The sequence below is a fragment of the Balaenoptera musculus genome, chromosome 4, assembly GCF_009873245.2.
Source record: "Balaenoptera musculus isolate JJ_BM4_2016_0621 chromosome 4, mBalMus1.pri.v3, whole genome shotgun sequence".
In the NCBI taxonomy this organism is placed as follows: Eukaryota; Metazoa; Chordata; class Mammalia; order Artiodactyla; family Balaenopteridae; genus Balaenoptera; species Balaenoptera musculus.
In genome coordinates, this window is record NC_045788.1 from 57,424,368 (window position 1) to 57,712,725 (window position 288,358).

The following is a 288,358-nucleotide window of genomic DNA, read 5'->3' on the forward strand; positions in this document are numbered from 1 at the left end:
TACTCCACATCCCTGCTAGTATTTGGTGTTGTCAGTGTTTTGGATTTTGTCCATTCTAATGGATGTGTAGTGATATCTCATTTTAATGTCCAATTCCCTAACGATCTATGATGTTGAGCATCCATCTTTTCCTATGCTTATTTGCCATCTGCATATCCTTTCTTTTTTACTGAAAACTTTTTATTGGCTTCTGTTTTAATTAAATTTTTTTCATTGATATATATTTGACATTTCATATTAAATTAGTTTCAGGTGTACTTTATTGGCCTTTGGATAGAAATGGGAATTTATTTGCCAGGAAGGATGATCCCATCATACTTCTGCTGGAACCAGCGCATGGCCTCCTATTTGCTGATTCTGTGTTTGGCCCCATTGCAACCTGTTCTACACTTCTGTGATGCTGAAACCTGGTCTACCCAACACCACATAGAAGTCCAGACCATAGATACCAGTGCTTGGGTCACATTTGATCCCCAGATCGATGTGTTCCTGGATCCCAAAGCCAAAGTTTCCAGTATCTGAGCAATTCTTTTTTTCTTAACTCATACTTCATGCCTTTAGACTTCTCTCCAGGATTTCTTCTGCCTTGGCCTCACAATGGATGGCAATCTTTTCATTTCTCCTGATGCCAAAGGACCTGATGGTGTATCTAGCTTTGGAGAACACAGAGGTTCAGCCTGTGAGCTGCTCCAGCCCTGAGGCTGCCCGGGTCAGTCAGTCTCCACTCTGCCCCACACAGATGTTGAGGCAGAGCTTACAGATGCAAAGTTCCCACATAGGCTCTCCTTTTCACTCTGATCCTGAGCCTTGGTGGAGAATGGGAAGAGTATCTGTATATCTTCTTTGGTGAGCTGTCTGTTCAGGAGTTTTGCCCATTCCTTAATCAAGTTTTTTTTTTTATTGTTGAGTTCTAAAGGTTCTTTGTATATTTTGGATAACAGTCTTTTATCAGAGATGTCTTTTGCAAACATTGTCTTCCTGTCTGTGGCTTGTTTTCTCATTCTCTTAACATGTCTTTTGCAGAGGTATTATTTTTTTTTTCATTCAAGAAAGTCTATTCAACTGAGGGGACTACTCAGTAGACAAGAAGATCCCTGCCTTCATAACGCCTACACTTTAACGGAGAAAATGACAATAAACAGATAAATGAATAAACATATGACAAGCATTTAAGTGGACATAGTTGGAGAGAAAATTTAAACTGGTTAAGGAGTTAGAGAGTGACTAGAGAAAGATCACTCTGGCTGCTGTGTAGACCTAACATGGCCCAAAGTAGAATCAACCATAGTGGGAACAAGAGCAGGGGTGGGGACACCAGGTGGTAGTCTATTGCAGTCATACAAGCAAGAGATATGTGGGAATGGATTAGGGTGGAAGTTGTGGAGGTGATGAGAAGTATCCAGATTCTGGACACTAGTTTTTTTTTTTTTTTTGGCTGCACCACATGTCTTGTGGGGTATGGGATCTTAGTTCCCCGACCAGGGATTGAACCTGGGCCCTTGGCAGTGAGAGCTCCGAGTCCTAACCACTGGACTGCCATGGAATTCCCTGGACACTAGTTAAAAGTGGAGCTGAACCCTATCCATTAAACCGTTGATGTCTCTGTTGAAAAAAAAAAAAAAGTGGAACTGACATATTTGCTCATGGATTGGATGTAAGAGAAGTAAATGATTCAGGGATGAAAGCTAGGTTTGGGTCTAAGCAATCAAGCGAATGGTGGTAAAACTGGTGGGGGAGTGGGGAAGGAACAGGATAGGCAAGGACCAGACCTGGGCATGGGACACTCAAGTGACAATTTGGGTGGAGATGTTCGAGCAGGCCATTGTGATTCAACTTGAAAAGTTAGCATTGGAGCTATACATGTGACTCTTCCACTTATGAGAGCATGCTGGATATCTCTGCAGGCCTTCCATATTCTCTCTCCATGCCTCTCCACCCTGCTCCCTGCCTCCATATAGACTAATCCATAGGGATTAAGTCAGTGGACTCCAATCTTCTGGTTTCCGGCAGATTCAGCCCTCTGGCAGCAGATCAGAAGAGAGGAGAGCAAGGTGGGATGGCTTATTCTCCAACTCCCTCCCTGCAGTTCTCCTCAGCTGCCTGAGCCTCTCTTGTGAAAATTTACAGCTCCCGTCAGGCAGGCTTCCACACAGCTGTCTCTCCAGATGCAGGAACTGCTCTGTCGCTTCACCCCTTCTGGTCCTTGGGTGGAAACAGCTTCTCCCCTTACTAGCCTGAGGTACTGCTGTCCTTACACTTTTACAAATAGTCCCTTTAGTGAGCCCTGCTTGAATTACTGTAATTTGACTGTGCCATCTGTTTCTTGTTGGGTCCTTGACTGAATTTAAAAACCTGAGATTGGATAAAATCACTTAGGGAGTAAGAAGAGATACAAGAGAAAAGAGATTTGCTCTAATATGAAACTGACTCTTTCTTGTGAGTAAATTTGAATTTTGAAACAGTAAAACAATAAGGTTTAATATAAAGCAAAATAAATTTTTTATGTTTATGATCTGCCAATTTCCCAGAAAAAGTTTTGTGGTGACTTTAGTTATATACCAGATACATTAAAATCACCAATGGACAACACATCTTTTATTCAGGTGCCATCTGAAAGTTTTAAAAATTTGTTGACTTAATATCACTGAACTGTCCACTTTAAAATGGTTAAAATGATACATTTTCTGTTGTGTGTATTTTACCACAATTTTTAAAAAATGTGTTGTTTGAAGATTTTTAGGTTTTATAAAGGTATTGTATTAGCATAACAATGAAAAATTTAAAAGACCACCTCTAATCTCATTATCCTATTAAGCAATATTTACATTTTTATTTTCTCTTCTTGTTGTCTATAAACATAATTCCACATAGCTTCAATATAATTTGCCATTCTTATCTTTTCATACTAAATTTAAATTTTATGATTCATAGTTATACTTTTTAACATTGTATTCACAAGGTTTCATTGAGTTGGTCAACTTTTTAAATTGGTGAAAAATTGGAAATAACCTAAAATAAAGTACTGTAAACATCTTCATAAAAAAAAAAAGAGAGATTTGCGGATGGACTCCTAGGACAGTCTTATTTAGAAGCTGGAAAGAGGAGGTGGGTTCCACAAAGCGGAGGTCAGAGGGATGGGAAGAAAAACAGGAACACGTGGTGGTGTCCGGGTGGTGGCTCAGGGAAGACGGGTGCAAGAAAGAGCTCTCCTCCAGCGCCCCAAGCCACCACTGCTCTGGGACTCCCGGAACCTCTTGCCGCCCTCCTTATCACTCCTGACTCCTTCTTGCCTCAGGTGGATTCTCTCTCATGGGTCTTGAAATTGCTTTGTAATTTGGCTTCCGACATTCCCAGGTCAGCTGATATGTTATACGTATCTCAATCCTAAGGTCTGAGGAGGCTCTCAGCAGCTGTGCAAATGTACAGATGCATTAAGTATGGGAGGCGGGGAAACAGAGCGAAACCGCCAAGGAACGCACACACAGGCACACCCAATTACACCTGCCTCAGGCACTGTTCTGTGACTATGGCCAGGGCAGGAACTATTTCACATTCACTCTGATGTTGAGTACTGAACATAACACCCAGTACACAGTGGCAGCTCAGTACATTGTTTTGGATGAATTAATGCTTTTTGAAAACATGGCTTATCGTGATATACTATGCTTTTGGTGCATGAAGGCCCCTTTACAGACTTGACAACTAATTCCTTGAATTGCCCTATTATAATATGTCCCTGATTATGCTTTTGTATACTATGTAATGCCTGGGTGTGAGTGCACTTTTTTTTTTTTTCCCCCCAAACAGAATTGTATTGAGAAGATGACAACATGAACTCTGCAGAAACAAAGGCTGTGGATTTTGGTCACTTGGGCTCTAGGGCCCTCAGATAAATATGTTACTACTGTACTTCTAAGAACAATTCTCTTTGTTTAAAGTGTGAGACTGCTATTCACTAATATCTTGGTGCCATTCCCAGAAATCATGCTTCATGTAATTGGCAAGTTTTTGCAAAGGCTGTTCGCTATTTGCAGCCTCTGTATTAGTGTTCTTGACTGATTTCCTCAACTCTGACTCAGCACAGGTGAAAAAAAAAATCTCCCTCTTCTACAAAGTGGAGTTTGAATCCTGGCTGTGCCAGCTTCACAAGCAGTAACCTTGTGAAAGATCTTAACTGCTTTGAGTCTTAGTTTCCTTATCTGTAAAATGGGATTAATAGTACAGTTGATCCTCATTACTTACAGATGCTGTGTTTGCGAATTCATCTACTTGTTAGAATTTATCTCTAACTCCAAAATCACTACTTGCAGCACTTGTGCAGTCATTCACAAACATGTGCAGTACAACAAAAAATTTGAGTTGCTCAAGATGCGCGTTCCCAGCTGAGTTCATACTGTAAACCAGTAACCTTTTTATGGTCTATTTAGTGTCATGTTTTTGCATCTATGTTCTTTTTCTTGGTGGTTTTGCTATTTAAAATGACTCCCAAGCATAGTGCTGAAGTGCTGTCCCAGTGTTTCTAAGCACAAGAAGGCTGTGATGTGCCTTACAGAAAAAATACAGATGTTACATAGGCTTTGTTCAGGCATGAGTTATGGTGCGGTTGGCTGTTAGTTTAATGTTAATGAGTCAACAATGTATATTAAATAAGGTGTCTTTAAACAGAAACACACATAAAACAAAGTTATGTGTTCACTGGTTCATTGACGAAAATGTTGTGATCAGAGGCTCACAGGAACCTAATCCTGTACTTCCCTTAGAAGAACTGGTTCAGTATATTGGCTAATTCAGTGTTTGCACAGAGTTTATAAAAGATAGTTAGAATTAGGGTTAGGGTGTACCTTAAAGACCTCATTTTAACTTAATTACCTCTTTAAAGAATGTATCTCCAGATATAGTTACATTCTGAGATCCTGGGGATTAGGACTTCAACATACAAATTTTGGGGGACCCGATTCAGCCCATGACACCACCTATCCATCCTCATTTCCCACACCTGATTCTCTAGCCACCAAACTGGCCACTTGTCATTCCCTGAGGTTTTCTTGCCAGGTTTCTGGACTTTGTTCATAATACTGTGTCCTTACAGCATCCCCTATCTCTGCATATCTAAGTCAAATCTACTTTTCAAAAATGAGAATATTGACAAGTGCTCATTAAGGAGGTAATTAAGTTAAAATGAGGTCTTTAAGACTCATTGGTCCTAATCCAATATGATTGATGTCCTTATAAGAAGAGAAAGTTTGGACACAGCCATGGGTGCACACAGAGGAAGGACCATGTGAAGACAGAGATAGAAGGTAGTCATCTACAAACCAAGGAGAGAGGCTGACACCTTGATCTTGGATTTCTCTGCCTCCAAAACTATGAGAAATACATTTCTGTTGTTTACAGTTGACCCTTGAACAATACGGGTTTGAACTGCGTGGCTCCACCTACATGTGTATTTTTTTCAATAGTAAATACTGCAGTGTTACACCATCCCCGGTTGGTTGAATCCCAGGTGCAGAACCACATATACGGATGAACTGTGTATAGGGAGGACCAACTATGAATTATACTCGGATTTTCAAACGCACAGAGGGTGGGTGCCCCTAATCCCTGCATTGCTCAAGGGTCAACTGTATAAGCTACTCAGTTGATGGTATTTTGTTAACAGCCCAAATTGACTAGGACACCAGACAAAGGAGTTGGGGTTGGATTCTGTAGTTAGTGTGAGCAACTGAATTTTTTAAAGAGTTATCCATGCTGTGCTTCAAGAAAGGAACTGGAACCATTTTCTGAAGAGAATGAGCTAAAAAGGGGAGAGGCAGGAGGCAGGGTAGGTTATCGTTGTTAGAGCGATTCTTACAGGTTTATACACCTAGGGTTGAGACTTTTATAAAACAGTGTATTGTAAGGCCCTGTTATAAAAGGCTGTTCAGGATAGTAGTGGAACAAAAAGGTCAAAGGGTCTGGGACAAGACCGGGCGAACACTCTCTAACAAAACAATGATATTGCATGGGTTCTGGAAACTTTTGCAATAGCATGTTTGAAATTTTCAGTGGGGCCATGAGGACTACAAAAGAATTTTGCAGCAATGGCCCCTGAGCATAAGATGTACTATTCCCGAGTGTGCTGAGGATATCACTGTGGATATGAAATATTGAGATCTGGTTTGTGAAAATAACAGGTCTCTAGCAAACATTCAACAGAGAGTCCTGAGCTGATGTATGTGCCCGGACTAGAGGTAGCAACTGAAAACTTACTTCATTTTGTATCTTTTTACTTCATTTTGGTTTTGGCCTTCTGGAGTTTGATCATCCTAGGGAAACTGTGGCAATGATTGCATGAGTCTGCAAAGCAGATAATAAAAGCCAGAACTAGTAGCTGTGTTGGTAGTAAGGAGGGTATAGTTTGGAGAGGTATCATAGGGTGGTATTGATAAGACATAGTAACTAACTGGATCTGAGGGTACAGAGGAGAGAAGCTGAGATTGTCCAGAATAACTCAGAGTTTGAATTGAGTAGAATAATTTCACTTTTGGACATGTTGAGTTTGAGGTGCATTTCCAACTGGGGCATGTGAATGCAAAAGTCTAGCAGGCCAAGACTGGAATGTATAGACTTGAGAGCTATTTGCCTGTGGGTGACAGATAAAGCCAAAGGAATAGATACCAGGAATCTGCAGTGGAAGAAAAGATAGTTAGAGGCTGTGAACAGTCGTTCCCAGGCTGCAGTGGAAAGAAGTGGAGACACGGGAGTGATCAGAGATATAAGAGGAAAACCAGGACACAAAAGCCACCGGCAGAGGAACAAGTGATACAGTTAAGTTTGGAAAGAGATGGATAGATGAAAATACACAGGAATAGGGTTAAAGTGGAGGACACTCAAGAGAGATGAATTTCTTTTCAGAGAAGTGAAAGGCTAGCTCGTCTTAGGGAGTGGGAAAGGAATTAAGGAGAATAGAGAATGTTTGGAATATGCCCCATGAGGAGTACACTAGGAAGTAAATAAAGCTGAGCAAAAGGATTGCTGATCCCAGTGAGAATTCAGCTGATACTCTATAGGGTAAAAGTATAAAGGAAAATTGTATGGTTTCCTGATGTTTCCCTTAATGCTTTGCAGCTGTTTTAATCAGCACTTTTTCAGTTGCAAGTGACAGAAATCTCAATTCAAAATAGATTAAAGAAAAAAAGGAAACGTATTGGCTTACATAACAGGAACGTCTAAAGAGCATAATGATTTATGACATGGCTAAATCCAGAGCCTCGAAAAATGTCATCAAAACTATATTTTTCTCCATTGTTTAGCTCTGCTTTCCTAAGTAGCCACTGCCAGCTCCAGAATACAGTCTACCTGCTTTAGCAAGTCCCCGCAAAAAGAGCATTTCTCTCCCAACTTTCCAGCCAAACCCTAATATAGACTACAGTTGGCCCAACTTGGGTAATGTGACCACCACTGGACTAATCACTGGGGCCTAGGGGATGGGATAGTTTGACTGCCTGGGTCTGAGTCATACACTCACCCCTGAAGTCATGAATTATATAAACCCAAACTGAGGAAGGGGTGGTTTGCAAAGGAATGCTGTCAGGTGAAACAGCCAGGTGCACTACAGACCAGGAATATGAGAGGAGAAAACAGATGGGAGGATCAGTATCTGTCAGGATAGGTTAGGTTATGTACAATAACAACCCCCTAATCTCAAGTGCTTAAAACAACAAAGATTTATTTCTTCTGTCGCTACGTGTCCATTGTCAGTCAACTGGGGCCACTCTCCTCACCCAGAGTGTGCTGTAGATCATGGAGGCGAAGGGAAAGAGAATGTGGTAAAGGAAGCGTTCTCTCTTGAAGCTTCTGCCTGGAAATGAGACTTTTCACGATTACGTTTCATTGGCCAGAGCAGAGGGGTTGGAGAAGTAAGACCCTACCAGTTACCTAGAGGGAAGAGAACTGGAAGTTTTGTAGATGGTCCTAATGATGACCCCAGGGACTAACCAAGTTTGGAATATTGGCAGAGAGAAGATGGCAGAGAAACCAAGACACGAGAGGATCAAAAATGTTTGGAATGTCCTGGAGCGGTGAGGGAAGGAAATAACGCAAGAAAAAAGCAGAGAGCCTGTGGGGTGAGCTACTGGAGAACAAAGGGAGAAGGAAAATCCAGTTGGATAGCAGTGAGAGAGTGGTAGAAAGCATGGGGGCTATTATATCTCATTGCATAGCTGGTCACAGAAAAGTTCATTGCAGCTTGGTGGGGTAGACTGAATTGAAGCTGAACCAGTCTACTTGGGTGAACAGGTGCCGAGGATAAAGACCCAGCTGTTGGTACTGGAAGACTGTCCAGCCAAGCAGGCAGAACACAGTAGTCAGGAAATATGTGAACCTATCAAAGTCAGGGTCCAAGTGAATGGTCAGCCTCAGGATGGATGTGGCCGCTGGATTCTAGACACAGGTAATGTTCAGAGTTGAGATGACACAGAGAGGCAGGTTTCAAGTGCCAGGAAAGTTTGCCACAGATAAAGCCCCAGCCTTGAACTGGGGGGAGGAGAGAGGTCAGGACCCCTGGAGGCCTATGGGGAGACGAGACTGTCACAGGCCTTAAACAAAAGGGAGCAAGATGAAAACCAATTTTATTCCTTGGTAACTTCTTGACATCAAGTCGAAGCCCAGTTTCTAGAAATGAAAAATAAAGTCAGAGTTCAACTGCAAGAAGGTCTATTTACTTTTGAGCTTTCCAAATGACGATGCAGAGCTTCCCAAAGCCTTCGACCATGGAAGGTCAGGGCAGAATCAATGAGTGAGCGTTACTGGACCCAGCTGGCAAGGAGAGGAGGCATGTGAAGATTAAGGAATTATGTTGATCCTAGTAAGAATTGTGAGGTCAGAACGTTGGAAAGTTTGTATGCAGCTGTTGAGCTTGATGGCGATAGATAGGGTAGAGAGAAGGACTGAAATCCTGAAATGATCAAGGAAAGTGGAGAGTATCCTGAATTCCATAGATAATTAGAGAAAGTAGGGGAAGGGATGTGTAAGTGAATGGCTTGGGCTTCCAAAACACATATGGTATTGAGAGCAGTGGTGGAGAAAAAAGTAGGGAAGTAGCAATTAAATAGAATATACCAATGCCTCCTTACCCTGTGAGCACTGGGGAAACACAATGGGAAGTGGCCTACATTAGAGATGACAGTGGTATTGGTGGAAAACCAAACTTTAATCGTAGTTAGTCATGAACTATATTTAAGAGAAACTGTGTTCAAGGATGTAGGGGAGCTTCTTGATCTTAGAATGGGGAGTTCCTAATGCCCAAAAGAAGATCCTAGTTAAAGACCAGGCATGGGAGATATGAGAATGGATGGAACCAAGGTATGAAAGGAGGGAACTGGCAGAGAGAATATGTGGTTGTGTAATTACAGAAATAGATCATTACAGAACTGTATTTGCCCTAATATCTTCTTCTGCTCTTTTCATGGACATAGTTATTGCCTTTATACTTTAGTTTTAAAAACAAAAAATATTAATGGTGTTTTCCCATTAGTGAGTTAGCCAGGCAAAATTATAACGTAGATTCAAGTATGTGACTGGATTAGGACGGAATAATGGTCCCCCCCAAAATGTCCACATTCTAATCCCTGGACCCTGTGCATGCAAAAGAGACTTAGCAGATGTGATTAAGGTTAGGACCTTGATACTGGGAGATTATCCTGGGTTATCTGGGTGAGCACAACAAAATCACAAGAGTCCTTATAAAACAGAGGTAGGAGGGTCAGACTCAGAGAAGGGGATGTGTTGACAGAAGCAGAAGACAGAGTGATGTGGGACCATGAGCCAAGGGTTGCAGGTAATCTCTAAAGCTGAGAAGGACAAGCCATGTGTTCTCCCCTTGAGCCTCCAGAAGAAACACAGCCCTGTGAATACCTTGATTTATTCTCCCTAAGATTCAGTTTTGGACCTCCGACCTTTAGAAGTGTAGGAGAATAAGTTTGTGCTGTTTTACACCATTAATTTTGTGATACCTTGTTACAGCAGTAATAGAAAACTAATCTAAAGACATGATTAAGGGAAATCCAGGCTCTGACATTCCAATGTCAGGAAAAGGCAAGAAAACAAGGGCTGGAGTTAGGTGGCAAAAAAAATGAGGGATTATCATTTGCTATTCCTCATCTTTAAAATTTACTAGAAGTAATAGACAAATTCTCTCAGAAAGAAATGCCATGATCCTATGCTTATACACAGATTCCAAGGTGATTTGAAGTTATTTTTGTCAGTCTACAAAGAAAATTGGAAATTCTTCGAAAGATTCAAAGAAAGAGTTATAAATGACAAAAGAGAGGATAAAAGAATTACTGCATTTTAGAAATACTATTCCATGGGTTTATTTTTTACAAGATATTCTGTACAGTTTATGAGAAAATGAATTCTTAGAGCAAGAAAACAACTTGTGACAATAAATTCTCATAAAGTTCAAGAAAGAGTATTTTTTAAAGTTTACTGAAAATTCCACACTGTTTTATAAATTATTATGCTGTAGTGTCATCTTCTAGGTCTTCCGAATCAGTTTATTTTCATTAGAATATAGCTAATTGTAAGAGTTAACGTCCTTCATATAAATATGTCCTCCTCACCTCTCTCCCTTGGCATCCCCCCTCCCGCCCCAGATCTCTTTGTGGATGGTATTAGGAGTATGCTGTGATTTAATTTAGATATCTGAAAATGTGTGTGAGACATTGTCTTCAGAGGGCTAATTGGATTTTTCTTACTTAATGGATTTTTTTTTCCTTGAGTAACAAATATGCATCATTGCAAACTCCATACACTGCGAACTATTTGAAGAGGAGTTTCATTCGGCATTTGTTCTGTTAGCCTTTCAGAGCTGGGGACCACACAACAAACAAGGCAGGTCAGGAGTTAAAAAGTTGCAGCCAAGGGTGTGAGACTAGTTTGGAAGGCGTGAGCAAGTATAGAGTTCAGGAAGACCATTGAGGTTGGCACCCTGGGAGTTCAGCTGTGCCTGGCTAGCCAGGGGCACAAGCAGAATCAAGGGAAGCCGGAGTGGGGAGAGCCAGGCCAGGCAGGACCCCAAGCAGTGTGCCTCAGTGTGCCAGTCAGAATTTGGATTTAGCCGGGAGATAGAGTTCAGCCAGAGCCTCGGAAGATCAACTCAGCTGCCAGCAGCCGGAGCACAGTCAGGGCAGGGTGGCTGAGTCCTGGGCAGCAGCTTCCCCTTCCTGCTTTGGTTTTGAGCAGTTTTCCTGATATAAATGAAAAAATGGTGAGCAGGGCCATCCAAGTACATATTGGAGAATTCAGCAGAGGGCTAGATTTTCTGAAAAACAAATAAACGACAACAAAATACCCCAGTTCCTGGTAGCTATACACCTTTTCTTAAAAATAAATCTTCTTATTTATTTATTTATTTTTGGCCACACCATGCGGCATACGGGATCTTAGATCCCCAACCAGGGATTGAACCCATGCCCCCTGCATTGGAAGTGCAGCTTCTTAACCACTGGACTGCCAGGGAAGTCCTTATCCACCTTTCTATGCATGATACTAAGTACAAAAATTATAAAGAAAATGATTGATGTATTAATATGAATGTCAACGTAAAAAGATTTTAAACTTGTATACATCAATCAGTATTCACAAATATGCAATGACACAGACATCCAAGGTATCTATAATAGGAGATAAAACTATCATTTGATCTACATGAATATTTATAACAGCAGAACATTAGAAATAATTGAAATGTCGATCAATAGGCAGTTGCTTAAATAAATAACGAACTATCCCTACAGTGAAAATTTTTTTTAATTAAGTAATTAATTTATTTTTGGCTGCGTTGGGACTTCATTGCTGCACGCGGGCTCTCTCTAGTTGCGGCGAGCGGGGGCTACTACTGCGGTGCGCGGGCTTCTCATTGCGGTGGCTTCTCTTGTTGCCGAGCACGGGCTCCAGGCGCACGTGGGCTCAGTAGTTGTGGCTTGCAGGCTCTAGAGCGCAGGGTCAGTAGTTGTGGTGCACGGGCTTAGTTGCTCCGTGGCATGCAGGATCTTCCCAGACCAGGGCTCGAACTCGTGTCCCCTGCATTGGCAGGCGGATTCTTAACCACTGCGCCACCAGGGAAGTCCAAAACAATCATTTTTTTAAATTATGTAAATCTATATATAATATTGTGGAAACCTGTCCAAATATATTAAGTGAAAAAAGCATGTTTCAGAACAGAATGTGAACTTACATAGTATGTTGTTACTTTATTAAATATTATATATGTCAAATTATATAAATAAAATTATGTGTAACTACATATAATTATATATTAAAATATTGTAATTATTTATAAATTATATCTATATCTTTATAGAGATAAAGAGATAGTATAAGCAAAGGAAAAAACCCTGAAATAATACGTACCAAAATGTTACCCTGGAAATTAAAACCCCAATTTAGGATTGTAAAACTACTTTCCTAGTGTAAAATTTTAAATGTGTTGTTAAAGCCAATAATGTTTAAAACAAATTTATGACACAAAACAAAACATTTTAAAACGTACACATAACTCTACTAGTCACGTACAACTATTTTTGTTTCTCTGTGTTCCCTTTCAATACTTATCTGCACTATATGTTTGTTTTCCTGGTTTTCTTTGCCTTATTCCTATTGTAACTTCAAGGTCAGCAGTTTGCAATAAACACAGCTCAATAAATATTAGTTAATAGTTGTGGTTATGATCATAGTGATAGCTATGTGAAATAGAGCAAGTTTAGGTAAAGTTTTTAAAATAAGGCTTCAAACTAGCAATTACAATTAAAACTGTTACTGTCAAGTGTTACTCAAGAACCTTCCAGAAGGGATATCGCGTTGAATCCCTCGGAAATCTCCTTGTTCACATGTCCCAGGGGATAGACACCAAAAACGTTCTGGGAGCACTGCTGTCTCTGTTTCTTACTATAGCCCAGCTGGCACAGTGGGAATGACATGGATCCTTCTAACGGCTGACAGAACAACATGAAATAATCAAAGGTTCAGCTTGTAAGTTATTCTGCTTGCTTTTGTTGCCCAGAGTCTAGAGTCCCCAAAAAATACTCCTGGATTTGGTGCAGCACTGATGCTACAAACAGTAAAATCAGCAGCCTTTTAATCCCTGTGTAAGTTTATCAAAGTTTGACAGTTGGTAACCAAGGTGAGTAATCTCACTACTCTCAAGAGTAGTGTAATGTGATTCTATAGAAGCTATATGAGGTAACAGGAGGGGTGGGAAAGAAAGGCTGGACTCAAAAATCATAGTATTTTTTATAGTATAGATTACACATAATAGGCTAATTACGACCTAATTTTATGTTCAAATTCTTCAACGATTGGGTGTTTCCATCTGGATTATGGGCACTTTTTGATTTTTTTAATCAGAAATCAACAAACATAATGGTAAGTTTAAATATAGGCTTTCCTCATTTGCAGCAACATGGATGGACCTAGAAATTATCATACTAAGTGAAGTAAGCCAGTCAGAGAAAGACAAATATCATATGATATCGTTTATATGTGGAATCTAAAAAAAAAAAAAAAGATACAAATGAACTTATTTACAAAACAGAAATAGACCCGCAGACATAGAAAACAAACTTATGGTTACCAAAGGGGAAAGGGGGGGGGGAATAATTAGGAGGTTGGGATTAATATATACACACTACTATATATAAAACAGATAACCAACAAGGAACTACTGTATAGCACAGGGAACTATACCCGGTATTTTGTAATAACCTATATAGGAAAAGAATCTGAAAAAGAATGGATAGATGTATATATGAATCACTTTGCTGTACACCTGAAACTAACACAACATTGTAAATCAACTATACTTCAATTTAAAAAAAGATTATAAATATATGGTGCATTTATAACTGTTGCATTCTCAAGTATACACTAACAGGGAAGGATATCCATTTTGACCAGATATCTGTTAAAAACTAAACATTCGGCTTATTATTTTACATATCTAATGATTAAAATAATTTTCCACAAAATAAAGCCTTTTGTGTAGTCAGTTTAGAGCTGGAAGATGGCATTTATTAGAATCATCTGCAAATACTGATGATTTTATAATTAATAATTCCTCTGTTTCTCATATTAAAAAAAAAAACTTTGATATCCTTCCCCTACCACCCAAAAAAAGAACAAAAGAGATACCCTCTCCCCACCTACCAACAAAATAAAACAAACCTTATAGACTGTTCCCTGGCTGGAGATACAGAGCACCCTGCAATTAAAATGTGAGTACCACCTATTAGGTGTGCCAAATGCCTTCTCTTTTGTCTGCAACTGTCTTATTCATATGCCAGAGTGAAGATAAAAGACTTCAAATGAAAAAATTGCAGAACCACCACCCACCACTTCTCAAGCTTTGGAGGTCTAAGCCTAAATGAACTTGGGCATCCATTCTCCAAGTAGCAACTGGAATGTGTTTGCAGCCGTTTTCACCAAAAGTGGGAACAGTTACAGTTCCTGAGGAGAACCCAGGCTCACTTCTCCCTGTATTCCCGGTGCCTGGCTTAGCGTAGGTATCCAATAAATTAGCTGCTCAAAGGTTCACCTTTCTTTTGTCATCCACAGTCTGGAGTCCCCTGAATGTACTCCTGGGTCTGGTATACCATGAATCAGTAGATTCAATCAGTAAAATCAGGAGCTCTACCTAAACAGCTAATGAATGAATGAAACATCTTTTATAAAAACTCCATCTTGACCTAAGTTTGATAACGTTCTGTGTTGGTGAGGTTTGGATGAAAAAGTGTACTTCCGAACATGCTAGTGAGGGAATATAAATTGTACAACCTCTGTAATTTGGGAATGACCATTGAAATAAATGCATATATCCTGTGACTCAACAATTCCACTTCTGAGAATTCATCCTGCATAAAAGCTCTCTTACATATGCACACAGAAGAGGATAGTCATTGCAGTATTCTTCACACTAGCAAAAGACTAGAAATAACGTAAATGTCCATGTATAGAGAACTGGTGAAATAAATTATGGTGTATACATGTAATGGAATTCTCTCTGATGTTTAAATTTAAAAGATAGAATTATACAAACTAACACGGAATGATCTTCAAGGTATTATGGTTTAGTGAAAGAAGTCAGGTGCAAAACAATGTGTTCAATATGCTACTGCTTATCTAAATAAACAAAATATAGTGGGGGAAGGGATACAAATATATGCTTTTATTTGAAAAGATGATCTCTAGAAGCTTAGAAAAGGAACTGGTGGGCTTTCCTGGTGGTGCAGTGGTTAGGAATCCGCCTGCCAACGCAGGGGACACGGGTTCGAGCCCTGGTCCGGGAAGATCCCACATGCCGCGGAGCAACTAAGCCTGTGCGCCACAACTACTGAGCCTGTGCTCTAGAGCCCGCAGGACACAAATACTGAGCCCTTGTGCCATAACTACTGAAGCCTGTGCGCCTAGAGCCCGTGCTCCGCAACGAGAAGCCACCGCAATGAGAAGCCCGCGCAGCACAAGGAAGAGCAGCCCCCGCTCGCCGCAACTAGAGAAAGCCCGCACCCAGCAACGAAGACCCAACGCAGCCAAAATTAATAAAATTAAAAAACTGGTGAAAGTGGTTCAGTCTGGTGGGAAGAATTGAAAAATTTCAAGGACTGGAGGGAGAGAGACTTGCTTTTCACTCTTTTGTACAGTAACTCGCCTACATACGAATGAGTTCCGTTCTGAGAGCACGTTCATAAGTCCAATTTGTTCGTTAAGTCCAACAAAGTTAGCCTAGGTACCCAACTAACACAGTCAGCTATATAGCACTGTACTGTAATAGGTTTATAATACTTTTCAAACAAATAATATGTAAAAAACAAACACAAAAAATAAAGAAAGCATTTTTAATCTTACAGTACAGTACTTTGAAAAGTACAGTAGTACAGTACAACAGTTGACATACAGGGGCTGGCATCGAGTGAGCAGGTAAGAAGAGTTACTGACTGGAGGAGGGAGAAGAGGTGGGAGACGGTAGAGGTGAAGGATCGTCAGCAGTAGGAGAAGGAGGGCAAGCTGCAATTTCACTCACGCCTGACGTTGATGGCACAGGTTCTGGCTCCTTGCTGGATTCAATTCTATCCCTCTTGAAAAAATGATCCAGTGATGTCTGGGTACTAGCTCTTTTTTTCTCGTCATAGATGACACGGTAGCACTGGATTGCATTCTGAACGGCTGTTGCAACCTTCGTGTACCATTCTACGTTCGGGTCCCATGCCTCAAAAACTAACAGTGCCTCCTCAAATAAAAAAATCCCCTTGCCATTTCCTGCATCAAGAATCCTTCAGTTCTTCAGTTATTTCTTTTTCCTATTGTCTCTCTTTGTCCTTTCTCTGGGTGTCCAATTCCTGGCGCTTCTTAGCAGTACCAGCTACTTCACTGCTGCTTTCACCCTTGCTTCCGGACACCCTGGCCTTAAAATAAAGATACTGTACTACTGTACTCTATACAGTACTGTATAGTAAAGTATACAAAAGCACAACCACTTGTAGAAGATGCACGCACATGACAGTGTATGCCAGACACGTGAACTAACTATTGGACATGATTGGACATGTTAATGCATGTTTGAATCTTTTAAAGTTCGCAAGTTGAGGGTTCGTACGTAGGGGACTTACTGTATTGTTTCAGTTTCTAGCCACGTGTATAGGCTATCCACTAAATTTTTTAAAATAAAAATGTTAAAAAGTAAACATTTTAAAATTAGTTTCCAAGGAGAATGCTTTTTAAAACCCACTAGCGTAATGTGAATTACCATTTATATCAGAAAAATGGGGGGGGGAATATATTTACATAATTACTTGTAAACGCATAGAACATCTCTGAAGAGGAAAATTGGCAGCTAGGGACACAGGTAGGAGAGAGACATTTCTTTTTGTACATTTTGATTAAAAAAAATATATATGTAATAAAACTTTACTGAAAGTGTAGAGGAAGTAGAAAGAAAAAGGTATCTTAGGAAGTAGGAACAGCATGCTTGGTAATTTCAAATCCTGACTCTTTCAATAGCTGTGTGATATTGGGCAACTTGCTGACACTCTGGGCCTCTTATGCAAAACCCTCATGAGGATGTTGTGTGGATTACATGGAAAATATTATATATAAAGCACGTTTCCTATGATAGCATGTATTAGGAGGTCAGTAATTTATAGTCATTATTATCATATGGCAGATGAAATTCTTCTGATTCCAAAATGGTTTCAATTGTTCTAATGAAGCAATACAGGAGCATGAACTTCAGACTCCATTCACCGTTGCTCCTTGGGCTGTGTAACAGTCCCATAACATGGTGTTGGCACAGTCCTAGATCAGTGGGATGCCCATGAGTTGCCCCAAAGCAACCCATGGCAGCATAGTACCCCTTTATGGCACCAATCGATTAAATGCTGACATCGTTTACTCGTTGTGATATCTCACAAGAGCTATATCAAATGAACAAAGAGATTTTAAAGTGATAATGAAATAGTAAAGACATAAAATCCAGAGAGCATCTAGCACTTCATCTGCTTTACTTCTTTGTCTTTTCAGGATCACATTGTTAACACTATAACAAACCAATTGTTGTGTTATAAAGGTACCAGCTATGATCAAATATAATTTCATTTGCTTCTTTGTATATCTAGGTCATATTATTTGAAATGGTGAGCAGATCTCTTACTATTCTAATGGCAAACAGATGAATCTGACTGATCATATGTCTATTGGTAAAAAATTCTAGACTCCAGATATTCATTCTTTATCTCAGTAGTGCTTGCATGAGTGTTTTATTTTTGGAGCTTCTATAAAAAGAGGAGGGTACTTACGATGACTCTTTATATATACACATATCCACACAAAAATGTTTACATTGAAAGTTCTTTTTCATAATTGCTAATGTCATGTATTTTGCAGCATGAAATAATTCTAAATGTACATAAATTTTTGTGTTATTCTTAACAGATGATAATCCCTTGAATGTGTTTCCTAACTTGCATTAATAACAGTTGAAATTCTCTTTTTCAACTCTAAACTCGTTAAAGGCTAAGACAGAGGACAAGAGCAGTAACATTTTGTAATGACTGCTCTGATCTGAATTCTGACAGAGCTGGTAAAAAGAAGGAGCAAGGATGCAGCATCAGACGCTTTCTGGTGCAGTGTTACAATAATAGAAGACCAGCGACTCAGCGAGGCAAAACCGAGGGTTGCACCGAATACACAGGAAATTCTTGATGCTCAGAGATTACAAAGGATTTCTGAAAGGGCACTTATTTCTATAGATCTGGATTCAGAGTCAACCACTGCGTCTACTGTGGGTAGATGTTTACATACATGTTACTTCAATATCTTTTATTTTTAGGTTGACATACAGAATATGCTGGCTCAGGCAGGAAAATTGCAAGCATTGATTGTTTTGGTATATTATGCCCTTGAGAACTGACATACAGACAATAACCTTGAGTTGTTGTTTGATCTGACTAGCTATCAGTAGCAATAACGTAGGCTGAGTCAAGACTTTAGAGAAACTATAGGCTATAGAGGAGAAATATTAATGCAAAAAAATCTCTCAGATATTTTATATTTTGTAAAATAGATTCTGCTGGATCAGTATTTTTCTTTTAATGTATATTCCACCAGTTTTCTAATTATGGAAGAATGGAAGAAAACAAGCTGCCATGGTATAAGTCTTGCCTCAGAGGAAATAATGTCATTATTACTGAGGATGCACAGTTCCCTTAGGATGCTGAATAGGTTTCCTTTCTCAAAAGTCCCTTCCTCCAGCAATTTAGTGCTTTAGGGCCAATAATTTTATTGTCCTATTACATTTTTTGCTGATTAAAATTTATGAAAGGCTTACTTGTGCCCCTTTATCTGCACTAACGTGATTAATCCTGACATCAAATGTACTCTGAAGTTCATTTCATTTGAAGTGTATTTCAAGTGGTTTATAAAGCAATGTGTCCACCCGATACATCAAGAGAAAAAGCTGACCTGAAATTATGAATGATCCGTTTTCTTTTTTTTTTAAAGTGAGGTACAGTTGATTTACAGTATTATCGATATATTAGTTTCAGGTGTTCAAAATAGTGATTCAAAAATTTTTTATAGACTGTAGTCCATTTAAAGTTACTATAAAATGTTGGCTACATTCATTGTGCTGATCTGTTTTCTAATATCTTTCCAAATTATCAAATGAAGCAAAACACTTTAAGTAAAAACATCTAACCATGACTTTTCAGTATTTTCTCAAGCTGTCTCTTTGTGCTGTCAGACTGAAGAGTCCCCAGCACTCCAGTGTGTTCTCTGTGGGAGGGGACAGTCACAGAATCTCAGACCTCCCTGGAGGCTAGGGGTGTGGTCCTCATTAACCCTGCAGAACTGTTTTGTTTTTTGATGCACTCTGAACTAGTGGGACAAATATTTCACTCTTTTTCAACCCAAATGGTATCTTATTTCCATGGGAGATGTTAGAGATAGTACTGATGAGAGATATCAATATATATAATCTATTTAAATTGCTATGTATGAATTACTATGTGTTTAAATGGTAAATTGATAAAAATGGATTTTGTGTATTATAAACAAAAATAGTATCTCTTCAATATTTAGCTATTACCAAAGTAATAGTTTTTATATTTTATTCATTTTGCAATTCATCAGCTTTATTAGTCTAACACAACATAAAGACATAGAGTGGAAATAGAATTATTTGGGGGATTTGCTATGTATCCACAGTGAGAACTGTAATCATGGGGCCCACAGTTAACATAGAGTACTTGGTGCACTGTGGTAGATGTGTTACATGCACTGTATCTGGGGTCAGTAAACTCTATAAGGGATCCAACAGTAAATACATCCTCCAGCTTAGTGTGCCACATGGCCTCTGTAGTAAAACTCAACTCTGCCCTTACAGAGCAAAAGCAGCCATAAATGTGTTCCAGTAAACAACTGTGTTCCAGTAAAACTTAGCTTATTATCACAGAAATGTGAATTTCAAATATCACAAAATGTTTTTCTTAAAAATATTTTTAAAAAAATTTTAACGCAATAATCATTCTTAGCTCACTGGCCATGCAAAAACAAAGCAGGGAACTATCTATGGTCAATATCTTGTAATAACTTACAATGGAAGAGAATGTAAAAAAAGAATATGTATACATTTGTATATACATTTGTATATGCATGTGTAACAATCACTTTGCTGTACACCTGAAACTAACACAACGTTGTAAATCAACTATATTTCAATAAAATTTTTTTGTAAAAAATTAAAAACAACAACAACAAAAAACCACACACACACAAAAGCAGGCTGGATTTGGCTCTGGGGCCATAGTTTGCTGACTTCTGCATTATCTCGTTGGGTAAACGGAGTTTCTAAATGATCAGGGATACTGAGACTATACTGCTAAGTGAATAGGAAAGGGTTTTCTCACTAGCCTTGTTCCCCACCCTTCTATCACTTTCTGCCGCGCTACTGGCACTGAGACTGACGGGGTTATATTCAATTGTTCTTAATTTTAAGAACTACCTATATGTCTAGACTCTAGACAAACCAATTTAAGAATGGCTATCCAGGCGCATCCCGCGGGCAGCAAGACCCAACGCAGCCATAAATAAATAAATTTATTAAAAAATAAAAAACAATGGCTCTCAACCCACAAGGGTATACAACCGATCTAGTTTTAGTTGGAGGGACATGATCATGATTTGGGCGTTTTTACAGATAAGGGGCCTGCAGTGTGGCCAAGAGGCAAGCGACCAGCTGTTGCAGTAATCCAGGGGAGAGAGAACGGTCATCTGGACTGGGCTGGGAGACATAGGGGACTAAGAGCAGACCGTCATGAGATGTATTTAGGACTGGGTGCTCGCTTGGATGCGGATTGATTACATTGCTTTATACCTGTCTCACAGGATAAAAGAAATTGATGATACTTAAAAAAATGTTTCTAAGTGCTACCTAAATTTAGCTGGGATACTGTATCATCTCCTTCTTCTTTTAATTATTAATAACCTTTGTTAAAATTTCTGGGTCCTATTGGTTTGTACGATTCACTGGTGCCTCCTACCCCAAAGTGGAACATAACATTTAATTTTTTCAACATAAGTTAGTTGAAAATACTTTTTCAGAAAAAAAAAATCCTTCATTCACTACAATCCAGAACCGTCGAAACTATTGCGTGGAGACATCTTCTCAAATTCCAGACTGTTTTCCAGAGGTTTACCTCGCTCTACCGGATTCCCACCGCTCCTCCGCGCCCAGCCACACCCCTAGGCCCGCCCCCGACTCTTGCCTTCGGCCTTCCTCCTCCCTCTCCTGCTCCCTCCGCCCCACTTTCCCGCCCACTAGGAAAGCCCCGCCCCCCCAGTTCCGCAACCCAACTCCTTCCCTCCTTCCGTCGCTTTCCCCCTCTCCCCGCCCCCATGGCTGCCTTCGATTGGCTAAACTGGCGGTGCCGCGGCAGGGATGCAGCACAGCCTCATTCTGATTGGCTGAAGCGTAGTCGGGCCTCTCGTGATTGGCTGATAAGGGGAGACAGCAAGTGTGACTGCGCGCCGGGGTGTGTGGACGCCGCTTTGTTGCCTGAGGGGGGTGGCAGTGGAAGTTAAGGGAGTCGGGGACCAGCGCTTCTCCGGACCCGCAGTCGCGGCCGTTGCAGTCACTTCGCCGGGTGGCCTTTAGCGTAGGAGTCGCGTCGATAGCAGCCATGAGCGGCGGGGTGTACGGGGGAGGTGAGTGAGTGCGGCCGATGGAGAGAGCGCGCCTTTTTAGCGCGTGGGGTTTGTAACCGCCGCCCCCAGCCCTCCCCTCTCCTCCCCGGCGGCCCTTCCGGTCTCCCCCTCTCGGGACCCCGGCCTCCCCGCCCCATCCCCGCCCCGCGCTCTGCCCGCCCCTGGAGCCCACCCGGCTCAGCGAGCGCCTCAGGCACCCGGAGTCGCCGCCCCCTGCGGCCCCTTCCAGCCTCGGCCCGCGGAGGAGCCGGCTTTCGAGGGTGCGCGCCGCCCCGGGGATGGGCGGGCAGCTCCTCTCGGGGGCCCGGCCCGGCGAGCCGCGGCTGGGGTGACCGGCCCCGGGGTCCCCTCTCTCACAGCCGGCTCTGTCGGCGTGTGTGCGCTCGCATGTTCTTAAACTTGGGAGGTCCTGGCAGTTCGCTGGCGTGGACGGAAGGTTTCCGCGGCGTCCCGGAGATGGCAGAGCGAGCCCCGAGGAGTGGAACTGATTGAAGGAGTGGCGGTTACTCAGGATGCAGCCTCCTCTGTGTCCGCGCCCCGCGCTCACTCTGCCTCACGCCTTTCAGTGACTTTTGCCTATTTGTTGACTGTGGATGCTCCGGAGTTACCTGTGGGCGGGTGTGCTCCGGCTTAATTTAGGAACACATGTAATTGAAGGATGGTTACGGTTGGGTGGGCTGCGGTGTAGTGAACGATTACCACGGGCCTGGGGACTACACAGACCGGGGTTAGAATATCAGGCTCAACATTTAGTAAGCTCATTGGCCTTGGGCAAGTTACTTAACTTTTCCCAGCTTCAGGCTCCTCTTTTGTGGAATGATGGTTGCTACCCATTCGGGTGGTTGTGAAGGTTAAGTGGGATAATGCTTCACTTGCTGCTCAAAGTATGATCCAGGGATCTGCAGCATCGGCCTCACCTGCAAGCTCGTTAGAAATGCAGACTCTCAAGCCCCACTCTAAATCTACTGTCAGAGCCTCCGTTTTTGCAAGATACCTAGATGAAGCACTGATGTATATGATTCATGCTTTGTGTTGTGTTTGATGAGTTAGAGAAGAAAGAGACGAACCCAAAGTATTGCTTTTGTTATTGTTGCATTCAGAAGCGGATGGCATTTTATAGGTAGGAGATGAAAATAAGGTTTTCAAAGTTTTTAGTGGTTTTGGAGTGAAGTTTGAGTCTCTACTCAGGCGACACGCTGACCCTCACCCTCTCCTTCTCCATATATGCTTTTGGTTTGGATTTCTCAAATGTGAGAGTCAGTAGTTTTCCAGTTTTACTTTGGAGAAAGCCTAGTGGATCTTCATGATTTACTTCCCCATCTGAAGATGTAATCCTGACAGAAAGACTTGATCTGTGTGCCTTTGCCTCATGGAGGCTGCTGACTCTTTTGACTTTTCAGGTTCACTGATCCAAGAACCTAAAGGCTGTCCACTGAGTATTTCCTTACAAGGCATTGTTAAATGTGACTACCGTAGAAATGGATACTAATAATGCCAACAGTTAACGTTTATTGAGTGCATACTGTGTACCAAGAACTGTTCCAGAGGCTTTTCATGCATTGCGTTTAATACATGCATCAGGTCAGTTAATCCACAACAACCACTGGAGGTGATACTACTTACCCCATATTATTAAAGAAGAAAATGAGGTGTAGAAGAGGTTAACCAGCCCAGAGTTACATAACTTTCTAGTAAGTGGGGAGCAGGAAAAGAAAAGGCATTTCAGTAAAACCCTTCCCCATAAAAAAAAATTAAAAATAAAAAGATTTTGGTTGTTTCTCCATAAGCCATTTTTCAAGTATGGAACCACAACATATTCATGTATGGTTTAGGTATTCAGAATAAACATCCTGTTTCTCATTTGCTTATGTAGAGGAATATATCTTAAAGCCGATTTCACATATAAAGTATATAAAACTCACAAAAATAAGTGTATGATTTTGTGTTTGAGCTACTACTGTATGGCCAGTATTTATAGTGGGTCACATTTTCCAAAGGGTTTACTGTGAAAGGGTTTCCAAATTCTGAGAATCAAGAGTCTTCCTCAAATTAAAATTCTACTATGTCCAGTTTACCACACTGATTAAGACAGGAAAATAACTGATTTGTTAGATTTTTCTTTTCACACAAAAAAATTTTGAGTGCTTGCTATGTGCAAAGTATAGCTTCTGCCTTCAAGAAACTCGCAGTCTTGTAGGTGAGTCAGTCAAATAAATAGACACCATATTTCATTTATTTTTAGTTGTACGTTCCACCCCAGACACACACACACACACACACACATATTTAAAGAGCTGAAGTTGGAATATTATTGATGGTGTGGCAGCATGTTTTTCTCCTAGCGGTGCGTAAACTAATGGTGCATCTTATAGTTTGTAGTGTCTTATATGGATGATAAATTCAGTGAAGTATGTTCAGTAATGACAATATATAGAAGATACAAAGGTAGCACAGACAAAAAAGTTATTAACTCAATGTGGAGGAGTCAAGGGACTTTACAAAGGAGGTTATGAGGATGATGAAAGAAGAATAGAGAGGGACAGCATATGCAGAGTAGATGGTGTGTTTAGGAGACAACATACTCTTCAGTAATGGTAGTGTATGAGGTGGGAGGAGAGACTGCTGCCAGATTATGCTAGGTCTTGAATATCACCTGGGTAGAATAATTTGAATTTTATCTTGGGATGATGGAAAACCACTGAATGATTCTCCCTTTTCTTTTCATTGAAGGATTTATGTACCAAAATGTTCAGTTACAGTTTTGAAAGATCGCAGTGCAGCAGTTTGAAAGGTGGATTGAGACGGTAAAGATGGAAGCACAATACCTGTAGGGAGTTGTAATTCCTGGTTGAGATAAGAGCTTGACTCAAGGCAGTGGCAATGGTATTAAAGAAGAAGGGATTTGAGAAATATTTAGCAGAAATATTTGTCAGAACTTGATGAGGGATATGAAATATGAAGGTGTTCAGGAAGATTTTTGCCTCTGATGACTGGAGCCACTAACTGTGATAAGCACAGCTGAGATTAGATTAGGCAGGATGGGGACAAGGAGACAGTGCTTCAGGTATGTTGAATTTGAGGTACCCATGGGACATCAGGTGGAAGCGATGTACAGTAAGAAGTTTGAGATCCGGATCTGGTTGAAGGTGAGGGCTTGAGAGAGAGATTTGAGATTGGAAGTACCACTGTTTAGGTAGAAATTGAGGCTGTCAGAGTGGAGCAGGTTACCTAAGAAAGGGTAAGTTAGAGGCGGGGCTCCTGACATGGAGTCCTTGGCCTCCCTAAGGAGTCCATGGATATAACTAACTGAATTTTATTCTAATTAGTTTCTTTTATAGTCTATTTGAAAACATTCTAAGACGACATTCATAAGTGTCCTAAGCTGTCTGTATTAGTTTGCTAGGGCTGCCATAACAAAGTACCACAGACTGGGTGACTTAAACAACAAAAATTAATTTTTTCACAGTTCTGGAGGCTAGCAGTCTGAGATCAGGTGTTGACAGGGTTGTTTTCTTTGGAGGCCTTTCTGCTTGGCTTTCAATGGCCGTCTTCTCCCTGTGTCTTCACATGGTCTTCCCTCTGCACATATCTGTGTCCAAATTTCTTCTTCGTGTAAGGATATCAGTCATTAGATTAGGGCCCACCCTAATGATCTCATTTTAATTTAATCACCTCATTAAAGACCTTATCTCCAAACACAGTCACATTCTAAGTTACTCGGCGTTAAGACTTCAACATTTGAATTTCAGCCTCGATCATTGTCAAAGGGGTCCATGGAACAGAAAAGGTTAAAAGCCCTGGTGCAAGGCAAAAGGTTGATCCTTGAGAACAGGAATAGAAAATTTTGGTTAACCAAGCAATTAATTCATTTAGTTAGGATATTTCTTTACCCAACATTCTGGTTAATCAAAGTGTTAGAATTTACCAATTCATGTCATTGGTATACAATCCTTACTGTTTGTACCTGAGTTTACATGCTGTGGTGAAAACAAATACAGTGTTCTGCTTTTAAGGACCTTTTCTTTCAGACAAAATAATTTGGATCAGAGATTGTATAGAGAAAAGTTGATTACTTTGGGAAATGTAACAAATACAGAAACTTCCTTTCAAACATAGGTGGCTCTTCATTTTATTTCAATAAAAATGAGATCACTATGGTGTAAAGACACCATCTCTCAACTGTGATAATTGTAGTGTAATAATTGATCTTTATTTTAAAAATTATTTTTTTAGTTTTTGAGATACTTTAAACATTAAAAAATAAAGTATATGTAAGTTTAATATGATACTTCTGTACTCACTACTGAGATTAAATAAATGTAATGTTTTGTCAAATTTGCCTCAGATATTTTACGAAATAAAATTGATATTGTTGAAATCAACAATATAGATAAAATCTATATTGTTGATATAGATTCCTCTTCTCTGCCTCCTTAGAGGTTACCAGTGACCTGAAGTTGGTATGTAATATTCCCCAACCCTATGCATATTTTTATACTTTTATTAAGTGTGTGTGAATCCATAATGAATTAAGTAGTATCAAAATATGTGTGCATAGTAACTAGCTTTTTAAACTTAATTCTTTTGAGATTTATCCATGTTAATACATGTAGATCTAGACCTTTTTTAACTGCTATGTAGTATTTCACTCTATGAATAAACTGTAGTTTATTTTCCTACTGAGAGACCGTTTAATCTTTCTACCTTTTCCTGTGGCAAGCAGTGTGATGATAATAATTATAATGGCAGCTACCACTTACTGTGCTTATTATTTACCAGGTGCTGTTCTAAGTGCTTCCATACTTCTAGCATCCTGCAAGATAGCGACTATTATGCACATTTTACACATGAGGAAAGTGAGGCAGAGAGGTTAGTAAATCACCTGAGATCACATAGCCAGTGAACATTCTCTTACATGTCTCCTTGTGATATACGTGAGAGAGTTTCTCTAGAGAAGACATAAGTGTAATTTCTATGTATGCACGTTTTCAACTTTAGTAGATATGACTAAATTGCTCATAGTGGTTGTATCAGTTTACAACTTTTTTTTTGCGGCGCGTGAGCTTCTCTCTAGTTGTGGTGTGCGGGTTCCAGAGCGCGGGTGCCAGAGCTCTGTAGTTTGCGGCACACAGGCTCTCTAGTTGAGGCGCATGGGCTCAGTAGTTGTGGCGCGTGGGCTTAGTTGCCCCGCAGCATGTGGGATCTTAGTTCCCCGATCAGGGATTGAACCTGCATCCCCTGCATTGGAAGGCGGATTCTTTACCATTGGACCACCAGGGAAGTCCCAGTTTACAACTTTACTAGCAAATGTGTAAGAGCTCCTCTTTTTCTACGTCTTTGACAATACTTGGTCTTATCAGCCTTACTAATTTTTGTCAATTTAATTGAGCTAAGTAGTATTTCTTTATTATTTTTAATGACTGAGTGAAAAAATCCTTCTTTGAAAAATCAGTGCCTAGAAAACCCAAGTGCTTTGTTTTAGGAGGCGTGCTGTTTTGGGTGAAGTATTTTTAAAGTGTAATTAAAGGCTTTTCTCTGAATTTGAATATGAAAAAAAATACTAGCTTTCTCTCTCAGTATTAAACTTTTATCTCCTACAAATCTGTGAAATGTGCAAACTTTAATGATACCTTCATTTTAATGATTTTTACCTGGCCTATATTATTATACCTTAAATTCTTATTCTTTAGGTTCCTTATTTTTCTTGGGGTTTTGCTAAGTTTCTTCCCTAATTGCATGAAATATAATGTTGATTAACATATGAAAAAAATGGTATACCTTAGTATACCGGATAGCTTTCCTTTGCCCCTCCAGATCCACTTTCCACCCATTTCCACCCATTTCCACCCTCTGTGTGCCCTTAAAGACTGACCCTTGTAGACTGCATCAGTGGGCTCTCTTGGCCTCTGGTTTGGCCAATGGTAGGGTAACCATACTTCCTGCTTTGTGCCTCTTGTCCTGCTATAATTATTAATAGGGGCTCCTATCACATTCAGAAGTGGCTCAGTTTGGGTGAGAAATTCGAAGATCACCCTAGCCAGTGGGGAGAGAGGTTGGCATATGTATTAGTCTGGTTCCTTTTCCTCAGGGTCAGCCAAGGCTGATTCCATCCCTCAACTGAAGGTCTGATGCCCTTCCAATACAAGTCTCTCTCCGGGTTCTGGTAACAGTTCCTTCCCTGTGTTTCTTCAATTCTAAGTGTGGCAACAGATTTCTGTTATTACTAGTCCTAGGGTACCATACTATCCTTTCTGGTTTTCCTATATTTTGCCTGTATTTTTGTAAGTAGACCCTTTAATAAGTAAACTCCCCTTAAATTACCTAATTTTAGTGTACCACCTCTTTCCTGATTGAACCTCTCCCGATATACTGTGTATGACTTGTTATATTTTAATTAAGTGAATCTTTAAGGTGTATTTAAAACTAGGTTCAAGCTAGTAATAATATGAATATAAGCACATTAAGTACTCTTAATTTTCACATGATACTTGTAAGTCGTTAATGTTAATTATCTTTTCATCTTTTCAGATGAAGTTGGAGCCCTTGTTTTTGACATTGGATCCTATACTGTGAGAGCTGGGTATGCTGGTGAGGACTGTCCCAAGGTAAGTGGAATGGTAGAGTTAATTGGATATGCAAGAGCCATTCATGTAGAGTTAAATTCACACGGAAATTCTGACTCAAATATGGTAAAAGACATTAGTTGGTGGAAATGACTCCTTGGTAAAAGCAGGTAAAATTTGTAAATAATGTTTTTGACTCTTACAGGTGGATTTCCCTACCGCTATTGGTATGGTGGTAGAAAGAGATGATGGAAGTACATTGATGGAAATAGATGGTGATAAAGGCAAACAAGGTGGTCCCACCTATTACATAGATACTAATGCCCTGCGTGTTCCGAGGGAGAATACAGAGGCCATTTCACCACTGAAAAATGGGATGGGTACGATGTTTTTTTCTATGGATTTGATTCTAAATGTAAAGTATGCATAGTATATTTTAGATATAAAGCAATGGCTTCTTAAAAGTTGAACATCAGCTATTTTTTGTTGTTTTTATTCCATAAACTGACGTTCCAGGCACTGAGAATACAAAGATGCATAAAACGTGTTTCTTTTCCTCAAGAAACTCATAGGTAGAGGAGATAGATGTGTGTATATGTGTGTGTGTATATATATATACACACACACATATATATATATAGGATAAGTGCTATAATATAACTATGTTTGATAAGCAGTGGGATTAGAGAGGGGAGGTATTTAACTCTATCATTGGGGGTCAGAGATGGTTTTCACAAAGGAGGTAACTTTTGTACTGACTCTTGATCACTGAATAAGAATTAGCCCGACTGACAAGGCTGGGTAAATTAGAGCAACCAGCATGTGTGAAGAGATGGTGTTGTGGAAGAAACTTACATATTTAGAAGTGTCATCAATTAAGTATGACTGTAACAGTAGGTACATTATGGCCAATTGCAGGAAAGGTAGGCAGAGAGCAATCATAAAAGGGCTTGTAATGCCAGGAGTATGTTAAGCTGGTAACTGAAAGGTAACTCCAAAGGAATTTAAACAGCATTTTATGTATAAATGCTCACATATGCCAGCTGGAAAGATTAGTCTAACAGTACTCTGTAGGCTGGATTGGAGGGAGATACTAGAGATAGGAAGATCAGTTAGGGAGGTGAGTCCAAATGAGAAATGAAGAGGGTTAAAATTTTAATACTGATGGCAGAGATCCTGAGGTGGCTGTCAGAGATATCCAAGACAAATGGTACTAAGTGTTTAAAGAGTTGAGAAAGTTTCCTAGATTTTTGATTGGAGTTACTGAATGGGGGGTACCATGCATTGAGGTTGGAATAGCAGGGGAAGGAGCAAGTTTTTTGGTCTTAAAAAGCAAGTGTAAGACCCAAGATCACTCTCAGGTCCAATTATTCACTAGAAGGACTCACAGGACTCAGCATATCAGTGTACTCACAGTTAAGGTTTATTATGCTGAAAGAATACAAAGCAGAACTGACAGAGAAAAAAGGGGCATGTAGTGGAGTCCAGAGGAAACCAGTGCAAGCTTCCAAGAGCTTACAGTGAAGTCATAAAGGGTGTGCTTAATCCCTCCAGTAACCAGGAACATGTGTGTGTGGTCTACTAGTAGAGCTCATTAAAGACTCAGTACCCTACTTCACACTCACAGGATGGCTATATTATAAAGACAGACAATAGCAAGTGTGATGAGGATATAGAGAAACTGAAACCTCCATATCTATTTCTGGGAGAGAACAAAAAATGGTGCAGCAGCTTTGGAAAAGTTTGACAGTTTCTTAACAGGTTAAACATAAATTCACCATATAATCCAAACAGTTCCACTTCTAGGTATCAACACAAGAGAACTGAAAACATATGTCCACACAAATACTTATATGCAAACGTTCATAGCAGCATTATCCATATTAGCCGAAAAGTGGAAATAGCCCAAGGTGCATCATTGGATGAATGGGTATACAGAATGTGGTATACCCATAAAATGAAGTACTATTTGGCAATAAAAAGAACAAAATACTGATATAAGCTAAAATATGGAAGAACCCCAAAAGCCTTATGCCAAATGGAGGAAATCAGATGCAAAACTCCACATAATGTATGATTACTCTAATATGGAATGACCGGAGAAAGCTAATCTATACAGACAGAAAGTAAAGTAGTGGTTGCTTGGGGCTGTAGTTGGAATGGGAAGTGACTGCAAAAGGGCATAAAGTTTCTTTTTGGGGTGATGGAAATATTCTAAAATTAAATTGTAATAATATTCACACAACTTTACAAAAGATTTACAAAAGAAAATCATTTAATTGTACACTTAAAATGGATCCATGTTATGGAAAATTATACCTCTATAGAGCTGTTAAAAAAAAAACTGGAAGGACATTTTTTGTTACAGATATTTTATTTCTTATATTATTTTGATACTTGGAATAAATGAGTGTCTTTTGGATTCAGAAAATAAAAGAACTCAGTACCCATGGTTTTTATTAGGGGCTGGTCATGTAGGTACTCTGTGCCTAACATGTTCCAAAACCCCAGACTCCCAGAAGGAAAGGTATTCCACATAAACCACACTGTATAAACAGTTTAGGCACAGTGAGCTACTCGTATTTGGGGAAAGTTTTATATCAGTGTAGGGAACTGTTTACCAGACAAGTTCCTAGATGCCAGCCAAGGGTCAGCCTTGCAAGCAGGCCTTTCTCAGGTCTGCTAAGTTAGCTCTTTCTGCACAGCAAGTAGATGAGTTTATTAGTTCAAAGTGTTTGAATATAGGTGCTGATCTAATAAGCAGGTGAGAGAGATTTTAAGACATGGAGTTGATTTTTTTTTTTACCAGAAAGAGTTTGGGATATGAGAAGAGGATTGAGGATAGGATTCCTCATGAAAATTTATTTCCGTGTATTTAACCAATAGAGGTGCCTGTGAAGGAGAATGAGAAGGAACAGTTAGGGAAGTAGGAGAAAATTCAGGAGAAGGCCAAGAGAAGAAAAAGTTCTAGAAGTAAAGAAGTCCAGTGATTCTCATTGTTCTCAGCTGTGGCACTGAGCTTTACGCTAAGAAGGGGAAAGAGAAGTTAAAGCTACAGAGGAGGTCCATTGATCAAAAAACCCCCATCCTGATAGGCCTATAGAAGTATGTTTACAAGGAATGACATTGCTTTGTTGGACTGTGGCAGATAAAGTTTGTAAACTCTTGAGTCAGTACTGTCAGATAGTAATTTAGAGAGGTCAGATGAGATTACAAATGTGAAGCATCCACTGGATTTGCCTGTTAGAAGCTCATTAGTGACTTATGCGAGCAGTTTCAGTGGAATGTTTAGGTGGAAGGCAAATTGAAAACATACTATTCTCTAAATTTTTTTTAAAGTCTTTACATCTTTTTTCATATAGATTGTAAGCTTTTTAAATGTCCGCTCTAGATCATACAGTTCTTCTGGGTTTTCTCCTACCATTTGAATTGCATTTTGGGCCTCTAATAAGTACTTACTGAATAATATTTATTTGGTATTTTAGGTCTATTTAATACATTAATTACACCTGGGACAGGTCTAGGGGTTGTAACTGTTGGGGCTGGAGAAACCGTATCTAGAAGACAAAGATGATGTCTATATAAAGTGCTGTGTTATGAGGCAGAGCTGTAAAATAAGTAGGTTCTGTATATTACAGTATCAATATTAGTGTTAAACCATTAGACACAGTTTCTCAAAATATGCTGTATTCATCTTCGATTAAGCATTATTTTCAAGGTATTAATCTTATATTTTAGTTGAAGATTGGGATAGTTTCCAGGCTATTTTGGATCATACCTACAAAATGCATGTCAAATCAGAAGCCAGCCTGCATCCTGTTCTCATGTCAGAAGCACCGGTGAGACAAACTTTTTCGAGTTTCTCTAGGTTGTTTATTTACTCATTTGAAGAGTGTTTCGTTTTTCTTTAAGAGACATAGAAATTCATATTTTGAATTTTGAAGATTAGGGAAAGGGAGATTCATTTATAAATACTCTTACAACTTTTATTTTTATTATTTCAATAATTAAAATACTCAAAGAACAATAATTAAAGCACGCTAGTGGGTTCTGGTGGTTATTTATCTATTTTTTCCAGGAATTTAACATTTGATTTCCTTGGGCTGCTTCCCATTTTGGTCAATTGTCCCTTATCCCTCAAGGGCAGTGTATATCTGCTTTTATACTCAACCTTAAGAGTGACTAGATTCACCCTTTTTTTTTTTTTTTAATATAAATTTATTTATTTGGCTGCATTGGGTTTTCGTTGCTGCGTGCGGGCTTTCTCTAGTTGTGGCAAGTGGGGGCTACTCTGTTGAGGTGCGCGGGCTTCTCATTGCGGTGGCTTCTCTTGTTGCAGAGCACGGGCTCTAGGTTGCACGGGCTTCAGTAGTTGTGGCATGCAGGCTCAGTAGTTGTGGCTCGCGGGCTCTAGAGCACAGGCTCAGTAGTTGTGGCGCACGGGCTTAGTTGCTCTGCAGCATGTGGGATCTTCCCAGACCAGCGTTCTAACCCGTGTTCCCTGCATTGGCAGGCGGATTCTTAACCACTGCACCACTAGCGAAGTCCCTAGATTAACTCTTAAGATTTAATAATACTTCATGTTTATAAGAATCCTGATATCCCTATACTTTGAAAAGTCTGTAATTTCTAGAATTCATAGCAGACAATTTTACTTATTAAATAATAAAATTTATATTTAAAGTCAATGTTGAACTAGGGCTGGAAATTGCTAGACCAGAGTCTCTTGTGAAATACATTTGATATTGAGTCAAAAGGGCCCAGAAGACTAGATAATGATTATAAATTATCAATATTTTGTTATTGTTTTCTAAACTCTAGTTTCTTTTGAGTACCATCTACAAGTGGGAGAATTTGGTTGTTTAAAATGCATATTTAAGATTTTGATGACTAGATTCACTCTTTTTTTTTTTGACTATTACCAAAGTTTATTTAACAAAAAAGTTCAGTAAGAAAATGTACACGACCCAGTTTTCATCGTAGTAGAATGTGGAGAGGGGACATGTGGAAGCAGTTGATTTCTCTGTTGAAGACAGCTATTGTTCGTACTCGTTCCAAGGCTTCTAACATGATGGTACTATTCCTCATATTACCACCATTCCAGTATTGTTCTGTTGCCCACTAGTTGCTATCTCCACACATTCATCTGTCACAAGATTCATAAAGAGATCAAATCCCCTTAATATTCCTTGGACATGTCTGCCACCATTTAATTTCAATGATAACTTCTTGTCCATAAATTTCTTCAACTCGGGAGGGTGAGCTTTGCTCATGATATCTACTCCACGAGCTCAAAGATGCCTCCGAACGGAATTCGGGTTGTCCCTCATGCTTAGATTCACTCTTAAGATTAAAAAAAAAAGATTTAATAATACTTCGTTTATAAGAATCCAGATTTCCATATACTTTGAAAAGTGTAATTTCTAGAATTCATAGCAGCAAACAATTTTACTTATTAAATAATAAACTTTATATTTATTAAATTTATTACAAATACATAGAAATAAATGTTGTAAAGATATGATAAAGAAGATTTTCCATGGTATTTTACTCTATTATTAATGTTTTACATCTTTGTTAATATAGTGCTGAAATGAATTTTGAGATAAATTAACACTTTAGTTTTTAAACAATAAATAATTTGCATTTCTTTTCCCCTCTTTTCAAGTGGAATACCAGAGCAAAGAGAGAGAAACTGACAGAGTTAATGTTTGAACACTACAACATCCCTGCATTCTTCCTTTGCAAAACTGCCGTTTTGACAGCGTATCCTTGAAAGTGTAATACCCAACTTCTCTTTAGGAGTAACTGTGGTGCTGCTAAAGGTGATGCCCTCAGCAGGAAGACAGGAGCCACTTCTTGCTTGTTTGGAAGTTGAGGCGTTTTTCTCCATTGCTTTTAGATATCTATCTTTTAGTATTCTTATTGGAACTGATGCATGTGAAAATGTGAGAGGGAGATAGGAAAGAAGCACTCAAATTCTTCTCATTAATTTAACAAAGTTTAACAAAAACAAAAATTTTTGTTTTTAGAAGAGGAATGTGACGACAGGACAGTATCTAAGTCAGTTGACCTAGTTGAATTCAAAGATTGCCATTTTCTTCCTCTTCTCCAGTACCTTAGAAAAGTGGAAATTGGCTGTAAATTCATTTAAGATTTAATCGCCAAATATTTTTTACAAGCATATTAAGGGACAGACAAGGAAATATTATGTCCTGATCTCAAAGAATAATGTAATATTCTTGTTGAAAACTAAATAACAGATTTAAATAGTACTTCAAAATAGCATTGGCAAAAGTCATAAAGAAGTACATGATTAATTTGAATTTTTCAAATAGCAATTGTAGTTAAGTGGAGTAATATTGTAGCCTGACAAGCCTTTGTAAAGAAAAGAGAATTTAGTTGCAGGATGTGGGGGAAGGAGCCCTATATTTAGAGTTCAAGTTCCAGTGCTTATAAACTGATCTTGAATTAGGTACTTAAAATTTGAACTTCACTTTTTACTCATTTATCCGGTATACCTCCCTGGATTGCTGTAATATTCAAGCGAATTTTATATGTGTGAGAATCACTGTGGTAACTGTAATCTAACATTTGTCTGTTGTGGTGTGTCTTGGAGATGACTTTAGCACAATTGTGGAGGTGGAAAGTGTAAGCGTTCTTCACAGTGACTTAGTTTAGAGTTGAAGATTTATGTTCGGCTTCAGAACAAGTTGTAAAAATATGTTTAGATCAAACTGTAGAAGTCTTGCATGTTAGATTTTAAAAATGTGAACTTTAGACTCTAGAGAACCATTGCAGGTTTTGAGTAGAGGAAGGAGAGTATTAGCAGACTCATTGTGTGCATTATATCATTTAATTTTCATAATAATCCTGTCAGGAATCGGAGTCAAAGTAAGCAAACTGGTCCCAGTCCACAGCTTGAAAACGGCAGTTCTGAATTTGAACATAAGATCTGTTTGGCTGCTTCCTTACAAGGAGTATGTAAACAGAATTGGTATTGTTTTATTTTTTAACTTTTTATTATAGAAAATTTCTTACACAAAATAAGATAGAATATTATATTGAACCTCCATGTGCCCATCACCCAGGGTCAACAATTTTCAACACAGAGCTAAGTGGTATTAGCTATAACCGCAGGCACTCCCCCTCCCACCATGGTTTTGAAGTAAATCCCAGACATTAAGCATGTATCTCTAAAAGATGTTACCATATGTCTCTTTTTTTTTTTTAAAGATATAACCACAATTTATTTTCTTTTTTAAAAAACAGTTTCATATATTTGGATCAGGACCCAAACAACAGGGATCATGCATTGTATTTTGTTCGATATGTCTCTTAGGTCTCTTGTGGTCTGTAGAATGTACCCACCCTCCCCTTTATTTTCTCTTGTAATTTATTTGGTAAGGGAAGTAGATTGTCCTCTAGAATTCCTAACACTTCTGGCTTTTGCTGACTGGTGTTTTTTACTGTGTTCTTCTAGCCCAGAGGTTCTCAAACTTTTTATACCTAGAGCTTTTATTTATGTGGATCATATCTGGTAGTATTTGCCATATTAGAAATTAAGACAGAAACTTAAAAATTATATTTGCTTATTTTAAGTAAAGTAATAAGCCCATTGTATGTTAATATAAATAAAATATTTTAATAAAAAATAACTATGTTTTCCAAAACCAAAAATATTAATGAGAAGAGTGGCTTCGTTTCACAATTTTTCAAATCTCTTTAACGTTGGACTTAATAGCAGAAGTTAGATTCTCATATCACATTCAGTCTGTTGTGTATCACACATGACATAGCCTCTGGAAAAAAACTCTCTTGTACATTTATGAGAGAATGACAGTGAAAAGGGCAAAGAACATCTTAGTATTATTCTAAAAATTGTTTTGACTTCTCAACCATGGCCTTGGGATTCCTTTACACTTTTAAAAATTATTGAGGATGACGCAGAGCTTCTGTTTTTTGTAGGTTATAACTATCAATATTACTGTTTGAGAATTTAAAACTAAGACTCCTTTTAACATTTTCTTATTAATTTAATTAAAAATAACAAAAATAGACACATTAACGTCAACAAAAATAACAGTTTTATGAAAAAATAACTGTTTTCCAAAACAAAAGTATTAGTGAGAAGAGTACTATTGTTTTATCTGACTTAATTGATAGCTGGGCTCTCATATCTGCCAGCCTCAGGCTCTGTCCTCGTGACACCTCAATTTGCGAGGCAGGCTTCAGCCTTCTGCTGTCAGAGCTGCATACTGTTGGAGAATTCATTTATTTAAAAAGGTAGCAAAATCACAGAACTCATTGGTGCACCTCTGTTTTTCAAGAATGCATTGCCCTTCTGTTCTCTGCATTTTGTTGGTCCCCCTGCAGTCCTGCAGTTGAATAGTTCAGTTGTCAACCAGAGATTTGGGTAGATTTTATACTCAGATTTTGGGTTTTATCCCTTCTGTGGTTCTCTTACTTCCAGAGTTTCTACCTTAAATGTCCAGCTTTTCTTCCAGCCCTGAACTCCTTTCTGTGTTCACTCAAGGTGGTAAAGTTGCGATTTTTCATCACTGCTTTCCTGAACCATAGCCATGGAGCTGGGAAGCACTTTTAGGCGAGGAAGCTGCAAACTTGCAGTTTTTACCCCTTCTAGTTGCAGTTTCATGAAAATAAGTTTTGGCTGAGTTTTGACTACTTTTTTTTTTTTTTTTTTAATTTATTTTTGGCTGTGTTGGGTCTTCGTTTCTGTGCGCGGGCTTTCTCTAGTTGCGGCAAGCGGGGGCCACTCTTCATCGCGGTGCGCGGGCCTCTCACTATCGCGGCCTCTCTTGTTGCGGAGCACAGGCTCCAGACGCGCAGGCTCAGTAGTTGTGGCTCACGGGCCTAGTTGCTCCGCGGCACGTGGGATCTTCCCAGACCAGGGCTCGAACCCGTGTCCCCTGCATTGGCAGGCAGATTCTCAACCACTGCGCCGCCAGGGAAGCCCATGACTACTTTTGAATACTTTCCAGTATCTTAAAATGGTCACTTAAAATAATTTGTCCAGGTTTTATAATTGCCATCTTTAGGAGGGCTTACATACTTTCAGTCTGGTGTTACTGTATCACTTTGTACTAACAGAGATAAAAATTAATGTTTATGTATATAGATGACCAGAGATCAATGGAGTACCAGTAATAGCAAAGATAAATTACTAACCTATCTTTCTGGCCATTTATTCTCAGACCTCTTTCCTCTGATCGTTCCTGCCCATGCCTTAGTTCTCTGCCCTTAGCCCTTCATCTCTCTTGACATGTTCTTTCTGGTTTAACTATCTATTTCCTTGGCTTCAGATACCAGTTATACACTGACAAATTCCAAATCCATATCTGTATCCCAGATCTTTCTTGTGAGCTCCAGGCCCACGTCCAGCTGTCTACTAGAACTTTTTCTATTAGTTATCTGTTTAAGCACTTTAAACTCAATATATCCAAAATTGACCTTCTCTCCCATCAAATTTATTCTTTCTCCTTTGTGTATTATCTTACTCCCAGTTGTCTAGACCAGAAATCTTTCTCATTAACACTTCAAATTTAGTAGTTATCAAGACTGTCTATTCTCCAGCCTCCCCCGGCCCCAATCCAAACCCTCAGATCCATTTATTTCTCTATCCACTGCCATTGCATTAGGTGCACCCCTTCCTCTTATCTTGCCCATTCTTCACACTGCAGCTCTGATCATCTTTGTTAATTGCCAGTCTGCTAATTTAAGCCAGAATCATCTTCCACAGCCTTGCCTTTCTTCTCCTCTCAGGCCCCAGTGAACTACGCTGCACTTCCCTGACCTCTTAACCATGCTCTCTTGCCTCCTGGCCTTCCCGCATGTTTCTCCTCTTCCCCATGTCCCCCTCCCCAGCTTACACTTGAATTTCCCAGGGATTGGTTGTACTCCTATATACTCCCTCATGGCACCTTAAACTGTTCTTTTTATAGCTTTATTGATCTCTGCTGCACTTATCAGGGTATCCTTCAGGGCAGAGACAGTTTTGGTTCACCTCTTTGTGTCGTCTCTGCTTAAGGAATGCTAGTGAGAGAATGACCTCCCTGCTGCCCTCCTTTATTGCGCACCAGACCTATCACTAGGCACATAATAGATGCTCAGTAAATATTTGATGATCCAGTGAATGGCTCTACTCCTAAATGTCGGTTTATGATGTTCACGTGATGTAGGCCTTCTGCAGCACAGAGCTGTGGAAAATGGGATAAGTGGAGTCTGCTCATATTCACTGGCTGTTGAATCTGCCTGGAATAGCTCTTCCTATTGAGTTGGGGGAGATGATGGTAACTGCCACTCAGCTGCCAAACTGCTGAAAGGTTCTTTAATCCTTTGTGAGAATGGTTTTAGTTCTTAGCTCCAATGTCACAGCCTCCCACTGTTCTTACCAAGTTTCTATAGATTTTGTTAAATGCTTCTCCGTTTGTTGTAAGCCCTTTGATCTGTGCCAGGGACTTTGAATAATTGTGCTAATTTGGACCAGTTTAACAGATGTCTCTCTGGGATAAAGGTTTCTCTGACTTCCTCACACCACCATTCTGGAAGTCCTGCCTGTTGTCATTTGTTTTGAAACCAGAGTTATTATTTGATGCCAACTTTCATCCCCGTATTTACTTTAACACATTTTAAGCCACAATGCACATGTTTTAAAAATGCCTTAATAAAACCTTCCCTTTACAATAAACATTATTTTAGGAACCTTGATACTTTCTTTTCCTTAATGCTTTAAACTAGATTTGCTAATGGTCGTTCTACTGGGCTTATCTTGGACAGTGGAGCCACTCATACCACTGCAATTCCAGTTCACGATGGCTATGTCCTTCAGCAAGGTAACTGTATTTAACCAGGGCGCACCGAGGACACAGATCATGAAATAAAGCAATGACTTGGACTATCAAAGTATAGCAGTTCCCAAATCATGTCTTTAAGTGTTTTTTTTTCAAATCTTTAGTATATAGTGTATATTTAAAACTGATGCATGGCTTCATTCATGCTTGGAGGGATAGTTCCGTTAATTCTGCTTGAAAACAATTAATCATGTATAAATACACAGAGGAAATTTGTCCCAGGGAGTTTGGATGGAATGCTTTCTTCGCCTTGTTTAATCTGTTTCATAGGCATTGTAAAATCCCCTCTTGCTGGAGACTTTATTACTATGCAGTGCAGAGAACTCTTCCAAGAAATGAATATAGAACTGATTCCTCCATATATGATTGCATCAAAAGTAAGTGATGAATGAATTTTATTTCTGGGATTTATCTCCAACTCCCCACCCCCATGTTGTGAACTCTCTTAACCTAGCGCTTGCTCTTGGCACTCAGGAAGCTGTTCGTGAAGGATCTCCAGCAAACTGGAAAAGAAAAGAGAAGTTGCCACAGGTTACAAGGTCTTGGCACAATTACATGTGTAACGTAAGTAACCCTTATTCTCTTTACGAAAGCATTATAGGCTGTAAGTCTTTGACTAGAGTATGAGCACTTTATATTTTCAAACTTATATTTTTAATGATATTTTACAAACAAAATTAATAGCTTTTGGCAGAGTAGGGGGGTGCTTTTCATGCTTGTCAGATATCTCAACAAAGTACTGTATATTCACTTGGATTACTGTGGTGAGACCTGAAAGGAGCTTTGGGATAAAAACAAGCATTATGCTATTCTGTACATTTTTTGACTAAGAAAATGGTTTTAGTGTATAGAGACCTGCTGGTATGGCTCAGTTACGTTCTCTTTCCTAATATGAGTCAGCTATGTAAAAAAATGTGTTACTGTTCACAGCAAGGAGCCAACAAAAGGTTTTCTTTACTGAAAATCCATCTCCGAACATGACTTACTGACAGGGGAGAGGTTAGTAAAACAACCTCTCACACCACAATATACATTCATTTTTAACAGTAAAAGGATATGAAAGTCATCATTTACTATGGCAGGGATATATCCTATTTGACAGTTTCTTACACCTAAGGATAAAGATATTTTGTGGGTGTTTGGTACAAGGAAAAATTGTGAAGATGATTAATAATTGCACCTAGACCTTAGACAGGATTTTTCCTTAGCAGCTCAGAGGTCCTATGTATTTCACTGCAAATTTTTTAACTGTTTTATACTATGTCAGTCATTAAAAATTCCATAAGATACAATATATATGCATTTTATATATATTCAGCTAATGAAATCTTGCTTCTAAGCTTATTTTAAAGGGAAAAACAGTAAATCAACTATACTCCAATAAAAATTTTAAAGAAAAAAATTTTTTAAATGGGAAAACAGTGTTCTAAAACCAATTTTGTTATGCAGGACTGGGGTACAAGGGTTCCCACTTGTTTTTATCTCATCATTTTTCCATAACAGTTGTAATTTAAATGTTATATAATTTAGCTTATAATGCAAGTGTTTAGAATTGGGTTTCTTGATGCTCAGAGTCCTTACTGGGTAAATTTATACCCTTGAAATGAGTTAGCCATCCAGGAATGTGGTACAGTTTTATTAAGAAAAGTGTTTTTAAAATAATGTTACAAAAGTATAGACTGAAAGACAAATCTCAATAATCTTGTTTCTTACCCTTTTTTTAAAATCCATAGTGTGTTATCCAGGATTTTCAAGCCTCAGTACTTCAAGTATCAGATTCAACTTACGATGAACAGTATGTCTTCTTATTTTTTCTGCAAGACTTAAAACTTAATAGCTTATTAAAACCTTCATACTAATCTTTTAAAAAAACTGTATACTTAATGTATAACTGAATCACTTTGCTGTACACCAGAAACTAACACAACATTGTAAATCAACTGTACTTCAATTTAAAAAAAACTGTAGGGACTTCCCTGGTGGCGCAGTGGTTAAGAATCCGCCTGCCAATGCAGGGGACACAGGTTTGAGCTCTGGTCCGGAAAGATCCCACATGCCGTGGAGCAACTAAGCCTGTGCGCCCTAGAGCCCATGCTCTGCAACAAGAGAAGCCACTGCAATGAGAAGCCCGCGCACCGCAACGAAGACCTAACGCAGCCAAATATAAATAAAAATTAAAAAAAAATTTTTTTTAAACTGTGTACTTCATAAATGAGGAAAGAAATTGATTTGTTTAGTTTAAAAAAATGTAGAATATGCTTAACTGGTCTAAAGGTAAAAAGTTAAGAAATACTGAATAACATTTTAAAAGAAAATAAGATATTACCACTCTGCTTTCTTATAAGTTGATGATTCCTTAGTAGTTTATAATTCTGAAGAGGATTGTTTTTGTCTTTTGTTTAATATTGTTTGATATGTTTTCAGAGTAGCCGCACAGATGCCAACTGTTCATTATGAATTCCCCAACGGCTACAACTGTGATTTTGGAGCAGAACGGTTAAAGATTCCTGAAGGATTATTTGACCCTTCCAATGTAAAGGTATAAAAGCTTATTTTTATAATTAGCCTGGTTTCTCCTTTAAAGATCTCTTGTAATTACAAAACCTAAATAAGACTGACTAAACTTTTTTGGATGTGCTGTATTGTTTGAAGGTCTTCTGTGTGACTACTCGTTTCTGTTTTCTTATAGGGGTTATCAGGAAATACAATGCTGGGCGTCAGTCATGTTGTCACTACAAGTGTTGGAATGTGCGACATTGATATCAGACCAGTAAGTGCCAGTCTCGTTTATGGCATAAAGGTATCTTTTAGGGCAATCTAGTGCCCCATTATTTATAATGGCCATCATTATTTAAGTTGGCAACTTTGGCCGTTGACTTTGAAGTCCATTTTATAAAAATATGTAAAAAAATGAAGTTCTACTAGAAAAGGAAAAATGCAAAACTCTAGAGCTGTGTCCAGTGTGGTAGCTTTTGGCCACATGTGGCAATTCAGTTAAAATAAACATAAATTTAAATTTCAATTCTTCGGTTGCACTAGCCACATTATAAATGTAGCTAGTCGCTGCTTTATGACAGTGCAGATGTAGAACACTTCCATCATCACAGAAAGTTCTTTTGGACACTGCTGTTCTGGAGATTTCCTAAAACGTGACATACCAAGATATAGATTATTGGTGATTTTTAATGTACGTAGTACAGTTTTACTTTTTATTTTTCAGGAAGGTGTGGTTTAAGGTTTAAATTATGTAACTTTTACATGGAGTTTAGATATAAACTTCATATTTTTTGTGCTTTGCCAAGCTGTTTGTTTCATCAGTTTATTTCTTGCCAAGTTTTAAGGACTAACTCCATATTCCATACCATACTAATTATTAGATAGATTATATCTTATTTAAACGCTAGATTTAATTTGTAGCCAACGTATTGCCTTGTTGCGGAGCACAGGCTCCAGACGCGCAGGCTCAGTAATTGTGGCTCACGGGCCTAGTTGCTCCGCGGCATGTGGGATCTTCCCAGACCAGGGCTCGAACCCGTGTCCCCTGCATTGGCAGGCAGATTCTCAACCACTGCGCCACCAGGGAAGCCCTGCCTTGATTTTCTTTGAGTTAATTCATTTGCTTAGAGCATAGTGCTAATAGCTAAGGGTCTATAAAAAATCATGTTGTTCAAAAAAGACTTCCGGGTAGTTATGAAAAATGTTCTTTATTTCAACTAATTACCTGCCAGGGATGTGCTGCTTCTAGGATAATGGGGTTGTAAGTATGCAATTTTTTAGTGTAAACTCAAGGGGAAGGCAGTTGATTTGAAGTACATTTACTGTAAGACATTGCTAACTTTGTTTTTTATTGAGTTTTCTCCTTTAAACTATTGTTGATTGCAGAGGAGATGCTTCTGTATTCCATTTTCTCTTTCAAAAGTTAGATGATTTAGACATTTGGAATAAATTTTTTAAATATGAATTTAGCCACTAAAAAAGCAGGCTGACATTTAACTTTGTGATGCATACATGCAGATTAGAGGTAAATATACTCCTTATTACTGTGAATTTATTTTTGGCGGGGGAGGCCTCAGCACGTGGATTTTGAAAAAGTTCATCTCTGCAAAAGAGCAAGGTAGCAGTCATTTTGGCCAGGACTATTGTCAGAGTATGCATTATCCACCATAATCATTAAACCTTGTCTAATTTTAAACATTGTAACTTCTAGATGTGCATTCTGAGATGATGTAATTATGAAATAAACCTCTAATGAAATACTGGCAGCTATCTGCCAGAAAATTATGATTGGATTGTAGAATAATTGCTTTAAGATAGTGATTCTTAAATTTTAATGCACAGTAGAATCATCTGGAGAGTTTTCTTTTTTTATATATTTATTTATTTATTTATTTTTGGCTGCGTTGGGTCTTTGTTGCTGAGCGCGGGCTTTCTCTAGTTGCAGACAGCAGGGGGCTACTCTTTGTTGCGGTGCGCAGGCTCTAGGCGTATGGGCTGCAGCAGTCGTGGCGCACGGGCTTAGTTGCTCCGCAGCATGTGGACTCTTCCCAGACCAGGGCTCGAACCCGTGTCCCCTGCATTGGCAGGCGGATTCTTAACCCTGCGCCACCAAGGAAGCCCTCATCTGGAGAGTTTTAAATAAACCAACAAAAACTTTTCCTGGACCCCATCCCCAGAGATTTTTATTTAATTGCCCCCAGGCATTGGTGTTTTAAAGCTCCCTAATGAGTTGAATGTGCAGCCAGGATTGAGAACCACTTGATTAAACTACTAGGTCTATGTAGAAGTAAAAAATTAAAAAAGGGAAAATTGTACTGGAAGACATGGTTTTATTTGTAGTTGTGTTTAAAACTGTTGGAAACATGTGGAACTAATTTATTTTTGTTTTCATCCCAGGGTCTCTATGGCAGCGTTATAGTGGCAGGAGGAAACACGCTAATTCAGAGCTTTACCGACAGGTTGAATCGAGAACTCTCTCAGAAAACACCCCCAGTAAGTTTTGTTTGTTCTTTAGTGGTATTTTTCTGTCATACGTATCCTCACTGCTGGTGGAACTTTATATAGATAGTTTGTTTTTCAGTAGATTGATGGTATTTTGTGTCTGCCTGGTATGGTATTACTTAAAGTTAATACTCCTTATTAATCAAATTTTTCTAGATGACATCTATTAGTTACTCTTGTACTGTTTGAATCTCACTTTATTCATTGATTCCATACTTAAGTACCTATAGTCTGCTAGGCACTAAGGATAGAAAATATAGTCCCTTCCCACCAAGGGCTTAGTCAGTTACGAGGAGTAGACATGCAGAAAATAAAAACTGTAACGTGCTAAGTGGTTCAGTATGTCATCAACCAGGCACTCTTAAGAACACTGAGGGGCAAGCACTTAACTCCCTAGGAGTGTCAGAGGAAAGCCTCATGAAGAAGCTGTTTGAATGAATAGGAGTTCAGCTGGTTGGCAGTTTATGAAAGGACATCTAGGTAGAGGGAATACCATGTGCAGAATATGAAGGGAAGATGGCATATTCTAGTATTTTGAAGCAGTTGGCTTATAGTCTGTGTAGAAGTGGGGAGAGCTATATGGCTGGAAAGATGAGCACGATGGTGTATTATGTCCTAGGGCTGCTGTAACGAAGTACCACAAACTGGATGGCTTAAAACAACAGAAATTTATTACCTCTCAGTTCTGGAAGCTAGAAGTCTGAAATCAACATGTCATTAGGGCCATGCTCTCTGAAACGTACAGAATTTTTCCTTCCCTCTTTCTAGCATCTCATGATTTGCCAGCAATCCTTGGTGTTTCTTGGGTTGCAGTTATAGCACTTCAGTGTCTATCTCTGTCATCATATGGCATTCTCCCCTTGTGGGTCTGTCCTCTTAAATGAACTCTAGTTGTAATGGATTAAGGGTCCACCCTACATCTGCAGAGACTCTATTTCTAAATTAGGTCACATTCACAGGGACCAGGGATTATCAACATACCTCTTTGGAGGATACAGTTCAACCCACAGAGATAGGTACCAGGTCATGTCACTTACTAATAGCAGACTTACAAGATAAAATTTGGCAGAGGACTGAAGAGCTTTTATGTTTTAAAAACATCCCTTGGTGCACCGTGATAACTTTCAAAAGGATAGAGAACCTGGTTTAGGGAGAAGGTAGTTTACGTGGTACATCAGTAACAGAGTAGTAGTCATAGTCTTTAGATTTTTAAACTTCCATCAAGTAGTTTTTTGTCAGGTATTCTGCAATAAATATTACATTTTAAAAAACTTTATTAGAGATTACATAGGCCCTAACAGAATCTATAGAATTTGTGTACTTGATAGCCTTTGGTTTCTCATATAAAGGACTGTTTTACATATGCCACATTTTTATATTTGTTATGTAAGTATTGATATAGGCACAAGATTGATTCCTCCTTACATTCTTGGAGATATAGACTGATCTGGCATTTACCTTAATTATAGCACTAATCATTAGATTTCATAAAAGTCCCAGAATAATGAATATAGACTTGGGCTGTCCAAGGTCTGTTCAAGACCAGTTAGATACTATCCTTGTCTTTTAGGAGGCAGTTAAAGTGTAATGAAATCCATCGTAATAGGTATCAACCAGTTCCTCACCTACAAAACCCTGTATTCATCCCTCCTGCTCTCAGCACCCCTCCCTCCCATTCCACATACTCCACCCCTGCTACATACACAGTTATTTCACTGTGAAAAAGACTCAAACTGTATGTTCATATATAGAATAATTGGTAAGTATCAACAATTTGAGAACTATCCCCAGAAGCAAATCCCTAGGTAGGGGGAAAATCTCTCCATACAGGAAGTGAGATAGGGATAGTGCTGAGCCATAAAACCATGTTTACTGAGAGAGTGTTCCAGCAGAGCAGAAACACTAACTTGAAAGAAAGCAGTGTGAGTAAACTTTCCTGAGACCTTACGTCTGTGTTTTGATTTGGATGGGGGCAGGGAGGAATAGGGAGGGGTGAACTAAGATATGAGGGATGAACTAAGAGAGGAGGGATTTTGAAGGCCTAAAAAAAGTAAGTCAGCAAGTTGAGGAGCACTACAGAAAGGGCAGCAGGTTGGGATAATAATTACACTTGGTGTTGGACAAAATGAAATAATATCTGAAGCACTTAGCACAGTACCTGATTTATAGTAAGTGTTGAGTACTTATTTTGCTGTTTTAGGATTAAATTCTGAATGCCATGCTCTCTAGCACGCAGTTTTGTAAGGTTTATATATTTTCTTATTAAACTACACATTACAAGACATAATCAAAGTACTTTAAGATCCTATACAGTAGTCCAACCTATGCCTACTGTTAATCTGGCTACTACAAAATAATGATGTGTAACTAGTGCTTGAACCAGAGCCACTAAAAAGTCATAACTTGAATTTCCTAAGTTGAGCCACTTGTTCTATTTGATCCTACTAATACTTATTCTTCCCTTTCTATTTTAGAGTATGCGGTTGAAACTGATTGCAAATAATACAACAGTGGAACGGAGGTTTAGTTCATGGATCGGTGGTTCCATTCTAGCTTCTTTGGTTAGTAGATAAACTACTTTGCAAAATAGTTGAAGATTCTTATTTAACTTAAATGTATCACTGAAAATACTAAGTTTAGTAGAAAGAATAAAAATCCCCATGGATCATTTATCTTTGCATTTTTTCGCTATCAAATTAGTAGAGGACCTGATACCAGTTTTACATGTTCCAAAATGACAAAATGCCTCAATGCCTTATTAGTGGGTATTGTCAGCCTAATTACAGTTTCCCCTCTCACACAGAGGCGGGCATCTGTTAACTTATCCTCGCCTCTTTTAACAGTACTCCCATTGGCACTGGTCAGGACTTATCTGCAGCACATTTAAAATTAAATCATTCCTTCTTGGGTTCTGGTTGCTCCCTGGCCTGTTGGTGAGGTAGAGGAAGTCAGGAATTGGTTCTTGGGGCAAATGGTGAAGTCATGGTGTTGGGGTTTGCATGCTGCTTGGACTGGTGCCTACCATGAGTCAGGAGGAAGTCCTCGTACTTATCTGCACCCTACATTTGGAGGATTTCCCCTTCACCTCAGAGCAGCCAAAGTAAATGTCACTAAGTACTTATGCTAAACATTTTAAAAAGCTATTAACTATTAAATGTTTGTAACTCTCCATTTATATATTTCTGGTCTATGTTCTGTTTCTAGTCTTTTAATAGATCTGAGTTCAAAACTGGATACAATATATGAATCCACTTGAATAATCATAGGGAACGGATTTCTCCCGCTTACATGTCTTAGTAGTAATGTAGTCCAGGTTCCTTCCTCCTTTAGTCATTTTCCTCCTTTGACCTTCTGTTTATTTTGCATAGTGCATGTGTACTGTCATTTGTGTACTTGTAAAACTTTATCCTAGTTTGAGTTCTAAATGTTAACCATTAATCAAATGCTAGAACATTTCATCAATGCTGTACTAGGATCAAGCCTTCCAACAAATTTCTGTTGTTGCCTTAATCAGTCCATCATAGCTAAACTCTTCATCTTCCTTTCCCAGCATTTTCTAAATCCTCATGACAGTATAGAAAGATTTAATATTCTATATAAACTTGGGCAAGACTAAATAGTGTCTTTGTGTGTTCTGGAGGAGGGCAGAAAAAAGAAGGGTGTAATTTGAGTACTATTTGGGGAGGGGTTTAAGAGTTCTTCAAAAATTAGGAGTTGTGATAATGAAGATATTAAAAGAAAAAATTTTCTAATAGAAAGGTACATATGTAATTTTTTCTTTCCATTTCACAGGGCACCTTTCAGCAGATGTGGATTTCCAAACAGGAATATGAAGAAGGAGGGAAGCAGTGTGTAGAAAGGAAATGCCCTTGAGAAGAGTTCCCAAACGTCTACCTTCTGTCACCTTACGTTTCATAGCTTTAGTATACTCAGGAAAAGAACAACCATCTTTTGTAGAATGTTTATACATTTTTGCATATTTCAATTTCCACTTCAATTTTTTAAGGCTTTAACTGGCTCTGTAAATTAAAATAAGTTTGTGCTTTCCTTGAAATGCACTTATTCTTATTACAAGCATTTTATAATTTTGTATAAATGTCTATTTTCTCTAAATATTTTGCTTTCAGTAAAATGCTTTCCAACTCTGTTTATGGTAGAATTGCTTTTTATTGACTAGTAAAACTTACTGCCTATGTTTTTTACCTTAGGCTTTTAAAATTAAATAAAAATTACTAGCCATTCCAGAAATACTTTTTTTTTGGACTGCTGTGTTGTAACTTGCTACTTTAAGTACTAAATGTATTTATCATTATTTTGAATGGAATTACTCACTGTTTATTAACAGTAGAATCCACAGCCCCTTCATATCTAGTAACAATAGTAGTAAAAAGGTTACCTGAATTCCAGAATTACCTTATTGCCTTTGCTATAGCAGTTGATATCACTTTCCCACTCTAAGATACAGGCGATTAAAAGTCTGCTTAGATGTCAGAGTTTACAAAATGGGAATTTTTAATCTGAACTTTATACCTGATTTTGACCACTTCCAGATTTAGCATGCCATAATAACACTTAAAACAGTCGACAGTCATTTGACTAAAAACACAAGTTATTTATAAACCACTTAATATGTATTTACTTTTGTATGCAGATTGTAATCCAAGAAAAACAAAATGGTAAATTAAGAGTTCAGATATCTTAGACAAGACTTGACTTCTGGGCTTCAGAAAGATGTGGAAACTTTTCCTGAAGAAACTTTTCTTTCTTGCTTGCTAAACTTCTCTTCCTTGCTTTGATGCGGGCTTGTTTCTCAGTTCTCAATCTAGGTAAATAAAAGCATAACAGCAATTTATACAGAACTATTTCCCTGTTACTCAGTACTGTCAATATATGTCCAGATCAATCACTTAAAGACCTCAGTCATGCCCGTCTCTGTATTAGGTGTGTAATGTGTATTATTAAACTTGAATAATCATTGTAAACCTACACAAGTCAAAGAAACATGAAATCAAAAGCATCTGTAACGCTACACCAATTCTCCTTCCTATTTCCTGACTGGAAAGAAAGAACAGACCTGTGAGCCTCTAACAGACTGGGCTTTCTCCTTTATTTTTAGAAATAATGTAATTTTATTGAATACATTAGATATTTTACATCCTGAGATACATCCTGAGATGTTTAGGAATTCCCTAATTTCAAATAGCACTCAGTCTAACATCATTTCCCCTACAACTGAGAGAATAAAGCCATGCTGAGAGATGACGCTTAGTGCTAGCTGGACTAGCCACTCTGAGTTTGCCTCTACCTATCAGCATCCCAGGGCATTAGGCCTTTGTGCCTCAGCTAAATTATGTTGACCTCTAAGGTCACTTCGGAATTATCAAAATTGCAAATGATAAATTCATGGATGCCTAGCCTCTACTGTACTTAAATTGAAATATAACAATACAATTAAGAGACAGGTACTGGGACTTCCCTGGCGGCACAGTGGTTAAGAATCAGCCTGCCAATGCAGGGGACACGGGTTTGAACCCTGGTCCAGGAAGATCCCACATGCCACGGAGCAAGGAAGCCCATGTGCCACAACTACTGAGCCTGTGCTCTAGAGCCCGCGAGCCACAACTACTGAAGCCTGTGCACCTAGAGCCCGTGCTCCGCAACAAGAGAAGCCACCGCAATAGGAAGCCCGTGCACCGCAACAAGAGAAGCCACCGCAATAGGAAGCCCGTGCACCGCAACGAAGAAGAGTAGCCCCTGCTCGCCGCAACTAGAGAAAGCCCATGCGCTGCAACGAAGACCCAACGCAGCCAAAAATAAATAAATAAAATAAATTCATTTTTTAAAAAATAATAATTCTATATTCAGCAAAACTCATTCCAGAGTGAAGGTGAAATAAAGGCCTTTATATTAAAAAAAAAAAAGGTACTGAATAACTACAATATGCCAGTGCTATGGGGGAGGTCACAGAAATTTGAGATAAGGGTTATATTTGGATAGAAAAATATACAAAATATATAAGCTACTTTATAAATTAAGTATAAAGTAAGACTAAACAAAGTTGAAATCAGATTACGCATTCTATTCATCAGTCTTTGCTCCAACTAAATTTTGGCCATTTAAAAAAATAAACCCATGTGAAAGAATAAAGGTTTGCTATTCTTAAGAATATTCAGAAGATTATGCTGCATGCTCTGAAGGTAAGGCTAAAGGTAGTTTCAAAAACAATATATTTAAGGCCTGTAAAAGTGACACTGCATTCATAAATTCTCATACATTAAAGTCACGTTATTTACAGCTTCACCCAGTACGGCTAAGGGACAAAAGGATCAAATTGCACATTAGGTTTGGAGACAGCGAGGAGGAAAAGCCAGTGCAGTTAATTTCTTCAATTGCTTATTTCATTTCACCAGCCCTGCAATAACATGAGCTCACATTCTATGCAGCTGAAGTATGTGGACCTTCCTTTTAACAATCCCAAAAGATTTAACCATCTACTTACACAGAGGTTTATGAATAGAAAGACAACAAAACTTTTGAAAGGATATACATTAAAATGTTAACAGTAGCTATTTCTGGATGGTGAAATTACATAAGACTTTAATTTCTTTTTTTACCTGATTTTTCTAGTTTTTTGACAATGAACATGTATTAGTTATATAAAAGCTTAACACACGTCATCTGATGTAAAGATACATTTTAGTACTAACGGTACTTGTGCTCACCTGACAAAACGTTCCACGTAGGGCATTGCAAAGAATCGTTTTCTACTGTATCTTTTATTTAGGTACCAAGGTATAGGCCACTGCTTGAACTTGTGCCTGCCAAGAAAACAAAAAGGTATCACCCTACAGAAAACATTTAATACATTTTCACTTTTTACAGAGTTTCAGCCTTTGAACTAAATATGTTTTTAATAAAATGAGATGTAATTGGCTTTTTAAAGATTTTAAAATTTTTATATTTTAAATATAAGACACTTATGAATCCATTGCAAAATTGCAGATGTTAATATTTTGCAATGTTTGCTTCAGATTACTCTTTTAAAATATATATATATAAAAGTTTAAAGACACAGCTTAAGTTCTCTACTTTCACAATAGCTTCTAGCCGTAAACCGGAGTGTATCATTACCAGATGTATTTTGTACTTTTACTACATATATATGTGTGTACTAATTTTATATATGTACACATAGACATGTAAACACACATATAATTTGAAACATTGACATGTATATGTTTTGTTTTTAAAATGTAAGTAAATTGCACCAACTGACATAGATATCTATCTATATCTACCTCAACATAACAAAACCTAAAAAATCATAATGCTGAGTAGGAAAAAAGGAAATTGTGAATTCATACTGTAACATTTATTTGAAAATATTTCAATTAAAAAAGTAACAGAAGGATTAATCTCAGGGCATATAACCAATCTTCTCTAAAAATCCAGAGTTAATCTGTAATATCAGAAGCCTAAGTTCCAATCTCTTTGTAATTTTGGCATTTAGTATATAATTTGACAGGCAGTGCCACTGGAGCAGCGAACCACACTGCTTTAAGCGGAATAGATAAAGGTACTGAATTCCCTCAGTTCATCAGGAATCCCCTCAGTTCGTCAGGATGATAGTCTACCACTATTTTTCAACAACCAAGGGAAAGACACATCCAAAAAGTATTCTCTGACATTACTGCCACATGATTTTTTGTCAGAAAAAAAATTCAGATGTAATGTTTTGAAGAATCTCTGCATTTAAAAGGCTAACTTAAATATTTTAACATGCAACAGAAAATTAAGGAAAAGGCATTGGAATTATAATGTTTCATTTAATAAGCTACATTGGAAAGATGATGTAACTGCTTTTTTTTTTTTTTCTGGCCACGCAACATGTGGGATCTTAGTTCCCAGACCAGGATTTGAACTGGAGCCCCCTGCATTGGAAGCGCCACATCTTAACCACTGAACCACCAGGGAAGTCCTGATATAACTGCTTTGTTCGCTACTTTAACTCCAGGAAAGTTAAAAAGCAAAAATTTTTAAACCTTAATGAGAATAGCACTCTTACAGATTCTAAAATTGACATACATTCTCACCCGTATCCTCACCCTTTCCTAACTGGCCTCAATTGGATTAATCCCAATAAAGTTTAGTAGAAAATAAAATAGATCAAAGTTCTTAGGCAGATGTTTTGGCAATTCCCCTCTCTTCTGCACTGGATTACACAGTTACAGACAACACAGCCACTCCCCTAAATTTGGCTCCAAGCAGCCCCATTACTGCAAACTCCATTAAAAGAATCTACCAAATGCGTAAGCGCTATTTTGTAGTGTAATTTCAAGAGTACAGGGAAGGTCTCCAACCACCCAAAATGCCTTCCTCATCTTGCTAACTGATGACAAAAATTTTACTAAAGATGCTTCCTTTTGGTAGTTCAACCCAAATGCAAATAAACCCCTGGAAGAGAGAATACACTGGGTCTTCTCAATTACTTATACCTCAGTGTGAATGTTTACTATCACATCCTTTCCCAACGTCTGACAGGACTTTGGAACTGGACATAGGGGATAAGATGCCACAAAGGTGGAAAGATTTAATGAAAATAAACTGTTTATTTTATTCAAAATTTGAACTAGGGCCTATCTTAATGGCAATGGGAGCAAACTGAGACCAGTTCACGTGGCCTTATTCCTGGAGAACTTCTTTTTTAATAGTTCCAGGTTCTTAATGGGCAAAGAGGATAGGTGTGTCCTAAAATTAGCTTCATGGGATTTATAACCCTCTAAAATTACATGTGCATATGTAACTTTTTCCTGGGGAAAGGATCTATAACTTTCATCAAATTCTTAAAAGGTCATTTGATTCACATAAGATTAAGAACCACTATTATAAAGAACCTATAAATAACTGAATCATGGGAATGGGATGCCTGGCTACCAGATACAGCTACCTTCATTCATATCCTGAAGTTCAAAAGGGGTTTGGGACCTCTCTGTATATTAGATACAGCTAATATATCTCATATTCTTAAAAGATACTGGATGGGGAATGAGGCATGGGACTTCACTCTCATCTTAGAAGAGCCACTATGTACCAGATGATTCTTCCAAAGATGTCTCTTCTCCAAGCACCAGGTCTAGCTTTTTCTTGACCAGTCTGAAGAAGTCTGAGGGCATCTTCCCTTTCCTGGACAACTTTATCTAATGCATCCATGGAATCTACTACCTGAGAAGAGAATAGAAAGATATAATTTCAACAATCACCACATGACAGAATTCCAAAGAAAGAAAACACATAATGACTATGCTACAGAAAACCTATGATCAATCTTTTTGTCAAAGAACCATTCTGTCAAATATTTCCTAAAAATCTTTCTGGCTGGGTATGCATATACATAGGTGTGTGTAATATCACTTTTTGTAATTTTTTTAGAGTTTAGTTTCATTTAAATGAAAATCTATTCAGCTCAAATTTCCATATATTACTTTTGTTTGGAGTAGGATACACTTGCATAGATTCCTTTTGGAGACCCAATTTGACTCATCATTTTAAAACTCAATGAGCTATTAAGAAGTGATTAACAGATGATTTTAAATATTAAAACCTATGTTTTGGCCTTAATTAATTAGTGTGTCCATAACACTCAGATACAGATATGTTGACCTACTTGGCAGCTGTTGCTATTATGGGGAATGGAATACCAACCTATCCTGATACTAATCTCCAAAGATCCATCAAGACACCAGAAGATACCATTAGAACGTCTATTTATTTTTTATCTCTTTCTTTTAACATTTCTATTATGTTTGACATTGTACATAATAATATATTGGCTGAGCAATATATATTTATTCAAAAATAAATATTTATACATTGGGGATTGTAATGACAGGTGAGCTAAATTTTTTCATAATTCTAAATCCTGAGAGCCATGTTTAGGTAGTGATATATGTGTATTATCTTAAGCATCATAACAGATATGAAATACTTCATATACATACTTGTTCCTTATAAGAAACCTAAAAAGGGGAGGGGTATTAGATTATAAAGATAATTCCCCAGGTAGCTGTGGAACCTAAGAGAGATGTGAAAGCCACATATTTAAACTACTTCATAACCTATATATGCAGCTCACACTCAGCACTTTTATGGCCTACTTGACTCAAAGCCACACTGAATCCTCACACTACTTCCTCTCAACTATATGAATTTCTATAAAATCCTTGAGAAATGAAAGGTGGGTAAGAATGACAAATCCTATCTTGAAGACAGACAAACTTAGAAGAGTGAAGAGACCACACTGATCAGGGCCTAATACAAAGCTCTCTGACCCTTAGGAACTCAGTAAACCTGGCTGTTGACTGACTACATTAAAGAGTGTGCCCAAGGTCAGGGCTGAGGTTCCTAACTGAAATCTAATGTTAGCTCACAAAGACAGAAAATAAATGGCTACCAAGTCCACAGAGTTAACATCCAATTATTCATGTTCACGCCAACAGATGAGAAAGAAAATCAAAAGTATCAATTAGATACACTCCATTCAAAAAAGCCAACTTCAAAGAGCTTTCTTTTCTAGTTTACAACTTTCCCAGAGCCAAAAGTGTCCTTACATAGTTCCAAAGCCTCAGCTTATATCTTAAATAGAGAATAATTCTTTTAAAACTTTTCTTGATACATTTTCGTTAGTAGTATGTCACAAAGCACTGAGAAAACTGTATTTGAGGTTAAAAAAATTATAATCACTTTCAGTTTAAAACTTTTACTATTTTAGATTCTACTAATTCAGAAAGTATAGTACATATGATTTACTGGGCTGAAGTTCACCTCTGAAATATATTTTTTAAAGCAGGCAGAGGGGATAATCTATTATTGCAGTTTAAAAGTCTTATTAGAACAGCACCATTATAGCAAAAGCTTTTTCATCAAATAAACAATGTGCTACTTATAAACAGCCAATCCACCTAAAAGAGTTTCTAAAGCATAACTTTCCTTAAAAGAAGAGTTGCCAAATATACCTAAAAATAAAATAACACTACTTTACAAATGTTTTGTAGCAATGAAAACATGTACCAACCAGATCTTAGTTTCTAAATATACCATTCTCCATTCAAAGGAATCAGGGTTCCTCTGTAAAATGGCTGATTCCAGGGTTGGAGCAGGAAAAGTACACGATGAATCCCGAATATCTTGCTGTTCCTCATCAAAGAATGATGAGGACATATAGGCCAGCTTGAAGGAAAACACACTGGCCAAATCTAGAATGATACTAAAGGATTTTAACTCATTGAATAAAATTGGAATGCATGACTCAAGAAAGAAAAGGGAAGGGAAAGGAAAGGAAAGGAAGACATGGAGAAAAGGAAAAGCCCTTCCTTACAGAAGAAAGCTAACAAATAATATAGAATGAACAATGAAATTAGAAAATCACCATTTAGCAAACATCACAGTAATAATCACTGATTGAGGCAAAAATCATCATCAATAGATGCTAAAACCAATGAGTCCAAGTTGGAGGGTTTAAAAGATATTTACATGGTCTCAATGTAAAGAAAAATTTAGTTACTATACAGTGGAGAAACCTGACACCAGGCTAACCAAATACTAACGCTAACAAGTTCAGTAACAGAACAAATCAACATTGCATGCCTCTTCATATGATGCACTGTGAAGAATACAGCATCATTTCTATGATATTAGTGCCAATCATCATGATTATCATGAGAAACATCACAAACCCAAATTGGCCCATCCTCTTCAACAGTGTCAATGTCATGAAACACAAAGAAAGACTGAGTAATCAGATTAAAGGAGACTCAAGAGACAACACTGAAAACACACCAGCCAGGATTTTTTTTGCTATAAAAGGACATGTTGGAATAACTAATGAAATTTCAGTAAGATCTGTAGATTATACTATTGTATCAATGTTAATTTCCTGATTTTGAAAACTGTACAGTGGTTATGTAAGGAAATATCCTTGTTTTTCTTGGCAATATACACTAAAGTAGTTATGGGTAAAGGGATATCACATATATAACTTACTCTCAAACAGCTGAGGAAAAATGTAGTTATGTGGAGAGGAGGCAAAGAAGGATAAAGCAAACGTGGTAAAATACATAGGGAATTTGGGTGAAGGATGCCTCTTTGTATTTTTCTTGTAATTTTTCTATCAGCCTCATGTTTTATCAAAATAAAGTTTAAAAACCCCCAAATATGATTAACTCAATTTTTATAAAGGCAGAATAACCTTCTCCATAATTAGGGTAAATAACTGAGATTTTATCCCACACCTTCTTTGACTCTCTGCAGGGATATCAGGTCCTCATGGTGGTGAGCAGTGTGGGGAAAGAAACCTGAAGCAGCAGAGGTAAGGCAACAAGACCGAAGCCATTACAAAAAGCTGGGTTCCAATCTCACTGACTACTTACTATGGCACAGAAAAAAATCAATAAAGAGCTGACCCTGAAAGCACTCTATGAAAAAAAGAAACAACCTGATAAACCTAACTAAATAAAACATAAAACCTCTACATGGAAGAAATATCTTAAACATGTACAGCCGTGAAAAAAATAATGGCAGATCTTCTGCACTTACTGATAACGGAAAAATCTCCAAAATACACTAGTAAGTAGAAGATGCAAGTTTCAAAAGAGTATAAACTGTATAACCACATTTGTGTAAATAAAAATAATCAGGTACATTTCTACATGCAGAGAAAAATTCTGATGAAATTCTGATGGGTAAATAGGAAACACACAGGATTGATTACCTCTAGGAATGGAAATAAAGAACCCAAGTGATTTCTTTTTAATGATGAAGAAAATCTAACCTAAATAATAGTTTACCTTTTCACAGTAATGTGAACATACTTAATATTATTGAGCTACAGCAGGGGAATCAAGATGGCAGAGTAGGGGGAAGTAGAGCTCACCTCCCCCTCAAAAACACATCAAAAATACATCTACATGTGGAACAATTCTCACAGAAAACTAACTGGAAACTGGCAGAAGATCTCCTACATAACCAATGCTGCATGAAAGATCTCCATGTAACCAGGTAGAATGGATAAAAAAGGCATCAGGTCAGGACCTGTTACCCTGGGAAGGATCTGTAAGGAAGAGAAGGTTCACATAGGCAGACCCTCACCCTAGGGAGGGAGTGGATCAACCCACAATCTGGGCATCCCCATCCCAGTCCTGGGGTCCTGCACGAGGAGACAAGCCCCCTTGCCTGGTGGGAAATCCGCTGAGACAGACAGAAGAGCTAGAGAAGCCTAGACTCTACTTGGGAGGACTGCACGCATGCTGGCTTGCTAACAATTAGGTCTGAAAGAGCCTTGCACTGGCAGCTGCTGCCTTGCTGTACTTCCCAATCCGAAAGGGCTAATGCCCCGAATTCGCTCACTCCACACCATAGTCTGGCATGAGACCAGGGCAAAGATTCAGTCTACTTAGGCAGAGTCAGACCAGGGTGCCTGGGATGTGATCTGGGCAGAGCCACAGAGACTATTATCAGTGCACACATGGGGGCAGTGTCTAGTCAGGCAGACATTGTCAGTGGGCGCATTGGGCACTGGCCACAAGAATGTGAAGCAGCTAAGTGCTGAATCTCAGGCAGACAGGCCCAGGTCAAGAGTACCCAGATAGGCCAGGCTTGGTGTCCCAGAGAGAGCACCCTGGCTCTGCCCTCTCTGTGCAGCTGAGCACTAGATCTGGGGAAGACAGGTCCTGGAGAAGTCTGTCACAGAGGCAGCCCAGATCTCTGGGGAAGACAGGTCCTGGAGAAGTCTGTCACAGAGGCAGCCCAGATCTCAGGCTGGAGCACAGCCACCTCAGTTCCTGCAGACACAATGCCCCAACCCCCAGCCTATTCCACGCCACAGCCTTGCACTAGATCTGGAACAAACACAACACAGAAAGTGACAGGACCTTGGGATGCTTCTGGACAGAACCACACAGGTGGTGCACAGGTTTGCCATGACCACAGGAGCCTCACTTGCTTCAGCAATCACCTCCTTTAGGGCAGGGCAACAGAGACTAATTGAACCTGACCCTCAGGCTTCTACTCCAAAAACTGGGGAGCAGACCCCACCCGACTGGGCGGTGACAGCCACAGAGCAAAGAGGAAGCCCTGCCTCACATCCAGCACAGACTCTAGACACCAGTCACATGCTCTGTCAAGGAAATAACGACGAGTACTCTTAGGAAGGACATGACTGGCATCCAAAACCAGCCCTCACACCAAAAATACTGGACACAGTCTACACAGGGACACTCCCACATAAAAACACCCCTTTAAGACCACAGTAGATAACTGTTTTTCCTAAATTCAGAGAGACAGAGAAGGTTTAGTAAAATGAAAAAACAGAGGAACTACTCCCAATTTAAAAAAACAAGAGAAATCCCCTGAAAGAACAAATAATAAAATAGACCTCACCAGTCTACAGACCCTAAGTTCAAAATGGAAATAGTAAAAGCAGGGACTTCCCTGGTGGCGCAGTGGTTAAGAATCTGCCTGCCAATGCAGGGGACACAGGTTCAATCCCTGGTCCAGGAAGATCCCACATGCCACAGAGCAACTAAGTCCGTTAGCCGCAACTCCTGAGCCTGCACTCTAGAGCCCATGAGCCACAACTACTGAGCCCACGTGCCACAACTACTGAAGTCTGCACACCTACAGCCCGTGTTCCACAACAAGAGAAGCCACCATAATGAGAAGCCCACGCACTGTAATGAAGAGTAGCCCCTGCTTGCTGCAACTAGAGAAAGCCCGTGAGCAGCAACGAAGACCCAACACAGCCAAAAATAAATAAATAAACACATAATTTTAAATAAATAAAGAAATAAATAAAAGCAGATAAAAATAATAAAAATAAAGATCACTATAACAAGGAACCAGAAGTTTTATAAAGATGAACCAATCAAAATTAGACAATTCAATTGCCGGTATGAAAACCAATCTAGAAGCAATGAATAGCACACTAAATGACACAGAAGGACAAATAAGTGATCTGGAAGATAGAATAATGGAAACTACCCAATCAAAATAGCAGACAGAAAGACAAAAGAAAAAAATGAAAGCACCACAATGAAGAGTAGCCCCCACTCGCTGCAACTAGAGACAGCCCTGATGCAGCAACAAAGAGCCAATGCAGCCAAAAAAAATTTTTTTTAATTTAAAAATAAGTAAATAAATAAAAATTTTTAAAAAATGAAAGCAACAGACGAGATCTATGGGATACTATAAAGCACTCCAACCTACACATAATAGGGATTCCAAAAGGAGAAGAGAGAGAGAGAGATAGAAGGGGATCAAAAATGTATTTGAAGAAATTATGGCTGAAAACTTCCCAAGCCCAAAGAAGGAAACAGATATCAAGGTACAGGAAGCATAGAGGGTCCCAAACAAGATGAACCCAAACAGACCCACACCAAGACATATCATAATTAAAACAGCAAAAGGTAAAGATAAAGAGAGGATTCTAAAGGCAGCAAGAGAAAAACAAAAAGTCAGTTACAAGGGAACTCCCATAAAGCCAGAAGGGAGTAGCACAATATACTCAAGCCCTGAAAGGGGAAAATCCTGCAACCTAGGATACTCTACCCTGCAAGATTATCATTTAAAATAGAAAGAGAAAGAATATCTCAGACAAGCAAAATTAAAAGAATTCAGCAATACTAAACCTACCCTAAAAGAAATATTGAAGGGTCTTCTCTAAATAGAAAAGAAGCAAGACTCTATGGGAAAGGGAAAATCACAGTAGGAAAGGCAAATATATAAAAGGACTGAAAATCATTTAAATAAGCCAGTACATAGATTAAAAAACAATCAAAGAAATTTTGTAAAAGCAATGGTAACTACAATTAACAGCAAAAGGATAAGCATGAAGATGTAAAACAGGACACCAAAATCACAACATGTTGGGGAGGGAAGAATTAAAATGTAGAGCTTTTAGAATGTGTTTGAACTTGTATGATTATCAGCTTAAAGCAATTAGATATAGTTATGGGTCAACATACCATACTTTTGATATGGTAACTACATATCAAAAACCTACAATAGATTCACAAAAACAAAAAGAAAGGAACTCAAGGGAATTCCCTGGCGGTCCAGTGGTTAGGACTCTGTGCTTTCACTGCCAAGCGCACAGGTTCAATCCTTGGCTGGGGAGCTAAGTATCCTGCAAGCCACGCAGCATGGCAAACAAAAAAAGGAACTCAAGCATACTACAAAAGAAAATAATCAAGCCACAAAAGGAAAAACAAAAAGAAGAAATTAACAAAGAAAAACTATAAAATAACCCCTGGAAAACAAAGATTAAAATGGAAAAAAGTGCATACTAATAAATAATTACTTTAAATGTCAATGGACTAAATGCTCCAATCAAAAGACACAGAGTGGCAGACTGGATTAAAAAACCAAGAACCTACAATATGCTGCCTGAGAGACTCACTTCAGGGTGAAAGACACAGACTGAAAATGAGGGGATCGAAAAAGATATTTCATGCAAATGGAAATGACAAGAAAGTGGGGTAGCAATACTCCTATCAGACAAAATAGACTTTAAAACAAAGGCCATAAAGAAAAAGGACACTATATAATGATAAAAGGATCAATACAGAAGAGGATATTACACTCGTCAACATATATGCACCCAATACAGGAGCACCTAAATATATAAAATGAATACTAACAGATGTAAAGGGAGAAACGGACAATAATACAATAATTGCAGGAGACTTTAACACCCCACTGACATCAATGGACAGATCATCCAGATAGAAAATCAATAAGGTAACAGAGGTCCTAAATGACACAACAGACCAGTTGGACTTAATTGAAATATGGGACACTACATTAAAAAAAAAAACAGAATACACATGCATTCAAGCATGCATGGAACGTTCTCTAGGATAGACCACATACTAGGTCACAAAACAAGCCTCAACAAATTTAAGCAGATAGAAATTACCTCAAGCATCTTTTCTGACCACAATGGTATGAAACTAGAAATGCACCACAGTGAGAAAAATGGGAAAAGAACAAACACATGGAAACTAAAGAACATGCTACAGAAAAACCAATGGGTCAACAATGAAATCAAAGAAGGAATCAGAAAATACCTCGAGGCAAAAGATAATAACAACCACTGGGATGCCACAAAAGCAGTTCTAAGAGGGAAGTTCGTAGCAATACAGGCCTTCCTCGTGAAACAAGAAAAATCTCAAATAAACAACCTAAACTACCACCTAAAAGAATTAGAAAAAGAAGAACAAACAAAACCCAAAGTCTGCAGAAGGAAGGAAATAAAATAGAGATTTAAAAAAAAAAAAAGAAAAGATCAATAAAACTAAGAGCTGGTTTTTTGAAAACATAAACAAAATTAACAAACCTTTAGCCAAGCTTACCCAGAAAAAAGGACCCAAATAAACAAAATACGAAATGAAAGAGGAGAAATAACAACCAATATCACAGAAATACAAAAAATCATAAGAGAATACTATGAACAGTTATATGCCAACAAATTGAAAAACCTAGAAGAAATGGACAAGTTTCTAGAAACATACAGCCTACCAAAAGTGAGTTAAGAAGAAACAGATTATTTGAACAGACCGATCACTAGAAGTGAAATAGAATATGTAATTAAAAAACTCCCTGCAAACAAGAGTCCAGGACTGACTGCTTCACTGGGGAATTCTATCAAACATACAAAGAACTTATATATTTATACCAAACCTTCTCAAACTATTCCAAAAGACTGAAGAGGTGGGAACACTCCCAAAGATATTCTATGAAGCCATCAGTAGCCTGATTGATACCAACACCAGACAAAGACACTACAAAAAAAAGAAAATTACAGGTCAATACCTTTGATGAATATAGACAAAAATTTTCAATAAAATATCAGCAAACCAAATCCAGCAATATTTAAAAAGGATCATACACCATGATCATGCTGGATTCATTCCAGGGTCACAAGGATGGTTCAACATAGGCAAATCAATCAATGTGATATACACCACATTAACAAAAGGAAAGACAAAAAGCACATGAGCAAGCATCTCAATAGATGCACAAAAAGCATTTGACAAAATTCAACATCCATTCATGTTAAAAGCTCTCGCCAAAGTGGGTAGAGAGGGAACATATCTCAACATAATAAAAGCCCTTTATGACAAACCCACAGCCAACATAATACTCAGTGGTGAAAAGCTGAAAGCCTTCCTGCTAAATTCAGGAACAAAGATGCCCACTCTCACCACTTCTTTTCAACGTAGTATTGGACATCCCAGCCTCAGCAATCAGAAAAGAAAAAGAAATAAAAGGTATCCAAATTAGAAGGGAAGAAGTAACACTGTCACTATTTGCATATGACATGATACTCTATATAGAGAACTCTGAAGTCTCCACACAAGAACTAATAAATGAATTCTGCAAGGTAACAGGATATAAAATTAATATACAGAAATCTGTTACATTTTTTTACACTAACAATAAAATACCACAAAGAGAAAGTTAAAAAAAAATTTTTTAATTGTGTCAAAAAAACAAAAAACAAAGCCTAGGAATAAACTTAACCAAGGTGAAAGACCTATGCACTGAAAACTATAAAACACTGATAAAGGAAACTGAAGATGATTCAAAGAAATGAAAAGATACCTTATGCCCTTGGATTGGAAGACATAATACTGTTAAAATAGCCATACTACCCAAAGCAATCTACAGATTTAACACAACCCCTATCAAAACACTCGTGACAGTTTTCACAGAACTAGAACAAATAATCCTAAAATTTATATGGAACCACAAAAGACCCAGAATTGCCAAAGCAATCCTGAGAAAAAGGAACAAAGCTGAAGGTACAACCCTTCCAAACTTCAGACTATACTACAAAACTACAGTAATCCAAACACGGTGGTATTGGCACAAAAACAGACATATGAAACAGAATACAGAGTCCAAAAATAAACCCATGCACCTACAGTCAATTAATCTATGACTTCAGACTATACTACAAAACTACAGTTATCAAAACACTATGGTACTGGCACAAAAACAGACAGATCCATGGAACAGAATAGAGAGCCCGGAAATAAACCCACACACCTATGGTCAATTAATCTTAGACAAAGGAGGCAAGACTATACAATGGAGAAAAGAGTCTCTTCAGCAAATGGTGTTGGGAAAGCTGGACAGCCACATGTAAATCAATAAATTAGAACACTCCCTTACGCCATATGAAAAAATAAACTCAAAATGGTTTAAAGGCCTAAATATAAGACATGACACCACAAAACTCCTAGAAGAGAACATAGGCAAAATGTTCTTAGACATAAATCATAGCAATATTTTCTTAGATCAGTCTCCCAAAGCAAAGGAAATAAAAGCAAAAATAAACAAATGAGACATAATCAAAATGTAAAAGCTTTTGCACAGCAAAGGAAACCATCAACAAAATGAAAAGACAACATATGGAACAGGAGAAAATATTTGTAAATGATGCGACTGACAAGAGGTTAATATCCAAAATACACAAACAGCTCATACAACTCAATATTGAAAAAGCAAACAACCTAATCAAAAAATGGGCAGAAGACCTAAATAGACATTTCCCCAAAGACATACAGATGGTCAACAGCCACACGAAAAGATGCTCAACATTGCTAATTATTGAAGAAATGCAAATCAAAACCAAATGAGATATCACCTCACACCGGTCAGAATGGCTATCATCAAAATGTCTACAAATAATAAATACTGGAGAGGGTGTGGAGAAAAGGGAACCCTTTTGCACTTTTGGTGGGAATGTAAATTGGTGCAGCCACTACAGAAAATTTTCCTTTAAAAACTAAAAATAGTGCTACCATATGATCCAGCAATCCCACTCCTTGGTATATTTCTGGAAAAAAGAAAAACTCGAATTTGGAAAGATACATGCACCCCAATGTTCACAGCAGCACTATTTACAACAGCCAAGACATGGAAACAACTGAAGTGCCCATGAACAGACAACTGGCTTAGGAAGATGTGGTGTATATGTACAAATACATATATATACACACACACATGTATGTACATACATACATACACACACAATGGAATATTACTCAGACACAATAAAGAATGAAATACTGCCATTTGCAGCAACATGGATGAACCTAGAGAATATTATACTTAGTAAAGTCAGACAGAGAAAGGTGACTATCATATGGTATCGTTTATATGCTGAATCTAAAAAAAAAGATACAAATGAATCTATATACAAAACAGAAACAGACTCACAGACATAGAAAACAAACGTATGGTTACCAAAGAGGAGAGGAAGTGGGGGAAGGATAAATTAGGAGTATGGAATTAACAGACAGAAACTACTATACATAAAATAGATAAGCAACAAGGATTTACTGCACAGCACAGGGAATTATGTTCAATATCTTGTAATAACCTATATTGGAAAACAATCTGGAAAAAATACATATATATAAAACTGAATCACTATGCTGTACACCTGAAACTAACACAATTTTATAAATTAACTATACTTTAATTAAAAAACTATACACTTAAAAATGGTTAAGATGATAAATTTTGTTATGGCTTTTTTACATCAATTAAAAAAAAAAAGCATTAAACAAATCTGACCTAGTTGGTGCAGAAGTAGCTAAACCAGAACTAGAAATGTAAAATAGTGCAGGTACTTTAGAAAATGGTTGGGCTGTTTCCTAAAATTTCAAACACAGATTTACCAAACAACACAGCAGTTTTACTCCTAGGTATCTACCCAAGATAAATAAAAACATATGTCCACGCATATGCTGGGGGCTGTAGGTAGGAATGGGAGTGACTGCAGATAGGCATGAGATTTCTTTTTGTGGTGATGGAAATGTTCTAAATTAGATAGTAGTGATAGTTGCATAACTGTAAGTTTCCTAAAAATCAAGCGGAAATAGAAAGAAAGAAATCTACTTGCCAAGAATTATAGGAACCATACACTCACACCTTTTAGCTTTTATCCCACACTCAGCAGTCTTCAGCCTCCCACAAATCTCACCTTTTCTAACCGCTCCGGACTTGGCATTGGCAATCTCTGCCGCTTAGCCTCCTGTTCTAGAGTTAGGAGCATGTTTCTTTCTTTCAGGAGAACATACCTATATCAAAAAACAGAGCTTGTAATGCTATTCTGTGCTTATATTAATTGTGATTTTTTGACATCAAAATTAATGATCTGTACTCAAAAGTCCTTTAGAATAATCCTTTATATAGAGCTACATCTATTCTTACTCATTTGTTCAATAAATTTTCCATGTGTCACATACTGCATTAAGTAAGGTAAGTGCTAGAAGAGTTACAAAAAAGCATAAAATGTAGTCCCTACATTCCAAGTGGAGAGAGAAGATGGAAGATAAATAACACTTATTCAGTTCCTGTTATACGCCAGGCAATGTGCTAAATAAGCACATCATATACATTTATTTCACTGAATTCTCACAACAATTCTGAAGTTGGAACTATTTACACATTCTAAATGAAGAAACTAAAGCTGAGAGAAGTAAGGTTTCGGGGGGCACATGGCTAATTCAAGATTCAAATCCTGAACTCCCTGGGTGGAAAACCCATTCTATTTTTAGCCCACTATGCTCCCTCCACAACTGAAATGTGGTGTGGTATACTCAGTGGTATAGACAACAACTACCAGGAGAATTAAGTGGGAGAAATGAGACATTCCTTCTGGCTAAGATGATCAACGAAAGCTTCATAGAGATGGGATATGTTAGGCTGGAAAGGAAACCAAAGCAAACACAATCAAATCACTGAAATCAAAACACTGAAGTGGTAAAGCTCAAGTGTGAGTGACTTTTGTGAATAAATATGTTTGATTGAGAATCAGAGCTGGAAGAAAGTAAAGGAAATAAATGTAGAGGGCAAAGAAAATGAAACAAAGGAATTGGGGTACTTTTTGGTATGGAAGAAGACAATTTTGGGGGAAGGAGTGGCAGAAGATAAATTATTTGGCTTTAGCCAGGATGAATATTGAAACTGCCTTAACTATCCCTTTACCAATAACCAACAGTAAACGTGCTTTAAAACAACGTATTTTTTACCATGAATCTGTGCTGTTTTAAACATAACACTTCTGACACCAAATGAGGGGTTTTTCTCTCCTGACAGTAACATGTTGTCTTTTCCAACATAACTTTTCCAACTCCCTGGCACTAACTACCTGAAGTCAGAGCCAGATTCCACAAATTTAAGTGTTCAGTCCCACAAGAAAGACTGCCCCCCACTTCAGATGCCAACAGCAATTTCCAGGCCTCCCACATATCTGACTGACCAGCTACAAACTGGGGGTTCCAACAACCCTGTCCATGGGTTTGATAATTTGATAGAATAGCTCACAGAATTCAGGAAAGCACTTTACTCTCTTACTGGTTTATTATAAAGGATACAACTCAGAAACAGCCAGATGGAAGAGATGCACAGGACAAGATATGGGGAAGGGGTGCAAAGCTTCCATGCCTTCTCAAGGCACACCACCCTCCCAGAACTTCCATGTACTTACCAACTTGGAAGCTCTCCAAACCTAGCTGTTTAGGGTTTATTACGGAGGTGTCATGATGCAAGCATGACTGATTACATCACTGGCCACTGGCGACTGAACTCGATCTCTAGTCCCTCTCCCTCCCCAAAAGTGGGGGTGGCGGTGAGGCTGAATGCTCCATCCGCTAATCACACCTTGGCCTTTCTGGCAATCAGCCTCTATCCTGAAGCTACACAACAATACCCCCCAGCCCCCACCCCCAAGAGCTGCCTGATTAGAAGACACTCATATCACTCAGGCAATTCCAAGGGATTTAGGAGCTGTGTGTTAAGTGATCAGAGACAAAGACAAAATATATATTTCTTATTGTATCACATAAAGAAGCCTGTAATACTAGTGGTTTTATAAGCATTTTACAGTTCTTTAATCTGCCATGAAAGATAACCCTTTAAATCAACCCTTTAAATCAAAGATAACCCATTTAAATCAAACTTTAAATGCCTACTACAGTGCCTGGACAAATAGTAATTATGAGTGAAGGGAGCTTGGTGAAAGAACAACAAGATGGGTAAGAAGTGGTATGCACTACTCCATTTAGACCAGCCAACTGTCACCATGTAAAAATGCAGGTTCAGTGTTGCAACATCACAGGTCTGATTATTCAAGAGGAGCCAGAAATCCTTATTTTTGTGCGAAACTTCCCAATTTTTAAAACACAGTGCAGCCCAAACAAACATAGCTCTGGGCTAAATATAGTCGATTAATGTGGGGGGATAGGGGGGTCAAAAGGTACAAATTCCCAGTTATAAACGGAAAAAGTCATGGGGATGTTATGTACGGCAATGGTGACTATAGTCAGTAATACTGTACTGCATATTTGAAAGTACCTCAGAGAATGGATCTTGAAAATTCTCACCACAAGGAAAAAAACTTTTTGTAACTATGTATGGTGACAGATATTAACTGGACTTATTGTGATCATTTTACAATATATACAAATATTGAACCATTACATTGCACATCTGAAACTAATACAATGTTACGTCAATTATACTTCAATTTATATATGTATATATACAACGCAAATCTGTCCTAAATCCTCTCAATTCTTTCTAATTCATCAGGAGTATCTGCCAGAAAAATCTACCCAAATTTCCAATTAAGTGCACCCTCCAATACTCTTCCTCAAAGCAAATAAGCTAAAGCTTCCAGACCATGCAAAAGGTAATAAAAAGGAAGAAGGCCTAAATGTGACCAACTCATCCCCATTTTGCTTTATTAGTTTCCTGAAATTCTTAGTATAAAAGTGGTAGTATGACTGGTAGCAGTTACAGTAAAATTTCTAAACTCCCAACTATTTAAGAACTCTGATACATCTGTCATAATGTAATTTAACCTCTGTAGTACTTATAAAAATTTTAATGATCTTATATATCACCAACAGTACTATAAATCACTTTACTTAATTTCTTAAATCAGATAAAGTTTATACCTCATTATTATACTATAACTGCTTCAAACACTTAGATGTTAATGTACTCAGTATACTTACCAAAGTTTATGTAAATCTTCATTACTTTTGTTCCTTAATTGCTGACAGGTCCATGAAGCTCCTATTAAAATGATAAATTCATAACATGAAATAATTTTCTAGCTACATGCCCTTTGGCAAATTACTTAACCTCTCTAACCTCTCTAAACCTGTTTCCTTATCTGTAAAATGTGTAATAGCTTTATTATATTATAGTACAATATATAATTAGGATTTAATTGTGATTAAATTAGATAACACATAGGAAAATATTAGTAATGTGACTGGCAATAGCATTCAAAAAATGTTAGTATTAGTATAGAATGTACCTTCACAGTCTAATGTCAAAATACTTAATATCATTATAAATTTTCAATTATCTCTAAAAAAATGAAATGTAAAACAAACCCCAAACCTCACTTTAGTTAATTTCAACCTACTCCTCTTCTAAACCTTTTGCCAACCTTCCAAGGAACAGTTAACTCTACTATTATACTGTCCTTCTAATCTTCTCTAATAGACATTCCCAAAGGAAATCAAAAAGGAAACACTTAAGTAATTCCCAAACTGAATAAATAATCCCAAAATGACAGAAGGTTCAATAAAATTATTTAATATAGTCAACCCAAATATCTCACCAGATTTCACTTTTTCTTCCCCCCAGTTCTTTGGGTCATCAAAAAATTCTTCCAGTCCTCTCCTAGACAATGTGGTATGAAGTAATCTACACTGGTGAAAAGATGTGACATTTGGTGTATTCTTAGTCAACAGACTAAGAGAAAACCTGCAACTGAACATATATAAACAAGTGATTCAAGTTTCACAACATTTGGATTTTATAAGCAATAAACAGAATCATTTCCTCATCTACAATGTCAAAAAATCAACTTGGGGTTTCTGCCCAAGAAATGATAAACTCATAAAATGCTTTAGAAATTATTTTTAACATGCCATTATATATGTTGCTATCCTGTAACTTCAGAGCCAATGTATTGACATAATTATATATATATTTTTTTAAAGGTATTTTTAAAAATTTATTTATTTAATTTATTTATTTTTGGCTGCGTTGGGTCTTTGTTGCTGTGCACGGGCCTTCTCTAGTTGCGGTGAGCGGGGGCCACTCTTCGTTGCGGTGCACGGGCTTCCCATTGAGGTGGCCTCTCCTGTTGCAGAGCACGGGCTCCAGGCGCCCAGGCCTCAGGAGTTGTGGCTCGCAGGCTCGGGAGTGCAGGCCCAGAAGTTGTGGCGCACGAGCTGAGTTGCTCCACGGCATGTGGGATCTTCCCGGACCAGGGTTCGAACCCGTGTCCCCTGCCTTGGCAGGCAGATTCCCAACCACTGTGCCACCAGGGAAGCCCGACATAATTATATTTTAAGGTAACATTTTTAGGTCCTTCATGTGCGGCTAGTGGGCATATAAGCAGATAAAAACATTCTGAACTTTAATTTCACAACACATCAGAGACCCCAATGCTTCCTCCTTTAACCTAGTAATTCCACTGAATTTAGACATTTCAACTAAAGAAATTATCAGAGGGACTCCCCTGGTGGCACAGTGGTTAAGACTCCAAGCTCCCAATGCAGGGGGCCTGGGTCTGGGAACTAGTTCCCACATGCATGCTGCAACTAAGAGTTCGCATGCCACAACCAAGGAACCCACATGCTGCAACTAAGGAGCCCTCGAGCCACAATTAAGGAGCCTGCCTGCCACAACTAAGGCTTGATGCAACCAAATAAATAAAAAATAAATAATTTTTTTTTAAAAAAAGACAAATCATCATAGATGGGAATTGATAAATCAAAGTGTCTATTGTGATCATTTTGTAATATATAAACATATCGAATCACTATGTTATACACCTGAAACTAATATAATATTGTAAGTCAATTGTACTTTTAAAAAGTCTATTAAAGGGGGCTTCCCTGGTGGCGCAGTGGTTGAGAGTCTGCCTGCCAATGCAGGGGACACAGGTTCGAGCCCTGGTCTGGGAAGATCCCACATGCTGCGGAGCAACTGGGCCCGTGAGCCACAACTACTGAGCCTGCGCGTCTGGAGCCTGTGCTCCGCAACAAGAGAGGCCGCAATAGTGAGAGGCCCGCGCACCGCGATGAAGAGTGGCCCCCGCTTGCCACAACTAGAGAAAGCCCTCGCACAGAAACGAAGACCCAACACAGCCAAATAAATAAATAAATGAATAATAATTTAAAAAAAAAAGTCTATTAAAGCATTATATATGATATCAAAAAGCTGATAATAATGTAAATGTGCAACTGGGGAATGGTTAAAAACATTATTGTGCATCTGTATGATAATCTATTATGCAGTCATCTAAAAGTCATGTTTATAAAGAATATTTAATGACCTGGAGAAATAACTTAAAATACAATAATGAAGTGTATAACAAGTGTTGTATTCCTACCAAGAAAAATTTAATGTGAATCTAATCATGAGGAAACAATCAGACAAATCCAAATGAAGGAATATTCTAAAAAGGCTGACCTTATAAAAAATGTCAGTATCATGAAAGAGAAAAAAAGGAACCATTCTGGATTAAAGAAGACTAATGATACATGACAATTAACAGGATAAATGTTCATTGACTGGACTCTGAATTAAAAATTAAGAAAGAAAAAAAAAAATTCCCCAGTGTGATCATTGTAGTATTGTGGTTAAGATAGTGTTCTTGTTCTTAGGAGATATATGCTGAAGTGCCATGATGTTTGCAATTCTGACATGCCTCAAATAGTTCAGAAAAATAAAGGCATGGATATAAAAAGTATAGAAAATGTGACAAAATGCTGAGGATTGGTTAACATAGGTGAAGAGTATATGGTTATTCTTTGTACTACTCTTACAACTTTCCTTTTGGCTTGAAATTTTTTAAAATAAAAAGTTGGAAAACAAGGGTAGAACATAAAAATGCATATACGTAAATATTATCCTGATTTTATTTTAAAATTTCATGTATGTCTATATACTCAAAGTTAAAAAGAATAGAAGAAAATCTGTTTATCTCTGAATGGTAAAACCATAGTTGATGTTTACTTTCTTCTTCAAAGCACTTTACCCTATTTTCCAAAGTGTCTGTAAATGAACAGATATTTATTCAACAGTAATGATAAAAATCCAAAAAATTTTTTAAGGAAAAACGATGATGAGATGGAAGAGACGATTGATTCAAGTTTGCTACTTTTCCAGTTACAACCCCTGAACCTCTGCAAAAAACAAACCAAAAAAATTGCTTATCTCTGAGGTTAATGTTAAGTTCACTGTATCTGAGAGATGCCCAATAAATGCGCTGGATTCAAGAGCACATACATTACTTCCTTTTTTAAAAAAAATGACATACCCAACTACTTGTAAAATTTAACTCATTAAAAACAAACGCTAATAAAAGGGAGGAAATCGTACACCACAACGTCAAAAATGATCGGTCTGTCCAGAAGACAAGCGGTCTTCCTAGAAATAATAACCAACACGTGTAGGATATTCTTTTCTCACACTTGCAGGGCGGCTTTCTGTTCATTTGGCTACTTTCATTTATTCACTCAACATTTACTGAACAATCTCTTTTTGACAAACTCTGGGAGTACACCCTCCCACCCCTTTTTTAATCCATCCAAACCTGACACAGCCTTCAGTTCCACAGCCAAAAGCTCTTCAGTGAAGTTTTTCCCAACTCACCCAGCCGAACAGGATGCTTCCGTACCTCTAGGTTTAGTTCAACAAATACTGGTTTTCTACAGACCCCACGAACTGCCTGGTCCACAGTAGGTGGCAACAAAATGTTTGAGGAAAATACAGAAATGTCGCAGGTGAGGGACTTCTCCAAGGTCCCTCACTCCTCACGGAGGTGGGTTCGGGCCCAGCCATCCCAGCGGCCTTTCCATCCCTAAGCGTTTCTCAGCATCTCGGCAACCAAACAAGATCCAAAGTTGGAGAAATGGACAGACCTACTCCTCACATCACTTACCTTGTGCTAGCAGGGGCCTGAGGACTTATTAACGACCTGGAAGCCTTCAAGGCCGCCGAGACTCTTCGGCACAAGACAGCCAAACTGGCGGCAGCCATTTTTCCGCATAAGTAAGCAAACCGCATTTCCGGCAACAATGATGTCACTTCCGGCGTCTCACGCCGACCGGATGACGAGAACAGGAATTGGCTTTGCCCTCACTCAACGTGGCCACCTTCCGGCTTCGCCCTCGTTGGGAAATTGGCTCTCTCGGCTCCCGTTACATTTGCCCGCTCTTCTCTTGCCCGCAGTAGCCATGGCGGCCATGAGTTTATTACAGCGGGTTTCGGTCTCTGCAGTGGCCGCTCTGTCTGGCCGTCGCCTTGACGCTAGACTTGTATTCGGGGGCTTCCTCACCCGTGACTTTCCGAAGACTGTCGGTGGGTACTGGCTTTGGTAGAAAGCGCTATCAAGAAACGCGGGAGGAGAGATGGAGGACTCTTCCCGGGTGACCTTGGTGGAATCCGGAGAGAGCTGGGAGAAATTGAGGACTTGGGACTTGAGAGACGGAGCATGGGCTACGTGAGGAGACTGATGATTTTCCTAGAGTAATCAGATCGATCGTGTTTAAGTAATTAATTAGAATTTGTGAGACGCTTTGTCATTCACCTATCCTGTTGGTGGTAATTTGCGGATGAAGCTGTTAGAAAGGCAAAGAGCTGGGACCCATGTCTCTCAGGCACCAGATTCTTTGTATGTTCCACCTGCGCTACGTTTTAATCTCACAAGGTGGGAAGTCATGTTGCTGAGGAGCCCGCTGATGCTAAGTAATAATACTGATATATGGACAGGTGGAGAGGCTCAGGGCTAACTCATCTGCTAGGCACAGTGCCTTAATGATACTTCTAGGTGTCCACGAAAATGTTTTAATTTAAATTTCTTTTAAAATCAGAAGGAAAAGGGCTATAATGTTAAAGCATATGTGATGCTGAATCCAGCCTGAATTGTATTCGTTTTCTATCAACGGAAACATAAAATAATTATTTTTAATGTTTTCTTAGAGAGGAAGGGACCTATGAAGAAAAAGTTCCTAGGTCCTAGGAAAGTCACTGCAGTCATGGGAGGATTATTTGGAGCCTCTTGGAGACTGTGGGTTGAACTCTAGGGGAATGAATAATCATAATAGCAAAGCATCAAATGCTTTGTATTCAGTCTGCTTTATTCCCTTTTGGATTCTGCAAAGTGAGTACAGTGTTACCCCATTTTACAGATGAGGAAACTGTGACTCAATTATTACAAAAATAATGCACTACTGTATTAAGTTGAATAATAATAATGGGAGCTAACATTTATTGAGCACATATTATATGCCGGGCACCATTCTAAGATATTAAAGGTATTCATTTAATCCTCTTGATCAAAAATATACTGTAAGCGATTTGTCCTATGCAATACAAGTAGATACAGAGGAAGTGAAATTTAAAGCTCAAAAGATTCTTCTCCAACTTAAAAATATCTTTTTCTGTTTACTGCTCTTCTCCCAATTTAATTTGAATTATGTCACTTCACATGATGAGGCATTATACACTGATGCCGTGAGGGACTTGCTGGAAAAATGGAAAGGACCAGTGGCATTGAACAAATTTCCGGCAGGAATCTGAACCTGTTACAAAACTACATGTGCTTACATTCCTTGATAAAATTCCTTTGTAAGCCATTTCTGATTGCAAATATCCTCTTCAAATACCCCCTCCCCCCATAGTACTTAATCATGCCTACCTGGAGATAAACTGAGGTAAAATTTCTCCCCTAGATCCCATTTATACACTACTCCCCATTCTTGGAGTTCTGGAAGGATCCTCGCAGGTAATCTACACCCTTTCCACTGGGAGCAGGAAAGGATATGATAGCTATAGTGAGGTTACTGTGTTTCAGCAGTGTACCTGCTTTCAAAGGCATTTTGCATGTGAAACCTAATCTATCACTGTGGAATGAAAGGTTGTAATCTGTTTTACATAATTGTTTCTGTCTGCCTCTAGGAGAACGTAAGATCCAGCAGAGGAGAGAACCTTGTCTGGTTTTGTTGCCTCTGGAGATAGACTGCCTAGGTTTAAATCCTAGCTCCAGAGTTTAGTAACTCTGTGAGCTTGGGTCATCACATCTGGGAAGCTAAGTGGAAGGCACTTAATTGCTCCAAACCTGCATTTCTTCATCGTTAAAAAAGAGGATTTAGAAAGAAAAAAAAAGAGGATTTTATTACAAGTGTGCTTATTTTCTGTTGACAGGGAAATAAAATAAAACTAATCTCTTTCCCACTGACAAGTATTTATAACCCTGAAATACGTTTCTGCATAATTTTGCATCTTTCTAGAAATGTCATTTTGAATGAACTTGTCTCTTACCATAAGAACTGTTTTGTTTTGTTTTGTTTTTAAAAAGAGGGTGATAATTTTAACTTACCTCAAAGGTAGTGGTAAAGAGTGAGTGGGAAAAATCTACAGCACTAGGCATTAACTTCTACAGGGCCCGTGGTCTCACCTTTCTTAAACATCTAGGACTGTCATGTTATCATCAATCACTCTCAGTGAAAACCTTTCTCAGAAAATAAGCAGATAAAAGTATTCTGTTTAATTATTTATTAAATGTCAAACATCAAGGGATTCTAGAAATAAGCTTAAGTTCTCCCCTCAGCTGCAGAGAACTTTTATGTTGAAGGCTGATGTGCATATAATTATGGCTTTAAAACCTGAGAAGAGGATTAAAATGATTTTATAAACAAAGTAGTGTGAACTTAATTCAGACATGGATGATGAGGCATGTTAACTGGATTCTAGGGATAGTTTTAACAGGTGCAATTGTTGGAAAAGTAAAGGATGTGTTTTCTGATATATCTGAATATGGGGCTCTTGGGATAGGTAGATGTTGAGAGAGAAGGTTAAAAAAAGAGAAGTTTGGGCTTCCCTGGCGGCGCAGTGGTTGAGAATCTGCCTGCCAATGCAGGGGACACGGGTTCGAGCCCTGGTCTGGGAAGATCCCACATGCTGCGGAGCAACTGGGCCCGTGAGCCACAACTACTGAGCCTGCGTGTCTGGAGCCTGTGCTCCGCAACGAGAGGCCGCGATAGTGAGAGCCCCGCGCACCGCGATGAAGAGTGGCCCCCGCTTGCCACAACTAGAGAAAGCCCTCGCACAGAAACAAAGACCCAACACAGCCAAAAAATTTAAAAAAATAAAAAAATAAAGAGAAGTTAGGACCTAATTAGGGGAAGGACTGAATACAAAGCCAAAGTATCTTAACGATTTTCTAGGCACCCGAGAGTATTTTAGCGGAAGAGCAGCATCAGTAGTATGTTTTAGGAAGATGCTTCCGAATAGTGGATGGCTTATCAGGCATGTTGATTACTTAAGCCACTGAGGTGAAGAGGTCTTGGAGAGAAATGGAAAGTTTGAATTTTCGAATCAAGAGGCCTTGACAACTGATGAATGAGGCACAGGAAGATGACTGAGATTTTTAGCCTGGGTAATTGAGTTGGTGGTGCCATTAACTGGGAATAGTCTGAGAATGAGGGAAAGAAAATGACCAATTTTGGGTGTTGTCTTGGAGACACAAAAAAATCTGGTATTGTCTTATTTGATCCTCACAAGTATCACAATTGTCCAAAGCGTAACTTTCCTGAAGTTATTTGCATTAAAAAAAATTGGTTAGTGAAACCTTAGTTCCACGTAATTACTGAGTAGCCTAATTGAGACATTCCAGGCTGTAGAGAGTGGAGGAAAATGCCTATTTTTGTGGCAGAAGGGTTGAGTTCCAGAAATCCTGGCAGTCACCTGGTTGTAAGCAATGTTCACTCTAATAATTTTAGACTGTAAGCAGATGGCCCTACTACAACAACAAATCATGAAGGCTCAGAATATTTGAAAAGAGTTTAGTGCTATGAAATATCCTTTAGAACAGTTAATAGTATAACAGTTACCTAACACATTTAATGACATGAATAATTGTTGTTTAACAGTAGGGTGATTATATGTAAAGAAAGCAAGAAGTTCATGTTACTAACTGTTTAATATTGCTAGAATGCAGCCAGCTCAAGCTTTCTTCTATAGTTTTGTTTGTTACACTTTCCACATCTACTAATACTGTCATTTGTAATCAGCTGTCCCTAAAACCCCACATAGAGTTTAATCCTTACGTGTTTCTCTGTGTGTGTGTGTGTGTGTCTGTCTGTCTGTCCGTCTGATTGAAAGGGAAAGTTGGGAGTATACTGTCTCTTCTGAGAAGATTTACTTTCAGGGACTAAAGAAAGATCCCCTACCAACATTAAATTTACTTAAGAAATGTAAATTCAACAATATTTATGGAGCTCCTACCATGTGGCAGACACTAAAGTGCACTGGAGATAACACTACTGAATGATTCAGCTTAGTGCTTATTGTTCTAAAGGAAATAACCAAATGCTATTAAGGAGAATAAGTGGGAGACCAGTTTTGGATAGGGTAGTCAGAGAAGACTTCTTGGAGGAGGTAACATTTGATCTTACCTCTGAAGGATGGGGTGAGGAGCTAGCCATTCAAAGAGCCTGAGGAAAAGCTTCCGAGCAAAGAGGAAGGTAAGTGCAAAGACCTGAAAGCAGGAAAGAGCTCTTGGTGTTGGCAGGAAACCATTGAGATTGATCAGTAGGAAAGGTATGTCTTTTTATTCTAAGAGAGGCCATCTATTCAGATTCTTTGAGGGAAAGGACCTTAGAAATCTTCTAGGCCACCCCCTGTAGTATGCTAATCCTTGTTACATTCCATTAGTGATACTCGAATAACTCCATAATGGGGACTGGGGAGGCAGTCCAGTTTTATTTTCAACCACTAACATTGTTAGAAACTTCTTCCTTGTATTAAGCTAAAAATTACTCTTTCACACATTGATCCTAGTTCTTCCTTTCAGGTCAACACAGAATAGTGTGAGCCTTTGTCATTGGACAGCCTTCAGCTCTTTAAAGACACTTCTCTGGTCTCTATCCTGACTTCTTTTTTGTAGGCCAGTCAGCTTCAGTTCTTTTAGTTTCAGTAGGTCAATTTCCAGGTTGTTTGCCATCCTGGTTGCTTAACTTGGGACGTGCTCCAGATTGTCCCTCTAAAACACTGTACTCTGGGCTGGACACACTTCTGCAGGCCTAGTAAGACATGGAGGTGGAGGGCTCCTTATGTTCTGACCCTGTATTTCTGGTACATCAGATTAAGATTGGATTACCTTTGGGATTTTTTGGTAACCACATCCACATGACACCAATGACCTTTTTTTTTTTTTTTTGGCCACGCCACGCAGCTTGCGGGATCTCAATTCCCCAACCAGGGATTGAACCTGGGCCATGGCAGTGAAAGTCCAGAATCCTAACCACTAGGCCACCAGGGAACTCCCACCAGTGACTTTTCTTAAGTTTGTGAGCCACTAAACTTCTGGAGTGTTCGAGTAGGACTTTTCACTTACTATACTTAATCCTTTTAGATTCAGCCTTTTGTAAATGTGTAGGAGGACTTTTGGGGGGATCCTATTTCATCATTGGTGTAGTAGCCACTCTTGTAGCAGTAGCTCTGTATCATCAGGAATACCATCTCCACCACACTCAGGCCATTCATAGAAATCGTGAGAGAGCCCTTTGGCAGGTTACTGCATTAAGTAATCAGCATCTTTTGGGTATAATCAATCAACCAATTACCCATTACAGATTTCTTCTAACTTGCTACTTCTCTCAGTTTATAATGTGCCTTCCTCATACCTCCCCAACTCCACCAACCTGTCTAAAGAGGGGCTTTACTTCTGAGCCTTTTCTTTTCTGACACTGCATCCTGTTTCTTTCCTTTGTTGTCCTTATAGACAACAGATTGTTGTCTATTACAATATAGATTTGTAATTATATTATCTAGTTTTTTCTCCCAGCAGAATCTAAATCCCTCTTATACTATAGACCTAGCATAAGACCTGTACATAGTAGGCACTTAAATATTTATTGAATTAATGAGTGGTTTGTACTGTTATCCAGACCATTTTTTTCGTCTAGTCCACAGAAATTTCTATTGTATCTTTCAAATGATTTGCAGAAATACATACTTACCTTGTCAAATTCTCTTGTTATTTTAGAAGTCTTAGTAGATGATTTATACTTAGTAAACTCGTGCCAGCTTCTAATTCTCTTGTGAATTAACCTTCTAAATTCATTGCAAGCTGCTGCAGGTGGTATCAAAATTTAGGACAGTTCCTGCCTTCGAGACACTTATATTTCAGTGGGGGCAGTGAAAGCAAGTTTACACATCAGTAGAATATGCAGCAGTTCAGAGGTAGGAGAGCTCTCATCTGGTTGGGAAGCATGTTGGTTTCTTGGAGGATAAGATGTCACCTGGGCCTAAAGAATAGATTTCAGGAGAGGGGAGGTCATTCTTGACATTTAAGCTTGAACAAAGGATACAAATCTTTCTGCCATCTATTATGACTAAAATTCCATTAATGGGAAATTAGTTTTTTATTCAGCAACGACTCATGGGAAATTTCCTTGAATGCGGTTACACAGCAGAAGCACAGTAACCCTCAGTTTCTCAGTAATGTTAGAGCCTTTCCTGCTTTTAGCAGAAAGGGCTTAGAGTGGCCATAGTGATCCTTCCAGACTTCCAAGAAAGGGAAATCGCATAGAAAGCAGATCCAAGAGTGAGAGTTTTGCCTCAGTTTATCTTCAGCAAGGCTTGATTAAATACTGTCTGGGAGAGGTTTTGAAGAGAAGATATTTACAATAAGAAATGGCTTACGCATTTGCAGCAACATGGATGGACCTAGAGATTATCATACTAAGTGAAGTAAGTCATACAGAGAAACACAAATATTATATCACTTATATGTGGAATCTAAAATATGATACAAATGAACTTATTTGCAAAAGAGAAACAGACTCATAGACATAGAAGACAAACTTATGGTTACCAAAGGGGAAAGAAAGGGGAGGGGGATAAATTAGGAGTTTGGGATTAGCAGATACAAGCTCTATATATAAAATAAACAACAAGGTCCTACTGTATAGCAAAGGGAACTATATTTAGTATCTTGTAATAAACTATGGTGGAAAAGAATATGAAAAGGAATATATATATGTATAACTGAATCACTTTGCTGTACACCAGAAACGAACACAACATTGTAAATTATACCTCAACTAAAAAAAAAAAAAAGAAATGGCTTATAAAGGGATTTTATCAAGATATGTTAGAGTGTTTTCTTTTGAACAAGTTCAAATTCCTGCTAGAGAGATATTGAATAAATATCTTTCCATTTATTTTGCATCAAGTCCCTAATGTATATTACCTCATCATATGAGGCAATTTAAATTAATTTCTTTTGCAGCATTAGCAAATATTTATTGCAGAGGTAAACAAAGGTACGTAGCCCACCAAGAGTATCTGATCTCCCTGCCTGCTACTGAAACAAATTCAAATAATCACTTAGATATTTCTTCAATAAATATCAATATCTTGAATATTGATGAATAAAAATGATGACAATATTGATGAATATGTTGAATAAAAATGAGAAGAGCTATAGTTTAGAACAGTACAGCAATCTCTGTTTAAAGATATCCTAGTCTTCCCTGCCTTTAGTACTCAAATAAAGAAGCATGTATTTTTTTATCTTAATCATATATATATATATGTATATATATATTTTGGCAGAGAAGGGATGCTTTATCTTAATTCATATTAAACATTTATGCATGTACATTTTCTTATAGTCTGACTTTTGTCTCAAAATATAACAGTATATCCATATAAACCTTGTATATAACAGGGTTATTTAATATTTCCAGCTCCTGTGCGACACAGTGGAGACCATGGGAAAAGACTGTTTATCATCAAGCCTTCTGGATTCTATGACAGACGTTTTTTGAAATTAATGGTGAGTTAAAACTTGTTGAACTAAACTCTTTACATATAAATAGGAAATTTTTTTCCTATTTAGAAAACATCTTTCATTTTATAAAAGATTTTTTTTGTAAATTCATATTCCTTTTCTCAGAAAATATTGAGATTGAGTAGTAAGGTCTGGTTTGTTACTGGATTTACTTTTAAATTAGTGAACCTTTCCTTCTTCAGAAAAAGAATTCATGCATATTGGAGGTAAAAATTGAAACATTCCTTTCTTCTCAAGATTATGGGGTTTTGAAATCATCTGTGTTCCCTGACCAAAAGAAAAATCTATAAATTATAAAACTGAAAATGGATTCATTTGGGGATAATTATTTATATTACTAATATATTCTTTAAATTAACAAAGAACTCATTGAAGGACTTCTTTAAATATGTAACTCCATTATTTTGGGATATGATTTTTTATTTCTTTGTTGTTTAGGAACATTGATTTCAGAGAGTGAAGCAGGGCATTGACTGTATGTTTGTATCTCAAGACTCTATAAAGAAAAGTAGAGACTTAGAAGGTGGAAGACTGGACTCTGTTCCACTGTTCCTAAAGCTGTGACCCACTGGCTGCCCTGTAGACCTTCCCTTGCCTGTCCATTGTGCTTAATGCCCTTCTCCATCCCCATGGTTGAGCTCCTACTTTTCTTGTGATGACCAACTCAGACTCCAGAAATCGCCCTCATCTTCTTACACTTTTATTCTTTTTTTTTTTTTTTTTTTTAAACTTTGGGTTTATTTATTTATTTATTTTTATGGCTGTGTTGGGTCTTTGTTTCTGTGCGAGGGCTTTCTCTAGTTGTGGCAAGTGGGGGCCATTCTTCATCGCGGTGCGCGGGCCTCTCACTATCGCGGCCTCTCTTGTTGCGGAGCACAGGCTCCAGACGCGCAGGCTCAGTAATTGTGGCTCACGGGCCCAGTTGCTCCGCGGCATGTGGGATCTTCCCAGACCAGGGCTCGAACCCGTATTCTCTGCATTGGCAGGCAGATTCCCAACCACTGCGCCACCAGGGAAGCCCTACACTTTTATTCTTAATATAAAAATTTCTTTTATGACATTGCTTTAACCAAAAAATGAAAAATCACTTAAATATATATTGCATTATACTTGTACAATTAGTCTTTGCTTTCTTCTTTCATTTTTGACGCTAAATATAGGCATCTAAAAGCTAGAGCAAAAGAAAATTACAGAAATAAATAATTTTATACCGCATCTCCAATTTGGCAAGTTTATTTTATAAGAAATATAAGGAAATGATGTAATGAGGACAGTTTGAGTGTGAGGAAAGGAGTTAGGAAATGGTTATGTGAAAACTTTTTTTTTTTTTTTTTTAATCTTAACAGAGATTCTACATTTTGTTGACTGGGATTCCAGTAGCAATTGGCATAACTCTGGTGAATGTATTCATTGGTAAGTATCTCCCCCACTGACTAAATTAGTAAATTTTTAAAACCTGTGTACATTAATATAAAAAAAGAAATTATGGATATTATAAGGGAAAGTTCTTCAAATAATAAAATAAACATAAGCATGAGAATTTATTTTAAAATAACCAAATCTTAATCTGCAATAGCACACAGTGGTTTGTTTTTAACTTTTTGTTTTCTCCAAAAACCTTTAAGGTCACTGACTCTATAGGCCACATAAAAGGCCTGTCTTCTTCCTCTTTTTCATGTCCCAAAACCAGCTTTGAGAAGTCTGAATAAGGAAAATAGAAAGAGATAGAGGTGGAAGAGAGGCTGAGGGATGGAAGAATTTTTTTATCCATCCTGGAACATATAAAATTATAATCTTCCAAAAAAGAATGGATTTGTGAATGATAGTAAATATTAGGTCTCCTGGGAAATTCTGCTCACAGTACTTCTAACGTCTTGAATCCTAAATATTTTGTCTAGGACGTTTAAGGAAAACCAGAGGAATAGTATGTCTTTTATTATATCTTGTTACACTATATAAAAACAAAATGAGAACCCTCATATAATGCCTATATACAATGCATTACACATAGAAGACATCTAAAAAGTATCTAATGAATGATTTTCCACCAGATTGAAGTGAATTTAAAATATTAGATATCTTCATTGCTGCAAAACAAAAGGTTCTTTAAAACCACAAGAGGTTGGTTTCTTACTTAAATAGTGAAGAATTAACATTGTAAACTCCTGATACTAAAGTTGAATATCACTGTTTTCTCTTATTAGGTGAAGCTGAGTTAGCAGAAATTCCAGAAGGCTATACCCCAGAACACTGGGAATATTTCAAGGTTGGTATAGGTCACTGAAAGTTATTTTCAGTTAGGTGTCTTGTCAATGTACTGGTTAATATCTTAATTTAGCAATTGTGGTATAGTTTTGTATTCAATTTTTTATATCAAGTAAATGATACATTTTGTGCTCACTTTTTATAAGTAACCTTTGGTAATTTTCTGCATTGTTTTATTACCTTAAGCTTTATGATTTTTTAAAGACTGACTCTGCACTGTTTTCTCAACCTAGAGAGTAACATTCAGAATTTATCCTACGTTCTATGCCATAGGGAAAACTGTACTGATACTAATGCTAGCTGTCATTTATTGAACACCCACTGTGTAGCAGGCACTATGATAAGTGTTTTGCAAATATTATCTCATTCCATGTAAATGGTACTATTATTATTTCTGCTTTAGAGATGAGGAAGCTGAGGCTTAAAAGAGGTTAAGTGCTCTGTCTAAGGGATAGGGTCAGTATTTGAACCCAGGCAGTCTTGACTCCAGAGCCTGCACTGTTAATTAGTCATTTTACCATACTGTCATGGCTACTAAAACTCAAAATTAATTCTGTTACTTGTCTTTACAAGTGTTGTAGTGAGATGGCCTTGATCACAGTATATCTTATCTTGTTTTATTATCTGAATAAATTATATTTTAGAAAAGAAATACTTCATTATTAAATCTTAAGGTAAGCCATATAATTAGTTTATCTTGGCTGACTGGTGGAAAGAGCGCCATTTTGAGATCACCAGACCCCAGGTTTGGCTCCAAAATCTGCCAGTTAAGATACTCATAGTGTAGTGTAATAGGAAAGAGCACAGGTTTTAGAGTCAGACAGACCTGGCCTGAGTCCAGATGCTGCAACCTAGTAACTGTACAACCTTGTGGAATTTGCTCATCTATAAGTGAGGACAAAGGTAGTATCTACCAAACAGATTAAAATTATTTTAAAAATATATAAAGTGGTTGATACATAAAAGTGTTATTGATTTACCTGAGATGGTCGTTTTAGGAGAATAGTAAACTGGAAAAGCAAAGTACTTTTCAGGCACTAATTTTAAACACATTTTCTCTTGTAGCATCCTATATCAAGATGGATTGCCCGAACTTTCTTTGATAGTCCTGAAAAGAATTATGAAAGAACAATGGCTATCCTTCAAATTGAAGCTGAAAAAGCTGAATTACGGTAAAAAAAAAAAAAAAGGGGGCAGGGGTTGGAGTGCAGGGAAGAAAATCCTTTCCTACAGTTGCAAACCACAGGAAGAAATTTAATAAAACTATTTCAACACTGTAGGATGCTCTGTGTAAAAGGGTGAAGATGGAGAGAAAATTAGCCTGTTCAGAGTGGAGATTATGAGTTGGAGACTAGAAGGCTATTAGGAGATAATATCTGTCAGATTAAAAAGAATTCTTTTTTGAAATGTCCTGACTCTTTTAAGTGCAAGGTAGCCCTCTCCCTCCCCTTCCCCCACCCAATTTCCTTTCTTCTTACACCCAGTGTCATCCTTAGAGGTGACTACTATTTAATGATCTCTTATATTTTATGCATTAAAAGTATATTTTTTATATATCATTTACAAAATATATTAACACAAGTAGAATCCTGTTATCAACACTGTTCTGTGCCTTGTCTTCCTTTCATGTAAATATACAGTCATTCCTTGGTAACTGAGGAGGATTGGTTCCAGGACCTCCAGTAGATACCAGTCTGAGGATGCTCAAGTCCTTATATAAAATGGCATAGAACAGTTGGCGCTCCGAAGATAGATAGGGCCAACTGTATCTTGATCTTTCGGTAATAGCATATACTCTCTTCTTTTTAATGGCTGCACTGGATGGATGTGCCTTAATTTTTTTAACCGGTGGGGGACCTATTGTTGGTACTTAGGCTCTCTCCAAGTTTTTTGATAATTATATGTTGTGCTATGGTGAATATCCTCATATATTTTTGCATATTTATTCAGTGTATCTGGAATATAAATTCCTAGCAGTGGCACTGATAAACCAAATGTTATGCTTTAAATTTTAGATAGCTTTGGTCAAACTCTTCTTTAAAAAGTTGTACCAGTGGTCTTTTCTGTCACCAATACAGGATAATTCTGTTTCTCCACACCTTTCCCAGTAAAGGAATTTATCAAACCTAAACATTTTTGCTGATAAGACAGTTGAAAAATGTTATCTCATCATTTCAATTTTGTATTTTTTGGCAAAGTTGAGTATTTTTTCATATATCTATTGGTTGCTTATATTTCTTTTTCATAAATTGCCCATTTTCTACTAATTTGTGCATTGATTAAAATAACCCCTTTTGTTTTTGTTGCAGATATGTTTTCCTAGCTTGTCATTTGTCTTCTGACAGTGTAGAATTTTTTTTGCAACTTAGTGTTTTTATGTTTCAGATAACAAAAATGCAGTAGTAGCTAATATGTTTTTGAACACTTACTATGTACTGATGCTTTAATTGCTTTTAATATATTTATTCATTTAATGATTATCAAGCTTGTCAGTTTTTTTCTTTAGCTTCTGGAATTTTGTGTCATATATAGGTCTCTGATAATAATAAAATAAGTAAATATACAAGTCCAAAATTATTTTTGAATGTTCACTCATATTTTCTTTTTCTACTTTTAAATATGATCTTTTCTGAGATTTATTTTGGCGTTTGGAGTGAGGTTTACATACAATCAAAGGTACCCATTAAGTTCAGTGGGTTTTGACAAAATATGTAACTGTAACCACCACTATCAAGGTCATTTTGATCATCTAGTGAGTCTCTTTCCTGTCCCTTCAGTCAATCCCCATCCCTTACTCTTGGCCCCAGGCTACCATTGATCTGCTTTCCATTCATTCTGCTTTAATTTTGTAGTTTACAAAAATTGCTATGATATTTAAATGATTAAATGAACATATGATTGGCTTGTTTTATAGATATGTAATTACATGTATATGTAGTTACCATATAGAACTGTCATTAAGTATTTAAGAGCATGGAATAGCATTATGCCTCATACTTAGTTAGCTTTGGACATTTTTGAACTTCAGACATATACCTTTGATAAAACATCAGATTCCAAAATTTCTTAGACATATAGCGATCCCAAACAATTTCAAAACAAAACAAAGTAAAAATAAAAACAAAAACAGGGGACTTCTCTGGTGGTCCAGTGGGTCGGACTCCACGCTACCAATGCAGGAGGCCTGGGTTCGGTCCCTGGTCAGGGAACTAGATCCCGCATGCATGCCGCAACTGAGAGTCTGCATGCTGCAACTAAAAAGATCTCACACGCAGCAATGAAGATCCCGTGTGCCGCAACTAAGACCTGGAGCAGCCAAAATAAATAAATAAATAAATATTTTTTAAAAAAACTAAAACAGGACCCTGACTTTTACTCCTAAAAGAAAGATGCCAGTGTGAGAATGGAATGGGGAGTACCTACAGATTTTTAAAAATATATGTTTAGGTATTTGGAATACTGAAGCTTAAAGGAAAGGTATAAAATAGAAAGGGACTGTCTTACGTAATTGATTCCCCCAGAGATAATTTATTTTTGGTCCTCCAGAATTTTTAATGCTCTGTACATGTGTACATATACATGGCACAAATGATTTTGTATGCTTTTTAATGAAATGGGAAGATGCCACACAGACTCATTTTATACCTTGCTTTTTCAACCTAATGATATATCTGTCCTCTCCTTCCATATTACTATATATAGATTTCCCTCATTCTTTTTAACAGGTGCATAGGTTGTCCATTATATGGGTGAACAATAATCTATTTAACCAGTCCCCTGTGATGAATATTTTAATTACTTGCATTTTGGATAATTGCATTATAAAGAGTAGAAAAGAAAAAGGATGATATTTAATCCTAAAAAAAAATAAATGTATTCTCTTATATACACTATCACAAAGGTGTATTATCTGTCATACATAGGGTTGGTAAGCTGGTTAAGGTTAATAAAGTGAATAATTTAACTGTGACAGATTTCCAGTCATACAAAAAGTTAGTATGTAGTCTATAAAAATGGAAAGTAAAAGGCTTGATAGAGAAGGGATTATTCCAGGAATGTGTGGTAGTTTTGTGCAAAGGCTTGGCTGTGGAAGAAGGAAAGTATCTTTCTAGAATAGAGATTATTCAGTTTGTGAAGAAGGATGAGGACAAATAAGTAGATCTTAGAGTCGGAGAATGTTTTTCTTAACCCTGGTTTTTCTTTTTTCTTTTCTTTACAAATATTGATTGTCCAGTGTTGACCAGGCTCAGTGTGACGCTGGTGGCTGGTGAATAAGATGCCATCTCTGCTCTCAAGAGGTTTTCTGTCCTAATGGTGATGGGCAGCCAGTATAGACAGGGGATGTGAGCTCCTCCAGGAAGGCTTGTTCCCTTTTAATTTCTAGCACTTGGCACAGTATGTGGTCATAATAGTGGGTGTTCTGTAAATGACTCTCCTAACATTTAAAAGGCAAGAAGACAGGAAATGCATTATCACTATTGAAGTGAAAGTGATCTGTCCAGACAAAGAATAGGGACAGGAGGAGAGAATTGATTATCAATTCAAGTGACGCTTGGGTGATTAAAAACAATATTCATTGGCTAACTACATAAGCAAGATAATAAAAGCCAAAATAAGTCCCAAATTTTGCTTATAGGTACATATCAGATATATGCATACACATGGATCTGTGGAGGGACATTATATTTTACATAAAAGTAAGACTCTCAAGTGGTTGTTCTTTATGGAGATAATTCATTAACTTTATAATTGGAAATGCTGTAGTCACAATATCACCATTCTGTTTGTTACAGGTTAAAGGAGCTGGAAGTACGAAGTTTAATGCGTGTAAGAGGCGATGGTCCCTGGTATCAGTATCTGACCATTGATAAGACACTTATTGATCATTCTCCAAAAGCAACTCCTGACAACTAATCTTTTATTTCTCTAAATACAAAGTATATTCTCTTTAGGCAAAACTAAATTACTAGATATATTCTGTATTTTTTCTGTGTGATGAATAAAATATCCTGTTCATTGCTCTATTTCTCAACATTGGTTCAGATTAAGGCTTTTTTGTGTGTGATTTCATTTTTTTTTCCAGCTTTATTGAGGTGTCATTCACAAGGTTGTAAGATATTTAAAGTGTACGTCATGATGATTTGATACACATATATATTGTGAAAGGCAGATTAAGGCTTTTGGTTTGGGGCGTTCAGCTTCCTCTTTTAAGAATGTTTAAGTATAATAAAAAAAAAAACTCAAAGAAATAGGAATTTGTGAACTCCTAAAGGTGTAGCTTTGAAAGATTAATGTTTTATTTGTCTGATAAATGGAAGTTAGAGAAGTCTATGTTAAATATCAGGAAATATGTAGTTTATCTATATGTGAGTATTGTAGATATGTGGATTATTCAAGGGCAACTCAGAATTTTAAATTATACAAATATTGAACCAATTATATAAAACATTAACACCTTAATAAACAATTTTTCAGTGAACAGATCTCAAAGTTTAATGTTTTCATGTTTTTTAGCCATAAATCGTTCCTTTAAAATGTATATGCACACACATGTTCATTTTTCTTAGATGCAATATCTCAGATTCCTTAGAGTCCTTTTTTGTAAACACTGGAGAAGTTCCACAAGGTAAGATGATTACTGTAAAGATTATGAAATGAGTAAAAGTTAAAATAATGACTCATTTATTAAGCATTTGCTGTCTGCTGAGCACTGCGCTGAATAACTGCATTTATTCACATTATTTTCAAAATGACCTTATGAGGTCATTTTCTGCATTTTACAGATGAGAAATTGAGGCTAAGAAATTTTGAACACATGCTCAATATTTACAAAAATAAACATTTATGCTTCAACTTCCAAAATAACCGTTTAGCTTCAAAAATTCATTATTCTCAGCGAATACCTTTTGAATGCCCTTGTGCCTTAAGGGCCCTAAACACCCTTTACAATCCAGCCAACATCCTTTGGGGTGATGGCATTTTCTTATTTCCCCAGAAGAGGGCTGCCTCGCCCAGCTGCTTCCAGATTTTGTTTTGAGGATTCCCTATGCAATTACCACCTCATAATGCTGCCAAAGTATATGAGAGAAGGACATGCTGTCCCTGAAGCCCTGCTTGCACGAACCATTTGGTTTTGTAGGAGAAGGGGAAGGAGAATGGAAGCAGACAGGTCTTGTCAGTGGTCATTGTAAATGATGCTACACCTATGTACATTTACATTCAGTATTGTGAGACTTCACACGTTATTTTTCAACACCAGTAGGTTTTACTTTATTTTCTCCTTTCTATTATTATATACAAAAAACATAGAAAATACGGAAAGTGTGGGACTTCCCTGGTGATGCAGTGGTTAAGAATCCGCCTACCAATGCAGGGACACGGATTCGAGCCCTGGTCTGGGAAGATCCCACATGCCACGGAGCAACTAAGCCCGTGCGGCACAACTACTGAGCCTGCGCTCTAGAGCCCGCATGCCACAACTACTGAAGCCCGGGAGCCACAACTACTGAAGCCCGCGTGCCGCAACTACTGAAGCCCGTGCGCCTAGAGCCCGTGCTCCTCAACAAGAGAAGCCACTGCAATGAGAAGCCTGCGCACCTCAACGAAGAGTAGCAAGCTCGCGCACAGCAACAAAGACCAAGCACAGCCAAAAATAAAATAAATACATTTATTAAAAAAATATATATATGGAAAGTGTTACAAGAAATACTGGAAATCCCACCAGCCATAAAGAAATCTGAGAAATTTCCTTTAATTTTTTTTTTTTTAGCATAGCTGGGATCATATATATATAATGGAGAGGTTTTTAAAAAAAGTTTGAAAGTGTTTCTTGGAGGGAAACGTTAATAAAACTCTACTGGGCACTAAGATGCATACCGGAGGTAAAGTGGTCATCACAGGACATGCTTCCCCCAGAGCACACTCTCAGCACAGATGATAGGCATTAAATCAGATTACATGTGCTGGGGAAGAACAGGGCAACCTGTGGCATCCCGAGCTAGACTATGGGTACATGGAATGATTGGAAGCTCATTCCATAGCATCTGGAACATAGCAAGCACTGAGTAAAGATCTATTGAGTTAATGATTCATGGATTTAACGTGAATTTTGTGTTATCTTTAAATTATCTTTTTTCTTTTTCTGTAATTCTATAGGACCCAGCATGGTGTTCTACAAAGACATGGGATTGAATTGAGCAGACTTCAGACTAAATTCTGAGCTTGCCAAACACTATGACAATAAAAATGACTACTATCTATTTGTTATCTGCTGCATGTGCCAGACATTACACATTAGGAACTTTATATTTAATCTTCCCTCTATCTCATACTGAGAAAACTCCTTCACTGCTCTAAGCTGTATCTCTAAAATGGGGATTAGGCTCTTCATCCCACGGTACTATTGTGAGGATCACCTGGGTGATGCATGTAAAGTGCCTACTACACTGGTTAAGTAATAGGTAATAAAGTTCTCTCTGTCAACTAAAGATTGAGATGGTGCACTCCTTTTTCAAGAAAATTGCTAAATATCCTATACTATCTCTGCTTCAGGCCTGTTAACTTTAAAGAGTAATGGACTTATAGATAGACTACAGCCAATGGGCAATGTTTTTAAAACTACTTCCAGATCATGGAAAAGTCAAAGGTACCCAATTCTGGCAATGTAAATTGACCATACTATTCTCATTAAAAACAAACACACTCTGCTGGAGATCACAAGGAGTTAGCAGAGATTGTTAGGGCTCAATCGCTTTCCTTATGTAACTATTTCCAAATTGCAGTCCTTCTCGATTTCAACTGTCTCTATTTTTACTTCCACATATGATATATACTTAATATTTTCTTTAATTTGACCTTTTTAAACTTAAATTTTTAAAAAATGTTATATTATGGCTATAAATAGAAAACAAGTCCTTTGCCATAATTAAAAGGCAATCACAGGTATAACTATGGATTATATTCTACCTAGATTTTTACCAAATGGAGACTTTCCTTTATGAAATCAAATGGAGAATGATTTGAAAAGAATGAAAAGGCAATAACTTGGTCATGGTGTGATGCAGTATACCTTCCAGGTACATACCCACACTTTGGACATTTTTTGTATATTGCATTAACATGGCAATACCATTAACATTGGAAAATATGAAAAAAATATCCTCTAATGTATCAATTATAATTAACCTTAATAATTCACATTTTTGTTTTTCAAATCACTTATCATGACATTTAATTAGTTATCTAAAAGCATAGTAATTCAGCATTGCACATCAGAATTAACCACAGAGAGTTTGTTTTTGGAAGACATTTGAACAAAACCTACCTAGAGCCATGATCTCTTCTATTTTTAACCTAATAATCACATATCTAAGGAATTATCTTAAAGAAATAATCCACAAAAATGAAAAAGCCATATATACATTAAACTCTTAATCACAACATCATATAAAATAATGAAAAAACATAAGCAATATGTATTTAATAGGCGAGTGGTTTGTTAATTACTAGTATATCACTTGATGGAATATTGTGTAGCCATTAAAAATAATTATGAAAACTATGTAGCAATGAGGGGAAATACCTATGTTACTTAAGACAGAGGTAGAGAAACTATTACAGAAACCCCAAATATATCACAAATGCGATGGAACTTTCTTTCTTTATCTTTGTAAAAGTCTCAGCTGGTATGGCAGCTCTCCTCCATGAATTCTCAGGATCCCAGTCTCTTTCTATCTTGTTGTTCTGCCATTCTCCACACGCTGCTTCCATTGCATGGTTCAAGATGACTAACCTAGCTTCTGCTATCATGACTAAATCCCAGCCAATGGGAAGAGGGAAATAGAAGAGGGAAGCATGTTCTATCCATCTAAAACATAGAACTAGAAATCACATTCACTTCTGTTCCCATACCACTGGACAGGGCTTAGTCATAAGACCATACCCAGCCTCAAGAAATATGTCCAGCTAAAAAAGTTTGGAGAAAGGATACTGAGGAAAAACTAGCAGTTTCTGCCAATCTTCTCTAGTGTTAAGTGAAAATAGCAGGATACAAAGTAACTGTACACTAAACATTAATTGTACAGTGGAGAAGTGAGACTTTGACCTGGTGATCAAAGCTAACATCACACACACACACACACACACACATACACACACACACACAATAATTTAACATTGGGACTTCTCTGGTGGCGCAGTGGTTAAGAATCTGCCTGCCAATGCAGGGGACACAGGTTCAAGCCCTGGTCCAGGAAGATCCCACATGCTGTGGAGCAACTAAGCCCACAAGCCACAACTACTGAGCCCGTGTGCCACAACTACTGAAGCCTGTGTACCTAGAGCCCGTGCTCCACAACAAGAGAGACCACCACAATGGGAAGCTCGCGCACCACAACGAAGAGTAGCCCCCGCTCGCAGCAACTAGAGAAAGCCTGCGCACAGCAACGAAGACCCAATGCAGCTAAAAATTAAAAAATAAAAAATTTTAACATTACATATGAAGGGACACATGGATATTCCCTGAGAAGAACACAGCCTGTGCAGTATTCAATCCAATCACAAGGAAACATCAGACACACACACACAAGATGTAAACATTCCATTTTTTAAAAAGCTGGACTGTTTATTAAAAATGTGAATGTCATGAAAGACAAAGAAAGGCTGTGAAAATCTTCCATATAAAAAGAGGATAAACGACATGCAACTAAATGCAATACCTGACACTACACTGTACTGGAAGGGGGGGGGTATGTTATAAAGGGAGGGTATGTTATAAAGGACCTTGTTAGATCAACTGACCAAGTTAGAGTATGGAAGGTGGATTAGATAAAAGTATTATTTCAGAGTGCATGTAAGAAGTTGATAATGCTCTGCAGTTATAAAGAGAATATCCCTATTCTTAGGAAGTGGACATATTTAGGGGTAGAAGATAGAAATATTTAGGGGTAAAGGTGTATGCGATACGACATCTCTGGCTTACTCTCAAATCGTTCAGAAAAAATATCATTTCTATGTATGTGTGTATATATGTATGTGTGTATACATATACACATATATTCACATATGTATGTGTGTATGAATAGATATGCACACATACATATGAGTCTATATGTATCTCTCTACATATACAGTAATTAGGTTCAGATATGTGTGTATATATACATCTATATACGTGTGTGTGTGTGTGTGTGTGTGTGTTATGGGTGGAATTGTGCCCCCCACAAAAAATTCATATGTTGAAATCCCAATCCCCAGCATCTCAAACTATGACTTTATTTGGAAATAGGATCTTTAAAGAGGTAATTAAGTTAAAATGAGATCATTAGGTGGGCCCTAATCCAGTATGACTGGTCTTTTAACAGGAGATTAGAACAAAGATATTTACAGAAGGAAGATCATGTGAAGACACAAGGGGAAAGATAGCCATCTACAAGCCAAGGAAAGAGGCCTCAGAAGAAACCAAACCTGCTGACACCTCGATTTTGGACTTCTGGACTCCAGAGTTGTGAAAAAATTAATTTTTGTTGTTTCAGTCACCCATTCTATGTACTTCTATCTTCCTCTTCCTCCTCCTCCTTTTCCTTTAATTGTCCTTTACCTTCTTCTTCTCTAGTTAGTTTCATAGGACAAATTTTTTGAGAACTATTCATGTACTTAAACTGTTCTTACAAACTGTTTATATTTAATGGGGCTGTCAAAGTGATATTGGAAATAATACACCACAATTTAGATGAATGACAACATATATATCTGTCAGAAGTTTCATTAGAACATTTGACTTTCTTGTATACTTTGGAGCTCTCTCTTCATGTGGTCTCTTGTCGTGTCATCATTTCAAGAGAGTTTAGGAGATATCTGAGGTTTTTTAAAAAAATTATTGTACTGAAGTATAGTTGATTTACAATGTTGTGTTAATTTCTGCTGGACAGCAAAGTGATTCAAAATTGTACATTCTTTTTCATATTCTTTTCCATTATGGTTTATCACAGGATACAGAATACAGTTCCCTGTGCTCTACAGTAGGACCTCATTGTTTATTCTCTTTATATATAATAGTTTGCATCTGCTAATCCCAAACTCCCAATCCATCCCTCCCCCACTTCCACACCCCCTTGGCAACAACAAGTCTGTTCTCTACGTCTGTGAGTCTGTTTCATAAATAAGTTCATCTGTGTCATATTTTAGAGTCCACATATAAGTGAGGAGATATCTGAGTTTTTTTTAAATAGAGGAAGCAATGAGAATGAGAAGAAAGTGAGGGAAAGTGCAATTCTTACAAGATTTTTTTCTTCATACATAGAAAGTATATATTTTTTTAATCTTCCTACCATTTTACAAATGAAGAGAACAAAGTGTGGAGCAGTTAATTAATTCTCTCAGGTTATGTAACTAGGGAGTAGCGCTGGATAGCTATAGCTAAGAGTAACATTGGCCTTTTATCTCCCAAATCAACGCCCTGTCAATTTTCACTTTACAAGTTCCCTCATGGAACATGATTTCCACTGCTTCTCCCTGACTTGGTCGTTGCTTGCTGCATGCATTTTTGCAGTATCTCCAGCGGGTTCTTTTTGCCAGCAGCCATCCACCTGCAGCCTATGCTACACTGGGCCACCAGCCTTATCTCCCTCAAAGGTCACCTTCACGTACGTCACTTTCCTGCTCAACAGCCTTCAGTGACCCTCCACTGCCTGTAAGGAGGAAGCCCAAAGTCCTTGCCCCACTTCAAACTGCCTGCAGTGTCACATTCTTTTCAGTGATTAACTTTCTGGAAACTTGATCTTTGCAAAACCAGTCTATTCTTTAAATTTATTTTGTGCACTTCCCCAGTATGCTAGTTGTTAATCTGTGTCATGCAGTTGACGGCTAATCATGTGTATGTTGTGGAATATTGCATCTTAGGTGGACAAAAGGGAAATGTGTGGACTCACACATTTACCAAATATATTTTGGGCATCTATAATGTGTCAGGCATGAGATGTTGGGAGGTAGGAGTTAAGAAGACAACAGGAGGTTTGTGGAAGAAAGTGTAGTTCCTCATTAGAAGAGAAGCAGAAAAGTAATTCAAGCTGTATTAGTTTCCTATGGCTGCTGTAACAAATCAACACAAACTTGGTGGCTTAAAATGGCAGAAATTTATTCTTTCATAGTTCTGGAAGCCAAGTCTGAAATCAATATCACTGAGCTGAAATCAAGGTGTGGGCAGGGCTGTTCTCCTTCTGGAGGCTCCAGGAGAGAATCCATTCTTGCTTCTTCCAGCTTCTCGTGGCTGCCAGCATCTTTTGGCTTGTGGTCACATCACTCCAATCTCTGCCTGTGTGATCACATTGCCATTTCCTTTTCTGTGTGTGTCAAATCTCATTCTGCCTCTCTTTTATAAGGACATTTGTGATTACATTTAGAGCCCACCCAGATAATCTAGGATAATTCTCAAGATACTTAATTTAATCACATATGCCACACACAGATCTTTTTTTGCCACATGAGATAATATTCACAGGTTCCAGGAATTAGGATGTGAATATCTTTGGGGGGGCCATTATTCAGCCTACTACACAAGTCGTGAGATCATAAAAGCTTTTAAGAGATTTTCACATAAGAGTGTTAAAAATAAAGCATACTTAATTACTTAGTACTAAGTAACAAGAATTTTTTAAAATTGGTCTGTATTTCTAATTTTCTAATGTAGTTATATCATTTAGAAATTGTATTCAGCTACTTGTAACAGAGCATTTCCCACGACCTCTTTCAAAAATGGTGACTTAAACAGATACAAATTTGTTTTTCTTTTATGAAGACCATTCAGAAGTAGACAGTCCAGGGCTGACTAGTATGCAGCTCTAAGAAACCATCAGGGACCCAGTAACTTCCCATCTTTATTCTCTACCAAACCTGGATTCCATCCTCACTTAAGGCCCAAGATGGCTGCTGGAGCTCCAGGCATTACATCCGGATGAGAATGACATCAGAAGGGCATAACACTTTCTCCTTACATCTTAATTTCTAAAATGTACTAGATGCAAAGTTGGAAAATTTAGTTTTTTACCTGAGAACATTACCCAATTTCATTCTTTTTTTTTTTAATTTTTATTGGAGTATAGTTGATTTACAATGTTTGTTAGTTTCAGGTGTACAGTAAAGTGAATCAGTTATACATATATGTATATCCACTCTTTTTTATTTTATTTTTAAATTTTTATTTACTTTATTTTATTTTATTGTTATTTTTTTGGCCACACAGTGTGGCTTGTGGTTTCTTAGTTCCCAGACCAGGGATCAAACCCCGGCCCTCAGCAGTGAAAGCATGGAGTCCTAACCACTGGACCACCAGGGGATTCCCAATCCACTCTTTTTTAGATTTTTTTCCCGTGTAAGTCATTACAAAGTATTGAGTAGAGTTCCCTGTGCTATACAGTAGGTCTCTCAATTTCTTTTTCTAAGAGAGAAGGAGGGATGGACACTGAAAATCAAAAACATTTTTTTTGAGCAACTTCTGTATGTAAAAGCACAGCTTAGATCAGGGAATGCAAAGATGTATTATGATGGTCTCTGCCCTCAAGTGACCTGAAATCTAGTCAGGGAGACAGAGTGGATAAATAAAAGATTTTCTAAAATACACTTATTATCTAATGAGTGACATAAGCAGTAAGTGTATGTGGTAGACTTTCTGAAAAATGTGGCGCAAATAGGATTTAGAAACATCAAATGAATGAGGGAGAATATTCCAACTGCGGTTCATCATGAGCAAAAGTATAAAAGCACGAGTGTTCATGAAGTGATCAATGAATACTGAGAGAACGATTTGGTTAGCTAGATGTATGCAGGAAAGCAGTTCCCCACAGTAATGTGCAGTCACTCACCGAAGAGGAAGGAAGGTATCAGGTTTGTGGATAATGATAGAAATAGTAAGAATAGTTAGCATGTTCCAGGAACTCTGTTAAATGCTTTACAAACATTTCACATCCTTGTAACAATTCTGCAAGATCAGTACAGTATTTATTTATCGAATTTTGTTCTGATCAGCATCCCTTATTTGCAGAATGCCCCCTTCCAATCACAGGCATCAGCATATTCAGAGGCCCAACCAAGCAGACTTTCTCCTAGAAACCCAGACCTTGAGTAGAGAAGCATATGGATGGAATGAAATTATTGTTTCATTAACTGGTGGCAGCATTTGGAAAGAAGGTGCCTGAGTGGCTGCTACTGTGACCTTGGAGCTTTGGTTTCTGAGAGTTCAGCCTATTCTTCAGCACCGGGAGTCAACCAGTACTTTTCTAAAACACCCCTTCTTATTCCTTTATGTTGGTCAGAGCTAGTTTCTATTGCTTATGACGGAGGAACTCCAACTTTTTCACTCTCAGAGAATGTGTTGCAAGCAATAAATGCTGGGGGATATGAGGTGGGTTATTGGAATTGCTTTTCAGTTCAGAACTGGGTAGAAGGCAGTTAGATTTCCATTCAGATTTCAAGACAGAATATAGCAGGCTGTAGTACTCAGTGGTGAAATAGATCAATCAGGTGAACACTTGTATTGTGTGGGATTGTGTGTCCAGAGCCATAAAGTTCTGGAAAAGGTGGCTGTCCTAGCCCTTGGGCAGTGGGAAATGTCAGGGCTCTGTTTTAAAAGATGGATAATTGGATAATTTGATGCAAGGAAAGGACATGTTCAAAATTTTAAAGTCTTCAAGGAATAGGATGAATCTCAAAATATTTATGTGACTGTGATAATTACTTCCTGCTTGCAGCTGTAGAATGAGATCTCTGAAAGTCAAATTCTACTGCTGAAAATGCTGTCTTCCTTACTTTAATGTCCAAGTACTGGCACAAGTGAGGAAAGAGTAAGGATTCCCATAATTGAAATAGAGAAATCTAGGGGTATGTAGGGGACTGGGAGTCCTAAATTCTGAAACACTTCTGAACTTTTCCCCACACTCTTTCCTTCTTTCTTTTCCCCTTTCTTCTAAGAAAGCCATACTCCCTTTCAGGAGCAAGTTAGCGTTTTTCTCAATGTCCAACGCTTTAGTATTTTCTACTGATAACCATCTTCCCTGATAACTCAACATGGTCTCCAAGGGTAAATTGCAGAATCAGAGTGGAAGAGTTCAGTAGTTATATTCCAGGATGTCACAGGAATCAACAAATTCTACAAAAATGGGGCAAATATCTGTGGGAATGGCTTTTGAGGATGTTTGACCAAGGAGGGCAAAACATGAATTTGAATCAGGCCAAATCGATCGATATGGATTTACTCAGCAGACATTCTGTATAGAATGTATCAGCGTGGGCACGGTCCTAATGCAAACTTTGGTCGCCCAGCCCAAACCTGCACCAAATGCTGGCTCATGCTAAATGGTGACAAAGGGCTGGAAATTCCTTGGCACCGCATAGAGGAAGGGACTCAAGAGATAGAAATGCTGAATTAGATCTATCAAATGTCTCCAACAGGGCCCAGAATCTTTTTTTTTTTAATTTTATAAATTTATTTATTTTATTTTATCTATTTTTGGCTGTGTTGGGTCTTCGTTGCTGTGCGTGGGCTTTCTCTAGTTGCAGTGAGCGGGGGCTACTCTTTGTTGTGGCGTGCGGGCTTCTCATTGCAGTGGCTTCTCTTGTTGTGGAGCATGGGCTCTAGGCACACGGGCTTCAGTAGTTGTGGCACACAGACTCAGCAGTTGTGGCTCACGGACTCTAGGGCGCAGGCTCAGGATTTGTGGTGCACGAGCTTAGTTGCTCCGCGGCATGTGGGATCTTCCCAGACCATGGCTCGAACCTGTGTCCCCTGCAATTAGTAATTTACTAATTTTCCAACGGGCTCTGAATGCTGCTCACAGGAGTTGCCCATGAAGTGGGCTTTCTGATCCCTGTGGGGCTGGAGGAGTCTGGGGTGGATTCCCCAGGTGGTAGTAATTCACTACCAGGAGTAAAGCCAGCATGGTTTTGATATGAAGCAGCGGTTCAAACATGATTAACAGATCTTAGGGAATGGCTAATCCACAGACAACTCTGGCTACATTTTACCATGGGGTTCCCAGGAGCGTAAGCAGTGGATCTTCCACTAAGATATCATATCCCACCCTCCCCAACTGCATGTTTAGAGACCTCAATCAAGACACCTTGCTAGATAGTCAGGAGGAGTTAGTTGGCACTCCCAGAGCTCCTTGATTGGAGTGGAGGCTGGGTTCCTTAGTAAAGATTCTATAATATTATCAAATATGGACATTCTGAACCTTCCTCCTGGCCTTCCCTGAAGCTGCTTCCCTAGTAACAGTGCCCTGGAGAATGGGAAATATCCAAACTTTTCAAAGACTATTGGAAGTTGGGTATGATTGAAACTATAACTTGCTGGAATGCCGTTCCCATCTTCTGGAGTGGAGGCTTATGGGGAGCAGATGATATATGGAGTTCTGACCTACTTCACCTCACGGTAGGCCGAGTGGAACCCCGAGCTCATCCTGTGGCTGGTACTCCAGTTCCTGAAAGTATTATTGGAATACATGACCTTAGCAAACTGTAGAAGCTCCACATTGGCTTCCTGAACCGTGGAGTAAGAATTACCATAGGAGGGGCTTCCCTGGTGGCGCAGTGGTTAAGAATCCGCCTGCCAATGCAGGGGACACGGGTTCGAGCCCTGGTCTGGGAAGATCCCACATGCCGCGGAGCAACTAAGCCCGTGCGCCACAACTACTGAGCCTGTGCTCTAGAGCCCGCGAGCCAAAACTACTGAAGCCCGCGAGACTAGAGCCTGTGCTCCGCAACAAGAGAAGCCACCACAATGAGAAGCCCGCGCACGGCAATGAAGAGTAGCCCCCGCTCGCCACAACTAGAGAAAGCCCGTGCGCAGCAACAAAGACCCAATGCAGCCAAAAATAAATAAATAAAATAAATAAATAAATTAAAAAAAAAAAAGAATTACCATAGGAGGAAGGACCAAGAGGCTTCCACTGATGTTCCCCTTCCTTAACAAAATTGTAAATGTGAATCAAAGCTGCACTTTGAGTGGAGCTGCAGGAATTCATGCCAGTATCAAAGATCAGGAAGACATAGACTTGGTGGTTTCTGTCATACTCCCATTCTTTTCCCCATCATTTCCTACCATTTCTCCCGTTAGAATGGAGAATGATAGTGGACTGTGGTCAAGTTAACAAGGTGGTGATTTCAATTTCATTGAGGTTCCAGAGATGATCTCCTTAGGAAGCAAATTAATGCATCTCGTGGCATTCAGTTTGCAGCTACCGATCTGGTGGCAGGCTTTTTCTCCATTCAGATAAACAGGTTTGCCATCACCTGAAGGATAAGTAGCACAACTTAATTCTCTTGCTTAGGGTCATGTCATTTCTGATTCTGGATCATAACGCATGGCCTGTAGGGATCTTGACCAGAGGTTGGCAAATGTTTTCTGTAAAGGGCCAGACAGTAAATACCTTGGACGTTAGTCCACGTGGTTTTGGTTGCATCTACTCCACTTGGCCGTTGGAGCGCCAAAACAGCCACAGACAATATGTAGGTGGATGAGTGTGGCTGGGTTCCAGCAACACTCTATTTACAAAAGCAAACTGCAGGCTGGATTTGTGCTGCAGTTTGCCAACTCCTGATCTTGACCATCAGCATCTATAGGACATAATGCTAGTCCTACAGTGATGACAGCAACTGTGCAGCAAATGACAGCAAATGTGATGACAGCAAATGTGCAGACAGCAACTGGAGAGCAGGAAGTGGCAGGTGCCCTGTGACAGAAGGTGAGAGAGAGATTCTGAAAACAGGGGTTTGCCATCCCAGTGAAATTCCAGAGGGGATTTTAATATTAATAATATAGAAATTTAGAAATACAGAAATAATATAGAAAAGTTCTTTATCTCAAGCTCCCTACCACTATAGGGACTATATTTGGTAAATTTCTTTGGATTTTGGAGCCAGTCTGCATCATGTTTAGGTAACTCGCTTTGTCCATTTACGAGGAAACCAGAAGAGCAGCCTGTGGCTCTATGGTTAATATGTTTTTTTTACTGTGTTCACACCAGGCTTGTCTACACCTGAGTGGAGGGCACGTCTGCCTGTGTGTGCATGGAAATGGTGGTGGGCATGAGTAGGGATGGTGTCAGATTGGCCAGAAAGGCAACTTGCCTGTCTACCTCGGTGAGTAACTTATGAGTCAGGCTCCTGGAAGGACTGTGGTATTACAGATCATGAAGCCCAAAAAGGTGAACAGGGATCTCAGGTATCCTCTTAAGCGGAATAACAGCTTACCTCACCTTGATGTTAAGAGCTCTTGGGACTTCACTGGTGGTGCAGTGGTTAAGAATCTGCCTGCCAATGCAGGGGACGTGGGTTCGAGCCCTGGTCTGGGAAGATCCCCCATGACGCGGAGCAACTAAGCCCGTGCACCACAACTACTGAGCATGCGCTCTAAAGCCCATGAGTCACAACTACTGAAGGCCAAGCGCCTAGAGCCCGTGCTCCGCAACAAGAGAAGCCACCGCAGTGAGAAACCCTCGAGCCACAACGAAAAGTAGCCCCTGCTCGTCGCAACTAGAGAGAAAGCCCCCGCGCAGCAACGAAGACCCAACGCAGCTAAAAACAAATAAATTTTAAAAAAATTAATAAGAAAAAAAGGAGCTCTTCAAGGAGTTTGCTCATTCCAATCTGAACCACCCTTCTAGTTAGGCAGATTGTCTATAAACTTAACAGAAGCTTGCTGAGTTTTATATGGAGGGTAGAGGGGACAAGCAAGTAAGAAAGAGGACAGGTGGAAGAGAAAATTGACATAATCAAATGGTAATGTAAAAAGTTAGCATTTCCCTTATTTACAAAAAGAAACAGAGACTTAATGCAAAGCATTTAGATAACATGGAAGAGGACAAAGAAAAAATAAACAAAAATATCTTTTTTCAGCCAGAGATAAATGCCACTAAAATGTAGGTTATTCCAATCTTTTTTCTATGCTATGACTATGTGTATATGTGTGCATGTATTTAGACACAATGATAGTGTATGTGCTCATTTATAATCTGTTCTTGGTGTCTGCCTTACAGTGATCATTTTTACATGTCAATGAATATTCTTATACCACATGACTTTTGATTGGTACATAGAATTGCTTCAAACAGAAAATGCCTTAAGTTTCTTAACCAGTGACCTATTGTTTTATATTTAATAACCAGTGCTTCTTGCAGAGGCTCTCTGCCAGGATAGAAAATGTTATGGATATGTCTCCATAACAAGCTGTCACCATATATGGCTTTACCAGATCACCGCAAATAAGTAGAGGACATCTGAGGTCAAGAGCTATTCCGTTAATTGAAATAATTAAGATATCTTTTTTCTCTGTAGATTTCCCAAATTCCCCTTTTTGGCATTGGTCACAGTAACTAATATTCATGTCATGTTTTAATGTAACCTCTGGGAACATTTATGCAGCAATGAATTTTACCTAAAAGGCACAGAGCTGACTACAAAACATATCTATTACAATGTCACAGATGTGAGTCATTCATTTGGTAGGTACTTATTGAGTGCCTAAAATAAGCAGAGCACTCCATTCTGGGCAGGCAATATTCCGTAAACACTGAGCTGCCACGATGTGCAAGGATACTTAGCAATATAACTTCTTTCAAAGGATTTGCTTTCTAGGGGACAAGATATGGAACCGAGACTAATTAAGTAACAGTACAAAAGGTGTTATAAGGCAGTATCTAATGATGGGGACAGGCAATGGGGCTGTCAGTTTTTAAAGATTGATTCCTCAGCATTGGAGCTGTCAGAAAAGGCTTCACAGAAAAAGTCTTGAAAGAACTGAGAAGATAGGAATGAGAGGGGAGAGCTTTCAGCCAAGGCTAGAAGACAAGTACATTTATCCTTGGGGTACAGTAAGTAGAGCTCACCTGAAGTGTAGGAGTGGGAGTAAAGTCTGAAAAGAAGGGGTGCTAGATGGGAGAGGTCCCTGAATGGCAGGCCATGGGAGTCTGGGCTCCACCCTGAGCATCATGGGAGGAGGCTCTAGAGCTGTAGAGTGACGTGGTGGTCTAACCACCTTGATGTGACAAAAGTCAGTTCTTCGTCTTAGGTCCTCTGAAATCTCTTCGGTAAGACTTTATTTATTTATTTTTGGCTGTGCCACGTGGCTTTCAGGATCTTACTTCCCGGACCAGGGATTGAACCCGCGCCCTCAGCAATGAAAGCGTGGAGTCCTAACCACTGGACCACCAGGGAATTCTCCAGTAAGACTTTAAATTTATGTTGGAAGTTAAAATTGTTTACTCATCATCACCTTATTCCCTCTCTTTGATCAAGATCCACATGTGGAAACTGGCCCAATAGTAAAATAGTCATATATAGAATTTGCAAAATTAAGTTTTAAAATTCCAGTAATTGAACTAGAATTTTTCCCCAAAATGGCATGATTAAGACATTATCTTAATTCAGTGAAGTTTCTCGTATTAGCCTTTGTGTGTTGATAAATTTTTACATTATTTTAAAAACGTAACATCATTGAAGACATTTTGAAAATAAAAACAAAATCCTATAACAAATCCTAAACATAACTATTTAAATGTTGTCTTTCCAGTCTTGTCAAAAATGCATGTTTATTTTTACCCAGTTGCAATAATAATGTATAAGTATTGTAAATATGTTACGCTAACATACTACAAATGTATTAAAACAATCATTTTTATAATAATCATTTTTAAGATTTATATAAACATCTTTGAATAGATGTACCCAATTTAATCATTCCTCCATGTTTAGATGGTGTCATTTTCCCCTGTTTTTCTTTTATTCCCCCTGTTTTGATTAGAACTTTCCATCTGGTGTGCCATTGACGTTCTGGTATGCAGAGATGGCATTCAGGTGTGATGAGATCTCTTTGATCCTTGGGAGGCCATGGGTGGGGCTTGCAGTGACTGGGGCCCCAGACTAGTAGCCCCAGGCTGCATGAAGCCATCCTTGACCAATTACTTCAGTGGGCTGTACAAATATTATCATTTTCAATGCATGCCATTGCATGAAAAAAGTTGGGATGTATTTTTATGGTGGTGCAGTAATTGTCTTCAACTTCTATTAATATTACTGGTTATTGTTTTTACAACTGAGTTGTAATTACTTTTTAAAACAATACTTGCACATAATAAAGATGTTAATGGTACAGAAAAGTAAATAGTGGTAGTAAGTTCCTCTCTAACCTTAGGCACTGTGTTTCTCTCCACAGAGCCCAATTGTCATTAATTTCTTGTGTGTTCTTCCAGAGGCTTCCTAAGGCCAAACAAGCACCTATCTATCTATTATGTTGCATAAATTTACATGATATTGATATCAATGTCTAAATCTATAGCTATCTAGGGGCAACATTAAAAATATTTAGCACAGGTACAACCACCTGGAAGGAAGGCCCATGGTATACAGGATGTACCAGAGTGCCTATTGCACATCCTTGACCTTGAATGTACGCTTTGCTTTTACACATTGATTTGCACTCAGCTCTTTTAAGCTGGTGATATGATTTGGAGATTGTTCCACATCAGCATGTACAGGGTGCTTCATTCTTTCGACGGTACCGTATTTTAACCACTTCCTACAGATGGATTTTTAGGCTGTTCCCAGTTTTTTGTTACTATAAACAATGCTCCAATAAATATCCTTAAACAGTGTGAATTTATCTGTAGCATAAACGTCTAGATAAAGAATTGCTGGGGAAAACATTATATGCATATAAAATTATGGTTGGTATTGTTAAATTTCCTTTCAAGGAAGTTTAACGTCTTTATTCCTATCAGCAACGTATATGAGGGCCTATTACCCAAACCTGGGCCAACTCAATATATCTTTATTAGTCTGAAGGGTGAAAAATAGTGTCTCAATTTAATTTGCATTTAATTTAAAAATATTTAAAATCTTAAATTTTGAATGCTTCTGAATCAAGTTTTTCTCTGTAATTAGACAAGCAAGTTTCATCCATGAACCTGAAACAGGCACAGATACTACTAGAAGGTGAGAAGCTGGTGAGGATAATAAAAAGCAAAAACTCCTTGCGAGTATCTGCCCAAGGATGAGGGTAGCATTGGTGTTTAATTTTTTGCTTTGTGTCTCTTCTTCTCCATTTCCAACAGATCGCATTAGAAAGTTGTGAGTTACATAGATGTGTGGTGTTTGAGCCTTGCTTGAGGTGTGGAAATTTAGAAGAGCAGGGCAAGAAAGGGCTCATTTGTCCTCCTCACATCAAATTCCAGGTACCATCCTTTCTCCCTAGCAGAGCCAGCACATCTACAAAATCAGAGAGTGACAGAGAAATAATGGAAGAAAAAAAAAGGAATTTTAGTACTATTTGATCTGGGAAAGGCTTGCAGAAATCAGTGTGGTGTTGTTTTTTTTAACTGAAGTATAGTTGATTACAGTTTACAATCTCTGCTGTACAGCAAAGTGACTCAGTTATACACATATACACATTCTTTTTTTATTGAGATTTTTAAACAAAATATTTATTTATTTATTTTTGGCTGCAGCGGGTCTTAGTTGCACAGGAGCTTTGTTGCGGCACGTGGGCTCATGGTTGCGGTGCTTGGGCTCTGTAGTTGCATCACGAAGCTCTCTAGTTGTGGCTCACGTGCTCAGTAGTTGCGTCACGAAGCTCTCTAGTTGTGGCTCACGTGCTCAGTAGTTGCGGTGTGAGGGCTTAGTTGCCCTTTGGCATGTGGGATCTTAGTTCCCCGATGAGGGATCGAACCGGCATCCCCTGCATTGGAAGGTGGATTCTTAACCACTGTACCACCAGGGAAGTCCCTTTTTTTTTTTTTTTTAACATCTTTATTGGAGTATAATTGCTTTACAATGGTGTGTTAGTTTCTGCTTTATAACAAAGTGAATCAGTTATACATATACATATGTTCCCGTATCTCTTCCCTCTTGCATCTCCCTCCCTCCCACCCTCCCACCCTCCCTATCCCACCCCTCTAGGTGGTCACAAAGCACCGAGCTGATCTCCCTGTGCTATGCGGCTGCTTCCCACTAGCTATCTATTTTATGTTTGGTAGTGTATATATGTCCATGCCACTCTCTCACTTTGTCCCAGCTTACCCTTCCCCCTCCCCATATCCTCAAGTCCATTCTCTAGTAGGTCTGTGTCTTTATTCCCGTCTTGCCACTAGGTTCTTCATGACCTTTTTTTTTTTTTTCCCTTAGATTCCATATATATGTGTTAGCATACTATATTTGTTTTTCTCTTTCTGACTTACTTCACTCTGTATGACAGACTCTACATTTGGTAGTGTATATATGTCCATGCCACTCTCTCACTTCGTCCCAGCTTACCCTTCCCACTCCCCATGTCCTCAAGTCCATTCTCTATGTCTGCGTCTTTATCCCTCTCCTGCCCCTAGGTTCTTCAGAACCTTTTTTTTTTTTTTTAGATTCCATATTTTTTTTTAGATTTCCATATACCCTGAGAAAACCATAATTCAAAGAGTCATGTACCACAATGTTCATTGCAGCTCTATTTACAATAGCCAGGACATGGACGCAACCCAAGTGTCCATCGACAGATGAATGGATAAAGAAGATGTGGCACATATACACAATGGAATATTACTCAGCCATAACAAGAAATGAAATTGAGTTATTTGTAGTGAGGTGGATGGACCTAGAGTCTGTCTTACAGAGTGAAGTAAGTCAGAAAGAGAAAAACAAATATCTTTTTGAACTATAGTTTTGTCTGGATATATATGCCCAGGAGTGGGATCACTGGATCACATGGTAATTCTATTTTTAGTTTTCTGAGGAACCTCCATACTGTTCTCCATAGTGGCTGCACCAACTTACATTCCCACCAACAGTGTAGGAGGGTTCTCTTTCCTCCACACCTTCCCCAGCATTTGTTATTTGTAGACTTTTTAATAATGGCCATTCTGAGCAGTGTGAGGTGGTATCTCATTATATTTTTGATTTGCACAGAAATCAGCATTTTGAGTCACTATTTTTCCATTTCATTAACTGGTAGGGATCACTGGTATCCTGCCCTTTAAGTTGGGTGTAGTTAGGGAAGCTCAATGGAATTGAACCTGTATTTTAAGCGTTTTTTGGAGAAAATGAGAGTATGCTGTGAGACATGCTCTGTTTGCAGATTATTCACCCCCCCCTTCTCCTCAACCTAACCCTGTTTATTATTTATTTTGAGGAACTGGACGTGCAAAGGCAGGGAAGATGCATGTGTGTACGTAAGATCCCAAATCAGTCAGTTGAATGCTGAACGCGGAGACCTCGAATCTCGCAGAAGACTTTCCAAAGGTAGAGAAAAATATATCCCCCCCAAATAATCTTGACACCCCTCCCCCATACATAAGAAAAATCTGTATTATTGGAAAAATACACATCTATCCTTCCTGGATCCTACTCTATTCTCTTTTAACGAGATTTAGATGTTAAAAAAGTGAGGAACGAGGCTTAGTGAGATTAACACTGAAGTGCAAAGAACAAATTTAGATTTGGGCCCGACGTTAGGTTCTAGATTTGCACCTCAAGTTCCACCCCTACCCAATCAGGGGCAGTCCCCGCTGTTATCCTCAGATGTTTTAAAAGCAAGCGGTTTTTAAAAGCTCAAATCCTGCTCTTTGTGTTGGTTGCCTCGGAGTTGCCCCTTCGCAACCTAACGATTTACGGTAGAAAACACCGAGGCGGTGCCCCCCGGCAGCACGCTCTCGACTTCCGAGCCTGCGGCCCGGGGTCTTGCCCTCCGCCTCCGGCGCCGAGCCGGGCCAGGGCGCAAGGCCCCTCTCCAGCTCCCCCTCCCCGCGCGCTGCTGCTGGCCCTCCCCAGCGCCCCGCCTGACGCTGCAACTGGGCCGGCGATTCGCCATTGGATTAAAAATAGCAGCGTCCCTTCCACCAGCCCGCCAGTACGCCCAGGCCCCCCGTGCCCGCTCCAGCCCCGCGGCCCGCTCTCCCCACCCTTCCCGGCTCGGCTCCCGTCGCCCGCGCAGCCCGCCGCCGCCGCCGCCGCGGGCGGACCCAGCTCTCCGCTCCGCTCCGCTCGGGTGCGCGCCGCGGCCATGCAGCGCCGGGGCGCCCTGTTCGGCATGCCGGGCGGCAGCGGCAACCGGAAGATGGCTGCAGGAGACATCGGAGAGCTGCTGGTGCCCCACATGCCCACGATCCGCGTGCCCCGGTCCGGGGACAGGGTCTACAAGAACGAGTGCGCCTTCTCCTACGACTCCCCTGTAAGTGAGGCTCGGCGGCGCCGGCGGCGCCTCAGGGGAGGGTCGCGGGGCGGGCGGCCTGGGGCGGCCGCGAGCCGCCGAACTCGGCGGCACGTGAAGCGGGGGGAGAAGATGCGCAGTGGCAGCCGGGGACCTCCTCGCCGGGAGCCAGAGTTGGCTCCGGGGCACGGCAGTTCAGCAAACACTTAGTGAGTGCCTACTGGGTGCCCGGCGCTGCATGCCCCAAGGCTGCTGAGGCCAAAAGCTGGGCGGCCGCGGTGGCTTGCTCCGCCAGCCTTCTTAGGCTGCCAGGGCCCCAGTACCTAGAAGCTTGCCCCAAACCCCGCCACCGTTTGAAAGATAGATCGAGTCGAAGAGTTCCCTGATCTTAACTGTACGTTGCAGGTGGTTTGCGTCCTCTTTGGGGCGACAGCCGAGGGCGGGTAGGTGGACGAGATTGATTCCCCTCCTTCTCTTTCCGGGACCGTTTGCTTTGCCCAGGGATTCCCACTTCTGGACAATTATGATTTCCTCTCTTAGCTTTTCTCCCTCCACTTTAAATTTCTCCCCACTCCTTTTCTTTACGTCAGAATGTCAGAAGAAACCTTCGGGTGCTTCCACTCGGGCAGCAGAAATAGGGGGTCTGCCGGATTACTACGGTTTCCTTAAGCCTTTCCGCTTCCTCCTCTAAATGAGTCACTTTGAAATGCAATAGTATAAATTATTAAAAGTTCAGTCGCGAGTCGTGACCTCAGAGACTGGAGGGGGAAGTGAAGACGCATCACCGCCTTCCACCCAGGGCTGTTGGTGGTGTTTTTCACCAGGTTGTATGTGTAAGTGTGAGAAGGAAAAGGAGGGTGAATGTCCCTTTCGAGAGTCAAAATGGGCTTCAAAGTGACTCAGCTGTCTGGCGTTTATCATGTCTTTTTGAGGATCAGGTTATTTTTATCCACCCACTTTAGAGCTCATGTGTCACTGGGCAGATCTCAATGCAAAAGGGAGGTGCATGGATGGAGGGACTGAGGCAGGTTTCACAACAATAGTCTAACACATTTTATTCTTATTATGTATTGTTGGCGAAAAAAAAACAAAAAACCCAAATGAGCGGCAAATGTTCCAAAATATCCTTTATTATGTTGTGAGTTGATTTCAGCTGATTTCAAAGCCTTTTTGTTTTGTACACACTGGAGTCCCAGAATTAGTATCCTCTGTGATATTTAATTTTTCTTTTTTGTTAATTCCAGATCATTTGGGGGATAAAAATCTCATTTGTTCATTACTTATTTTTTTCTTTCAAAAAGGTCTGTGTAGAGTGGAATGAAATGGTTATATTTAATACTTGGCATATTGTGATCACACTATTTAATGTGACGGTCAGCAGTGTCATTAAATCCTGTTATCCACAAAGTATGTGAAAATGCCATTTTCAGATTTTGTGTCTAGTGTTGGGCAGGTTTCCACTAATAGCTTTTAAAGGTGGAGAGGGATGACCCTAATTAATTTAAGCCATCTGCAGATTGTGAGCTCCAGGAAGAAAGTAGCCTAATTCTTTTAGGATAACACGTGTGAAGTGGGTAAAACTGCTTTTTCTATGTTTGATCTGGGTTACTCTTCAAATTCTTCTTACAAACTTTGTTTTTTTTTAATAAATTTATTTATTTATTTATTTATTTTTGGCTGTGTTGGGTCTTCGTTTCTGTGCGAGGGCTTTCTCCAGTTGCGGCAAGCGGGGGCCACTCCTCATCGCGGTGCGCGGGCCTCTCACTATCACGGCCTCTCCTGTTGCTGAGCACAAGTTCCAGACGCGCAGGCTCAGTAGTTGTGGCCCATGGGCCCAGTTGCTCCGCGGCATGTGGGATCTTCCCAGACCAGGGCTCGAACCCGTGTCCCCTGCATCGGCAGGCAGACCCTCAACCACTGCGCCACCAGGGAAGCCCACAAACTTTGTTATTGGAAGTCTTTGCCACATTATAGTGTAAGGCAGGTGTGAAAAAAAAAGCTGATTATTTTAATTCACTTCCACAAATAGTTATTGGGAGCTTACTGTGTGCCAAACACTATTCTAGAAGCATCTTGTCCAGTGTAAACTGATGATTTCATTCATGTCACACTACTTCTTTGAGGAAGACTAGGCTTATTTACAATGCCAGTGAATCAGTATATTTCCTTATGTTTCAAGGGAGGAAGAGAAAGAAGGTTTTATAACAAGTTATATTAAAGTACAGTGCATGATAATTCCTGATCTTTCCTTGTGGTCCTTAACAATTCATCATGAACCCCATAAGGGTTCTTGAGCACCTACTATGTGCCAACTCATACATGCATGGCTATAAGAACCATACAGAGCAAAATCCATTGGTGCCAAACACAGCAGACTTTAATCCACCAGTGCTATAGGACTGTGGTAGACAAAGGACCAAAACCATTTGAGTGGAAAAAATAGTCATCCTTGCATTGGATACTTTTGAAAATGGTCTTAGATAAAGATGCATAGAAATAAATAGGAGAACAACATTCCAGCTCAAGTAATAGTTCTTCTGGGATGGGTGAGAATTGTTTTTTCACCTACCAATTTGGTTTCATCCCAGGCCCACCTTCTCACCTCAACCTGTAGGTTCACCTCTCCATAACTTGGTTCATCTTGCAAGATCTGTGATGGGACCTTCCTGGAGAATGGGGACTTTGTATCTTTGTATTCCCAGCAGCTGGTGCAGCATCTGGTATATATGCCAGGAACTCAATGAATGTGTAGGAGATGTACAAATTACTTGTGGTTATGGGTTCTGAAAATGGTAAGAATACAACATATGGGAAACATTGGGAAAGGAATCATGTGGGGTTATCATGTAGAAAGTGGTGACTTTGTTGTGGGGGACAGATGTGAAAGAGAGAGCCAGACTGGCAGGGTTTGAATCCCAGCTCTGTCACCCAGCTGTGTAACTTCTCTGTGCCCCAGTTTCTCCATCTGTAAAATGGGGACAATCATAGAACCTACCTCATGGGGCTGTTTTGTGGATTAAATAAATTAATATGTAAAGTGTGCCTGGCCAATTAGTAATCACCATAGGAAGAAAAGAAAGAGATAAAAGAGAGTTAATCACATGTTGTAAGCCCAGGTGATTGTCAGGGGTTATGTAGAAAGTTTGGTGTGGTTGAGTGGGGAAATTGGTTCATACTTCTGCTCACAAGCCTTCATGAACCACCATGTAAAATCTACTCTCATCTCCTTAGTTATTGAGCCCTTCCTTCATCTGAATGTACCTTGTCCCACCTCTTCTCACTTTCTAGGTTGTCAGTTCTGGGGAGTCCAGTCTCTGGGTCTTCAGTGTGTTAAGGCTCATTTCCTTTTCTAGGACCACCTTCCTCTATTTGCCTTCTGCTTCAAACTTCATCCTTTCCTCTGAAGCCTACATTACTTAGGGTCTGTGTCTTATAACACAGCAGTTATAGTCTGTCTTCTATAGTTTGCCATCATTTTATTTTCTTTTACCCATTTAACTTGTAGTTCTAAAACATCTACTTGGTATGAAGCATTAGGTAGGAGAGGAGCTGGGCCACTCTGGTGCTAATTATGCCGCTCCCCACCTGTCTGAGAGTGGGGAGCTTACCTTATGCCCTGTCTCAGCTGGGGTCAACTGAAGACCGAGACAAGGGCTTTGGTACAGTCTGTTTATTTTGGGAAACAAAATCCAGCGGGAAAGGCTTTGAGATCATCTCCTTGTAGGAAAATATGAAATTGTGATTTACAATATTGATATTGTGATTTACAATAAGGAATATATATTTGGTCTTTGACCCTCTTCCTGGCACAGAGCTCCTAAAACTCTTGGAATTTCCTAAGTGATAAGAGCCATGAAGGTGTCTTTCGTTATCCTTAAACAATCCCCTTTCAACCACACCTGAGTTTGTGCTAGGGGCTTTTGGAAAGCTCCTTAGGATGGGCTGGTTGTCAGGGGAACCAACCAAGTGATTAGAAGGTAGGAACTTTCAGCCCCTCCTCACCTCCTGGGAGGGGAGAGGAACTGGAGATTGACAAAATCAACAGTGGCCAATGATTTAGTCATTCTTGCCTATCTAATGAAGACAGCAACAACAAAAATCCCTGAACTATAGGGTTTGGAGGGTGCTGGGAGGGCACAGGAACTCCACGCCCCATTCCCCATACCCTGCCCTGCGTATCTCTTCTTCTAATTGTTCACTGGTATCCTTTAACATCCTTTGTAATAAACTGATAATCCAGTAAGTAAGTTGTTTTTCTGAGTTCTGTGGGCCACTCTAGCAAATTAATTGAACCTGATGAGGGGGTCATGGGAACCTACTATTTATAGTCAGTCCTTCAGAAGCACAGGTGATAACCTGGACTTGCAACTGGTGTCTAAAATAGGGGGGCAGGGGGAGGCAGCCTTGTGGGACTGAGCCCTTAACCTGTGGAATGTGATGGTATCTCTAGGTAGTGTCAGAACTGAGCTAAATTGTGGGGCACTCAGTGTCTACGGAGAGATGGAGAATTGCTTCCTGAGGGGTCCACCCCACCTTTCACATTCGGTGAGCAGAAGTGAAGTATTCTGTGAATAGAGGAACGACACAGGAGTGTACTTCTGTTTTTCTGTCCTTCCTTCTACAAGTACTTAGGGATCTGCCTGGTACTACCTCAGACATTGCTAATAATAATAATGACAACTAATATTTGTACAGAACAGTGGTTGTCAAAGTGCGCTTCCTGGACCAGCAGCGCCAGCATGTCCTGAGAACCTGTTAGAAATGCAAATTCTTGGGTCCCATCCCAGACCCACTGAGACAGATACTCTGGGATGGGGTCTAGCTATCTGTATTTGAATAAGCTTTCTAGGTGATCCTGACCCGTGCTAAAGTTTGAGAGCCAGTGATGGGGCACTTGCTAGTTGCCAGGCAGCATTCTAAGCATATATTTATTCATATATTAACTCATGGAATCCTCACAACAACCTTATGCTGTATATTATTATCATTTTGCAGATGAGGAAACTGAAGCACAAAAGTCACACAAACAATAAGTGGTAGAGTTGAGATTTGAATCCAGGTTATCTGGCTCTAGAATCTCTGCTTTTTTGTTCTTTATTTATACCAATTTAACCATGTTAATTGTACAGTTCAGTGCCATGAATACATTCGCATCATGTGTAACCATCACCACCATCCATCTCCAGAACTTTTCTATCATCCTAAACTGAAATTCTATACCCATGAAGCAATAACTTCCCTTCCTCCCTACTTCCAGCCTATGGTAACCACTGTTCTATTTTATGTCTCTATGAATTTGCCCATTCTGGGTACCTCATATAAGTGGGATCACAGAGTATTTGTCCTTTTGTGTCTGGTTTATTTCACTTAGTATATCTTCAAGAGCTTCATCCATGTTGCAGTATGTATCAGAATTTCCTTCCTTTTTTAGGCCAAATTATAGTCTATATTTTGTGTAGACCACATTTTCTTTATCCATTCATCTGTCGATGGACATTTGGGCTGTTTCTGCCTTTTGGCTATCATGAATAAAGCTGCTGTGATCAGTGGTGTACAAGTATCTGTTTGAGTCCCTGTAGGGACTGTTCTTTACTATTGTGCTGTGTATGCTGCCTTCTGGGCAATGAGACTTGCTATCATGGTGTTTAGTTGTTTCCCAGGGGGAAAAAATAATTTAATTTAGGATCTATGTGGAAAAATCCTCCTCCTAATGGATAAACAGATATAAGATAGTAAAGCAAAATTTAGGAACTTACAGATTGTTTTTTTTTCTCTTGGAAGATATAAACTTAAACTAAGTCTAATTGGTTTCACATATCAAAAGTTCCCTTCTAAAAGCAACTAACTAAAAAGTTGTTTTACAGCAACAATTCTCAAGCTTTTTGGCTCCTTTATACTCAAATATTTTTGAGGACCCCAAAGAGCTTTTATGTGGTTTCTATCTATTGATATTTACCATATTAGAAATTAAGACAGAAAATCTTAAAACAGCTTCCATTCCATTAGCTTATTAGAGTGATGATGTCATCGGATGTCACGTAGACTCTGAAAAACGCCCATGAGAGCATGTGAGTGATAAAGGCAAATGAGTTCATTATGAAAATAGTTTTGACCTCTCAGATCACTTGAAGGGTCCTGGGGCATCACAGGGTTCCCAGGCCATACTTTGAAAACCAAAGTTCTAGAGTTTAGGCAAGTACAACTGGTTACTCCAGTGACATACCCCACCTGCCTTGAGGTTTTTGTGGGTTCACATTTTCACATTGTGGTGATTGAATAATTTGTTGTTAATCTGAGCTCAACCATAATGTCATATTCCACACATACATTCTTCTTAAAGCAAATTAAAATTTAGAGAATTTGACTCCTTTTGAAAACAATTGCAACTACTTGGACTCGAATTATTGGCTCTTTTAGAGATGAGAATTCTTTATTCTTTTGAATATCAGCTTTACCGTAGGATCATCTGGCTGGGCTGTTTCTTTGGGGAACCTTACATTTTAGCATCCTGAGTTTTTTCCTTTGACCACGGGTTAGGAGACTTCTGTCATCTCTTGCCTGAAAACTGAAGACCTGTCTGCCAGGACTTAGGGGAGCTGAGCAAAAGAGGATGAGGGTGGTCTCAGCATATGGATATAGAATACCAGCTGGATATTATCTCCTGGTTCTCAACCCTATCCCTGTTTTGCTAAGCCTTCTCCCATGTTGCAGGAGCTGGGAACATGGACACTGCATTTCCCAGAATCCTTTGATGGCAGGATTCTGATTTTGGTTCTGCCAGAGAGATTTGGAAGGCGAAAGAGAAGGAGAAGCCACTATTGCTATTGCACAATTCACATTGCAGATGTGAGATTTTCCAGTCAGCTTCTGAATGTCCTTCTGGGACTCAAAGACACATCAGTCATGGGGGAGCTGGGATCATCTGTTCAGTTGCTTTTGATGCTTGTGCATCCTGATTTCTTGAACTTGAGTGGTAGTTTCTCTGACCTTGGCTCTCATAGCTCTTCCCATGATTCTGTAAGCCTCTAATTTCCTGTAGTAAATCCCTTCCTGCCTGAAATACCTAGAATACTTTGTATTTTCTGACCCGTTCTGTACTGATACATGTACATTACACATACGTGTCTAATTCTCCATGTATTATGGTACCCCTATTCTTAACTGAGCCCATTGTCCCACGGACCTGAATCCTTTGTTTTTACCTGCTTTAGAGAATAAATCAGTAGTTTGCTGGTGTGGAGGAGGGATTTGGGGCGCTGAGCAGTACCTACATAGATTTTCAACCTTTCCTCCTTATTTTAGCTCCTTTTCACCCCAATTTCAGAGTAACCTGGAGTTTCCTGGAGGCTTTTGGAAATTCTGGGGTGTAAATCAGATAGAATCTTGGCTTTTCCTCCTGCAGGGCTAGGATTCGGCTTTATCAGCTCATCTTAGTCTTTTTAGTGCTTACGCATCTACAGCACAGTTTCCAGATTGGTGGTTTACGTTTTAAAAAAATCACTTAAGTGTTCTTTTATTTGGGTTTCAGAAAGGAGTGAAATTGACATATATGTGTAATCAGCCCTATGTACCCTAGAGTCCTGCTTTTCTAATCTAATAATCAAGAAGTCACTTGCTGTCTCTTTTTGGCTGCAGTTAATTACCCTTTAAAGTTGTGTCATTTTTAGAGTCTGGGAATGTAAGAGATGATGCTGCTCCAGTCAGGGAGCCTTTTTGGGAGAGTTTGTATTCTCAGCTCACGTTGAACCTGGACATCTGTGCATCTCTGAGTTCTCTTTTCTCTCCACTACATCCTTCCTGTGGACTGGAGCTCAGTTCAAGGTGCTGCCATTCATTTAGTGCCCCAGGCTGGGAGATGTACAATGCCATCCACTCTACCTCCCTCTCCCTCTCTCTCTTTTTAAACAGCTGTGTAAAATACAACAGAAAATTTACCATCTTAACCATTGTAAGTATACACGTCAGTGGTATTAAGTACATTCCCATTGTTGTGTGCAACTGTCACCACTGTCCATCTCTGGAACCCTTCATCTTGCACAACTGAAACTCTTTCCCAATTAAACAATAATTCCCCATTCCTCCTTCTTCCCAGCCCCTGGCAACCACCACCCTACTTTCTGTCTCTATGAATTTGACTGCTCTAGGTTCCTTATGTAAGTGAGATCATACAGAATTTATCCTTTTGTGACTGGCTTATTTCACTTACCTTGTTTTCAAGGTTCATCCATGTTGTAGAGTGTGTCAGAATTTCCTTCCCTTTTAAAGCTGAATAATAGTCCATTGTATGTATACGCCTCATTCTGTTTATCCATTCAGCTATCAGTGGACACTTGGGTGGCTTCCACCGTTTGGCTATTTGAATAATGCTGCTGTGGACATAGGTGTATCCCTGTCTCTTTTACGTCACTTTCCATTCGTGACTGGGTTCCGGCTTGGCCTCCTCTCTCCTTCTCCACTGCCAGGGCTCAGGCCCTCATCACCTCTTGCCTGGATGGACTCTTGCAGAAGCCTCTTAACTGACCACCTTTCCTCCCTTTTATCTGTCACATTGCACTCCCAGTTGTTTCTCTAGAACATGGGTCTTATCATGTCTTCCCTGCCTAGGAATTTTCAGTGGCACTGTTCAGACTTTTCTAACAGAGCAAACAAGTCAGTTTACCACGTTGATCCAACTTTCCTTGCCACTGTTGTCCCTTAGCACCTTTGTGTTCTTCAGATGCCCCATGCTTTCATCCCTCCATGAGTTGGCCTGTGCTTGGAATGGAATGCCCTCTCCCAACCCTTCACCCCCTGAAAACCCCACCGATTCTTAAAAACCAGCTCAGGTGTTCTCCTGGGGTCTTCCCCACACCCCCCAAGCTGCGTTAGAGAATTATTTTCCTGTGCTTTCAAAGCACTTTGTCCATCTCTATCGTGGTTGGGATACCAATTGTTGAAGACACAGAATAGCTGAGGTCTTAGAGAATTAAGGATTGAAAACTGTGCCGTTTGGGAACCTGTGCTAGTAAGGCTGTATCTTTTCTGTTTTTCTGTTTTAAAAAAAATCATGAGCATACATTTTGGAATAAAAAATGTTACTAAAAATAACCAATGCCATATATTTATTTTATCATATTGTCTGGAAAGTCATAAGCTGGACCCTTGCAAAGCTAGGGAAATGTGTCTTGGGTACTTGCTGAGTATTTTGTGTATTATGATTCTAGATGCCCCAGGGTCTTGGTAGAAGTGATCACACATGGTGCCCCTTGGGGAGGTGACAAGAGAGCTGGTGTCTGTGGGTGTCGCCCAGGCCTCTGTGCTACCGCTCATGATCAGCCCAGGACACCCGTTGTCCCCATGTGCAGGGCAGATGTGAACGAGAGCACCTATTTTTAGAGCTGGAACAGCAGGACAAGGCAATAATAAGAATTTAATGAATCTGAACGTGACTCCAGACTAGAGATGTTGCAGAATAGTATGGGCTTCCTGTAATAAGATTAACAATAAAACATTTTGTTTTGTGTTAATTAGCAAGTACTAATACTTATTTAGCGCCTCTTATGCCCCCAGGACTGCGCTAGGTGCTATTGGGGAGGTGTGAGTATTACGGGAGAAACAGAGGACCACAGGAAAGGAGAGAATGATCTGGATCTCTCTATCATAGTGGAGTGTGAGCACCAATTTTGAGTGTCTATAGTGAGTCAAATACTGTTCTAGGTACTTCTATATATAGGACCTCATTTAATTACAATTGTAACTGGTTATAAGTGATAATTACTATTGTTGCCCTGTTTTACAGAGAGGAAACTGAGAGTCAGGGAAGTTACGTAGTTTGTTCAAAGACGTGTACAGACATCTCAGTATGTGACAGAGATGGGACGTAAGCCCTGATATGTCATGAGGTTAGACCCTGAAGCACTTATAGGATATTTAAGTTTTTTTATTTTTTTATAAATTTATCTATTTATCTATTTATTTTTGGCTGTGTTGGGTCTTTGTTTCTGTGCGAGGGCTTTCTCGAGTTGCGGCAAGCGGGGGCCACTCTTCATCGCGGTGCGCGGGCCTCTCACTACCGCGGCCTCTCTTGTTGCGGAGCACAGGCTCCAGACGTGCAGGCTCAGTAGTTGTGGCTCACGGGCCCAGTTGCTCCGCGGCATGTGGGATCTTCCCAGACCAGGGCTCGAACCCGTGTCCCCTGCACTGGCAGGCAGATTCTCAACCACTGCGCCACCAGGGAAGCCCAGGTATTTACGTTTTAAACAGTGTGGCACTTGTCACGTGTGAATGGAGATTTCAGGCACAGGAGTAATCAGTAAAGTCTAGAAGAGTTACTGGCCTGGACAACAGGATGGGATCTGAAAAGGTGGCATTTTGGAGGAGGGGAGACAAAGGTGTGGGGGTGGCACCAAGCTCGGCATGTAAATGAGAGCCTTCACTGGCTTATGGAAGAGAGGATTACTGGGGAGACTGGAAAGCAAGGCTGGGACTTCTGTGGGTTGTGGAGGAGATTGTCTTGATAAGATTAGACTGGATGAGCAGGCCAGTTGAGAGCAAGGGAACAGTGTGAGGCCGTGGTTATTTGGTGTGGCTGTTCTGGAAGTGGAATGAGGGATAGGTTGGGAGGTAGGGAGACCTTGAACAGGAATTCAACTAGGAGTCTCTTGTAATATCGGAGGGGAGTGCTTTCCTGAGGGTGATGGCAGTGGGGATAGAGATGGTGGGGTGTTGGGACTAAACTCGGTAGAGATTTCGATGAAAGATATGGCTCAACTTAGTGACAGAATATGCAGTGGGTGAAGGAATGGGAGGAGTTAAAGGTGACTTCACAGCCGGTACCCCGGGAGATGGAGTGTATCAAGGACATAGATGAGGAAGGTGAGGCGGTCAGATGCGAGTTGGCAAGTACCGCATGCGCACAGGGAAAACTGGGGACTGACTGGCTTGGAGCTCAGAGGTCAGGGTTCGGATTGCAGAGTTTGGCAGCCCCTAGTTTAGAGACCCTGGATTTGTGAGTAACCCTTCCTTTTGACGGGCCTCAGGGCCCCACCTCTTTGCTCCTGGGATCTTTGCCCCCCGGGTTTTTGAGGAAGCAGTGACTGGCCCAGGCCTCTTGCCCTCCCACCGATCGGCCCAAGTTCCAGAGAAACTCAGACAGGAGCCCGGGGCAGTATTTCCAGCCTGAGGCTTTGGAAGGAGCCTCAGTTGGTGTGGGCTCTCGCTCCAGACCCCCACCCAGCAGAGTGGGACCACTGATAGATCCAGTTTAGTGGCTGAAGTTGATGAGGGTGCGTGCACCGTGGAGGCCGTCAAACCCTACAGCTGCTTCCCTAGCGTCTCGGAGCCCCGCCCGGTGGGTCTTGCCACTGCTGTTGTCAGGGAGCTGTCATCCTGGAAAGGCTAACTCCAAGGACTCAGCTGTCCTGTCCTTTTTTTTTAAGATATTTTTTTGATGTGGACCGTTTTTAAAGTCTTGATTGAATTTGTTACAATATTGCTTCTGTTTCATGTTGTGGTTTTTTGGCGGCGAGGCATGTGGGATCTTAGCTCCTTGACCAGGGATCGAACCCACACCCCCTGCCTTGGAAGGCGAAGTCTTAACCACTGGACCACCAGGGAAGTCCCCTCCAGCTGTCCTTTTGAGTTCGGGGAGTGGAGCTGCCAGGGCCTGCTCCAGCTTCTCCCCTCCCTCGCAGGAAAGCCTGGCAGAGCACCCGGCCCAGGCTACTCACCTGAGTGGGGTGGCTCTCCTTTGCCTGTCCCTTCTGCTTTCTTGGAATGATATAGCCTTGCAAAAAAGGAAGAAACTGCTCTTTTCCCCAGGCCCCTAGAATGGCCTGTGCTTACTGCCAGCCGCCCACCTAGCTCCTGCCACCAAAATGACATCTGCTTCTCAGTTGAACCCGGTAGCACTTGGGGGGCCAGACTGGCCTGGGTCCCGGTCTGCCCCCCTTCTTACTACTTCATAGCAACACTTCAGCAAGTGCCTTAATTTCAGTGACTTTCTCTAAGCCTTGGTTTTCCCTTCTGTACTACCTACCTTGCAGGGTTTGTTGTACTCACGGCTGCCCGTGGAATACTACTTATTGCTATCCTTCTCTTTAGTGGGATGTAGTGGGGGGGATCCCTCCGAGAAGAAGGTGAAATGGGATTTATAGGGTCTTGGGGTTGCCATAGAGGGACGTCCTGTACTTGGTAATTCTTTGTGAGGCTCTGTCTGGTAGCAAAAGCCTTGGGCGTGAGTGTTTGCTAGCCTCCTTTGCGGGGAGCTCTGTTCAGGGGTGTTTTTCATACTCAGCTTCAGCTCATACTGATGGACTTTTTATGGGTTAGCCTGGAAACCTAATCTTCATGTTTAATATAGTTTATCAGGGGAAATGCATCCTGAAGAAAGCCATCTGTTCTTAAAAATAATAAGAAAAGACTATAAGAGGTTTTTACCTTTGACAAGGTGGTTTCACATTTTTTTTTTTAGATGTAAGCTGGGAATTACTTAGATGGATTATAGCTTCAGTTCAGTGCTGCTGAAGATGCTCACCTCAGTGTCTTCATTCTCTGACGATTTTTATTTTGCCCATTTGTCCTCTGAGCATCGTGGTAGCTGCTTCTCCTCGTGTCCTGCCCAAACCCTTCCCAGCTGTCCAGGTGACAGCATCCTCATTGCTCCAAATACCCAGAGCAAGGGTTTAGTTTCCTACTTAGGAAAAAAGTTAATAAATGATGCCTCAGTGGAACAGTAAATTTATAGTGTGTCAAAACCTTGCTGCTCGGACTGTGCCTTTAGCCGTCTGGGACCAGGCTGTTGCAGCTGTAAGGCGTAGGAATTCTCTGCAGAGAGAACGTCAAAGTTGGAGCAAACTAGAAGAATCATGACTGCATTAACATGTCTATTTTTTCTTAACACTTCATGGCCACAAGCGTGATTTATCAACGTTTAGCAGAGGCCTACAGTCTCTTGGGATTATATGCGTTTGTTTTTTTTCTACTTAGCTAATTTGGACAAATTTATTTCTGTGGATTTGCTGTTGAAACCAAGGTTTTGGATTTTGTAAATGTTGTGTTCTGTTCTACTGGTGAGCTGTTTGAGTCTTTCCCTGCCTTTTTTTTTTTTTTTTAAATAAATTTATTTATTTTATTTTAGGCTGCTTTGGGTCTTCATTGCTGCGCGTGGGCTTTCTCTAGTTGCAGCGAGTGGGGGCCACTCTGTTGCGGTGCACGGACTTCTCATTGCGGTGACTTCTCTTGTTGCAGAGCACGGGCTCTAGGCGCGTGGGCTTCAGTAGTTGTGGCATGCAGGCTCAGTAGTTGTGGCGCACAGGCTTAGTTGCTCTGCGGCCTGTGGGATCTTCCTGGACCAGGGCTTGAACCCGTGTCCCCTGTATCGGCAGGCGGCTTCTTAACCACTGCGCCACCAGGGAAGTCCCCCAGCCTATTTTTTTTTTTTTTTATAAATTTATTTGTTTATTTATTTATTTTTGGCTGTGTTGGGTCTTCGTTTCTGTGCGAGGGCTTTCTCTAGTTGTGGCAAGTGGGGGCCACTCTTCATCGCGGTGCGCGGGCCTCTCACTACCGCGGCCTCTCTTGTTGCGGAGCACAGGCTCCAGACGCGCGGGCTCAGTAATTGTGGCTCACAGGCCCAGCTGCTCCGCGGCATGTGGGATCCTCCCAGACCAGGGCTCGAACCCGTGTCCCCTGCATTGGCAGGCAGACCCTCAACCACTGCGCCAGCAGGGAAGCCCGCAGCCTATCTTTTGATAGTGCTTTTTCTCTATCACATTTCCCCTTTCTGTGGGTTGTGTGCTTGCTGCACTTGATCTGGAACTTTGTTTTACTTTCTTCTTTTTTTAAAATTTAATTTGATTTATTTATTTTTATTACTTATTATTTATTTTGGCTGCGCTGGGTCCCAGCTGCAGCACGTGGGATCTTCGTTGTGCATGTGGGATCTTTAGTTGCGGCATGCAGACTTCTCAGTTGTGGCCTGCGGACTCTTACTTGCGGCATGCATGTGGGATCTAGTTCCCCAACCAGGGGTCGAACCCGGGCCCCCTGCATCGGGAGCATGGAGTCCCAACCACTGGACCACCAGGGATGTCCCCGTTTTACTTTCTGACTGCACATTTGCTTCCCATCTGCGTGTACTTAATTTTTGTATTTTAAGACTGTGGTCTGTTTGTTTTGCTCTAGAAGCCAGATTGTACTGGAGAATCTGTGCTCCGGTCATTGGAATATTCATATGTACCGTTCAGATATGGAAGTATCCAAGAGGCTGGATTAATAGGCAGATGCTTGCTTGATGAAAGCAAGAGTCAAGCAGAGAGAGGTGGGCAGTCTTATGAAGTAATGAATCAAAGCAGTTAGGGGTTGACCTCGATTCTGCCGTTTCCCACACACTTCTACAGCTATTCTGTCTTCTATGCTTATGGGCTGTACCCTAAAGTTATAGCCTGAATCTACCCCAGTCTCCCCATCTCTGCTGCGAGCACCCAGCCCCCGCTCCCTCCTCTGCCTCCCCCAGAGGCTAAGGTGCCATCTTGCCTTGTTTAGACAGGGCTGTCTAAAGGACTTTCTGGGATGATGGAATTGTTCCATATCTGCGCTGCCCAGTATGGTATCCCTAGCCACATGTGACTGTGTACTGCGCTCTTGAAATGTGGCCAGTGCGATCAAGAAACTGAATTTTTTATTTAACCTAATTTAAATTAATTTAGATTGAAATATTCACATATGCCTAGTGGCTACTGTATTGGGCAGCGTGGGTCTAGACTTTACAGTAGCCTTGGAACCATGTAGTCTCTGGATCCTCTCCCCATAATTCTCTCCCTGTTGCCAGAGTGATCTTCTTTTTTTTTTTTTTTTAAATAAATTTATTTATTTATTTATTTTTGGCTGCATTGGGTCTTCGTTACTGCATGCAGGCTTTTCTCTAGTTGGGGCGAGCGGAGGCTACTCTTCGTTGTGGTGCGCGGGCTTCTCATTGCGGTGGCTTCTCTTGTTGCGGAGCACGGACTCTAGGCACACGGGCTTCAGTAGTTCTGGCTTGTGGGCTCTAGAGCTCAGGCTCAGTAGTTGTGGCGCACGGGCTTAGTTGCTCCACGGCATGTGGGATCTTTCCGGACCAGGGCTCTAACCCGTGTCGCCTGCACTGACAGGCGGATTCTTAACCACTGCGCCACCAGGGAAGTCCCAGAATGATCTTTAAAAATGTAGATCAGATTGTGGCACTTCTCATCTGGGAACCGTCCAGTGGTTTTGCATCCTGCTCTTCTCCTGCTTCTGCAGACCTCTCCTCCCTCTCCCTCGACTCCAGCACCCTGAGTTTCTTTCTGTCTTTTGAGGACATAGCCAAGCTTTTCCTGGAGTTGTGGCTTTTGTACGTGCTTTTTCATCTAGAGAGGGTTCTCTTTCCACTTTGCTTGCCTGGTCCCTCATCCTGAGATCTCGCCCTCCCGGAGAGCACCCCATGCTCCACCCCCATCACGCTGTATCAAGACCCCAACTCCCTGGTCTGCACCCTCAGGCTCCTCTATCACTCTTATCTCTGCCGGAAATTATCTTTTATGTCTCTTTCTGTTTATTTTCTGTCTCTCCTTGCTAGGATGTAAATGTTATCAGGGCACCAAGCTTGCTTGTGTCTCTCTCTGCTGAATAAACTTCCTGCCCCACATCCCCCCGCCCCCCTTCTCTTGCCCCCGGAGAAGACATCACAGCCTTATTCTCTCTCATAGCTTCTTTTCCAGACTCCGCACAGACCACCCCCGCCTGTAAACCTGGATGGCATCCGACTGGGGTACAGTGTCCTTGATTAGCTTCATTTTTCTCAGTTGTAATCACGTTCTTGTCTGCCTTCCTAATCACCTCTTTTTTACTTGTGTGTTCCCACGTTTCCTTAGCTACTCATTTCGAGATAATCTCTTAGTTATTTCAAACCACACTTTTACTTGGAGTAGCGGTAATATCCAGACCCTTAAAGCTGTGAAGTTGTGAAAGCCTAAGGAAAGCTTGGTTTAAGAAAAGGAAACATTTGAATGACTGCCTGTTCTATTCCACATATATTTTTGGATTCTAAATACATTCAGTTAAGAAAAATGTTATTGTTTTTATTATTAAAAAGTGAATCCATGTTCCTAAAGAAAAATTAGAAAATGCCAAAAGACTATGTGAAGGAAAAAAAAAAAATCACACCTTATTTCCCGAAGCTGTTATGACATCATGTGCCGTGGAGCGTGTACATGTTATGTATATTACATCGTACACACTCTTTTGTTACTTGCTTTTTTCACTCAAAAATACTATGTACAGTTTTTCCTATTAGTAAATACTCATCCCAAGTCAATTTTAAATGGCTGAAAAAGTGTTATGTTTCATGGATGTACCGTAAATTACTAAGCAAATCTGTTCTTGAGCATGGGGGTTAGTTCTTTTCACTATTATAAGCAGTTATTTTAGTTCATTTCTTTTCTCTCCTTTTTTTTTTTTTTTTAAATAATCAATGTTCTAGGAAATACTGCGTTCTTGTCCCTTTTGTCTCCCCTTTTGTGTACGGGTGTGTGTGTGTCGTGGATTTGTTGTGACTACATCTACCTGCATCATGTTTCTCTTTGAGGCAGTGACCGCTTGTTTTCCACACTGTTCTGATGTTATGCAAACAAGGGTTACGCAGGATGCTGTTTCCTGAGTGCGCGGCTCACACAGGCTCCCTCTCCCTTCCTGTCTTCCAGCGGAGGCTGGTCTCCAAGAACACACTGTCGTAAACAAAGTTCTTCAAACACCTACTGATTGACAGTGTGGTGTATTTTTATTTAAAATGACTGTTCACTTGCTCCTCTGAAACATGTTGTAACCTTGACCTTTATATTCGCCAGTGTTTTAATATTCTTTTAAATAGCAAGCAGTGTAAAACAAGGTGACTTTGTCCTTAATGTTACTTCTGAATAGCATGCAGGATCATCCAACATAAAGTAATAAGTGAATGGCTCTGTATCTCTTGTATCTGTATTGAAATGCATTGAAGACTGGGTTTAAACAATGCATGGGCTTCTAATGCTGCTCTTCTCTTTTAGGGATTGATCGCGGGGTGGGAGAAGTTGACAGAGGGAATTGTTATGGAGCCTTGGAGAAGCCCTGGGTGGTATTTCTTGACTTCCTTGTAATTTCAGGTTTCTAAATCAAGTCTTGCATCATGTGAATGATAATTAGAATCTTCTTTAGCTAAGACCATGCAGAGAAGCACACACTGGTCATTCTGGGCTGGGTGGCCTCTGGAAGTAGGAGCCAGATAGGGTCCATGGTGGGAAGGGGTTGTGGAGATAGCATTGCTGTCTTGAAGAACCATGTGAGGCTGGCTTGGTTATGGAAGGCAGGAGAGCTGGGACAGTGCGTTTCTGGTGTCCATGTTGCTAAGAGCATGATTTTAGCCAAACAAACCTGAAAAGTGAGTATTCCTGCTGGTGCCTCAGTCTGTTTTTCTATGCCCGGCCATCGGTTCTCTTTTGATGATTCCTATTGTTTAGTTATGCCAAAGAGTTTAAATCGAGCCTGTGCTGCGCAATGTATTTTAAATCCAGATTGGGAGGGCACTGAGGACCGGTTTGAGAGAGAGAGACTAAACTGTGTAACTAAATGACAGATAACTACACAAAACTTGCTCTTCCATGTTTGTCCAGTCCTGCTCTGCACTGTTCAGGTACTGTTTTTGCAATTCAGTAATGAATGTGATACAATTTTCCTGCCCTCAAGGAGCAAATGAATGCATGGCTCAGCTTCTGAATGAAGGAAGCTTGGGTTTCTCACAGCTGCAGATTTCAATGAACAAGATGCTAACAGTTGTGAAATGAAAGTGGGTTTGGTGTTAAGGACCATCAGCACAGGGGGACGAGCAGAGGGATGTGGGAATCGGTCACGGGCAGAGGCTGGCAGGTCGACAGATGGGTGTGGGACCTGGGCAGTGTCTGCAGATGTGCAGGCGGTGACATGTGCAGCTGGTTTTGACATGGGCTGCTCTGAAGGCTTGAGGCCTGGCCTGGTGTCCCTGGGGGTCCTTGAAGAGATGCTTCCCTGACAGTGAGACTCTCAGAACTGGGCAATTCACCTAGCTCTAGACCAGGGCTACTTGAAGTGTGGTCAGCTGACTGGTGCCATGAGATAAGCACAAACATTGAGAGTAGGTGCTTAGAAATTTCTATAGCAACTTGACATTGAAGCCACATCCAAGTGCATCAGCAGTGGATTAGTTTGTTTGAACAGGATGTAGACCCATTTGGGTTTTGCGGTGCTTACACATTAAGTTCACACCTAGCTGGAGCTGAGAACTAGCCACGTGCAGTGGGACCACCAGGACCATGTATCTTTCCTTAATGAATAGAAGCAAAACAAAATACAAAACAAAACGAAACAACCTGGTCCTTCACGACAGTAGTATGAGAAACACCACTCTAGACCAAGCACAAAGGTAGTGGGAGGCGAGGCTGAGGACCCCCAAGTCAAGAACTTAAATAAATATAAAACCGTTGATCTGTTCCAGTTTCATTTCAGGTTTTTGTCAGCGTACAGCCTCCCTTCCCCTCTCCCTATTCTTCCTTGTCATCAGTATGTGTTCTTTTTCCATGAACATTTTTTTTGTATGTACATTATACACAATTCTATACATATTTTCCATATGCAGTTACACACAATTCATACATTTGTCATTTTAAATAATGTTACAGTATTTGTTATGTTTATATGTCTCAAGTTCTTAGTTCCTCTATTTGGGGCCATTGCTACTTTTTCCTATTATAAATAGTTCATCTGTGAATATTTTTGTACAAATTAGTTTTTTTTCCTCTCTCTTACTGTTGGGTTCCTGAGGTCATACTCAAAGGAGAAATACTGTGTCAAAGGTCACAGTTTTATTGCTCTCTAGAAGGGTAGAACCGATTTATATTGTGGGAGTAGATATACAGGTTTTCTCCGTGGCTTCAGGCTGTGTAATATTAATACTTTTTGCTAGTTTAGTAGGTGAATAATTGCCTCAAGATTGTTTTAATTGCTTACTTCAGGAGGTAGTGATGATGATTTGATTTTAGTATTTTCTTACAGTTAAAACTAAACAATCTTTAAAAAAACAACAGTGAGCTCTTACCAAGTTGAACCTGAATGTTGACATCTTGTATCAATAATTTTATCACTTTTTACATGGTTTGGATATAAGCTTTTCTTCATTATACTTTACATCTTTCCCCATTCTGTTATTGTTGGTTTTCTGTTTGTTTCCTTATATTTTGTAATGCAAAACTTGTTCTTTAGTGTTTACATTTTTATACTCAACTACTCCATCTCTTTTGATATTATGTATTTTCTTGGCCAGAAATTATCTTCCCCTTCACAAGTAGGATAAATATGCTATTCTGCTCTTTTTTCTAGTTTTTTAGATGCTTTTCTCCTGGATCTATCTGGACCTCGTTATAGTGTTTGGTGTAAGATGTGGATCTAGATTAATTTTCTTCTATACTGCTGTGTAACTCTCCCAGTACCTTTTATTAGTGATTTCTACCCGCCCCCCTTATTTTTGTGTATCTTGTGGTTTGACGTATATTAAGCAATTATCATAGAATGAATATATTTTTGGAATCTCCATTCTTATGCTACCGTTTGTTAAAAAATTAGACCAATATATGAGAATTTTATTGTAATCTATTTTAGTAAACACTCTACCACTATTACTTGAAAAATGTATTAGTTTATATTCTGCCCTCTTATTCTTTGAGCTACATTTCCCTGTCAATTTGTACGGTTCTCTAACCTGCCTGGTTTCTTTTTTTAAAACATTTTTAAAATTTTTATTTTTTTCTAAAGACATATCACACCAAATCTTAAGACAAAAGACACTGGATATTAAGAAAGAGGTGGTCCATCCCCGTCTTTACCATCTAGTGCAGTTACTTTTCCTGTGTGTACTCTGCTAGCATTATTACAAAAACCAAGATGTGATCCTTGGTTTCTGCAGTCTTAGCAGTACTTATACAAGAAGGTCCTCCCTGATTTCTTGGCTGCACTATTGGCCACATGAAGGCAAGTGCTTTATAGTGCTTTCTGGGGCAGTGGTCTTAGTGGGGGTGTGGGTGGTCTATGAGAGGATGAGGGTGAGGATTTGAAAACTCTTAAGAGTCAATTAGCTTAGCTCTGATCCCAGGCTATAAACCAGTCTCTGTGCTTTGGTCACAAAGGAATCTGGTTGAGATGTGTCAGCACAGACTTGTCATTGTTAGTGAGAGAAGCCACTCAGAGCACATGGCATGGAGTATTGATTTTGTATGTGAAAGAAAGTGTCTTATAGGACCAATATTTAGACAATAATGAGGCAAGAGGGAAGGAAGTGTAGATCATTAGACTGGGGTGTTTTGTTCTATCTGGGGTAGCTTTTAAAGGGTTTTTCTGTCTCATTGTGTCTTGAATTTTTAGAACTTCTGGGAAGTCCCCAGGGCAGTGCTTCCATCTCAGAGCCTCTAGAGAGGGGCATATTGCTGTTTCAGAGGCCAGCCCATATGTGGGATGGAAGATGCCCTTGGATGTTTGTAATAGAATCCTTCGCGATGTGGGGTCATCTATGAGTGCCAAAGCATTTTTTTCTTTGATTATGGACTTTGTGACAGTATCAAGTGACTCCAGAGATTTGAGATTGAATGTTTGGCATATTAAATTTTTTATCAAATTCCCTAATAAGTAAAAAATTCTTGGCAATGAAATTAGCAAAGATTGTATGGTTATTTTAGAGATTATATACTCTCGCATCATATAGCTATTCTGTATTTTTCTTCAGAAAAATGCTATGCTTGAACGTTTTTCTTCTACTGCTTGCTAATTTCTTGCTTCTCCCACTAGTTGCCTGCTACATTTTCTGACAGATTAATATTTGTTATCGCCAGCCTGTGTGGCTGTCAGGCTCACTTTTTTCTTCCTTCTGCCCTTCCCCCCAATTATAAAATAATTGTGATAATAGGAGATACATGTAGCACACAGACCTTTTAGCTCGTAATAAATAATTATCGATATTTATGTAATAATTTATAGCATGGAGGGTGTTTCATCACCTTTGAACTTCACGAAACCTTGTGAAGTGGGAATTATTGCTAAAGCCATGTTTATTGAGGAAAATACTGAAGCTCAGAGACTATCTGACAACCTGTTTAGGCAACAGAGCTAAGTAGTGGCAGTTTAGGACCTCTGCTTGCAGATCTTATATTTCCCCCATTATATCTTCTGGTTTGAATTCTTTTTGATCGAATTACATTTTGTTGGAAGAGAATGGAAGTGTTGTTCTTTTTTTATTTAAATCTCACTATGGGATGCTCAATTTAATGGGCTTAATGAATAGCTGACCATTATAATGATGCAATATTTTTTTTCTTAAGGATTATGACTATGCAAAAGAATATGTTTATTTAAAAAATCTTTTGAAAATATTTATCTAATCTGTTGATCAGGTGAATGTAATGTGTTGCCCCTAGTTGAAGAACTTTTCTAATTTTATTCTAGTGATGTCATTTTTTTTGGCTGCATTGGGTCTTTGTTGCTGCGCGTGGGCTTTCTCTAGTTGCGGCGAGTGGGGGCTACTCTTCGTTGTGGTGCGCGGGCTTCTCATTGCGGTGGCTCCTCTTGTTGCAGAGCACAGGCTCTAGGTGCGTGGGCTTCAGTAGTCGTGGCGCATGGGCTTAGTTGCTCTGCGGCATGTGGGATCTTCCCGGACCAGGGCTCGAACCCGTGTCCCCTGCATTGGCAGGCGGATTCTTAACCACTGCGCCACCAGGGAAGCCCCTGTTATAATGTTCTTGTTGTGACAAGGCTCCTTTGTGTCTGGCTTATAAACCATAGATACGATGTTGGAAAATTTTATTTGAAATTTTAAAAAATAAACAATCTTGAGTTATTGGAACTTTAAAAATTATTTTTCATATATTTGTAATGAGCATCAGTGTCTGTTTTTGATATTGTAATTTGTGCTCTACTAAAATTCATTGTAAGGAATTTTGGTAGGTGTTTGTTGGCAAATTCTAACAGGTATTTAAATTTTTTGTTTTTTAAAGAATTATTTGGAGGGGTGAGACTAATAGGATCATAATAAAAATCCATTTCCACTGAGGAAAGGATGGCTAACTGTATAGGCTAAGTTTATGGAGAAGCACATTAAGCAAAGTGAGAGAAAAGGAGAGATGAAATTGGGATAGAAAAGTATCTTATTTACTTATTTAGGCCATGTCTTGGGGCTTGCGGGATCTTAGTTCCCCGACCAGGGAGACTGGGGATGGAACCCGGGCCCCCTGCGGTGTAAACGCGAAGTCTTGGACTTCCCACTGGACCGCCTGGGAAGTCCTGAAAATCAAGTATTTTATTTTATTTTATTATTTTTTTTAATTAATTAATTAATTTATTTATGGCTGTGTTGGGTCTTCGTTTCTGTGCGAGGGCTTTCTCCAGTTGCGGCAAGCGGGGGCCACTCTTAATCGCGGTGCACGGGCCTCTCACTATCGCGGCCTCTCTTGTTGCGGAGCACAGGCTCCAGACGCGCAGGCTCAGTAATTGTGGCTCACGGGCCTAGTTGCTCCGCGGCACGTGGGATCTTCCCAGACCAGGGCTCGAACCCGTGTCCCCTGCATTGGCAGGCAGATTCTCAACCACTGCGCCACCAGGGAACCCTCAAGTATTTTAAATGTGAACAATATCCTTTTCTGTTCATTGTAGCAATATGTCTATAACTAAATAATATTTGAAGTATGGCAGAGAGGGATAAAAGAGAAATAGATTCAAGTTTAACTCTGACACTTACAAGTTGTGTGAACTTGGGCAAGTGACTTATCCTTAGTTTTTTTTTAAACTATAAAATAGAAGTAATACTAAGCAGCTTACAGTATTGTTGGGATTAGAAATAATATGTGCAAAGCACCTGGCACATATCAGGCATTAATAATTTGAGGACTCCATCCTTTATTATTTACTTATTACGTTATTATTTATTTATTGAATTGTTATCATTTATTAATGGGTACCATCAAATATCATGCATCACCAAAGGAAGGGAACAATATCTTTGAAGCATCCTGTCCTACTAAAAGGATAGAAAGACTGTATGTTCTGGAGACTTGCAGTGACCAGTGAAGAAGAACGATGATGAACCATTGAACTGATGGTCGTTGCATAGAGAACAGACTTGTGGTTGCCAAGGGAGAGGGGTTGGGGGAGGGAAGGATTGGGAATTTGGGATTAGCAGATACAAACTATTATATATAGGATGGATAGACAACAAGGTCCTACTGTATAGCACAAGGAACTATAATCAATATCATGATAAATCATAATGGAGAAGAATGTGAAAAAGAATATATATATGTATAACTGAATCACTTTTAAAAAAAATAAATTATTTATTTATTTATTTATTTTTGGCTGCATTGGGTCTTCGTTGCTGCGTGCGGGCTTTCTTTAGTTGCGGAGCGGGGGCTGCTCTTCGTAGTGCATGGGCTTCTCATTGCAGTGGCTTCTCTTGTTGAGGAGCATGGGCTCTAGGCGCGTGGGCTGCAGTAGTTGTGGCACGCAGGCTTCAGTAGTTGTGACACGCAGGCTTCAGTAGCTGTGGCTTGCGGGCTCTAGATCGCAGGCTCAGTAGTTGTGGTGCACCGGCTTAGTTGCTCTGCAGCATGTGGGATCTCCCCGGACCAGGGCTTGAACCCATGTCCCTTGCGTTGGCAGGCGGATTCTTAACCACTGCGCCACCAGGGAAGCCCTGAACCACTTTGCTGTACAGCAGAAATTAACACAACATTGTAACTCGACTATACCTCAATAAAATAAAAAAATAACATTAGTTTATGAAGTGACGGTCGTTGGATCAGTTGCCAACATTCTTCTATCCGTGATTGTCCCTAACCCCAGTTTGGAGAGTCAGGCAGGCATGTTTATTTCCCAAGGCCTCTGAGGATCTCCGTGCCTGTGAGACCGTGCTCAGCTGTCTGGGAGCACCGGGAACCCAGGGTTGTGGCGGGAGCTGCCTCTGGGTGACTGTGAGCCCTCGGAGGTCACTGGAGATGACTATGATGGCCAGGTGGCCTTTTGCCAGGCTTTGTGTTCATTGTTTGTCATCGTTTGCCTTCCTTCCCCTTCCCTTTTTCTGTGTCTAGACTACTTGACTAATGTAACCTATCTCTTTCTTCTAGAATTCTGAAGGTGGACTCTATGTATGCATGAATACATTTTTGGCCTTTGGAAGGGAGCATGTGGAAAGACATTTTCGAAAAACTGGACAGAGTGTCTACATGTACCTGAAGAGACACGTGCGTGAGGTGAGGTGCACACTTTGGGAGAACTGGCCTTGACATCTTCCCCGTAACGTTGTTTTAGTGGGGTTCATCACATGGAGATTTTACTATGCCCACATAACTTCTCATTCTCTTGGATGATAGGAAACAAAACTAGCACTGTTGGCAGAAATTCATAGACTTCCCAAACCTTAACTTAACCAGTTTTATGTTTCTCTTCCTCTAAGCCTCTGATCGGAGTTGTTAAGAAAGACATGGGTTGCTGATGGAAAAAAAAATCAAGTCAAAAAGTACAGAAAATAATGCCAGAAACACTCATGGATAGAAAAATCAGAAATAAAAAAAAATATTTGGATATTTTTGCTTCAGATTTTTTTTTTTTTTTTAGTGAGAGAAAGAGCTTTCCTAAAAGTTCAAGTCCCTTTTGGTCTCCTCCGTCTGCAGAAGTAACCTCTGTTGTGAATTTGCTGTTTCTCATTCCTATGCCTGTCATTATATTTTATTTAGTTGTGGGTATGCATGAACAATATATAGTATGACTTTATGTGTTTTAAAGATATAGGTAAATATTATCATACTGCTACCTCTAATTCTGCCTAGAGCTATCCCCTTCAACAGAATCTATCCATGTTTCGATGCATCTGGATGTACTTAATTCATTTCAATAGTTGTTTGGTGTTCCATCTTATGAGTACCTGGTCATTTATTATTCTGTTCTCCCATTGATGAAAACATTTAGATTGTTTCCTTTTTTTTTTTTTTTTGTTTCTACAAACTATGTACCAATTAACAATTTTATACGTTTCTCTTGGGGGAACACGTGCAAGAATTCTTTCAGAAATGTATCTAGAAGTGGCAGTGTTGGCTCATGGGTATGCTTACCTTCATTTTTACTGGTTATTGCTAAATCCCTCCCTGGAGTGGTCGCACCAGTGTACACTCCAATCTGCCATGATTATGAGTGTTTCCCCGCACCCTCACCAATGCTTGGTCAGACTTCTGATTTTTGCCAATAGAAGGGTTGTAAAGTGGCATCTAAATATTCGGCATTTCCTCCTGTGAGGGTTGCAGGTCTTTTCATCCCTTTATTAGCCAGTTTCCTTTTCTTTTCTCTGACTTGCATATTATATTTTTGGCCTATTTCTCCATGGGTTTATCTTTTTCTTAAAAGTTTGATTAGTTCTTTTTACATTCTGGATACCAAAAATTTGTGTTATGTACAAAATTTTCTTGTGGTCTGTGGCTTGTCTTTTTACTTCATTTATGAATTATATTGTAGAACAGAAGTTTTGAATTTTCATCTATTCAGATTTATTAACCTTTTATGAGTTGTGCTTTTTGTAGCTTGTCTAAGAAATTGTTTCCCAACTCAAGGTCATAAAGATATTTCTTCTAATACTTTTTTTTAAAGAAGTGTGTGTGTGTGTGTGTGTGTGTGTGTGTGTGTGAGAGAGAGAGAGAGGGAGAGAAAGAGAGAGACTGTGAATGTTTTAATGTTTTAACATTTTAGGTCTTTAATTCATCTATAATCTTTTTTTTTTTTAAATAAATTTATTTATTTTATTTATTTTTGGCTGCGTTGTGTCTTCGTTGCTGCGTGTGGGCTTTCTCTAGTTGCGGTGAGTGGGAGCAGCTCTTCGTTGTGGTGTGCAGGCTTCTCATTACAGTGGCTTCTCTTGTTGCAGAGCACGGGCTCTAGGCGCATGGGCTTCAGTAGTTGTGGCACGTGGGCTCAGTAGTTGTGGCTCATGGGCTCTAGAGCACAGGCTCAGTAGTTGTGGCTCATGGGCTCTAGAGCACAGGCTCAGTAGTTGTGGCGCACGGGCTTAGTTGCTCCGCGGCATGTGGAATCTTCCGGACCAGGGCTCGAACCCGTGTCCCCTGCACTGGCAGGCGGATTCTTCACCACTGCGCCACCAGGGAAGTCCCTATAATCTATTTTTATAATTGCGTGAAGTGTGGGAATCTGCTTCTTCCCCCCCATATTGATGACCAGTTGTCCCACTATTACTGGAGGAGTGCAACCTTTTCTGATGATTTATAGTGACATTTAAAACAAATATTTTAACTTGCCATTCACACTTGGGTCTGCTTGGGGGTTCTCAGTTCTGTTTTGTTGCTCTTATTTGTCTGTCTCTGTGTTGGTGCCTCAAGTCTTGATATCTAGGAGTGCAAGCACTTTTTCCATGTTCATTTTTTTCCTAGAAATTTCCTGGATTTGGATGTTTATTTTTCTATATGGATTTTGGAATCAGTTCATCTAGTTAAAAAAAATCCTGTTGAGATTTTGATAGCGATCACATTGAATTTGTAGACTGATCTCTAGTCTATATCATTGTCTAAGCTCCGTGAGGGCAGGGAGTCTGGTCTGTTTTGTTCACCTCTGTGTCCTCAGCACTCAGTAGTGCCCAGCACATAGTAGGTGCTTCATAAATATTAACTGAATGACTGTTCAACATGGCATACCTCTCTATTGATTCAGGTCTCTTTTATGTCCTTCAAAAATATTTTGTAATTTTCAGTAAAGGAGCTTTTATTTTTGTTAGATTTTTTTAAGGTACCCTATAATTTTTGTAACTATTGTTACTGCTTTTTTATCTTTTCATGTATTTTAATTAGTTATCCATGTCGTTTGGAGATATTATTAATTTTCAAATATTGATTTTATATTTAGCAATACTGTTCAATTTTCACTTTAGTCCTAATAGTTTGTAGACTATCTTGGATCTTCTGTATAGTCAACGCTGATTTGAAGTTCATCTGATCTCTCACCCCAGCCTACCTAATATGTTCTCTGTTTAAATTCTGGACAAAGGAGAGATCCCCAAATTGGACAGTGGGGAGAATAGGAGGAAGAGGAGGAAGAAAGACCAGCAGGTCAGATAGGTTATAAACTGAATGATTAGCTTTACAGTAATCTAACCTTGGCCTAATACTATATGATTTACATTCACTACTCCTGTTAGGTGGGACATAACAATTCTGATAAAGTTTGCTTTGTATCATCTGTCTTAGTGTAAAGTGATGAAGTTTTAGGAAACTGAGGGGAAAAAAATGAAGCTGAGGCCCAGAGACTTGAAATAACTTGCTCAGGGTCGCAAAGCTAGCGGCAGAATTACAGAATGCAGTTAGCTCTGCCTCTGAAATTTTAAGTTAAATATTTCACTCTCTGACCACAACCCTCTCTCATTTTAGCTCTTTCACTCATTTATTTCTATTTTGATCTGTTTCACCCGCTTCTCAGGATCCATGACTTTAAACATTCTCCTATCACCAGTACCCTCAACTGACCCTCCCCTTGTCTGGCCTCCTTACTGTCCTTCAGAACCCCAGCCAGCCCATCATCAGTATCATCTTCTGCTTCCATGGATGCACCGCTAGGGATCCCGCACACACTGCCATGGGGTTTGGGACCATGTCAAATTCCTGGCCTTCTCCCTTCTGCTGGGCCCTCTTCACTGCCCAGCAAATCTAGCCTGTTCCCCCTCCCACTCCAAACTTTGGATGCTTTCTGCAAGACTTTACCTGTCATTCTCAGAAAACGATCGGACTTGTACTTTCCAGAGGAAACAGAGACCCCTGGACAGGAATTCCCTGAGCTCCTGCCTCGCCTCCTGGGAACTCATCCACAGTGGTTCCACTTTCGTTTCCTCCCATCTCAGCACACCTCACATGTTTCCACACATCTCAGAGAGAAGCTGTGTTCTTTCTGTCCTTGTGGTCCCTTTCCTCCTGCCTCGGAACCTTCATTAACTCCACTCCCTCTTACACCTCCAACATCTCCCTCTTCTGGATTTCTTCTCCCACCTTAAAAAAGAGCACAACACAGAACTCTAATTTGAGTCCTCCTTCAGTCACCCCATCCTTCAATGAAAGCTTTAAAGCTTTTCTGTTTTCACCATCTTCACTACACCCTCTAGAATTCAAGACGGCTTGAATTCTAGAGACTTAGACCCCCTTTGGACTCTGCTTTCATTCCATGGCAGGTTGGTGACCAAGTCCAGTTATCTGGGCCTCCCAAACAGCTTGGAAGTCCGTCCTGTCCTCTTCATCCCTGCTGTTCTTGTCTGAGTGCTCATTATGCCTTAAAAGGGCTAGTGCTGTAGCTTCCTGACTAATCTTCCTTCCTTCATACTTGCCGCCTTCAATCCCACCCAGTCTGCATGCTGCACCCAGAGCGATCTTTTCAAATGCATATACCTATGCACCTGTGACACGCTGAAGCTTAAATCTCGTATGTCTTTCTCTTTGTTGCAGGATGAAGTCCAAACTCTTTTGCATGTGATTACAAGGCCTTCCATGATCTGACTCCTGGAACCTTTCTAACCCTCCCTCTTATTCCACCAGCTCTGTGCTCTAGACACAGCAAACCACTTCTCCTTTCTGGAACACATCATGATTTCAGGCCTTTGTATGTGCTGTTTTCTTTTTTGGGGGATGCCCTACTTCTACCCCCCATTCCTTTTTTACCTGTTGTATTCCCTGTGGTCAGCATATCCATATATCTATCCATCATCCAACCACCCATCCATTATCCATCCATCCGTCCATCCATTCATCCATCCATCCATCCATCCATCCATCCATCCATCCACCATCCATCCACCCACCATCCATTCATCATCCATCCATCCATCCATCCATCCATACAACCAACCAACACATATTTACAGAGCAGCTGCTATATGCCAGGCCTGCTGCTCTTCTTACCTCACCAGCCCTGCCCATCCCCTCCATCCCCAGAAGAACTATCATTTCTTCCTTATGATATGATCCTCACCTCTCTTAACACTCACCAGAATCCGTTCTGTGCTCTTCGTTTGCATCATGTTCCCCTCCTATTGCCGGTGAGCTCCTCAGGGGTTGGAGCGTGTCTTCACTCACTTTGCAGCCTGAGCTCCAGCACAGAGCCTGACAGTCACATCTGCTGACTGAGGAGTTCCAGTTTCTCAAACCCTGTCGATTTCTAGTGGTGACTGATGCAGGGACAGAGATGATGGTCTTTTGAAGGAAGACCTGGTAGTTGTGGGACTTTTTTTCCTGAAAGGAAGTGGATCTAATCCGAGTCTGAGGTGTGACTGTCTCATCTGGGGAGAGCCTCGTGGTCCAGCAGGTCTCCCTGCAGCTCCTCTTCTCTTTTCTCCCCTCACTGTCACGCAGGAGTGGAGGGGACATTGAGGTTGGAACAAGTGAAAGGATGCCGTAAACTTCCATAGAGAGATTGCAAGTGACCTCCAGGATTGGTAAATGTGGATGGTTAAATATGCCTTTGGTGCAGGTTTTATCTCATCCTTTTTTGAGGCAGGCAAGTGGAGGGGAGAGGAACAGAGGCTTTGAGATCTTGGAGGAGACGGATTCTAAGAACGGTGACGCGAATGTGGCATTAGTATTTGGAGAGACATGATTTTGAGCTAAAGGGTTCAATAATTTTGTATTCCTGAGATGCGAACTATAAACTTAAAGTAGAAGCTGTAAACACTTATTGTGAGAATCACAAAGATGAGTCCACTTTCAATGCGGAATAATAAAATGTGGGAAAGGAGACTTAAGACTGATAGGAGGGCAAACTAAAGCAGCAGCAGGGCCTTGGTGCTGCGAAAGCATGTGGCTGCTTGAAAAGATGCTGGGGTTTGACCCACACTGCGGTGTGTTAGAAACGTGCTCTTTTCTAATAACAGGAAGAACACGCAGTGTGGAAATAAGAGTTTTGGCCATTGAAACAAACATTTTAATAGTCCTATTTGAGAGTAAAATTTCTTGTGCAAGTATCAGAAGGGTAATGAATGACTTCTTTTGCATAACCACTTGGTAGACGTTTATTTCATTGCTGCTGGGGACTTCCACCAGAGGTAGAGAATACATGGAGCTTAGGATGGCAAACAACCATCAGCTGGGGCTCCAAAACTGTTAGATTGAGGCTTATTATGACCAGAATATCAGTGACTCTTTATTAATATTTATGAACTCTTCCAACAGTAGTAGTTGTGCACACCTAGGACCAAGCACAGGGGGCCCAGTGGGTAGCAGGGGAACAAGAGCCTCCCTCCTGGAGCTACCATTTCTCCAGAGTAGCTCCAGTCAGGGCATGGGCTCCAACCTCTTGGGAGCCTGTGCTGATTTGAAGTTGAAGTGTCCACTTCACCTTGACCCTGGTTTCACTTCCCTTTCCAGAGGTGCTTTCTTGATAATTTGGTGAAAACATAATCAGGTAGAACAGTAGCATTGCCCTTCACCTACCTTCGTGGACCTGGGTCAAGTTCCTGTTTACCCTGGAATCTCTAGTCCGGGTTGAATATTTCCTCTTGGCCTTTTATAAAAACTAGGAACCTCTGAGATTTTACCCCCACCCCCAATCATCTGTTGCATAGGCTGAATTTTAACAATCTCTTGTTCTCTTTTCAGAAGGTAAGAGGGGCATCTGGTGGAGCTTTACCCAAAAGGAGGAATTCCAAGATTTTTTTAGGTAATGTGAATAGTTATCAATAATGTGCCTGGATTTTCTGTGTGTGTGTATGTGTGTGCATGTGCATGTTTGATTTGGAATCATAGGTTGTTTATTGCTCTACAATTTAAGGATGAGAGGAACCAATTTAACTCGAGATGATCTGTCTCCACTTTGTGTTTACCTGGTGGTGAAGAATGTTTACAGCACTCTTGTTGGGTTAGTGTTTTGAAGCAATTATGCTGATAGTGACTGGAGAGAAATTGTAATTCTGTTTCTAGCCTCCTTTTTCACTGCCTTTAAAGAAGAGATAGTTTTTCTTTTTTTAATATTAGCCAAACTACAGACTTCATTTGTATTTCACTATTTTTTTCTACTAATGTCATTTTTTTTTGTTGTTCCAGGATCCCATGTTGTATTTGGTTGTCATGTTTCCTTAATCCTGTGTAATCTGTGATAGTTCCTCAGACTTTTTTTGTCTTTAATAATTGTGACACTTTTGAAGAGTGCTGGCCAGTTGTTTTGTGGACCGTACCTCAATTTGGGTTTATCATGTTACTTCATGATAAGCCTGAGGAAGTGCATTTTTGGCAAGAATACCACACAGGTGATGGGCCCTTCTCAGGGCCTGGTATCAGGGGGCACATGGAGCTGAGCTGTCTTCACACTGGTGATGTTAACCTTGATTGCTTGGTCAGGTAGTGTCTGCTGGGTTTCTCCACTATGAGATTACAGTATAATTAATAAATATTTTGGGAGTGATACTTGGAGACTATACTAATACTTGCTTTTCCTTAAAGTTTTGCCTACTAATTTTATCATCCATTAGTGGATCTTACCTGTAACAGTGATCACTGTGGTGTTTGCTTAATAGTGCTTTTCTGTTTCCCTCATTCAGAAGAGCCAGTTTTGCTCATGCAAATACATACTGGCTTCTATATCATGTACTCATGATCATGTTTCTTTTTTTATTTAATTAATTTTTGTTGCCATATAGTTGCTCTACAATATTGTGTTAGTTTCCACTGTACAGCAAAGTGATCATATTTCATATTAAACTTCTGATATGGTTTTCCCAGGAGAAAAAGTGGTTTGATAATTTTTGACCAAGCAAGTTTGTATCTCTAAACGCCTAGGATTATTGTTTGGAAGGAATTTCAAAATTGTTTGCATATTGTAATTTCATTTGGTAAAGAAAATTTATACACACATATACATATGTGTGTATGTATGTGTATCTATATGTGTGTATATCTGTGTGTACGTACATATACGTATATGTATGTGTATATATATGTATGTGTGAACACACATACTCATATACATATATAACTGAGAGTCTAGTAGAGTCTGACAAAATGTACTCTCCAAATTGTTAATAGTAACTCTTTCTTGGTGGTGAAATTGAGGTGATTTTAGTTTTCTTTTTTTTGCTTATCTGTATTTAAATTCTTTTTCTGTAATAAAAAGACACATTAATTATTTGACAAGCAAAGCCATTGGAAACAGTCTTGGAGCTGAGTTTCCTTCCCACTTGGATTCTTGTTACCCTGCACTGGGCCCACCCTTGCTGTCTTCGCTCCTGATTTTCAGCCCATGGTTTTCTTAGTGAGGCTTATCTGCAGTTGGTTTTTCCACACAGGCCAATCTTTCCCACTGCTTGTCATGGCTTTGGACCACAACCCAGACTACCCAACTAGACTCAAAGCAGCTTAGAATGAGCCAGAAAGCTGAAATGATTGAGTGCATTCTGATGTTTTGGTTATAAGCCTTCGGCTCCCTTCCACAAGTAGAGATAATTGACTTCTTCTGAATTAAATGACATTGGCATGGCATTCTTGAATGTGGAAATAATTGAATATTTTGACCTACATTGTTATTTTTCTTTATTTTCTTTGGTTGAATAAAGAAGTTAGCTGACCTCTTATCCTTTAATCTTTGTGTCTTTTTTTTTTAAAATAAATTAGCTGCTTTTCTTTTCTTTTTTAATTAATTAATTTTTTGGCTGTGTTAGGTCTCTGTTGCTGCCCTCGGGCTTTCTCTATTTGCGGAGAGTGGGGGCTACTCTTTGTTGCGGTGCGTGGGCTTCTCATTGCGGCGGCTTCTCTTGTTGCAGAGCATGGGCTCTAGGCGCACAGGCTTCAGTAGTTGTGGCACGCCGGCTCAGTAGTTGTGCCTCGCGGGCCCTAGAGCGCAGGCTCAGTAGTTGCGGCTCACGGGCTTAGTTGCTCCACGGCATGTGGGATCTTCCCAGACCAGGGAATCAAACCCATGTCCCCTGTATTGGCAGGTGGATTCTTAACCACTGTGCCACCAGGGAAGTCCCTAACCTTTGTGTCTTTTACTCAAAAGACCTTGCAGTTTGATTTCTCTAGTGATCATACTGGTGGTAGCAGATATTGTCAAGTAATTGTTTTAAAAATTAATCCAAAGGTAAGCACTGAGGTTTTGTGCTTCATACTGTGTGAACCCCTCCATTGCTTCCTGGGAGAACTAGCCCACCCTTTCATTTCAGTTGGACTTTTTCTATACCTGCTCTCTGTGTTCTCTCAACATTTCATGTCTTAGAAAGCCACAGGATCTGCCTAAAACTCACAGCCCAGCAAAAATGTTCTATTTGGACTGTACCACTTTCTAAAAAGTTTAAATTTGAATGCCATTGGCACTCTGGGGCTTGTCCTAGGCCCCAGTTCTCTCTATTGTTTTATACTCAGATGCATCACTAATTTATGTTAGTAAGGATTAAGTTTTGCAAGCTCTGATTTATACCCCCTCGTAGCTCCCAGTAGCAGGCACTTTTCTCTTGCCACACTGATTACAGCTCTGTTTTCAAGGTGGTATGGCCTGTAAATTAATTTCAGTGAAGGACTGTATTAGAACTACCCTGATTTATGTAATTGGAAATGTAAAATATTGGTGAATTTTAATAAGGTAGATGTTTATTTCTCTCATTTCATGTAGAGGATGTTGGGAAGCAGCAAATCCAGGCTGATGTGATGGCCTCATGTTCATCAGGATCTAGGTTCTTCCCATATTTCTACTTCACCTTCTATCCTGTCCTGTAATTTCTAACCTCATGGTCACTTCATGGTCCAAAAATGGCTACTGGGACTCCAGCCATCACATCCCCATTCTGGAAGGCAGGGAAGACAAAGGGGAAAGGACAAAAAAAAAATCTAATCTCCCAGGGGATTCAACTTCTTTTTGTCAGCCTTCTCATAGATCCCCATGCAACATTTTAGTTTACACCTCTCTGGTCAGAACTTGGTCACATGGCTATGCTGTGTGCTGCACAGGAGGCTGGAAAGTAAAGTCTCTTAACTGAATAAAGTGTGTTACTAAGGAAGAAAGGGAGAATGAATACTGGGAGGCAGCTAGTAGCCTCTGCCACAGTTTCCTTCCCTAAAAGGGACATTGGGTTGTCTCTTCATGAAGAGGAGGAGAACTCTCTTGTAGCCTCTTTGTTTCTTTGACTACAAAGTACCTTTTCATTGCTATTGAAATGTAGTTATGATGACCCTTTATCCCCTTCACAAAACACATGCAGATGACTAATGCTTTTTCCTGGATAGAAGCTTTTTATCCCCTTTTACTTAATGACTTTGTGACTAATTCCTTTTCATTGGTTCAGCAGTGATATTGAAACCATTGAATCATTTAGTTGTGACCTTCAGTATTGATTTTATAAGGGAAACCGAGGCCATTAGCTGGTGCTGAATTGCTTACTCAAGTCTCCTGAGCCTCATTCTGCCCCTGCATTCAAGGCACTCTTCCTCCTGATTACCTTGAAAGTCATCTAAGTGAAACCCCAGTTAAGGGATCCTTCCCTCAGGTCTAGCTTTTGCTGGTAATTTTTTTTTAGAATCAACAATGACAATTCTTGTAATTTTTGAATCATAGAAATTTTATGCTTCTTTTAGGATTTAGGATTTTTAAAATATTCTTTGAATACATAGCACATGGACAAAGCTTAAAATTGAAAAGTTATAAGAGCTTCCATAATGAAAAGTAAGTTTTCCTCTCTCTCTTCCCTGTCTCCCAGCCACTTAGTTACTCTGCCCAGAGACAAATAATATTTTCTGCTTGTACATTCTTATATATGTTGCGTATTCTTCCAGCAATAGTCTAGACATATACCATGCTTTTAGACTTTTTTCCTGTAGGCCATGGGGAGCCATTAACACTTTGGTTCCCAAAACTGTGTCCTGAGGCACTCCGGGTTGCCTCAACTAACTCACCGGTAAATCACAGGATATTTTAACTCTTCAGGGGAACACAGTGATGCTTGAACATTGCATGAGAGATTAGCTTGATGTAGTCTCGCTACTAGAGTATCCTATACTCCTTTCAGTGACTTCATGTCTTTGTGAAGCTATCTTTTTTTAGTGGTTTCTGTGGTAAAAGGCAAGTACCATGTGAAAATAAATGTGGAATGGGAAATAAGGGAGACAGCGTCTAGTCTGATTCAGAGAGAAGTTCTGTAGTGCCTCACAGGTATACACGTCCCCTTAGTAAGGAATTACGGTTATTTAAGAGTGAAATAAAACATTCATTTCCTTTCAATTTATGTGTATTATCTTTTCAAATGGTTCCTAACTTATTAGAACATAAATACTTAATAAGTTGTTTGGACCGAACTACTAAATAAAAAGAACTATCAGGCATTTCTTTTGGTTTAGGGCCAATTCTTGGTATTGTGCAAGAATTGCTGGGATGCTAAAGGGTGCTGTGAACTGGGAAAGTGTGGGTAGCTCTGCAATAACGTTTTTAAGCTAGAAAGGGACACTATTAGGCTGCCTTTGACAAAGATAATTTACAACGATATGAAAGATTGTGAATTTTGGGAGTAGGCTGATAGAAAACTTACTGTTTTATGAGATGGAAAGAGAGAAGGGGGAATGGAAGGGAGTCCGGGATCTTCAAAGAAATACCCCAGGACTTGTGATGTGATTCTGGCCTAATCTCGTATATTCTATACATTAAAGCTACAAATGTGTGTAGTTGTGTAAAGACCTGCTAATAAATTTAATTAAAAATACCATATCTTTGGTATGTCATAAAAGTGTTAAATGTAAATTGATGACTAATAAGGACCTGCTGTATAAAAAAATAAATAAAATAAAATTCAAAAATACAAAAAAAAAAAGTGTTAAATGTTCACATTTTTATTGACTCCCCTACCGGCCCCCTCACCTTTCACAAACAGGAGTAAATGAGTCAGTTCTTCCACGTCTGAAGACTGGGATGTCGAAGAGCTACTGCTAAACCTCAGAGAGCTTACATTCCACATTTTTGTCTTTAGCCTTGGCATTCATACTTGATGAAGAACAGGTTGAAAACAGAACATCTGTGGAAAGTTCCAGGAATGGGCCTGTTCAGAAAACTCATCTGTGCCTATAATGACCAGAAGTTTCAAGTAAACTCTATTTTGCTGTTTCCATCTGAAGCAGGTCATTAAGAACAGGGTCTGTGTTCAAGGAGCTGCCTCCGTACCTTCTCGTGAGGGCGAGTGGTTGGTCCGATTTCACGGCACTGGTGCAGCAGACTGCTCACCTCCAGCACACGAATTAACGCCAATACAGTCAGGCCGAGAGCACTCTGAGCCGGGCTTCACTGCCCTAGTTTGATTTAGGGATCCTTTCCTCCGCTGTGCTGCTTCATAGTTACTTCTTGGAATGGCTGTGGTCCCAGCCACTTCTCTCAGGTATCTGAGCAGATCAGTAAGTAGAGTTAAAGAAGAGGTATTTAAAAAAATCTTTTTTTATCTTTGAAAAAGGTCCCATCCAGGTATTGCCAGTTAATAGTCCCCGTGGAAAGTAGCTGCTGGGAGAGGTTGGGGGTACTCGTACTGCTGGTCCCTAGGCTATGGTTACTCTATAGTTTCCTCAACTAGATGTTTTGGGATGGTGAGACTCTAATTAGAGAAATTTGGAAATTGTAGATTTACATTTAGGATTGTGGGGTCACATATATGCAGGAGAAACCTTAGCTTTGTCCCTTAGATTCAGAGTGTAGGTTACCTCTGCTGACTTTTCCCTAAATTGGATTAAGGTTTTTGGGAAAGATCATGGTCCCCTTCCATCTCAGTGAATTAAGAATAAAAATAAAAGTAAACTATAAGTGTAAGGAAGCCCAACAAAGCTATGCCTTTTTGCACGACAGTAGTCTTGCTTTTTTAAACACACATCAGTTACCAATTAAAAAAACCCGAAAACTGTAACAGCCCTTTGGATGCTTTTGCTTTGCTGTTGTCCTTAAACATGCTGGTATTCTTAACTTCCTAAAGTCTCCTTTCCCAGATGTTTACTGAGTGTGTGCTGTGTGCTGGGCATTGTGCGGGGTCTAGGGATTTAGAAGGTGAATAAGACCCACTTCCTGCGCTTAGAGCTTACAGTCTAGAAGCATTTGAAGTTCATATCTTCTCCACACTCAGATCACATAGAAGATCCCCCATGATATCCTGGTCCTCCTGAAACTGACTTCAGGATGTTTGCAGCTGGCAACCAAAGGGAAGGGAGGTCACTTGTGCTTTTGTTAGTTGTCAGGAGCGTAGAGAAGAGGATGACAACGATGGCGAGGGTGATGGTAGGGGTGATGGCAGCTGTCTGTGGAGCCCTAACACCTACCAGATCCTAACTAGGTACCTTAAAACCTTACTTCTTTAATCCTCTCAACAATCTTCGGGGGTAGATAATATTATCCATAGCCTACTCATGAGGAAACTGAACTTGGAAAGAACTGCCCAGGCTTCTGTAGCTGGTCAATGTCAGGGTGGGATTTTTTTTTTTGGCCTTAGTTATCATTGTTTTTGGCCAGGTAAGATTGAATTAGCATAAGTGCAGATGTCTTCTCTGGAAAAAAGACATTTAGATAATGTTATATGAGCTGACTGTGTACACAAACCAAACGAGTTATACTTTGGTTACTAAAATCAGTAAGTAACCAAATATAATATAATAAACACAATATAATAAAGAAAAATTTAAGAATAAAGTTCATCCATTCATTCTTTTCTTTTTGTTTTTTTTGGCCATGCTCTGCTGCTTGTGGGATCTTAGTTCCCTGACTAGGGATTGAACCCGCACCCTCGGCAGTGAAAGCGTGGAGTCCTAACCACTGGACCGCCACGGAATTCCCCATTCATTATTTTCATTTGTTCAGATTTCCTTTGGATTTTTGTCTATGAACATAACTACTACAAAGTTGTCTTTTCAGTGAAGGTGAATTTTGTATTTTTAGCATTAACATGGCATAAACATTTCCATGTTTCTACACAGTCTAAAAAAATATCACTTAAGTAATATTCTAGTGGGTTCAACACCATTCTTTTTTTTTTTTTTTTTTTTTAATATTTGGCTGAGCCGGGTCTTAGTTGCGGCATGTAGGGTTTTTAGTTGTGGCATTCGAACTCTTGGTTGTGGCGTGTGGGATCTAGTTCCCTGACGAGGGATCAAACCTGGGCCCCCTGCATTGGGAGTGTGGAGTCTTAGGCACTGGACCACCAGGGAAGTCCCAACATCATTCTCATTGAACACTTAGGTTCTAATTTTAAAAATTACAGGTATTGGGGCATTCAGATTTTTATACATAGAATGTCTGTCTTTGAGTCATTTTCTTTAAATAAATGCCTGTAGTTACTTTCTTAAACTCTTAGACTCTTCTTTAACATTGCTTTTTGTCAAATAACCTCTTATGGCTACCTAACAATGTTTGTTGTTTATTTTGGCATTTCTGATTCTTATTATTTAGAATCTTTTATCAAAATGTATAGACTGCATTTTAGCTGTACTCATTTCCGCTTTAAACACTGCTCTCCCTTTGAGAATTTAAGAGCAGAAACTGTACATAAAAAGATTCCAGGTTGAGGCATACAACAAGGTAGTAACAGAATCTAGATCCTTTGGTTCTCAGCTGGCGCTTCATCTAGTAAAATAACTTTCTCCTGTTTATAGAGCCCATATTCGTGTACCTGTTTGTGTGTGGGTTTGTGTGTGTGTGTGTGTGAGTAGAAGATGGCTCGAGAGCTGTTTGTCACCATAGTTCCAGATGTCTAAATATACAAACATGATCTGGGATTCTGGTATCCATGTGAATACAAGGCTGAAATGTCCATGTAAATATTGTGGACAGGACATTTCCTTGAGCCTTTGCCTGACTTTCCCAGAGATTGAGCCAAGTAAAGAGGTGATGACTTGTTAGATAACAGGCCAGACTTCCTTACTGAAAATTCTCCACCACCTGAGGACAACAGGACCACTTATATTACGGGGTTTCCCCCTCTGGCTTACTATGCAGTATTTCCACAGCTCTTAGCAGGGAGGGAGAGGATGGGGGAGATAGAGACAGAGGGAGGGAAATTGAGATTTTATTTTAAAATAATTGTTACCATTTATTGGCAACCTGTTATGTGCCAGGTCTCTTGTTTACAATTTCTTATTTATTCTCCATATAAACTGTGTGAGATAAGTGTTATCTCCATTCTACAAATGAGGCCTGTGACTTGCCCGAAGAAACATTAAACTTTGGACCCGGAGTTGAACCTAGGTTTATCTATTCTCAAACCCATGTACTTTCTTCTGTTGTGTTGTAAGAAACAGTCCAACCCATTCTTGTGAAATCAGGAGTCAGGTACCCGACAAATCATAATGACCAGGCTATTCCTTTAAACATCTCTAAGAATTGAACATCTAGCACAAATGTCTATTTTAACTGTAAAGCTTTATGATATGACTTAGTCTTCTTTATACCTCTGTCCCTTGAAGATAAGTGTGTATAACTTAGGAAGGACGGAAAGGCCTCCTATTCCTGGCTTGGGGCAGATGGATGGCTGAATTGTAAATGCTGCGCCCTTGGTTTGTCAGCCCTGTGGATATCTGGCTTTCCCAGTGAGTGCTGCCTTGGTGTGGAATATTCTTTCTTCACTTCTTGTTCTTTGTTTTTGTTTTCTCCTCAGATCTAGATACTGATGACGATTTAAATAGCGACGATTACGAATACGAAGATGAAGCCAAACTTGTTATATTCCCAGACCACTATGAAATAGCACTACCAAATATTGAGGAGTTACCAGCCCTGGTCAGTGAGTGTGCACGGCTGCTAGCTAGATGCGCGTGACTCTCTGTGTCAGGTGTGTGTGCGTGTGCAGTTGTGTGCGCTTGGGCGGGTGGGGAAGGCGGGTGAATGAGAGAGGAGGAGAAGGAGGAGCGGGAACAGAAGCAGATCGCTTCTCCTCCACGAAGAGGGCCTCGCAGGGCTCCCTTTCAGTAACGCTGGGCCGTGTACCCTCCGCTGCCTGTTACTTCCAGCGCTGTTTGGGCTTCACTGCTCACTGGCCGGCCTGCTCCAGGTGGGCTGGCTTCTTCCCACCCGTGAATCACAGTCTGGTCTTAGATTTTCAATGTGCCCCCGAGATGTGCAGGGACTGCTGGAGAGGGGCTGCCTTCTGATCAGAGGGACGCCTAAAATTTTTGTCTCTTCTGCATGTTGGCATTCCAGGTAAATTTTGTTTGGGAAACATAAAAGAGTTCCACCTAGAAAACAACAGCAACACGATTATGAAAAATAACCCAATATTTACAAATCTCAGGTCTCCAGGAGCTCTGTGATAAATGTGTTCCTTTGAGGATGAAGACTGCTTTCTAGGTTTTAGAATTTAGGTTTAGCGGTGAGTTCTTTTCCCTTTCCTTCCCTTCTTTTTTATGGAGCAACTTTTATCTTCCTGAACAACTTAAAGCTGGTGGCGGTGGTGTAAGGAAGTCAGGCTCCGTTTTACTTTGATTCTCCAATCCTGTGGGAACCCAGACCATTTTCCTGCTCTTCCCTCATTTCCTGTATTGTCTCCGCCGCTCCATCCTTTCCTGTGTTCCCTTTCCTTTCTTTTCCTCTTTTCTACTCGGTTGCATCCTGACTGCTCAGAGCCTGGCTGCAGATGGCAGAGTTAGACATTCCAGTTCATTTTTTCCCCTCCTCAAGCTTTGCTAGAACCAAAGCCAGGTCTTTAGGTCCCTGATTCTTTCAGATGCTGTGTGACTCTGTCTACAGTCCCCTGCTCATGTGCCCCTGCCAAGAGGGGGCGTTTGTGCTTGGGATTCCCATGTCATTAGGGACCAGGTTGCCACCATTCAGCCTCTTTTGCCTCTGATCTACTTTATACCTAAACATAAGACCATAGAAGTGAAAAATTTGTGTATTAAGCTACCGTAGCTCTTTCCTCTAATTATTTGATATAGCATATCTTTTTTAGTACCAAATGCATACGTTTTAGCAATGTGTACAGAATTGAATTACCTCTGCTTTCTCCAATTCCCTGTGTCACTCATGTGGCTGTGATCAAGGACAAAATATATGATGGACAAAATGGTCTTACCCCGTGCCATTACTTGATATTATATACTAAAGCTTATATCTGTATACAACTGAGAGTTCTCACTGCCCTTGTTTAATATAACTCTTGAGTTATATCTGCTGTCAAAAAAGAAGAAGCACATTGTGAATGAATGTCATGAGAAATGATTTTTCTCTCACTCCCTTATGAAGAAAAAGTCGTTATGTGAGAAAAGTTAATGAGAGCCTTTAAGTACTTTTCATTATTCCTATATTTAGAACATAATCCTAAGTGTGAACACTTTTATAGAAAAGTGAAGTGTCATAGAAATCCATATCCAGCAATATATATTATAATTTTTAATACAGAGTCTTTTAGAATTAAGAAATACTTTAAGAATTAAAAAAAAGAGAGAGAATTGTTTGGAAGTTGAGGTGGGGAGATAGAAGGAAAAGCCTGATTTATCTGATGGTAACTGGTAAGATTTATCTATATAACAGATGCTAGTTACTATAATTTCTTTTCATGCTTTTGCTACATTTTTGATGTTTGATAATTCTCTTTTTCAGCTTTTAAATAACAAAAATATTGAACTCACCCAACCAGGTGACTCTTCGTCATCTCTTGAGTTTCTCAGCACAAAAAAAAGAAATCAGTTCCAAATAGGTACTCTGTAGATTCTACCAGAAAGTTAAACTACCTCTTAGTGTTACAGGGGTCACAGAGACATAGTGTTTGGGACTCAGTAGGGATCTTAGAGCCTGAAATCTAATGCCTCATTTTAGAGTCAGGAACTCAAGCTTGTGCTTGTAATTGGTTAGCAACTAGCTCCCTGGAACAAAGCCCTGCATTGTAATGTTTGCTGATTTCCATGGTGTAAATACTCCCATTTCAGGCTAACATGTCACCGAATGCAGTGTTGGGAAGAGATGTGTAGTAGGACACCCTCACATAGAGTTTTCACCGTTCGCGTAACGTGGATGTACGTGACCTCAAGGGCATATAGATTAGTTATTAAGATAGAGTAACACAACTAGGGAGTGAAGAGTTTGAATATTTGTTACTTTTAAAATATATTAATTGTGAGCTTATAGAATTTAATTTTTAATAATGGCTGTGTTGAAAAACCCTCTTGCAGAATTTCTTAAAATTTAACAAGTCTGTAAGCCAGTTTGAGCCAATTCCAGAACACCCCTGTACTTGAGATAATTCACAGTATAATTATAGGATAATGGATCCTGACCTTCATATATGATCCATAAAAAGGGCCTCTAGGTGGTATTCTGAAAACACTAGGTCAGCGTTTTATAAACGTCCTAGACGATTAAGGAAATTTTGTTGAGTGTCACCAGGAAGGATATTCAAAGAAAAAGAGAGAATATTATATCTTATTATTATCACTGTGCATTGCAAACTAGAACACTTAAAAAAGACCTAATAGGGTGGAGAAGATTCAGAGGAGGACAGGGAAGGGATCGAGGTAGTCAGTGAAACAACAAAGAGGTTGTAACAGACCAGACTGAAAAGATTAGGATGTGTAGCCAGAAGTGCTAAGGCAGCATGGCCCAAACCCATAAAATCAGGAAGGGGCTCATGGTGAACTCAACCTTGTTTTCTAGGGGCATTACTGGAAGGACGTGGGAGATGAATTTTGATACTTGAAAGGAAACATTTCTTGTGGGAGATGAATGGGAATATTTTTTAAAAGGTTTAGAGAAGGGCAAGATAGGGGAAGGGGGAATTAAGAGGCACAAACTACTAGGTATAAAATAAATAAAATACAAGGATATAATGTACCGCACAGGGAATATAACCAATATTTTATAATAACTCTAAATGGAGTATAAGCTATAAAAATATCAGATTACTATGTTGTACACCTGAAACTAATATAACATTGTAAATCAAGTAAAAAACTTCTATCAAATAAACACCTCCCCCCCAAAAAAAAGAGGTTTAAGTATATTTATGAATGCCTGATTGCCTGATCTGTAATGGAGTATAAGCTTTTTGAGGGCAGGGACCTTTTCCTTTTCCTGACTGTGGGTAGCCCGGTGTAGTCAATTGGTAGTGTTTCGTATAACCTTGGAGAGTTTTAAGCTGGAGAAGGATGGGATCTAATGTTCACAGCAGATCACTGGCTGCCAGGCAGAGAAAAGGGAGCAAGAGTGGGAGAAAGGAGATCGTAAGGAGGCTACTGTGTGGCCATTCGGGTGAGCTGGGACGATGGCTGAGCAAGGATGGGTATGGCCGAAATCAAGAAGAGGTAGACTGCAATTAGATTTTGGATGTAGGACTGATAGGAATTGCTCAGAGCCTGGGTGGGAGTGGGAGTGGGATGGCAGCTGAGGGAACTTCCTCCATTGTCTCTATTTTTTTTTTTTTCCTTGTAGCTTATTTTATTTTATTGGAGTATAGTTGCTTTACAATGTTCTGTTAGTTTCTGCTGTCCAGCAAAGTGAATCAGTTGTACGTGTATATATATCCACTCTTTTTTAGATTTCCTTCCCGTTTAGGTCACCACAGAGCTTGTCTCTTAATCCATGCTGGGGTCCGTTGTCAGTGCTACCCAGAGGAAAATATTCTGTATGAAGTTCAGCTAATTGTACAGGATGCTAGTGATGTAGAATACAGATTTTTGTTAAAAATTGTTTTTCAAACAATTCAATGGCTTTTATTATATTCAGAGTTGGGCATCCGTCACAACTATCTCATTTCCCTCTAGTCTCTGGCAATCACTAACGTACTTTCTGTCTCTGTGGATTTGCCTATTCTGGACATTCCATACAAAAGGAATCATACAATACATGGTTCTTTGTGGCGGGCTTTTTTTTTTACTTAGCATATATTTTCAAGATCCATCCATGTTGTAGCATGTATCACTACTTCATTCCTTTTTATTGCTGAATAACATTTCATTGTATCAAAATACAATATTTTATCCATTTATCGTTAATGGGCATTTGGGTCATTTCTACTTTTGGCTGTTATAAATAATGCTTCTATGAACATTTATGTATAAGTTTTTGCATGGACACGTATTTCTTTTTATCTTGGGTGTATACCTAGGATTGGAATTGCTGGGTCATATGGTAACTCTGTTTAACCATTTGAGGACCTGCCAAATTATTTTCCAAAGTGGCTGCACCATTTTACATTCTCATCAGAATATGCTTTTAAAGAGAGTTAGAAATCGCTTTATAGCATTAAGCAAGTAGCGAATGTGGCGAGAGGCATATATCCAGAATCAGTGGGGTTTGGGAGAAAGCAGAGAGTCCGCCCTCCCCCGTGGTCAGTTGGTGCCAAGCCAGATATCACAGATTTGCTCATGATGTGGGCTGATCTGACACAGAGACATCCAGGCATGTCCCCATCCAGTGTCACATTTGCACTAGATTAAGAAATGGAGCCATGCTGCTTGCATTTCATTCAAGTGCCCTTGACCACATATCATTGTGTGACGAGTTGAGGATATCGGTCGTCTGGGTGTATATTTGTTAGGAGTAAAACACACCACTTGGGTAAATCCTAGGCATTCCTGTTGCTAATTTCACCCTTGTAAATTGTTCACCTTATACTTTTCACTCCACTTGCTAAGAGGTAGCAATGGTTAAATCTGACTCTTATGCTTGGGTTTACAAACTGGATTTGGTTCTTTGCTATCTTGTGTCATTGTTACTATTGCAAACTCCAGGCCAGGATAAAACCTAGCTAGACCCGGGGAGAATGTGCTGGAGTCAGGAAACTAGCATCTTGCTCTCGTGGTAACTGAGCTCTTTGAATTTTCTTGAATTAAGCTGTATTTATTAATAAACTTTAAAATTCATTTTATAGAAGTTGCTGTTCTCTCAAGCTGTTTTAATATATCACATCTGTATTTGTCTTACAGGTAACAATTGCTTGTGATGCAGTTCTCAGCTCAAAATCTCCATACAGAAAGCAGGACCCAGATACGTGGGAAAATGAATTGCCAGTGTCCAAATATGCAAATAACCTCACCCAGTTAGACAACGGAGTCAGGATTCCTCCAAGGTGAGGGTCAGACAGCAAAATGGAACTTTCCCCCCGCAAAACGGGCCAAAGGAATATTTATTTTTCTACCTCTTCACTGAATTAGCAATTATATATTTTCTTATCAGATGCCTTTTATTAAAAATAAGCTTGGAAAAAAAAAAAAAAAAGCTTGGGACTTCCCTGGTGACACAGTGGTTAAGAATCCGCCTGCCAACGCAGGGGTCACGGGTTTGAGCCCTGGTCCGGGAAGATCCCATATGCCGCGAAGCAACTAAGCCCGTGCGCCACAACTACTGAGCCTGTGCTCTAGAGCCCTCGAGCCACAGCTACTGAAGCCCGCATGCCTAGAGCCTGTGCTCCGCAACAAGAGAAGCCACCGCGATGAGAAGCCCGTGCACCACAACGAACAGTAGCCCCTGCTTGCTGCAACTAGAGGAAGCCCGCACACAGCAATGAAGACCCAACACAGCCAAAATTAATTAATTAATTAATTTTTTTAAAAAGCTCAAACTGCTCTCTAGAATTATCTCTACCTTTGTAGTAGACGCTGACCATGGCCAGCCCCTGCCCTGGAGCCCATCCCCACGCTGAGGCCTCCGGTTGTGAGCACCTGCAGCTCCTCGCTTGAGGGCTGTCTCTGCCTGCCCGAGCCAGGTGGGCCAGTGCACCGGACAGTCAGAAACGCTGCAGAGCCGTGCTCCCTCCTGTGCTCCTGGAACGACCCTCAGCCAGTGACTGTGGAGTGAGGGAGGAACACCCTAGATCCCTACGCTCGGGTGGGGTAACTGTCTCCTGGAGTTCCTCAGCCGGACTGAGCCCCAGTGGCCCATGGGGTCATCTGCTTGTTCACAGTGCCTGCACTGGCTTCCTGCTCTTTCAGTCTCTCTTCCCTCACTCCCCTAGGGTGCCTCCTGGGATAGCCTCCCAAATGAGCCATTTGCATTCACATCTTTGTCTCAGAGTCTGCTTCTGGGGCCCCCAACTTACAAAGACGGACAATAATCTTTGGTTGTCACGTTTTGGCTGGAATGCTCTTTAGGCTCCTTTCGCACCTCCTGTAATCAGATGCCAGTGTGTTTCCAGAGGCAGGTGCTGGAGGGAAAGAGCAGGTAGATGAGGAATGTGTCCCTTCTGGTTGGACCCTGACTGTACTGCATTCCTGTTCTGTGTGGTCTTAGGGAAGGCATGGTACCTCGGGGCTTTTTCTCCCTTTGATAGTGGGGATGGTAATAATGCTGAAGAGTGTTTATTAGAATTAAATGATAAAAGTTCTGTAAAGCCCCTGGCACATACTTGACATTCAACCTTCAGTTAAGTTGTTTTCCTTTCTACTTAATTTAGATTGTCAGTGTAGTAGAGTTTTGTTTAAACCAGTCTTACTGCTTGTGGCTAATGCTTTGGAACTTCAGGTGTTTATACACATGGGATCTTTAATGTTTTAAGCTTACTCAGGCTCCACAGTCTCTCATGTAAGGAATTTTAAGGAAATGACCTTCCCTCCTACCCTCAGGTTCTGTGTCTTTTCTAAAGTAAAAGAACCAACTCGGGGCTTCCCTGGTGGCGCAGTGGTTGAGAATCCGCCTGCCAATGCAGGGGACACGGGTTCGAGCCCTGGTCTGGGAAGATCCCACATGCCGCGGAGCAACTGGGCCCGTGAGCCACAACTACTGAGCCTGCGCGTCTGGAGCCTGTGCTCCGCAACAAGAGAGGCCGCGATAGTGAGAGGCCCGCGCACCGCGATGAAGAGTGGCCCCCGCTTGCCGCAACTAGAGAAAGCCCTCGCACTGGAACGAAGACCCAACACAGCCAAAAATAATAAATAAATAAATAAACAAATAAATAAATAAATAAATAAATAAATAAATAAATAAATAAAAGACTTAAAAAAAAAAAAAAAAGAAAGAACCATCTCGAAGGAGCTGGGAGGAGCTGGCCCCCATTTGGGAGGCAGGCAGGTTACTGAGTGGCCCTGCTGCTCTGGAATGGATCTCTGTTATTCCACTGAGGTCTCCTGTGACTGCCCCAACTGCCCCCAGCTTGAGACACTCCATTTTCTTAGATGTTAATTTTCTAATCACGCCTTGTACTCTGGCTGTGCTAACTGCTGTCTGATGATTTTACAGTGGTTGGAAGTGTGCCAGGTGTGACCTGCGAGAAAACCTCTGGTTGAATCTGACCGACGGCTCTGTGCTGTGTGGGAAGTGGTTCTTTGACAGTTCCGGGGGCAACGGGCATGCGCTGGAGCATTACAGAGACCTGGGCTACCCTCTAGCTGTGAAACTGGGAGCCATCACTCCTGACAGGGCAGGTGAGTGTGCCTTTACCAGCTTGGGAACTTACAGTGGCTCCCTCTTAGATTTAACCAGTGCCTTAATGTCGGGGGTTGGAGGGCATCAGCTCTGGACTCGGCCCAGGTTCGAATCCTCACTCTGCCTCTTGTTAGCTGTGAGATCTTGGGTGAGTTTTCAAATCCTTCTAAGCCTCAGGTTCCTCATCTTGAGGATAATCACAGTACCTCCCTCATAGGTTTGTTAAGGTGCATAAGCATTTAGGCCAGTGCACACCGTAAGGTCGTGATAACAGTTTGCTGCTTTTGTTAGTATCTTTCTGAATATCCCTTGGCTAAGAGGACAGAAGCAGGAACCAGGACTTGTGAAGTGAGTGTGCATAAGCAAACCCACCATTAGAATAGTACAGGGAAGGCCTAGAATTCATTATGGGGATTAGTATCATTTTAGGTACAAATGGATTCATTATGGAGGAGGTGGGTTTTAAAGATACTGTGTGTTCAGAGCCCCTGACATCAGCAGGCAGTGACGGTGTCCAGTGCAGCAAAGCGTTAGAAGTGGTTCCTACTTGTACTGTCAGCTTCAGAACTGGTCTTCTTTGTGCTCTCACAATGTATGTTAGCTTTTGGCTATGTTTGTACAGTTAATTCCTTCTACCATTTGGTGAGGGAAAAGGGAAATTACATCAGGGTTAATAACGAGAAACTTAAATACTGAGCAGTGGCCATAAGAGCCCATCATCTCAGCATCACTGAAAACACTTACGAAGCACAGACCTGCACCCACACCCAGGTCAGTTTCTCCATCTGTCCAGGTTTTAATCTTTATTTCTTCTTTACTTTAAGGTAAGATGATTTTTTTAGGAAAAATATAAAGACATTTGGCTTTTCTTCTCTGCTATTTTTCTCTGACTGAATTAGCCAGCCTCAAAGTTAATTAGTGAGGATATTTTCACTGAATATTGTACACTCTTTGTCAGCCATGCCCTCTCCATCCAACTGGTTTCATTTATCTGTTTTATAATTGAGGGCTGGCAGTTAGGTCATGGCAAGATTCTTTTGATTCACCTTTTGGGTAAACTTCCAAAGTTTAGTGGACTTCTTTTAACTCATTAGAGAAAAGTAGCTGCAAGAGTCTCAGGTGCTGGTGCCAGACATTTTCCCCTCAAATAAATAAACCGCTACACAAGCCAGGTTGAATCCTAAAGACTTCCAGGATCTGAGGAGGAAATTCAGGACACGCAGTTGGATTCAGGGTTACAGCAAAGTGCTTACAGGTCATTGCTCTGTTGGATGACTGCTGTATATGGTAACCATCATTGTTCTTGTAGGGCCTATAGAGAGAAAGAAGAGTTTGTAATGTAGGCATTCTATTGGGTATAGTTGCAAGGGGAGGATAATTCAGATGTTTCTACTTTTAGTGCTATCTTATGCAGAGCCTTTTTAAAAAATTGGAGTACAGTTGATTTACATACAGTGTTGTGTTAGTTTCAGGTATACAGCAAAATGATTCAGTTATACATATATATTCTTTTTCAGATCCTTTTCTATTATAGGTTATTACAAAATATTGAATATAGTTCCCTGTGCTATATAGTAGGTCCTTGTTGTTTATCTATTTTATGTATAGTAGTGTGTATCTGTTAATCCCAAACTTCTAAATTATCCCCCTCCCTGTTTTCCCTTTGGTAACCGTAAGTTTGTTTTCTATGTCTATGAGTCTGTTTCTGTTTTGTAAATAAGTTCATTTGTATCATCTTTTTAGATTCCTCCTATAAGTGATGTCATATGATATTTGTCTTTCTCTGTCTGACTTACTTCACATAGTATGATAATCTCTAGGTCCATCCATGTTACTGCAAATGGCAATATTTTATTCTTTTTCATGGCTGAGTAATATTATGTAGTGTTTTGATAAGACCAGTTATTAGAAGTCCAGCTCTCAGAACATCCTGTTCAAGACAACAATTATTTGTATATGGGGATTTGTTCTAAAATTTTGCTTGAGCTATGTCTTTTTCATCTTTAAGTTCCAAACAAAATCTTATGCATGGAGGCATGGATACTTTGATTAAATGAACCAGCTGGTCTGTAAGTACGTAAATAATTATATTCTATTTAAATGTATGCTAGTAGTAAAGGCAAGGATTAATTCTATTCTCTATGCATATTTTTTTTTTTTAAAATATTTATTTATTTATTTATTTTTGGCTGTCTCAGGTCTTAGTTGTGGCATGCGGGATCTTTCATCGTGGTGCGTGGGCTTCTCTCTAGTTGTGGCGCACAGGCTCCAGAGCGCACGGGCTCAGTAGTTGTGGCTCGTGGGCTCAGTAGTTGTGGTGCGCAAATTACTCTTCATGTAATTGAGAGTATTTGAATAAGTACTCTTTTTTCAACCATAGAAAGCATAAAACATTGGCAAAAGCAATGTAGAATGTGCACCTGTGATGAGGGTTCTTAAACTCACTTAGCTGAGGCAATGTTCACTTTTTTTTTTTAATGACTATTTTTTAAAAAATTACTTATTTTTATTTATGTTTTTGGCTGTGTTGGGTCTTTGTTGCTGTGCGTGGGCTTTCTCTAGTTGTGGCGAGTGGGAGCTACTCTTCGTTGCGGTAGGCGGGCTTCTCATTGTGGTGGCTTCTTTTGTTGCGGAGCATGGGCTCTAGGTGTGTGGGCTTCAGTAGTTGCAGTGCGTGGGCTCAGTAGTTGTGGCACACGGGCATAGTTGCTCCGCAGCATGTGGGATCTTCCCGGACCAGGGCTCGAACCCGTGTCCCCTGCATTGGCAAGCGGATTCTTAACCATTGCTCCACCAGGGAAGCCCATGTTCACTTTTTGACAATAGATCAGGATTTGATTCCGGCTTATCTTGTGCAGAGTTGGTTTTAACGCAAATAATTATTTTCAGTCTAATTATCATTACATACTGGTTTAGGGGATGCATCAACTCTATTTTCATTTCTTTTAAATCTGTTTAATAGATTGCTAGTTGTAGCTTATTGTTTATTTAAAAGCCAAATAAGTTAATGAAAACATGTGTAAAGTTTCCATAAATGTCTGATGATGGGCCTTGTGGATGTTGAGGCCCAGGAGGGCAGGGTGCCCTCTGCCTGGGGGTGGGGTGGCCCCCTCCTGATCACGTTACCACTGGTGAGGGTCCATCTTCCATACTTGCTAGGCTCACTGAGGCTAATTCAACTCACAAGAGACAAAGTGTTAAAGTCAGGGTGTTTAGTTTTTAGTTTCTAGTGAGACCCACAACCACCTGTAAGTGGGATGTTTATGTCAACTCGACCAGTACATTCCCTCCCTGTGGAAAGCTGAATTATATTTAGAATATTGCTTAGTGAACATGGAATCCAAACAGGTTGTGAACTCAGATATTTAATGGTCGTGTGATCCAATCGTCCTGGTTTCCTTCTCCCCAGTAAGGACATACCTGCTCAGTGAGAAGCTCCTACTCATCTTGAGGTCTCAGCCTAGAATTAGTTCTTCCAGGAAGCCTTGATCCCTCCAGGCTAGGCCATTGTGGTGTCTGGGTAATAAAAGTGGGCCCCATATCGAATTCCACTCTGGGTTCCATGGGTACAGCAGCAAACAAAATAAGAAACAGATCACCATACAAGCAAACAAAAAGCTTTCCTCTGTGGGAGGAGACATTCGTTTGGCAGAGCAAGGTTGAGGTTCTTGGTGGGAAAGGAATGAAGAGGGTTGGAGGCAAGAGAAGGTGTGTTTTTCTTTCATCATAGAAATTAGTTTACCTAAGAAGAATCCTCAAAGCCTTGGTGATTACAGGAGAGTCTTCCTGTAATGCCCGTGGCAGCAGTGAAATTGCCTATCCCACTGGCCCCTGCACCAGCTCAGCAGCATCTGAAGGTGATTTTTCTTCTTTGGTCATCTTCACCCCTGACCTGGGTATCAGCTCAAGGATTTGGATCAAGGCATTGACTACTTCATTTTAGTTTTGACCTGGTTTGTGCCCCTCTGTGTGCCTCTGTGCTGCTCCACTGTGGCACTTTTCATGAGATCCTGCTGCTGTGTCTAATGGTGGTCACCTGGGACGTCAGGACCTGAGCACCACGTTTGTTGTTTACTATTCTATCTCATCTAGCATAGCCCCTCACACATAGTAGGTGCTCAGTAAATATTTGTGTTGTAATCAGATGGAGGAAGACAGACACACTGATAAAGTTTTCTCCTCTGATTTACCTTTTTTTCTTTTTCTTCTTTTTTTCTATTTTATGGACATCTTTTTCCTCTTAATTGTTTTCCTTTCCTGACCACAGTCTAGGTTCTGTCTGGCCTGCGAGTTATACTGTCTAAGGTGATGGTATATACCTCTGCCCTCATTCATTTTGTGTTTGGTTTTCTAGATTAATTGCTGGAGCATTCTCTTGTTTCTATCCTTTTCCTGTCTGTGGCAGATGCTCTATAGGCATGTAAATATAAACTCATGGTGGAGAGATGCAGTTTGGGTGAATGGATCATACTTACTCTGGAGAGATCCTTTCCTCTCTGGCTTGTGACTTGGTGTTTGACCAAGAGTTCTGTTTTTTTTTTTTTTTTCCCATTTGAGCTGTATGATAGAGCAGTGAAGCCAGCTTCTCTGGTTTCTTTAGTCTTTCTAAACACCAGATCTTGTTGAGGTACATCTCTACCTCTCTCTCCTTCTGCTTTCCTGTGGGGGTATCTGAGGGCAGAATTTGGACTTATGCCATTTTCTGGGGCTTAGGAAAGAGAGCCCAAAGTTACATGAGTAAACCATAGCCAAGAAGACATCTGTTGAGGTCCTTTATGCTAAACCAACATTCTTATAATACTATTTGAAATAATAAAGTTTAAACTTGTGAGGACAGGGACCCTGCTTGTCTTATTTAATATTAAATCCTCAGTATCTGTATATATTTGGTGTTCAGTAAATATTTGTTCAATACAATGAATGAATCAATAAATGAATGAATGAGTGAGTGAGTGAATCCCTGTGGGTGAACAAGGATGACCAGTGGTACACTAGTCCTAATAGTATACCACCATATAGAAACATTTTAATCTTTGGCAATTACTTATAAAACGTTCTTTTCAATCAAAATATAATAAATTTGGGAAAAAAAGAAAAGCAAAAAACCAAAAAGAAACCTTCCCATTCAGAGAAAAGAAATTATTACCATTTTTATGCAAATTCCTTACAGATTCTCAGTCTTTGTCTCAGTCTTAGTCTTCATCTCTATTCTCTAACCTTTTCCTTAGTTTTGGAACTTAATGCACATACTGTTTTCTAACATGCTTATCACATCATTGAGTTATTCATGCTGTAAACCTTTTCCTTTATCTTTTCCCTTCTGCGGGTCTCTCCGTGCTCTCCATGGCTTAATTTGTCATTTAACTTGAAATGAAACAATGACTGGTTTCCTTCTAAAGTAAACGTAGTTACTTATGAAACTGCTTGGACTATTCCTAGGACGATCTTTCTGTGAGCTTCCTAACTGTGTTTCTTGGCTCCAAGCTTTTAAGTCAAGGAAGAGGTCGGCAGGGTAATACTTGTCAGGCAATGCTTATTTGCTACAATAGTTTCTGAGCTAAGACTTGACTTTGCTAAGCAGAAGTTGGAAATAAAGTGAATTTCCCAATGAAAAATGTGTAAGGATTTGCAGCCCCTGAGTCTATTTCAAAATTTTTTTCTATGACTACATGTCATTTTAAAATTCTTCATGATTGCCAGGTTTAAGGATCACAGTTCATTTTTAGATTTCTTGTGTGTTACTCACTAAACTGTTTTTGTCATTGGGGTAAGAAGTAACTGTTGTGTCTGACCAAATCATGTCATATTTTTGGAGCAGTTAATGACTGGAGACAGGAAATGTTAATTTCTCACTAATATCTCATTAGGCTGGAGCCTAATGGCTTAAGAACCATAGAGTTCTATGTGATTTTCACTTATTTCAAAATCCTAGACCCATGCAAATGGTGCATTTCTAGCAATCTTACTATTTTCTATTGGAGCTCTGATAATTAGAGGCTTAAAGTCTTAAGTCTTCAAAACTATCTCACTAGTTAATAATAACCAAAGATAAATGCCTGGGGAGTGTCATTTTCACCTTCCAGCCAATATTTGAGTGGTATTTTGGTGTCATGTGTCATAGATTAAAAATATTGTTGATGTATTTGTTTTAAGTTATTAGTTCAAAGAATTTTTTTTTGGTATTTAAACTTTTTGGAAATTTTTTCTTAATTGGGCTGGGGATTTTGTCTTTTGTTTTTGATTTTGAGAGCACTGAATTATATTTAAAAAAGGAATATAGATGAAGGCTGCTATTCACAAGTTAAAATGGGCCCCTAAGGGAAGAGGGATAGAAGAGAAAGCTATACAATGTTTAATCTATTAATAATAGAAAGAGCGGCTTTTTTGGGGTGGCAGTGAGTCTCTGTATCTGGGTTTGGGTCAGAGGGTCACCATAGTTTCTATATATATTACTTTTTGTTCTCCTCCTGGTATTGTTCCAAAGAGCAGGAAACTCCTTGAACAGTCTATCTTTTACTGTCCTAAAGAATAATATCTTTATATCTATTTTCAGATTTTGTTTTTCAAATTTAGAAGTGAAGAAATTGTGGTTTTTGACTCTCCATTCCTGTTAAGGGCCTAGGATGGCGCTTCACTGAGCCTCTTGGTCTCCTGAGAGATCTGAGGAAATGGTCTAGTGCAGAGGAAAAAGGACTGGGCCGGGAGTCAGAATACCTGGGTTCTGGGCCACGTGTGGGGTTTGAGGCAAATGATTTAACTTTTCTAACCCTCGTTTCCTTACCTGCAAAATGGGCCTGAAAATGTTTCCCTCTCCTGCATTGCACTGTCCTATGACGACAGATAAGGCAGCAGTTTGGATAGCTTTTGAAAACGCTAGGCAGTGCCTCTCAGACTTTGCTGTGCACGTGGAGATCTTGTTAAAATGCAGATTCTCATTCAGTAGGTTTGAGGTTGGGCCCGAGATTCTGCATTTCTCACAAGCTCCCAGGTAATGCTGCTGCTTTGAATCATACCGCAAGAAGCCAGGTGCGGTCTAAAGCCTTATGTTGTCAGGGGGGATATGAGGGTCCTGAGGAGAGAACCCTCCCCTGCCACCCCCAAACACACAGCTTCCCAACACCGGCGTGCTGTGAGTGGGTTACGGATGAGGCCAACATGCTGATCCCTGAGGTCCTGGGGCGGGTGGAGCCTCCTGAGTTACCCCACTGTGCTAAATGCATCATCATTTTCTTCTGTGTGCTGTGGGGTGGACGCATTTGGGAAGCACAGCAGTCTTCACAGATCCCTCACCAGCTCTGTGAGGTATGGACACTGAAGTAGGGAAGAGGGGATGAGGGGGCAGGTGGAGGTGGAGGGTCGTGAGGTGGTAGGTCTGGGACTACCAGAGAGACTATAGAGGGTTCCACAGGCAGAATTTTGTTTTGTCCTGGACCTCACGCTGCGGTCCAGCCATTTGGCAGCCCCGGGGGCCTGTGTGTTCTCTGTTCCTCACAGGTTCTCCCTGTGTGGGAAGACGGCATGGCTATTTCCTCCATCACCCTTCCCTCCTCCCGAACTTATATCTATGCCACTGGGGTTCAGGTTAGAACAATCTGTGTTAGGCATTTGTATTTGTCTAATTTTAAATTATTTTAACTTGGACACTGTTCTTTTTTTCTTGTTTTAGAAACCTTTTTAAAATTACTTTCTGAAATGTCAAAAGAATTGATATGATGGGTATATTTACAAAAATACCTATTTATTACACTAATTTTTTATCATCTGTCTTCCCCCCAGTTGAAACTCACAAGAGATTTTTGTTTTGTTCATTGCTATATCCCAAGCCCAGGGCATAGTAGGAGCTCGGTAAATATGTGTTGATTATTGAATGACTTGATTACAGATCTCAGTGCTTATTTTCTCTTCACCTTCTAGATGTGTATTCTTTCCCAGAAGAGGAACCTGTTTTGGATCCTCATTTGGCCAAGCACTTAGCGCATTTTGGAATTGATATGCTTCATATGCATGGGGTAAGAAAGGTCTCCTTTTGTCTCTATTCCCACTTTGTGGGGAAACTGTTCGTATTTATATAATTCCTATCACACAAATCTTCATTTTATAGGTTTTAGGTTTTAATGTTTGCATTTACTTCTTGAACTTAATTAGCATTTTCTTTTGGTTATCAGCTTAGATTTTTAAATTTTATTTTATAGTAAAAATGGCACCTCATCCAGTACCATTTTGTTTTAGTTGGAGTTTACTTGCAAAATTTCTGTCTCCTGTGATGGAGAGTTGCGTGAATCACTCTTTGTTCACTAAAGGGAGAAGGTACGGGGAGATGACCTTTAAAATGATCTGTGACCAACATCACTTTAATTGATTACAGGAAGGGAAGTAGAGCTCCTGGGGCAGGGGTGGAGAGAATAAGCCAACAGATTATTGTTGATGGAAACGCTTTGCCTCATTTCATATTGTGTTTTCAGGCTGGTATCGTGACTGTGTAATATTTGTCCCTATGGGGAGCTGGTTAATTGTGCGTGTTTTGCTTTAGCCCATGTCATCTCCCTCTCCTCGTGTTCTCCTCTGTAACTCCTCTTTCTCACTCATGTCACTTTTTAATTTGTGTTCTGTGCTCTTCTTTAAACCTCCCTCCTGTGTCGAGCTTCTCCCGAACCCCATGGTTTTATTCCACTTTCTTCTCCAACTGCTTTGCTTTTTGTTTGCTGTGTTGCATTGTATCTGCCCTTGAGATTATTCTACTTGCTTCTTTTTTTTGATTCCTATTTGTCTTCTTCCTCCTCCTATCTCCTTTCCTCCCAGTCTCTGTCTCTTTTATTTTAAAATCTTTTAAATGTGGGTTTTTTTTAAATTGTGGAGAGATACACCTAATGTAAAATTTACTGTTTTAACCATTTTTTAAGTGTACAGTGCTGTGGCATTAAGTTCATTTGTCTTGTGCAACCATCACCACGTCAGTCTTTTTTAATGAGGTTGTTTGTTTCTCTGTTTAACTGGGGAAGAAAGGCAGAAACATCTATTGCTCTTAGAAATAATTGGTGGGACATGATGTTTGAATGATAATCATTGCTAAAGTTGTATTTCTTCAATGACGTTGCCCCAGACAGAGAACGGGCTCCAGGACAATGACAGCCAGCCGCGGATCAGCGAGTGGGAGGTGATCCAGGAGACGGGGACGAAGCTGAAGCCCATGTACGGCCCCGGATACACGGGTCTCAAGAACCTGGGCAACAGTTGCTATCTCAGCTCTGTGATGCAGGCCATCTTCAGCATCCCGGAATTCCAGAGAGCGTAAGTGTCCCGTATAGACCAGGGTGCACAGCCTGCCCTGCACCCCCTCCGCGTCCAGTCAGGCAGTGTGTGCTGAGGAAGCCCTTCACCATCTGTGCTGTGACTTCCCGCATGAAGCTGGGTGAGAACACTTGTCAAGTGTTATGGGGATCAGGTGAGATAAGAAGAGCTTTGTAAACTGAAAAACCTCCTACAGGGATTTGTCATATTAATAATGGCTTCCATTTTTAGACCAATACCCTCTATGCCAAGAAAGTAACAATCATTAAGCTTCACAGCAAAACTGCCACATCTCTTCCTATAGATGCGCTAGGAGAGGTTCGGTGATCTGGTTGGTCAGTGGTGAGTGAGTGGAGCTTCTAAGAGGATTTAAGCTTTTCTTTTTTTGCTACTCAAAATGTGGTTCGTGGATGGTGCTGGTCCTTGGACTGCTGGATATGGATCCGAAATGAGACAGGTATGGAAACTGAGAGTGAGCATTCAGAAACTGTGGTAGGCATTTGACGTTGCCGTTTTTTATAAGTGGCATTTCATTTTTTCAATACAGTTGACCCTTGAACAACATGGGTGTGAACTGCACGGGTCCACTTATATGTGGATTTTTTCAATAAATACGTACTACCGTACTACAGGATCTGCGGTTGGTTGAAACCATGGATAAGGAGGAACTGTGAATCCAAAGGGCTGACTGTAAAGTTATGCATGGAATTCCGATTGTGCCGAGGGTTGGTGCCCCTGACTCCCGTGTTGTTCAGGGGTCAACTATAATTTATTTTTGTTGTATTTTTAAAGGTATCATCTATATGAGTTGAAATCAACAAACTAGCTGGCCCTTCACCACAAGTAATTGGGAGGCACTGATTTAGGGTGCTTCCCAACCGTACATGTTCAGGCTGCCTGCTTCCTCCCTTGCTGAGGGGCAGAGGGGCTGTGTCTCTGGCCCTTTTCTTCCTTCGACTGTGCTTAGGACAGGGAGCCACAGAGACTGGTAGCTGCAGCTCATGGGCGGCCACTGCCTAAGTTTAGGAAATAATCTCTAGTGTTTCCCAGAGCAGGTAGGATTCGACCTTGGTTCGAGTATGGAAGAGGACACACATGTGCTAAGACAGAATGACGGGCATATAGCACGCTAGGGACAGCACAGGGCAATTTTTTACCCACGTGGAGTTGAATGCTAATGATTTTAAAGGTAGTTAATAAAAGTATATCAGATGTCCTTTTCCTTCCTCTCTTGGTATTTGAAGTCTTACCTCTTCATACTGTTCCTGGCTTTGGAAATTTATGGTCAGTTTTCCATGTCAGGTTTTAATTTTTTCCATCCAGCCAATAAGGAGTGGGTTCTGCTCTGCTCAGCAGTGTGCTGGGTATGGGGGGTTCAGTGGTAAACAAAAGGACCTGGTGCCCAGCCCCAGTTGGGGAAACAGACATTAAATAAATGTAGACTGTCCCCAACTTATGATGATTCGACTTAAGATCTTTTGACTTCAAGATGGTGCAAAAGTGATATGTGTTCAGTAGAAACTGTACTTCGAATTTTGAATTTTGCTCTTTTCCCGGGCTAGTGACAGGAGGTACATACCCTCTTGTGATGCTGGGCAGGGCAGCAGCCATAGCTCCCAGGCGGGCACGCGACCCTGAGGGTAAACAACTGATATGCTTACAACCATTCTGTACCCAGACAGCCTTTCTGTTTTTCACTTTCAGTACAGTATTCAATAAACTAGATTGGATAGTCAACACTTTATTATCGAATAGACTTTGTGCGAGATGATTTTGCCCAACTGTAGGCTAATGTAAGTGTTCTGAGCATGGTTCAGGTGGGCTAGACTAAGCTTCAATGTTTGATAGGTTAGGTATTGTAAATGCATTTTCAATCTACGATATCATCAACTTATGATGGGTTTATTGGGATGTAACCCCATCCTTTGCTGAGGAGTATCTGTAATCATAAGAACAACTGCATGGTTATAAATATGGTAAATTCCATGAAGGAAAAGGGAAGGAGGTGGTCAGGGAGGATCTCTTTGAAGAAGGGACACACAAAGGGATACTCACCTTGACTGATGTGCAGGAGGAGTGTAGACAGGGTTTTGGAGAAAAGGAGGAGCAAGTTTGAAGCTCTGAGATGTGAAAACCTTTTCAAAGTTACGCATCATGCATTGTAATATTTTTATAAGTTCTTACCCATGTCTCATACCTGTATTATCATTTGATTTGGAAACAATGTAGCTTCATCTTATCTGTCTCATGCTTCAAGATTTTTTTTTTTAAACTATTGAGGGAAAGTACTCATGGTAGGTGTTGTATAATTATTATTTCTTTTAAACTAGAATGGAAGACACTTATATTCTTTTGTTACAAAGCGCAACAACATTTTTAGTGCTTTACAGCCTACTGTTTTTGAAAATATTTTCTACACTTCAAAGTTTGATGAACAATTAACTTTCTGAATTTTTTCTTCCATGAAAAAATGTACCCCATGTCTATAATTTGGATTTGAGATTTGAATCTCTCACCTGGTCTCGTTTCAAGGGTTGTAGAATTTTGTAGTATCTAACATTTTGTATTCTATTTCCTAAACATTTACTGTATATATTAGAACATGAGCAACTTATTTTTCATACTTGTTCTTAGTCTTTTGGTTCTTTTACCGAATATCACTGGGTTGAAGTACTTGCTCTTCAAACTCCTTTTTCCCCAGTGGGACTAACTCAGTGGAGTAATGTCCAGGACTGGTATCTCCATTTTGTAAGTAGAAAGAGTGACTCACAGAGAGATTAAATGACTTACGCACAACCACGGTGTAATTCGGGAACATCAGCCGGACTCCTTGATACCCTGCCTGCCACTTGAACCCAGTTTACATTTCAAAATAATTCCGATGAGGAGCAAATCTAAATAAACTGGTGTACGAATTGAATGACAAGGAAGATGGATTGTCAGATAGCAAAACTGTTTTTTGCTTTGAAAACCACTAGATTACAAATTGAAGATATAAGTATTGATACTTTAAAAATTATCCAGCATTACTGCTGCCTTTTTTTTTTTTTAATCTTTCTGTTTATTTATTTATTTATTTATTTATTTATTGGCTGTGTTGGGTCTTCGTTTCTGTGCGAGGGCTTTCCCCAGCTGCGGCAAGCGGGGGCCACTCTTCATCGTGGTGCACGGGCCTCTCACTATCGCGGCCTCTCTTGTTGCGGAGCACAGGCTCCAGACGCGCAGGCTCAGTAGTTGTGGCTCACGGGCCCAGTTGCTCTGTGGCATGTGGGATCCTCCCAGACCAGGGCTCGAACCCGTGTCCCCTGCATCGGCAGGCAGATTCTCAACCACTGCGGCACCAGGGAAGCCGTACTGCTGCCTTTTAAAAATTTTAAAATTTTATTTATTTATTTTTTATTTTTAGTTGCGTTGGGTCTTCGTTGCTGCGCGTGGGCCTTCTCTAGTTGCAGCGAACGGGGGCTACTCTTCGTTGGCGGTGCATAAGCTTCTCATTGCGGTGGCTTCTCTTGTTGCGGAGCATGGGCTCTAGGCACGCGGGCTTCAGTAGTTGTGGCTCGCGGGCTCTAGAGCGCAGGCTCAGTAGTTGTGGTGCACGGGCTTAGTTGCTCCGCGGCATGTAGGATCTTCCCAGACCAGGGCTTGAACCCGTGTTCCCTGCATTGGCAGGTGGATTCTTAACTACTGCAGGGAAGCCCCTAGTGCTGCCTTTTAATTTAATTTTGTTGTAATAGAGGATATTCCTCATTGATTAGAAAAGGAATATAAATTACTAGCAAAATGGACTTTTCTGACATCAAAGATTTACCCCCTTTAACTTTATTCTTCTCCATCAACCTTGCCAGAAAGCGTAAGCTTTTCACTAATGTTCATCTTAGCAGTGGATTTTTTTTTGTCTTATCAGGTTTTGAGATATGATAAAGACTGGATTGTAAGAGAGCTAATGTTTATAATGTTTATCATGTTGTATATTAATTAAGAATTCTTCAGTGCAACCTCTGACTCTGAATATAGTTTGGTTTATCTATTATTTGGCTCTTGGTCCATGGAAAATTTCTAAATGGAATTGTTGTTCTAGTGATATAACCAAAAGCCATTTGAATGGGACTATTCCAGAGACGTGTGCTCTGTTAATTTTTATGTTGGTACATAACCTTGGATACAAATTCCGAGTTTGTAATCAGCAGGTGCCTAGAAGTTTCTAGTATTTCAGGGATCTAATTAGAGGTCATTACTAACTGTAGTGTATCATGGTTCTCTGCCAAGACTTTACTGCAGTAATGCCTGTTCTGTTGGGTCATTAGGTAGTCAGTTATGAAAATTGGTTGTGTGATTAAATGATATGAATATATTCATTCAACACATATTTATCAAGTGCCTTGTACATGTTAGATGCTGTTCTAGTGCTGGAGATGCAGTCATTTAAAGTCTCTGCCTTCATGGAGATTATATTCTAGTATATAATCTCTAGAAAGATAGATAATAAACAAGAACATAAATAAATTGTATAGTTGCAAATAGTGATTCATGCCAAGAAGCAAGTTAGCCAGGCTCAGGTGATATGGAACATGAAAGGGAGCAAGGATCCGTAGAGAGAGCGTTCCAGGAAAGAGACAGCAGGATGGCATGACCCTGAAGCAGGAGCGAGCTTGGTGTGCCCTGGGCAGCAAGAAGGGGAAATGGCCGGGGCGTTGTGGTCTGGAAGAGAGGGGTGGGAATGAGGTCAGAGAAGCAGGCAAGGCAGGGTGCAGGAAGGGACAGGGAGAGGGATCTGCTTCTGGATGCTTCTTCCTAGAGCTGTCAGGCTCAGAGAGTCCAAGCCTCAAGAGGGAAACGTGAACGGCACAAAGCAGGGGGTGTGAAATAGGAAATGAACTTAAGAAGTGAAAGAAATGATTGTGTGTTGACATATATATGGAATCTAAAAAAAAAAAAATGGTTCTGAAGAACGTAGGGGCAGGATAGGAATAAAGACGCAGACGTAGAGAATGGACTTGAGGACACGGGGAGGGGGAAGGGTAAGCTGGGAAGAAGTGAGAGAGTGGCATGGACATATATACACTACCAAATGTAAAATAGATAGCTAGTGGGAAGCAGCCGCATAGCACATGGAGATCAGCTGGGTGCTTTGTGACCACCTAGAGGGGTAGGATAGGGAGGGTGGGAGGGAGATGCAAGAGGGAGGGGATATGGGGATATATGTATATGTATAGCTGATTCACTTTGTTATACAGCAGAAACTAACACACCATTGTAAAGCAATTATACTCCAATAAAGATATTAAAAAAATTAAAATTAAAATAATTCCCAATCTATGTATAATTATTTAAATGTAATGAATTCACTTATGTGCTTTCTCTTTTGAAAAACATGCTTGTTCAATGAAAAAGATATTAGTTTATTCATCTACTTAATTTTGAAGATTGTTCTGTAGACAGACTGACAGATATGTACCATTGGAAACAACTAATACAGGAAAATACATTTTTGACACGTTCGGAGGGAAATTTAAAAAAAAGAAATGATTGTGTGTTGAGATGAGAGATGGATGGTTACAGTTAGGCTGCTCTGTCAGGTAAACTGGTCAGAAGGAGGGCTTTTGGGCTGCACAGGGGACTGTGGATGGGGCAGGTACATCTGGCAGCGTGGCTCAGGGCACAGCTTGGGAGCCGGGCCGCCTGGGTCTACTCTGGGCTTCATCACTCCCTCCTGGGTGATTTTGGAAGCTACCTAATGAATTTGCACCCTGATTTCTCATCTCTCGAATGAGGTAACGACAATAATCCCTTCCTCATATGGTTGTAATGAGGTCTTAATCAGGCAGCTTAGGAGACGCTTCAGAAACGGTAGTTGTTACTGCTGTCATTATTCATTTTGACACCACCAGAACAGTTCCTAACCTCACCTTTCGTTTTTGGGAAGGTAGTTGAGATGGCGTAAGCCAGTGGTCCTTGACTCTGGCTACATGTTAGACTCACTTGGGGAACTTGTAAAAGATTCCAAATCCCAGGCCTCAACCTCAGGCAGTGAAATCAGAACATCTGGGGGTGGCTCTGGCTTTCGTATTTTTTCTAGAAATTCTTTAGGGGATTCTAACTCGCACCTGGGGTTGAGACCCATTGATAGAAGCATAAACATTTTAGGGAGGCCCATGAATATGACTGCAGAGGTAAGAGCTCAGGAAAAAATTCTCTTCAGGTGGATGATTTAGTGTTGACAGAAAGGCAAGAAGGTCTTAGCTAGGATGATAGCTTATTTTGGTTCTGTTCATCTCTCAGTTCCTATGTTTTGACTGTTGCTTTTCATTTTCTAGGTATGTAGGAAATCTTCCAAGAATATTTGACTACTCTCCTTTAGATCCAACACAAGATTTCAACACACAGATGTAAGTGCCCTGTTGTAATTTTTAAGTATCTGATACAGTGTTCCTAGTGGTTTTCTCTGGGTTGCAGAATTAAAGGCAATTCTCTTCTTTATTGTCCGTATTTTTAAAAGTATTCTGAAATAAGCATGTGTTGCTTTTGTAAAAAAGAAAAAAATCAGTAACATTGTAAAGTACTGAGAAAAGTTGAAAATGGAATCAGTATCAAGCAGAATCAAACAGAGAAGTTACTTGTGAGTAATTGAGATACAGTGTTCCACCTAAAAGCAGCTGTACTTATTGAAATTTGTAGGTAACTTTAATATCTCTGAGGGCAAACAGCAATAACCTTTTTGTCTGTTTCTCCCTTCTGTCCAGGACTAAGTTAGGACATGGCCTTCTCTCAGGCCAGTATTCAAAACCTCCCATGAAATCCGAGCTCATTGAACAGGTGATGAAGGAGGAGCACAAGGTATGCGTCTGGGTGTTTGCCACACTGAAACGGTGGAAAGAGGAACCTTCTCAGCAAGAGCATGGATTTCCTGTGATTTGGCGAATGGTGGCCGTCAATTTAGCAAGCTGTCAAAATAGCTCTTTCATTTCAGGGTCTAGGGTGTCTGTCTGCTCTTAAAAATCGTGGTAAGGAATAGCCAGGGTTGGGGTTTCTGGTGGCATTTGCTTCATGGATTATATGTGATTGCCATCATTAATGGTCTTTAGAAATAATATTATTCATAAAATAGAGCTGGAATGGAAGGAATAAACGTATAAAAATATAAACATTTTCCCCTCGGTACCCCAACCTTGGCCCTTCTAGTGTTTGTGTTCTCCTAAGCCTCAACTCTGTTTGCTAGGGTTTCTCAAGAGGCTGGTTGTTAAAAAACAACAACACACATATTCCTATCCCGCCCCTAGAGCTGAGGATTCTGAATTTCTGGGGAGGGCTGGGCAGCCCTCATTTTAACTAAGCTGCCGGGGAGTTTGTAAGCACACTCCAGTATAAGAAACTCAGTTGGCCATTCAGTCACTATTACTTGACTCATTGAAAGATGTGCTTCATCTCCTAATAGCCAGACTCCCATTTCCATGTGCCTGCAGGTTGGGCCACTGACCCCTCCCTGGGCTGCTCTGTTAACGCAACTCCAGATGGCGCCACTCGCAGCCTGGCCTCTTGGAGTGGTGCCCTTGGAGTTGTGCAGTGCGCAGCTTACACAGCTGTATTTGGTGGTCTTGGCTCCCACAGCTGCAGTCATCCCGGGTGGAATGCAGGCCCCGCTTCCCCAGCGCCTGCTCTGCCTCCAGGGTACCTTGTCTTGACTTAGTGGGCAAGTTCTTTCAGTTCTGTTTCTCGGGTGTGTGACCTCTGTGCTCCCAGCTTAAGTCAGTCATCCTTGACTAATGCCTGCAGACTGAGAGCAAGAATCGAAAGTGAATAAGTTCTTTTTCATAAGGAAGCCAATTAGTTGGGGAAATGGAGCAAACGGGAGAAGAGAGACTAGGAAGGGAACATATAGAGGCAGTGTCTGGGGGTGGGGAGAGGGATGTAGACATTTTGAGGGCCAGGCCTGGAGATCACAGTGTCATGGCCAGGCAAACCTAAGTCCTCCAGTTGCACTGTTACCCAGCATTGCAACAATGAGTCCCTTATCCACCCCAGACAGGAAGACCCCCAGTTGGGATGCAGTTGAGGTGGTTCGGGAGTTGGGCTGGGGTATCGGGTTATCCAGGCTTCTTCTACCTCTGAGCTCCTGTGGAACTTTGAAGAGATGATGGTGAAAAAACTTGGCCCCAAATGTTGTTTTTGATCACATCCTGGGTTTTCATCCAGGCTGTCACTTCTTGGGCCACTCTTGGGGCAGAGTCCACCTGCCCTGGTGGAGGAGACGGAGACTAACTGGGACTCGGGAGCCTGGCTTCCTCTCCTGCCTTTGCAAGGGATCTGGAGACTGGGGGCAAGCCCCGTAACCTTTCAGTCTCAACCATCAAATGGAAGATTGGTCTCGCTGGTGGTTGTGAATAGTGCAAGTGTGAAGGTCCCCTCTCTAATGTAGATAAAATCTGTGTACAGTACAGGACTGTTGTGCTCTTGGAATCTCCTCATTTGAGAAAATGGGAAATGAAAACTCATCAATTTAGCAGTGTTTGGAAGGACAATTTGGTTTTAATATCACCATATCCTTTTACATTAGAAAAAAAGTAGTTCTTATATAAGTCATATTCCTTATTTAGTCTGTGAACAGCTGGGGACCCTAGTCCCCTCCCCACCATTGGATTAGCGTGGTAGCTGTGTGATCTCCAGGGGTCTGAGGCTTCCTCTGCCCTGTCTGGTTCAAGGTGTGAAACCCGGCAGCACTTGGACCATATCTGTCCTGCAGGTGTGTTTTGCTTGCACCTCCCCCCCCCCACCCCGCCCCAGAATCTGACTTTCCAGCTTCTTTTAAACACTCAGAGCCTCTGGCAGTCCCAGGCCCGCGACAGCAGTTGGCTGGAGCTGAGTAGCAGCCCTCCCTTCATACAGGACACACTGTCCCCAGCTGGCTCCAGTCCCTTTGTGGTTCGTGACCTGGCTGGTACGCTGGGTATTTGGGTATGTGACCCTTGATCTAGATGATGTGTAAAGTCCTTTTCCCGCTCCGACATGCCAGGATCAATTGGGTCCCTTTAACATTCAGAATGAGCTTGAGTTGACCGTATGATTTTCTTTGTGGCCCTGGAGGTGCCAGTTTCAAGCTGTTACTTGAACAGGCAAGTAATTCATTGTAAAATCTCCACTCCTCTTGACAGTGGAGAGAATTACTTTCTGAGGCATCAGGATTTTCACTGGCAGTTGGTTTCAGAGAAACCAATTTGTGAGAATCTTTCTTCTTCCAGGTCTCAGGAGCCCTTTGGTCAGGTGGTCTTGTCCTAGGTCTCTGGTGTTTGTGTCTTATCTTGTAGATGAGCCTGAAATGCTCCAAGAGATGAAAGAAGATGTGCTGAAGCAAAGAAGAGGATAGATTACGAGAGGAATGTGTGGTGGAGGGGAGAGAACACAGAGCCATGTGGCGGGAATGCTTTTTTACAGGGTCACCACCAGAGATACCAATAACTAGCATTACATAGTGCTTACGAAAGGCCAGGCCCTTCCTGTATGTTTACTGATGCAGAAATGGATACACAGAATCCTAACCTAAAGTTACAAAGCCAGGGAGTGGGAGAGCTGGGGTTTACACCAGGCAGTCTGGCCCTGAGTGTGTGCAGAATTGACCACTGCACTGTCCTGCTTCCCTAACAGTTGTTCCAGTACTTGTTTCAGGCTCCCAGTGCCTCAGTGTGTAGATGCTGGTAGGTGGATGACAAAAGGGGCTGCTTACATTAAAAAGAATGAAATGATGCCATTTGCAGCAACATGGATGGACCTAGAGATTGTCATACTGAGTGAAGTAAGTCAGACAGAGAAAGTGAAATATAGTATGATAATCTGCTTACATGCAGAATCTAAAAAAAAAAGATACAAATGAACTTATTTACAAAACAGGGGGGAAGGTTTGGGGGAAGGGATAGATTGGGAGTTTGGGATTGACATGTACACACTGCGATATGGATAACCAACAAGGACCTACTGTATAGCACAGGGAACGCTGCTCAATATTATGTAACAACCTAAATGGGAAAAGAATTTGAAAAAGAATAGGTACATGTATATGTGTAACGGAATCACTTTGCTGTACACCTGAAACTGACACAACATTGTTAATCAACTCTACTCCAATATAAAATAAAAAGTTAAAAAAAAAAAGGGGTTGCCTAAAGTTTGCGGAATTACCAGGTAGCCCAGTAACTTGGGCTACCCACATCTTGGGTCATTTCTAAAATATATACTTCTGGATATTAAATTGCTCTGCTACAGACCAAGGTGAAATCTAGTTTTTATATATGCATGCTTAATACATATTTCATCTATAAAAAGATTTGCAGTGTTTTTTGGGGGGCACTGCCATTTCTGTATAAATTTGTTGAATTGATTTTTAAAATTAAATTGCGTTTATAATAGCTAAAGCCTCCTCACTAGAAAAGGACACTTTTTCTTCTTCAAAAAATAATATTCCTGATCTTTATGCATTCTAAGACAGTGCTTTCACACATTTTAATGCTGAATACTCCGTAATTTCTTTCTCCTTCTGAAGATAGCACATTATTAACAATTCTGTATTCCGAACAAACTGTTTCTTAAGTGACAATTCATTTAACTTCCCATCTAACTAATCCTTGACACAGAATTGCTGGTCTCAGTTTTTGATCAGCATGATATAACCAGGGTTCTACTTCCAGATGATGTAATTTTAGCTCCAAACATAAGAACTTTGTTTTCACTAACCTCCATTTTCCTTCTTTGGGCAAATGTAGCATTTCTAACTCATCTTTTGAAATATGAAAAATAGCTTGGGGGAATACCCTCTGTTCCTTTAGCTTAGGAGATTTGGGGTTTGGACATGAGTTAGGAATTACTGGTCCAAGGTTTAGGGTTTAAGGTTAAAAATTTAAATCAACAGGTGACATACACCTGTACATTGGGGACAGGCTGAGATGCATGTATTTTTTTTTTCATTCCTGTGATCTTACAATGTAAGCATCTGTACAACCGTTGCTCTAAAGTGATATAAAGCCTCAGTCTTGCTGCTTGTTTATTAATTAAAGCATTAGCCTCAGAGGAATATGAGTGGACACTGTCTGGTTGCCTTCTTGGTTGCAGTGTTAAACAGAAAGTTCTGTGTAAGCATTTGGGAAAGATTCTGAACATGGTAGGTAGTCCTCTCTCCAATTTTAGCTGATCTGTTTTGCAGTTGCTGATGGAGAAAGTAAGTACAGCACCCTATAACTATGACAGGTTCCTTAGGTGGTTGCTATTTAGGAGACTATCTGGGCCTCCCCTCTTATAAAGTTAGTTGTCAGGACTAGCCTTTGCTTCTGGCGTCCGAGGGGCAGCTCACAGCAAGAGCGAGAGCTTCCTGAAGGCAGGTCTGATTCTTGGTCAGTTTGATCTCTCTCGTCTTGTTTTGTGATGGGCCTGTAGGGGACACTCAGGTGATGACACTGACCCAGTGCCAACCAGGAAACATGTTATTTCTTTGATTTACTTCTTTGGTTCTTATTTATTTATTTTGGCGGTGCCGTATGGCTTGCAGGATCTTAGTTCCCTGACTAGGGATTGAACCCGGATCACAGCAGTGAAAGCGCCAAGTCTTAACCACTGGACTGACAGGGAATTCCTTTTGGTTCTTATTTAGGCTTTTTGGTTTCTTTTAAGTAACTGCCTTATTCTAGAGCCTGACCTTTTAAAAAAATTATTTAAATATGCAAATATACACACACATAGAGAGCAAAGTATAATGAGTCTCCATGTACCATCATGTAGCTTCAGCAGTCACCATTACTGCCAATCTGGTTTCATCAGTCCCTCCTGAACTCAATTTTACCCTTCCCTCCTCCTTCCCTTCCTCTCCTTTCCCTGCAGTATTTTGATACAAAATCTAAGCATCATCCTTTTCGCCTGTAAATATTCAGTATGCACCTATAACTAGAATACCTTCTTTTTTTTTTAAACATTAATGTCATGTTGAAAGTTGCTTAAAGTGTTACAACAAAATGTATCATCCAATACCCAGCCCATATCCAGATTTTTCCCTGCAGTATCAAAGACATCTTTTCAGAGTCCCTCTCTTTTTGCAAGCGATTGATTTGTTGAAGGAGCTGGATCATTTGCCCCAGGATTGCTCTAATGATTGCTTCCTTGAGGTATTGTTTAGCTTGTGTTTCTTATAAGCTGGAAGTTAGATCTGGAAGCTTAATTAGATTCAGGCTCATTTTTTTTTATAGCCTGATTTTCTATCAGACATGAAGCGAACATAGTAATAGTTGAACATGGGAATTAGTGAGACCTCCCCTCAGAAATCAGAGACAGGATAGGTGTGGGATGTGGGTGCAGGCAGAGGGGTCAGCTGACGGTTAGGCATTAAGTGTGGGGAGGCCGAGTTTGAGATAAATCCAACCCAGCTGTGAAAGCCAGGAGCTGGTCCGCCGTGGGATGTGGGGAGGGAGAGACAGCATCTCTCCAGTTAGGAAGCTTTTCAAATGACTTCTCAGTGACCGTCAGTTCTCAGGCTATAGCTTGTCTGTTGCACCAGGGATTAAGCAAGGTCAGCTGAGGGAAAACAAAGAACTGAAATGGGCACCGAGGGAGAAGAGGCATGGGAGGGGAATGAATGAGGCTGGGCGGCAGTCCGAGTGCGGGGCTGAGTCTGGAGTTTTCACCAGGGTCTCCGTTGAAACGTCTCCTCCCAGCTGTACAACCGCATGGTGGCACAGAGCAGCAGCCAGCTTTTCAGAATTTGTTTTCAGCAAGTTAGTAAACTTTTCCAAGCAGCTGCTTTGATGGGGACTGGCAACCACCGCAAGTTCCAAGCACAGCTTGTAAGAAGTGACACCAGCAGCAGCAGGCAGTGAGTGTGTGCTTATGCGCGTGCCTAAGCCGAAATGCACAACACGAATAGATGTATTCCAAGTGGTGTCTCTGCACTGCCCAGAGTGGACATGTCTGTCATTGCTGGCCTGGCCTGTGATGTTGGCCCCAGGGGTGCGTGGGTTTGAAGAGGGCTTGCCCAGAGTCCAGACAGACTGTCTGCTCTTCTCAGCAACTGGTAAGAGGGACTCAGGGACATCAGAGGTGAGAACTAGGCACATGTGTGCAACAAGCAGTATTAGGACGCAAGAGAAAGAGAAAGACAGACGGATACAGAGAGACTGCGATTGACTTTTCCAGTTGTGTGATCCTGGGCCAGTTACTTAACTCCTCTTTGCCTCAGTTTCCTCATCTGTCAAGTGGAGAAAATAATAATAGTAATCACCTCATGAAGTTGGGTGATTTAAGTAAGAGGCATGTATCAAGTGTTCAGAACTATGCCTGGCACCTGGTAAATATTCATCCACGTACCTAGAATAGTGTCTGACATTTTATAACACTCAGTAAATTTCTATTGCATGAATGACTAAGTGTTAGTCATTATGCAAATATAAGGCATTATTTTTGCATGCGTGTGTTGGCTGATACCATGTAGATATACATCAGCATTGTGACTGGAGAAAGTTACAACTTTTACATTCCTTTCGGGAGGTGTATGTGTGGGTAGTTAAGCTGATCATCAGATATAAATTGGTCTTCACTTAGCCCTAGAAGCACATCTGAAGCCTCGTGTGTGTGTGTGTAAGCTGGTCATTTATGTACAGGTTCCAAGTCCTCAGATACTGCCACTTTGGGGAATTCTCCTCCCAGAGCTCTCAGCACTGTTTCAAGTCCTCTGCAGTGTTCTCTAACGTTTGTTATGGATACGTGTTGTCTCTCATCACCCCCCCCACCCCGCCATTGTCTGTCAGCTCTTGGAGGGCAGAACCCCCAATGTGTTCTACATGAAGGAGTTGGTCGGTAAATGCTGGATGCCTAGGTCAGATATATTTTCAGCAGGACAGGAAAATTCACCCGAGTTTTATTAGAAACTTTGCTTAGAACACGTATGTTGGAGAGATTTTATATGTAGAGCTGCCCTGTGGCGGCAGGAAGATAGCTCTTGGGGTTTTCCCATCACCTGTTGCATCTGACTGTGTGATTGTGCACACCTGTCGTGGCCTCCAGACCCTGGGCATTGACCCTGGTGTCCAGATCTCGAAGAAGTGTGAGACAAGGCCTCCGCCTGCCAAGGACTGCAGTCAGGCTGAGGAGATGGGCCAGAGTGGGCTGAAAGTAAAACGAAGTAGGAGGCATGTTGTGCTATGTGCTCAGTGATGGCCCAGTTAGCAAGTTCTCTGGACTTCAGAGGAGGGGAAGGTGGCCTGGAAGCTGAGCATGTGGAGATTTTGAGAAGTGGGTGCACCTTTGTAGAGAGCACATGAGTTACTTCTTCTGCTTGATTGGCAAGGGGAGGTTTGTCTCACTGAGACGTGCTGTGCTACAGCTGCCACTGTGGTTCTGCTGCCGAGAGCCTGGAATTGGGATCAGAACCTGGAGTTCATTCCGGTTCTGCTCCTTGCTGGCTGCATAATAATCTGGTCGTAAGACCACGTTCAGTTGACAGACCTTTGTGGCACTTCTCTGCAGTCTCAGTTTCCTTAGCTGCAAAATGAGGATGATGGTAGTACCTTCTTCATAGGGTTACTGTGAGTATTACACGAGGTGACGTGTAGTGCCATTATTAGATGGAAACAGCTTTATCCTGAGCCCACCTCTGTCTTTAAAGGTGATGTGGGTCTTCCCCTCTGCCTCTTCGGAGTATCCCAGGCAGAGTGCCTGGATTTCCTGCAGATTACCAGCATTAAAAAGCCCAGTTCTCATTAAAGCCAGTTTAAAGCTTCTCCCGCTACCAAGCTCAGGAGGCTTGGAAACCAGCAGTGTAGAAGGGTCAGCGTAGGCATCCTCTGGTCTTTTTTTGTCCTTGCTCCACCTCTTTGCCTCCTCCCACCCCCTCTGGCCCCTCCAGAGTCAAGGACCAAGGGTTGGGGAGATTGGAGACAAGGCAGAGCCTTTCCCTGAGCTAGTGCGTTTGCTCCCTCTTGGCTGCCGTGAGTCTTCTATCATGGCCGGCCTTTCTGTGGGGGACACGTTAGTGGTTCTTTACAGATGCCCTCCACCCCTGCTTGTCCCCTCAGGGACCTCCACAGGGACCTTTTCCCTGGTGCCCTCCCCAATGACCTCTGTAACCCCCCCTCTCCCCCCCAGCTCCCGCCCGAGTCTCCTCAGCTGCCCTCCCATCATCTTATGCAGTGTCCTTTCTGGGGGAGCCTGGCTGCCTTCTGAGCTGTCCTTTTAGCCCCCGGGGAGGGTCACACATCCTTGTCAGCCAGAGTTGTCCTTGCTCCTCCCATGCTGGCAGCTGCAGGTGGCCTCCTGCCGCTTCTCCAGGCGAGGGCAAGCTCCTGGGAGCGCCACGTGCTCTGCTCCAGAAGCAGCCCTGGGCCAGCTCATGAGCCCGGCAGCTCTGCAGCGGTTGCCTGGGGCGTTGCAGAGCCAGTTCCTTTTCTTTCTCTCGTGTTCCCTCATAGGCGGGGCGGGGCGGGGGACGACACAGGAGATGCTGTAGACCTCTCCTCTCCTTTAACTTCCTTCAGAGGAAGTCCACAGGAAGAGCCCCATCCTGTTCTCCTGTCAGGCTCATAGCACAGCGCCTGGTACCTAATCGGCATCCAGTGCATGCTGGCCGCTATCACTATTTAGCGAACGTGGGCTTCAGTCTTCTTCTCTGAAATCGGGGCTAATGTTAATCCCCACTCCGCTTCCCACTTAGTGCTGCTAATGTGTATGAAAGTACTGTGAGTTGGTTTTATTTTTATTTTTTTAGCCTCAACAGAATGGGATCTCACCACGCATGTTTAAGGCCTTTGTGAGCAAGAGCCACCCGGAATTCTCCTCCAACAGACAGCAGGATGCCCAGGAATTTTTCTTGCACCTGGTGAATCTAGTAGAGGTAAGTCAGTCTTCAGAAATGCTCGAAAGGGTTGTAAGAAGTGTGCCCAGCCCCTGCGTGCAGTCGCTGCTGGTGTGGCTGGAATGCTCCGCCCCTCCACTCCCCTCCTGAATCTCTCTCCGGCCAGGCTCCTTCAGAGTCGGCGGCTTTGGGCCTTTCTCTGCTCGGCCCACTTGATGTAGTTGCTCCTCATGCCCGGCCTCCTGGGCCCTTGTGGGTCTCCCTGTTCTCCTCCTAATTTGAACGTGTTCTGGGAGTGTTTATCCATTATTTCATTTGCCTTTTTTGTTTTTTTGTCTCTGTGATAAGCTCCTTCAGAGTCCCATGTGGTATTTGGTGTCTTCCTACCATCACTCTGAGATGGTCACTCGGCTCAGAGCAGAGTCGAATCCCATTAAATGCTGTGGTTTTTTAAAGGCCACTGAGAATTCATGATTAAAGGCTTTTTTCCCTCTCTTAAAAAATAACTACTTTTTTCCTGATGACGGATGTGTTCCTTGTGGAAACACAGGCACAAAGGAGAAAATCAAAACCTCCCATGCTACCTGCTCCCACAAACAAGCAGCGCTAACATTTGGGTGTCTGACCCTTCCCCCCTAGTCATTTTCCAGGTGCTATCCATTTTCTACGTGTTGGTTTGTGAGCAGTGTTTTTCACTTAACCTGTTGTGAACGTTTTGCCACGTCATTACCTACTGGAATATAGCATGATTTCTTTTTTATTTGTGTATCATTTACATTAGTGCATTTATATAATCATATCATACATGGCTTAATTTTTCCAGGGCAGTCCTTGATTTTTTTTTTTTTTTCCCTTTCTCTTTAGTTGGGCTTCCACATCTCCTTTCTTCTAATTCTTTCTAGGTCAGTCCCTGTGACATAACTTTTAACGGCTGCATAATATTAATTCACATGATGAACTATATTTAACCGATCTCCCATTTTTGGACTTTAGGTAACTACCAGTCTTTTCCTGTACTCTGGTGAGCTGGCATGCCCAGAGGGAGTGTTCAGTAACACCAGATCTTTACACCAGATTTATATTTGATTCTGTGCTCAATTTTATTCATGGCTTAATATCCACAAATTTACTAACTTGTTATAATCCAACCTTCAGAGGAACCGCATTGGCTCAGAAAACCCCAGTGATGTTTTTCGGTTTTTGGTGGAAGAACGTATTCAGTGCTGTCAGACCCGAAAAGTCCGCTACACGGAGAGGGTGGATTACCTGATGCAGTTACCTGTGGCCATGGAGGCGGCAACCAACAAGGGTAACGTTCTAAAGTGGGAAAAGAGCAGTGTGCTTCTTCACACGTGAAAACCCTCAAGTCAGCGATACTGCAGTTCAGTCTCTGCGAAGTCCTCTCAGGAGCAGACCCAGCCCGGACGGTGTCTGGTTTGCATGTCTCTTTTCATCTTTTCCTCAGTCCCCATGTGACTTTCTTTTGACATTTTTGTGGAGGGCTTATGGAGGGAACCTACTTCAGTGCCTATAAATTTGACCAGCTGTTTGGTTTAGAGGCAGCTTAATTTAGGGGAAATTATTTGTAATTTAATATTATCACTCACAAGTTGTGTGGAAAGTCTGAGGGGAGTGGTCAGAACTGCATATTTTGATGTGGGACATTCAAGCAGAGAGAGACCTCTTAAAAATAATCCAGCTTTGGCATCCGAGTAAGATGCCTGTTGTGGGAGATAAAGTGTGGTAGGCCTCTTCGTGGGGCGAGGCTCCTTGGAAGGGTCTCTGGAGCTTGGAAGCCAGGAGGAAGGTGGGGGGATCTCAGGGGAAGGTTCCTTCAGTCAGTCTGATCTGGTTCTTCCCAAGCAGAATAGATGAATGGTATTTCTTAGAATTAACATCTTAGAAGCAGAAAAAGGAGAAATGTCTAATAGATTGCTTATTTCCTGTGAACTGGTCATTTTTGTAAGGTTTAACGACTCCCTGGATGGCCTTTTTCCTTTTTGTTTGTTTGTTTGTTTGTTTGGGGTGTAGTCACTTTATTGTGTTAATTGGAAAATGGTGATTATGATGATTTTAAGATGAAACGATTTCCATTTTCTATAAACTCATGCAGCTTTTGACCAGTTTTTAAATTCTTATTCATTATACAAAGTAGAAATGGGGGTGGGGGGGGTCTGTGGTTTGTTTCCTTTTTAGCACTGGGCTTAATTGCTGTCTCTTGCCTACCTTGGGGATACTAACATATTGTGCTCAGTTCTGTGATCCTAACTCAGAATTTATGAGTGGAAAATCTTTTTTTTTCAGAAAGGAGACTTCAAATTTAGTCTCAGGAACTTGATTGCTGGGAACACTAATGCTAGCATCCTAGATAGAAGTCCATCATAAACTGATTTTGGACTGGGGAATGAACTGTAAAAGCATATTCAGATGTGTTTAAGAAAACACAGAGGTACATCAGTGTGTCTAAAAACTGATAAATCAGAAGGGACTTTTTTGTAACAAAAGAAATTCCCAGAACGGTCCATTTGAAATCTCTATAAAATTTTGACTTACGGGTAGTTTCCAAGAGCAGATCTGCTGACTCTTGGGAAGTTCACGGTGCACTCACTTCTTTTTCCCTTGGTGTTTAACCATTTGAACAGGGATAGTGTAGAAAGGCCTTCTAGGTTGGCCGCTCTGCTCTCTGCAGTGTCGGGTGACCCCAACATGAAGTTGTCTTGGCAGTGTTGGGTAGGATCACGGCCTGGGTGCCTTGGATAACTGCGGTCCTTATAGTTCATCCTGCTCTTTGGCCTGCACCCTCCATGACCTCTAATCATAGTGAAGGGCCGGGAAGAGGTGAGCCCTTGGGTTTCTTTCAGTGTGAAATTCTCTGGTGTGAAGACTTTGTGATTAGAGGGTGGTATTGGGATCAAACCAGCCTTGACCTCTGGACAAATGAAAGTCCAGGTTCATGAATCACTTACAGCACATGCGTGGTCTGAACCTCTCACCTGGGCTGGAGTTCACAGTTCCCTCCCGTCAGTCTCAAAGGGGAACAGGCAAAAAATTATGAATGGCTCGATGCAACCTGGCAGTGCCACTCTAAACAGGATTTCAGCAGGCTCCTCTGGTTCTGTGGAGGGCAGCAAGTCAACAATCCTGCCCCACCCCAGAAACCTTCAGCGAAGATGGTTCATTGTTCAAGGGGGTCTTTTTCATTTCACGAAATTAAGTGATTGCAAAGTCATTCATTTGCTCTTTTATTCAGATGAATTGATCGCCTATGAACTAACGAGAAGGGAAGCAGAAGCAAACAGAAGACCCCTTCCCGAGCTGGTTCGTGCCAAGATACCATTTAGTGCCTGCCTTCAGGCCTTTTCTGAACCAGAAAACGTTGATGATTTCTGGAGCAGCGCCCTACAAGCAAAGTCTGCGGGTGTGAAGTAAGTGTGTGTGCGCTTGTGTGGTGGCAGTAGGATAAGGAGGGGGCCTTGAGAGGTGGGGACCGGGTTAGGGGAGGGTTGGGGGGCATTGTACGGGTCTGCATGCTTGCTCATGTGTGGCAAGATGGGATTATGATTTACACAACCCTAGTTTTGTTGTAGACCTCACTTGTGTGAGACCTGTCCAGTAAAACAGGCTTGTTGTAATCTGTATCATGTGCAAGGGAATGCTTTTTTTTTTTAAGCCAGGTTGTAGTTTATCCTTTATAGGGAATTTGCGTTTTCTTTTTTTTTTTTTTGTCGAGGGTATAGCCAAGAACCCTCCCCATCCATGGCAAGATGCTATTGATGAAGAAATTAGAAAAATACTTATGACAGTCTTAAGTAGTTATACTCCACGGTGATAGATTTTTGATTCCAAAATTAAAGGTTTGGCTTAGAACTTGGTGTCTGTGTACCTGCCTGGAGATCAGGGGTCTCAGGGCTTCTCAAAGTGGACATCAGGGCTCCTGAGCATTGTTCCAGTGAGCTGCCCAGGATGTGCTCAGGGGATGTTCTGTTCCTATATTGTGAACCTTATTGTCAGGTACATTAAAAAAAATTTTTTTTTATCCACTTGACACCTTAATTGATTTTATACTGTCAAGTCTTTGCTGGCACACTTCATATAGTTGGAGAAAGAGTATTTACAGTGGCATAAAAAGGGGGAAGGTCTAAAAGTTAGGCTCTGGTAGTCTTACTACTACTAGATATTCTTCAGCCATTTTTCTTCTAGGCTATGCCTGAGCTCTTGTTGATGTGAAGGGCAGGGAAGGATGGACGAGCTACTGCTGGCTGTTTTTATCACAACTTCAAGCAGCAGTCAAACCTGAATTACTTATTCTGTGTGACAGCCATCTCTCAGGATGCCTCTGTTTCAGATGACGACTTCATGTGTTAAAAATGGGAAAACAAGAATTTATTTCAAGAGCTTAAAAAAAGCCATATTTTCTTACAATAATTTCCTTTAAAAAGTTTCTTCATATCTAAATGAGATTAATAATAGTTCAATTATCCGTTATCCATTGTGGGGTAAGTTTTCATCCGAGGACTGCTCAGTTTTGGAGCTTGTGTGTGTGTGTGTGTGTGTGTGTGTGTGTGTGTGTGCGTGCGTGTGCGTGTGTTTGTGTGTGTCCTTGAAGATAACAGTTGGTGAGCTGGCATGTTAAATGTTCGAGATTTACTTCACTACAACTTGGACACATCTTTGGGCAGTTAGAAAGCTACACACTATATTATATTAGTGGTGGAAACAACTTTTTTTTTCTTTCAACTTTTTGCAATACATACAACATGGTGTGACTTTGTATACGGCATGTTGATTTTTATTTATTTGTTTTCCTAAATTTAATTATTGACAGTAGGCTGAAGATTCCTCAAACATCCTTTTGTCTTTGTGCTTTAATTCTGATACTGTATGGGGTGGAAGTGATCGGGGGCTTTCTAGGCTTAGAAAGCCCCCAGCATCACATGTGAGCTGCACAGTGATCTTCATTGGCCTGTCCACTTGGTCACCCTTTTGTGCTCTTCAGTAAAGTGGTGGCGAGTCTTCCCACCACTTCCCCAGAGAGTATGTCACTCTCTGGGCCTTAGGGAAGGCACCTTCCCATCACTAGGAAAAGGCCCATCTTTAAAGTGGAGCTAGGAGGTGTTAGCTTTCCACAGAGACGGTTTCTGATCCCTGGGAGATCTGGATTCTTCTCCTGTGTCCACTTCCCAGCTTGTGTTCTATCCTGGGGCAAAGTCACCACCCAATTCCTTCTTACACCTGAGTGGAGGAATGATGCATGCTGACTTGATTTTCTCCTCAAATGCTACAAAATATTTAGTTGTAGGCAGTGCTAGCATAATTAATCTAGAATCCTTGAGGAGGGGTTTCTGCTTTCTCTAATCCTTAACAATAGATAGTAAATTTTCTCTGTCTTTTGCATACACACATGCTCTTACGGTTAAATGCATATGAAAGAAAATTAATACTGGATGTATCACAATTGTTGATAATTGAAAACTGGTCTTGTGGGAAAGGAAAAAACAATGTTTTAGGGTAATAAAGCAACTACCATTATGGCACATTTATTATTCCCGGTTATGTGCTAAGTGCTTCCCATCAGTTTTCACTTAATCCTCTTAGTATTGCCAAGAGGTAGGTGCATTATTCTCCCTATTTTACAGACGAGGAAATAAAAGAAGTAATTGGTCACTAAGTGGCAGACTTGGAATTCTTTCAAGTTCAAAGTTTAAACTCTTAATCCTTGTGTTATACACTGCCCCCATATTCCTTATCGTGCTTGCTTATGTTTGTATCTTTATAATCCTTATATAGCCTTGTTGTTTATTCCTTATTATACCTTATCATGTTTCAAGTAATAGTTTTGGGGAAACCAGTTCAGTGGATTCCTAAAAGATTGTTTTTTCTTTCTTTTTCTTATTGCCAGCAGTATAGACACGATCTCCTTATTATGTTAATTTGGGGCCTTGAATTTTTCTTGTGTTAGACCCAGAGCCTGAAAGGCCAGAAAGAGGCAAAAGATGTCCTCTTGGTAGATCTTGGGTCAGTATGGACCAGACATAAAGAGCCTTCCCTTAATTGGGCCTGAACAGACAGTGACTGGGAAGAATATTAGTGTTTGGAAATTTTATTCACCCAGCAAATATTATCGCTCATCTAGTATATTCTGGGCAATGAATTGAACAAGACCTAGTTCCTCCCCTCAAGCAGCTCATGGATTAAGGGTCAACAGGGAGAGATTTTGTCTTGACCTTTATCATTTACGAAGAGAAAAGCACGGTATGGGGTTCCAGAGCACAAGCTTTAGGAGGGCTGGCAGTGTTTGAATCCTCAGCATAGAACTTACTGCTATGTGACCTTGGCCAAGTGACCTCACCTCCACAAGCCTCTTCCCTTACATGTAAACTGGGAATAATAACAGAACTTTCTTTATAGGGTTGAGGTGAGGATTAAGACAGATAAGCTACATAAAATGCTTTGGACAGTGTCTGACGGAGTAAATATATACTGTAATTGTTATTACATTACTTTTATCCTTTTTTTTTTTTTTGCCTTGGATCGTACAATTTGACTGTGGTTGATTATCATGTTTTCAACATATTTAGTGGAAAGGATAGAATTGCATTTTTTTAGCGACCAGGTTTTCAATAAAATAGATAGTCAATAATTTCAGGGAGAGGGACAGTTTATATATTATTTTTCTTAAGGCTTTCATAATGTTATTGCCTGAATTGTAATAAGTGAACAATTGTTATATTTTAAATAATAATAGGTTGTCAATAGATAATGTATTGTTGTCAGGCACTTAGGACATAAAGTTCTATGCACTTTATGTCCTAACTCAGTTCCCGTAACAATTCTTTGAGGTAAATTTGCTCTGTGTCTGTCTAGACCTTTTTGAATGATTTATATTCTAATGGTATTTGTTAAATATATAACTTTTCAAGAAAAATCTTAATTCCAGGAATTAATTTTAGGAATAAGAGGGTAAGTGGTGCATAATTTATAACTTTGCTGGATTTAACTAACAAACTTGATGTCCCAAGCCTCTAATTAATGAATGCCAAGTATTAATTTTGAGATTGGACACATTTATATTGAGCGGTCACTACATGTGGGATTCAACTTAAGACCCTATAGAGGTTACAAAGATGAATAAGGAATGTTTACCCAATAGGGTAAATATAATGTGGGCACCATCTAACCTGCTTTCTGGTACTCTTAGGTTGGTAGCTACCCATAACAAAGTGATGTGTTAAATGATCCCTCGCCAGTCCCCCCAGCCGACCAGCCTCGAGTTCCCTCCACTGCCCCCCACCCCATGGTATTACCAGCTGATTCCTCACCTAGATACTGACTGCAGAGCAACTGCAAGAGTCTTTGGGCTCCTGAACCACAGTTTGGAAATCATTGATTTACTGATGACTTTTGGTTGATTTCACTATTATATATTTTCCAGTTTTTAAGTGAATGTGGTAAGAGGAAGGGGTCAGAGAGGACATTTTTACAGTGGTTGAAAATACCAGATGGAGTTTCTTGGTTTTTGGTGAAACTGAGGATTCATCTATATTTAAGAATGATAATTTATTGATATTACTGCTTCTCAGAAGATAGGAAAACCTAATTAGAGGTAATATATAATTTCTGGAGAGTGAGGCAGGCTAATGATAGATCAGCTTCTTAGGATAGTTAAGCTCCTGGTTTTTGAAGACCTCCCTTATATTATTGCCTGTACCCTTCTACCCTCCTTGTGATGGAGAATTTGAGATCCAGAGAGGTTAAGTGACTTGCCTGGGGCAAAATACAGATCAGTGACAAACCAGGTCAGTGTCCAGGGCCTCGTGGATTCTAGCTCTTTCATGACAAAATAATCATGTTGATTCCTTAGATATACACAACACAATCTTGTGTGCTGGGTGGTTTCATGTCATTTCATCAACATTGCACAGCCCTGGCAGGTAGAAATTATTAATCTATTTTGTAAATGTGAAGATGAAGCTTCAAAGAAGGTCAAATTTGGAGTGAATTAAGGAGCATCCAAGCTTTTTGACACTTTTTGGACAGTCCTCTGCCTCAGAACCGTGGCTTCTCTTGTACACTAGGGGGCAGCAATGCGTTGTTTTCTGAATTCTGGGAAGATGCATGTCACATAGAAGGCAGTGACTAGATTTGAAATGTAGAGTTTGTAGGGAGCATGTTCTAGAATCTTTAGTTTTAAAAGGTACCTATAGTATCTTTCTACAGCTGATTTTCTTTTTTCCATATACTTACTGTAGCCACATTGACACTTAAATGGAAATGGTCGTTATAAACAAGATAATAAATGTGGAGAGAATGAGCTGGAACCGGGGCATGAATTTGGTGTATAAGTTGAATAGTTTGTGCATAAAATTGTCAAACTCAAGTTCAGGCAATTAAGCATTCCTGAAAGTCTGGAGGGAAACTTAAGACATTGACCATATATATTAATTTTTAAATTTAAGGCCCAGATTTAGATATTTTAGATACCCCAGAATACATACATACATACATACATACATACATACATATATATATATATGCACACACATATACACACACCTTTAGGATCCATGTGGCCATGGATTTTAGGTGCAGTAGTATTTTAATGAGGCCCTGGCATTTCCAATAGTCAGCCTCAACCAAATTTCCAATAAACCCTCCTTATGGCAACTCTGTGCTACCAGATAGAGACTCTTAGTGGGAGCAGGTTGGGGATGTGTCAGGATTGCTCGGGGAGCTTTTTCAAACCTGATACACAAACACAATGCACAGGTGCCCACACACACCTACAAATACATATACTAAATTCTAGCAAGGGTTTTAGAAGAAAACAAATGTTTATGGTTGCAAACCACTTTTCAGAAATATAAAATGCCACAGCAAAGTAAAAGTAATAATTTTGCAACATGCCCAGAATCATCCTCAGGGACAACATTGTCCTCTGTTAAACATTTTCTTCTCGTGAAAAGGCCAGGATGAACGGTGAGGTGGTGAGTGTGTGTCCACTCAGGTGTGTGTGTGCGTGTTCCTCCTCTTCAGTGCAGCCGCTGGAACTGCCGGGTGTGCCTCAGACACAGCTTTTGATGCTTCGTGAACTGTATTCATAATTCTTATTGCCTTGTTTCATTGATCTAATCCCCTTGTGTTTCCCAGAACATCTCGCTTTGCCTCATTCCCTGAATACTTGGTAGTGCAGATAAAGAAGTTCACTTTTGGTCTTGACTGGGTTCCCAAAAAATTTGGTAGGTATCTTTTGCATGCTTTTGCTTGAAACATCAGATTAGCTATTTAAAAAACATGGCATGTGAAAGAGCCCATGTGGCTGGCTGCCAGAAACAGTTTCATTTCATTCTTTTTCCATGATTCCCACTTTTCTCTTTTGAAAGATAAGAATATATGATAAGCACTGATAGTAAAAAAAAAAAAAAAAAAAAAAAAATTGCCACAGGCTAACCCATCCCTCTAATAATGGGTTCTGGAATGACCAGATTCTAAGAGAGAAAACAGGAGCCTGACGTTATCAAACCATGCCTCCCAAACTTTAACAGATCTTGCTAAAATGCAGGTGCTGAGTCAGCAGGTCTTGGGGTGGGGTGGGGGAGGGGTGGGGGTGGGGGTGGGGGAGGGGTGCTTTATTTTAATACGTTCCCAGGTGATACTGATGCCGCTAGTGCTGCTGGTCCGAAAACCACGCTCGGAGGTGCAAGTAATTGAAAATATACTCTCTTCTTAGCGTCTCGCCTCTGCCTCTGAAGCAGGCAGGTGTGGCTCATGACATTTGCTTAAGTCATACGCATTTTGTTAATAATGACATGAGTATAGTCAGTTGTATTAAAAAGTCAAGAAAGGGACGTGACTTTGGCTGAAGTGGGCTTTCTTCTTGCTAATCTTAAAGGCCCTTGACCATTGTTAGAGGTTAGCTTTCCAGACAATGCAGAGGAACATTTTCTCCATCATCTCCATCGAATATCAAGGTGTTCCTAGGCTGTCCTCAGGGCCGTGGAAGGATGTACAGTTTTTTACCCTCCGATTTCTCAAGCGAGTACCTCAGACTGTTTGCCAGTCTTTTAAAGTTGTTATGTTTTTGAGCACTTAAAAAACAACAGTCAGTCCCTGTGCTGGTTAATTAAGCACTCATCTGCTCATCTGAAGGCGATAAGTAAAAAGAATGTGAAGTTGAGGGAGTGATTTCCCAGAAGCCTCTGGCACTAACAGTTTGCGTAGCACTTGCTTCCACGCGGCATTACGCAGCCTGTGAACGGTGAGCAGCCTGTGAGCCTGTAGCTTAACCTGCTCTTCCTGGTGGAATAATTTTGTGGGCAGGAAGGAGGGCAGAGGGCAGGCTGCGTGTCACTCAGCCTTTCCTCCTTGGACCTGAGAGAGAAAACTGACTTCTAAAGACTTTGAACTGCTTTGGAAACAGTTTTCTTATTTTTCTTTGTCCTTGCAATATCGGTAAAGGATAAAAAACTCAGATCAGATTTCACAGTCTTGCTGAAATTAAAGCAGCCTCAAAGCTTTCTTTAATGAACCTGAGATTTTCTGTTGAGGGACAGTTGTGTTGATTTTGTTGGTCAGACATTGTGTTTGATTTTGCTGTCTGCTGAGATTTAAATTTTTTTCTAACTAAGCCTTTTCTTTGGGTGGTTGTTTTAAAATAGGATTTACATACCTAGCATCATAATTGGTTTTGGGGATAGTATTTTCAGGTTCTGTTTGCTAGCCTGAGAGACATGTCCTCCGCCAACATTTGAACCCATTTTCCACTATGACCATATCTGAATGTGTCCAGTACTAAATCTCAACAGGCTGTTAGACTGATACAGTTTGTATTTGAGTAAGTCAACACAATGACAACCGGGCTGAGAAGTTAAAAAAAAAATGTTCCTCAAGACGAATACACTTGAGGTTCAATTAATTTCTTTAAAGCTTCATTCTTTATTACCTTAGGTAGAATAATCACAGTACCCATCATGATCTGAGAAAAGGCATAAACTACAGGTTGCAAACTCAGATGCCTAATGAGAACAGGGTGATAATGTAAATGAAAGAAGTAGGCTGGGTGTAAGAAACAGGTAGCGATAGCAGTCTTGGTATTTCTTGGGTTTTCCCATTTTGCATGAAGATGTGGATTAGGAAAACATTCCTCTGCCATAAGAATCAGAATAGCACAAATATGATGCTCAGGGTCGTGGGAGTGGTAGGTCTGTGACGGACGGGCACGGAGGGTACACGGTGCCCTAGAGTGGGAGCTAAAGATCAGCCCCAGGCGGTTGTTGCCGCGTGAGACTGCTACAGGTGTTTGTTTTTCAAAATGAGTTGGAAATCTGGACTTCTGAATTACATTTTCCGATTTAAAAATCGGAATTTGTTGCCAACATTTTAAAAACATCAAGCAGAAAGTGTCTACAGGTGCTCTATGGGCTCCCACTTTTTAACCTCTGGTTTCCCTCGTTTGTTCTTGTTCAGTGTGAAACCCTGCCTCTGTGTTTCCCCTGACTCTGCATTAAAATCTTATCAGTCTCAATGAGTCTTCTGGTCCCGTGATTTACTCCGGGGAACTGTAAAGCATCCCTTGGCTCTGCCTAGACACTTGTGCATAGAGTTAATGGTGTTGGATTTAGGAGGTGATTGTGGGTATTTGGAGAGCCCAGTGAATATAATCTCTCTCGTTTTGCAGATGTTTCTATTGATATGCCAGACCTACTTGATATTAACCATCTCCGAGCCAGGGGGTTACAGCCAGGAGAGGAGGAACTTCCGGACATCAGCCCCCCCGTAGTTATTCCTGACTCAAAAGGTACCATCTACTGCCAGGAGGACCTTCTCGACCCCTCCCCCCTCCTCTGCTGGAATAGTCCCTTTTCTTCCACCACTCCGTTGTCCCTTGGTGCCTTCCTGTGTTGTAACCCACTGTGGACACACAGAAGTGAAGCCTGGCTGCAACTGTAAGCTTACAGTAGTCATGGGAAGAGGCACGGAGACCCATCCTGAGTGGCCGAAATGGGCCCGTGGAAATCACTGGCAGCAGAGGGTAGCAAATCTCCAGAGAGCTTTTAGGTTATGTTGCCTCTGACTTTGCCTCCCTCCCCGCCTCCCTCTTTCCCCTAATGGGCCTGTGGAGAAGAGAAGAGAAGGGGTGTGTTTTCAGTGGGCTCTTCGTCTGGGGGAGCTGTGTCCTTCTTGGAGTACCTTTAGAGAACCGAAAAGGGAAATTCAACCATGTGTGTTGGTTTTAAAAATCTTGCCCATGTCTCACCTCCCCATCTTTGTCACTGCTTCATAGCAAGGGAGCGGTTTGAGTTTCTCTTACTCTCTGAACCTTAAAGTAGTCCTTGTTCAAAATACTTAACTTTTAAAGGGAAAAGAACATGCAAAAAACGATTGCCCTTTGTGAGTCCAAGAGCAGCGTGGAGAAATCTTGGTTTCATTATTAGCTCAGTTATTCTGGTGAAATCACTTTCATGCTGGCTTTGTTTGCCCACCTGTTTACTGTTCACCTTCGTAATGAGTTAATTAGGTACATTAGCTAATAGTGCCAGATGGCTCGGGGCCCTGCCACCCCAGGATTTCCATCAGCTGAGCAGGGTATATTATTGGTGACCATGTTGGGGTAAGGTGAATCCAGGAGGAGCAAGATAGGATTCAAAATCGGCACCTGTGTTACATTCTTCTGTAAATGCTAAATTACAGAGGACAGAGAGCAGGGAAGGGGCCTGTAGGTGGGGCAGCCTGGGTAATGCGGGGTACAGGTGGTTCATTAAAGAGGTTCTAGAAAGAAGAGATCAGTCTTGAGCGTCAGAGACATACAAGATGGTTTATTAGCATTGCTCCTGCTTTCTCTCATGTTCAGTAACAGAGTCCTTGGTTTGTAATTATACAGAGTTCTTCGAAGTACAGGGAGAGAAATTATTTAGTTCAATAAGATGATCAGCAGAGCACCATGTTTATCTGCTCTAAATGCCTGAAACCTGGCATTCTCCCTCCTTCCTGGAATGACTTTATGTCGTGCAGGCTGGGGTGGTCTGACGGGGGCGGGGGGGGGGGGGGCGGGGGGGCTGACAACAGTGTGGGATCTCAAGGGGGAGTGGTGAGCGAGTGCTCCGGATTAACTTTTTCTTTCTCCAGAACACTTTGCCATGGTTTGGTCTCACTTCCCTCCCTCTCCTTTAATTTCCAGATCGCCTGATGAACCAGTTGATAGACCGTATGTATCTTTTACGTTTTTTTCTCAGTGTCCTACCGTTGTTACCGGTCTAACTCATTTATCTGTGGGATTCAGTAAAGGGGCATTGTTCTGTATGTGTGTATGTGCAGCTTTTCTGGTGGGCACAGTCCTTGGTCTGCAAGTTGAGGTAGCAGCAAATCCAGTGACATGGTGATTCGGTGGCTCTGTGGTTCAGGAGAGTGAACATTAGTGTGAGAGCGAAGCAGCCCTGAGCTGGAATCTCGGCTCTGCCATTTGTGACTGTGTGATCTAGAATCATTAACTTAACTTCTCTGAGCCTCAGTTTCCTCGTGTGTGAATGGGGGATAATGATGCCATTTCTTCCCTCTTTGGCCACGAGTAGGCCTCCTTCTGCAGTGATGGCACAGTGGCCTGTCACTTTTTCCACTCCTGCTTCTGGACACATAATGAAGGTACACCACTGACAGGACATGGTCGTATTAATTAATACTCTTAAGGGTGTTAGTTCCATCGGATTGTTGTTAATTTTGTAGTCGTTTAGTTCTTTAATCCTGTGAGAGTTGATACTCTTGATTTTCTAAAGAACATGAAAAAAATAAGCTATATATAGTGAATATTTAGATATTAATTAGCAGGAAGGAGGAATGTGTAACACAAAATACTCTGAATCTTTTTGTCTACAAAGCCTTTCTGGAGACACTGTTGTTAATTTAGAAGTTCAAGTGTTTTACTTTGCAGACGCCTTACGTGATTGATCACATGGCTTAGACCTCCCTGTTTCCTTTCTTGGGTCAATTTTGATTTGCTGATTGCTGGGAAAGGCTGTTAGGGTCAGCGAGGGTCATGGGCGAACCATTGCCTCTGTAAATAATCTGATTGTAATGATAACAATATTTTTGAATGGTTACCATGAGTTATGTTGAGTTTATTACTCCATAAATTCTTTCAACTGTATTTAACTGTACTATTAATACAAAGCCCAGATTCTTATTTGAATGTCACGGTAAGAAGGGCAGACTAGGTGACCTTTTATAGAGGATAAAATTGAGACCTAGGAAGGTTCAGAGCTAGGACCAGAGCCAGGGCTAGGCTTCAAGCATGCTTTTCACATCACTCGACCTTTTCTGGAATGTGAGGAGTTTCGATGCCCCTGACCCTGCAGAGAGCCGGCCTCCAGGCTCTTGCCCCAGGGGAGGTGATGGGTGGTTGGAACTGTGTCAGAGCCTGTCTGACTGTGAGCATTCAGCCATTTTCCATTTTCCTCCTGATCTAAGCCTGCTGTCTTATCAGCAATAACCTATGTTCAGCAGGAGAAAACAGTATTATCTTGGATTAATTTACATTTATATTCTACCTTTCTCAGATATTTAGAAGGAATAACTTTGATTATTTTCTTATTCCAAAGTGAAAAGATATGTAGAAATTATGGATTGGTGAAAACAGTCATCTCTGGTTTCATCTATAACCACTGTTAACATTTGGCATCTGTCCTTCTACTGTTCTTTGCCTGTGCCTGGCTCACTGTATTTTCCCCAAAATGGAATTATACATTTTCAATTTAATATGCTATTATATACATGCATACATTTATTAAGCTGCATTACTTTAACTGCATTCTAGGGAACAGGTCTTTTACAAGGTGTTGAAAAGTATTCTGTAGAAAGAGTTTCATAGTTTCTTTACCGCAGGAGTCTTTTTTGTTGTTGTTGTTACTAAAATTTTAAAATACTTTTAATATTTTATTTGACTGAAGTATAGTTGATTTACAATGTGTTAGTTTCAGGTGTATAGCACAGTGATTCAGTTATACATATATATATCTATTCTTTTTTTAGATTCTTTTCTTTTATAGGCTACCATAAAATATTGAGTATAGTTCCCTGTGCTATACAGTAGGTCCTTGTTGGTTATCTGTTTTATATATAGTAGTGTGTATGTGTTAATCCCAACCTACTGCAGGAGTCTTTATTGTAGGACTTTAGAATTTTCACTACATTAGTGCACACTGTGAATTTCTAGAGAGAATTGAGAATGCAGGTTTAAAAAACTTATTTGACCGTGGAAGTCCCTTGTTTTGTGGTTCAGTAATTACATCTCTCTTAGAACACTAGGATTCTCTTAGAACACAGTTGGGGAATCACTGTTGTCCTACATCATTGCTTTCTTAAAATTTTATCTTGATAGGATGTTTTGTGTATCCTCTTGAGAGAGAACTTTGGTAAATACATTTTCAGTACAATTTTTTTTTTTTTTTTTTTTTTTTTAAAAGGGGAAATTTTACGTTCTTTTATTTATTTATTTATTTATTCATTCATTTATGACTGTGTTGAGTCCCCGCTTCTGTGCGAGGGCTTTCTCCAGTTGCGGCAAGTGGGGACCACTCTTCATCGCGGTGCGCGGGCCTCTCACCATCGCGGCCTCTCTTGTTGCGGAGCACAGGCTCCAGACGCGCAGGCTCAGCAATTGTGGCTCACGGGCCCAGTTGCTCCGTGGCATGTGGGATCTTCCCAGACCAGGGCTCGAACCCGTGTCCCCTGCATTGGCAGGCAGATTCTCAACCACTGCACCACCAGGGAAGCCCTCAGTACAATTTTTGTAGAACAGATGCCTCTTGTTCTTCAGTTCTTCTACTGATTGCTGTCTTTAGCAGTTTTCAGTAGATTACAGACCTCAGGACATGGAAAACATAAGGGGTATGTTTTGTGCTCCTGTTCCCTCCTCACCTTTGGTATAATTTGAGAGCACTTTGTAGGTGTGTATGTGTACACACACACGGACACACATACACACCCACGTACAAGTATACATATGCATACAAGCATGTATATGTGTGCGTACACATACAAACCTATATTTATGTCTGTGTATCGATAAACACACACTTCTCTACCAATATCTATGTATTATTGTGAAAAGAAAACAAAACCTGTGTCTAAGCCGGAGTTAGGTTTGTAAAGCAATCTTTTTTAATATCTTAAATGTATACAATTAACAAACACATTCTTTCCTTCTATCATAACATTGGGCTCTCCATTTCTCAGAGCTGATTACATCCTTTGATTGCTAATATATCTAAAGGCCTGCTATAACCGTCTGGGAGATTTAAGAAATAGGCTTTTTGGCCTGTAGATAATGCTTTTCTCTTCAAATTTCAGTCTCAAATTTCAGCAGTCCATAGGAGAGGCTGCTGTAGTGGTCTTGAGAGTGATGTAAGAGACTGAAATGGTTCTGGGAATACACTAGATCTCCCCATAGGAAATTAGAGAGTTGTTTTTCAGTGCTTGGATTGTTCAGGTAATTACCATGGTTCCTATTTAGGTCAAAGATAGAAACTCAACTCAAATAGCTTAATATTTGGATGGCTTAAAACAAAACACGGTTAAACCACCACGTACATATTAAACAAAATAGCCCGTTCTTTGGGTAGCATGTGGCTAAGGGGCGAAGAGAAGCTAAGACAAGAAGAAATAGGGTTGACGTTTTTTACACCAGAATATCCTGTGTGCTCTGTAGCATCAGACATCGATGAGTCATCGGTGATGCAGCTGGCCGAGATGGGTTTCCCTCTGGAAGCGTGTCGGAAGGCTGTGTATTTTACTGGAAATATGGGAGCCGAAGTGGCCTTCAACTGGATCATTGTTCACATGGAAGAGCCAGGTAGGTGGTCAGAAAATGGGATGGCTTTGGAGTCTGATGCGATCCTCAGTGATGTTAAGCCTTGGTCCTACTGTGTCCTCTGGATGTGTCCCAGAAAATGACCTTTCAGCTCATAATCTGCTGCATGAGGCTGGGGGATGGTTATTTTGCTCATGTAGCAAAGTCACAATCTTTGTCTTTCCTCCTTTCTTAAATAATAGCTTTGTTGAGATTAATTCACCCTTTTAAATTGTATAATTCAGTAGCAAAAAGACCATTGGGAAAGATATGGGATAAACTTGTAGCTAAGAGATGAGGAGGACTTGAGATAGAAAAATGTGCATGAAGAAATAGGGGCTGTTTAGTTAGCTTTTACTTTTATCCACTTTAGTAAGCTATAATTCACATACCATATAATTTCCTCATTTAAAGTGTACATTTCAGTGTTTTTTTTAGTAGATTCACAGAGTTGTGCCACCATCACCAGTTAATTTCCAAAAAGAAATTCTGTACACAATAGCAGTCACTTTCGCATTTCCCCTGCTCTCTCCAGCCCCCAACAATCACTAGTCTACTTTCCGGCTCTGTGGATTTGCCTGTTTTGGATGTTTCATATAAATGTAATCATACAATATGAGATCTTTTGTTTTTGGCTTCTATCACTTAGCATAATGCCTTCAAGTATCATCTATGTTGTGGCATGTATTGGTACTTCATTCCTTTTTATGGCTGAATAATAGTCTGTTGTACGGATGTACTATATTTATCCTTTCATCAATTGGTAGACATTTGGGTTGTTTCCACTTTTTGGCTATTATGAATAATGCTGCTGTAAGCATTTTGTGTACAAATTTTTATGTGGACATGTTTTTATTTCTTTTGAGTGGAATTGCTGTGTCATATAGTAACTCCACGTTTGACTTTCTTAGAAAGCACCAAATTGTTTTCAACAGTGGCTGTACAACATTCCCATCAGCAATGTATGAGGGTCCCAGTTTCTCCACATCCTCACCAACCCTCATTGTTATTGTTTTTATTATACCCAATCCATTGGATGAGAAGTGGTATCTCATTGTCGTTTTTTTTTTTTAATAATTAATTAATTAATTAATTAATTAATTTTTGGCTGTGTTGGGTTTTCGTTTCTGTGCGAGGGCTTTCTCTAGTTGCGGCAAGTGGGGGCCACTCTTCATCGCGGTGCGCGGGCCTCTCACTATCGCGGCCTCTCTCGTTGCGGAGCACAGGCTCCAGACGCGCAGGCTCAGTAGTTGTGGCTCACGGGCCTAGTTGCTCCGCGGCATGTGGGATCTTCCCAGACCAGGGCTCGAAACCCGTATCTCCTGCATTGGCAGGCAGACTCTCAACCACTGCGCCACCAGGGAAGCCCCTCATTGTCGTTTTGATTTGCATTTCCCTAATGGCTAATGATGAACGTCTTTTCATATGCTTATTGGCCATTTATGTATCTTTGAAGAAATGTCTCTTCAAATCCTTTGCCCATTTTTAATGAGGTTATTTGTCTTTGTATTGTTGAATTCTAAGAGCTCTGGATACAGGTACCTTATCAGATATATGATTTGTGTCCTTTGAAGCACAAAAGTTTTTAATTTTGATGAAGTCCAATTTGTTTGTTTTTTTCTTTTGTCACTTGTGCTTTTGGTGTACCTAAGAAACCATTGCCTAACCCAAGGTCACAGAGATTTTCTCATATGCTTTCTTCTAAGAGTTCTGTAGTTTTAGCTCTGACATTTAGGCCAATGATCCATTTGGAGTTAATTTTTACATATGGTGTAAGGTAGGGGTCCAACTTAATTTTTTTCCATGTGGGTTTGTCCTGGTACTATTTGTTGAAAAGACTGTCCTTTCCCCTTTGAATGGTCTTGGTAGCCTTGTTGAAAATCAGTTGACCATAGGTATGTGGGTTTATATCTGAACTCTCAATTCTATTTGATTGGTCTGTTGATCTATATGTTTATCCTTATGCCAGTACCAGACTGTCTTGATTATTTTAACTTTAGGTATTTTTTTCTTCTTAGCTCTAAAATGTTGTTTATTTCAAGACCCAAAAAAGAAAAGGGCCTGAGTGTGATTATTTTCCCCAGATTTTGCCGAGCCGCTGACCATGCCGGGTTATGGAGGAGCAGCTTCTGCTGGAGCCTCTGCTGGATTGGATAACCAACCTCCGGAGGAAACTGTAGCTCTCATTACCTCCATGGGATTCCATCGAAATCAGGCTCTTCAGGCGCTACGAGCAACGGTAAGCCTGGGAGACTGTATGTGAACACCTTCTTGTTGGAGGTAGTTTGTGTTTTGTCAGTAGCAACTGAAACTTTCCAATGTCCTTTGATCGTTTTGAATCATGTCTGTTTCATGCTATACCCCACCATGCCCCACAAAGATTTTTATTTGTGTGTAGTATATATAAAGCTAAAATAAATGATTGAGGGAATCATACAGAGATTTTAAGAATAAGGAGATATTTTAAAAAGGAGGGAGATAATACACTGGGGGCAAGTTGACCCAACTGAAAGAAACTCTGTATCATCTTAATGTTTATTAGCATGAGGTCAGAGACTTGACTTGGAGCTTGCTTGCGGCCTTAGAGCAAAGAGGGATGCTTGAGATTCTGTGTTCAATAAGGCAGTTCTTTAGGAGAAATTGTGCTTTTCTGATACCAAGGCCTTGGAGCAATGTCTCTCAAAAGTCCTCATAGAGAAGTCTCCTTGGAATTCTCTGCTTTTGTTTCTCTCTACAGAGAAAGAAGGTTTTTCAGGTGTTTGTGAAGTCTTGATATTATCAGGAAAGAAGGGACCAGGAAACAGGAGTGTAGACGGAACCTTTCTTTTTGCAGTGCAGATATCTGTTTAGTATTGAGGGAAAGTACTTTTTTTTTCACACCATAATCCATTTTTGAGTGGATATCTGCTCCTAATTCCTTCTTGCTTATCCTGACTGGTTGCCTGCTGAGATCCCTTGCTGAGGTCACAGCGGCTCTCTCCTGGCTCCGGGCAGTGTGGCTGGAAAAATCTGTTTCCCTTTAAAATGCTTGAAATGTCTCAACCAGAGTTTCTTGTACGCGGGGTACTTGCTTATGCCCCAGTTATTTTACTTGCTTGACTGTTTAATTGGAGAGTCTAACTGCATCTAAACAAATTCTTTAACTCACCAAGTGATACCACAAAGGGAGAAGACAGAAATGTTTTTTTGGTCCATTGATTTGAATTACATGGAGTTCAGTTTAAAACAATGTAACTTAACTAACCAGTGTTGTCATCATTAATCAAGGCATCAATCTTGTCTCTACTGCAATTCAACCACTTTGCCAATGTTTAGGAGAGGAGCTCTGACACAGTACTCATGTTGGCTTCCCTCTACCCTGCATGGTTATCTGCACAAAATACAACTGGTAGAGAAGATAGCGTGTGCAATTAGTGTGGTTTTGGAAAGGCTGCACTGAAACAGATGCCTTTCTCTTTGGCATTTTGCCTCCCATCATTATCGGCATCAGCCCACAGAAATGCTGAGCTATGACTGATATGGGCTTTGCAGTGCTGACCTGCTGCTGTGAGCTGTTTTCCAGCGAATCCAGTTACAGACTTCGGTTGGGAGACTTGCAGAATGTCCACGGAAAGTGTGTTTCATATGCAGGGTCAGAGCTTCTTACTCAGAGGCACTTAGGACTAATGAATTCAAGCCTCCTGTCCTATCTGCTTGACATCCTGGTTCAAATGGTCAGGATATAATGAGGCCCCGGGACTGCATACATTGTAAAAATGTTTTGTTTTATTAGAATAGTAACCTGGAAAGAGCACTGGATTGGATCTTTAGCCACCCTGAGTTTGAGGAAGACAGTGACTTTGTGATCGAGATGGAGAATAACGCCAATGCGAACATTATTTCTGAAGCCAAGCCTGAAGGACCTAGAGTCAAGGATGGATCTGGAAGTAAGTTCTTGACTTAGGGATTGTCTGAGCAGTCATGATTGTACATTCGGTTCGTGCCCTTCCCTCCCACTCCTGAATATTAAAACCTTTGCCATCGTTTAAAAGTTAGCACAGATCCCAGCTTCTCATAAATGGTGCACTTCGCCACTTTGCATAGGCCAGGGCGATCTGAGGAGGTCTTGGGCAGACTCAGTCGTGTCACCTGGTAGTGTGTGTGCCTCAGTTTAGTGCCAGCTCTGACTTTGTCTATCATTTGAGGTGAAATTTCATCGTGGACCATGAACGTTTTTGTCCAAAAGAGAGCATTTATTTTCGTGGTGATATTTTTTAAAGAGTTGAACAGCAGTCTTATAACCTTGACCCTGTTTGCTCATACCTCCTCCTGATCATTTTCTGAAGGGCTGTCTGGATGGCAGGAAGAGGTGCCATAGGCCCAAGGGGTGCCTTCCATCAGCAAGCACTTACATATGTCACTCTGTGCCGAGTAGGGCTCTAAGCACTTTACCTAAGCACTCATTTAATCCTCACCACACCCATTTTACAAGTGAGAAAACAGAGGCCTAGAAAGATTAGGTAACCTTGCTCAAGGTCACATAGCTCTTCAGAGGTGGAGCCAAGATTCAGAGTCAGAATCCGTGTTCTTCACCACTGTGATACCCTGCTTCTCGGGCTGTCCTTGTCTACAGAATCGGAGCCCGGCAGCCATCACCTCCTCCGGTCAGGTCCCAGCCTGCTTGGCTCTCAGTGTTATTTCCTCTGCACCCCCCAGACCTACAGCTTGCGTGCCTGGTATGGTAGCCACACCACCAGCCTACTTATCTGTCCTCAACCCTCTTCTCCCTACTTCCAGGCCTTTGTTCAGGCCAATCCTTAGCTGCGAATTGCCCGTTCTTTCCCATCACGGCACACTGAAATCCTCATCGTTATTCAGAACTTGGCCACAGATTCCATTTCTCTGGACCACTTTCCCAGGTTCTTGTCATAATTGGTCCCTCCTTACCTCACATGCTGGTAGTAATTATACCAATATTAACAATCCTTCCATTTGGGTCACGTTTCATCTTCACAGTAACCCTATGAGGTAGGTACCATTATTATCTCCATGCCGCAGATGAAGAAACTGAGGCAGAGAGGGCAAAGTAACTTGACAAGGTCACTGTGCTGGTGAGAAGTAGAACCAGAATTCCAACCCAAGCAGCCTGCCTGCAGAGCCTGTGCCTGTAGCCACTGTACCGTAGTGTTTGTTCTTCTGTTATTAGAGGTATCAGATTCATCTTGAGATAAAATTAGCTGGGTGAATACCTGTGTCTCCCAGCTGACTGGGAGCTCATGGAGGACAGAGGCTATTTTACTTTTATAAAGCTTGTGGTGTCCAGTGCATAGGAAGTACCAAGTAAATAATAATTGGATTTAATTAAATTTACCATAACAGCATTTGCTCCTATAATCGTATGGCTGTAGCTGTATTCATTAATGGTCTTACCAGACCTAACGCACATGTATTGATATAGCTCTAGAGACAGAGAGGGGGAGGGAAACTTTCTTCTTCTTTTATATAAAATAGAAATTTCTTCACTGAAGTTGTTTTAATCCAACTAGACTAGAAAAGGAGGAGCTGTAGTTCTCCCGACTTCCACATTCATCTAAAGGGTCTTGTATTACTTTTCGGAGATCATTGGCTTGCTTGAGACATTAAAAGCTGTTACAGACAAGCATTATTCAATAATTCACGAGCAGGATTTATTATGTGTTACATGCCCATCGGTTCACTCCTCCCTTGATTTTCAGTAATGGACTCTTCTTTAGGGAAGGTGAGTTCTTGCAGAAGGAATAAACCACAAGATGGGGCTGCTGTAAAGCTGCCAAGGTATTTGGCTGCAGAGGGAAGGAGAGTCTGATCATTAGGGTTTCCTGTGTTCTGATGGAGCTTGGAGGGACCAACCATTCTCTCAGAGAAGGTCATTAATTATACAAAACAGCCACAGCCTCTCCTCGGGCTTACTGAGCTCAGGGTGACCTGCAGATACTCCTGGGTTTTGAGTTGCATCCTTGAATAGGATGTCATGATGATGTTTTTCACCACCCTTGAATTTAAAGGCACTCTGGGCCAAACTCTATGGCTTTACTCCTCATCGCTCCCAAATTTCGGCACTTATGCGTGAGGGTGGGGAAGGAGACAGTGATGCACTATGAGAAATCACGTATGGGATATGCAGAATCTAAGGGCAGTAGGAGGTGAAAAATTTAATTATGAAAAAAGCATAAACCACCCTAACTCACCAAATGCGTTCTGCACTGGATTTTATAGAAGAACAGACGTTTTTAAAGTAACCTTTCAGCCGTGTGTCTGGCCCATGGGAGGTGATCAGCAAGTGAATGACTGAATGAAGAATTAAATGAATGCCAGGTGGTAGTGGTCACAGGGATAGTTTTTTAAATTACCTCCACTAAGTACCATTTGGAGGAATTAGCAGTGTACTGCTGTATTCTATTCTATTCCCTTTCACAGGAAAGGGAAAAGATGATTTCTTGTACTTTGCTGCATTAGCACCTGAACTCATATGTCACTTTTTTTCCTTTTACAAAAATTAACCTTTATGTTGTTTCTTTTTCCTATAATTAAAAGGATGTATAATAATTTTAGCAACTGGAGAAAATACAGATATAGGAAAAGAGGAAAACGAAAATTACAATCCTGCTACCCAGTCATAACCCAGTCACTGTTAAATGTTTTGTGTATATTCTTTAGACCTTTCTTTGCAAATATATAAAAATGAATATAAAAATGTATATTTATAAGAATATAGCATTCTATTCTATACATGCTATTTAAAAAAATTTGAAGTATAGTTGATTTACAATATTATATTAGTTTCAGGTGTACAACATAGTGATTCAGTATTTTTATAGCTGACACTCCACTTATAGTTATTACAAAATAATGACTATATTCCCTGTTCTGTACAAGATATCCTTGTGGTGTATCTACTTTACACTATACATGCTATTTTATAGCCTGCTCTTTCTGTAACTGTGGGTGTACATTATGTAAATCTAGGTCATTGAACATATATTAATATTCCATTGTACCATAATGTATATACCTAATCTTAGCCTAGTTGTTGTTTAAATAAAAGATGATTTCAGAAAGAGTTTTAAATAATGGGGTTATTTGCACATTCAGAAGGTGATGGCAGTGATTTTTAAATAACACATTTCTTAGAGGATGAATGCAGTTCACAGAAGTACAACAAATGCCTCTTTCAATCTCTATTCAGGTGATAAACATTTGTTCAACTTTTCAGTTTCTTTCATTTCTTCCCTCCTCCACCCCCTCCCTTCCTTTTTTCTCTATTAAAACTAATGCTGTAATGAACATTCTTGAGCTCTCCCTTATTATTTCTTTAGGGTAAGTTTCTGGAAATGAAGTTTTGGGGTCAAAACTGCGTATTTTTGAGATGTGAATACAGATGATCCCACCACCAACCTCCCCACCCCCTGCCCCGCCCAAAACACAGCCCTGTGCTCCTGTGCCCTGTCCTTCCCAACGGTGCTGTTGGCCAAGCACTCTTCATGTGTTTTATATCTTTGCCTAGTTGTTGTTTTTCTTGTGTTAATCGCTTCCTCATTTCCTTTGCCCATTTTCCCATTTTTATTGAGGTTTTTAGATTTTTTTTTATTGATTTGTATGAGAGTTTCAAATACTGTAAATTAGTTTGGGAAAACCTCGTAGCTTTACAATATTGAGTTTTTCTGGCCAGAAACATGTTACCCTTTTCCTTTGCTTCGTATCCCCCTTCTCCCACCCCTGCAGAGCTATACGGTTTTCTTTATAAACGTCTTCTGCCTTTTTGGTTTAGTTCTCAGAATTACATTTTCTGTGTTACTTATGAATAACATTTTTCCCCATTATATTTTCTCAATTGTTCCTGCTGAATTTTGGAAAGTTCCTGGTCTTGTAATTGGCCATTCTCCAGGGATTTGATTAGAATTACATTAAATTCATAGGTTCCACTCCGGGAGATGTGTTGTATTCTGTGTAGGTGTTTGCATTCCCAAAACATTGTTTTTTACCTTTATTTTGGTTGGTGAATTGGCTTGGACATTTGACTTGGGGGTAATGAGGACAATTTAAAGGTTTAGGTGATTTCTATTTAGGAGCAAAATGGAGAGCCAAAACCAAGTAAAACCAACAACAGTGTTTTCAGGGTTCTTTTGTAAGTAGCAGGATTGCTGAGCCAAACTTGTCTAAGCAAAAAAGGGTGTCTTGTAATATAAAAGCTGGAAAGTCCCAGAAAGACTTGACTCTGGGCATGCCCTTGACCCCAGGACTCAAGCCCTTTTATATGAGTATATCTCTTGCCTCTGGGGTTGGTTCCAGTCTCAGACAGGCTCTCCCTCATGGCCACAAGATGGCTGCCAGCACCTCCTACTACTGTATCTTTCCAGCAGAAAGAGTCGTGTCCCAGAGTTCTCAGCAGATGTTCTGGGAATGTGAGAGTCTGTCATGTACCCTCCCCTGTCGTCATGTCCGAGCCGAGAAGGGAAGGGTTGGTCTCTTCAAAGCCATGGTTTGAGTGTGGGCCTAGACCAGCAGAATCAGCATCACCTGAGAACTTGCTGGAGATGCAGATTCTTGGACCTCACCCAGACCTACTGAATTAGGCCCTCCGGGGGCGGGCTTAGCGAGGTGTGGTTTAACAGACCCTCCAGGTGGTTCTAATTCAGCTTAAATTTGAGAACCACCATTTTAAACAGCAAGATTAGGTTACTCTTACTTTAAGATGGAGGATCGCGGCCGCTGGGACATCACTCCAGCAGGTTAACGCTGAAAATAATGACAAGGTAGGTGTTTGAATTGGAAAACAGTGACTGGGATTAAAGAAGCACTTGTATCAAATTCTTCCTTTAGGGAATATGTAATTAAAAATTACTATTGCCATCTTTTTGAATGAGGAAGTAATGTCATTGCATGAAACTCTTTCATTTAAATGTTATCTACTTTGATTAAAAGGATTTGTGCTATTAACACTTGGTGAAATTGTAGCTGTCCTTTATTTAATGTCTACTAAGTGCCAGGCATTTCCTCTACCGCTTTTCCCTGGCTCCTTTACAGCAAGGTATTCGGATGAGAAAGTGGTAGCTGACAAAGTTACCGACTTGCTTATGGTAGGACCACCTTGTAATTCAGGTCTGGCTGATTTTGAGGACTGCATTTTCTCCTTTGCCCCCTATTGAGTCATCCTATTTCAAGTTTCCTAAATTGGAACGGAGGCAGGAGCCTGTTTTTCAGAAGGCTCTATTTATTGTCGTGTCCTACCTGTTTTAAGAGCTGCACTTAACTTTCTGTTGAGTTTTTAAAATTTTTAAGAAGTGGGAAATCATGTCATCAGTCTGACCTATCTGGGCTTCTGCCATTTGCAAAATCATTTCTGTTTCTGTGTTGCAGTTAATGAGCGTTTAATTTTTTTTTTTTTTTTTTTTTAAAGAACTCACTGATTGCCAACGTAATTAAAATGTGATTAGTCTGTGATTACTCAGAACCTGCGCTGGCCCCTTCAGCCTCATCGCAGTCATGGTGCAGACATCTCCTGCTGCAGCTGAGGGTTTTCCAGCAAGGGGAGCAGAGAGACATTTCATTTACATAGTGGTGGGGCTCCCTGAGGAATGCAGCCAGACTAGGATCTGGAGAGCAGAGGCGCAGCGCCCAGGGAAGCCAAGCCCCAGTGGTCTGTTTGAAAGCAGTACACACGTACTTAATACATCTGGGCTCTCATTCTTTTTTTTAAAAAAAATTATTTATTTATTCATTTATGGCTGTGTTGGGTCTTCATTGCTGCGTGCGGGCTTTCTCTAGTTGTGGTGAGCGGGGGCTACTCTTCGTTGTGGTGCACGGGCTTCTCATTGCGGTGGCTTCTCTTGTTGCGGAGCACGGGCTCTAGGCATGCGGGCTTCAGTAGTTGTGGCTCGCGGGTTCTAGAGCGCAGGCTCAGTAGTCGTGGCGCACGGGCTTAGTTGCTCCGCGGCATGTGGGATCTTCCCGGACCAGGGCTCGAACCTGTGTCGCCTGCATTGGCAGGTGAATTCTTAACCACTGCGCCACCAGGGAAGTCCTAGGGCTCTCATTCTTATCCCCCATGTCAGCACCTGTGCTTTTCAGTGGTGCTCTTGGAAGTTAAGAGGAAGCCACTTTGGAGTAAACTAATTTACACTGAAGTATAGATGACTGAGAACTATTAAGCTTAGGGGGAAGTGTTTGATATTTGTTGTTTTAGGCAGTACACAAATGAGAAGTCCAGGTGGATTGGTAATTTCGAGCTGGCTGGGGCTGGGGAGGCAATTTGTAGAGCTTTTAAGATTCTGTCCACATTATCAGCTGCCTTGAGCTGTTACTGATTTACTCAAATCCTCCTTGTTCTCTTTTTGGGAATTGAGTAGTTTTCTTAAAGCTCCAAATCCGCCCCCAATCCCCACCACACACACGGGTCTTTTCTCAGAGCAGGAATGAGGGAAATCAAGGTGTTGGGGGGTGGAGACTGTTTGAAGATATAGGGTGTTTGTGAGTCAAATGCTGGTCAATTGGGGATGACATTTTCCCTTCTGTTGTTAGGGGTGGGTTATGAAACACATTATTCAAGTTAGGAAGATTCAGTTGGAAAACTCAGTTTTGGTGTCTCACCAGAAGGCTGCAGAGCCCCGGGGTCTTGGTGGTGGTTTCGAGGAGTCTTTTGGTGTGTCTGTATTCTGAGCACTCTGTAGACTGACTAAATAACGTGTCATGGCCTCATGATAACTACTGCTTTTCAAGTGGATGTAGATGCTATAATGGTTTATAAAATATAAATTAATTTAACTGCACTCCTGAATCTAGAGTTTGCTTTCGGTCATGATGTGTGGTTGAACCGTAGTTTTCAAAAAGGTAAATGATGACTGTCACGTACATAAAAACTGAACACATACCACAGATTTTCTTTGACTCATTAATTAGGGAACCAGTTAGTTGTTATTACTGGTTCAAAAGCATCTGAAAAGCTATTTAAAAGATACCTAAAGATAATTTGATGGCTGAGTTAGATATAAAACTAGTGTCTATCAGGATCATGACTCCTTGAGGTTACAGGTGTTGACAGAAGAAAGATGCACAGCCCGAAAGTTTCAAGTGAAGTTTTCTGCGGGGACCTTACTGAGGACTGTAGCTCTGAGGAACTGCTCTGAAGAGCTAGAGAAGGAGCCAGGATATATAGGAGTGTTTTGCCGGAAGAAAAACATGTAGTCGAACATTAAAAGATTACTGCTAATCACAAAGAAAAGACATCTCAAGTTAATGATTTTAGTACTTTCTTATGTAGGGGAAGATGCAAGAGTCTGGGCTCATTGAAATTATTCCTTAGATATGCATCTTAACTGTCTTTCTAAGGCACCTGCAGGGTGCACCGTGGTGGGGTAGCTGCAGTGGCTGATGCAGGCTTGATCTGTGTAGAGCTGGAATGGCAGACAGCGTTCCCTTCCACAGCACCCCCTCTTGGTCATAAATTCGACCAAGGTTTGGAGGGCATTTGGTGACCAATTTGTCCCACGGTATTAGGAAATCTCATGCCTAGGTCAGATGGGGATTTTGTTGACAGGCCATTCAACATGCTATTTTTGGATCAGGCCCTGTTGATAACCTAAAATTCTCTGGATCATCTGTCTTACTAGTTTATTACGATCCAGGAAATGTTTTCCCTTATTGGTTCTTTCCATATCTAGAGTTGTACTAGTACAGTTATCCTATATAGAGTTATATATGTGATCAGTGGCCTCAAGATGTTTAGCCACCATTAATTTTGTCAGAGGCCTGTTTACACGTCAGGTAATGCAAGAGACAACAATCTTTTTTTTTTTTAATTTTTAAAAAAATTTATTTTTTATTTTTGGCTGCCTTGGGTCTTTGTTGCTGCACGCGGGCTTCTCTCTAGTTGCGGTGAGCGGGGGCTACTCTTCGTTGCGGTTCGTGGGCTTCTCATTGGGTGGCTCCTCTTGTTGCAGAGCACGGGCTCTAGGTGCGCGGGCTTCAGTAGTTGTGGCACTCGGGCTCAGTAGTTGTGGCTCGCGGGCTTAGTTGCTCCGCGGCATGTGGGATCTTCCCGGACCAGGGCTCGAACCCGTGTCCCCTGCACTGGCAGGCGGATTCTCAACCACTCCGCCACGAGGGGAGTCCCAAGACAACAATCTTATGAAATAGAATATCCATAATATAGCTAGTAACGTGAATAGGGTCATAGTACAGCAGAGAGATACAAAACATAAGCAGTTTGAAACAACAAAGAGAGAACAGATTAAAACCATGCTTAGTATAACTAGCTGTCATCTGGATTGCAGTAAACCATCAAGCCCAGAGGGGAGCCAGCTGGAGAAGCCAAATCCTGGGGGGAGCAGGTAGAGAGAAAAAGATAACGTTTCATCTTCGTTTACAGAGGTAAACTTTATCAACATGTTGTATGTCATAGTTAGCATAAGAGGAAAGTTTTTCTGGAAAACAAAGATTAAAAGCCACTAATATTTCAGACAAAAAGGCATAAAATTATAAATTATATTTATCATTCAGTTCCATGTGATTAATTCCTGTTGATCTAGATGGAGCCATCAGGTTTTCTATTAGTTTTGTAATTTCTTACCCGGTTTAGTAGTATGATCTAAAAGTCGTCAGAAACTCACATTTGTCCAAAAGTCCTTTTTATGGATCTTCTTGAAGATCTTCATTTTGTAAAAGCATCAGAGTAAAACAGTTATAACAGGGAAGAGCCAAATCTGACTACATGTTGGATCTGTTTCTTTTACTTTAACCTTTGCTTTCCGATGCTTTTGTTCACTAAAAGGATACTGTCTGTACATAATGGCCTGCCTTGGGGAACCCTGCCCCTCTGCCTGAATGTTAAACCAAAGTGCCTTTGTTCTGGGAAACATCCGGACCCTCTCCAACTGTGGATGGCTGCAAGAAAGAAGAAATGAACACATCCCCTCCCCGAGGCTGGCCATTCCAGGTGATATTTGCAAAACTTACGGCCTTTTTACTTTACTTCCTCATCTCCTCCCCCTCTCTGTGCATCCAAACTGGCATCCAAACCCCGATAAGATGGTTATTTTGAGACTTTAGTCAAAATATTTAGTCAAAATATTTAAAATATTGAGATTTCAGCCATCTTCTCGGTCTGCCGGCTTTCCGAATAAAGTCGTATTCCTTGCCTCAGCACCTTGTCACCGATTTATGGGCCTGTTGTGCGGCGAGCAGAGCAAGCTTGGACTCGGTAACAAGCTTGGCTTGGCCAGCCAGGAGCCTTGCTGCTCGTGGCCAGCCGGCCCCGGTCAGGGAACACTGGGGCAAGGCCCTGGCTGCCGCCAGGACCATTTGTCCTGAGGGTCTTCCCTTCAAAATTACCCGAAGCGGCACCAGCTACCCCAGCGCTTGGCAGTTGAAGCAAGGAACCGACCAACTTCCGCGAGTCCACGGACTCGATTTTGTAGAGATTGGTAAGTCTACCCAATTCGGTAACTGGTTTGTTGGTTGTGGTCTTGATCTTGTTTTGGTTTTGTGTATCCTTTTGTGTCACTAGTTGGGGAACTCGATTTTGTAGGGTAAGTCGCTCCGGCGTGCACACCCCGGAACATATTCCCCTCTCAGTTTGGGCTTTTCCTTTACGGGATAAGCCAGTTTGTTTGATTGGGGTACCCTGTTGGAGGGGGGACTTGTCATCAGACTCTACCTGATTTGGGACCGGTTCAGTAGGGAACTAGTTTGTTGGTTTTGCAGGGTAAGTCTACCCGATTTGGGAACTAATTTGTTGGTTTTGTAGGGTAAGTCTACCTGATTCGGGAACCGTTGGTTTTGGTCTTGGTTTTGTGTGCATCGATGCTAGAATTTGTTTGGGCCTTTTGTGGTGGAATTTGTTTGCGTCTTTTGTGTTTTGGTGTTATCAAACTTATAAAAAATGGGAAATACTCCATCCATCCCGAAGGAGAGCCCTTTGGGGCGTATATTAGATAAATGGGCTTAAACATAGCCATGAGCCTCTAAGAGAGACATGATGTACTATTGTAATAGAATGTGGACCCAATATGTAAGATCAGAAGAGCGATGGCCCCTGAATGGCTCACTCAATTATTACACGATCTCGCAGTTAGAAGTGTTTTGCAAAAGAGCAAGCTGCACCGGCAGTTGTTCCAACTGCCCACCCCCCATGCCGCCATGATATTCACTGCCTCCTGTTTCCCCTACCCATGGGTATAAAATAGAAGTTTCTTTGTTAACCCTTGGAGCACAGGAGCCTGATTTAGTATCACCAGCTAAGACTCCACAGGGCCCCCAGTTTGGACTGGGAGCCGCTTCCGCAGCAGAGCAGTTTCCCTTGCGCTGACATCCTGTAAGAGGCCAGGGGGACTCCCTTGGACTTGAGGCGTCAGATTCTAATTTCCCCACAGGAGCCCCAGGTAACTTTGACAGTGGGGAACAAGTTGATTGACTACCTTCCCTATTTATCTTAAGAGGCTTGTAAATATTAAATAAAGGAGAAACAAAGTCATCCTAGGAAAAACTTGCCTGTATCTTTGAGATGCAAATGTCCTATCCGGTCTTCTCAGGAACCCTCATCTCTGCCATCTTTTTAAAATGCAAACTTTGAAAAGAGGGTAAAGTAATTTAGAAATTGACTTGTCAAGGCTAAATAAAAAACCTAAGTGTCTTTTCTATAAAAGTTCAGCCATCTAGACAAGTGAGCTTGATTTGTTCCATCTGCCAGAAACCTAATTTTAATCCAACCTCGTTTTGTAAACTGATGGGTTTTACATTGCTGTACCTGACTCAGGGCTGAAATTTTGAAATGAGAACTATGATGTCTCTGTGTGCTTGTGTCCTTGTATGTGTCTTTGTCTTCGGATAACATTGCTGAGGCTGACTTGTGGATGAGCTCTATTTAATTGGCTTAAAGAAAAGTAAGCGCTTACAAACCAAACAATTCTAAACACAAGAAAAATTAAGCTAAATGAGTTTCAGTTTCATGTGAACTGAGACATTCAGTATTAATGATTGTTTGTTGATCTAATTAATACAGACATGTCATTAGAGTCATCAGGTATAATACTTTTATGGTACCTAGGTTTAATATAAGCTAAATAAAATCTTGTTATATCTGTTGCAAATTTGTCAGCAAGGAAGGTAACTTGATGTGAAGAAACTTTTAAGGAAAGAAAATGCAAATGAGATAAGAGCTTTATGTGAACTTTTAAAAATAATTATCTTTTAGGAATGTCTATCTAAAATTAATCCCTCCAGATATTTGACAAATTGAAAGTTAGAATTGTGCTAAAATGAGTTAAGTGATGGAAGTTTTATGGAAAGTGGACCCCAAGAAAAGAGTTTTGTTGTTCATGGTCAGGATTGACTAAGTTTAAAATAAGTTTGAGTAAATAAATTTTAAAAGTAAGCTGTTGCAAAACTTGAATATGGCTTTTCTCTTTGTTAAGAAGACAAGGTTTCTTAAGATTTTGAACTGCCTTTGCTAACAGATTTTAAGTTTCTCTACCTTTTAAGTGATCTGTTCTATATTTGCCTTTGAAATCTTTTATTGTTACTTAGGTTAAGTGAATAACTATTGTTTCACAGTGACATGTGATCCTATCTGTTTTAAACCCTTTTGACATTTTTTTGACAAAACTTCCCAAATCACATTATGAAGCTCCTTTGACCTCTAGCTAACTTTGGGATGCTTCAAAGGGCCCCTGAAACATCCCAAAGAGAGATATTAACTAATTAGGTTCACTTGGTAAATTGAATTACATGGGAAGTGTTGTCAAATAAGTAATAAATCTTCTTGGGTTATATTGTATGGCAAATGATACAGGTATTCTAGAGATTATATGGAGTTCCTAAAATTTGGTATGTCCTGGTAAAATGTTATCAGTCATAATTCTAGTTATTATCTGAAAGTGTTCCATGTCACAGCAGTAACCAAGTTACTTTGTCAATTGCATTGTAATCAGATTTAAACGTGCCTCCTTAAGTCTTTGGTCATTATAGACAGTTATGGTTTCACTCTGATGCCTTTGCAAAAATGCTTCCTCTTCAAGAAGATTTATAGAAAGGAGCTTTGGATAAATACAAGTTTCTGACTTTCAGACCATAGTGGTGAACTGGGTAAGAAATTGAAGAATTCTAATGGGAAACCTGATGGCTTCATAAAGCTGTTAACAAGAAGGATTTAGTTACATAAGACTGAGTAAACTGGTGAATATGGTTATAATTTTTATGGTTTCTATCTGAAAAATGGTTTAAATCTGTGTTTTCCAGGTATAAGGAAAACCTTCCCCTTAAACTAATTATGACTTACAGTACTTTGGTAAATTATACCTTTGTAAGCCAACTGTGTGTGCTTTGTGTCGCCCTGCTACACTCTGTCTTTGTCAATGTTACTAGCTGCATTACTTATATCCTGTCTGTTTTATAAGATTGTTGTCTCTTAAAGTACCCAGTGCATAACCAGGCCTCCAACAAAACTTCTATGGCTAAACGTCTTGAGGAAATAGATCACATTTAGAACATAAAATAATTGTAATAGTGTGATTCTAGGTATGGGAAGAAGCAACAAGGGAAAATGTCTCCTGGATCATAATTAGATAGAGCATCCAGAGAATCTTTAATTATCAACAGGGCCTAATCTGAAAACTAGCACCTGGAGTGGCATATCAAGAATTTTCGCCTGATCTGGGATGAGCCTCCCAGTGCCGTGGGACAAATTTGATCATGAAATGTCTCCCAATATTGGTCAAAATCCTGACCAAGAGGAGAGGATCTGAGAAATGGAATATTTCCTGCCACATCAGTCATTAGTGATTGCAGCCCTCCAATGTGAGCCGTGAGCCCTGAGGAAACTCAGGGTATGAAAATACAGGAAACAGGCCCCAGATAGCGGGGTGCATATCAAGGGAGTGATTTCAGTGAGCTCAGACTCTTGCATTTTCCCATACATAGAAAAGCGTGGAATTCCTTAACTTGAGATGCTGCCTCCTGGGATTGAAGCCCTCAAAATTCCCACTGAATAGATCATAACTCTCAACTTTTAGGTTGTGAATATTTTTTTAAGACTACAGGAGTAAAGGAGACACTTTCCAGAGAGGAACGAAAGAAACAACATTTGGAACACTGGCACTGACGGCGAACACTCCCAGGAAGATCCATCTGACTTGTCACCCGTTTTTCCACAAGATTGTGGAATGGACATTGACATTGGGGAATTGTAACGGGGAGGAGCCAAATCTGACTACATGTTGGATCTGTTTCTTTTACCTTAACCTTTGCTTTCCACTGCTTTTATTCACTAAAAGGATACTGTCTATGTACATAATGGCCTGCCTTGGGGAACCCTGCCCCTCTGGCTGAATGTTAAACCAAAGTGCCTTTGTTAGGCAAACATCCTGACCCTGTCCATCTGTGGATGGCTACAAGAAAGAAGAAATGAACACATCCCCTCCCCGAGGCTGGCCATTCCAGGTGATATTTGCAAAACTTATGGCCTTTTTACTTTTCTTCCTCATCTCCTCCCCCTCTCTGTGCTATAAAAGAAACTGGCATCCAAACCCTGATAAGATGGTTATTTTGAGACTTTAGTCTGCCATCATCTCTGTCTGCCGGCTTTCCGAATAAAGTCGTATTCTTTGCCTCAGCACCGTGTCTCGGACTTACTGGCCTGTCGTGCAGTGAGCAGAGCGAGCTTGGACTCGGTGACACAGTGACAAAAGACTTAAAATGGCATGGTTAAGCATATTATAATGCAGTTGATAAGAACCTTGGTTATTTCTAGGACATACAACATTTTAAGATAATAACCAGAATTATGACTGGTAACATTATACCAGGATATACCAGATTTTTAGGAATTCCATATAATTTTTGGAATATCTATATTAATGACATTTACCCATATAATATAACCTAAGAAGGTTTATCACCACTTATTTGACAATGTTTCCCATGTAATTTAACATACCAAATAAGTCTAGTAAGTTTAATACCTCTCTTTGGGTTGTTTCAAGGGCCCTTGGAAGCATCCCAAAGTTAGCTAGAGGTCAAAAGGATTTCATTTAGAATTTGACTTGGGAAATTTAGTCAAAGATAGCAAATGGTTTTAAAACACTTGGTCAAATAGGATCATAGGTCACTGTGAAACAATATCTATTCATTGAATCAAAGTGACAATAAAAGATTTTAAAGGCAAATACAGAAAGTTACAACAGATTACTTAATAGATAAAGAAACTTTACAATCTGTTACCAAAAGCAGATCAGTGTCCCAAGAAGACTTTGGAGGGGGCATCTGCAGTGGCTGTTGGCTTGATCCTTGTAGAACTGAAATGGGAGGCAACATCCACACAGGTGGACCTCGTTTTATTGTGCTTCGCTTTGTTGTGCTTCAGAGACGTTGTGTTTTTTACAAAGTGAAGGCTTATGGCAATGATGTATCAAGCAAGACTGTTGGGGCCATGTTTCCAGCAGCATTTGCTCACTTAGTATCTCTGTGTCACATTTTGGTAATTCTCGCAATATTTCAGACCCTCCACCAGCAAAAAGATTACAACTTGCTGAAGGCTCAGATGACGGTTAGCATTTTTTAGCCTTAAAATGTTTTTAAATTAAGATATGTACATTACTTTTTTAGACATAATGCTATTGCATACCTAATAGGCTACAGTATAGTGTAAACATAGCTTTTATTTATATGCACTGGGAAACCAAAAAAATTCATGGGACTTGCTTTATTTCGATATTTGCTTCATTGTGGGGGTCTGGAACCGAACTCACAATCTCTCTGAGGTATGTCTATATATATTCCACTGGAGAGAATTTTTCGATATCTTTCCCAGACAAAAATCTACAGCTTAACAAGTAACTTCACTAAGTTTGGAAGCTTTCTTTAATCAGTAGTAAGTAGTGAGATGAACTAAGTTCATTCCCCTACACCAGGGACCAGCACAATTTTTTTCTGAAGGTCCAGATAGTAAATGTTTCAGGCTTCATGGGCCATACACTTGTCATCTCATATTTTTGTTCCTCTTCTTTCCCCCTTTCTTCTGGGCAGCACAAAAACAGGCTGTGAGCTGGATTTGGCCTATGGGGCATTGTATGCCAGTCCCTACCCTAGACCATCCTTGGGTGGCCTTTCCTCCACATGATACAAAAGGGCATTCTGCCTACCCGTTCTACTTTTCAAGTTTGCATATAATTTTTCTGACAGTGCTTTCTCAAAGAATAAAATCAAGTTCAATCCCTTATTATGTTGGGTGGAGGTGGTAAAATTTTGATGTTAAAAAATTCCTCGTATTAGAAAGGTTGTGAACGTGTTCCCAAGTTCAGAAAAGGACGGGTTTTGTTGGGAGAGGGAAGTGGGGATGCGAGTTTCAGACGGTTTAATTCTGGCTTGTTAGAGGGACTCTGTTGGCCAAAGTGGTTTAGGCAGTTTTGTCCAGTTTCTCCAGGTACTTTGAAAGCTTCCCTGTTGAAAGTCTGTTAGCGCAAGTTCTTTTGCCCGACGCACAGTGAGACCACACAAACCGAAACGTCGGAGTTTGGAGCAGAGGAAGGTTTATCGCAGGGCCATGCAAGGGAACGGGTGGCTCACGCTCAAAAAAAAACCCCGAGCTCCCCCCACAGGTTTCGGCAAAGCATTTTTAAAAGCCAGGTGAGGGAGGTGTGTCGCAGGTTATGGGATCAGCCCGTGCACAGTTCTCTGACTGGCTGACGGTGAGGCAACAGGGTGATGTCACAGGGGTTAACATTATCAGTCCTCGGGCTCCAGGAGGCCTGGGGACCATGTGCTCGTGATCATCAAGTAGTGAACATCTTCCATTTGGTGGGGACTTTCACATCTGTAAAATAACTCGGGAAATGTGCATCAAATACTGTTGTCTAGGTACAGAGAGGAGCTGAAGCTGAGGATATGGGGAGGGGTCTGTCCCGGGAAGGCCCCATAGGGTCCTGCTCGGTTACAAGTCAACACTTTTGAACTGATTTACCTTGCTTAAAAATGCCTTTTCTATCTAAATAAAAAGGGGTCTCTGTACTTTCTGAGAGTGTGGTGATGCTATTTTTGGGGGGAGACCTCTGGGAACTAGGAGAAGAATCAGCAGTGGCTTCCCTGTCTGGTTTATTCACCTTGACTTTCTCTTTGGAAACAAAGATAAATTGAGATTTCTTACCTGTTGAACTTTTGCAGACTTATTGAGATTCTCTTTTGCTGTTGGTTCCTAGCAGGAGGCCTTGAATAATGCATGGAGCGGTAGCTTCTATTGATAAACACAGTTAATTTTAATTATAGGACTAAGATTTATGCTAATCTTTTTTCTTTATTTTTATGATTTTGAGTATACACGTGAATTAATTGCTTTTAACTAAAGAGGGGAAAATGCCTTTGGGGGCTTAATGACATGTTTGGGTGTGTTGGAGTGTATGGATTTGTTCTTTTCTCTATGTCTGTCTATTTTGTTAAATGTTGGCTTGTTGGTATCTGAGCAATGTTTCACTGAAATGACCCTGGCTTATGGTGAGAAGTGCTCATTAAATACTCTGTTCAGTTATTTAAGGCATTGTTTTGGGGGACAGTTTCTCGTGAGGGAAAAGCCTTGGTTGGAGAATCACATACTCTCTTCATTCCATGAAAATTCTAAGAGGGCATCCACCTTGTGGGAGACCAGCCCCGTATCTCTCAAATTGAAGATTTGGAATTTGATATAAAATTATTCCTAAAGAGCTTTAAAAACCAACCAGGGTCTAGGAACATGAAAAAGTCTCAGCCTACACTCTCTCTTGTTTACTAGGGTGGGGATGGGTTCTTAGTGATGGGGAACACTGGGGAGGGCCGACGAGGGTAGGGTCCCTGGATCACTAAGTGCCAGGCAAAATGATTGTCATTCACAACTGTTTTTGCCTGGTTTCTGTTTCAAACCTGTGATTTTTTTTTTTTTTTTTTTTTTTTGGTGTGTGTGTGTGGGGGGGGTTGTCAGCTGATGTGATAGCTAGCGACAAAAACTTAGTTAATGATGGGAAAGGCAATCCCTTCTGATTCATTTCTTTTTAAAATAATTATTTCACTAATTTATACCCCAATTTATACTTTGGTAGGGGGTTTATAAAAATGTATACAATATGAAAATATAGAAAAACAAGTGAGGACATGGGGTGAAGGGAGCCATGCCTACTGCATGCTAAGCACTGTTCTCTGTGTCTGGAATATTCCAGTAAACAAAACAGACAAATGAAATTAAATATATATATATATATATTTGGTGAGTTTATAAAACTAAAAAAAAATACAGAACACCAAAAAAATCCCAAACAAACTTCTCGTCCTTATGGAGCTATATTCTAGCCTGGGATAAAAGGAAATAGACAGTAAGTAAATACACAAATAAGTATGTGATATGGTATTAGTTTGAGCTCCATGGACAACAGTAAAACAAGGTTGGGCTGAGGGTGGGGTGTAAGGAGGGAGGAGTTGCTATTTATAAGGAACACTTCTCTGAGATGACATTTGATCTGAGCCCTCGATGAAGTGAGGAGTGGATCATATGGCATCTGAAAGAAGAGTTTCAGATAGAGGGACCATAGGTGTGGGGATTGAAGCCCTCTCTGTCAGTGAGACGAGTAGCCGGTGTGTTGGAGGAGAACCCAGGAGGCCGGAGGAGCTGGAGTGCAGTGAGGGGGAGAGTGGAAGGAGGTGGGAGGACCTCATAGGTCATTGTAAGAGTGAGAGTTGCAGCCATACTGAGAGTGGTCGGTAGGGGTAAGGGAGGAAGCAGGGAGCCCTGTTAGGAGGGGAGGCTGTTGTAATAATTCAGACAAGAGATGATGGTAACTTGGATTGGGGCTTACTATTGGAGGTGGTAGGAAGTCGTTGGATTCTGCATATATTTTGAAGGAAATGCTGGATATAGTTTTGAAGGATTTGCTGATGGATTGGATGCATGTAAACAGTGGGAGAGAGGAGTCAAGATTTTGTCCTGAGTTACTGGGAGAATTGAGACGGATAAAGCTGAGGGGAGAATGCTCAACAAACCGGGAATGAAAGGGAACTTCTTCAACCTGATAAATGGTACCTACCAAAAAACCACAGCTCACATCATGCTTCATGGTGAAGACTGAATGCTTTTCCCCTAAGAGCAGGAACAAGACAAGGATGTCCACTCTTGCCACTTCCATTTAACATTGTGAAAGAGGTTCTAGCCATGGCAGTTAAGCAAGAAAAAGAAATAAAAGGCATCCAGATAAGCAAGGAAGAAGTAAAACTATTTCTGTTTGTAGATGACATGGTCTTATATAGAAAATCGTAAGGAATCTACCTTAAAAACTATTAGAACTAATAAATCGGTTCAGAAAGGTTGCAGGAAACAAGACCAATATACAAAATTCAATTGTAGTTCTATACATTAGCAGTGAACATTCTGGAAATGAAATTAAGAACATAATTCCATTTAATGCCATGAGACTGGATGAGATCAACCAGAGAGGGAAGGGGTGGGGGGGGGTGGCAGAGAGAAAGAGGATGAGAATGTACAGGGTGTGTGTGTGTGTGTGTGTGTGTGAGAGAGAGAGAGAGAGAAGATAGAGGGAAGAAAGGCTTGAGGTCAGAGCCCCAGGTCACCAATGTTTAAGAGTCAGGAGAAGAGGAGAAGCCAGTGAGGCACCTGGAAAACAAAAAGAGAGTCATGTCCTGGGGGCAGATGTTTGGGGAAGGAGGAGAGGTGGTCTCTAGTATGTGATGCGCTGACGGCTAAGATGAGGACTGGGGATTCACAGCTGAATATGTGGATGAGCATTGGTGAACAGCAAGAGAGAGAAAGAATGAGAGAGGGAGGAGCAAGGAAAGGGGTCTGTCCAGAACCAGGACACTTGTAAAATACAACAAAACTTGAGTACCAAGAACAATGAATCTGCAAGCCCATTTTTTCCCTTAATTAGATTCAACAGACGAGAATATTCCTCTCAAATTATTATAGGAGTCTGTAAACGCTAACTCAGTTTCTGTACCTGTCTCGTCGTAGTCTGTAGCAGTTTGCGGAGTTGCACTGGTGCCAGTCTGTGGAAGCCACTTTGCAGGTGTCGTGCAGGCCTAGGATTGGCTGGGGGTGGGTGGGGGGGGGAATGAGCTGAAATTCATTCACCGTGGATTTGGTACAGCATATGCTGTGCAAGATGACAGGAGATACTTGTTAGAGAATAAACATCCATCTTAAGCTCCAAGAGGCTATATATCTCCTTGTTCAGAAGGCATGAAGCCTGAATTTTGGTCCCATAGAGGTTATAATCATGAGCCAGTCAGAAATCACAAGACGCATATTCTGAGCATTATCCCTTTCTATAAATGATAACACCTATCTGCTGTCTTCCTCCTAATCCTGACATTTGTGTGGTATTTGAGTCTGAATTGCTCATTTAAGCCTCATACAACCTTGTGAAGTGGGTGGATTTTTCATTTCTGTGAAGAAACGGGCTCTGAGAGATGAAACAACTTCTCCACCCTCATGCCGCTTGGAAGTGATGGAGCCGGGACTACCCTTTTAGACCCATGAGCTTGCCACCAGACTGGGCTGTGGGACTTTTAATCCCCTTTCAGATAGGAGCTTAAGGTCAGCTGTAAACTTCATGTCCTGCTTTGTAATGAATTTGCAGATTGAAGTTGCTGTCACTTTGGGTAGGTGGGTGTGTTCTCAACGTAGTAAGTGAATAGACTGTCTTTCATTCTAAACAGTTGCTGGATTACACTCTCGGCTTTAAATTCTGGTCAGAAGTGCTATTGATTTCTAGAAATGCTGCCTTGTAACTGAGTTGTTTCCTCTTTCATAGTGTATGAATTATTTGCGTTCATCAGTCACATGGGAACATCTACAATGAGTGGACATTATGTTTGTCACATCAAAAAGGAAGGAAGGTGAGTCTTTTTGAGAAGGTAAAATAATATCTACGTTTTATTGAGGATCTACTATGTGCCAGGCACTCCACTAGGTGTTTCATATGTTATCTCATTTGGTTCTCATAATCGTCTTGTAGGGATAGACTCTTAAAGCCATTTTACACATCAGGGCACTAAGGCTCAGGCAAGCTAAATAGCTTGACCTTTGCAGCTGTGTCAGAGCTGGTATTCAGAGTCACTCTTCACTGTCATAGCAAGTGGACCTCCCAAAGTAAAGACGCATCCCGCAGCAGAATGTGTGTCCATATTTGGAACCTCCCCAGGGTTGCCAGGTTTAGCCAACAAAACGAAACAAAACAAGAAAACCAGGATGCCCTATTATGTTTGAATTTCAGATAATGAATAACTTTTTAGTATAAATATGTCTCAACTGTTGCATGGGACATACTTGCATTAAAAAAGTATTTGTTGCTTATGTGATATTCAAACTTGACTGGGTATCCTGTGTTTTATCTGGAAACTCCAACACCCAGTGTTTGCCCCATTGTAGCCTTGGCTTCTTAAGAATTGTTAGGTGTGTGGTGAGCTAGGAATGAGACCGTTGTGGGGTGTAAGGCCGCTGCTCTCTTCAGAACCTTCTTCCGGGGCTGGATCCCCACGGGCCCCACTGGTTTCCCTTCCTTGAGTTCCCACTGAGTGGCCTGGCCTGTGGGTCAGCACCCCTGCTTGAGGCAGTGCTTGGGCCGCATAGACACTGGAGAAGCACGTAACCTTGCCCTCTCCTGGTAGTACGTTGACCTCGTACTGCAGGAGTGACCGGTTCCCAGTCAGGACTCCACTGTGTTCCTTTTTGGTGTGTCTTTTAGTCTTGTCTTCTCAACTTGATTAATAAAATAGTCAAGCACAGGAACTTGATTTATAGTGAATCCTTTTTATTACCAAGCATGATAGCTCTTTTAAAAATACTTTTCTGAAGAAAAATAGCTTAATTATAATTTAAAAAGCCATGAAATTCATTATAAAGAATTTGTAAAATATAAAAACATACAGAGAATGTGTTGTTTGGAAGCCTAGAGAGAACCATTGTCTGTATTTTGATACATTTCTCTTTGTTTCATTGTTTTCACTGGGAGAGGGTATGGGTATGTCTGTATTTACAACTTTTCTAAAAGCTTAAAGTTTGTACACAGTACGTATAATTTTGTAACCTGCTTTTTCCCACTTCATACTATATTGTGATTATTTTCTTACTTTACCAGATATTCTTCAAAGACATTTTAATAGTTGTATAATAGTTCACTGCATGTCTGTTTACTTCTGATTTTTAGCTAGTTTTATACCTAAGGCTGAAAAAAACACATACTTCTTTGACTCAAGTTCTGAGGCCATCTATGGATTTCTACAAGTGGAAATGTTTGGAGGCTCCTTAGGAACTACTTTTTGATTGAACTTGAGAATAAAAAAGCAGTTGTAATTTTCCACCAGCATTCTGTTTCTTTTTATACAACAGACTTGAGTTTGGTTTATCTCAAACCATCTTGATTATTTTAAGTATGGTGCAATAACTTTCTCCTGCAAAGTTTCCTGGAACTGACTTAAATCCATCAAATCCTTCTGTGTTTTGTTTTCAGATGGGTGATCTACAATGACCACAAAGTTTGTGCCTCAGAAAGGCCCCCTAAAGACCTGGGCTACATGTACTTTTACCGCAGGATACCAAGCTAAACCTCAGACGTACAAATTGGCAAGAAGAAGCCGTACACCTTTTTAATTTGCCAAAAAAACAAAACAAAACAACAACAACAAACGTAAGAAGTTGGGACAGCCAGACATGAGGGAATACATGGGGTATTTATAGTTTATTTAAAGAACATCATTTGATGCCTTCTGAAGTAGAACTGGGAGGAAATTTCTATTAGTGATGATACACTACTGTAGATAGTTTTTCTTTTTATAAATGTTTAAGAAGAGGATGGTTAAAAAAAAAAGTATTCCTGTTCCTGGTGGGGGATCTCCCACTGGCACATCAAAAGCAGGAAGTGGCGCCAGCCCTCTATTTTGCTTTGGGGGTCAGTGATAGTGGCCTCCAGAGGAACCAAGTAATGGGGCCAGTTGTGTCGACTACCCACCATAAACAAAAAGCCCGCTTTCGTTTCATATCGAAAATCAGTAACTGGGCTGGGCTTTATTTGTGACATAAGTTTTTTCATGACACACAATGATTTCTGACCTCTCCATGTAGAGTAGATTAGAACATCTACAATGAAAGATATTTTTAATTTAATCATATCAAAATTCATAATACGAGTGTGTGAATGTGTGTGAGAATGCGACTGAGAGTGTGAGACCTTTATAGTCAACTAGAAAATCTGTGATGGGTTGGTTTTTAAAGGTTAAAATAGTTGGTAGTAAGCATAGCTGGAAAAAGCAAGTCAATATTTTAAAGAAACTCTAACTCAGGAACAGTTCAAAAAATTAGTTCCCCGCTTAGATTTTCAGGCGTAAAAAGGGCTGTTGTCCCTTTCAGTGCTGTCCAGAATTCAGTTGGGTTTGTGATATCTGGTCGTATGAATGCAGATGCCCCAGCAGCACAGTGTTGTTCTTTGCCAAAGGTAGATGAATTCTGTTTCTCAGCAACCCTTTCCCCAAGGCATAGTCGTGTGTACTGTTAATTAAAATAGCTGGTCTCTTCTTACCATGACACATGACAACTCCCTGAAATCATGTTAAGTGCCCCAAATTTGTCTGTAATTTTCTCATCCCCCAGCTCTTTGCTTGCCTTCATTTCTATGTGTTCTGGGGCCAGAGTCTCACCTCTGCCCTTTGTTGGCTAATCACCTCCTGACTTGCCTTCACTGCTTATCTGCTGTGACCAACAGTGTGATCTTCAGCAGTTTAAGGGTTTCAGATGCAAAGAAACTTTATATGACACTATGAAAGACCATCGTTTCCGTTGCAGTGTTTCAGCATTTTAGTTGCAACCTGGGATTAGATCAGAGTTTCAGATGTGATGAAAAAGTGGAATGATAGTGCTCTGTAATTTTCCTACTGCTCTGTACCAAATGCTAGGGTCTCTGGAATTTCTATTTCAGATTATTCAGTCAAATAAAAAAGGACTTATTGCTGTCTGCTTAATATGCATTTGATTGGTAGAAAGGATCTTCCTGGAGACTGTAGGAAAATAAAGTAGAACCAACTGGGTGAAATACAGCACAGAATTCCACAATTCTGTGAAGTCCAGAAGTTGGATTATGACATGTGAGTTATGAACAATCAGGGTTCTGGTTATGATTGGGGCCCTTCTCACAGGAGACGTGAGCAAGGGATGCAGAGCCCGAGGCCTGTGGCCCGGGGACCTGGGTGCAGCCCGTAGCTGGGCAAGTCCCTCATCTTTCCTTAGGTGCACAGTGGTGTGATGACCCCTGCCCTCTCTTTCCAACTGTGCTTTGAGGATCTGGTGAGATCTGATGTGCTGACCCTTTGAAGAGCAGCGGGTGGTGTGCCCAGTGGGTGGGCCCTAGTAGAGCATGCTTCCTCTCTTCTCTTCTCTCACGTTTTCTTCAGTTCGGGAACAAATGAGATTGGCAGAAGGAGGGAGCTCATGGGGCAGTAACTCTCTACTAAACTCTGCCCACTGGTGTCACCTTTTCACATTGTCTTGGACACCTCAAAGCAGCCCCACTCGGTGACACGAGTCCCTGATTCCTGCAGAAACCCCCATGCTAAGCAGCCTTACGGAGTCCCGTTTCCTTAGGGCTGAGTACCATAGAATAGTGACTCCAAACACACATCAAAAGTGACTTCTTTTCACCGCTATTACAAAGTGAAGGCCTTTTCTGGGAGTGGGAGGGGGATTGGGGCTTTGGATTGAAATGTGGACAAAGATGGCATGTGTATCTTGAGCAAATTAAAAAATTTTATAATAAAATTTTGCAAAGTGAATGGTGTAAAGTCAGTATATAAGATTACAAGCTACACGTTACTTAATTCGTTAAGGAGAAAAGGAAATTTAGCCCTTTTGATACCTAAACCTATCGTAAGAAGGTGGAATATGGCTGCCTTTTTTTCCGCCTCACAAGACAAAGGGCTATTTCTACAAGGCAAAGTTTTGTATATGTGCTATTCTTTATTTCAGATTGAGAGTTGGGAAAACTGGAGCAAATATTGGTTTTCTTTCATGCTTATAAATGTATTTGTATGTATATCTTAATATATTCAAGGCAGGCTTCCCTGGAATCAAAGTGTGGAATATACTGCTTAATTTTACACATGTATGTAGATGAGATTATTTATGACTGAAAACTGGAATAATGTGTGTATTTTGTCAACTGATCATCAGCCTGTTAGGAGTCCTCTGTGTGAGGTGTGGTGGTTTAATTGTGAAAATTCTCACTGCGTGGGTGTATGTGTGAAAGAGAGCACTTTCTTCCTGTAAATATCTTTTGATATCCATTTGTGCAAAGTCCTGATGAATGTGTCTTTGGAAAATAGAGCGTATCAAAGTTTTTGTTTTGTCAATTGATCTAAATGCCCACACAACAAGTCAGAAATCCAGTTTGGTTCAGATTGGGATTTTTTTTTTTCAAGGGGAGAAAAAGTATGGAGGAAGGACTATTAAAGAAGAGTCATGTTTTAATGCCATTTTATGTCAACATTGCTTTAATGTTCTGAATTGACTTGCTGTTTTCTCCCACCTACAAGAGAATGTGCTTGCCATTCCCCCGTGTTCACCGTGGGCTGTAGGGCGTAGCTTGAGCCTGCTACTCCCGACATTGTTTTTTCCCTTGACCTGAATTGGATAGAGCCTTACCTGCAATTCATAGTGAGAGCACCTGGGTTTGTAGCCCGACTCCACTTCTAAGTGTGATGGGGCCGAGTCGCTTTACCTCTCTAGGCCTTTTTCCTTAAAATGAGTGGGTTAGACCAGATAAGCTCAGAAGTCCCTTTCTGCCCTAACATTCGATTCTATTTTTATTTTCCTGCAGTTACTACCTTGGTCAGACATGTGAGACGCGAGGGATCACATAGAGGTTAGATGTTATGGTTCTGGTTTGTTACAGCTCTCGCACCCCACTTTAGAACCTGCCTCGTTTTTAGTGTTTGCCACTCCAACTTCTAGTCCCAATTTCTTGGGTAATTACTTTCTTTGGTGATTATCCCATTTTGTTCTCCCACTCCTGAAACTCTCCACTTCCCAGTTGGTAAGGTACTTTGTTACCATCTTCCTCAAAAATGAAAAATCTATTTAAAACACCTCCTGCCCTGACAAGCCTCAGAACTACCTTCCGCTAACTCTGTAACCGTTCTGGAGTATTGTCTTACTCTAACTGAGTTATAGCTATGATCCTCAAATAAGTTTTTCTACCACAGGAAGGATGTCTTTTCATCTGGAAGGCATCACGGTTGCTAAATGACATCATCCGTGTGGGCCATCAATGGGGAGATGGCCAGTGTTGGGAGCAGGATAGGGGGATAGGATTAGATAAAATGTGATTCTATCCTTCACCTAAGGTCAAAAATCCTAGGTTACAGAACACGATTCTGTACCCTTAAGTTGATGTATAACATCGCCCACACAATGCCATGGAGATTCCCTACTCAGTAAATCATCCTGAAAGAGTTTGTGTTATAATTCTCTAGATCTGTGCTGTTCAGTACAGTTGTCCATGGCCACATGTGGCTAATGACCTCCGGAAATGTGGCTTGTGCACACTGAGGTTGTGCTGTACACAGGAAATGCACGCCAGATTTGGAAGGCTTGGTACCAATAAAAGGGAATGTAAAATATTGCATCAATATTTTATATTGATTATATGCTAAAATGACCGTATTTCAGATACATCAAGTAAGATGATATTAAAGTTTCACTTATTCCTTTTAATCCTTTTTTAATGTGGCTACCAAACAAATTGAAATTAGACACGAGTTGTACTTCTGTTGGACAGTGCTCTCCAGACCAGGTGATGTGAGGAGGCAGTGAGGTGCCGTAGGTATGGAAGGGGGTTCTGCGAAGCATCCAGATGGACAGAAGCGGCACAAACATTTTTTTTGGAGTCGGGAGCAGTGTGAGGCACAGAATGCCTTCCAGAAGGCAGAGTTTTCTGCATAAGAACCAATATATCTAAGACCCCAATTAAAAACCAAAAGCAAACGAGCCCAAACCCTGTTCCTTCAGCTTTGTCTAGAAGCTGCCAACTCTGCATTTATTTTTCAAGCATCTTCCAGGTGCCAAGGATGTTAGCCCCATGAGGGTGTTGGGCAGATTTGTTTCACTTTGGGCAACATTCTCTTGTGGTTTCCCCTCCCCCGGTATTGCTTTGTCTGTTCAGAGCTGGGTGTGTTGAAATACCGTGCAAATCTGGCCACTCCTGGCCTCAGCTGAGGCTGATCCTGTGGCCCGCGCCTGTCTGCTTGGCAGGTTTTGATGTTGGCGCCTGAAAAAGAGTTTGTGTTTATTTTGCACTAATCACAGTTGTAGTTTAAAATATCTCAAATGTTTTGGGAGACTATTTGCCTGTGATGGAAAGAGAGATGGATGATTTATTGCTTCAATTGTTTTAAAATTAAAAGCTATTCTCACAACCTGAGGTCCCTTTATGGCTCTTTTTTTTTTTTTTCTTTTGCAAAATGCCACGTAAACCGATTCTGCCTTTTGCAGGTTCTTATCCATCAGTGGAACAGGTAAGTTGAGACAGTGACTAATTTTATTTCTTTTCAGGGTTTCTTTGTGTGGCCCCGAGGCTGCCAGGTCCCATCAGTAGCGGAATATCGTCGATGGCACGATGTTAGCTCTGTGAAGCAGGGAGGGGCAGGGCAGGTGGCAGTATGCTGTCTTTCTCTACTGGGTGCCAAGTTGAATATTGGAATCAATTGTGAGACCTTTCTGTGGTTCCCTGGCTCTCAGTTTGCTGGTGGCTTCCTTAATGCAGGTATAAGCAGAGTCAACACTAGTTGCATCAAGGGATTTCAGCATTTTTATGACATTGTGTTTCTAGGCTATATGAGTTTCCTGTTGCTGCTGTAAACAAACTACTACAAACTGAGTGGCTTAAAACAATACATTTATTAGGTCAGAGGTCTGGAAATGGGTCTCACAGGGCTAAAAGCAAGGTGTTGGCAGGGAAGCTGTAGGAGAAAATCCATTCCTTACTTCTTCCAGTTTCGGGAAGCTGTTTGCGTTCCTTGGCTCATGACCTCCTGACAGCGTTGGCATCACTCCAGTGTCTGCTTCCATTGGCATATCTCCTTTTTTAAAAAAAAAAATTATTTATTTATTTATTTATTTATTTATTTATTTATTTATGGCTGTGTTGGGTCTTCATTTCTGTGTGAGGGCTTTCTCTAGTTGTGGCAAGCGGGGGCCACTCTTCATCGCGGTGCGCGGGCCTCTCACTATCGCGGCCTCTCTTGTTGCGGAGCACAGGCTCCAGACGCGCAGGCTCAGTAGTTGTGGCTCACGGGCCCAGTTGCTCCATGGCATGTGGGATCTTCCCAGACCAGGGCTCGAACCCGTGTCCCCTGCATTGACAGGCAGATTCTCAACCTCTGCGCCACCAGGGGAGCCCCTGGCATATCTCCTTTACTGGCTCTCCTGCCTCTTTCTTACAGAGACCCTCGGGATTACACTGGGTTCACCCAGGTAGTCCAGAATAATCTTCCCATCTCAGGATCCTTAACTTAATCATAGCTGCAATGTTCCTTTTGGCATGTTAGGTGATTAGGATGTGGATGTCTTTGGGGGGGCCTTATTTTGCTTACCGTATAGGCTAATTACTACTTAAAATATGTTTATTCAGTGCTTAAAACTTTTAAAAGAACGAACCAATGTATTTTTTTTTTGGTAGCGTCAAGGGAGTATTTTATTTATTTATTTATTATGTATTCCCTATCAGAGTGAGTGGTGATATCATCTACCCAGAAGAAGAAACCCTGATGTTCAATTCTTTCTTTCCTTTTACAAACATCCCAACAAATACCAAGTATTATTGTCTCTACCTTCTCATTGTCCCTGGAATCCATAAATTATCCACATCCTCATTCTTAACTATCATGGTTCTTACTGTCACCACCTCATTCCTGGATTACTACAACAGGCCATTAAATGGCCTTCTTGCCTCTGGTCTTCCCCTTTTGCCTATTCGCTACACTAAAGCCCAATGCTGAACACCCACCATTGCTTCTCCACTTACTCCCATCCTTCAGTTGATCCTCTTAGCCTTGATACTCCTTAATCCCCTTAATGTGACCCTAAAGCTATCAGGATCTGGCTGTGACCTCTTTCTAAACTTTTCTCTCATGCCCATTTGCCCCAGCCTCTTATTGATGTATTTATAATTTATAGTTCCTTTAACCCAGCAGCTTCTCTCTGGCCCCTGTGCCTTTGCACATGTGGTCTTGTCCTTCTCACTGTAACAGATCTTCCCCATCTCCTTCTTCTTCACCCTTCCCATTCTGAACAAATTAATTCTCATTTATTCCATTTAGATATTAGTGTAGACAGTACTTCCTCTAGGAAACTAAAGGACTTTCCTTTTTTTTTTTCTCACACACACTGTATTTTATTTTTACAAGAGATAAATAAACTGACACAAAACATTGTAAATGGGTGACCACAACAAAAGCAACAATGATTGCAATTACCAAACACGAAACACACTCATACTATGTCATACTATTGATATTCAGTCCAGTAATCCTCCACTGTAACAGCTCCTTTACTTTGCAGTGATAATTGATTTGTATACTTTTTGCCTCTGAGTCCTTGTGGGATTTTTTTTTTTTTATTCAAACAGAAAGTCACAAAAATTATAATCATCCTCATCAGTTCACTCAGTCCCTTGTTTTTCATCTTGATCTTTTGTTAGCACTTTTATGAATTCATCAGTTTTCCATTAGAGTTCTGAAAATGCTTATTCATTCAGTTCAGCAGTATAGTCAGTTACCAGAAACCTGTACGTGTCAGATTCTTTTCCATGAATTCCTTGAAGATGAAACCCTTTTATTGGAACATTTTTGTGAAAGCATCAGAGTACACCCAGAACTGTCTGTAAATGACAAAAGACTTAAAAATGACCAGTAGTTATTTCTGAGATATACGTTTTAAAGTAATAACTTATAACATTATACCAGAACATATAAGATTTTTAGAAATTTCATGTAATGTCTGAAACATTTATATTAACATATTTCCATACAAATAACCCAAAGAAAGTTTAGTATTAGTTGTTTTTTTTAATTTGTTTTTTTATACTGCAGGTTATTAGTCATCAATTTTATACACATCAGTGTATACATGTCAATCCCAATCGCCCAATTCAGCACAACACCATCCCCAACCCACCGCGGTTTTCCCCCCTTGGTGTCCATACGTTTGTTCTCTACATCTGTGTCTCAACTTCTGCCCTGCAAACTGGTTCATCTGTACCATTTTTCTAGGTTCCACATACATGCGTTAATATACGATATTTGTTTTTCTCTTTCTGACTTACTTCACTCTGGATGACAGTCTCTAGATCCATCCACATCTCAACAAATGACTCAATTTTGTTCTTTTTTATGGCTGAGTAATATTCCATTGTATATATGTACCACAACTTCTTTATCCATTCGTCTGTTGATGGGCATTTAGGTTGCTTCCGTGACCTGGCTATTGTAAATAGTGCTGCAGTGAACATTGGTGTGCATGTGTCTTTTTGAATTATGGTTTTCTCTGGGTATATGCCCCATAGTGGGATTGCTGTATCATATGGTAATTCTATTTTTAGTTCTTTAATGAACTCCCATACTGTTCTCCATAGTGGCTGTATCAGTTTACATTCCCACCAACAGTGCAAGAGGGTTCCCTTTTCTCCACACCCTCTCCAGCATTTGTTGTTTGTAGATTTTCTGATGATGCCCATTCTAACTGCTGTGAGGTGATACCTCATTGTAGTTTTGATTTGCATTTCTCTAATAATTAGTGATGTTGAGCAGCCTTTCATGTGCTTCTTGGCCATCTGTATGTCTTCTTTGGAGAAATGTCTATTTAGGTCTTCTGCCCATTTTTGGATTGGGTTGTTTGTTTCTTTAATATTGAGCTGCATGAACTGTTTATATATTTTGGAGATTAATCCTTTGTCCGTTGATTCGTTTGCAAATATTTTCTCCCATTCTGAGGGTTGTCTTTTCGTCTTGTTTATGGTTTCCTTTGCTGTGCAAAAGCTTTGAAGTTTCATTAGGTCTCATTTGTTTATTTTTGTTTTTATTTCCATTACTCTAGGAGGTGGATCAAAAAAGATTTTGCTGTGATTTATGTCAAAGAGTATTCTTCCTATGTTTTCCTCCAAGAGTTTTATAGTGTCCGGTCTTACATTTAGGTCTCTAATCCATTTTGAGTTTATTTTTGTGTATGTTGTTAGGTAGTGTTCTAATTTCTTTCTTTTACATGTAGCTGTCCGGTTTTCCCAGCACCACTTATTGAAGAGACTATCTTTTCTCCATTGTATATCTTTGCCTCCTTTATCATAGATTAGTTGACCATAGGTGCATGGGTTTATCTCTGGGCTTTCTATCTTGTCCATTGATCTATGTTTCTGTTTTTGTGCCAGTACCATATTGTCTTGATTACTGTAGCTTTGTAGTACAGTCTGAAGTGAGGGAGTCTGATTCCTCCAGCTCCGTTTTTTTCCCTCAAGACTGCTTTGGCTATTTGTGGTCTTTTGTGTCTCCATACAAATTTTAACATGATTTGTTCTAGTTCTGTAAAAAATGCCATTGGTAATTGGATAGGGATTGCATTGAGTCTGTAGATTGCTTTGGGTAGTATAGTCATTTTCACAATATTGATTCTTCCAATCCAAGAACATGGTATATCTCTGCATCTGTTGGTATCATCTTTAATTTCTTTCATCAGTGTCTTATCGTGTTCTGCATACAGGTCTTTTGTTTCCCTAGGTAGGTTTATTCCTAGGTATTTTATTCTTTTTGTTGCAGTGGTAAATGGGAGTGTTTCCGTAATTTCCTTTTCAGAGTTTTCATCATTAGTGTATAGGAATGCAAGAGATTTCTGTGCATTAATTTTGTATCCTGCAACTTTACCAAATTCATTGATTAGCTCTAGTAGGTTTCCGGTGGCATTTTTAGGATTCTCTATGTATCGTATCATGTCATCTGCAAACAGTGACAGTTTTACTTCTTCTTTTCCAATTTGTATTCCTTTTATTTCTTTTTCTTTTCTGATTGCCATGGCTAGGACTTCCAAAACTATGTTGAATAATAGTGGTGAGAGTGGACATCCTTGTCTCGTTCCTGATCTTAGAGGAAATGCTTTCAGTTTTTCACCATTGAGAATGATGTTTGCTGTGGGTTTGTTGTATATGGCCTTTATTATGTTGAGGTAGGTTCCCTCTTTGCCCACTTTCTGGAGAGTTTTTATCATAAATGGGTGTTGAATTTTGTCAAAAGCCTTTTCTGCATCTATTGAGATGATCATATGGTTTTTATTCTTCAATTTGTTAATATGGTGTATCACATTGATTGATTTGCGTATATTGAAGAATCCTTGCATCCCTGGGATAAATCCCACTTGATCATGGTGTATGATCCTTTTAATGTGTTGTTGGATTCTGTTTGCTAGTATTTTGTTGAGGATTTTTGCATCTATATTCATCAGTGATATTGGTCTGTAATTTTCTTTTTTTGTAGTATCTTTGTCTGGTTTTGGTATCAGGGTGATGGTGGCCTCATAGAATGAATTTGGGAGTGTTCCTTTGCAATTTTTTGGAAGAGTTTGAGATGGATGGGTGTTAGCTCTTCTCTAAATGTTTGATAGAATTCACCTGTGAAGCCATCTGGTCCTGTACTTTTGTTTGTTGGCAGATTTTTGATCACAGTTTCAATTTCATTACTTGTGTTTGGTCTGTTCATATTTTCTGTTTCTTCCTGGTTCAGTCTTGGAAGGTTATACCTTTCTAAGAATTTGTCCATTTCTTCCAGGTTGTCCATTTTATTGGCATAGAGTTGCTTGTAGTAGTCTCTTAGGATGCTTTGTATTTCTGCAGTGTCTGTTGTAACTTCTCCTTCTTCATTTCTAATTTTATTGATTTGAGTCTTCTCCCTCTTTTTCTTGATGAGTCTGGATAATGGTTTATCAATTTTGTTTATCTTCTCAAAGAACCAGCTTTTAGTTTTATTGATCTTTGCTATTGTTTTCTTTGTTTCTATTTCATTTATTTCTGCTCTGATCTTTATGATTTCTTTCCTTCTGCTAACTTTGGATTTTGTTTGTTCTTCTTTCTCTAGTTCCATTAGGTGTAAGGTTAGATTGTTTACTTGAGATTTTTCTTGTTTCTTTAGGTAGGCTTGTATAGCTATAAACTTCCCTCTTAGAACCGCTTTTGCTGCATCCCATAGGTTTTGGGTCGTCGTGTTTTCATTGTCATTTGTCTCTAGGTATTTTTTAATTTCCTCTTTGATTTCTTCAGTGATCTCTTGGTTATGTAGTAACATATTGTTTAGCCTCCATGTGTTTGTGTTTTTTACTTTTTTTTCATTTCTAATCTCATAACGTTGGGGTCAGAAAAGATGCTTGATAGGATTTCAATTTTCCTAAATTTACTGAGGCTTGATTTGTGACCCAAGATGTGATCTATCCTGGAGAATGTTCTGTGCGCACTTGAGGAGAATGTGTAATCTGCTGTTTTTGGATGGAATGTCCTATAAATATCAATTAAATCTATCTGGTCTATTGTGTCATTTAAAGCTTCTGTTTCCTTATTTATTTTCATTTTGGATGATCTATCCATTGGTGTAAGTGAGGTGTTAAAGTCCCCCACTATTATTGTGTTACTGTCGATTTCCTCTTTTATAGCTGTTAGCAGTTGCCTTATGTATTGAGGTGCTCCTATGTTGGGTGCATATATATTTATAATTGTTATATCTTCTTCTTGGATTGATTCCTTGATCTTTATGTAGTGTCCTTCCTTGTCTCTTGTAACATTCTTTATTTTAAAGTCTATTTTATCTGATATGAGTATAGCTACTCCAGCTTTCTTTTGATTTCCATTTGCATGGAATATCTTTTTCCGTCCCCTCACTTTCAGTCTGTATGTGTCCCTAGGTCTGAAGTGGGTCTCTTGTAGACAGCATATAGGTGGGTCTTGTTTTTGTATCCATTCAGCAAGCCTGTGTCTTTTGGTTGGAGCATCTAATCCATTCACGTTTAAGGTAATTATTGATATGTTGTTCCTATGACCATTTTCTTAATTGTTTTGGGTTTGTTTTTGTAGATCCTTTTCTTCTTTTGTGTTTTCCACTTAGAGAAGTTCCTTAGCATTTGTTGTAGAGCCGCTTTGGTGGTGCTGAATTCTCTTAGCTTTTGCTTGTCTGTAAAGCTTTTGATTTCTCCATCGAATCTGAATGAGATCCTTGCTGGGTAGAGTAATCTTGGTTGTAGGTTCTTCCCTTTCATCCCTTTAAGTATATCATGCCACTCCCTTCTGGCTTGTAGAGTTTCTGCTGAGAAATCAGCTGTTAACCTTATGGGAGTTCCCTTGTATGTTATTTGTCGTTTTTCCCTTGCTGCTTTCAATAATTTTTCTTTGTCTTTAATTTTTGCCAATTTGATTACTATGTGTCTCGGTGTGTTTCTCCTTGGGTTAATCCTGCCTGGGACTCTCTGTGCTTCCTGGACTTGGGTGGCTATTTCCTTTCCCGTGTTAGGGAAGTTTTCGACTATAATCTCGTCAAATATTTTCTCTGGTCCTTTCTCTCTCTCTTCTCCTTCTGGGACCCCTATAATGCAAATGTTATTGCGTTTAATGTTGTCCCAGAGGTCTCTTATGCTGTCTTCATTTCTTTTCATTCTTTTTTCTTTATTCTGTTCTGCAGCAGTGAATTCCACCATTCTGTCTTCCAGGTCACTTATCCGTTCTTCTGCCTCAGTTATTCTGCTATTGATTCCTTCTAGTGTAGTTTTCATTTCAGTCATTGTATTGTTCATCTCTGTTTGTTCTTTAATTCTTCTAGGTCTTTGTTAAACATTTCTTGCATCTTCTTGATCTTTGCCTCCATTGGTTTTTTCGAGGTCCTGGATCATCTTCCCTATCATTATTCTGAATTCTTTTTCTGGAAGGTTGCCTATCTCCACGTCATTTAGTTGTTTTTCTGGGGTTTTATCTTGTTCCTTCATCTGGTATATAGCCCTCTGCCTTTTCATCTTGTCTTTCTGTGAATGTGGTTTTTGTTCCATAGGCTGTAGGATTGTAGTTCTTCCTGCTTCTGCTGTCTGCCCTCTGGTGGATGAGGGTATCTAAGAGGCTTGATGGGAGGGACTGGTGGTGGGTAGAGCTGACTGTTGCTCTGGTGGGCAGAGCTCAGTAAAACTTTAATCCACTTGACTGTTGATGGGTGCGGCTGGGTTCCCTCCCTGTTGGTTGTTTGGCCTGAGGCAACCCAACACTGGAGCCTATCTGGGCTCTTTGGTGGGGCTAATGACAGACTCTGGGAGGGCTCATGCCAAGGAGTACTTCCCAGAACTTCTGCTGCCAGTGTCCTTGTCCCCACGGTGAGCCACGCCCCCCCTCACCTCTGCAGGAGACCCTCCAACACTAGCAGGTAGGTCTGGTTCAGTCTCCCCTGGGGTCACTGCTCCTTCCCCTGGGTCCCGATGCACACACTACTTTGTGTGTGCCCTCCAAGAGTGGAGTCTCTGTTTCCCCCAGTCCTGTCGAAGACCTGCAATCAATTCCCACTAGGCTTCAAAGTCTGATTCTCTAGGCATTCCTCCTCCCGTTGCCGGACCCCCAGGTTGGGAAGCCTGACGTGGGGCTCAGAACCTTCACTCCAGTGGGTGGACTTCTGTGGTATAAGTGTTCTGCAGTCTGTGAGTCACCCACCCACCAGTTATGGGATTTGATTTTACTGTGATTGCACCCCTCCTACCGTCTCATTGTGGCTTCTCCTTTGTCTTTGGATGTGGGGTATCTTTTTTGGTGAGTTCCAGTGTCTTCCTGTTAGTGATTGTCCAGCTGCTAGTTGTGATTCTGGTGTTCTCGCAAGAGGGAGTGAGAGCACGTCCTTCTACTCTGCCATTTTGGTTGCTCCTCCCGAACCAATGTATTTTTAAAAATCCAAGTGAAATGACTGACATCAGTGTTGTGCCATCTGTTTTGGTGAGGGAATAAGGGGAGAGGGAAATGATGGGGGGATAGTGAGGGGTTGTTTACCATTCAGAGAATTGTAAACTTTTAGGCCACTGTTTGCAAGCCAGCTGCTGTTTACATTCACTTAATGTATCCCATTGTGTCCAGTGGGAGAGTTTACCAGTGTGTGTATGTGCCGTTTGAACTCATGGTCCAGCTTTTCAAACGTTGTCAGTGGCACACTTCAGTCACAGTGGAGAAATTTAACAGGAAAATGGTGAGTAATTCTCATCCCCATGCAAGCAATTATTTAAAAATCTACTTTCAGTGAGGTAGGGAGGCAGGGTGGGATAATGGCCAGGGTAGAAGCATATAGACAAGTTCAAATCCTGTTCCCAACCCAGACTAGCCGTGTGACTTTGGTAAGCACTTAATATCCTCAGACTCAGTCTTCTCATCTGTTCAGTGGGCAGAATAATACTTGTGATGAGTTATGTAAAGCGTCTGACAGTCTGGTGGACACAGGATGTTTTTACTGTGGTATTTTGTGTTATCATTTTAACCCATATAGCGTTTTGACTCTGTGGAGGTTTTGACCCATTGTTTCCGTCTAAAAAAAATTTTTTTAAATAATCAATTATACCAACATTGATGACTTTTTTTTTTTCAAAAGTATTTTTCTGGAGATAATTCCATTAAGCAAATTTATTTTATTAATCTGTATAGCATGGTTCATCATTCAGTAACTACTAAACATCTATGTGCTAGGCATTGTTTTTCTTAGATGTATCAGTAAACAAAGTAGACATGGGTCTCTGCCCTTGCTGAGTTAATTTTCTACCAGGGAGAGGCAGATACTAAACATAAGAAATAAGTAAATGATATGTTAATAGCTATTGAGTTCTATGGAAAAAAGAAGATGTAGATCAGGGGTGGAGGTGCAGGTTGAGGTATGAAATCAGGTACTCAGGGAAGTGCCTGATCAGGGAAGGCATCACTGGGAGGTGAGATTTGCAAGAAGACTTGAAGGAGGTGAAGGCATCATCCAAACATGTTTAAGGGAAGGATATGCTTGGCAGAGGGGCCAGCTGGAGCAGTAGCTCCGGGGTGGGAAAGTACCTGATATGTCAGAGAAGCAGCAAGGGGACCAGTGTGGTTAGAAGGGAGGGAGGAGGGGGAGAATGGTGGGAGAGGAGGAGAGAGGGGGCCAGATCATCTGAGCCTGGGAGGCATTGGAAGGGCTTGACTCTAGGGTGAAATGGGGAGCCATTACAGGGCTTTGAGCAGAGCAATGACCTGCTCTGACCAAAGTTTCAGGGAGATTGTTCCTTGTTTAGCTTAGATGACAGGAGGGCAAGGACAGAAGTAGGGGCTACTGTGGTAAGCAAGGGGAGAGGGTGATGCTCAGAGGGATGGAGGGTAGCAGTGGGGGTAGTGTGCATGGGCAGATTCTGGATACATTTGAACGTAAGGCCAATAGAATCTCCTGATGGATAGGATGTGGGGTATGAGGAAATGAGAGTAGCTAAGGCTGCCCCTGAAGTTTTTGTTCTGAGCAATTGAAGAATGTAGTTGCAATCAACTAAGGTAGGAGGGTGTGGTGAGGTTACAAGTGGTGGTGGGGAAAGATGGTCAGGAGTCCGGTTTGGGGCATGCAGAGTTGCCTATTAGACCTCCGTGGCTGATGCTGAGTAGGAAGCGGGACATATGCAACTCTAGACTTTGAGAAGTCTGGACTGTAGATATCAAATTGGGAGTGGTTGGTATCTAAGTGGTATTTAAAGCCATGGGCGTGGGTGGGATCATCAGTGGAGGGAGACAGGAAATAGAAGAGGTCCAGGGACTGAGCCCTTCAACGTAAGTCAGGGAGAAGATGAGCCAGCAAAGGAGACTTGGGACGAGTGACCACCACTGTGCACAGAAACCAAGAGAATGGTGCCTGGAAGTGGAAGCCAAGGGAAGAAAGCATCTTGAGGAGGTGAGAGTGACCAAATAAATGTGATAGGTTAAGTAAGATGAGTTCACTGTGAGATTGATCCACTTGGAGTCATGTGTGGTCTCCATGGGAACAGTTTGGGAGGAGAGGCATTGCAGAAAATGAATGCAGACAACTCTTTGGGGAGTTTTGCTACAGAGGAAAGCGAAGAAAGTGGGGTGGTGACTGATAGGGGAAGTGGGTGGGACTGAGAGAAGTTCTTCCTTTTAAATATGAGAAATAAGATGGTCAAACAGAAAGTACAGTGTGGAGGATGTAGGAGGGCGAGGGAAGAAGTGCTGATCCGCTGTTCTTGAACAGGCAAGAGGTGATGGAATCTGGTGCCAAAGTCAGAGCTGACTTTAGGCAGGGCCTGGAAGACCTGTGTGGGGATGGGAGGAAGGCAGAGACCCAAGTGCAGATGCCACGGTGAGGAGACCAGGAGACTGAGTGCCGTGAGTCTGGGAGTTCTTTCCTGCCATCATTTTCTCAGGAAAGTAGGAAGCAAGATGGCCAGCTTAAGAGGGAGTGTGTGGGAGATGGGATTTGAGGAGAGAGGAGAAGGTAAGAAGAGTCACCCAGTTGAACTCTTTCCAAACTTTGACATTTTCCTTTCTATTTTAATGAACTTACTTTGTTAACAATTCTGTAAATTTTATAAGGACAGTCTGAGTCATCAGTTTGTCAGTCCTCATCAATTTTTCTCTATTATAACTTTTGCTATTGCAAATTTCCCTTTGCAGCCGTTATTTCCACTGGGTCCAGCTTTACCAGGTCAAATTTTGCAAATCTAAATATTGTCAAGACAATTTTGTTCTTCTTTATCAATTTTTAACCGATAGCAAGTTTTACTATGAGCAGTGTTAGCCACTGTCTTGGAAATTTCTCTCAAGCCTACTGTTTCCCAGGTCAGTTTTTGCCGTTCTTTTAGTATTAAATGTGCTCTTTAGTCTGTTGTTAATCTCTAAGACATTTTTTTCACCTGGCATAGTTTTTGCGATTATGTTAATTATTTGCAGAAATATTAATTATGGACTGGATACAATTATCAGTAGAGCAAAGGCTTAGGACCTGGGTGCCCGCTGAAGTTAAAACGGCAAAATAGAAACACCCAGCCAAGGAATCCGGCACATGGTAGGTTTCAGTAAATGTTCGCTTCCTTTCTGTTTCCCTTTCAGAGAACTGGGCCTGGGAAGGCTGTACTGCCTGGATTCCACTTTTCTAAACTCAGTGGGCAAACTCAAGCAGGGCGCCTACTGAGAATCAGTAGTTTAGTTCCACAGGGCAAAATACTAAAATTAACCATCGGTGCCTAAAGTTCTGATTCCTTAAGATGATTACCAGGCGGCATTATTGGTTATGTGGTGCAAGTAAAGAAAGAATACGTCAGTCCTTTGTGAGCCCTGAAGTGCTGGCTAGGTGAGGTATTACCTTAAGGCGCCCTATAAGGAAATGTAAAGAACCATTCAAACCTTGGTCTGCTTTTGAATACCCACACGGAGTGAAGCAGCTATTTGAGGAAATTAATATTCATGTTTAAAAAGTGGCGGGGGCATAGGAGACATAAAAAGGGTTTGAGTTATGCGAGAGGTGGGAAGAGGAGCCGCAGTTCACCACTAGGTAGACAGAACTTTTTACTGCATATAGAGTAACAGTGAAACAGGAAAGAAAGAGATAACAGCTTGATTTCACAGAGAAAAGAGAATCCCACCAAGGTTAAGTGCTGCCTCAGGTGGAAAGAGAGGGCAGTGAAGAGGGAGAGCTTGTCCCCAACTCCACTTGGCTGGCTTCAGCCCAAATGTCAGGTAAGAGAAACATTTCCTGACCACCTGTAGATGAAGGAGACCCAGTCACTCTCATACGTTACTTGCCTTGTTCTTCTAGCACTTTGCATTGCTGCACATGGCATTCTTATTTGTTAAAGTATTTGTTGAGCTCTCACAGAAATCTAAGCTCTTCAAGGGCTTGATTTAATTACCACTGTCCTGCACTAGAACAGTACCTGTACTTAGTAGGTGCTCAAATATTTGACTGACAAAAAAAAAAAGACCCTAAAACAAATATATTTTAATACTTTTATTCTTAAAAAAAAAATCACAAAATCCAATTTCAGGTTAAATAATATTTTAGTCTTTAAAAATTAACAAAGGAGGAAGATTTTTGTTTTGTATCTAAAAGTGCATTCCTATTTCCAGGTAACTTGTGCAAAATCATAGGTAGTGATATTCAATAAAAGGACCTTTTAACCAGTAGTACAAATTGGATTCCATTTGATTTTAAGCAATTCTGATCCCCATATCCCATTTTGAAAGATTTCTGAAAAGACCTTGAAGCCACAGAGAAAGTTTATTTGAAAACATAGTTTAAAATTGCACATATACAATTTAATAATGTGAAAAAGGGAAGGCATGCTTCCAATAGTAGTACAAAAATACTACCTTAATCTTGGTACTTTGCAAATTATAAGCCAATGGAGTAAATTAAACACATCAATATGATAAGAGATTTTTATGGTAGTAATTTTATTTCAAAGAGCAACGCAGGGGAATACTAAGATGAAATCTTAATACCCAACAGAGTTGTGCTATGATATATAATATTTCACTAAATACACAGGTACATTATCATGTAGTATGCCAATAACTTATGCCCCTGCTTCCACTGCCATTAATTTACTATAGGTCACTTAATTTGGATTGGTTTTAATTTAAAAACTCAATGTAAACATTTAAGGTTAAATTTTTTTGTTATCTACTTCAGCTTAAAAATGAAATCCCAAGATTTTAAACATTATTGAGCATGATAAGGAAGCATCACAGAAGAATTTGTCTCAAATAGTATTTTAGATTAGATATGCAATATTCATAGATATACAAAATATATAGAAATATCTTTTCTAAATAGTTAATAAATGCTTGTTATAGTTTGTAAAAAGTTTACTAAATTAATCAGGTTTATTTTCAACAAATGTAAACAAATTTGGGCAATGAAAATTGAAGAGGGTTTGGGTTAGATGATATGGGGATGGGGAATTGAAAATAATTGGTAAAATTTAGGTTTGCTATATTTCCTTTATCTACTGCTAACACATTCAATCATGAACATATTTCTCACGTGGCACAATTCTTTTGTGGTATTTTTATATATCTCAGTGAAATACTCATCGTGTATGTTCCTTAATTATTTTTGTGTTGTACCATTTCCCTCTCCAAGAAATTCAAAGAAAAAGACACACACACACAGACATTTTACTGGTGAGCAAAGAACTGCCTCATTCTTTTTTTCATCTTAATATTATTTTGAGTGCAGGTTTCTAAAAGTGTCCCAATGAGCCTGTCAGGGTTTTGCTGTGACATTCTACAATGCTACAAGAGAGTTCTCTCTTGGAGAGCAGTCCTAAGAAAACAGTTCTGAGATTGAGGATTGGGGCACTTGTTTCCAGAGTGTTATTTTGGTATTTCTGCAGAGGGTACAGGTAGCAGAAACTTTATTCAAGGCAAAATGGAGAGTTATGTGAAATCTCACACTTTAGTTTTCTGTTTTTTTCTCCTCTTAGCTGTTTAATGCCTCCACACAATGGTCTTGGCTGGGTGCTTGGGGGATTCTGTCTTGGAGCTCATCTGCATGTGTGTTCAGGTGTAGGGGGTATGAAGTGGTGACAAAGCTGTCGCTAACTGAAGACGCCCCCATTGTCTTACTGAGCTTTGTTCCCTCCATTTCTGGTTTCCTTGTCCTTATTTTTTCCGGAAGCCAGGGCCACAGAAAAGGTCAGTGAGAGGACTTTAGAGTTGGTTCTGAGTGACCGTGAAATCACCTCATCAACCCTGAATTTCAGTGCTTTTAGATGGATTGACCAAGTCCAGTTTCTCAAGGGATGTGGGCCCAAGTAGCTCACTTACCATACAAATAGGGCCATGTTGAGGACAGTGGTGTGACAGACACCCCACACGCTATGTGACGTTTGTGGAAATTAAGGCCCCATGTCCACTTTGCCTTATGATGGTTTTCATGTACCTGACGTTACCTTAACCTCCCCACCTTATTTAGAATGTCAGCATTTCTAAATTAGAAAAACTCGAAATGCACTATTCAGAATTTAGAACCCCAAACCTGTGCTGAGGTAATCAACATGATTTTGTTCAGTAGCATTCAGACACATGGATTTTGTTTCTATTTTGCATCTGTTGTGCCTCAACTGGTTTTTGGATGTCTAAATATCTGGACTCCTCACAGGATTAGTTTGGCACTGGCTGCAACACTGCATTAAACCAGCCATGTGAATCTCAAGGATAAGATATTTAAAAGCAAGTAGAAAAACTAGAACACAAAGTTCATGAACAAAATTTCCTTGTTCAGAAGCAAGGAAAAATAAGCTAACCTATGAGACTTAATCATGCACTGGGTAAATTTACATTCAGTAAAGTTATTTTGCATGCTTTGGTTAATATCTGAGTAGGCAGATTTGCAAGTGCTAATGCATGCTTTATTTTGGTACATGAGGTTATATGTTTTACTTTTTAAAAACTGCCTTTTTACAAACCTTATGCCAGAGTTCATCTACAAACCCTCTTAAAAAATATATAGATCTGTCTACTTCTTAGTTCAAAACAGTTTAATTTCAACCAGTTCTATAAATACTGAAATGATAAGGAAATGGTGCAGTAAAATCTGGCGAGGGAATACATTTGAAATTATTTTACAAAGTTGAAATCATGCATTGCATGTGTAATAATTTCTAAAACAGAAGGCCTCAAAAAGATGGCACACAAATTAAGCCTTCAGAATACCCTGTTACTAGAATGCTTCTAGAAGCATTTCAAGCAATAAAACAACAACCACAACAACAACTAACTTATTACAGTCCAGTTGATTCAGGGACAAATGAGAAAGGGACACAAAACAACCATCTTGCTTTTTCTCTCTATTCCCAAGGAGCTCACAGACAAAGTTTATGGTACAGAGTTTGGGAGCTCCTGTTATAAGTAGGACTAGCTACAGTTGTATTCAAGTCTTGCTTGTATAGCACAAATATACTAGAAAGATTTAGCTAATATTAATATCTAGACATGGTGCTAAGATTTAACATAATAGTTCCTTCAAAGAAAAGAATGAGGCAAGTGGCAGAAACCTCTGAAAGTGAGTGGGTACTGGACATTTCAACCCAGTTAAGTATCACAAATTTGCCATTCTAGTTGAAACACAGATCGACTGAGAAAGCACAGCTCATAGTTTTCTACTAACGTTTCCTGGTGGATAAGATCTGCCTTTCTTTCAAGGAGTCATGGGGTGTGAGCTTGGGAGAAAGCAAAGGGAATGATGACTCAATATGATTGGCCCAGTAAGTGGATGCCTTATTTCTCCTTTTCCCTAACCCTCCTCCACCTCACTGTGAAGGTACAGGAGCACATGGAAATAGCTCACTAGACACACTTATATTTTGAAATTCAGCAATGATCACTGGCCTTCTCTGCATTTTCATCCCATTGACTAGTGAAATTGGTCCTCGAAAGTCACGTTTATGAAATTGAGTGGTCATTCTAGTAAAGTATTACCATCCTCTAAGAGCTCTTAGGCTATTTATTACTCAGTAACACAAGAAAAAGATACTCAACGCCTTCCGAGAATGCCCCAGAAGGTAACCCAAAACACCCTACCCTTTCAAATGGAAAGAGTAATTTAAATGACAATTTCACACCATGAAGATAAGATACCAGAACACAGTGCTGCCTTAAAAAATGTCACAGTTAAAAAAAAATGTATACAATAAAGACTGTTCTAAAATCTTGCTACTTTATTTTTGGTGGTGCCCTGATTTCTATAAACTTTCATGTGCTTTCTAGTAACTGTTTTTACTAAATTTTGTTAAAAAGTATCATTGTATAAATGAATTTATTTACAAAACAGAAACAGACTCAGATTTTGAGAACAAACTTATGGTTACCAAAGGGGAAACATGGCAGGATGGATAAATTAGGAGCTTGGGATTAAAATACACACACTACTATATATAAAATAGATACCCAAAAAGGACCTACTGTATAGCACAGGGAGCTCCACTCAATGTTCTGTAATAAGCTATATGAGAAAAGAATCTGAAAAAGAATGAATATATGTATAACTGAATCACTGTGCTGTACACCTGAAACTAACACAACATTGTAAAATCAACTATACTCCAATAAAATTAATAAAATAAAAATAAAATTCAAAAAAGTATTATTGAAGGAAAGGTATCCCATGCTCTTGGATTAGAAGAACTAATATTGTTAAAACTGCCATACTACCCAAAGCAATCTACAAATTTAATGTGATCCCTATGTAATTACCCATATTTTTCACAGAACTAGAACAAATAATCCTAAAATGTACATGGAACTGTAAAAGACCCAGAGTTGCCAAAGCAATACTGAGGAAAAAGAACAAAGCAGGAGGCATAACCCTCCCAGACTTCAGACAATATTACAAAGCTACAGTAATCAAAACATCATGGTATTGGCACAAAAACAGACATAGGGATCAATGGAACAGAATAGAGAGCCCAGAAATAAACCCACACACCTACAGTCAATTAATCTTTGACAAAGGAGGCAAGAGTATAAAATGGAAAAAAGACAGTCTCTTCAACCAGTGGTGCTGGGAAAATTGGACAGACACATGTAAATCCATGAAGTTAGAACACACCTTCTCACCATGCACAAAAATAAACTCAAAATGGCTTATAGACTTATATGTAAGACATGACACCATAAAACTCCTAGAAGAGAACATAGGCAATACATTCTCTAACATAAATCGTACCAACGTTTTCTTAGGTCCGTCTCCCAAAGCAATAGAAATAAAAGCAAAAATAAACAAATAGGACCTAATCAAACTTATAAGTTTTTGTACAGCAAAGGAAACCATAAGCAAAGCGAAAAGACAACCTACAGACTAGGAGAAAATATTTGCAAGTGATGTGACCAACAAGGACTTAATTTCCAAAATGTACAAACAGATCATACAACTCAACGACAAAAGAAACAACCCAATCGAACAATGGGCAGAAGACCTAAATAGACATTTCTCCAAAGAAGACATCCAGATGACCAACAGGCACATGAAAAGATGCTCAACATCACTAATTATTAGAGAAATGCAAATCAAAACTATAATGAGGTACCACTTCACACCAGTCAGAATGGCCATCACTGAAAAATCTACAAATAACAAATGCTGGAGAGGGTGTGGAGAAAAGGGAACCCTCTTGCACCGCTGGTGGGAATGTAAGTTGGTGCAGCCACTGTGGAGAACAGTATGGAGGTTCCTCAAAAAACTAAAAACAGAGTTACCATATGATCCAGCAATCCCACTCCTGGGCATATATCCAGAGAAGACTATAATCCAAAAAGATACATGCACCGCTATGTTCACAGCAGCACTATTCACAATAGCCAAGACATGGAAACAACCTAAATGTCCATATAAAGAAGATGTGTTACATGTATACAGTGGAATACTACTCAGCCATAAAAAAGAACGAAATAATGCCATTTGCAGCAACATGGATGGACACAGATTATCATACAAAGTGAAGTAAATCAGAGAAAGACAAATACCATATGATATCAGTTATATGTCGAATCTAAAATATGACACAAGGGGAGGAAGGGATAGTTAGGGAGTTTGGGATTGACATGTACACACTGCTGTATTTAAAATGGATAACCAGGGCTTCCCTGGTGGCGCAGTGGTTGAGAGTCTGCCTGCCAATGCAGGGGACACGGGTTCGAGCTCTGGTCTGGGAGGATCCCACATGCCGCGTTGCGACTAGGCCCGTGAGCCACAACTACTGAGCCTGCGTGCCTGGAGCCTGTGCTCCGCAACAAGAGAGGCCGCAACAGTGAGAGGCCCACGCACTGCAATAAAGAGTGGCCCCCACTTGCCACAACTAGAGAGGGCCTTCACACAGAAACGAAGACCCAACACAGCCATAAATAAATAAATAAATAAATAAAATTAAAATGGATAACCAGCAAGGGCCTACTGTATAGCACAGGGAACTCTGTTCAATATTATGTAACAACCTAAATGGGAAAAGAATTTGAAAAAAAATAGATACATGTGCTTGTATAACTGAATCACTTTGCTGTACACCTGAAACTATCATAATATTGTTAATCAACTATACTCCAATATAAAATAAAAAGTAAAAAAAAATGGGAAAAAAGATACAAATCAAAAGAGAAACGGACTCACAGACATAGAGATAAGACTTGTGGTTGCAAAGCGAGGTGGTTGGAGAGGGATGAATTAGGAGTTTGGGGTTAGCAGATGAAAACTATTATATGTAGAATGGATAAACAGCAAGGTCCTACTGTATAGCACAGGGAACTATATTCAATACCCTGTGATAAACGATAATGGCAAAGGGTATAAAGAATGTATACATATGTATAACAGTCACTTTGCTGTACAGGAGAAACCAACAGATCATTGTAAATCAACTATACGTCAATTAAAAAAAAAAAGTATTGAAAAACTCCTTGGGCAACAATTCTGCACTTCTTGACAGGTTAACAGCCTATGAAAGTCTTGGTTCTGACTTACACAGGTATCTTGCAGAAAATCTTACTGAATGCTCTGCACATTACCAAATTATGATGGGAATGGAAGGTTGTCTCCTCTAATGCAACTCTTTGGAGCCTGAAGTTACTTTGTATTCCAAAAGCAAAACAAAACTTGGGCAGCAAAATTTGCCACCACTTAGCAACAATCAAATCAAAACATCCCACATTTACCCTACTGTCAGCCTTTACATTGTTACTGATCTCCTGTAGGTAGTGCCAGCAAGGCTAAGAAAACAGCCTATCATTATTGCAAAATTCAGTGACTGTTGAAAGTATAGAATGACATCATAAATAGAACACCTGTAAAGTCTGCTCCTAATGGACTATGAGGGATGCCCGTCAGCTGGCCAGCCAGTGAATGCACAGGGATTGGGAGGAGGAACATGCAGAGAACAGATGCTATTCTATCAGGGATATTCAAGCAGGCAGCTGTCATGGGTTGGAGACTGGGCCCCAAGAGTCCTTCCCCAGACTGAGTTTCTAAGATGTTAAAATTCTAAAGGATACCATTTATTCTTTAGAAAATATTGTTGAGCTTTATCTTGCTTCTCAGACTTCAGTGAGAAGGCTTGCCTGGGTCGTGACTCCTGCCCAACAGTGAATGCCTTAATGCCCTGCCTCCTGCTGGCCAGCTGGAGGCATCACCTAGCCCAGGTGGGCTTTGACATGTAGATAAATGCCTGGCACCACCATAGTGCCCTCAACTCTTTGTCTTTATAAACTAGAATAGGTTATGATGTATGGAAGCCTCAAGTACTTGTGGTTTCATGTGTCCTTGGGACCCCTTCCTACCCCCCAAGACTTCCAACATAACGGAAGAGAGGATTTCTGCCTGTACCTGGAGTTTGATGTCTCAGCATGTATGTACATTTCCTCTCCCCTCTCCCAGCAGAAGCTAACTCCCCAGTCAACTATACTCTTGACCCAAATGCTGTTTTGCAGGGTAACTATAATCACGAATGTAACCAGCTATTACTAACCAAAGAATATGAAGAAAAAGTTGGGATCAGATTGCTTTGGGGAAGATTCTGGAAGAAGGAAGGAGACACAATAAAGAAGAATGGGACAACTTCCCAGGATAAATTACTAGAATTGGAGCATCAGTGAAATTATATTTTGGTTACCATTTTGCAAACAATTTTTCTAATTGTTTAAAAAAGAATGGTGTCTTTCCAACTAATCACCAAACTCCCAACAGGCACAAAACGCTCTGAAGAACTGAGTGGAAGGTAACCAATTAACCACCACCGCCAGCAGAGAATTCCCGATGCTTGACAAATGTGCAAAGTGAAAGCCAGGCATGCATCTTTCATATTAAACCATTGACATTCAGTGTGGTTCAGCTAGAAAATACTGATCTTCTATCACTTAGAATGCAAAAGGGTGAGCAGTGCAGATTATTATGGAACTAAGAAAACACAATTTTAAGGAAAAGATGTATGTATCACTCTTAAATACTATTTAAAATGTTAACAATTTAAAAGGAATATTAACTGTGCAGAGCAGTTAGAAAGCAAGGAAAATACGACATTTAAGCAAGTTAACGTTAACTCAGTAGAAATCACAATATCATCAAACTTTCTTCCCGCACAGAATCTGTGAAGAGATACTACCTTATCTCTTGCTTAAGTTCATACAGTCCCAGAAAAGCATGTGAATAAGATCTGTGTTTGACATATTACACCCTATGTCATATCTGCTTTAAGAAAAACGTTCCTTCAAAACGCTACACTATGAAAAACTATTTTCAGGAACTGTTATTTGGTCTATTGATCAAACAAGGCTGAGTTCTCTAATCTTTTACCTCCAAGTTAAAAATTGGAGCAACAAAACAAAACTCCAGCAAGGCATAAATAAGATATTAAAGTGCATATATACAATCCCAGAAAAGTTTTGATTGGGAAGAGCAAAAATTTCTAGTGCAAAACTGCTTTTGCCAGCAAAGCTCCCTCTCTGGAATCAAAGGGCAACAATAAAAGTTAAAATTGGAACAGGTTTAAGCAATGCCTCTCTTCAGTCAAGAGTTAATATATGTGCATGCACCTTGGCCCAAACTATGTTCAATCTGGTAAAAGGGGGAATTTCAGGGGACAGTTCAGAAACACAATTCCCTGATCCAAGGCAGTGCTTTCTCCAGGTGTCCCATGAGCAAGTTCCTTAGATGTGTCATCAGTTGCAAGTGGGGACAAAACCCCAAAGAACAAACTTGCAATATGCTTGCAGCTTGTGAAGAGTATTCACACAGTTACTTAATCTTGGTTTGTGTCTATCAATTCTTCTTTTGAGCCTGACCTTGACTATATAATGTTTTGTGCTTTTGGATCTGAACAGAGACTGGGTATTGTCTGTAGGAATTCCCTTGGGTTATATCACCATAGCCTTTTGAACATCCGTTTTATCCTTTTTGGAGTTCATAATGAAATAGTTTTGCATTTCTCAGTACAATTACACAGATCAGGGATTCTTTTTATTCTTTTCTTTTCCTTCAAGGATCCAAGTTGAAAGCTCTTAGGAGGACATCCAGGTCACCGAGATTAGCTGCCTGGAAGAGTTCCGGTTGGTCCATCAGAGAAAGGGCAATTCTGAGGGCAGCCCAGATATTCCCAGAGATTGCAGGATGAGGAACTTGCTGTTGATTCCTGCTCTTTCTTTGCAAACTGAGGGCAGTGAGAAAATTGCTGACCGCTTCTCTAAGAGGGTAGAAAAACAGGCACTTAAAAATGCAACAGATTTCAGAGTTAGCAAACTTAGAAATAAAACAAAAATGAATTAAGTTATCTTAGTCTAAAATCCTAAATCACCTCTCTGGTGTTTTGGATCATCAGGTGAACAACTTTCTGATTCTCTCATTATTCCTCTGTGAAAAGTCATTGTTAAATATAGTGAAGTCAGAAAGAAAAAAGGAGAGCAAACTTTATTTTAGGTATGTCATGTGGGACAGGAAGAATAGCAAAACCATTGCTAACTCATTAATGCATTTGATTTTCTCCTACTCCAGGAATGATTTGAAGACTTAATACATCTGCAGATGTGATTTATATAACCAGAGGAGGCATCTGGCCTTACTCAGAAACGAAGTAGCTTAACTTTTCTCATTAGTTTAAGTTTTCTCAAAGTAGGAGGCAGCCGGGCTGAGTTGAGTTTGTTATCAAAGCAGCTGGACTTGAATCCCAGTTTTTTAGCCTTAGCCATATTTCTTCTCCAAGCCTCAGTTTCCCCAGCTGTATTACAGGGAGAATAAAAGTCATTTTAAAGCCTTGCTGTGAGGTGCAGCTGAATCATTTATGTGAAAGCGCCTATCATTAAGTTAGGTCAGTAGTTCTTCACGTGGTCTGGGGAACTCTGGGGATGTGAGGTCAAAATTATTTTTATAATAATACTGAGATGTCATTTTACCATTTCACTCTCATTTTCTCATGAATATACAATGGAATTTTCCAGTGACTATATGATGTGTGGTATCCCAATAGATTGAATGCAGAAGCAGAGGTGAGAATGTGTCTTCTATAAGCAAGATAGTAAAGAAATTTGTAAAAATGATAAAAGAATGTCACTCTTTTCACTAAACTTTTTTGGAGAATAATTTTTTTTGTAAAATATATAATTTATGTTAACATGTAATTAGTTTATTATTATTTTTAAATGAATCTCAAACTTTTCTGTTTCTAATATGGTAAATATTGATAGGTATAACCCACATAAACAAAAGCCCCTTGAGGTTCTCAATAATTGTTAAAAGTGGAAAGGGGTCCCAAGAATACAAAGTTTGTGACCCACTGAGTCAGATGCTGTCCAAAGGCCTAGCTCCCGTGGTCCATTACCGTGCTCTGTTGCTTGCGTGCCCCGTGTACCTGCAGGGACTGCCCTCTTCAGCTTTCCTGTCACCTAGGAACGTGTAATATGTATCTGACAAACTTGTCTTTGCTAAGAATGACGCCTCTTGCACTTGTATCTTCTTTACTCTTCTTAAAAGCTTTTCACATACTTGATCTCATTTAATCCTATGAGGTAGTCACTGTTAAGCGTCTGGTAAGAAACCATAAAGAAAGCGAGGCTGGATTTCTGATTCCAATGCACGTGATCCAGGCATTTGCTCATCTATATTGTTAGGTCTGCCCGGAAGTAAAGGGCAATTGGGGAATGGCTGCGCTGTAGGTAGCAACCTGGGTAATGGAAGGGAGTGGGTGTTCTCATCACCCCTCTTCTGGGTTTCTTGTAACCAAGGAAGAGAAGAGGATTTATAGCAGATGCACACGGAGAGTTTACTCTGAAGGCCCTTTCTGGCTTCCTCGGCACAGGAAGGCAGCTCGAATGACAGTGACTCCAATTCCTCTCATCATCCTAGGCCTGTAAGAACTCTGGGGAAGGAAGATGCTGGAATGCCCTCCTGCAGGCCCTCCCGCACAGGCTGCTCCTGCCCCGATGTGTGGCACTGGTCTCCGAGGGCCGTGGAGAGTAACAGAATAGTCGAACCTGTTAGCCTCGTCAAGCAACTCCAGGTTTTCTCACGAAGATAGCCTAAACCTTTTCCCCAACTTGAGAACTCAGAGGCCTTTGAGGGGACTCAGAAGACTGTATGCGTACAAGTGGGAATAGTTTTCAAATGTTACACACATATATATGTCTGAATAAGTTTAAATTGTTTTAAATGTTATGTCATGATTAATAAAAAGCACATTCATTTAAAAGTATTCTTCATTTTATAGTAGCTTTCCCTCATTATACTAATACTAAAAACATTACATATCAAATGGGATGAGATTTATGTTTTTAATTAAAAAGGGGTCCTCACTTTTGAAAAGGTTAAGATTTTTTTGTCTAAGTTCTACTTTGAAGTTCCTACTGACAAAAGGGTAGCATTTTAAGCTCCACCCAGGTTTCACGCCAATTTCCTCTCCTTATTTCAATTGTATACAGTAGGAGGAGAGGCCTCGCCTTTGACTCTGTATAGAACGTGGGAGATGACAAATAGCGCATGTTATAGCTACATACACAGACACCTGCGGTTCTTGAGGGAGAAGCCCCAAGACTGGTGGATACCAACTCCTGGCTTTCTTCTGGGCCACATCTCTGTTGAGGGTTGTTATTTCCTAAGCACCCACTTATACCGCAAGTGAAACTTATTTTCAGAATGCATTTAAGGCTTATGTCTCTCTTGATGGCCTTTTTTCTCAGGAAAAAAATGCAAGATGTTTATTACTTCACAAGGTTTCCCATATCCTACATGACAATAAAAGACCCACATATTTTAGACAAAACACTTTGCTGTTCCAAAGTTATCTATTTGATTCAAGTGGACAGACTCAGCAAACAAGAATACAGGATGCACAGTTAAATTTGAATTTCAGATAAACAATGAATAATTTTCAGTATAAGTATATCCCGTGCAATATTTGGGAAATACTTATCTTAAAAACATATTTGGTATTTATCTGAAATTCAAATTTAGCTGGGCATTCTACATTTTATCTGGCAACCCTAAAATTGACTTGCTCTTATACAGGAGACTTTCTGCTTGAGATAAAAAATTCACACCTCAACAAAGTTTGTCCATTTCTACCTATTATGGATTTTCATGGCTTCCTGCAAATAGTTGCCCTACTGAGTCTTACATCTGTGAATGTCAAGAAAATATTTTATTGGCCCCTCAAGTATTTTTTTCTACACTAAGGAGTTACAATTAAAACTCATCCTGAAGCTTTAGAAAATTTACATGCTAAAGGAGGCCTTTCTAAAGCTTAGTGTGTAAATCAATGAAGTTAGAACACTCACTCCCTCATACCATACACAAAAATAAACTCAAAATGGCTTAAGGACTTAAATATAAGATATGACACCATAAAACTCCTAGAAGAGAACATAGGCAAAACATTCTCTGACATAAATTGTACCAATGTTTTCTTAGGTCAATCTCCCAAGGCAAAAGAAATAAAAGCAAAAATAAACAAATGGGGCCTAATCAAACTTATAAGCTTTTGTACAGCAAAGGAACCATCAACGAAATGAAAAGACAACCTACGGAATGGGAGGAAATGTTTGCAAATGATGCAACCGACAAGAGATTAATCTTCAAAATATACAAACAGCCCATACAGCTCAATATCAAAAACCCATACAACCTAATCAAAAAATGGGCAGAAAACCTAAACAGACATTTCTCCAAAGAAAACATACAGATGGCCAACAGGCACATGAAAAGATGCTCAACATCGCTAATTATTAGAGAAATGCAAATCAAAACTATAATCACACTGGTCAGAATGGCCATCATCAAAAAGTCTACACATAATAGGGACTTCCCTGGTGGCACAGTGGTTAAGAATCTGCCTGCCAGTGCAGGGGACATGGGTTTGAGCCCTGGTCTGGGAAGATCCCACATGCAGTGGAGCAACTAAGCCTGTGCGCCACAACTACTGAGCCTGTGCTCTAGAGCCCGTGAGCCACAACTACTGAGCCCATGTGCCACAACTACTGAAGCCCATGCGCCTAGAGCCCATGCTTCTCAACAGGAGAAGCCACCGCAATGAGAAGCCCGCGCACCGCAACGAAGTTGCCCCCACTCACTGCAACTAGAGAAAGCCTGCGCGCAGCAACAAAGACCCAATGACCCAACACAGCCAAAAATAAATAAATAAATAAATAAATTTATTAAAAGAAAAAGTCTACAAGTACAAATGCTGGAGAGGGTGTGGAGAAAAGTGAGTCCTTGTACACTGTTGGTGGGAAAGTAAACTGGTGCAGCCACTATGGAAAACAGTATGGAGTTTCCTTAAAAAAACTAAAAATAGAGCTACTGTATGATCCAGCAATCCCACTCCTGGGCATACATCTGGAAAAGATGAAAACTCTAATTTGAAAAGATACATGCACCCCAATGTTCATAGCAGCACTATTTACAATAGCCAAGACATGGAAGCAACTTAAATGTCCACTGACAGACGAATGGATAAAGAGGATGTGGTGTGGTATACACACACACACATGCACACACACAATGGAATACTACTCAGCCATAAAAAAATAAAAAAGAACGAAATAGTGCCATTTGCAGCAACATGGATGGATCTAGAGATTATCATACTAAGTAAAGTAAGTCAGTCAGAGAAAGACAAATATATGATATCACTTATTTATGGAATCTAAAAAAATGATACAAATGAACTTACTTACCAAACAGAAACTGACTCACAAGACACAGAAAACAAACTTATGGCTACCAAAGGGGAAAGGTGGGGGAGAGATAAATTAGGAGTTTGGGATTAACAGATACACACTCTATATATAAAATAGATAAACAACAAGGATTTACTGTACAGCACAGGGAACTATATTCAATATCTTGTAATAAACTATAATGGAAAAGAATCTGAAAAAATATATATCTGAATTACTTTGCTGTACACTAGAAACTAACACAACACTGTAAATCAACTATACTTCGATTTTGTTTTAAAAGGCCTCCTTTAGTGAACGCAATATGTCTATGTGTACATATGTATTTATTTACATCTCTCCTTACTCCAAAAGAAGGGCCTAAGGTGTCATAAAGTACATAAGAACCAACCTAGTCAGTGAATAAAGGTAGTAAAGATAAAATCAGGTTAGGGAAATCAGACAGAGACAGGAATGAAGCTAGTGTATGGAACGGACAGCACGGATTTGACTGCGGCCCTTTGTGGAGCTGAGGTAAAGAGGGCCTCTGCAGTGGCACATTTCACAACATCCACAAAATAAAACAAACAGGCTGCTCAGGAATCACTCAGCTATTCTTGGTTTTGACCTAAGATCCTCATAGAAGACAGAGTGTAATCCAGTGACTAATGTTCTTTCTAAGATCCTTTGAGTATAAATGCAGCAACTAGTTTCTAAAGCTTCAATAATTGCCAGTGGCACAATGCTCTAACACAGTTCAGAGACAGCAATTCTTCAGATGTCAAAAGAATGCAATCCAGTTATGCAGCTCTCTCATGACTTATCTAAATAATAATAATAATGATGATGATTATGGCAATGGTTAACACTCATAATAATAATGCCTACTAGGTATTGAGCATCTGCTCTGTGCTAGGCAATTACATTTAACCTGCACAATAATCCTTCAAGGGGGCTTCCCCGGTGGCTCAGTGGTTAAGAATCCGCCTGCCAATGCAGGGGACACGGGTTTGAGCCCTGGTCTGAGAAGATCCCACATGCCGCGGAGCAACTAAGCCCGTGCGCCACAACTACTGAGCTTGCGCTCTAGAGCCTTCGAGCCACAGCTACTGAAGCCCACGTGCCTAGAGCCCGTGCTCCGCAACAGGAGAAGCCCGCGCACCGCAGCAAAGAGTAGCTCCCACTCGCGGCAACTAGAGAAAGCCCATGCACAGCAACGAAGACCCAGTGCAGCCAAAAATAAATAAATAAATAAATTTATTAAAAAAAAAAAATCCTGCAAGATAGATACTATTACCTCTTTGTTTTTATGCAAGTGAAGAAATTGAGGCTCAAAGTTATATGCCCAGAGTTATAAAACCAGTAAATGGCAGAGCTATGATTTGAACCCAAGTCTGTCTGATCATAAAAGCCTGGCTCTTTCTGAGAATGAGAAAGGGTTTACATTTTTTGTGGAGTTTAAAACTAACATCAATTTCTCTTTTTTTTTTCCAATTATGAAAGTAATACCTGGTTTAGAAAATAGAAAAAAATAGGAAAAGAAAAGAAAAAAATCACCCAAACTTTTGGTCATTTATGGTCCGTGTTGATGGGGAACAGATAGAGGATACAGACCTGAATGATAATGAGGAGTCAAGAGAGGAGGAGAAAGACATTTCAAACTCTAAACCCACCATTTAAAAATCTGTTCCTTTTTCTTTTAATAACTAACTTTACTGGTAAATTAGGTTTAGAACAGCGGTCCCCAACCTTTTTGGCACCAGGGACCAGCTTCGTAGAAGACAGTTTTTCCACGGACGGGGGTGGGGGGGATGGCGGTGACGCGGGCTGTGATGCGGGTGATGGGAGCGGCAGGTGAAGCTTCGCTCTCGCTCACCCACCACGCACCTCCTGCGGTGTGGCCTGACTCCTTACAGGCTGCGGACCCAGACTGGTCTGCGGCCCGGGGGTTGGGGACCCCTGGTTTAGAAAACCTGAATTCTTGGTTGTGCTTTGCCAAAAACTGGCCTTGAGACCCTCTTGAGTCATTCTGCTGGGTTCCCTTGTTCCCACCCCGCCATGGTTCTTTTCTTCCTTACCTGGGAAATGAAGGGTTGAACTGCTCATGTTTCTCAAAGAGTTGCCCTTGCGGGTGTTAAAAACCCAGATGACTTATCCTAAGCCCCAATCAATCAAAATCTCTGGGAGAGGGGCCTGGGAATCTACATTTCACAAGATGCCCCAATGATTGCTGATCTCTAAAGATTAAGCAACACGGGGGCAGGCAGTTCCTGTTTCAACATCCCTCAGGATCTGAAGGTTTGAAACTTACCCTTAATAAGAGGAGATTACAAAAGGAGGTATTTTTTACTGGGAAACAACCTTTCAGATTATTTAACCTCAGCCCTGAGCGTGGCTCTTGGTTGTTAGCCTGCTGCCATACTTCACCTGTAGGCGCCCAGGTTGATGCAGCTTATCCCCAGGTTGTATCTGGACCGGATGAAGCCTGGCTGAATCTCCAGCGCTCGTGTGTAGGCCTCCACGGCTTCCTCGCTGCGGTCTCCGTTTGCCAAGGTCGCCCCGAGGCGGTTCCATAATGAATAGTCCTGATGACAAAATTAGAGCTCTCTAACAACCCGCACAAGCCACAATGACAGAGTATTCCCCTGTTCCCTGCTGAAAGATGATAGCTAAAACTGTATCCAATGCTCATGGACATGGACCATGACAGGTGAATTACTCAAAAATCTTTATGGACAACCCTCTGAAATGACTTTCATTCATCAAAGAGCAGCTACAGTTTGATGCTGTCAGGCAAATCATGTTTCTATTTTAGGTATCTAAGTATTAACAGCCACTGTAGCATATCAGTACTGATCACTTTAAACCATTGGATGCAGGGAAATGAAGTGCAGCAGAAATGCACAAAATGTAGCCTGTGAAAACTTATTTTTAACAGAGAATATTATGGTTTCTTGCTGTGCACTTACCTCTGGCCGAACAGTTAAGGCAGCATTAAATGCATCTATTGCTCTATTAAATTCTCCACTCAGGTGGAACAGTACCCCAAGACCTGTCTGTAGGTCTGGGTCGATCATATCTCCATTTTGGTGGGCAGCTTCTAGATATAATTCCTTCACTCCTTCCAGAACAGAGCTACAAGGGAAACAAGTTAGATTTGTAATCCAAATAGTCTGAACATAAATGATTTACTAGTATGTTTGCTGTTCCAGGAGAACAGACTGGAAAAGTCTTGCTTAAAATATCTTAGCTTAATGAGAGGACTATTAATATTGTAGGTTAAAAAATACCTGCTGATTTTCACGAAATATTTTGTTGTACACAGATAAGACTGTGCTAAGTAAGGTCTTGATGAGGAGAGTTCCATGGACCCTATGATGCCAATGTAGAAAACCCCAGGGCTAAGTTTCCCAAGGCTTGAGTGAGAATTTAACATCATGATTTATTGCTCATAGAAACAAAATTCCCAGAAGAAAGGACTTTCCTTTTTCCCCACACCTAATTCTCAGGCTTTATAAAACTTGGCACATTGGTATTTATTATAACTTATTTTCGGTTAATTATATGTCCAAAGAATTTGGCTTTGAAATATGGTACTCAGATAAACGTCTGGGAGTGTCCACAATGTAGGTCATTTGTCCAAAGTTTGGCTCTGGTCTCAGCATCAATCTTTTTGGTCAGTGCTGCTCTTCCAGCAGAATGCTGTCCTACAAACCATCCTGAAATGGGTGGTGGTGGGGACCGAGGCTCATTAGTTGCCCTGAAGGTGACTGCGTACACGGATGTAATTTAATGAGAAGGATACCTATCAACGGGAGACTTAGACATCCGCCGGGTGAGGCCTGGAGATCCCTTCTTGCTCTTCACAAGGTATTTGTACTTTGGATTTTGCTTAATCCAATTCTTTAAAGCTTCACAGGCATCCTGCTGATGTCCGGTGTTAGTGTAACTCACAGCCAAAGCCATCAAAGCTTTCAAGTTGTTGGGCTGCAATTCTAAGCACCTGAAAGAAGGCAAAATAAAAGCCAGTCTCAGATTTTTTTTGGAGCCAGAGTCTGAGCAGTTCTTTAGAAAATTTGAGGTCTTTATTAATTAGATGGTGCAAAAACATTGCTAAGTTTATGTTGTCTCTGGAAATACCATATTTATCTACATGAAAATTGGGACCTCTGCACATTTTTAAGAAAGTTAAAACTCAGCCTGATTAGTGCTAGATTTGGTAATTTTAATGAAATGGTTTAAAAATGATAGAAAATGAGGCTAATCCTGCATATAATTTATTAGTAATTAGTTTATCTAATGAGAAGTAGGGAATATCACTATTTTAATGCTGATCTACTATCAACATATTAAATGTATCTTGTCCACAAAGCAAACTGACTTGAACTAAATTTGGATGTTAAGAAATGAAAGACTGTACAGTGTTTCATAAAGGAGAGGGAAATTCCCCATGTTTCAACTACTAATATGGGTTTAGGAGGCACAGGCTACAGCTGCTCCCCCTCATGCTATCCCACTGGCCGCTGGCAAGGGCTTTTCAAACTTTGATGTGCATGAGAATCATCTGGGGATCTGGCAAAATGCAGATTCTGATCTAATAGGCCTGGGGGTGGGGGCAGCCTGAAGTTGTACACGTCCGACAAGCTCCCAGGTGATGACAATGTTGGTGATCTGTGGATAAGACTTTGCTTAGCAAGCCCTAGACAGAACCTATATCAGTTCTTTAGGAAGAGATTACATATATATGGATGTATAATAAATATACATTTATTTATTTATAAGAAAGAGTAGGGAAAGTGAAAGTCTATTTGGTAGGGGCTATTTTCCCAGGGTTTAAATAGGGGCTCTAATCAAGTAAGATGTGATGCTACACCCACCCAAAGTAGTCTAGAACTTTAGTCAGGGGCTCAGGATGCTGAAACTATCTCAGGAGATTCTCCGTAGACACATGGAACTAAAATTACATTGAGATTATTTTGAGTATGTTTTTCCTGAAGAAAACTTTCAGATGCCACAAAAGGCTAGAAAGCTAAAAACAACTATTGATTCAATGAGTCTACTTTATGATTGCTTTTGACATAGACTCTTTTGTGCCAATGAAGGCCAATTTGTAGTTGGTAAAACACTGCGATTTAAGAACACGATTTCTTCATAAAGTGTTTTCCAGAGCTAAATGGAAGTAATATGTGGCATCTTGGCACTTATCCTGGTCACATTTTTACAGTGTACTTAACGGTCAAAGGACAAATCTGAAACCACAGGAAGTCCATTAACAAGTGTCCACCAGGCCCATGATTTTGCACTTAGCTTCATCTACCTCTGGAGGGCGACAATAGCTGCTTGTTCATTTTCATTCTCCGCCTGGGTTATCCCGAGGAACTGCCATGCCTACAAAAAACAACTGATGTCAACATTACAAGAGGAAGCAGAATCACTCATTGCTTTAGTTGGTTCGTTTACATGTGACAGATCCCTCTGTGCAGAGCAGCCTGTCTCGGGTGTAAGAGTCTTGTAAAAGGGAAAAACATCACACGCATTTCTTCATTCAAACTCCCTTGTGACATATGGGTCAAGATTCTCTGTCATTATTTACAAACTCTAAGTATTTATTCTCTCCTGTGGCTCATGGAAACCTCTGAGTTTCTGAGATTTCATGATATTAGGTATCTTAAAAGCAAAAGATAAATATATAAAACGATGCATCTATCAGGAAAAGAGGTAGAAAAATAACTCAGAAATGTAGCTAAATAGTCTAAAGTTTACAATAAGGAACCTCAAGATGTACAAAATAGAATTAGTTTGTATAAATGAAAGTCAAGCAGTTATTAAAAGAGGTAACAGGAAATTTAGGAACTAGGGGAAACAAAACGAAACCCGCTACAATGTGTTCATCACTTAATATAATCATTGTTAAAAAGCATAAAACACATATAAAATGCAATATAATGTATATATAATTTTATAGCCTACATTTACACTTTATATTACATTATCAGCACTTTCATGTTTTTATAAAATCTCCCTTATATTTTTTAATTTAAATTTTGTTAAACAGATATCCCATTATTCCCTCAACCAACTCCCTTGTTGCTCTACGTTGTTTCTAATCCTTTGCAATGGCCAATAATGTAAAGAATATCTTCAAACAGATAACGTTTTCCGCATCTGGAATGAAAATTTTTAATATAAAATATTTCTACTTATATACTTATAAGAACAGTAATTCTCACACCACTACAAGCGCAATACACATCAACAAAACCTCTCATTACACACATTGTCCTCAGATTTACTGGGGGTGTATCAGAGTCTTAGGGATTTTAAAAGGTTTGCATAACTCTCTTCTTTGAGAAGCAATGCTATGAACATTTTAAAACAGAACTCCATGAAAACATATGGAGTCATCTTAAAGTGCTGTAAAAATTGTATCAGCTTTTTCCCTCATGGGTTATGATTACACATACCATACAAACTCATAAAAAATACTGAGTATTTCTCCCCCCAGAATATCAGTGATTCTTTTAAATCTTTCAAATATATACAGAGCAGCTTCTAATTTGATTTCACCTTTCATACATCTTAGAATGCTTCTTAAGAAAAGATTGATGAAACAGTCTTTCTCTGGGGGCATCTTCCTAGCCTTTGGGTGTGGTGTCATTTTCACCATTCACAGATCGTCCATTATCTTAGCATTGGGCTCTCCATCGATTGAGAAGCCCTGGGTCCTGGTCTAGGATCCATCAGTTACCAAGTGTCCTCATTTTCTCAGTTACGAACCTGGGATAATAATGTATACCTTTTTATTAAACTTCCCAGGATTGTTGCATCAAATGATATAATATATATGAAAACACATAGCATTTAGAAATGTAAGATGACACTATTTTGTTGGGAGGGTTGTAGTTTCCTCTTAACGCAATGACTTTCTCTTCTATATTGATATTTAGATCTTTTAAAAATTCCAATATTTTGGTTCAGAATTCCAACTCTCAATTCAATCTCATTTCACTGTCAACATTTTGACTAACAAGATACTAGGCGCTTTAAGTAGGATCAATAATTAGTTTACTTGTTCTTTCTATACAAACTAAGTACAACCAATAATATTGATAAAGGCTAAATATTGATGTGCCAGGCACTAAACTGGGCATTTTATTTGTATGAACTTATCCTCACGACACCCAATGAGATAGTTATAATTGTGATTTCCATTTTACATGTGAGGAAACTGAACCTTAGAGGGTTTAAATGGCTTGTCCCAGATCACGTGGCTCGTGGCTAACAAGTGGTAGAGCAGGGATTTGAACCCACATGGTTAGGATAGCAGAGCCCGGAGGCTTAACCACTATTCTGTACTGACTTCTCAGCACTGCATATATAATACATTTCTGCAAATTCCTCTGGGAATATCCCCCTAGAAGATGTTTCCCGAAAATTACAAACTGAAAAAGAAGCTTTGATACCTGCCAGTGTCTTATTACAGGCCTTTGCAGTTTGGGAAAATTAGTGGACCAAGATAAAATTGCAGAAGCCTCTTTGGTGTCTCCCAGTCTCCATCTCCACTCACCCTTCATGTCTCAGAGAAAGGGGCTTTTCTAACATGCGAATCTGATCGTGTCCCTCTCCCACAGTGGTTCCCCATGGCTTTCAGGATGAAGTTCAACTCTTGGCTACCTCTTATTCCCCCCTCTCCTGCCACTGTCTCCTCCCCTCTCACCATGGATTCAATGTTTCCTGTCCCTTTGCCCACCCACAAACCATTCCCTCTTAACAACAGCTGGACTCCCCTGCAGTTTTTAATCCTCTCTCCCTCAAAATTCAGCTTTGGATTCACTTGGAGGGGAAGGCTGGGTCAGAACCCTTGCTCTCGGCTCTCCTGTGCGTACTCTGAACACTGCATTTATTACACTACATTGATTTATTTACTTGTCTTCCAGATAGAGCACAAATCTGTCCTTTCAACTGGTCCATTTTTTCTACCTCTTCAATATTTTAGGACTTCCCTGGTGGTGCAGTGGTTAAGAATCTGCCTGCCAATGCAGGGGACACGGGTTCGAGCCCTGGTCCGGGAAGACCCCACATGCCGCAGAGCAACTAAGCCCGTGAGCCACAACTACTGAGCCTGAGCTCTAGAGCCCGCGAGCCACAACTGCTGAAGCCCAGGTGCCTAGAGCCCGTGCTCTGCAATAAGAGAAGCCACCGCAATGAGAAGCCCGTGCACCGCAACGAAGACCCAATGCAGCCAAAAATAAAAATAAATAAATAAATTTATAAAAAAAAAAAATTTAAGCCAATTCCTGGCACAATTCTTGGGACATAATATGTGCTCAATAAATGCTGAGTGAGTAAATCAAGAGTGAGATATGGTGTGGCTCTAGACCCAGACAAAACTATACTCTGCCCCGTGAAAACTACTGCTGAGCCTCTAGGTTGGCAGTTTTGGTTTTTCGTTTCTTGTCTCCACCTTTTATTTTTGGGCACTGTAGACACTGCAGATTTGGTTAGAAAACAGGTACCTATTTGTAACTTTCAAACACATATCAGGCTTAGCCACGTTAACTCCTTTGGGAAACTTTACTTGATGAAACTTTACTCTGCCACCTAGCAGAACTCTCTGTCACCCTCTGTCCGCCCCTTTCCAAGCCTGGCAGGAGGAAGGGAAATGACACCTCTGCATCTCCAGGGTCCTGAAGAATTGCTGCCTCCATGAACAGGATGGTAACTGGCAGGTCCCCTTCCTTCAGCCTTTTTAAGCCTTCTTCAAATGCTCCAGGCCAGTCCTTGAAGGGGTTTTCAGTGTGAAAGTAATATCCCTACAACACAGAGGGGCCAACACAGATCCATTGATTTCACTCTTCATTGTTATAGTCAGTCAGTTCTTTTTGAATTTGAATTCAATTAATTTTATTTAAATTATCTGATTAATTTCAATGAAGTATAAATTGCTGTTGTTCCACTTATTTTGACTGTGGTACATTTTCATTGTGTAAATGTTAGATAACCTTATTTTGTTATCGAATAATATGAAAAGAAACAAAAAGTTACCTATAATGTCATGACTTAAATATGATCACTGCTAATATTTTGGAGTTTGTTTTCCTTCTGGTATTTCTTTTATTCTTTTTGTTTTACCCATTTCCCCACCAGATTTTTAAAATACTGACTTTTGGGACATATTTTTGCTAAGTGCTGCCACTCACTTCCTTGAAATGTTAATACCACATACTGTACATCTGTTTATATACAGTGGCCCTTCGGAGGGCTACAAACCATTGTAATATCTAAGATTTTTTTCACCTTCTACTCCTCAAACCAGTTTTTGTCCCATTGGGGGGCAGTATCTCTCCACTGAGAACGTATGCTTTAAAGTTACCATCTTTTATTTAAAAAATTTAAACAATACAGAATGTACAAATAATCTTCTAGTATTTTTCTGAGTATATAAGTTAACTAAGTTCATACTATATATGCAGGTTTGTAGCTTAAGCCCCACTTAATTTTAGTTATTAAAGTTATTTATCTTATGCTAAAAATTAATCAATCCTCTTTTGATGGACATTCAGGTTACCGCCAATTTGTTGTTGTTGTTATCACAAATAAAGCTACAGTGAAAGCCACATGCTCAAATCTTTATCTGCATGTGATTATTACCTTAGGATAGACTTCTAGAAGGATTTATTATGCTAAAGGCTATGAACTATTTTGAGACCCTTGATATATGTAGCTGAATTGTTTTTGAGAAAGTATGTCCTGACTTAGACTCTCATCAGAAGTATCAGAGACATTATTTGTTGCAACCTTAGTAGCAGAGATTGTCATAAAATCCTTCCAATTTGATAGATACAAGTAAGCTAGTCTGTTGATGATGCTACTAAGGTTTTTAAATACATCACATGGAGACCTTCATTCTCCACAGGTGCTTAGAAAGACAAAACTCTTTGTCAAAATCCATAGGGTATGACCAGCTTATGTAGTGGTGTTAGGGATATGGGGCCCTGGGAGTGGGGAGCTCTGGTCCATGGATTACAGCCCAGAGACTGATGTTCTGCATCAATGTTCACTCTTCTCACTCTCGATTTCTTTGTGGAAAATTAACTTAATTAGTTTTAATGAGATGGTTGATCTGATTTTATGAGATTCTTGCCTCAGCTACTGTGGGACAGAGAATACTGTAAGTAGAGACATTTCAACGACTACATAGATTGTCCCTAATCCCATAAGATCAGAGACTATTCATCATAGTCCCCAGTATCCAGAGCAAACAGTAAAATTTTTTGGGTTGAACTAAATATCATGGAAGTTATCCAGAACTGAGTATGATTGAGAATTCCTCTACCACAAAAAAACATAACATAAACATTTATATATTTATGTTTCCCCTGTGAAAGAAAATTCAATCTTTCCATCTCTTTCTTTCAAGTCATTTAAACTTATTTCTCAAGTGTTTTCTTTTTTCCAAGTGCTTTTAAAAGCATAAATCCTAGAGCAACTGGGACTTCATGGGTAATTTGACTGGCTGTTGACTGTACTCACATATTTGCTGGGGCTCTTCTCAGGGGAATATCTCTGAGGAATCCCCTTGGGACCTGACCTGGTTGTGTGAAGTGTATCTTTTCCACTGAGTTCTTTGCTAGCTGCATAAAGAGCACCTGTGAAATACAGCCCTAAGCCCCCCTTTTCACCCCCCTGCCCACTGATATCACTTCTGTCAGCTTATTGACGTGGCTCAGGCATTGTGGGACTAGCCCAGTTCTTGTTCTAACCCGCCCTAAGTGTTAGTTCAGTAACCGGCCAAGCTCTGGTTGGCTGCCAAACTGTCTTAACATTGATAAAAAATAAGGGTATTCCATTCCAGCTTTGCTGCCTTCACGCATTGGAAGATTACGCTGTTTTCATGTGCCAGAATTTCTTATAGGTCGGATTGACATGAAATTGTCTGTTTAATTCTTGGATTTTTTTTCACAAAATAGTTATCAACTAATTTATAAAAATATGATCCACAGAGGTTGAGAAAACTGGTCAGCATATGTAAGAAGAGAAATGATCACCTTCTCGCTAGCTGAGATTGTAACCTGGTTCTGGGCTTCTTGGTTCTCCGATATCCAGTTCCTCCGGGCCATTTCTTCCCATTCTGCTTGCATCTTATCCCAAAACTCTGTATCTGACTAGGAGACAGGAAAAATGAAGAGAGATAGATTTAAGAACATGCTATATAATTTGGTTTATTTCCAGAGAGACAGTTTTCCTCATAGATAAAAATGAGTTCTGAGGAGGAATAAAGTGTTCAAACTGGCCACATCCAATGATACTCATGGTTGAAGAGCTTCTGGAGGGCATTCAGTGCTCAAAGTGTCAAACTAGATTAGTTCTGACTTTCTCCAGGAGGAAAATAGTTACCATCTGAGGAACCAGGATCACATAAACCAAATTCAGCTATAAATCCATTCCTTGAACAGTTTCAAGTGTGGGTACCAGGCACACATTTTAGGAAGGGCAGTCTCTCCTAGAGTTGCTCCTAGGCTATGAGGAATTAGAGCAACTGCTTTGGGACTGGCTGGGCAGTGACTTGGGGAGGCAGCTGGCCATGGACAAGGGAAAGCAACACTGGCTGATCCTACTTTGTGCCAAGCACTGTGCTAGGAGAAAACTGAGTCTAGAGGGTTATGGTCATAAAGCTGGGATTGCACAGGATCTGAACCACAGTCTGCATTCTAAGCTCATGCTCATCACCTTATGGCAAACGTGGCTTCCTGGTGCTAAAGAATGAAGGAGACCAGCTTTGGGTGTGAACTCGACTGAGTCCTCTTCAAGGTATGTATGTATTACGTATGTATTTATTTTTGGCTGCGTTGGGTCTTGGCTGCTGTGAGTCGACTTTCTCTAGTTGCAGCGAGCAGGGGCTACTCTTCGTTGTGGTGCGCAGGCTTCTCATTGCAGTGGCTTCTCTTGTTGCGGATCATGGGCTCTAGGCACACGGGCTTCAGTAGTTGTGGCATGTGGGCTCAGTAGTTGTGGCTCGTGGGCTTAGTTGCTCCGCGGCATGTGGGATCTTCCCGGACCAGGGCTTGAACCCACGTCCCCTGCATTGGCAGGCGGTTGGTTTCCCAACCACTGCGACACCAGTGAAGCCCTTCAAGGTCTTTTCTATGGCAGGATGATTTTTTGAAAAATACTGCTTTGTGTTTTCCTCTTTATGACTTTCAAGTCTTCCAAAAGGGAAACCAGGCCATTAGCTCTCCTTTACTTCAGGGGAGGTGTGTGTTCCTGGACTGGGGCAGAATTTTTCTTCAAGATCTGTCCCTGGTTGGCTTCTACTTTACTAAGCCTGAAGAGAGTACCTGAGGTGTCCTGGGGGCGGGGGAGGAAAAAGAGGCAAGTATCATAAAGAACTTAAGAGAGGAGGGGGAATTTGCAGGGGCAGGAAAAGAGAAGGAGGGTGGTGGGTTCTGAGAGGAGTGGGAGATGATGCTTAGGTTTTAGGTATTTCCCTGGCAAGTTGGCCCGACCTCCGAGAGGATGACAGAGGGTGTGCTAGGAACTCTGATCCTCATGTGGCAGAGAAATAGAGAGAAACTGGATTTCGAGGAACCACTTGGGGCTTGGTTGGCTGTTAGCAGTCAGCATGACAGAAAAGAGGATGGAGGCTCTGTCCTTGTTTTCTGGCACCACATGAGACTTCCATATTTGGTGCCTGAGACTAAGTTACCTGCCGGTTTGGTAAAAGAGATGCTTGGAAACCACTTTATTTTCTTTAAAGGAAACAAAGAAATGGGTATTCCTTGAACACCTGAGTCTGGGACTGAGATCCAATTTCTCTGCAAATCTCAATTTCTGTGATTCTAAATTCTGTGACTTGTTGACATCCAATCAAAGGTTGTTCTTTACTTTTTAATCCTCCCAGTCTCACCCTCTACTCCACCCTCATGCCTGGGTGGTGGTTGTTCTGTGGTGGGACCTCTTCTTCAAAGTTGCTCTGAATGATCATTATAAGCTTATTTCTTCTGAATACGCACATGCAGGGGAAAAGGGCCAGCCCAATGTGATTAATCCCAGGCTACCAAGTAATAAATAGTACTTTTTGTTCTCCTTCTTTATTATGTCCAGAATACTCATTCCTACCCCAGATATAGGTCCTGTGCCTTCAGTAGAGGCCTTCCCTCAACAAAGGCCCAGGACAGCAGGCATCTTGATAATCTGTGTCTGATATGCTAGAAGCCCATGGAATGGACACCACTTATCCAGGTTAAGGTTAGGAATAAAATTCAAAATTTCTTTTTCAAAGAGTCTTTCTAGTAGAACACCAAATTGTGCCAACAGAATGATCTCAGATATACAACAGCTAGATAAAACACTAGAAGGAAATATCCTACCATGTTAGGGGTAATCTGTCTTTGAATGAAGGGATGACGGGTGATGTTTTTCCCACTTTTTTTCGCTCTTCTGTACTTCCTGAATTTTCTATAAGTATTTTTTTTATAATTTAAGAAAGGTTAAAAAATAATAAAAAGAAAAATTATCTTTCCTTTTTAAAATACCAGGAAACCTGCACATTTAGATACTGAGGAGACGCTTTCTTGAATAGCTTTTTAAAGATGCAGGTTGAGCTTGTCTGCATAGAAACAAAGAGAAATCTATCAAGTGAATTTTATAATGTTTACTGACTTTCTGAAGCCCCCTGATGGGTGATGTGAAATACCAACGACTTCAAGTACTTTCTAAGGTAGTTAAGTTCCCTTAGTGAGATTCCTTGGAATCTAAAGCGATTACAAGTCTTTTGAATGAAAGAAAGAGGAAGATTTTGTAATGTGTACATCTCCATTACAAAAGTCACCTTTCCTGCAGTTTCAAATTAGAGCAGTAGAAGAACGAATAAGACTGCTGTGGAAAGAGAACCTCAGTTGAGGTGGAGCTGTCAGGCCCTAATTTCATGAGATACACCAGGACTGACTGTTACCACTTAGAATAAGTTCTGCTGACTAATTAAAGTGCACCTGCACAGTTTCATTTAATTACAGAAGACTACTTTTAGCACAATCAATTTTCATCTGGTCTCAGAATCCAGACTTCATTCACATAAGTGCAATTAACACTGCTTCTTTTCTATTCCTAATCAATTTCAGAGAAACCTGAAACATATTTGAATTTTAAACATTTTAGACGTGACCGAGGAGATTTTACATATTGATGATTTTCTTAGCTGTTCTGGGATGCTGGTGGATTGTTTTTTACACTCTCTAGGTAATAAATTATCTGCTTACACCAGAAACGAGCTATTGTTTGCAATCCATTTTCATTTTTAAAATAGCTTTCTGATTATAACAATGGTAGATATTCATGAAAAACTTGGTCTGTGCAGTATGGTGGTTAAGAACAGACACTTTCTCCTCATATGACCCTGGGAACAAATTCTGGCTCCATCACTGGCCTTCTGCAAGTCCCTTAATATCTCCAGGTCTCATTTTCCTTATCCTTGAAATGAAGATAGACTAGTGGTCTTGGTTAGTCATTATTAGGACTAAAAGAGAAAGTGTGTCTGTGGCATAAAGCACATGGTGAATGCTCAATAAAAGTAGGTGTGCCTACTAGTGCTTTTGTACCATTGAGAAAAATATAAAGAATGAAACAAAAATCACCCGTAACCTCAAAGCTCAAATACACATCTGTGAGTATTTTGGTGTTTTAATTTTCTGTATATATCAGTACATACACTCTTCTAGATACCTTTCCCCTCTTCAGTTAAATTTTTCCTTTCTGCCTAATTATTCAAAAATAAGAGCAAGGTTAAGAAGATTACTGCAAAAATGGACTGTTATGTGGTAATTCAAATGGAATTTATGAAGAGTTTATTACAACATGGAATAGACCTTGATTTATAATGTTCCTTGATATGTAGTATGATCACAATGATAGAAAACAAGTAATGTGTGAGGGAAAAAAGACTACAGAGAAATGCACCCACGGTACTGAGTTCATGGGTTGGGATTACGAGGAATTTGCCCCAACACCTTCCCTTGAACCTTTCAGCATTTCCCAAATCTTCTATTGCTAGCATGTATTATTTCAGTGAAAAAGTAAGATTTGCTTAAAATAAGCTTACATCTTTTCAGTTTCAATTCCTCCATGACATTTTCTCCAAAGACCCCACACTACAGCAATCTCTTACCTCTCTGAATTCCAATACCGATATTCTCGATCAGTGGTTTGGAAGAAAAAGAGGTATGTGCTAGCAGCTGCCATTATCCCTGTGAACTTGAGCAAGTCATTTAAACCCGTCTGTACATTATTTTTTTATCATTTGTAAAGTGAGAAGACTGAGCTCATTCGATAATAGCTCAGGCTTTTTTGTCTGTGAAGATTAACTCAGAAGATCAGAGTAAGGGGGAAGGGACATCATGGTCCAGGATCCCTTCTTTTTTTGGAAGGGGGCTTCTAACCTGTTCACTGATCTCCAAAAATTATATACCTTAAAACATTTCTCTAAAAGTATGGTTGACATTTTCCTTTCACTTTTTGATTGTAAAATTAGTATATAAAAATTTCTGTAAGAACCATGACAAAATTAAATACTAATTAAAATATAAAGAATAAGAAAACAAGCAATTTAATTTAGAACCAGGGAATTTTAAGGGATAGCAGCATATTATCAGCTCCCATTCACCAGTCTATTTTGGTTATCTTGAGTTTAAATAGAGTTCCTTTCAATTTTGTGGGTCAAACATAAGTTGCTTAGAAACATCCTGGGGTTGTGTTGTGAAGGAACTGATCTATGTGAGATTACATGTCAATTCTGCTTGTGCGGAGTCTGACTTTCCTTTTGCCTCTTTAGATATCCATTGATTAACTGTCACTGGATTAAAACTTAAAAAAAAAGAGAAAAAACCCACCAAACAACCAACCAACCCATTCTGCATATGCAAAAGAAAAGAAAGTATCCCTTGCAAGGTGAGGAATGAAAATCACTATGCAAGTTTGGATAAAGTACTTGCCACAATAAACAATTTTCGTTGAAGTGAAATTATGTGCAGATGAGTTAGGGACCTCATTGCCCTGGATCTAGTAGCCCAGGCTGGTGAAGAGTGGCTGAAATGTCCCCACTCACATCACTTGTTGACTGACAGCTCAGTGTTAGTTGAGGATTCCATGTGGCTGCCCAAAGAACATATTCGACCTGAGGCTGCAATCAAAGATGTGCAGCACCCTGATCAAGGATGGAATTTGTTTCCAAACTTAATAAATTAAAAAAAAATTGAAGTACAGTTGATTTACAATGTTGTGTTAGTTTCTGGTGTACAGCAAAGTGATTCAGTTAGACATACATATATAGCTATTTTTTTTTCAGATTCTTTTCCCTTATAGGTTATTACAAAATATTGAGTATAGTTCCCTGTGCTATATAGTAGGTCTTTGTTGGTTATCTATTTTATATATGGTACTGTGTATATGTTAATCCCAAATTCCTAATTTATCCCTCCCTCCCTCTTTCCCCTTTGGTAACCATAAGTTTATTTTCTATCTCTGTGGGTCTGTTTCTGTTTTGTATACAACTTCATTTGTATCATTTTTTTTAAAGATTCTGCATATAAGTGATATCATATGATATTTGTTTTTGTCTGGCTTACTTCACTTAGTATGATAATCTCTAGGTCCAAGGGATAGGATAGAATTTTGATTGGTCAGAATTAGTTTGAGTTCTGGGTGCAGCCCTGGGTGTCTCACGTAGTGAGAGTCATTGACAAACTGGAGTCTCTTCAGGCACGAGTGGATGGGCAGGAGTAAGCCTGTTTATGAAGCAATTCACCTGGTAAAGCAAGGCTCAGAGGGGTGCTGAGCACAGAGCAAGTCGTTTAGCCTTGTTTTTGCAGACAGCAGAATTAGGATGAATAAATGGCAGTTCCAGGGGGACAGATTTCTTTTTTTATAAATTTATTTATTATTTTATTTATTTATTTTTGGCTGCGTTGGGTCTTCATTGTTACGTGCAGGCTTTCTCTAGTTGCAGTGAGTGGGGGCTACTCTTCGTTGCGGTGTGCGGGCTTCTCATTGTGGTGGCTTCTCTTGCTGTGGAGCAGGGCTCTAGGTGCGTGGGCTTCAGTAGTTGTGGCACGTGGGCTCAGTAGTTGTGGCTCGTGGGATCTAGAGCGCAGGCTCAGTAGTTGTGGTGCATGGGCTTAGTTGCTCTGCAGCATGTGGGATCTTCCTGGACCAGGGCTTGAACCCATGTCCCCTGCATTGGCAGGCAGATTCTTAACCACTGCGCCACCAGGGAAGCCTGGACAGATTTTTATCAAACACAACGTGAAGCTGCCTGAAAATGGAATGCGCTTCTTCTTCCTCAGAGGGATGGGCTCCCCAGAATTAGAAATCTTCAGAGACACAATGCCCAGTGTGAGGAGTGCTCTACAGACATTCACAGGTCAGTTTGACCTAATGAATTCTATGGTCTCTTACAAGCCTGAGTGTCTTTGTTTGCAGTGTTATTAATGAGTTGATTTACTGAATCAAACAGGAAGGTTCAAAATTAATAAAATCTTTATGAGATAAGAAATTGATCTGTCATGCATGTACCTTTCTCAAGCTAAACAGTATAGGGGAGGAAATAGACAGGCTTTGGCATCAGGTAGAACAGGCTGCAGTCCTGGCTGTGCTCCTTGTCATGTGACTTTTGGCAATTTACTTTACTTCTCTACCTCAGTTTCCTGGTCTGTAAAATGTAAAAAGTCTCTTAGAGCAGTTGTGTGGATTAGGTGAGGCAATGTATGTAAAGTGCTTAGAATTTGTAACATATAAGAGCTAAGGAATTGGCAATTAATGTTATTTTACATTTGTAAATGAAAAAGAATATTTCCTAGGATTGAGAGAGGATGCAGTCCCACAAACTGTAAACTGTGTGGTTCTGAAGTGTTGAAAAACAAAAATATTGGTACTAGCACTCAACAGAGATTTTCCAGTTGCCTCCAGGTTAGATACGCTTCCCTGTATAATGGAGTTGGCCATCACTGCCAATGTTGGCAGGCACCTGGGTAAACAGCCTGAGGCTCTCACCAAACAACATGCCAGCTTGTTAGCTGCAGAAATGTGGGGAGGAAGAGTTGAAATGATGGGAAGGAGAGGAACGGGCACAGGAGGCTGGAGATAATGCAATACAAAGCTTGAGCAGACTAACCAAGAGCCATTTCTAACAGAGACTCTAAGGGAGTTTCCTGTTCTTTGCTTTCTATTCTTCTTCACCTGGCAAGTGGCAAGGAGGAATGGAGTATTAAAGAACAATGAACAAAGCCTGTTGTCCATATGGGCAGGGGTCATTTTTGAAAGGGCTTTTAGGGTATTCATTAGCAAATGAACGCCTTTGCAGAACCAGAATTTTACACGATCCTATCTCTGTTTGTAGCTCCAGGGGTATTTGCATTCATAACAAAGAACTGCCCTTAAGGTGCCCTGAAATGAGGTTTGGAGACTAAGCCTGGTGTTTGCTGTTGCTTTGGGAGTAAGGTTTTGTGAGGCCAGTTTCTCAGAGGCTACTTATTTCCTGTAGGTCTCCTGGCTGCTCTCTGGGCTGCTAAGGGCAGGAGACTACAGGGCTGCTTTACCACAGGCTTGGGGAGATGGGGAGGGCCCTTGGGTTTGAGCCTTGTCTCATGTTCCATGCAACAAGTCATGTGAGGAGGGAAGGGGCAGGTGGATAGTTATAGTGTGAGCCCTGGCTGTTAGCTTTTCTTCCTGTAAAGCAAGCGCCTGACTTCAGCTTTGATTGCCGAGGTATCCACTTCAAAGAGGCACCCGCTCCAAAGATGGCATCCTCTTCAAAGTTGGCTATCTCGAATAAACACATTGCTAGCTACAAGATTAGATAAAGGGCCAAGCTGTGCCCCCCCACCCCCCTCTCTTACGTCCCAGGCTCCTTTGTTTTAGAGTTCTTTGACAACTGACCATTTGGGAGGATTGTTTTTTTTCTCTTCTGGAGCTTTAAATTCCCACTCTTATGCTTTAAATTCACCAATAAAGAGTGGGCCCTTGAAACCCTAGGCCCCCACTCTCAAACCCAATAAAAGGAGAATCCTAGACCCATGCTTGCGTTCTTTCTCTCTACCTGTGACTTTGCTGTGTGGTCCCAGGTGTGCCATGTAATTTCTAGGACCTGTAAGTAATAAACGTTTATTTTTCTTTAAAAGTTTCCTGATAGTTATTGCTGAGGGCATCTTGCAATCATAGTAAGAAACACAAGGGCCAGCCCAACCACAACACTGGTTAGGCTGAGACAGGCACAGAATAACAGTGAACGGCAAGCAATGTGACTCCGTTCCAAAGGGGTTTCTTCTCCTTTAGCCATGTCTCCAAGTGGGGAAAGTCACTGGGAAACTCCCTACCAGCCTTATAAAATAAGGCATTAGAAATATTTGCTAAACCCAAACTATATGTTTGTGCTTGCATCATAGCAATATTAAACGAAACAAAACACCTAGATGTGGATGCTACTCTCAAGAAGCTCACCGTCCAATGATAAAATAAAAATAGAGGTAACTGCATTCAAGGGAAGGTGAACAAATATTGCAAAAAGAAATAAACTTACTTGCTCAAAATCACCCTATTATTGGTAAATAAAAGATCTGGAATTCAAGATATTTATTCTTTCCTTTTAGGGCAGATTGCATCTTCCAAAAGTGGCTACAGTGGTATTTCTGGTCCCCCAGCCTCTTCAGAACTTTGCCACACTCCATTAAGTGGTGGAGTCTGTGGCCCTGTCTTTGAACACTTGCCCTGACAAACAGAATGCAATGGAAGTGAACTGGTGGGACTTTTAAGGCTACATCCTAAAAGGTGATGCAGTTTCTGCCTGCCTCTCTTTTATTCTCTAGCCACTCACCCTTGGAATCTAGCTGCCATGTTGGAAGGAAGCCCAGGCCTCAAAGAAAGGCCACCTGTGGGTGTTTTAGCCATCTACCACACTAAGATTTCAGGTGATTACCAGCGTAAGCCTTCTGATATGTGACTGGGAGTGCCTTTGGATGATTCCAACCCCTCGCCATTGCTACCAGCCTTCAAGCCACATAGTGGAACCAAGATGAGCCATCCTCTCTGAGCCCTACCCAAATTGCAGATTTTTGAGCAAAATAAATATTGTTGTTTTAAGTCACAAGTGCTGGAGTAATTTACCACACATCCAGAGTAACTGGAGCATACTTTAGGTCAAAGGACTGCAGCAGGGAAGGAGGACTAGGTGTAGGAAGGGACCTTATGATGGGGCTTCCTCGAAGGGTTGGGCAGGCTAATGATGTGTGGTAGCATTTCCTCAAAAAGTGTTTTAGGGACAAAGAGCTGTGTGGTCAAATGAGCTTGAGAAACTTTAGGTTAAACCAGAGGCTGCAAATTGGTGGCCTATAGGCCAGGTCTAGCCAAGAGTCATGTTTTCTCCCCCTCATCCTAGATGTGGAATTTCACATCAAAACTTGGATTACAGGAGAGTGGCCAAGATGGCAGAGTAGAAAGACCCTGAGCTCACCTCCTCTCACAAGCACACCAAAATCACAACTATCGGCAGAACAACCATTGATGAAAAAAACTGGAACTCACTAGAAAAGACCTTCTACAACTAAAGACATAAAGAAGGAACCACAGCAAGACAAGTAGGAGGGGGGGGACACTCAATGTAGTCAAATCCCATACCTCCTGGGTGGGCAACCCACAAACTGGAGAAAAATTATGTTGCAGAGATTCTTCCACAGGAGTGAGAGTTTGAGGCCCATGTCAGGCTCCCCAGCCTGAGGGTCCAGTACCAGGAAGACAAGCCCTCAGAGCATTAGGCTTTGAAGGCCAGCGGGGCTTAATTGTAGGAGCCCTTTAGGACTGGAGGAAATAGAGACTTTACTTTTGAAGGGCACACACAAAATCTCATGTGCACCAGGACCCAGGGCAAGCTCAGTAATTTGATAGGCGCCTGGGCCAGACCTACCTGCTGGTCTTGGAGGGTTTCCTGGAGAGAGGTGGGGGGTGACTGTGGCTCACCATGGGGACATAAACACTAGTGGCGTATTGGGGAACATTCAAATGCATGAACACTGCTGCTGGCAACTGCCATCTTGGCTCCTTAGCACCAAGACCTGGCCCCACCCAATAGCCTACAGGCACCAGTGCTGGGGTGCCTCAGGACAAACAACTAACTGGATGGGAACAGAGCCCCACCCGTCAGCAGACAGGCTGCCTAAAGACTTCCTGAGTCCATAGCCACCCCAGACACAGCCTTGCCCACCAGAGGGCCAAAACCTAGCTGCACCCACCAGTGGTCAGGCACTGGCCCTTCCCACCAAGAAGCCTGCACAAGCCTCTAGACCAGCCTAGAGCATAGAGCTTGGGTGACGAGAGGGGAGTGCACTGCTGGGATGCATAGAACGTCTCCCACAGAAGGCCACTTCTCCAAGGTCGAGAAATGTAACTAACCTACCATATACATAAAAATACAAATAGCAACTTAGACAAAATGAGGTGGTAGAGGAATACGTTCCAGACAAAGGAACAAGATAAAACCCCAGAAGGAGAACTAAGTGAAATGGAGATAGGCGATCTACCTGAGAAAGAGTTCAGAGTAATGATTGTAAAGATAAAGAATTCAGGAGGAGAATGGCTGCACAGACTGAGAAGCTAGAAGTTTTTAACAAAGAGTTAGAAAATATAAAGAATAAGCAAACAGAGATGAAGAATACAATAACTGAAATGAAAAATACACTAGAAGGAATCAATTGTAGACTAAATGATACAGAAGAACGGATCAGTGAGCTGGAAGACAGAGTAGTGGAAATCACTGCTGCTGAAGAGAAAAAAGAATGAAAAGAAATGAGGACAGTTTAAGAGACCTCTAGTACAACATCAAGCACACTAATATTCACATTATAGGGGTCCCAGAAGGAGAGGAGAGAGAAAAAGGGCCTGAGAAAATATTTGAAGATATAATAGCTGAAAACTTCCCTAACGTGGGAAAGGAAACAGTCATCCAAGTCCAGGAAGCTCAGAGAGTCCCATACAGGATTAACTCAAAGAGGGACACACCAAGACACACTGTAATCAAAATTACAAAAATTAAAGATAAAGAGAGAATATTAGGGGGAGGAGAGAAGATGGCGGAAGAGTAAGACACCAAGATCACCTTCCTTCCCACAGATACAGTAGAAATACATCTACACGTGGAACTGCTCCTACAGAACACCCACTGAACGCTGGCAGAAAACGTCAGACCTCCAAAAAGGCAAGAAACTCCCCCCGTACTTGGGTAGGGCAAAAGAAAAAAGAAATAACAGAGACAAAAGAATAGGGATGGGACCTGCACCAGTGTGAGGGAGCCGTGAAGGAGGAAAGATTTCCACGCACTAGGAGCCCCTTCATGGGCAGAGACTGCGGGTGGCAGAGGGGGGAAGCTTCGGAGCCATGGAGGAGAGCGCAGCCACAGGGGTGCGGAGGGCAAAGCGGAGAGATTCCCGCACAAAGGTTCGGTGCCGAGCAGCACTCACCAGCCCAAGAGGCTTGTCTGATCCCCTGCCGGGGCGGGCGGGGCTGGGAGCTGAGGCTCGGGCTTCGGTGGGATTGCAGGGAGAGGACTGGGGTTGGTGGCGTGAACACAGCCTGAAGGGGTTGGCGCACCACAGCTAGCCGGGAGGGAGACCGGGAAAATGTCTGCAGCAGCCAAAGAGGCAAGAGACTTTTTCTTGCCTCTCTGTTTCGCGGTGTGCAAGGAGAGGGGATTCAGAGCGCCACCTAAACGAACTCCAGAGACGGGCGCGAGCCGCGGCTATCAGCGTGGACCCCAGAGGCGGGCGTGAGACGCTAAGGCTGCTGCTGCCGCCACCAAGAAGCCTGTGTGCGAGCACAGGTCACTCTCCACACCGCCCCTCCCGGGAGCCGGTGCAGCCCGCCACTGCCAGGGTCCCGTGATCCGGGGACAACTTTCCCGGGAGAACGCACTGCGCGCCTCAGGCTGGTGCAATGTCACGCCGGCCTCTGCCGACGCAGGCTCGCCCCGCCTCCTCCGTACCGCTCCCTCCCCGCGGGCTGAGTGAGCCAGAGCCCCCGAAGCAGCTGCTCCTTTAACCCCGTCCTGTCTGGGCAGGGAACAGACGCCCTCAGGCGACCTACACACAGAGGCGGGTCCAAATCCAAAGCTGATCCCCAGGAGCTGTGCGAACAGAGAAGAGAAGGGGAAATCTCTCCCAGCAGCCTCAGAAGCAGCGGATTAAAACTCCACAAACAACTTGATGTGCCTGCATCTGTTGAATACCTGAATAGACAACGAATCATCCCAAATTCAGGAGGTGGACTTTGGGAGCAGGATATATTAATTTTTCCCCTTTTCCTTTTTTTGTGAGTGTATATGCATATGCTTCTGGGTGAGATTTTGCCTGTATAGCTTTGCTTTATAATAGCTTTATTTTACTTCACTATATTATAGCCTCTTTCTTTCTTTCTTTCTTTCTATTTTTTCGCCCTTTTACTCTGAGCCGTGTGGATGAAAGGCTCTTGGTGCTCCAGCCAGGCATCAGGGCCGTGCCTCTGAGGTGGGAGAGCCAACTTCAGGACACTGGTCCACAAGAGACCTCCCAGATCCACGTAATACCAAATGGCAAAAATCTCTCAGAGATCTCCATCTCAACATCAAGACCCAGCTTCACTCAACGACCAGCAAGCTACAGTGCTGGACACCCTATGCCAAACAACTAGCAAGACAGGAACACAGCCCCATCCATTAGCAGAGAGGCTGCCTAAAATCATAATAAGGCCACAGACACCCCAAAACACACCACCAGACGTGGACGTGCCCACCAGAAAGACAAGATCCAGCCTCATCCACCAGAACTCAGGCACTAGTTCCCTCCACCAGGAAGCCTACACAACCCACTGAACCAACCTTAGCCACTGGGGACAGATACCAAAAACAACGGGAACTACGAACCTGCAGCCTGTGAAAAGGAGACCCCAAACACAGTAAGATAAGCAAAATGAGACGACAGAAAAACACACAGCAGATGAAGGAGCAGGGTCAAAACACACCAGACCTAACAAATGAAGAGGAAATAGGTAGTCTAGCTGAAAAAGAATTCAGAATAATGATAGTAAGGATGATCCAAAATCTTGGAAATAGAATGGACAAAATGCAAGAAACATTTAACAAGGACGTAGAAGAACTAAAGAGGAACCAAGCAACGATGAAAAACACAATAAATGAAATTAAAAATACTCTAGATGGGATCAATAGCAGAATAACTGAGGCAGAAGAAAGGATAAGTGACCTGGAAGATAAAATGGTGGAAATAACTACTGCAGAGCAGGATAAAGAAAAAAGAATGAAAAGAACTGAGGACAGTCTCAGAGACCTCTGGGACAACATTAAACGCACCAACATTCGAATTATAGGGGTCCCAGAAGAAGAAGAGAAAAAGAAAGGGACTGAGAAAATATTTGAAGAGATTATAGTTGAAAACTTCCCTAATATGGGAAAGGAAATAGTTAATCAAGTCCTGGAAGCACAGAGAGTCCCATACAGGATAAACCCAAGGAGAAACACGCCAAGACACATATTAATCAAACTGTCAAAAATTAAATATAAAGAAAACATATTAAAAGCAGCAAGGGAAAAACAACAAGTAACACATAAGGGAATCCCCATAAGGTTAATATCTGATCTTTCAGCAGAAACTCTGCAAGCCAGAAGGGAGTGGCAGGATATACTTAAAGTGATGAAGGAGAAAAACCTACAACCAAGATTACTCTACCCAGCAAGGATCTCATTCAGATGTGATGGAGAAATTAAAACCTTTACAGACAAGCAAAAGCTGAGAGAGTTCAGTACCACCAAACCAGCTTTACAACAAATGCTAAAGGAACTTCTCTAGGCAAGAAACACAAGAGAAGGAAAACACCTACAATAACAAACCCAAAACATTTAAGAAAATGGGAATAGGAACATACATATTGATAATTACCTTGAATGTAAATGGATTAAATGCTCCCACCAAAAGACACAGGCTGGCTGAATGGATACAAAAACAAGACCCATATATATGCTGTCTACAAGAGACCCACTTCAGACCTAGAGACACATACAGACTGAAAGTGAGGGGATGGAAAAAGATATTCCATGCAAATGGAAATCAAAAGAAAGCTGGAGTAGCAATTCTCATATCAGACAAAATAGACTTTAAAATAAAGAATATTACAAGAGACAAAGAAGGACACTATATAATGATTAAGGGATCAATCCAAGAGGAAGGTATAACAATTGTAAATATTTATGCACCCAACATAGGAGCACCTCAATACATAAGGCAAATACTAACAGCCATAAAAGGGGAAATCGACAGCAACACAATCATAGTAGGGGACTTTAACACCCCACTTTCACCAATAGACAGATCATCCAAAATGAAAATAAATAAGGAAACACAAGCTTTAAATGATACATTAAACAAGATGGACTTAACTGATATTTATAGGACATTCCACCCAAAAACAACAGAATACACATTTTTCTCAAGTGCTCATGGAACATTCTCCAGGATAGATCATATCTTGGGTCACAAATCAAGCCTTGGTAAATTTAAGAAAATTGAAATCCTATCAAGTATCTTTTCTGACCACAACGCTATGAGACTAGATATCAATTACAGGAAAAGATGTATAAAAAATACAAACACATGGAGGCTACACAATACACTACTTAGTAACGAAGTGATCACTGAAGAAATCAAAGGGGAAATCAAAAAATACCTAGAAACAAATGACAATGGAGATACGACGACCCAAAACCTATGGGACGCAGCAAAAGCAGTGCTAAGAGGGAAGTTTATAACAGTACAAGCCTACCTCAAGAAACAGGAAACATCTCGAATAAACAACCTAACCTTGCACCTAAAGCAATTAGAGAAAGAAGAACAAAAAACCCCCAAAGCCAGCAGAAGGAAAGAAATCATAAAGATTAGGTCAGAAATAAATGAAAAGGAAATGAAGGAAACAATAGCAAAAATCAATGAAACTAAAAGCTGGTTCTTTGAGAAGATAAACAAAATTGATAAACCATTAGCCAGACTCATCAAGAGAAAAAGGGAGAAGACTCAAATCAATAGAATTAGAAATGAAAAAGGAGAAGTAACCACTGACACTGCAGAAATACAAAAGATCATGAGAGATTACTACAAGCAACTCTATGCCAATAAAATGGACAACCTGGAAGAAATGGACAGATTCTTAGAAATGCACAAACTGCCGAGACTGAACCAGGAAGAAATAGAAAATATGAACAGACCAATCACAAGCACTGAAATTGAAACTGTGATTAAAAACCTTCCAACAAACAAAAGCCCAGGACCAGATGGCTTCACAGGCGAATTCTATCAAACATTTAGAGAAGAGCTAACACCTATCCTTCTCAAACTCTTCCAAAATATTGCAGAGGGAGGAACACTCCCAAACTCATTCTACGAGGCCACCATCACCCTGATACCAAAACCAGACAAAGACGTCACAAAGAAAGAAAACTACAGGCCAATACACTGATGAACATAGATGCAAAAATCCTCAACAAAATACTAGCAAACAGAATCCAACAGCACATTAAAAGGATCATACACCATGATCAAGTGGGGTTTATCCCAGGAATGCAAGGATTCTTCAATATACGCAAATCAATCAATGTGATACACCATATTAACAAATTGAAGGAGAAAAACCATATGATCATCTCAATAGATGCAGAGAAAGCTTTCGACAAAATTCAACACCCATTTATGATAAAAGCCCTGCAGAAAGTGGGCATAGAGGGAACTTTCCTCAACATAATAAAGGCCATATATGACAAACCCACAGCCAACATTGTCCTCAATGGTGAAAAACTGAAACCATTTCCACTAAGATCAGGAACAAGACAAGGTTGCCCACTCTCACCACTATTATTCAACATAGTTTTGGAAGTGTTAGCCACAGCAATCAGAGAAGACAAAGAAATAAAAGGAATCCAAATCGGAAAAGAAGAAGTAAAGCTGTCACTGTTTGCAGATGACATGATACTATACATAGACAATCCTAAAGATGCTACCAGAAAACTACTAGAGCTAATCAATGAATTTGGTAAAGTAGCAGGATACAAAATTAATGCACAGAAATCTCTTGCATTTCTATACACTAATGACGAAAAATCTGAAAGTGAAATTAAGAAAACACTCCCGTTTACCATTGCAACAAAAAGAATAAAATATCTAGGAATAAACCTACCTAAAGAGACAAAAGACCTGTATGCAGAAAATTATAAGACACTGATGAAAGAAATTAAAGATGATACAAATAGATGGAGAGATATACCATGTTCCTGGATTGGAAGAATCAACATTGGGAAAATGACTCTACTATCCAAAGCAATCTACAGATTCAATGCAATCCCTATCAAACTACCAGTGGCATTTTTTACAGAACTAGAACAAAAAATTTCACAATTTGTATGGAAACACAAAAGACCCCGAATAGCCAAAGCAATCTTGAGAACGAAAAATGGAGCTGGGGCAATCAGGCTCCCTGACTTCAGAGTATATTACAAAGCTACAGTAATCAAGACAGTTTGGTACTGGCACAAAAACAGAAATATAGATCAATGGAACAGGATAGAAAGCCCAGAGATAAACCCACGCACATATGGTCACCTTATCTTTGATAAAGGAGGCAAGCATATACAGTGGAGAAAAGACAGCCTCTTCAATAAGTGGTGCTGGGAAAATTGGACAGATACATGTAAAAGTAAGAAATTAGAACACTCCCTGACACCATGCACAAAAATAAACTCAAAATGGATTAAAGACCTAAGTGTAAGGCCAGACACTATCAAACTCTTAGAGGAAAACATAGGCAGAACACTCTATGACATACATCACAGCAAGATTCTTTGTGACCCAGCTCCCAGAGAAATGGAAATAAGAACACAAATAAACAAATGGGACCTAATGAAACTTAAAAGCTTTTGCACAGCAAAGGAAACCATAAACAAGACCAAAAGACAACCATCAGAATGGGAGAAAATATTTGCAAATGAAGCAACTGACAAAGGATTAATCTCCAAGATTTACAAGCAGCTCATGCAGCTCAATAACAGAAAAACGAACAACCCAATCCAAAAATGGGCAGAAGACCTAAATAGACATTTCTCCAAAGAAGATATACAGATTGCCAACAGACACATGAAAGAATGCTCAACATCATTAATCATTAGAGAAATGCAAATCAAAACTACAATGAGATCTCATCTCACACCGGTCAGAGTGGCCATCATCAAAAAATCTAGAAACAATAAATGCTGGAGAGGGTGTGGAGGAAAGGGAACACTCTTGCGCACTGTTGGTGGGAATGTAAATTGATACAGCCACTATGGAGAACAGTATGGAGGTTCCTTAAAAAACTACAAATAGAACTACCATACGACCCAGCAATCCCACTACTGGGCATATACCCTGAGAAAACCATAGTTCAAAAAGAGTCATGTACCAAAATGTTCATTGCAGCTCTATTTACAATAGCCAGGACATGGAAGCAACCTAAATGTCCATCGACAGATGAATGGATAAAGAAGATGTGGCACATATATACAATGGAATATTACTCAGCCATAAAAAGAAATGAAATGGAGGTATTTGTAATGAGGTGGATGGAGTTAGAGTCTGTCATACAGAGTGAAGTAAGTCAGAAAGAGAAAAACAAATACAGTATGCTAACACATATATACGGAATCTAAGGAAAAAAAAAAAAGGCCATGAAGAACCTAGTGGCAAGATGGGAATAAAGACACAGACCTACTAGAGAATGGACTTGAGGATATGGGGAGGGGGTGGGGTGAGATGTGACAGGGTGAGAGAGTGTCATGGACATATATACACTACCAAATGTAAAATAGATAGCTAGTGGGAAGCAGCCGCATAGCACAGGGAGATCAGCTCGGTGCTTTGTGACCACCTAGAGGGGTGGGATGGGGAGGGTGGGAGGGAGGGAGATGCAAGAGGGAAGAGATATGGGAACATATTGTATATGTATAACTGATTTACTTTGTTATAAAGCAGAAGCTAACACACCATTGTAAGGCAATTATACTTCAATAAAGATGTTTAAAAAAAAAAAGAGAGAGAGAATATTAAAAGCAGCAAGGGAAAAGCAACAAATAACATACAAGGGAAGTCCCATAAGGCTATAAGCTGATTTTTCAGCAGAAACTCTGCAGGCCAGAAGGGAGTGGCATGATATATTTAAAGCGATGAAAGGGAAAAACCTACAACCAAGAATACTCTACCCAGCAAGACTCTCATTCAGATTTGATGGAGAAATCAAAACTTTACAGACAAGAAAAGCTAAAAGAATTCATCACCACCAAACCAGCTTTACAACAAATGTTAAAGAAATTTCTCTAAGTGAGAAAGAGACCACAACTAGAAACAAGAAAATTATGAAATGAAAAATTCACTGGTAAAATAAGTAACGGTAGGAAAATCACCCTCACACAAAGCTAGTAGGGAGGTTAAAAGACAAAAGTCGTAAAATCATCTGTATCCACAATAAGCAGTTAAGGGATACACAAAACAATTAGATGCAAAATATGATATCAAAAACAGTATGCAGGGTTTTAAAAATGCATTTGAAATTGAGAGATCGGCAACTTAACACAATCATATATATATATACAGACTGCTATATGAAAATCTCATGGTAACTGCAAACCAAAAATCTATAATATAATATATATACACACAAAAAAGAAAAAGGAATCCAAACATATCTGATAGTCTTCATATCAAAGAGAACAAAAGAAGAAAAGGGGGGAAAAAAGACCTATGGAAACAAATCCAAAACAATTAAAAAAATGGCAGTAAGAACATACATATTGATAATTACCTTAAAAGTAAACTGGCTAATGCTCCAATCAAAAGTCAGAGTGGGCTTCCCTGGTGGCGCAGTGGTTGAGAATCTGCCTGCCAATGCAGGGGACACAGGTTCAAGCCCTGGTCTGGGAAGATCCCACATGCCGCGGAGCAACTAAGCCCGTGTGCCACAACTACTGAGCCTGCACGTCTGGAGCCTGTGCTCCACAAAAAAAGAGGCCGCGATAGTGAGAGGCCCGTGCACCGCGATGAAGAGTGGCCCCCGCTTGCCGCAACTAGAGAAAGCCCTCGCACAGAAATGAAGACCCAACACAGCCAAAAATAAATAGATAAATAATAAAAAAAAAAAAAAAAAAAAAAAAAAAAAGTCAGAGTGGCTGAATAGATACAAAAACAAGACCTGTATACATGCTGCTTATAGGAGGCTCATATGAGATCTGGAGACGTATACAGACTGAAAGTGAGGGTATGGAAAAAGGTATTCCACACAAATGGAAATCAAAAGAAAGCCAGAGTAGCAATACTTATACTAGACAAAATAGACTTTAAAATAAAGACTGTTATAAGAGACAAAGAGGGACATTATATAATGATAAAGGGATCAATCTAAGAAGAAGATATAACAATTGTAAATATATATGCACCCAACATAGGAGCACTTCAATATGTAAGGCAAATGTTAACAGACAAAAAAGGAGAAATCGACAGTAACACAATAATATTGGGAGAGTTTAACACCCCACTTACATCAATGGACAGATCATCCAGACAGAAAATCAATAGGGAAACACAGGCCTTAAATGACACATTAGACCAACTGGACTTAATTGATATATATATAGCATTCCATTTGAAAATAGCAAAATACACATTCTTTTCAAGCGCACATGGAACATTCTCCAGGATAGATCACATGTTAGGCCACAAAACGAGCCTCAGTAAATTTTAGAAAACTGAAATCATATCAAGCATCTTTTATGACCACAACACTATGAGACTAGAAATCAACTACAAGAAAAAACTGCAAAAACACAAACACATGGAGGCTAAACAATATGCTACTAAACAACCAATGTATCACTGAAGAAATCAAAGAGGAAATCAAAAAATACTAGAGACAAGTGAAAACAAAAACAGGATGATCCAATACCCATGGGACGCAGCAGAAGCAGTTTTAAGAGGGAAGTTTATAGCAATATAAGCTTACCTCAGGAAACAAGCAAGATTTAAAATAAACAATCTAACTTTACACCTAAAGGAACTAGAGAAAGAACAAATAAAACCCAAAGTTAGTAGAAGGAAAGAAATCATAAAGATCAGAGCAGAAATAGATGAAATAGAGACTAACAATAGAAAAGATCAATGAAACTAAAAGCTAGTTCTTTGAAAAGATAAACAAAATTGATAAACCTTTAGCCAGATTCATCAAGAAAAAAAACCAGAGCTCAAATCCATAAAATCAGAAATGAAAAAGGAGAAGTTACAACTGATACTACAGAAATACAAAGCATCATAAGAGACTAGTATGAGCAACTATAGGCCAATAAAATGGACAACCTAGAAGAAACGAATAAATTTTTAGAAAGGTACAACCTCCCAAGACTGAACCAGGAAGAAATAGAAAATATGAACAGACCAATTACAAGTACTGAAATTGAATCAGTAATTAAAAAACTCCCAACCAACAAAAGTCCAGGACCAGATGGCTTCACAGGTAAATTCTACCAAACATTTAGAGATGAGTTAACACCTATCTTTCTGAAACCATTCCAAAAAATTGCAGAAAAAGGAATACTTCTAAACTCATTCTATGAGGCCACCATCACCCTGATATCAAAACCAAACAAAAATATCACACAAAAAGGAAATTACAGACCAATATCACTGAAGAACATAGATGCAAAAATCCTTAACAAAATACAAGCAAACTGACTCCAACAGTACATTAAAAGCATCATACACCATGATCAAGTGGGATTTATCCCAAGGGTGTGAGGACTTTTCAATATCTGCAAATTGATCAATGTGATATATACTAACAAACTGAAGAATAAAAGCCATATTATCATCTCAATAGATGCAGAAAAAGCTTTTGATAAAATTCAACATCCATTCATGATAAAAACTCTCCAGAAAGTAGGCATAGAGGGAACATACTTCAACAAAATAGAGACCACATATGGCAAACCCACAGCTAACATCACACTCAATGGTGAAAAGCTGAAAGCATTTCCTCTAAGACCAGGAACAAGACGAGGATGCCCACTGTCACCACTTTCATTCAACGAAGTTTTGTAAGTCCTAGTCACAACAATCAGAGAAGAAAAAGAAATAAAAGGAATCCAAACTGGAAAGGAAGAAGCAAATCTGTCACTGTTTGCAGGTGACATGATACTATACATAGAAAATCCTAAAGACACCACTAGAAAACTACTAGAGCTCATCAATGAATTCGGTAAAGTTGTAGGTACAAAATTAATGCACAGAAATCTGCTGCCTTTCTGTACGCTAACAACAAACTATCAGAAAGAGAAATTAAGGAAACAATCCCACTTAGCATTGCATCAAAAAGAATAAAATACCTAGGAATAAACCTACTTAAGGAGACAAAGGACCTGTACTCTGAAAACTATAAGATGTTGATGAAAGAAATTGAAGACGACATACACTTGGAAAGATATACTGTGTTTTTGGATTGGAAGAATCAGTATTGTTAAAATGACAATACTACTGAAGGATATCTAGAGATTCAATGCCATACCTATCAAATTACCAAAGGCATTTTTCAGAGAACTAGAACAAATAATTTTAAAATTTGTATGGAAACACAAAAGATCCTGAATAGCCAAAGCAATCTTGAGAAAGAAGAATGGAGGTGGAAAAATCACACTCCCTGACTTCAGACTATACTACAAAGCTACAGTAAATAAAACTGTATGGTACTGGCACAAAAACTGACACATAGATCAATGGAACAGGATAGAGAGCCCAGAAATAAACCCACACACTTATGGTCAATTAATATGTGACAAAAGAGGCAAGAATATACAATGGAGAAAAGCTAGTCTCTTCAATAAGTGGTGCTGGGAAAACTAGACAACTACATGTAAAAGAATGAAATTAGGACATTCGCTAACATCATACAAAAATAAAGTCATAATGCATTAAGATCTAAATGTAACACCAGATACCATAAAACTCCTAGAGGAAAACATAGGCAGAATATTCTTTGACATGAATCACAGCAATATTTTTCTGGATCTGTCTCCTAGAGTAATGGAACTAAAACCAGAAATAAACAAATGGGACCTAATCAAACTTATAAGCTTTTGCACAGCAAAGGAAACCATAAACAAAATGAAAAGACAACCTACAGACAGGAAGAAAATATTTTCACAATGTACAAACAGCTCATACAGCTTAACATAAAAAAACAAAACAGCCCAATCAAAAAATGGGCAGAAGACCTCAACAGACATTTCTCCAAAGAAGACATCCACATGGTTAATAGACACATGAAAAGATGCTCAGCACTGCTAATCATTACAGAAATGATCGAAACTATAACGAGGTATCACCTCACACTGGTCAGAATGGTCATCATCAAAAAGTCTACAAATAATAAATGCTGGAGAGGATGCAGAGAAAAGGGAACCCTTCTACACTTTTGGTGGGAATGTAAATTGGTGTAGCCACTATGGAGAGCAGTATGGAGGTTCCTTAAAAAAACTACAAAAATAGAGGTACCATATGATCTAGCAAGCAATCTCACTTCTGGGCATATATCCACAAAAGACAAAAACTCTAATTAGAAAAGATACATGCACCCCAATGTTCATAGTAGCACTATTTAGAATAGCTAAGACATGAAAGCAACCTAAATGTCCATCAACAGATGAATAAAGAAGATGTAGTATGTGTATGTGTGTGTTTGTGTACATAAAATGGAATACTACTCAGCCATAAAAAAGAATGAAATACTGACATTTGCAGCAACATGGAAGAACCTAGAGATTATCATGCTCAGTGAAGTAAGTCAGAGAGAGAAAGATGAATATCATATGATATCACTTATGTGTGGAATCTAAAAAAAATGATACAAATGAACTTATTGACCAAACAGATAAAGACTCACAGGCATGGAAAAGTAACTTATGGTTACCAAAGGGGAAAGGGGGCAGGGATAAATAAGGAGTTTGGCATTAACAGATCACACTACTATATATGAAATAAACAACAAGGACCTACTGTATAGCACAGGGAACTATGTTCAATATCTTATAATAACTTATAATGGAAAATAATGTGTATTTACATAGCTGAATCACTTTTCTATACACCAGAAACTAACACAACATTGTAAATCAACTATACTTCAATTAAAAACCACCACCATCCAGATTTCAGACATTTCATGAAGATCTGTGAATATCAGGCCCACATGTCTAGAAGCAGCAACTCTCTGGTGGTATATGTGATCTCCACTTCACCACAGTCACCGCCGGATCATGACCTTTACCTGCCTGGATCCTGGAGGTAACTGAATTGGCAACTTCTGGGCAAATGAGCAGGTGTCTTTCTGCATGACTTCCTGGGATCTTCATCTGCTTATGTGCATTTTAAATCTCTAAGAGGGGTATATAAGCAGTAATCCCTAAATGTAATTACCTTGAAACTCTGTGTGCATGCGTGTGTGTAGTGTTAGGGTTCTCCAGAATACAGCTCGGAAAAAGCTGCTACAGAGACCCAGAGCAAGAGGATCTGAAACAGAGCTCTTTGGTGGGATAAATTTGGTGTATCCTGGGAAGTTATTAGGGACAGGAATTTGCCACACTTTGTTTTTATGTGATTGTTTCCAGGGGAGACTCATCTCCAATTAGCCAGCAGGTTCTCTGATCCT

The 288,358-nt window shown here is 40.3% G+C and overlaps 5 protein-coding genes, 1 non-coding gene and 2 pseudogenes across 17 annotated transcripts in view; 3 read left to right on the forward strand and 5 right to left on the reverse strand.

Moving 5' to 3' along the window:
- Window positions 1–274: 274 nt before the first annotated feature.
- Window positions 275–21,709, reverse strand: LOC118893979 (annotated as a pseudogene).
- ACTL6A (actin like 6A) lies at window positions 21,530–48,414 on the forward strand. Of its 2 annotated transcripts, none has more exons than XM_036850419.1 (14): window positions 21,530–21,732; window positions 28,261–28,337; window positions 28,501–28,675; window positions 32,034–32,134; window positions 33,964–34,061; window positions 39,054–39,148; window positions 39,437–39,543; window positions 39,641–39,730; window positions 40,900–40,961; window positions 41,591–41,705; window positions 41,856–41,936; window positions 44,060–44,155; window positions 46,639–46,725; window positions 47,957–48,414. In XM_036850419.1, the coding sequence occupies exons 1-14, from the start codon at window positions 21,708–21,710 to the stop codon at window positions 48,035–48,037; spliced, it is 1,290 nt and encodes a 429-aa protein (XP_036706314.1). In that variant the 5' UTR covers window positions 21,530–21,707; the 3' UTR covers window positions 48,038–48,414. The 2 variants fall into 2 exon arrangements, with proteins under 2 accessions (XP_036706314.1, XP_036706313.1); XM_036850418.1 differs by lacking the exon at window positions 21,530–21,732 and adding an exon at window positions 26,500–26,601 and having other exon boundaries at window positions 47,957–48,095.
- Window positions 33,232–33,574, reverse strand: LOC118894308 (annotated as a pseudogene).
- On the reverse strand, window positions 47,956–72,361 carry MRPL47 (mitochondrial ribosomal protein L47). Of its 2 annotated transcripts, XM_036850420.1 has the most exons (7): window positions 72,210–72,361; window positions 68,871–69,022; window positions 68,254–68,314; window positions 65,214–65,310; window positions 53,256–53,386; window positions 50,887–50,982; window positions 47,956–48,986 (listed from the first exon to the last, which is right to left on the reverse strand). In XM_036850420.1, exons 1-7 carry the CDS (start codon window positions 72,332–72,334, stop codon window positions 48,863–48,865), a joined length of 786 nt encoding a protein of 261 aa, XP_036706315.1. In that variant the 5' UTR covers window positions 72,335–72,361; the 3' UTR covers window positions 47,956–48,862. The 2 variants fall into 2 exon arrangements, with proteins under 2 accessions (XP_036706315.1, XP_036706316.1); XM_036850421.1 differs by lacking the exon at window positions 68,871–69,022 and having other exon boundaries at window positions 72,210–72,338.
- A 104-nt stretch (window positions 72,362–72,465) lies between these two features.
- NDUFB5 (NADH:ubiquinone oxidoreductase subunit B5) lies at window positions 72,466–87,873 on the forward strand. 2 transcript variants are annotated; one of them, XM_036851692.1, is made up of 6 exons: window positions 72,472–72,628; window positions 80,026–80,114; window positions 81,476–81,542; window positions 82,334–82,395; window positions 83,460–83,566; window positions 87,188–87,873. In XM_036851692.1, exons 1-6 carry the CDS (start codon window positions 72,505–72,507, stop codon window positions 87,306–87,308), a joined length of 570 nt encoding a protein of 189 aa, XP_036707587.1. In that variant the 5' UTR covers window positions 72,472–72,504; the 3' UTR covers window positions 87,309–87,873. The 2 variants fall into 2 exon arrangements, with proteins under 2 accessions (XP_036707588.1, XP_036707587.1); XM_036851693.1 differs by lacking the exon at window positions 83,460–83,566 and having other exon boundaries at window positions 72,466–72,628; window positions 87,188–87,633.
- Window positions 87,874–107,248: 19,375 nt separating this feature from the next.
- USP13 (ubiquitin specific peptidase 13) lies at window positions 107,249–227,303 on the forward strand. Of its 3 annotated transcripts, none has more exons than XM_036851569.1 (21): window positions 107,249–107,589; window positions 131,733–131,858; window positions 138,237–138,297; window positions 147,230–147,351; window positions 152,490–152,632; window positions 154,738–154,922; window positions 162,838–162,932; window positions 164,024–164,211; window positions 170,526–170,597; window positions 170,952–171,045; window positions 179,939–180,064; window positions 181,181–181,334; window positions 183,276–183,450; window positions 189,173–189,261; window positions 191,700–191,819; window positions 193,200–193,226; window positions 196,722–196,865; window positions 198,947–199,101; window positions 200,635–200,788; window positions 220,655–220,739; window positions 222,353–227,303. In XM_036851569.1, exons 1-21 carry the CDS (start codon window positions 107,422–107,424, stop codon window positions 222,444–222,446), a joined length of 2,577 nt encoding a protein of 858 aa, XP_036707464.1. In that variant the 5' UTR covers window positions 107,249–107,421; the 3' UTR covers window positions 222,447–227,303. The 3 variants fall into 3 exon arrangements, with proteins under 3 accessions (XP_036707464.1, XP_036707466.1, XP_036707465.1); XM_036851570.1 differs by lacking the exon at window positions 222,353–227,303 and adding an exon at window positions 222,050–222,183 and having other exon boundaries at window positions 107,289–107,589; XM_036851571.1 differs by lacking the exons at window positions 220,655–220,739; window positions 222,353–227,303 and adding an exon at window positions 209,647–209,802 and having other exon boundaries at window positions 107,287–107,589.
- On the reverse strand, window positions 127,381–127,557 carry LOC118895070. The gene has a single exon (XR_005019845.1). It is a non-coding gene; the product is annotated as a small nucleolar RNA SNORA81 (small nucleolar RNA).
- Window positions 227,304–246,263: 18,960 nt separating the features above from the next.
- The window catches only part of PEX5L (peroxisomal biogenesis factor 5 like), a 247,406-nt gene continuing 205,311 nt past the window's right edge, over window positions 246,264–288,358 (reverse strand). For all 7 annotated transcript variants that reach the window (XM_036851576.1, XM_036851572.1, XM_036851573.1 and 4 more), the window contains 7 exons: window positions 264,622–264,738; window positions 262,243–262,386; window positions 258,891–258,961; window positions 257,379–257,576; window positions 256,543–256,708; window positions 256,001–256,158; window positions 246,264–249,111 (listed from right to left, as the gene is read on the reverse strand). In XM_036851576.1, coding sequence (XP_036707471.1) covers window positions 248,907–249,111; window positions 256,001–256,158; window positions 256,543–256,708; window positions 257,379–257,576; window positions 258,891–258,961; window positions 262,243–262,386; window positions 264,622–264,738 — 1,059 coding nt within the window. In that variant the 3' untranslated portion in view covers window positions 246,264–248,906. The remainder of the gene's footprint in view (window positions 249,112–256,000; window positions 256,159–256,542; window positions 256,709–257,378; window positions 257,577–258,890; window positions 258,962–262,242; window positions 262,387–264,621; window positions 264,739–288,358) is intronic.

Excerpts from the sequence above, each read along its gene's own strand:
- ACTL6A (XM_036850418.1), top strand. The coding sequence starts at position 26,565 with ATGCACATTTTACACATGAGGAAAGTGAGGCAGAGAG. Across the intron at positions 39,149-39,436 it reads TGGCTATGTCCTTCAGCAAG|GCATTGTAAAATCCCCTCTT; the intron begins GTAACTGTATTT and ends TCTGTTTCATAG. Across the intron at positions 39,731-40,899 it reads GGCACAATTACATGTGTAAC|TGTGTTATCCAGGATTTTCA; the intron begins GTAAGTAACCCT and ends TAAAATCCATAG.
- MRPL47 (XM_036850420.1), bottom strand. The coding sequence starts at position 72,334 with ATGCGGTTTGCTTACTTATGCGGAAAAATGGCTGCCGCCAGTTTGGCT. Across the intron at positions 68,315-68,870 it reads GGAAGAAAAAGTGAAATCTG|GAGCTTCATGGACCTGTCAG; the intron begins GTGAGATATTTG and ends TCATTTTAATAG. Across the intron at positions 50,983-53,255 it reads ATCTTTGGAAGAATCATCTG|GCACAAGTTCAAGCAGTGGC; the intron begins GTACATAGTGGC and ends TTTTCTTGGCAG.
- NDUFB5 (XM_036851692.1), top strand. The coding sequence starts at position 72,505 with ATGGCGGCCATGAGTTTATTACAGCGGGTTTCGGTCTCTGCAGTGGCC. Across the intron at positions 80,115-81,475 it reads GACGTTTTTTGAAATTAATG|AGATTCTACATTTTGTTGAC; the intron begins GTGAGTTAAAAC and ends TAATCTTAACAG. Across the intron at positions 81,543-82,333 it reads TCTGGTGAATGTATTCATTG|GTGAAGCTGAGTTAGCAGAA; the intron begins GTAAGTATCTCC and ends TTCTCTTATTAG.
- USP13 (XM_036851569.1), top strand. The coding sequence starts at position 107,422 with ATGCAGCGCCGGGGCGCCCTGTTCGGCATGCCGGGCGGCAGCGGCAAC. Across the intron at positions 131,859-138,236 it reads TGAAGAGACACGTGCGTGAG|AAGGTAAGAGGGGCATCTGG; the intron begins GTGAGGTGCACA and ends TTCTCTTTTCAG. Across the intron at positions 171,046-179,938 it reads TGATGAAGGAGGAGCACAAG|CCTCAACAGAATGGGATCTC; the intron begins GTATGCGTCTGG and ends TTATTTTTTTAG.